Source organism: Rousettus aegyptiacus, unplaced genomic scaffold, assembly GCF_014176215.1.
Source record: "Rousettus aegyptiacus isolate mRouAeg1 unplaced genomic scaffold, mRouAeg1.p scaffold_m13_p_13, whole genome shotgun sequence".
Taxonomy (NCBI): domain Eukaryota; kingdom Metazoa; phylum Chordata; class Mammalia; order Chiroptera; family Pteropodidae; genus Rousettus; species Rousettus aegyptiacus.
Genome location: NW_023416288.1, coordinates 41807978 through 42096335, shown reverse-complemented (window position 1 = coordinate 42096335; position 288358 = coordinate 41807978). Strand labels below are relative to the sequence as shown.

At 38.7% G+C, this 288358-nt stretch overlaps 1 long non-coding RNA gene and 1 pseudogene across 3 annotated transcripts; one reads left to right on the top strand and one right to left on the bottom strand.

Moving 5' to 3' along the window:
* Positions 1 to 45970: 45970 nt before the first annotated feature.
* On the bottom strand, positions 45971 to 264152 carry LOC107498368. 3 transcript variants are annotated; one of them, XR_001594048.2, is made up of 4 exons: positions 264098 to 264152; positions 257444 to 257537; positions 140767 to 140900; positions 45971 to 48594 (listed from the first exon to the last, which is right to left on the bottom strand). It is a non-coding gene; the product is annotated as an uncharacterized LOC107498368 (long non-coding RNA). The 3 variants fall into 3 exon arrangements; XR_001594047.2 differs by lacking the exon at positions 264098 to 264152 and adding an exon at positions 260089 to 260187; XR_001594049.2 differs by lacking the exon at positions 264098 to 264152 and adding an exon at positions 259615 to 259698.
* Positions 264153 to 273448: 9296 nt separating this feature from the next.
* Positions 273449 to 273567, top strand: LOC118610960 (annotated as a pseudogene).
* Positions 273568 to 288358: the final 14791 nt, after the last annotated feature.

Genomic DNA, 288358 nt, shown 5'->3' with positions numbered 1-288358 from the left:
ACCAAAAAAAAAAAAAAAAAAATCTTCATTACCTGAAGTCTGGCAAAAACTAAATAGTTGCAAAGTATAATTATATAAATGTACTGTAGAACATGTTTCTAAATTCTAACTAGAGTAAAATAAAATCTCCTAGACACATTTGCTATTGTATTTCATAGACTTTTTAATATGCTCCTCAATTTTCTATTTGAAAGATGTTTGTTAGTTTGAATTGAATCCATGTAAATAAACTTAATTTCCAATGTCATTAAATTATGTATCAATATGTATTAATACTAAAAGAATTCAAAAACTTGGTATGAGAAATAAGTAAATGCAACGTGACTGTGTATCTACAAACAGCTACCTTCTTCCTAAAGAAATTACAAATAAAAATATTAGTTTGTGCTAAGATTATTTACTATTACAAGTAAAAATAGTTTGTGCTAAGATTCTTATCTAAATGACTCTCTGAAAATCTCAGACGACATCAGTATGGATTATGCCTCCAATAAATGAGAGCTTGCTTCTAAATTGTTGGTTTCGTTGCATGAACCGTACTCATAAACCATTACCTAGCAAAGCAAGGTAGAGGCCTTCCTAGCTTTAAACGGTGTAGATGGTCAGCTTTCTCATGCCAGGCCCCAGAGCAACTTGGGGAAAATTTTCCCTTTTCTGTAAAATTCCATACAATTTTTTTTTTTTTCCTGTGAATACCGGCCGGGTCTACACATGCAATTTGAAAACCAGTTTTAGCACCAATTCCAGTTTTCTCAAGCAAGGAGAGATGGGTTAGTTACAGTCTCAACTTTCTAATAAATTCATGTGAAACAAATATTAAAAAAGAAATCCAGAATGAAAGCACGGACATTGTCTTGACTACTGGAGGAATTTGCACTAATATCTATGGGTCTGCATGGAGAGCATAATCTTCAAAATACAACCATAATGTTTTTCTTGATGTATCCAGTTTCCTGAAAACAAAAACAAAAACAAAAGGAAACAAAAAAATGGTTCTTTGGGAAAAAACATCTAAGTGGACATTCTGATCTTCCTCCTTTGTCTTTCTTTCTGCTCTGACTCACAGAACAAAAATATCTAACAACAAACCAAACAGAGAAACTCTTGCTATAACTTCTGCAGCTGACTTCTGAGGCGGCTGGAGCGCACGCCCAGAACTTCGGTTTTTATCATCCGAAGTATCAACCGTATGAAATCGCCGATTTGTAAATGCTTTTCCCCAATAATGACAAATTAATTTACTTTAATCTATGTCCATTTGGAGCCAGCAACTACCAACAGTGGAGGAAGAACACGTGCTCCTGACGATTCTCCCTGAGCGAGGCCATGTGCTTGAGTTTTACTGAGAGTAGGGTTGCCCTACCCAGAAACTTTATTAAATTCATGAGGTAGGAAATAGAAAAGTATAAATATAATTACGCAAAAGTCCGTTTAATTTTTTCACAAAAAATGAGAGAATTTTCTTATAAACTATGTAGCTAACTAATCAATAAAAAAAGGGATAAGACAAAAATATTCATGGGTGATGTAATTTTTAAAACGTGGTGAATTGAATAAATTATGACCTCGCTTTGGAGACCTCTCTGCAGTAAAACTGAGAAATCTATAAATAAAAAAAGATTTCCAAGAAAGGTGTATACTGTTTATTGAAATCTACTCCATTAGAGATAGAAAGTTTAAATAGATCAGTTTATACTGAATAGAAACGTTATTAAAGAACTACCTACAAAAAGGCATCAGGGCCTTTTTATTTCTGAAGGAAATTATCACTCTACCAAAACCAGATATTGCTATGCTACATAAACTGTTCCAGAGAACAAAAAAATAAAAGGGATCTTAGAAACGTCTTTATAGCATCAAAACAATTAATAGGCAAGTATCACTCATTGATATCGATTTTAAAATTATATACACTATCACAGCAAGAGAGCAATGCACTACAACAATGTAAAATTTATTTCAGGAATTTAAAGTTTGTTCTTGACAGAACATCCATTAATATAATACGCCAGAAATCAAAGGCTTCCTTATATACAAACAAAAATATACATATAATTTTTAAAAGTACTATTTATAATATCGCCAAAAAAAAGATAAAATATTTAGAAACAAATTGAATAGGAAATGTTCAAAACCTATGTAAGGAAAACTTTAAAGCATCCATGGAAGGTATAAAAATTGATTTGACAAATGGGAAAACATCCCTTTTCTTAAATAAGATGACTCTGGATCATAAAGAGGTCAGTTACCTCCTAGCTATTTTATACTTTTTACCCAGTCTCAATAGAAATAGCAATTTTTTTGAGAAAGCAGACAAACTGATGCTGAAGTTCATACAGATAGCAAAACACACAAGAATGTCTAGAAAAACAATTAAAATAAAAGCTAAGGGGAGCTGTAGCCCTGCTAAATATTAAGCTTTAATAAAAATACAGTCTGGTACTGATACATGGCTAGACAGGCAGACCAGTGAAATAGAATAGGGAGTCCATGTTGTGACTTGTATATGCCAACTTAGTGAATGATAGAGAAGCCAGCTCAGACCACTAGGGAAAAGGTGGGCGCTCTGCAAAGTGGGACTGAAGCAACTGAATATCCACTAGGAAAGAGAGCCAATTAAATCCCAAATATGTCAGAGATCTCGATGTCACAACCGAAACCACGCAGTTCCTAGAATAAAACATGTGAATTCCTCTATAATCTGGTACTCAGAAAGGCTTTCAACTATGACTCAAAGTCCAGATGGACTAACAAAAAAAAAAAATTGACTAAATTAAAAAAATATCTTTGCATTAGAAAGAAAAATAAACACAGGCCAAAATAACCCTGCAAAAAATATTTATAACACAAACCACAGAAAATCATGATATATGATTTTTTTTTAATCCTATAGAAGGAATTCTAGCACGTGAAATCAACACATAATTTTTAAGGTAGTGATATTACCATTAGGTGTAAACATATGAAAGTATAGTCACCCTCGCTCGTAGTAAGAGAAATGCAAATTAAAATCACACTGAGCTTTCGGTGTCTTCCCAGCAAAACTGACATAAAATAAAAACAGTATCAAAAAAAACAAAAAACAAAAAAAAAAACCTTGAAAATTTCTTCCTCTGGTGAGACTGTGAGGAGAAAAGACCTCTCAGAAATTGTTGGTGAGAATAAAACATGGTACGGCCTTTATGGAGGGGAATTTGAAAAGATCTTTTGATCCAGCAATTTCTTTTCCAAGGATTTTCTCTAAAGAGTCACGTGATAGTAAGAAAGTAACAATTCTGAACATGTCCCATCTTGTCTGCTCTTGAAAGCTAAGCAGGGTCAGGTCTGGTTAGTACTTGGGATGGGAGGCCATCTAGGAAAACCAGGTGCTGTAGGCATTTGTTTTTTTTAAAATAACAATTAACGCATCATTTGCATTTGCAAAATATTGGAAATGACCTAAAAGCCCATACTTGAAAGGTTGCTTGAATGACCCAAGGCACAATGGGGTAGTTACTTAAAAGAATGAGGAAGATCTCTATGAGCTGACGCAGAGAGTTTCCAGATTAACCTTCAGCGGGAAAAAAGTTCATTCGGCAGTATGGTACACATCACGCTGACTTTTGTGTAAAAAATAAAAAATAAAAAGAGGAATTAATAAAAAAATCCACGTATCTGCTGCAAAAAGAAACACAGGCATGAAGCAGGGCCAGCGGGGCTGGGGAAGGGCAGAGGCGGGGAGAAGGCGGAGCACAGCGTTTCCTGGCGACCTGGCACCTTTCGCACAGGTTTGATGTTGGGACCACAGTCCATACTGCGTCCTCGAAAAGGTGGAAAAGCAACAAAATAAGGGACTAAATAACAACAACAAAATCCGAAATGCAATGCCAAGAGAAACATATGAACCTAAAGAAATTCTAAGTCTATAATGTAACCTTAGTGAAGAGAGGAAAAAAAAGAAAACTAGCCCAAGTAACTTCTAAATTCACTATTTTGAGTCTATATACTCAATCTTAAAATGGAGAAGCATGTAAACATATACTGAACTCAAGTTAGATAATTTTTCTCCTCGATGGTATGGGTTAGCAATTCTGAAAACACACTGGTGTATTGTTGGTAAAAGAAATCACTAAATACATTGAGGATAACCTGAGCTAGGAGAAAAGAGTCACTAGTAGAGACAGAGGACTCTCCCGAGTGAACTTTAGGGCATTAAATGGAAATTAGAGAGATCGGTAGGAGCGCGTGGTTTAAACTTTATGGTTTTGCGATGACAGACAGATAAGATACACTAATAGATGTATGTGTGTCATTGCTCTAGCTCATGAGTCGCCACAGAAACAAAGCACCGTGGTAGCAATGAGCACACGAGCTCTCAGATGCATTTCTAAATGGAACCAGGGCCCTTTGAAAAGACTGGTCCTTCCTAAAGGGGACATGAAAGGAGTGACTTAGGGGTAAGCTGGAAGGACAGTGGTCGCTTAAGCACGCCAGGAATTGCCAGGTAATGAATAAAAAAATAAATAAATAAAGCAGTCATTATAGGAGAATCTTTGAATTAGTGATTTAGGAAAGTATATATCACGTATCCTAGAATGTGATTTTATTTTTTAAAAAATGAAAAAAAAAGGGCAAGAAATCCTTTCTCCTTAACAACAGATACTAAGAGATATCATGACAACATCTACATACCCCAGGAATTACGGTGAATAAAACGCCTGGCCAATATTCACAAAAACAGACAAATAAACCAAACCTATGGAATTTTACATAAAAGGGAAAACTACCCCTAAGTAGTTCTGAGGTAGTCATTTGTAGACTTCCAGTCATGTTGCATTTACTTGTTTCTTACACCAAGTTTCTGAATTCTCTTAATATTAATACATATTGACATGCAACGGAATGACACTGGAAATTAAGTTGGATTACGTGCATGAGCCTCGGATCCAGCTATTTGTGTGATCTCATCCTTAGCCACTAGGTCTGGGGTCCTTCGATTTCCGTCAGTCTCCATACGCTGACGCTGTTATTAATGATGACAATATATTGCATGGATCGTCAAAAAGAAAAAAAAAAGATGAGATAAAAGCTGAACAAAGGTGACAGTTTTAACAGCCTGCAACTCTCTGACCAGTGAACAAAGTCTATATCAACTCAAATTGCACAGAGGAAAGTTAATCACCAGAAAATGGAAGTCCAGCCTGCTCATCTGCTGTTTTTGCCGCGGCTGCACTACTCACGGGGGCACGCAACGATCAATACGCAAAGTAAACAGGTAAGCCTGAATGGATTCAGGACAAATCTCAAATACCTCTCCTGTCAGGTTAGCAATGGGTCAGTGAGACAAGTGAAGTGTGTGTGTGTGTGTGTGTGTGTGCGTGTGTGTGTGTGTGTTCATGCACGTGTGTATGCCACTTAACAAGTTGCCATTAAGGGGCAAGGTATTGCTAATTATTGAGACTTATTTTTAAAAGATGGATAGGCCCTATTAGATACAGGACATTTTTTTTTTCACTCAATCCTCCATTCCGTCATCCTTTATAAAGATTTACCAAAAACCTACTATGTGCTATTTCTGAAAGTAAAAAAAATAACAGTATGAATTCAACAGACATGAATGAAGCCAATCTGATGCCCAGGCAAAGTTCCTGCCCCTCTGGGTGGTACCAGGTACTCAGTGCCTCGAAGAGACATAATCGGGGTGTCCTGGGGACACGGGAGAGGACCTGAGCTCCTGCAGGGCCACGCCCTCACATCTACACGCCCTGCGGTATTACCGTTATGTAACGCGAGCGCACTTTCTCAAGATGGATTAACACGATCAGGGCTTCTTTTGCAAAAACATCAACAGAAGCATGTGCGGTGTTTCTCATAAAGCAGGCAGAAAGCCTGGTGTAATTCTCATTAGTAAAATCTAAACAAAATAGTAAAATAAAACACTATTTTCATTAGATAGACATCTCCGAGTAAATGCGAGTGTGTTCAGTCTTCCACGTGCGTGTGCACGGCGCATGTTTGTGTGAAAAGGCAAGAAGAGAACAGAACCAACACACACTGGGCGAGGCACCTGTCCCCAGCACAACAGATGTGCTCAGAACAATTCCGACATTAGACGCGTTACCTGCATTTTACAGATGAAGAAACGCTTAGAGAGGTGCTGAAGATACTGGTAGTTTTCCATTTCTAAAATTTTCTGCTTGAAAATGACTTTGAAAATATGCTTGTCGGCTTATACAATCTGTTAATTGTAATACTGAAGTCATAGAGTCGCCTGGATTGGAAAGAAAAGAACACATTTCTGCCATGCTCCCCTGAGCGCTCTATTTCTTAAAACTTTCACAAGTGAAAGAGGCCTGACTAGCCACACTGACTGAGTGATGGGAGCAATCACTGTCAGAAGAATTGGTAAAAACAGTGTTCTCACTTTCGAAAAGCATCTACATTCTAGCAAAACAGGAAGTCATGTCCATAGTGATCTGATGGTGCTTTCAAAGATTGCCTGACTGAAACCATAAGTCCCAGTGTTTTCCAGCGCCCCAATCAGATCACTCAGAAAGTTCTGAAAGCACCTGCTTGTAGCTGACGTTACGTATCTGGTTGTCTAAGCGAGGTAAACGTCAGGCTAAGATGTCAGGTGGGCACCCTTGTCCATGTCTGCCCAGCAGAAAGGGTGGGCGCTGGGAACCGAGTCTCTGGCTTTGGCAGGGATGGAGACTCAAACGTGTTGTCTCGTGAATCGCTGCGTGGGCATCAGCCCAGAATAATGTCAACTAGCCAGCAGCAGGAAGTGTAGAACACGAAGGATAAAGAGATGGAGAGAGCAAGGACGGGTTAAAAGAGGCCAAAGGGTCCTCTCTAGGAGAGCTCTGGGAGGGGGGAAGGCTAGGAAAGGCATTGGGAGGCTAACTGAGAAATAAAAAATTTAAGTGGAGGATGAATACGGTAAATAAATAAATAGATAGATAGATAAATAAACAAATGAAAAAACCTTTACAAAGCATCTTTGAAGAAAAGCCACTTGGATTTTTAAAAATAGCTGAATGTTAGGATATTTGCATTTATTGTAAATGAAGTATCTGAAATCAGGTAAACCAAACATTTGGAAAAACGTCCTGGAGAAATTTTTAAAATGCAGATCTAGGAATGATTTCTCATTAACATGATTACTTTTGCAAAAAAGTGGATGATTGCAGATTATTTGCTAGTGATTGAAAAGTTCTATCTGTGAAGTATTTTAAGAAAGCCTCCTAGTAACCTTTGTTTGCCATTAATTTTCTTACTGAATCTTTCTCTATAGATACTCTAAGGGAAATGCCATATAACCTCTTTCAAAATTATAAAAAAATATATAAACCATTGACATCCAAATTAATGAGCTTCCGCTATACTACATTTGTGACTCAGAATAAAAAGCTACTTAGCCGCTGGAAAGAACAGAGAACTGAATAAGCATAGCCAGGCTCTGGGTACTCTGCTGTGTGAGACGTGATAAAGCAGCATTTCCATCTTTGCTCTCTGGGCCACTCCTGCACTGGCATTCGCCAGTGAACTCTAGCGGCTGGATTAGTGAATTGAGATCTCCAAGACCTCTGAGTTTTCAGCAAGGCACACGATTTTTAAATCCTTTCATCTGTGCGTGGTGGGTTTCTGAGCTCTGTGGGTTTATTAGACATTTTTCTGTGAGGATTTTACATTTTCTCAGAAAAAGCTACTGCACAGTTTAGTGGGATCATTACTTATGTGATAAACCCATTACCAATTTTCTTTTTCTCTAAAACTTCGTGGAGGAGTAAAGAAGTACAGCTGCCAGCTGCACCCCTAAGCGACAGTCGCCCAAGCGAAGCGAAGCTCTTAACAGGGTCTGCTTTGGTGACGGTCGCGTGTTGGCCCCTCTTCATCTGACTTCTCTCCGAACTTTATTGGTGAATGTGTACAGAGGCGCAGCTTCATCAGCGGGACATCGGTGGGACTTTAGGTGACAAATGTGTTGTGTTCTGATGCCATTTTCGAAATTTAAATAAAGGCACAGGGGAGAAGCCTGGACGTCCCTGGAGAGAGAAGCGTCGCTGAACTGCAGTTCTATTTCGCACGTGAGAGGGAAAAATATTAATTACTGTTATGGTAGCGATTTTCCAGATTATAAACTCTACTCTGCTTTCATTAGAGGTTTATTTACTGTGAAGCTAATAAAGCTGAAGCTTCCAAACTCCTCTTCTAAGGCTCGCTACCTAAATTTGCTTTTTGTAATTTTGATGGGTTTTTTTTTTTTTTTTAAGAAAACACCCACAATTATCTAAGCGTCAGGCCCCACGAACCCTCGAGCTGCCCTAAACAAAATCGATGGTGCTCTTCCTGGAAAAGATTTCGGAAGCTGCTTTGCTGAAAATAACGATGATAATTGTTTTTGATAGTAACGTTACCATTATTGCCCATCGTCTGCTTCCGGGGGCCTTTGTTTCTGATAATTGCTGCGTAGATAGTTTGCAAACATCATGCCTGGTCCTCAGCATAATCGTGCAGTGTGGAGAAGCAAGGGGCATGCACAGGGGAACTCAGTCCGAGGAGCTGCTCTGCCCTCCTCCAAACTACGCCTAAGTTTATCCGCACAACTGTCAGTCCTCGGTGCGGTAAAAGTGGCCACTTAAAAAATAAAACACACAAACAAAAAAACCCTTTTACGCATCACTAGGCACTAACTAAAAATCAATAGAATAGCAAAGTGAGTGGCCTTAAGGCTTTTAAATTGTTTATTTGGTTATAGGTCATGTTATATCAAATCGCATCAAATAATCCATTTAGAAATAGGGTAATAGTCTGTCAAGTCTGAATGCTGGAAACATTAGTAGAAGATGAATTAACCAATCAACAAGGCAGTTAAATGCTAGTAGCTATAAGATCTGGAAGGGTGAGTGTTAATTCAAATAATGTTAAATGGTATTCACGGGATAAATGAACTATGCCGAACATTTTAAATAACTCAGGTATGGAATGATTCAACGTGCCTCCTTGAGGATATTTATGGAGATACTACAGTTTTATTTCTCAGTTGCGGTGGTTTTCTATTTAAGACATTACACTTTCTGTGAATCTGGCCAACAGAAAGGATTTTTCCATAAATTTGCGAGTGAAGACGAACCCTGAGCATACACCAACCTCAGCCTTGCAGGCTCAGAGAGCCCGGCAGGCTGTTTGCCTCCTCAGAGTGGACTCGTACACCTGGATTACACTCATATTTTCTAAGCTGAGGATACTGATGTAGGAAGTGAAAAACGCGACTTAATTACTTGGCGATGGAAGTCCAAATGCCAAAATGGTTCCTGCAAACCCGTGGCCTTCGGCAAGTCCACTTTTCCCCTGTAGGAAAGCTACATAAAATCCAAATTATGAATTAAGGAAAGAGTGAGTAAGCGTGGTATCAGAAAACAGGTAGCAGAAGGCTAATTCTAAAATTTAGCCTTAACTTCCTGCACATGGTGCTCAAAAATCTTCTTTATTGAATGAATAAAAGAATGAGGACATTGTTAAAAAAACAAAATTCCACTGAGTAAATGTGAAGATCTAATTGGCTCTATCAAGCAGTTTGTGAACGTGGGGGCCTCCCCCAGCAAGCAGAAAGACCTTCGGTGGTGCGGCACAAGATGGAAGGTTTCCATGGAGACGACGGTGGGCAAGAGAGCTACTAAGCAAAGAAAAGAAAGGACTATTTCTAGGGGAAAGGCAACGGCAAGGGCTTTTACGGTACAGGTGGCCACTTCTTCCTGTGGACGATGAAGAGGGCCCACGTGACAGGGGCCTCTGCTTTTCTCCGTAACAGGGCTCAGACACTGTTTTCTGTTGTTTGTTTTTGATTGCTTGGCTTCGCCACGTGGATTCCACTACCATTTAGGTTCCTGGTCAGTGATGGCAAAGCCATTACCCATCCATGACGCTCTGATTCTCTTCTTCTTACACTTGCAGGATTTACTGGCTCCCACTTGACTGCTGCACTCTTTCTTCGTATACGTTTCTCCCAAGTCGGCCCTTCCTCCAGCCCATCACCAGTCCTGCCGCACATTCTGCTTCTCCGTGAGCGACAGCTGTATTCGTTTGCAATTGCAAACCTTCAACTGAGAGTCATCTCTGTTCTTTCTCTCTCATCTCCTCCATTTAATTTACACTAAAGTTTTCATAAATACTTGAAATATATGTTCACTCCTCTTCATCTCTACTGCCATCTGACTGGGGACAAGAATTCTATGGTATAATAGAGCCCACTGAGTGCGATCATGGTACAACCCCATGAGGAAGTGGTACTCAGATTCCATATCTTAAGTATCTTGCCAGGTATATTAGGGAATGAAAGCATCTCTAACCTTCAGTGGCATCTCCTCCCCTTGGAATCAGAACATGGTTTGTGAATATAGGTTCTAGCATTTAACATCTGATATACTTCTCACTGATGGCATAAGTAAAATAGGTCATCTTCTGGTTCAAAAAAGTACTACATTTATCAACACATCTGTTATCAACATGTTCTTGTTATATAAATACCTTGCATCTATTAGAAATTTGAACTGAGAATAAAAGCTTAGGTGACAAGAGACAATCAAATAATTTGAACATAATCATTCACCCAACAAATCAAAGCCTGATTTAATGTATGGAAGACTAATTTTTCTGACTCCTTTCCAAATATTATACCAAGCATAGCAGACTGTATGTTTAATTTTTCAAAAGGTCTATTGCTTTCCTGGTCATTTTTGGAGTGAACTGATTTCAACAGAAAGTACAGCATAAAATACAATGAAGACTGATCACCGAGAATGTTGGGTTTCTGCTGTGATTTTTCTATTAATTACCCAGAGAAGACTTTTCTATAGAGAACTGTTAAGTAAAAATAGAAAATCCAGGTCAGCTTAATACCTACAACTATTAAATATGATTAGGTAATACTTAGGATAAGTATTCTCGACATTTCCTGGATTATTCAAAGAGGAAAAAGGATAGTGTGGACCACTATACGAACTGGTGCCATTATGTGTTTCCATGATACAGCCAAAAACAGAGCAGACGAATCATCCCTCTGCCTTGTGAAAATCAAATGCAAATGGAGACAAAACTTGAAAATCCCCTGAGCAGATAAAACCAGTTCAGTCATACAAACAAAGCTCCATTTAGCTTACTTTGCAAGAAGCGAGGCTAACTTGACCCCAGTAACTTTGCCTCTGAAAATCACGAGTGAAGCTCGCCTCCGCACCGTGTGAGCTGCGCTACGACAGCATGCCCCTCAGCCTCGTTCCGTCTTCCAGTGTGGATGCTGCCTGTTTGCAAACTGTCTTTTTGATGTGTGTGTAATAAACTCTGACTAATTACTACTTCAGTGATTCATTGATCTTCTGTCTTTTTCTGATCTTTTGGCAGACTTTGATTTTAGACAGCCTATCCAAACACCATGAAAACAGAACAAAAACACATTTGCTTCTCACGGAGTTCAAGGATTGACTAGGATTGATTGTACGTTTCACTTCATGTTAAGTTTTTTCCTAAAAAGAAGATATGGATTCAACTCAAGGCTATGCGTGATGAAGAACTTGCAAGGAAGTATAGTGAGGTCAGCAGCTTACCTTGAATGAATCGAAAAAGTGAGCTATGTTAAAAGATGAATAGAGAGATGACGAGATGGTTAGTAATGTCATAGAGCAACCACAATGAAAAGTTAATAGTAGGATCTAGGTGATAGTTATGGAAGTGTCCACAGCAAACTTTTTCAAACTTGCTATATGTTTGAAAATTTTCATGATAAAATGTTGAAAAGATGAAAACTGGCATTAGAGTTACTCTTAGAAAGATGGGGCATAGGGAGTTCAGGGGATGCTGGGAGCATCCTGTTTCTCGATCTGGGAGCTGGGTAATGGAAGTGTTTCCTTCGTGAGAACCTAACAAACTGAATGTTTATGTTTGTTTCTGCATGTATGCTCTACTTCAATTAAAAGTTCAAAAATAAAACCAAAACAATAATTCATAAAGATCTATGCATCCCCATGTTCGTAGCAGCACAAATTATAATAGCCAAGATATGGAAGCGACCTAAATGCCCATCAACAGATGACCGGATAAAGAAGTTATGGTTCATGTATACAATGGAATATTACTCAGCTATAAAAAAAAAATAAAAGAAAATCCTACCATTCGCAGCAACATGGATGGAACTAAAGGTTACTTTGACGAGTGAAATAAGTCAGACAGAGAAAGATAAATACCATACAATTTCACTTATATGTGGAATGTAAGGAACAGAAAAACAAACTAATCAAACGGACTCATATAGAGGACAATCTGGTGACGGCAAGAGGAGAAGGGGTGTTGAGGAGAGAGGGGTGAAGGGTTAAAGAAGTACAAGTTAGTAGCTGATAGATGGTCACAGGGATGGGGAACACGGCAGAGGGAATGCAGTCAGCACTAACATAATGGCTGGGTGGAGAGAAAGAGAAACCGGGGGGATCGTTTTATAAACTATATAGATGTCTAACTGATGTACTGTATGCTTGAAACTTAGTAATACATTTCTTTTAGAAGTTCAGAAATAAAACAAAAAATTGTTACCAGTATTGTTTTGAACCCTTTGATAATGAGTGACAGACTCCTAATCCCATGTAGGATCCTTCCTGTAGGTGGGAAGTTCAGCATCGTGGGAGAAGATTTTTGGCAAAAAAAAAAAAAAAAAAAAAAAAAAAACCATTTATGTGCTTTATATGAGCTATTCACAGAACATTGTTTGCCAACAGATAATCTGGGGTGGGGAAGGTGGGATCTCAAGTGCTTATCACTGGAGCACTGGTTAAACAAATTCTCTCCAACAATCACAAATTGAGAGCTATAAAAACAGTAGTATATGCACTATTTGTTATCTTATTTATGTAAAAGGAAACATATGTATGTTTGTGCAAACAGTAAAACCCAAAGCCCTCGGTTCTTTAATTCGAACATGACTGGAAAAACAAAGGCAAACACAGGGCCTCGGGTCTCAGTTAGCAGTCTAATGGAGAATACTGAGCAAACACGAAACTGTCAATGTCAGTGCTGGAGGATGTTAAGCATTCATCCGCCTCTTACAGGTCTCTTACTGAATATGGGAACAAAAGCAGCAACTAATGCATCACACTGTACACATGGCTAAATGGCTAAGTATATGTTAAAGCGCCGATAACATTACCTTAATATATGTAGACAAGAAAAGGTTTAATGAATATTTATAAAAGACACTGTCCACATTAGGTTGAATCTATACAGATTTTGTACGAAAGTAGATTTCTATCAATGTCTGAATACTAAGAAGGACTGAGATCTTTCTAATGTACTTAAAAGTTTGTTTTCATTCTTCTAACTATTCCTGACTTTTAACTGTGAGATTGTCAGCCTTTAAAAGTTTATTGTTATTTCCTGTGGAATACGACTATTAATAAAGGAGGTTGTTATACATGCTTCATTTTTAGGGAAAACTTTTATCTGCTTATAAATGTTTATAATAGGAAACAATGTTTGTTTAAAATGTTTTGTAAAGCTGATCCCTTTAAGTCACAAATTATGTGGTTATAGAAAGCTGATACTTACCGATAAATCCTGTGATAATTAACTATTATTTCATTGTCTTTAAACCAGAAGGCCAGCATCATGTTAGTAACGTAATGTGCCTGAGCGTCAGCATGGCACAGCCAAATACTGCTAGGTGACTATAATTGTGCTTTCAAATATATCCCAGCCCCATTTGCAGTAAGGCGCAGTGCTGTAGCCAGTTCTGACCAACGTGCTATAAAGGGAAGTGAAGTGTGTCACTTCCAGATTGAAGCTTTAAAAAGAGGCTGCATGTTCCAGATGGTACGACACGAAATTCGAGACTTTGTCAACTGGGGTCCTTGAGAAACTTTATGGGGTAGAGTCTCCACTGACTTGAATTATGCATGTAGCCCAAGTGGGAAATAAACCTCGGTAGTCACGTTTGTCACAAACCCAGTGATTTGATTTAATCATTTCTAAGAGGAAATGCAGATGTAAATTTCCCATGTTATGATGTATGTGTCATATGCATAAAACACACATGTACACACCCTCATAGACATACAGGAAAATTTTAACAATGCGGTTAGTCTTGGGGAGGATGCCAGGGTAGGATAAGTACAGGGGATGTTCTAAGGGCGTTTTCCTTTTATAAATACATCTATCCTTTCTATATAATTTTTGTTTTAAAATCCAGGATCATGTATGCTTTTATAAGAAAATATATAAAGAAATAAATAATATTCCTTAGAATTCCTATATCCTCAGCTCAAATTGTCTTTTTTGCTTTAAAAAAATTTGCTTTATTCTTTGCACCTGCCCAGGAGAAGATCTCTCTCTTTTTAAACCAAAATTAAAACACAGCACTCCTTCACCCAATCTCCTTTTCAACTCTCTCTTCTCTCACGTGCAAACTCTGTATCATACTCTATCGTTCTTACTCTGTTTCTCAATCTAACAAATATTTCCCGTTTCTCCTTTAACACTGAAATCTATCTTACTGTTTTGCAACTCTTACCTGCCATTGATTTAAAAAAAAAAATTGTCGTGAGTATGCTCATCTCCAATTCTCGTTAAACTTTCACTGCTTAACCTCCAAAAGAGAATACAGGTTTGCTTGTGCCGCTAGGCAATCCATGAATTCAGCTTCAAGAACTTTATCTTCATCGATGGCCTCAATTTTATTCCTCTGTCCAAATTCACTGTCACTTCTTAGTGAGTAATTCTACTTGCTGGGCTTTAACTTAAATTACTCTTGCTTTAAATAAAATCCCCCCCGTTTCCCACACATGCACTTTTCCTTTGATGTTTTTGTTCAAGTTTGCACTGATCTGTCTTTCCAGTTTGAACGCTCAGGGTTAACCTCACGTTCTCCTTCTTTCGTCCCACAGCGCTTCGGAAGGACCCACAAAACGTGGCCCTGTGTGTCCCTCTCGTTGCTCGCTGACCGTGTTCCAAGCACGCTGGCCTCCTTGCCGTTCCCTGAGCCTGCCAGGCATGCTTTTCAACCAGGGCCTTCTCTACTTTTCCATTGCCTGCAAGTCTTCGCCTCAGGTTTCCAAGTCTGTGTTCTCACCTACTCTTTCGGAGAGGCATTGAGTTTCCTATCTTATAGTAAAGTTCCTTACTGGCATTCATATCAAGAGTGGAATCCGGGAATTTCAAAGACGATCCCCAGCTAACGCACCGTCTCTTAATAGGACCAATAGATACTAACACAGCATACCATCTTGCCTCCTTTGCATCTCTTTAAGTCTAAATTCGACCCTATTATCACTCACCTAAACTGAAGCAATACTCTAACCATCTCTCGTTGGTATTATCCTATCCTAACTTATCCTCTGATTAATCTTCCTTAAACTCTGGATAAATTATATCTAATACCAAGACAACCTGTCAATAGAATGGGATGAGTAGGGGAAGATTAGAGTAGCTTTTGATTACTAAACACATGTAAAAATACTTAATTATTTCCATGTCTTGGCCAATGTGAATAACGTTGCATTGAAAGGCCCTTCGATAGATGACTGGATAAAGAAGATGTGGTACATGTATACAATGGAATATTACTCAGCCATAAGACAAGATGAAATCCCGCCTTTTGCAACAACATGGATGGACCTTAAGAGCATCATGCTAAGCGAAGTAAGTCAGATGGAAAAAGTTGAGAACCATATGATTTTACTCATATGTGGAATATAAAACTAAAAGCAACAAACAAATAAGACAAACAAAAGCTCATGGACACAGACAATAGTATGGAGGCTGCCAGGGGGGAAGAGGAGGGGAAAAATGGGTAATGGGGTCAAACACACGGTCATGGAAGGACATTTAACTTCCGGTGACGAGCACACCATGCGATATACAGATGATGTGTTACAGAACTGCACACCTGAAGCCTATAGAATTTAATTAACCAACACCACCCCAATAAACTCAATAAAAAATAAAAATACTTATTTCATTTGTTTACATTTCTACTGGCTTTATCTGAGTAAGGTAAACACAACTAAAAAGCTTTCAAATAAATATCAGAATTTTTTTTTTTTTGGTTAGAAAAACAGAATAAGAGAAACCTCCTTAGTACCTCCTTAGCACCCATTTCTAGATATATACCTAAAATTTTATTGCTTATTCCCCCAATGTCCTAATGCTCAGCATCTCAGAATGTGGATGTAGTTAGTTAAAATGAGATCATGTTGGAGTAGGGTGTCCTTATAAGAAGATGGCCACGTAGAGACAGACACACAGAGAGTATGACATGTGATGACCAAGGCAGACATTGGAGTTAAGTGGTAGTGAGCTGAGGAACACCACAGGTGACTTGGAAAACACCAGATTTCGGAGAAAGGGCAGCCCTGAAGATACCTCGATTTTGGACTTTAAGCCTCTAGAACCAGGAGAGTAGAAGCTGCTGCTGTTTGCAGCTGCCGAGTTTGTGGAACTTTATTATGGCAGCCCCAGGACACTAAGACACTGTCTGTGTGGGTGGAAAGGGTTTCTTGGTAGGATGTTTCCAAACGACTTGAGTGAAAAAAGACGACCACTGCATTTGTAGTGCAGTCACACATGGTAAAATACAGTAAACAGGAGCATAATATTTAAACTTTTTTTTCTGGAAATTGCCTCTATTGTTGGATGTAATTTTGACATTGACTCTCATAAACAAATCCCACAGAGCGATTCTATACTGGCATGTGGTAGCATACATTACTGATGCGTTTGCCATTTATTTTCCTGTGTTTACAGGAACAAATTCTAAAGCGATTTATGTCTATGACATTTGTTCACATAAATCAGCATTATGAGTAGATTAAATTTTTTTGGACCGGTGAGCAGAAATTACTAAATTCTAGCCTTCCTATTTCTAGATGAACATTGTTCTTCCATCAGAAAAAAAAATTACGACACCGAGGTGTGAAGAAAACTGATTTCACAGCTGTGTGTGCGGACTGTGCTGCAGTCGACCCTGACAGGTAAATATTTAACACAGTGTCATAGTCCGCACTAATGACAAATTCCTCACCTTGCACGATAAGCCTATTCCTTATTCTGTCCTTAATGGTGGAGAGTATTCAATCATCCCAGATCAGGCTTTGCACATAGGAGTCAAACAGTAAATATTTAGTAAACTGAAAATGGTGTGTCTTGTATTTGAGGATCACATATACCTACTTCAACGTGTTGATGCAGTTACAAATATTATACCTTTTAATATAAAACAAAGCATAACAGAATTAGATAGTGAGATAGAGAAATGCACAGCTCTATCAGTGATTCGTATTTTCTCTCTCTCATTTTTACAGGTAAAATGCTTCCTCCTCCGCTGGTTGTGACCTATCTGGCACCAGATCATCTGCTTTCTGCCTGGCTCTGCCCTGCTCTGGGCCTTCGGTGGCTGACCCCTGCGGACTGCATCGCCTGAGTCCCCTACTGAGACTTGTTTACAGAGTGACTGGGCCAATAGGAAGCAGTACAGGACAACAGACGGCAAGGGAAAAGGGAAATTATGAGTGTTCCTACTCTATTTCCCCCTTGCTTTGGCGCCTTCCTTTGGTAGCTGCTGAATTTGTAACTGACTACCAATCTCACAGGGACACTCCTCCTCCATGGCAAGCGGGTCTTCACAGTAACGATGTTTGATGGCTACTCCCGACTGACGGTGTTAGGGACTGCCCAGTTCAGACGGTCATGCACTCACTAGTTCCTGCCAGGCTTGTCTCATGCTGGCATATTATGAATCTGGTCCTTGTTCACATTTACGTATGCAACCCCTGATTTAGAGGATGCAAGCTCTCTAATTCCAGCTCATATAAATTAATTTTGTCAATCCATCTGACAGAAGAGTTCCATAATAAAAACCCCCTTCTTTTTCTGTTTATTTGTTTAGGCTGTGGAGGCCATCAGAAGGGTTCATACCAATGAATATTTAGGCAACAAATATTTTTGATGACCAGGTGAATTCTATGACTTGGGGCCTGCAGGACTTTCTAAATTGAATAAGACACTATTTGTGGTTCTGGAGTTCAGAGTCTCTGTAGGGGAGATACTTTACATTCCTATATATTCAGCATTCAGTTCAAACAAACCTCTTGTTCCTCCCAGTATGTACCTTTGTCTTCTGTGGCAAGGAGCGTCTCTGGAGCTGGAGGGCTTCTGGGATGAAGGTCCTTAGTTAATTGTATAAGCTCATTACTATTCATGTCACTTTTGCAAAAACAGATCTCGTTTTGATTTTAATCGGCAGGTATTTTTAATGGAATCAAATTGAAAATGACGTGTTCCTTTCCTCTTCTAATCCAACACTGAATCTTTTGTTCTATCTCAAATAATTCTGCCTTTTAATTTAGAGGGTCTTCATTGGGATAACATCTCGTAAAAAATGTATTTACCCTAGTTTTTGTTCTACTATGAGACATTTTTTAAAAAGGTATCTCTTAGTTAATCCACGAGCCTATCGATCAGGATAGTGGTAGCCACCAGGATGGGTCAGACAGATTGGCCGGAAAGGGTGTGACGGAACTTTCTGGAATAGTTTAGAGAGCCAAGAATGCTGGTCATCCAGGAATATGCATTTGTCTGGACTCAACAATTTACATTTGGGATTTGTATACTTTGCTATAACTATTTTTACTACAATAAAATAACAAAAAAATATTTCTTATACTCTACACAGTATAGATAAATACCATGTTTTTAAAGTGAGTGCATGGAAATAATTGTATCGTCAATGCCAATATGTGGGTCTTGCATGAGTACTTTCATATAGAATCTCTAACAATTTTTCATTATTATAGGTTTATCTACTTACTTATTTTCTTAATGAAAATCTAAGTTAAAAAACAAAACACTAATATTGAAATACATAAAGTCAAGTCAGGCCTAAGGTGAAACATGTGTCTTTAACCAACCACAATTAAGAAGTGGCTCCCACTCACCTATTTAAGAAATCAGTATAAACGGCTCCACAATCTATCAAACTTTTCAGATGGATTTTCATAACCAGCCTGAGTAAGAAAAGCTAGGACCTTTATAGATGAAAACTTTTACTCTACTTTGACAGAATCCCTTTTATGAGTAACAGGCTAGTCAGATGAGCCACAGGCAGTTTTTCTAGGAATGCAAAATGTTCGAAATTTACTGATTAGTTTGCTGTGGTTGTTGTTAACGGAGTTTTATATTGTCCTCGTTTAAGGACTTTAGATCTAAAATATTCTCTTTAAGACTGATGACATTTGATTGGCATACTCTACTGGCCCATCAAATTCAAACATTTTATTCCCTGACTGCTGTAGATAAAGACTTTTGCTGCACGTACAGATTTCTGCTCACACTAAAATGATGATGGACACGTCTTCCTCTGGCGGAGAGTAATTTTCTCTCTGACATCTCTATCAGGCCTTGGAGGCGGCAGTAAGCCTCCGAGTTGTGGTAGATTTCACTCCCGACGTGTCGGCGCTCCAGACAGTGCCCACTAGCTGCTGCCTGCCTCGCCCACGCCACGAGGTACAAACACATCGCCCCTCCCCAGCGCTGTTGGGAGGAAGAACTCAGGAGAAGGTTCGTTCCTTCCTTTCCCTCTCTCCCGCTTCACATCTCCAGTCTTCCCAGAGGCTGTTGGCACCGTTTCATATCCCTAAGGCCACTCTCACAGCAAATGGTCATGAAATCTTTCTGTTTCTGATTCACCGTTGCATTAAAATTGTATACTCAGGTCTCAGCACAGTATTTTTTTTTTTTTTACATATTCTTCTATTACATGCATAAATGTTAGACAAAGGAAATAATGAAGAAGCAATATACGGAGTTCTGCATCATGTCCATTTTAGTCTATCGATAATCAGGAAGTTAAAAAAATTTTCAAGTAACCAAAGAGACCATGCCACTTTATTATCAGAGGGGTCGATGTAATGCTTATGAAAAGGTGCTTTGTTTAATGACTCTCAACATTTCATAAACATAAAAGAAATATAGCAAAGCAATATAAATGGCATTAAATACATTATTTCTAGGTTTTTATTTTTTAAGGCACACAAATAGCTTAAAATGCATCCAGTTCAGAAAGCTACTTTGGATAATTAGATATAATTATTTTTAATGTAAGTTCTTTGTATGCAGTTGTTATTTCTTATTTATCTTTATTTATTACCTCTACATAATACAGTGTCTTGTAGAAAGTATGCAATTATCAGTTGAATGAAATAAAATTAAACATAATTAGTAGATTTGGTACTCTTATTATAAACAATGCCTCACAGTTATGGACAATTATCATTCTCAAAGCACTTTTACATTTAGCATCTCGTATGACGCATCTATTAATCGATTTGTTCAAAAAAATAATTATGGAATCGCAATTACACACAGTTACATGAAGCATATAGAACAAAGAAGAAAATGGACACACAGATGACTATTTTGCCGCACGCTGTAGGGCATACGGCAGAGAGAGAAAATCAAGCCTCGAGGGTAAGAGAAATTCTCGTGACTGAAGAAACAACTAAGGGATAAGCAGAGTTAGCTTGAGAAAGAGGACGAGGATAGTGGAGGTTCCAGGAAGGAGAAGTAGCACGTGCGAGATATGCAAAGTAAGACAATAACTCCAAGAAGCGGGGTTACAGGGCAAGGGGGCCGGGGGGATGGGCTCGGAAGGACAATTCTGCTGGCCGGTTTGCTCAATTTAAAGACTGAGTGGCACATGTAATTATATTATTGCTAGCTAGACTTCTCAAACTATAAAAGTAGCATTAAATTTGCACTTAAGCATTATATTTAATAACTTGGAGAAGAGTCTGATAACCAAAGAGCTCCAGTGAGTTGTATTACGATGTGGCATTTGCCAAGACTTAGCCCGAAAGGGAGCCTGACAGTGACGTAGATGAAAACCTACACTGAAAAGTCTCCTAAAATCTTTATTAAATATTACATATTCCGAAATTTCTCTTCAAAAAACACTAATGAATATCAAACAATAATCAAAAAAATAAACGAAGCTGGGTTTTCAATGGTTAATCACCTCAGGAAACACTGAGTTAAACGGAATTAAGCTTCGGGCTTGCTCGGACTCTTCGGCAGTTGAAAATAATGTGCGAATTACCGAGAAAGGAGTGTAACGCGACGGCATGCAATATTTCTCAAACTTATTTCCCCTCGTAATATTTTTCCCGGCGGAACAGCATAGAGGACCAGGTCTCTGAGGGCTGAATTGTGAAAAATGCTGCCAGTGCACTCATTTTTTCCTTTCTTGATAAAAAAAGCCTTTGCTGTGCTTCCTGTTTCAATAAGAACAAATGAGATGTAACAGAAACATGAGACTATGCTTGCCTTTAGAGAAAACATAATCATCAGTTCTGGTGAGTGTGCACAGAGCTAGCAGTAGCAGAAATTCAGGTCCCAGGGGACCCTTCCCAGGGTCGCAGGCAAACCTGCTCCCCCCGTCACCAGTCTGAGCAGTCCCTGCCTGCCGTTCCAGCATTTCCACGTCTCTTAGAGTTCTTCGGACGTCGCCGAAAAATCTCCCCTCTTTCCTACTACAGTTCCAGCTCCCACGACTCCTCCTGTGCCCTTGACATTCTAAAAGCATCAGTGGTCACAGTGATAGAGGCAGCGGTAGTCATTAACGATCCTTATTAACAATTTCACACATATTGGCACAATTAATCCTCTCAAAAAGCCTCAGAGGTCGGTACTGTTATTATTTTCTTGTTTTCAGATAAGAGAATTGGAGCAGCTAGAGTCTCAGTGACTCAAGGACCTTCACTCTTAACCATCATTCTATGAGACTCCGCCCCTAAGGTCAGGGCAGGCTTCACAAAGGGGCATCTGACAGTCCTGAAGGCGGGGAATCAGAAGGTAGTCACGAAAACAGAAGCGGCTCCCATAAACAAGCAGAAGCGAGAGCCTGGGTGGATGCAGACGACAAGTGTGGTCAGTGTGACAGCCTAGAAGGCTGTGGGCTTTCAGAGACTCACGGGGGGCCACTGACGAGGCGCAAGGCTGGAGAAGTATGAGAGATGAGTGAGGAAGAGCCCTCCACGTCAGCGTAAGGACCTGAAATTTATTCCGTGGCCTGCTGCATCTTTCTTTCTTTACCACTGAAGTAAACAGAATGGCATAATTGGCCATTTATTAGACTCTGTTAATATTTTAAGCTCGATGTTTCTCTTTTTCTCTAGAAGATGTGTATTATTTTACTGAAGCCTAGATCTCACGAAATGAGATCTAAAATTCTAGTCTAAATATTCTTAAAGAAGCACAGTGACATTTTCTCATTTCATCTCAAAGAATTTATTATTCTGGAATTATTTGTCTCTTGTGTTTAGTAAGCTACTTTAGTCATCTTGCTATTATTATTATTCATATTACATAAAAATAGACAGGCTCTAGCTGAAATATTGTCTCTCTCTAGCATTTTGGCTTGTTTACTGCAAAACATGCTCCATATATTATAAATGAGGGGAACGTCAAATGCTTCTAATTGAAAACAACTTATACACTTCCATTTAGGTTATTGATTTGTAATTTCATTTCTCACTGGAGAATATCCTAGATTGTAATCTCATATACCCATATCCGATGTCAGGATAAAGTGGTTCATGAATCCATTTGCTTTGTGTGTGATATCCTTCAGGTCAAGAAAGTGTTTGTTTAAAGTATCAAACTACACGTGTTCTTGAGCATGTTCACAATATTCAGAAAATTGATTTAGATTCAGTTGAACTTGGCTTTTGTTGTTGTTTTGTTTTGTTTTGACAATGTAATTTTACTATATATATTTTCTAAATCCATTTTTTTCATTCTATATTAGGATTTGGAGATAATCATATTTGAGTCATATATAGCTAATATTTAAAGTTCTTAAACAGTTCGTTCAAGTTCGCGCCCACTCTACTCCACCCCGATCTAGACTCTGCAAGCCTGCCTTTCCTGAAAGACACCAACAGGACCCGCAGCTGCCTGGCTTCCTACTGCATTCAGCGGAGACAGGAGGTTCTTTCTATGACTCTGACAGGGTGACGTGGCCCCCCACTGGGACTAGGCTCCTGGCAGGGCAACTGTCCCCAAACAGACACGCTGTCCAGATCTGGGCACCTCCCTTCCACAAGCCCATTCAAGCTTGGGGAGTGAATGACAAGCTTCCCACTTTTGTTGGTCCTGGGATACTTCATCATCCTTTGGAGTTTTCCTAAACCCTGCTCATATGCTTATAAAACTTTACCAAACTCTGTCCAAATGACTCAATTTGAGCACATGTTCTGTTTTCTGCTGCTAGCTTAATACACTGGAAAAGGAAGAATAAAATGTTTTGGTTTAGTTTGGTTTGATTTTCTATCATCTGGGTAAATATTAGGGCTATTTCCTAACATACAGAAGATAGATTGGAAGAGAAATAGTGGGAGGATGTGGGTAGGAAAACAAAATCAAGGCTTCCGCTGGGGAATACCCATATTTGAGAAGTCCGTGATATATCAGAACGGAGATGTCAACAGGCTCTTATGGTGGGAATCTGGAGCTCAGAGAACAGGCTCGATGCATAAATTAGGGAGTTATCAGGGTAAAGGTGACAATTCAGTGATGAGAATAGGTAAGGTCGCCAGGAAGGTCATGTAGAAAAAAAGACCCGAGGATCAAGACTGAAATTTTATGGTCAACAGTAAAAGTATGGAAAGATTATAAAAAAAAAAAAAGCAAGTGTCATAGTAATATCATAAAATATAATGAATGATAAAATCTATAACTCTTAAATTTTTTAAATGTAAGCCTTGGTTCAAAGCATAGAAATGTTAATAGACATTATATTATATTAGGAGAATTTAGCTTATGATTTTTATTCTTTGACATTAGGTAGGCATAAAAAGGAATCTATGTTTACCGTAAAATGAGATTATAATTTTTTCTGAATCTTATGTAATATTTAAAATGTATAATATAGAAATATATAGGACATATTTGAGGACTGAGACAAACTAGAAATCAATATAAAAAAATGTTTAAATTTGATTCCGAAACTTAAATACTCTCAAAGGTTTTCTTTGGGTGGTGGAGTAAGGACAATTTTTAAAACTTTATCTGCAATTTACAAACTTTCTAGCTTTTCTACAATGAACATGGATTACTTCTGTAATTTAAATATAACCAGACATTTTTTTTTTAAGAAAACGTCAAAAACGTTGTTGCCATCAGCACCACCTTTCATGACATTTTTGTGTGATGGGCCACACCATCGCCCTCCACTCGGGGCTTTTCATTCTGTCTCCCTCCCGCTGTTCCTTCCACGTGCGTCCCTGGCGACTCATGTTCCCATGGGAGCTGCGACTCTCGCCCGGCACGGCATCGCCAAGAGTCTCCTCCTTCTCCCACCTTTGCTGACATTTTTTAATTTGTCTGCAGCAGGGGTTTGAGATCTCTGTCTGCACGGAAATGATTTCAGGGTGAAGGACAGAAGAGTGAAGAACAGGATGCTCTATTCTACCCACTACACACTGATAAAGTCGGAGAATACGCTATTGCTGGTCTCTGGATTTCTGAACCAAGATTCCAATGATAATGGCACAGGTAGGGGCTTGTGACATAGTATCCTTCTTCTCTTCCCGTCTTTGTCTAGGCATCTCTATTCCATAAAGTGAAGTCAGGTATGCCTGTGACAGGAGTCCATCACATACCTTCCCCAGTGACTCCCCTAAACCATATTTTTCATTTGTCTTATAATCAGAGGAAGTTCTGCGTGTTTTCTAGAACTTGGGTTTTACTTTGCCTGTCTTCATTCGTGAGCTTTAAAAATCTTGTTCTGTATATTTATCTTATGTTATTGAGGACCTGGGACGGGCTCCCTGAGTGACGCCATTTTGATCTTTCTTGAGTTGTAAAAAAATGTAGGATGTACAGTGAAGGGCATTCTAAGAGAGGTACGAGTAAAAAGGTTTTGTAGCAGCAGAGACCGTGAAATGTCCAGATAACTCTGAGAAACAGGATTTGGCTTAGTGCGTCATGTAGAGGTTGATCAAGGGGGGGGAGACGTGCCTGCAGACAGGCAGTCCACCTGCTGGTTCTCTGTAAACTTGCGACAGCATATTATTCTCTGCTTTCAGGTGGAATCCGGCTAGTTAGCAGGGCTGCGCTCGCACTGCTGCATAACCATCCTGGGTATCACGTAATTTCAGCCACAACCGCACTCAGGCCGATCTACCTAAGTCAAGCCCAGATCGTACGTTCCGATGTGGGCAGACTAGCACCAGGACTGTTCTGCCTGAACGATTTCTGAGGATGACGGATCCTCCTCGATTCTACTGATATGAAGTGACTTGTGAATGGCTCCGAATAAGCCAAGCTGCTGAGAAGGCAGTCAAATACCATACTGTGCTCCAAAGTTTGCTTGAAAAGAGCCTGAAGCTGGACTTTGGAGCCCTGTGCGAAACAGGCATCATGACGGCCTCCCAAGCACCGAGCTGTCTGACCTCGGAACACACCAGACGGAGTGCAAAGGCTACAATGGAACCCACACACTGCCGCCTGCTTTAGTTTAAAGTGGGAGGGCATGACAGGAATTGATTTCTCAAATTCTGCACTGGACCCCTCTCTGACCAAGTTCCATGCCTGTGACTTTACTTCCCCCAACTCACTCCTTAAGGAAATCCAGAAGCATCAAAGTACATTTTATACTACACATACATTTCTTTTCTTTTCTTTTCTTTTTTTTTACTTCAATTTCCCATTAGGAATTGTAGCTGTTTCCTCTTATGGCTTGGTGCCAAAAGTGATTTTATTAGTCAAATGAAGTTAACACATTTTCATTTTTAACTAAGGGCAATTTACTTCCTGCTGGTCATTTACAGTTTCCTCTCTTAATGGCTGACTTAGTAAAAGTGAAAAATCGCCTGAGGCTGCTGCTCAGCAGGCCATTAACAAGTCGTAAATGAGAAGCACATTCAGACCATCACTTTTATCATCTGTGTGTATGCTAAAAACAAAAATCCAAAAAAAAAAAAAAATTAAATTGCATTGGATCATGAGAATGCTCACCTGAATACCCGGTCCACCCACTGCCATACACTGCAGAAGAGTATTTTGGTAAGAAGTAGGCTTCAGAGTGTCTAGTTTTGTTCTGTTTTGTTTTCTTGGATGCTTTCTCACGGAATGAATTCCACGTACTGGCTACCCCTCATCTAGGAAAATAACAGCAAACGCCACCCCTGAAGGCTCGGCCCTCCTGTCGCACTATGGAAACCGCTGAAGCCCCTCCCACGATCCGCGACCCGGCCTGACTTCTGCGGAACTGCTGGCTGGCGGGTCTTCAGAAGGTCGGCTGCCGCTCCAGATCCAGGCAGCAACTACGCGTGTGTCCAAACGCCATAATAAGTCTCGTCGCATTTCAATTTTCGGTCTGGCTTCTTTTGAGCAACACTGGTTTTATGAGATTTAACTGCATCGCTGCACGTGGCAGTGCTTGTTTATTCATTTTTATTGCCAAATAGTTTTCCATTTTACTAAAAAATAATGTTTACCCCTTGTAATATTGATGGGCAATTCAATTTAGGTCGAAAATACACATTGCTGCCATTGGATAATTTTTTACACATCTCTTGGGGCCTCTGTGCGTGAATTACTGTTGGCTGTGTATCTAGGTGTATGGTTTTGGGTCTTAGATGAGCAGCTTCAGCTGTAGTAAGGAAAGCTAAACTTTCCTCCCATATCAGTAGCTTACGTGAGCTCCCGATGCTACACGTCCTCATTAACCTTTGGCATTCATCAGACTTTTACATTTTATCCAGGCTGGCCAGTGTTTTACAGGTATCTCATTATAGTTTTAGCTGTCATTTCACTACTTAATGAAGTTGAGCATATTTTCATATGCTCAGTGACCATTTGGCTACCCTCTTTTGTAAAGTAACCATTATGTCTCCAAACCATTTTTCTATTTTTTTTAATGGAAATGTATAGTAGTAATTTGTATATCATGAAAACATACATGACGAAAATATTTTCCTGTTTCTTGGCTCAGCTTTCCATTCCTTTAGTAGAGTCCTTTAAAGTAAATAAATTCTTAATTTCCGTATAGTCCAACTTATTTACCTTTACATTTCTCTTCAGAGTTTGCTGGATCTTACTTAAGAAGTCCTTTCATATGCAGAGGTCTTGAAAATAATCCCCAATGTTATTTTATAGAATCTTTTGCATTTGGTTAAACTTGCCCGTCCTCCAATCTGACATGATTTTGTATTTGGTATCTACTATCGTCTTTTTTTTTTCCCCCATTGATATCTCATGGTCTGGCACTATATACTGACAATAGTGTTCTCGCCCTGTTGTCTGCAGTAATCCTTGGTCATAAATCAAGTGCCCATATGCATGCAGAACTATTTCATAGCTCTCTCTTCTGCTAAACTAATCTTTAAAACTTCTACTACTACCCTTTTTTCTTCTTCGAGCGTGTCCTTGGTACACTTGACCCTTTGAGTTTCTATGCATATTTTAGAATTAGCTTCTCAAGTTATACACGTACCTTCACATAAATCCTACAGAGATTTTTATTGGGATTTTATCATTGAATCCATCAATAGATTTACAGAGACCAACGTCTTTTTGATATCATCTTCTAGTCCATGCACGAGGAATCTCCTTTCATTTAGTCTTTTCACTTTCTTTTAGTGATATTTCATAGTCTGCTGGAAGATGTCTCAAGTATTATTCGTTCGATCTGTTCATAGATATTTGATTTTGGTGAAATCATTTTAGATGGCACATGTGTTTATTGCATGTTTGTTGATTGTGTACGGAAATGTAAGTGAATTTTATAAATTAATCTGATATCTAGAAACTTTCTTTTAGCCATTTTAATCTTTTTCATCAACTTTGATTTTCTTTTTAAAAAATTATAAATATAATCATATCCTCTGAAAATAATGACTTTTTGTTTCTTGCATGAAAATCTTTATACGATTTATTTCTCTACTTTGCATGCCTCAGAGGCAGAAAGTAACATGTTATAAAGAATTAGTAATTGCAGGCATATTTCATTTTATTTTTATTCCAGAATGGATAACAAAATTCATATACGGATATGATTATTCATCTATTGATATGATTCAATTATTTTCCTTATTTTGCTAAAATGTGAATTACTTTGGCTTTTACAAAATAAGGCAATCTTGTATTCCTAGAATCAATCTAAATTTTTCATAATATTTTATCCTAATTATATACCAACAGATACGGTTTCCTAATTATTTTCTTTAGGTTTTTGTATTTAGTTATTCAATGAGTTTGGCTTGCAATTTTACTTTCTTGTTTAATCTTTCTAATTTTTCAGCATATAGGTAATGCTGAGATAAAAAAATAGTTGGAGATAAATTGTGGTTCATGTATAAATAGATATCTTTATAGCAGTTTTAAAGGAATAAACGAAGAGGTAGACAAGTCTCTAAAATATAAAGAGTAAAATGAAAAAGCTAAGCTGTAAAAGGGTCAACATAATATGATACAATTTCACAGTGTTTAAAAATATAACTATCCAACTATGGAAAACTTATTACACATAAATATATGATATGTAAATATGTGATTTTTATTACATAAAAATATATGTAAATATATACCTACATGGAATTGGTCAACACCGATGGGGATGCTTACCTCTGGGTAGAGATAAACAGGAGTGAGATGAAAGAGCCATTAATTTTAATTGTGATGTTTTTGTTTGTGTTTAAAATACATCTGAAGCAACTATGGCATAAACCTAAATTATGGCCACAGGATTTTCAGTACAGTTTTACATCTTTTTTTTTATAACTACATTTGAAATATTTTAAAGTAAAAAAAAATGAGAAACATTAAAAAAAATAAAGAACTTCATTGTATACAAGAAATTAAGTTAAATGACATATAAAAGGCACTGCCTTCAGAGACCATTGTATGTTACCCACATGATGGTACCCAATTAAAATATTATTATTCTCATATGAATCATATGATAATGAGGACCAGTAAATTCATACAAAAATCTTTTCACATTTCCTCCTAAACTCCTTATATAACTAACTTTCTATGAATGATTTGTGTAGAAGGCTTGAATACTTTGCTTCTAAACTGATGAGCCCTTATTTAATCTAGGATTAATGAGAGCCTCATGGAGCCTCAAGGCGTTTCCAGAATTCCTCGGAACATGCTTGCTGTCTTCGTTCCAACTGCTGTAACAAGGTACTGTAAACTGGATAGCTTATAAGCGATGGGAACTTATTTGTCACAGTCTGGACCCCGGAATTCTGAGTCCAGGGTGCCAGCGTGCTCGAATTCTTTTCCACGCTGCAGACTGCTGACTCCTCCCTGTACCTTCATGTGGCAGACAGCGGAGAGGGGCTGCAACCTCTCTCCTGGCTCCTGTAAGGGCACTAACCCCACTCATAAGAGCTCCACCCTCGTGACTTCATCTAACCCTAATCACCTCCCTAGAGCCCTACCTCCTAATAAAACCTGATGGATTCCCCTTGAAATATAATAGTTTGTAAATTTACTGATATGGTTTCTTAGGTAATCAGAATTTAAACATGTTAAATATTATTTTAAAATACTCAATAATTCTATAATTTCTTCATTTAATCATTAATCTAATGGTTAGTAACACAGACTTTTAAGGTCTATACACTGATAGGAATCGTCTCTTTGGAAACTGCATATTTGCTTTCTATTACCTATTTGCGTATTTTCTTAAGTTGTGTCAAAATATTGAAAAATGTATAACAGATGCATCATTGAAACTTCTTTAAATAAAAAACAAACAAATGCATTTAAATCACATCTAACTTTTTTATGATGCAATTGTGAATTAGGTCCTTCTTTTATTGGTAATTAGAATGTGGAACAGATGGTGTAGACTTTGGCAAAAAGTGATAATCTCTCCAAACTAACACATTGTCAACTTATTATTCACAAAATAAGAATCTATTCCCTTGATCAAGAGTTTGTTTTAAAGGTTAGGAAATAAGAAATGTACTTCAAGTGCAAAGAGATGACATTTCACAAGCAGAGAACAGCTTCCTGATGCCATGAGTCTGGCACTTTCTGTTAGTCACCATTAATCTGAGAACAGGTACGTCAAGTCCTTGACATGATCACCTGAAGGAACGCCTCCACTAGCATCAACAGCCCTCACAGCCACCCACACACTCACTCTAATCAATTATCAGTGAGCATGGAAGAAACGTCCCCGTCCTCACCATGCATTTCCCCAACAGTGCTCTTTCTTCTAAGTCCTCCAGAGGGGTCTATGTAGGAACCTGAGGAATTCTGGGGGCCCCAAAGAGCTTTTCAGGAGCCGGAGCACCTTGCCTTGACTGCGACTTGACTCTGTTCCAGATACAAAGCTAGGAGATGATCCAGGCAATCAGGGGGCCCCAGTCCAGCCCCCAACACAGGGACCCAGACTAGAGACGCTCCAGGTGATGCCCAGAACCCATCTCCTCATAGGCTGGAAAAATGAATAACCAGGTAAAAGAATAAAGGGAACAAACTGCCTTGGTTACTGAGTCTGCTGATTCTCATGACTGACCCCATCGATCTAATACTCTAGGACTTCCCGTGGCCTGAGCCCCACTTCACCACTCCCATGGCCATGTCATATTGTCACCCGTGGCCTACATGCTCCTGGTTATTAGAAGACCAAGCCACTGTAACCGCAATGATATCCTGGTCTCTCTGACTCGCTCAGACTTCTCCACTGTAAAGAAAGACAGAGCAAGGGTGTTGAGGCATGTATGTAATAGTGCTTGGAAAGTATAGGCTGATGAGCAAATGCACAAGTATCAGATGGAGGGCCGGAATGTGTTAGTCATCACATTTAGGATTGAACACTGCTTTGCAAAAAAAAAAAAAAAAAGCAATAAGAATCATCTTTATATTTCAAGCAACTAATATCTCCGTATCTAGAGAACTGCTGGAGAAAATGGAAAGTTCTAACCTTTAAGAGATACACAAATTAAGTGAAGAAGATCAAAGGTACATTGAAGAAAATAAATCCCTTTTCTTAAATAGCCATGGCTGTACTGTTATAATTTATCTACCATCTGACAAAATGCTTATAAATCTTTTGTGCATACAGATCGCGCTGTACATCTCAATGTGTCAGAACCACGTGTTCCTATTTGAAAAGCCTCTTCCAATTTCAGAGGAAAGGTGCTAGCTGGGTGGTGTGGTCCAGCGTACCATTCTCCAGCTTCTCATGAAACTATCACCAAACCTCGAAACACACACACACACACACACACACACACACACACACACACACGAAAACACGTAAAACTGTGTGAGAGAAACTAAAATATTAATCAATAAACTGCTAGATATTAGGAGGAAATCTCACTAATAAAAGAGCAAATTAAATTCTATAGCAGAATGCCAAGGCCAGTTGGAGAACTGAAGACATTTTCGCTCATACTCACTGAGCCCGCCTACTTCAGAGACCTAGGAAGATGGGGAAGCCATTCCTGTGGCACACAAAAAGGCCTTCCACAGGTGATCAGGACAATCCCTCCCCATCGCAATCCTGCTGTGAAAATCTGTCCTCTACTGTTATTTATGACATTATGATTCTCAATAATATAATAGGACTTTGGTTCGAACTGAACGGTTATTGCCATATTGAATCACTGAAAATGAAATAGCTGTAAAAATGGAGGAAAAGCCTTGGAAGCAGGGAATTTTAGCGTTCTATACTTATTTGATCTTTCTGCCATAATAAAATCTATAGGCTTTAAAGTGCTTATATTTATAAACTTGTTAAGTTCCTAAATATTTTTATAAATATCCTTGTTGATAAAGTTCCAATGCGTTTTTAAGGACATTTATTAAAACTCTAGAACACAGTAATTGCTAATGCCATTTGTTGATGATGGAAAGAACTTCTGTTCTTGCCCTTTTACAACATTTATGAGTATTTGGAGGTTGATGGAAAAAAAGATCTTCAGGTTAATCTGTAATAAATTATTCCATAATTAATCAGAATATCAGGCAGAGAAAATAGTCAATGTAAGGGGAAAACTGTAATTACTTTAGGCAGTGAATATTGACTCAACTTATGATAATGTTGTGCACCTTAAACTTACATATGTCAGTTATAGCTCAATAAATCTGGGAAAGAAGACACAGGAGATAGATGACTGCTTGACACTGCAGTTTTTGTTTGAAGAGTTTTTTATGTCACTAAACACTGAGAACTGAGTCTGAGAGGAGCATATGAATAGCAATTTGATCACGAGTAAGAGAGAACAAGGGAAAAAGGTTATCTTGACTGTATAGACCGCTGCTCACTTAATGAGGAGTTCAGAAACGATACTTACATGTGTCCACTAATTATATGAAAACACAATAGACTACAAGAGTCCTTTTGAGATGCACAGGCAAGAGATATTTTTGATAAAGGTTTACTACTGGAAAGAGAATTAAATTTTAAAAATAAATCTACTCCATGTTCCTATTAAAGAAAAAAATGAATGACAAAACGGAAGTGTGAAAAGTGATGAGATTAAAGTAAGAAAGATCTCAAGTAACATAATTTTTAACAGTTGATTATATAAGGATAGACTCATAAAATCATAAAGAAAATATTCAGATGTCATAAGTTTTACAAATGTAAAGGAATATATCATAAGCTTATTCTTTCTGAAGACACAACTAAGAAAAACTATAGTTGATAAAGTCATAAACCAAATTGATTAACCTCATAAATGTAATTTTTGAGAATAAAAAAGAGAGATTTAATGTCCACGACCCATTAAAAAATATTCCTAAGTTATTTTTTATAAGTATTAAAAATATACAAGTAGAAATAATTTCTAAAATCAAAATACATAACATTTATGATGAGATGCTAACGTAGGTCTAAATAGGTATAAAATAAAAAACTTTTTTATTCCTAGATAATTATATAATCTATTTTGAATTTAAAGGTAATTACTGGTAAAATTAAACAAACATTTATGCCTTTAAAATTTCTCAAAAAAGGCCTATAAAATATATTTCATATCAATGAAAGGAGTAACAATAGAAAACGTAAAGTAGGCGATGGATAACCAAAACAAGTTACAACAACCATTATAAATTGATGAAATATCCCTACTAAAAATCATCAGACTGTCTGATTGAATTAAGAATACAATCCACCTTTATGGCTTTTTAAATAGAAGTTGTAAACCTAAATCTGTGTGAACAGAATGTATTTAAAACATATATACGAAATGCCAGTCACATGTGTTTATTGAATGTGTATTTAATTTTATATTGAATGTATATTTAATTTTATATCCTACAAACCCCACAACTTTTCAAGTTACTATTATATTTTTTAAAAATCACATCATCTTCCTTGGTATTATTATTAATAATTTCCCTAGTGCAGAAACCATTACTTCTATGTACTCCAACAACAAAAGAATAAAAGTAGACAATGTCCATAAATAGTTATCAATAAAAGAACATGGTTTACATGTAAACACTGATGCCATATATTTATCTCCTTTCCCTTATAAATATTCACTAAAATACAGTTATAAGAAAAAAAATGATTTGTATAAAAAGATAAGTGGCCAGGAAAAAAAAATCATAATCGATTTCCACCAAATTTTTAAATGCTAAAATCGCCATAATAATCAAAGAAGAAAAATCTGAATGCAAGGCCACCAAGATAGGCGCGGACAAAGCGAGGCAGAAGACTTCAGACAGATGGTTCACCGAAAGTCTCTTTTCTGCACGAAGGACTTTCAGCGACCTCCTCTGTTCCCTTCCAGAGTGGCACCAGCCAGACCCCACATAACTAACTGCTCTGACACTCGTCCCATGTCCTGGACACCATCCCTTCCCCAGGCCGGGTGGCCCTGTATGCTTCCAAATCCACGCACACGAAGATCCCTTCAAACTGACTGATCCGAAGCACCCACTACCCGCATAAGCGGAAGATTCAATCGAATGTTCAAAGCTTTACTCATAATTTTGAAAAGCTATTAAAGGTAAGCAGACATAAAATAAAAAACAGGAGACAAACTGAAATAAAATCAGAACTCAGGAAGAAACAAAAAACAGAGATGGTAGAGAGCGCCAAAGGCAGATTCGATAACGGGTAATTTATACTGTAGAAAGTCACGAAAATAAATTATACACTCATAATTGAAATGAAAATCTAATAAAGAGGAAAAGTTAGAAAATAAGAAAATTTATAAAAATTAAAAACTGAGAACTCTCATAGAAAGTAGAAAATAATGGAAGAAAATAGATAAAAATATGTAGAGATAATGAATCCACGATGTGCTCTACCCAGGTAACTGAAATTTTAAAAAAGTGAAGAGAAAATGATAAAAAGAAAAATTACTATAAAAATTTAAGAAATCGACCCACAGAGGTAAGGGCTAACGATTCTGAAAGCACTGTATTTGACTACTGTGACTTGAACAATGAAGTAAGGGAGTGGTGGGCGGCAAGGGCCAGGCTCCTGACTGTTGGAGTGGCTGCAGATAAACAAGGCGAGGAGGTTAGATAGGTCTGGACATGGATTAGCGACAGAACCATGAGGAGAAACTTCTATCTAACATAATACAGATACAGATGGTGGCATGTAGAGATATTCACATACATTTATATTAGTACACGCACGTCTTCCCTTCGTCTGCCATCCGAAAGGGCCTAGAAACAAGGACACACCAGCAGCAAGGAAAACACCTAGGGTTCAGATCTCGGCTCCTCATTCCACTCAGCAAAAGGAACCAGAGCTCGTTGAAGAAGTAGCTGATTCTGGGACAGGGACAGAAAGTATCTGAGATGTGCCTGAAGCACCTTATGGTGGCGGAAAGTGAAGACGAATTAAAAAAAAAACAAAAAACTTTACAATGATGGCGAGTTGTCCAAGGGACATAGGACCCCAAATAAAAAAGCCCCCTATTGCCAAAGTGGTCAAATTTGAACAACATATTAAATAAAGCATCATTAGATTAAAATCTCAAGTATAAAATAAGTAGCCATGAGTCCATACTGATACAAAAAAATTTTTTAAAATGAATAAATAAACAGGCAGAATAAGCAAATGGCTCATGAAGAAGAATTTCAAATAATTCATACAGGTCCTCTCCTCTCACAGAGGTGGGGTGTCGCTCCCCACTCTTTAAGTGTGTTCTACCTGTATTGATGATCTTTCAAAGAGTATGACATTTCACTTCACAGTGACAACCATTACCTCAGTCTGATGATCAAGATTAACATCCACAGTACTGTCATGTTGATATGATGTGATGAAAATGATCAAAATTCACCTCTATGTTCTTCATCCAAGAAAATCACAATAACCCCAGGATATTCATATGAAAAACATCAGGACAATCCAACCGAGGGGCATTCTTGTAAGTACCTGACCAGTACTGCTGGTCAAGATCATCTAAAACAAGGAAAGTTAGAGAAACGTTTATAGCCAAGAGGAACCTAAAGAGACATGATAGCTAAACTTTATGTTGTATCTTGTATGGACTCTTGGAACAGAAAAGGGGCATTGGGTAAAATGAGGGAAATCTGAATACAGAATATCCTTCCACTAATAATAATTTATTAATATTGGTTCAATGACAGCAACGAGATCAGACAGAATCAACTTCTTGACAGTAATATTGGACTATGGAAGACTATGGAGAAATGTCTTTAAAATTTGAAAGGAAATTATTTTCAACCTAGTATTCTATACCATCTTTATTATCAATTATGTCAGAACTTAGAACATCAAAATAAATAAAGGATTAGACAGACAGGCAGACAGAACCCAAATAATCTACCTAACACATATAACTTATTGGTTAGCTACTGGATGACCTGTTGTAACAAGGTAGTAAATCCAATAAGAACATAAAATCTGACGAGGGCTCTGATGTGACCAGAACAGCAATCCATTTTACTGCATTTTTGAAACTATTTTAAGAGAATATACTGACAATTTTTACCAGCATCCTGAATCTAAGTAGAAAACAAAACTTAATCATTTCTTTTTCTTGGTGCTCTTATAAGCTTTAAGTAATTTTTTTTTAAAGAAAATGTTGATTGTGTGGTGTTTACTATAGGCAGTGTTGGTGTTTTCAAATAATAAGGATAAATAGATTCATTAAATCCAGATGAATCAGTATTAGAAGGGAATATAATTTATTAGATTTACATAAGTATTTTTCTATTAGAGTTAGGATCATTACTATTGTAAAAAGGATGCCAAAAATTAATACAATATCATATATAAATTCATATTGATTAAAACATCTTACTGGTATTTTAATACAATTTAGAAAGATAATTTGAGCCATTTTTAAAACTCGCTTCTGAGTAAAGAACTGAAAGTTTCTCAGTAAGCCCCTCTTGACCTGAGGCTGCCTGTCCATTTATATTTGAAGCAATATCTTCAATAACAGGGGAACACCCTTCTTCCTCCCTACCAAAGATTTATGTAATAACTTTTTTTTTCATTTTCTTCTCTGCCAAAACTGTGCCTTCTCCTCCAAATACCCGACAGTACATTGTATTACTTTTGAAGACCAATTAAACGCAAGCTGGAAGTTCTGCTTTGTCTCAAACTTTATACAGGAAAACTAAAATTGTTTCAGAATAAATATTTTATGTTCTCATCCTAAGGAAAAATGGTGGGAGCTGAGGCAATGGAACTAAAATAAACAGAGAGCACTAAGAAAGGGGGCCTCTGAGGCTGTTACCCTTTGTGCCAGAGTTGAGGAGGGAAAAAGTAAACAGGCAGAGGGAAATTTGGTCCAAGTTCTTAAAAGAGGTTTAAAGGAAGAACAGAGATGATGATAATAGGGAGCATTATTTGCAAGTCCCAAAACAGTCAGCTGTAGAGGATTTTCAAAGTGACCGCATATTAATTTGATAATGTTTTCAGAATATTTAAATTGCATGCAAATATGATAAAGGAAACATTTTGCTTTCTTTATAAAAATACCTTTATCACCTTCAAATTACTTCCATCATTTCATTAAAAAATACTTTTAAAAGTTCTCCCACACTCCCGCACACAGTGAATTCTAGGATATTCATTCTACTAATCATTGCTTGAGATATGACTAGGACAATATGTTTATTACTTCTCATTCATTATCTTAATTATTTTTTTGAAATTATTAATTTTATATCTCTAGCTCTAGTTTAAAATTATCTTTTTTTTTTCCTGAGAGAAAATTTTACCTGGGATGGCACGAAAAGGAACACATTTTATTATTATTATTATCACAACACTTTTCTTCTACACTCATTAAATGACAATAGAGCAATTATGTCTCCATTATTTTGTTGAAATTAGATGGTAGAAGAGGATGTGTTGCTATATAAAAACACTTGTAATGTACACCATAAATTATCTTTTATTAAGGCCCAGGTATAAAATAATATTTTCCGATTACAATACAGATTTAGAAATGATTCAAAATTTAATTAGTAGAAAGGATAAGATGATGTAGTAGTAAATTTGTACAATTAGTGTATAGACCATTGTTCACTCTAGATAAACATAGTTCGCTAATAATATTTTTGTATACAGTCACTAACACATCATTTGTTCATTAAATTTACACACCAATTTGTGAAAGGTTCTGCTACGGGACTTCTGTCTAAGTTAGTTAATGGCAGCCACTGCACATGAGTTAAGATCTAACATACTATTGTCCATGACATCTTGAAAATAGTTAGCGGTCTAATTAACTCATATATTGGTCTGTTCCAGAAAAATATGTAGAGTGAAAATGAGATGAACAGGAATAAATATTCACACATATAAAAAGAAAATTTCTTGGCAAAGACCGTTGGACAGATTATATAAAGGGAACAAATAAAACTCAGATTTTTTGAATAGGATTAACCCTTTTCTCATTAGAATTTAGAAAGCATTGTAAGCTAATGTTTTGTTTCATTATCATTTTATTACCTCTCTTTTCTGTGCTTTATTCCCTCAGTAAAGTTTTTAAAAATTTTTTGGATAATCTCTCCCTATTTTCTCTAAGTTAAGGCGCTGGGGTGGGGAAGGAAAGGAGACATTTTTATTCATGCCCAAGCCTGTGAAGTAAAGGGACAAATTAGCTCTACATATCAGAGGTCTGAGTTATGAGGGTCCCAGTATTTAGAGAATCTTAAGAGGATGGTAGAACCACAAGGACCTGGTGACGGGGACCACTGTGTCTCCGGAAGCTCTTTTGCCAGTCCACTGAGGGCATCTGAGGTATGTGAGTGGGAAAACCTGGGATTTCCTTCCTTTCTCAGGAGTTAGTGAGTGGTCTGGACTGTGGTCCTGGTCATCAAATGTACTACATCCAGGCAAAATCTTAAATTTTATACATTCAAAATTTCATTCTTACCTCACAAGTACTTGAATTATAGTATGGGCATTATCCTCATTTTACATCTTAAAAATCCCAGCTTAGATGCATAAGTAAATTTGTTCAAAATAATCAAGCATGCCAAGGCAATATGTAGGTCTATTTCCAGTTATTACATCAATTGAAAAATGTCTCACGGTTCATATTTCTTTAATTCCAACTGCTGTTTTAATCAAGTACTTTATGTAAGTATATGTTTACTATCTCCAAAATGCCCGAAAAAGCAACATTTAATATACGTTATTCAGAGTAACTCTGTATGTGGGCTTAAAATTAACTGTAAAGTAATTTTAGTTTAAGGATTATTTTAAATAAATGTCAAAATAACTCACCTATTAAAGTATGTGTCAAAACTTCCAGAGTATTGGTTTCCAACAGAATTTAGTGTTGTAAATTAACTCAAAAAGAGATTTGCATCCTCAAAATTCTTCTCAACAGATCAATGAGATCATTTTGTGGATAAAAAGTAAGTATTCCTATTATTTATTCCAAATAAATGTTGCTTTTGGTGATTTGGTCAATGATTTAAGAAAAATGTAAAGATTACATTTCTAAAAGTAGATTAAGTTTCTGCACTAGTTTATAAAACACTCTGAAGAGTTTGGCATTGCCAATTTTTCCATTTATATATAACTAGAAATGTGTTTATTTATTTATTTGTTTTATAAACTAGTTGCCATTGAAAACAAAGCGAAATTGAGAGTTTGGAAGACTAACATGGAGTATTTTAACACTCGACTCTTCCTAGAGCATATAAAAAGGCCACGCTCCTTTATTGAGTTTTTCTTTACAAATCTCAGCCAACTAACATTTTTTCAACTCTTCAGTAAGGTTTTGGTTCTCCTCACTTCAACCAAATGTCATTTTAAAAGATGAGACTCTCTTGTCAGGATTAACTCAAATGCCTTATCCTTAGATATTAATGGAATTAAAATTTAAATGATTGATTTTCTCTTATTTCTTTTGCTGTTTCAAAAACTCTCAACCCCAACCTGATAATCTGCAAACTCCCTGCTCTATCCAAGCTCTTTAGGCTTTAAAACAGAGCAAGTTACCTCAATGAAAGCATTGATAGTTAAGTAATACATCTTACTTCTCCATCAATAACAAAGTAAAGTATTCTGACAAAACATGCTTTCTAGGAGAAGTCATCTCTCACAGCTATCATTCTTTCTGAATTTTGTTTTGGTTTATTGCTAATGACCTTTCTTCATCACCTGACGTGTATGAAGAACACAAGCGAGAACATTCCAATAGCTTATTTTGTCTAGATAAAAATTGTGTAGCCAACATGTTGAGAAAGAACATCCTGTAGATATAAAGAAAAGGTGATTTTATTTTAAACTTTATTCAGTAAGGAAGCTTGTTCTCCTCCCATTGGATAAAAGGTGTCTAGCTCTATGACATTCCTGTTGAATATTGCATGATAGATGGTTCTAGATTTATCTCAAGTTAGAAAACATGGTCTCAGTTTAGAGGTTAGAAGTGTTCAGTGTAAGATATAAATTAATATTTCAACATTCATTCAAAGCATAAGTTTTTTTTAACACACGCACATACACATATACACACAATAACACATAGAAAAAGCAACTCTCACAAATTTTTCTGCCTCTCCAAATCTGATATGATTTTTATGCTCTTGCCTGAGGAGTTTCTGAGAATCTTGGGTCCAAATCTTTTTTCATTCCCTTTGAAATACTGACCTGGTTCTTCCTGTGGCAATTATTACTTCTTGGTGCCTAAGTTGACACCCTCTTACACTGACATTTTTAAAGGCTCAGAAAAATTCCATTAGCTGGTGAGTGTGCAATTTCAAATCTCAAACATCAAGAGAAACTTTCTATAATACATAAAGATATAAATCATGTAAACTTAGCAGATAAGGTAAGTGGCTTATATAAGAAAATCTAAATACTAATTCAGATATGACAAATCTTTCACAGATTGTTCAGAGTTAGCCTCACATTCAAAGATTAAAGCTACATATTTGACATGAGAACAGGATGTCCCCTATTCAAATGTTGGGACAAATAAATCCAGGTATGTGGTTTCTGATGTCTCAAATACTAAATGAAAACTGCTTAGGAAAATTAATAGGGAGCACGAGTGTATAAATTGGGCAAAACATACTCAAAACAATCACAAATTCTAGGTGGACTGCACTGATTATTATAATGGTACAAAAATAAACCAGCCTTCTGAACCTGAAATTCAGAGATAAGACAAATAATGCACCCCCAAAGTCAAAATAAAAATTAAAGTTGATCAGTTGAAGATTCAAAAAGGCTTGCCTTATAACAAAGATTTAACAATGGAAAAATTCAGAAGTTTAGTAACGAAAGACTTCTTATCTAAAACTACCTAGATCGCTCCAATCGAACCCCAATACCTATTTGGAGACATAAAATGAAGAGAGTAACTATTTGTTACTGAAGCTTTGTAATGTTAGACAATTGAGCATTTGATTTGTTAAAGAACCAATACAAGACTGAAAGATTTCTTTCATGAATAAGTTTGTTTTAGCAAGGTCCTTTTGGGGTTGAAGAACAAAGAAATCGCATTCAAAAAGGGGCAGGATGGTGTGTTTTCTTGAAGATGAAGAGAATCTCATTGAACCCAAGGGGAGAACAATACATGATCAGGCTCGGCAAGTTTCACACCAAAGAACTGCACGCTCGCTCCCGTGTTCACTTGTCCCTTGTGGTGTGTACCGTTCTCCTTGCTCATCTGATTGACGGCCCTCTTCTCCTCTGCGCATGGACCACTATAACTACCGGAGCTGACATGTAACAGTCGTGCCTCTGCTGAGCGCTGATTAGCGGGTCATTCATCCCTCTCGTAAACCACCTGCTAGGTTCAGTCCAGTCCCTCTGACAAGGAGACCGAGAGTTTTGTTATACTTATAGTTTCCCTTCTAGGAATTCATCTATTATGGGTTTGGTTTTGAGCCAAGGAATATAGTAGTGTTCTACAAAGGGGGAAAAAAAAACCCTTGAAATGTATCTCCCCTAGACCTGCCTGGTACTGCAACAGTCCAAGGGGACCAGTTTCACTAATGCACTTTAAGGCGTAGAATCCAAAAGACTAAGAAGCCACATGTTTTACCAATATGCCTCTCTGTTCTCTTCTGGGACAGCTGTGGTTTTAAACAGTGCATCGTCCCTGGCTCAGCTAGAGTTGTGCTGGCTGGACAACAGGAGACTTCCCCTCATTCCGGAAATGTCGTGCATGTGAAAATGTTTATCCAGAACCAATTCAAGGCATGAAAGAATAGTTCCAATAAGGAGTTACTTCTTTGCCCAACTCTAATATCTAAAATTCTCCTCTCAGAGTTAAACTGATATGGAACTGAGAAAATGAATGAGAGCCTTTACCACAATACAGGTGTTCGGAAGATATAACTTAAATTAATAATAAACCTCCATGGCTTTAGACATTCCTCACCATCTCAACGAACCTCAGTTTCTTAAGTTATTTCTCCACATTCCCAAACCTAGCATGTCCTTTCTTTTTTTGCTATCAATATCTGCTTTTCCCTACAGGGTGTGTTGAAATTTGCATACACAATTCAATTTAGCTTCAAACAATCTCCTTCTCTGGCATGCATTAGAAAAAGCTCGGCTATTGGGAGAATGAACAGGGAGCCTGCGAGGGCTGAGTCGTGGACCAGACCCCTCCCTTCCCCCCTTGTGTCTACTTTCCCCGTGCCAGGAGGCTTCGCACGGCGAGAGCCATCTGTTTTCTAGGTTCATGGTTTTATCCTCTGGCTCTCCTCTTCACTCGGTTATTAATCATTCATTCCTCAAGTTTTGCAACTCCCCCATAATATCCCAATCATAAATTTGTGGCACTCGTAAAATTCATATTTAAAGGAATTTGATCCACTTAAGTTTCGTTAGATTTATTTGTGTCGTATGCAGGCTGTGAGTGCTAACTGCTTACCCCCTCTCAAAGCAATCGTGTATTGTTGTAAACAAAACACATCGGGCTGTTAGGACTTCCGGACTGATGGATCAGTATTAATTTACACCACTGCCCTATTTTTTTGGAGGGGGAGATAAATTTTCCATTATCCAGAAAGTCTCCAAGAAAACATATTTATCCACCTCTGCACTGATTCTGCCTAAAACAAAACAAAAACAAACAAAAACTATACAATTAGTTCATTAATTCAATAAACATTTGAATTAATGAAAAACTAAAGAAAGGGATAAGTATGAATTAGATACTATCTCTGCATTCAAAGAGTGCAGAAGACATGTAAACAAATAATAACGAAACAAAATGCGCTAGAAGGGAGTTTGCACTTGACAGTAATCGGAGGTGTCATGGACAGAGAAGGGTTCTATCCAAAAGCTTCTGATGTGAATGTGTAACAAGCAATTAGATCCTTTAGAGTAGTGTGAGCGAAGTCCTCTTTGAACTTGTTTGAAATCCTTGAGTAATAGTCTATCATCAATTAAGTATTTATTTTCTCCAACGTGCCTAGCATGGTTTTAGAAGCTAGAGAAGACACAAAATAGTAATAAAGCATGATCGCTGTTAAAAAAAAAAAAAAGAGTTGATATAGTCCAGCTCATTTAGTAAATTATAGTTATCTCACTGAGAACAGGTGTTTCTAAATTAGGCCTAGTTATAAATACTTGTTCTCAGTAATATAACTACAGAGCAGTTTATTAAGTGAGCTGGGCTCTATAGATTTCTTTGCTTAGGAAATGAGTACAATAGGGCCATAGTTTGATGACTGTGATTTAAATATACTAGTAAGATGAAGATCATTGCCAGATATCTTGGCCACGTCCCAGCTGTGAAATTGCCCTTTTAACCTCACGAACGCTTTTAAGCCAAACAAACACTAAAAGAGGGACAATGATTCGACTAACCATCCTCTGGGGACCCAGCACAACCAGTTGCTTTGTCTGGAAAGGACTCAAAGGGTCTTGATTTGCTCAGCTCAGCAACATTTACAGACATTCTAGGGAAAAAAGCTTTGAATTTAAACTTGAGATGAGATACTGTATATCTTAGTAATTTATACTAAAATGTTTCTTAGTTAATACTAACACATATTATTAATGCCGATGTGCCTAAGTGCTGATAATGAGCAAACACTGTTATAAGCATTTTACATGCGTTCATTTAATCCTCATACCTATACTATAAGTTCAGTACGATCTATATTATTATCCCCAATGCAGAGATGGGATTTCTTAGTCATAGGAAAGTTAAGTAACTTACCAGATACCGCACTACAGTAGGTGTTGGAGCTGAAGGTTATAACTCAGGGCTGACTGGAAGCTTGCAACCCCACATTACCCTGCAGACCTAGCCGGATTCAGATACATAGTTCTGGACCCAGCCTCTGGGGATTTCTAAGTCAATAGGTCTGAGTGTGGGGTCCAGAAATCTCTTTCTGTAAAAATCAACAGGGGTGATTCTCAGGTAGTTGGGTTTAGGGATGCTTTGTGGACCTAGTAAATTGCCATTACAAAATTCACCTCTGACACAGTTGGTAGAGAAATGAGCCGTCGCCACACCCACTTTACCTGCAGAAGAGTGAGGAAAGGACACGTCGCTGCACATACTGAGCACTAATCACGTGAAGGCCGAGTACTGAATGGTTTAGCAACGATAAATCCCGAGGCTCTTACGCAACGTGTAATATGAGCCTTGATATAGGACTACAACATCCAGCACCAGCCAGTAACGAAAGAAGAACAGAAGAACACAGGAAAATATCAGCAGAACTTAGAGAAAGGTAAATGAGAATTGCAGAACAAGTCAGAAGAAACACATTTCTACATTTTACCTAGGCAAGGCGTTTCCACTAATCCTAGGGTACGGAGATTGGAAATTTATACTAGAGATACACGGCATTTTATCTATAGTAATAATAGCAGTCATAGCAATGTGAGCTGCCAACTTTCAAGTGCTTACTATGCTCCTAACTCTGGGGACTAGGAGGTAGCTAAAACAATTCAGAACTGTGCTTTTTGAAAGTCCTAGATTACGGAAAGACCAAAGTGGGGCATGGAAAACATAAAGGAGTTTTCATCATTAGGAGCAGCATGCACGTGGCGTGGGGTAGGAAATGCCCGTGAGGTAGGTAGCCAGGTGCAGTAGCTCATTTCACAGTTGACAGCCTGAAGCTCGGATGAAGTTCAATGAGTTACCAAGTGATTAGTCTGTGACCAACCCTGCAATATATGTGATTTCAAAGCCTACACGGTCAACCATAAACCAGACTATAATTGAGTGGTTGTATTTATGATGGTTAACTTACACAGCATAACATACATACAGTTCTTATGCTATAGTTGGCAGTCAGTTACACTTAATTTCTTTTCATCACAAAGTCTTGAATAAAAAATCCTGAGAAGTTCTGCCTATTTCAATTACAGTGCTAGTGCCAAGAAAGATATAACTACCATTTACTTTAAAAGTATTTATTGCATTTCTGTGTGCTGCACTATATATATTAGGCAGAAAATACAACCAAGTCTGCTTAGATTAAAAAGAAAGAAAAGACTCTTTTGGAGCTCATCACATAACTGGAAGATGTAGGTAACTCTTACAAAGTAATAGTGAACAGACTATAAAAATTGGCCAAGACGTCCTATTGTTCCCTACAGCTTGACCAAACTTTAGCTCAGTTTCTTCCTGACTGTAACTTGCTGATCTCTCTTTTCTTAGAGCACTTACTTATAAAACTCGCCACTGCAAATTCTTTCTCTGCCCCTTTGAAATACACGCCAATCTTCTCCCAGTCTTTTGTGAGTTTTACAACCCAGAAAATACCTTTTTCGGAAACCTGGGGACCAACTCTTTGAGATCCAAACACTGAAGGAGAGAGCGCCCTACCTCCTTCTCCCTGCAGAAGGGCAGGAGCCTAACTTCAGGGGGTACAGGTTAGGTAACGGATGGCCCATCACAAGGAAAACATTTGCAAATTCAGGAGCCCTAATGAAGAAGAGAGAGTTACTGCAGTCCTGGAACCCCAGGTGAGACTTAGCTACGCAAACGAAAATGGCAAGCAACTTCTGAAATGAACGAAAAAGATCTAAGTGAGGGTGAACACGAGCCAGCCAAGCCACGGAACGACGGCGCTCTGTCCCGGGAACGAACCGTCCTGCGCCTCGCAGGATGTTCGGCGGCGCGCAGTTTACCGGGTGGGTGCATGCAGACTCCTTCAGCTACAGAAACCAGAACTGTGTGCAGACACTGCCCAGCGCCCCGGGAGGGGAATCGCCCTGTTTGAGAACGACCACACAGCCATCGTGCTCCCTGGGATGGCTCTGATTTCCATACTGAACTGTCCGCACCCCACAGAGCCTAACAGTCCTTCAAACGATCTGTTTTTGTAAGGAACGCACGGACCCGTGGCGCACGCACATGTGAAGTGAAACCACCACTGCACTGAGGCTTGTTAAGCAGCCAGCACAGCTCAGAGAGACGCCCGGCGTGGGCGCCGGCGCCAGGCGGGCGGACGGCACGCAGCAGCGCCCGCGAGCTGCCCACGGCGCGGGGCCCACGCGCGTGTCTCCACGCCGCGAACCTGTGAGATCGTCCATACGCGCTTTTAGAAGTGAGTTTATAGCCGTCGAAGCTCTTAAAAACATTTTTTTTTTCATGGATATTTGCAATTACTTTTTCTGAGTCACGAAGTTTTACTTTTAAGATATTCAGGCTCAACCCCTTTATGGTGTAGACTTACCTTTTTTCCCAAGGATGAGTTTTTTGTTGTTGTTGTTGATGTTGTTCTTTCAAATTAGAAAGTCAGTCCAGCACAAACCGTTTCTTAACAGAGCTTTAACTTTGCCTACCATCTTTATTTACCAGGATGCCTTAGAAAAATCTCAATGCGAAAAATGTTTTCTCTGTTAATACTTAATATTCCTGTCCCGAGATGCTGGTTTAAAATTCAGTTACTTGTTACTAGATGAGCAAAACTTTATATATCGATAAAATTGTTCAGTATCACTTTTAACGAACTCATATAAACTTCTGAATGATGACAACATTTCAGTCAAATCAAGATAATAACACCTCAAATATCTGTTATTAAAATTTTGCTACAATGACTTTTAAAATACCCCTTTTGCTAAGTGTAGTTTACAGTAATATTTCACTGTCTAAACAGCAGCCTGACCTTCACCTGAAATTACTGTCAATGTCAATACATTGGCTGTGAAACAGAATTGCTATTACAAAAAAGGGGAATGCAAAAGCAAATGATATAAAAATGCTTGATTTTTAGCTAGCAGAACTAAAAATAATCCAACAACAAATACTCTCAGGTCAGCAGCTCTTGGGGTGGAGGCTTCTGACTTCCACCGCAAATGTATTTGCAAGTTTTTCATATGTAGTTTATGGGAGGATAGAGTTGCGGGACCAGTAGGTCCTTTACACTTAGGGGAGTTATAAGCTCTTTACTTTTGTATTTTTCCATTGTTTTGAAATAAAAATTGCATTTCCTGCTGGTTCTTTAAAAGTGGTTTGCTATACTTTATTTTTTGAAACAGAACAGTTCAGCTATACATGAGAAGCATTTGGCAAGAAAGAGTAGTGTGAGAACCGTACATTATTTTTCTGGACAAATAAAATCTCACATCTGCTACACTAGCTCTTTAAATCTCCATGTACCCAAGGAAGAACTATTAGTCCTCTCCTGCGTGATGGAAAATGAAGTCTCTTTACAACAAAATCAGATAGAGAGAGCAGGTTCCCTGTGCATGTTTTGACATGACTAACCTTGACTCCTTTTCGTGAAGATGACCGTAAAGATGTGGTGCACATTTTTGATTATTGGGGATATGATAGAAAATGGATCAGAGAGCACATATAATTATCACAATTATGTTTCCCAACAATTCATGAAAGAAAACATTTCATATGGCCAAAAAAAGGAAAAACCATTTCATTTCTAAGTAAGGGCAGATTAGAATTCCTCACCTGTCACCGTGGAAAACATTTTTGAAATCATACTAAATGATATGGAGGATGTGGGTAGATGGGCATTTTGTTCTCCATCACTCCAATAATCTATACAAACTCACTAACCCAGAGACACTATTTCAAACACACTTCTAGGAACTACCAGAGATTTAGGCAACAATTTTGATAAAAGTCGATCAGCATCGCATTATTAGTCATAGAATACTGAAATGCATTTTGGTTTATTTTTTGAAAGCACATTATTGTTATTATTTGAATACATTCATGCATTCAAAGTATATTAACACATGAAAATGTTAATGATTTAAATTTAAGTGAAAAAGTTGAGTAAAGGCCTATGATTCCAAATTTGTAAAGGAAATTCCCCAATATTTTATAAACAATAACATAAGGAATACAAAGAAATGCTTTTGAATGCCAGCAATGTTTATACGTAGTAAATGAAAAGTGGTGTTTAGATTCCTGTACATTTTTAAAATTTCCTAAAATGTAGAAAATGGCAAGAAAATAAACTGGACCTTTAAGTGAAAGTGTATTTCGTACCAAGGAAAGTTATATAGTTTCCAGGAGGGGTTTAAACCTGGGCCTGGAAAAACTGATTTCGAAGTCTTTTAAAAACTGAAGGCTGGACTCCAACAGGAGTAAATCAAATCCTTTCCAAAGATAACCAAACAAAAACAGTAACTGCCAGCTTGAATATGAACCAATTTTTGTTTGTTTGTTTGTTTGTTTGTACCTTCAACATGTACCTGAGGAGGAGTTATGGGGTCTCATCGCCTGTGGCATTTTCACATCTAAAGTTAATATAATGCTTTTATTTCCGCATATATAAATGCCACAGGACACAGCTCATGCAAATAAGCAGTGGAAAATGGAAGTGACCTCACAGTACTGTCACTCACTTTTGTGAACAACTTCTGAGATGCACGCCCAAATTCAAAAGTTCCTTTTAATGATCAATCAGCTGATAATGTGATTAGCTCTTTTCTCAATGGTGTTAAACAAACAATTGGCAACCAACTAAGAATTTGATTGTAAAATCAGACTTACCTGAATCACAGGTCGTAGCTGTATCGAGCTTACCTGAATAACAGGTTGTAGCCGTATGGAGCTTACCTGAATCAGAGGTCTTGCCCAGCACGGAGTTTTCTAATCATTTCAAGAACAGTTCTCATGCACAAAGCACGGGTGCGTCCTGAAGCCCTGGGGCCTCTCCTCGGACTCCTGTATCTGACATTGTCTGAAACAGATGAAAGCATGAGGTTCATAAGAGAGAATTATGATCACTTGGCTTCCATAGAAATAACCATTTAGCTCAAGCAACATCTCCATTTTATATTCGTAGAGTATAAACAATTAATGCGACATTGCTTTCAGAGAGCCTTGCCCCAGACGTCCATGGAGGGCTGGTTTGTTCGTCGTAGGCAATAAATTCTATGTAACCAGAAATATTCTGGTCAAAGCATTACACGGTCAAGAGTTCTGCTAATGACATCTGTTTAATTTGTATGTCACACGATCTGTTGTTAGTATGTTCACAAAGAAATGAGATCAGTTTCCTGTTTTTTGCATTAACAAGGCGCATACAGCCCAGTCCTATGAAAGAAGTGACCAGACTGCATATTTTGCCGCAAAAGTGAAAAAAAAAAAAAATATCTGGCATGTCACATAATGGGAAAGGCTAGTTCTTAAAAGAATCAAATTATACTTCCTCTCAGAAAAAGAAATTTTATTTCTAACCTCAGATAGAGCAAACATGCTAATAGCATTTACTTTGTCACCGCCTCATTTTTAAATGCATGTTGTAAAGATGAGAGTTTAAAGTCTTACATTTAATCATATTTACCGTGTCGGGGCAATGTCCAAAACTCATGTTAATTGGGACTCAAACCTTTTTTCTGCAACAGTTTACAAAGTATAACTTTTGATGTCATGGTAGCATTCACATGTTTAGAGATAAAATATCCAAAATTTTAAAAATTTTCTCATGCATCATTTCCCTAGGTCTTTGAAAGCAAATAATGATTACATTTGTTGTTCTCTTTGCTGGAATAGTGTATGAAAATGACTGACTGACTGTGATAGAAAATACCCATGAAATAATCAAACTAAGAGATCTATATTTGATGTACCTCCAAATTCGCCACCATCTGCGATTCAACTTCTAAATTTTTATGCACTACATGAACAGCAGTGCCCCTAGGGGATACGCAATACGATGAGGAAAGACATAAAACTCTAACCTGGCTCAGCTGACATACACATTTGGAGTTATCTTTCTGTTGTATACTACAGAACGTTATACAGCCCTGGGAAATGCATCACAGTAATTTTAAAGACAGAATAGAGTGTGACTTTTCTGAGGGCTAAAATGGGAGAAAGGGGATTATAAAAAGGAAGACAGACGGGCAAATCCTCTCCATCACAGCCCTCTTCAGGCAAAGGAGTTTTAGAAAAGGAGATGTCCGGAAGCTGATTTACAAACCTATCCTCAAACTCATGCTCTGAGGAATGACTTGCTACAACTCCAATGATGCTATTTAAAGACCGCTGTGTTAAAGCATTAGCGAACCTAATGAAATACGTTAAGATGAACAGATAATGCATGACTATTCGCATCGAAACGAATATCACTCTATTATTATTCCTCCAGCAGAGGACAGAGCTCTGAGGAGGTTCTGATCTGATTCTGACCACAGTGCAGGAGAAGGACTAATGATGAGGAAAAGCGCCTGAAATGAAGGTGTGTGGCTTACGTGACGAATTCCATTCTTTTTCGTAGGACCTTAAAGCTAGTTGAGACTCCAATTTTTTTTTACTAAAAAGCTAAGTCTTGGAGCTCTTTCTATCAGTGTCCAATATTACACAACATGAAAACGCCAGTGTTAAAACTTTTGATGACTGTCTAGAGTTTAATTAAACAATACTCAATAGAAATGTACAGAAACTCTTTTATGTATTCTATACACCATTTCTAGATATCATGGTATCTTTTCTTTATGAATATGACTATTTGGTAATTACTCTCAGTTATGATTTTTGGCCAGTTCCCTCATTTTCCTTAAAAAAAGAGCTTTTATTGTTGGATGCATAAAAATAATTAACAGGCATCATTTTCAAGATCAAAATATATGCCTAGGTATCTCTAATTTGGGAAGCAATTAAATATTAAATTAAGTGATCTAGATTGTTGTCCACTTTAAACAATTTATATTTATCCTGTTACAAAGAATTAATAACAAATTGTCGAAAAATGGCAAATTCTCATTTTTTCATGTTCCCATTCATTATTTTATTTCAGATAAAATGAAAGAAAATATTTGCTTTCCACAATTTCAAAGAATTCCTCTGTTTTCTCTACACATAAAAAGGATGTGTGTGTTTAGATTCATTTCTTGAAAGGCACTGGCTTCTCTTCTCTTTGGATTGATCTCACAATAGTTATTTCCTTGAGCAGCCATCAAACACATAATATTAGCATAAAGTCATAACTTTGCTTTCCACGTCTGCCAATATCAAGATTATGCTGACATTTGACTGGCAGGCAAGTTTATCGGCATCTATCTTCTTAAATAGATTTTAGACTCTAAAAAAATTACTCATCAGCTCTCTATTAACTCTTATGTCATGTATATTCAGACACATAGACATGTGGTCAAAACAGTTACTGCTCTATCTTACAGGAACATGGGAGATCGAAATAGAATTTGTGTAAGATTTACAACAGTTTAGAAATTGGCTATAGGAGCAAACACAATCTTGGAAAGAAAAGAAAAATATGGTTGGGGATAAAGATTTAAACATTTGTGCCTTTTGGGATTAAAAGCTGATACGTGATTGAATTTGAGGGTAAACTAATTTATGATAAGAATGGATGCATACATATATATATATGTACATATATATAATCATAAAATGCACAAAAAGAGCTTGAAATTCATTTAGCAAAGCTCTTCTAAAATCTGAGCATATCTTAAACCTTTCCTAAAGCTATGAGGTTTTTTTTTTTTTCCTTTCACACTTATTTAAATAATGATAAAAGTATAGCGGTAATTTTCAATTTTGAATAACAGCATTATTATTGTTAAATGTATTAGTTATGATGAGAATTTTTGTAAGCAGGTTCTAACTTTTAAAATAGTAATATTTTAAGTGCGTTAGAAGATACATCACATAGCCAGGAGAGTTACCTGATTTAAACTGTGCCTACTTTTTTTCCTCGTCTGAGAAGGCAAATGATAACAGATGCAGGAATTACGCCACTGGTTAATTTAATAACGTGTTTGTGGTGTCCGCCAGGCAGCCTTCGGGACCCTGGAGACACACTCGAGTAAGAAACAGATCACGCCCCTTGGTACTTATATTCCACTGGCCGAGAGGGAAAATACACGTGTAAGTAAATAAACAGACAATTAAATTTCAAGCAAGGATAAGTGCGATAAAGAAAATAAAGCAAAGGAAACGAGAATAAAAAGTGCAATTTCAATAAGGGGCCCCCGGAGGCCTCTCCGAGCGTGTGAGCAGAGATCTAAAAGGTGTGCCCTGGGAAGTCACGCTGCTATCTGGAAAGACTTCCAGAGAAGACAACGGCAGATGCTTTGTCTTTTGCTTTCTTTTCCCCGCCGTGAGGAGAAGCGTGCCCGAGGAGCAGCAAGGAGGCCAGTGTAACTGAGGCACTCAGGACGAGAAACAGGAAGGTGACCGGAGAGGAGCACGGCTTACGGTGAGGACTGGGGGAGCATCATAAGCCACAGCCCAGGCCTTGCGCTTGCAGAGCGCTCGGGATGAGCGTACGATGCAAAGGTCTAAGGTCATCCCCGAATTAAGAACTCACAAAATAAAGTAGAATGTCTGCTTTAAAATAATTTTCACTTAATCGCCTACTCATTCACATGATGTTGACTGGATTCTGATTTTAGGACCAGAGCCGTAACTCTTTAATACGTGGAGATAGCGGATGAACAGAGAAGAGGGCCACCAGAGTCGTTAAACGAAACAGGAGTTAAAGAAAGGTCAGATCAAAATTAACTTGTCAAAAGCTGACAGGATTTTATGAAGATTCATCAGTTGTTTTAAACTGACTCAGTTAAGGGGAGAGCTAAACGCCGTTGAAAGATAAAGGCAGATAATAAGTTTCAGGAGGAGAAGAAGCTATTCTAAAAGACCTGCCCAACGTTCTAAAAATCACTGAGACGTTTAGAGAGAGAATCAAGTGGAATTAGGTAGATGCAAATGCAACTCACCATCAGTAAAGAAAGGCACCATACTGTTCTGAATAAATCGTCATTTTAAAAAGTGCCAAAAATTCTTAATAAATATTCAAAAATAAATGTGTTTTGGAAACAATTAAAATGTAAATTTGACATAAAATTTATGGTGTTAGACGCTGTTAAGTGCAATACCAGAAAGCTAGTGACAAATAGCAAATCTCCTGCCCCCGAAGCTAGCATCTCTGAAATGACTCCACTCCATAAAAATGTGAAAGAAAAACTGACATCAATATTGTATTTTGTTTCTAGAATACAAAATGTAATGCTATTTGTATGGCAAGTCCAACTATAACATATATAAATTGTTTAGAAAAAAATGTTTCATTTTACACCTTGAAAAATTGAAATGAAAACACATTGATGACCCAATTCATAGTGCAGATACGGAATCCAAAATGTCATGTTTACGACACGTGTGGAGGAGTCATGAACTTGACTGCTGTCTGTAGTATCTCTTACTGTTATGATTATATCTCAGCAATTAGCCCAGATTACATGACATTACTATCCTAACATGATGTTAGAAAATACTTTGTGTAAATGCTCTTCTAGACTACGATTTCTACCTTCAATTTATTCCCAACATTGCTTTAGTAACCAAGAAACTTAAAGTCAAATCAATTGCCTGATTATCGTAATGAAATTTAATGAAAGTTACTTATTTTTTATTTTTACACCAGCTTGTTTCTTTTGTGCATTTGGTTCAGACCAGCGAACACCCAAATCTATTAGAAGACAACTGTAAAGAACAGGTCATCCTAACCCACATTTACTAAGAAGCCAGACGTGCGCCAGTGAACTGTCCACACACCGCCAGGATCCTTATTACACCTCACGACTACGATGCGAGCGGGCATATTATCATCGTCTCAACACAACGCAGGATAAAACTGAAACTGAGGAGGAAAAGCAGCTTGCCGATGGCCAGAGCAACCGGTGAGCGCAGACACCAGAACCCCAACACGGGTATCCTGGACGGCAGAGCCAAAGCTTCCAACTGCCACGCTAAGCTGCCTGTCCAGGAAACAGGACAGAGAGACCGCGTGGCAAGGCTGGTGGGCGTCGGGGCCGCCATGACCCAGTGCGGAGGTCACTCCCAGAGGGGCACATACAGTTTGTCTGAGCAATGAACTAAGTGCTTCGATGATGAACTAGCTGAGTCCTAAGCTCGTTACCACATAATCATATTAAATTAAAATAAAAATGAGTGTAGTTGTAGCAAACTGCCTATATTTTATTTGGTCAAAAATATCAGGGATCTTATTTTCATACATGAAGATTAATAAATGAACATTAAATGATTATGAGAATAACTGAGATTAATACATAAAGATTAGATGCATTTTTCACTGCTTAAGTAGTTTGTTACCTGAGTAACAAATATTGGGACCCCAAGCTATTAGAGACAATGGTTTCTCAGTGATGACCAGGGTTCTTTTTACTAATCCATCCACGATTAGAGGTTAAAACATCTCTTGGTTTAAAAAAAAAAAAAAAAAATCTTTCTTGAAAGTATTCTATAGAAAATATGAAAGAACATCTTCAAAAGATTAATATCATTGAGAAATCCAAAAGAGGCAATCACATGTTTAATGCTTAACTCACGTTCAGTGGAAGTACTTCTCACCCCACCACCGGATGCTATCAAGAAGAGCTCTCATTTCTGAATACAGTGGTAAAGAACACCAGTCGTACAATGCTTCGAAGAATGAGGAATTTTTAAAAAATTAAAGCATGCTGATTTTAACATCATCAAATGCAAGAATGTTTTAGGTTTTATGCAAAAAAAAAAAAAAAAAAAAACCTACTCCAATGTTTAGACAACTTAACGTGCCAATACGACCAACTGCTGCATCGATATGCTATAAATGAATAGGTAAAACGTGGCCAGATCATAAAGCATCTGAGCGAGATTCAAATACATATCAAGTATTTGGCACACAGTAGGAACACAGTAAATATTTGCTAAATGAATAAAGATATAAACGCGGAAGGTGAAAACAGATCTAATTATTTTTCTCCGAGTCACTGGACAATATCGAGGTGTCACTCCAGGGAGTGGGGACTAGGTTGACTCTTAAGAAGTGTCACAGGGGCCTTTTCTTTCCTTATCTAATTTTTTTGTGATAGAGGACCTAACGTCAACTTTGAAGAGTCTATAATAAAAATATTTCAAGACACTAAGTCCACCAACCTCTCAGAGACCAATTCTCATTAACCAAGACGACGGGATTTCTTTGCAAGAAACGGAAAGCTGTAAGAAACGAGGTATTTCGCCCCATAATCTTTGCCTTCTCTCCCTAGAGTTAGATCTAAACAGAAAGCCAAGTTACAAACTGAAGGTTGATTGATGGTTCTTGGGTATTACTACTAGATTTTGCTACGACAGAGGGTTTTTGTTTTTTTTTTTAAGATTCAAATTACCACTCCCTTTCTGATCAAGGCATCTTTCATTAAATGTCTATTGAATAAGATTAAGCATGTTTGTCTGATTACCCAACAAGAGATTTGTTCTGATCTATTATCTCTTGCACCTACAACTTGAATTTAAAGTATTTTCATTGACTTTAAAATATAGTTATCAGTTCTTAATGCCACTGTGTTGGAGTCACTGACACAGTCCTATCGGTGATTATGGCTCATTAACACAGTGATTCCTGAGTGGGTAATGGGTAGGTTAAACACACACCAAGAAAAGTGAGAAATGCATCAGATTCTCAGAGCAGGAAGAGGAAGCACATATAGTCTTGAACAGCCCCTAATTGAAGAAGACCGGAACAGATTTCCTTCCAACTTTTCTCAAATGCTGGAACTCTCTTAAGTCACAGATTTCATGAGGTCTTCTATATTTGAGAGCTAAAGAATAATTTATACAAGTGGAGAATAAGAATTGGAAATAACTGTGTGGTAGGCTTTGGTCTCTCCATTTTCCCCATATATTATAGTGTTGCTAAAGATTGCTGAATACAATTACTTGAATACAGAAATGATTGCTTGATATGGGATTATCACTTCTTGCTTTCTTTGGATTTCAATAGCACAAATAGCTAAAAAGTTTATAGCCAAAATACTCTCAATTCCCAAGGATTTGAATTTATTGAGATGTTTATATTCTACCTACTTTTAAAACCGTTTGAGGTGGATCACAAAAAAGGGACATATACGATACATTTTCAAAAAAATAATAAATTAGATACAGGATGGAAAAATCCGATTAGCATCAACAGAGTAATTATTGCACGCATCTCTCTCTTGAACTACGCCATGAACATCAGAGGTCAAAGCCTCTGTCTTGTTCAATTTTTATTTCTAGGAGCCCAACACATAGTAGATGGCCCATTACTGAGTCACATACACAAGTGCATACAATAATTACAAGGTAGAATATCGGCACATGCATTAAGTTTAACTACACAAGAAACAATTTTAGAATCTCACTGGCTTAAGATACGAGAAACCGCTCCTTGCACTTAGCTTCAGCTGGTCCAGCCTCAGGCTGCGGCATCAGAGCGCCTGAGCCTTTCTCCCAACCATCGTTGAAATGCAATTCATTCTGCGTCTCCCATCATCTGTTTCCTAGTGGCTACCTGGGGCATACCTGGGGCATGTTCTTTTCACGAAGAATGATAGTAGGGCAATAGAACAAGCCAAATTACGCACGCACATTTAAAACCTTTGTTTACTTCAAATTTGCTCATATCCCATTGTCCAGAGCAAGTCATGTGGCCGAGCTCATGCGGTGCTGGGCTGCATACAAGCCCCAAGAAAGAGAGATGAGTAAATTACCTGTCAGACAGTAACTCAATTTATCACATCACTACAGAGAAATGAAACTCCTGCCAGTCTAAGGTTGGACTTTATTGGACAGTCAAATGAGAAACTCTTAAAGGTACCTGCCTTTCTTTCTCCCAAACCACTGCTCTTACCTTGGTTTCTGCTTTAAATGACAAGAAGTCACAGTAATCAGACAGGGTCCATTCTAGAGCACTGATGCGGCTCCATTCATCGGCGTGTATTTGGGCAGATGTTTGATGTGGCGCCTTGCCCAGCCCAGCCCAGCCCAGCCATCAGGTTGCCTCTGATGCTCTTCTACTTTCTGTTCTGTGGTAAGCTGACCCGGCAGAGCTGGCCAATAGCAGAATAGGTCACTGTATTCATCCCCTACCTTATCATTCGCTGATATGCCCATGGTTGGTTCTCAACAAATGGCTGATGTCAAGATTATAGAATCTGATCTTAGAAGAGCTTTCTTTCCTCCATAGGCATAAGCCTATGAAAGTGTGAAATTGCACCAAAGGTAAAGAGGTAGGGGAGATTTTATTAAAGATTATTGCAATAGGGAAGAGAAAATGACCTTAACTCCACTTAAAAAGGGGGTTCTGGGATTTTTAAGACCCAGGGTCTTAGGCAATCTCTGTTTGCTAATCGGGTTTGTACAAAGGAAAAGCAAAATTTATCTTTCACGACTAGAGGCCATTTTACAACTTGGAGCAAGGGCCCACTAACTTAAGCTCCTGCCCTCCCACAGAGACTGTGGGACACGTTCTCTCTGCTCTGATGATTACATTTCAATGGGATGGCTCCCAGGTCCTTGAAAAAGTCATTCACTGGAATTCCCTGTTTTAAAACTGGATGAAGACTTTTAAAGAGATTATATACATTTCAAAGGAGTGGAGAAAAAATTTGCAATTACAAGCTTTCTAAAGTAAATGCTCTAAGAAAAGGGAGGTTATTATAAAGGAAGAAACCTGTTTAAAGGTTAGTCAAACTGAGGGGAACAGAGATATCTTGGTCAAGCCACAAGCTCAAATCTAGAGTTTCGGGAAGAAGTCCAAGCCACAAAGCAATGCCTTTTTGTCATTGGCTGATTTTCCTCTTGCTTGCATCTCCTTCAAGGAGCTAAAAAGGAAGAAGGTGACTGTTAAGAAATGTGATTTAGTTATTTCTAGGTGTGGCAGCTCCGTAATCATCTTAATACAAAAACAAAACTCAACCTTGCCTTGAATATTTTTAAGTACATGGGAAACGTGAGCTGATTTTTATTTTACATTTTCTACAGAAACAATCATGGGACAGTGTGGAGAATGGAGGCCCTGGACACAGGGTCACTGGGGGGAAAGACAACTTTCACTGAAACAGGAAGGGTGATAGACGGAAATGAAAGGGCACATTTTAAAAAGTGTGAGACTGATACTGTTTAGAAAAAGGCTCGATTAACACATTACTAGGGCTTCCAAGTTTTTAACGTAGGTTGCTAGGTGAACGGCTGTTAACGCCTTTATATTTTGTAGCAATAAAATATTTTGTGAAGATTCATTAATATTTGCTACCGAAAATGATAACATCTTAAGGATGAGAGAGACCATAGAAATCACCAACCGAATATGTCACCAAGGCAAAAATTCCTCCTGTGGCATCACAAAGATGGTCACCCTTTCTCTGAGAATTCCTTTTTTTCCAGTGATGAAAGATTATTTCCTCTTATACTATTGCTTTCTATTAAGAGGTGGTTGTAATTATTAGAAAGTGAAATGTGGTATTATAAAATGTTCTGCTCTTCATGTGATATAATTTCTAGACCCCCTACCACCAGCCTAGCCATTCTCATGCATATATTACAGTTGTTTTGTTTTTAAAGGGGTTCTGAAACCAAATTGCTGAAACATAATACATTACTTTACCAGCTGAGGGTACCTTCCGCCCCAAATTAAACTGCTGACCTTTGCTTTAAGTTAACTATAAATGTTATACAAAACTTCACATAAAATAGTTGTCTTTTCTCTAAAAACCTATAACAGAATTTATTTTATTAGAGTCAGTGAACATTCCTTCTTCTCTGGGTTTGAAATGAGTTAGCTGTTGCTTCGGAAGATCCAGTTTTATGTTCTAGATATGGAAGTTCAGATTTGTTTTTAATTTAAGTGTTTGGTTTGTCTGCTCATCTCCCTTTGGGGTATCTTGTTAATGTAACTGGCATCTTTGATTGCCTAAAGTCTGCTCAAAATATCTTTATTCCAGATTGTGTTGTTTTGTCCATCTTATTTACTACATTTTCATCCTCTCCAGTAAGCCAAATGTAAAATGCCATCTCTCGAATTCCTACACTTTTTTCTTAAGATAATTGATGGCTGTATTTATGACACTTGTGCTTATTTACTAAACACCACAGATCCCACAGGCTGTTCACGGAGTAGATATTTCCTGAGATTTTAGACGCACTTATTTTTACCTCTTCCCTCTCTAAATCACTACAGAACTTTTAATTATTTGGAAGGTTCTGAGAAAGCTGGCTTTCATTAATTTACTCATCTTTTCATTTGTATATTGCATATTTTGTCCTAAACACAAAATCGTAGACATTGGCGCAAAAAGAGTGAGAAACAGACTTTGCACCACGGGGGTGCATGACTCAGCAGGACACAGGGACTTAAACTCAGGACAGTACGGCAGGGCGGTCAGCGTCAGGACAGAGATACACCCGGGAGTCAAACGAACGGAGGGGGCCTGTGTCTGTGAACAACGGGGAGTTTGTCACGCAGTAGAAGAAAGAGCTTTTCAGGCGAGCTAACCTGCATTTGCTAAGTGTTAGCCTTTCTCACGCAGCATATTGCAAAGTTTTAAAGTCATATCCTAAATGTCTTGGTTTCCGGTTTCCTGTTTTCTCAGAACGGCTCTGGCCCACTTCCCCGGTTCCGCCTCTTCTTATATGGTTAAATAAATGGTAAGGAGTTTATGTTTTGTTGAATTCGTTCACTTTATTTCATATCACCTATCTCAGAATAAAAAAATGCCTGTTGTACCAAAGAGACTCAGTAAAGATGTTCTATTTGTTTTAATAAAAAAAGGAATCAACTTTAGTTTGCCCGTGGGAATCTAGACTTTGACCACAACCCGCAGCCGAGCGCGCCATTCCGGGCGCTGGGGAGCTGCACAGAGGCCACAGCACACTGTTGGGGCAAAAATCTGAGACTAGCTGCGACCAGCTATGCCTGAAAGAGAGTAGGAACGGCCCCCCTTTCCCATCCCCACCCCTCCTCCTGGGTGGCTCAGCTCTGCGGGAAGGGAGACGCCCTCAACCCCAGATTTCTCCCTGGGGGCCAGTCGGGGCCTGGTGAGCGGCCAGACGCCCCCGCTATATGGGACGCTGCCCAAGAGGCCCACTCCCTTCTGCCTGACCCGAGCGCTGAGGAGGTTGGCCTGGCTGGGGAGTTGGGGAGAAGCTAGGGCACAGGGTGGGGGCTCACGGCACATGGCTCCCCAACCCCACAAAAAGCTTTGGCTCCTACTAGGAGCCTGGCGGACTCCACCAAGAGGCCTTCCCGTGAGCCTAGGAGGACACGTGACTTGCAGGCCCCCAACCCCAAGCCCCCAGGTCTCCGGCACTCCGCGAGCCCCTCCCCGCCGCGGTCGGTACCCCAGCAGATGGCACGTGCAAACCTCACAGGCAGATGGCAGCTCAGCTCTGCTGGATTCAGGAGCAAAACCTCAAACGCATCACGGCGGTGGCTGAGGCCAAGTCCATGGGAGACGCTCAGCGCCCAGACTGGCTTTGAGGGGTGGAGAGAAGGCACGTGATCCTACAGCCCCCACATCTGGGTGTCCGTCCGAAGGAAATGAAACCAGCACCTCAAAACCTATCTGCTGCCCCAGGTTCACTGTAGCCTCATTCGCAAAAGCCAAGACATAAAAACGACCCAGGCATCCCTTACGGATGAACAGATAAAGGAAATGTGATATAGATATAAATACAGATAATGAAATAGTAACCTTCACAAAGAAGAACATTCTGCCATATTCAACCACATCGATGAACTTGGAGGATATTACACTAGATGAAATTAGTCGCGAAAGTCGCAAGCACTGCTTGAGCTCGGTCTTAGGTGTGGTCTAAAGATGCCGCCGTCGCAGAAGCAGAAGCAGATCTGGTCGCTTCTGGGAGCTGCGGGCCGTGGGGCATGGGGAGGTGCGGATGACATGGGAAGGCCCGGGGAGACGTCAGGCACGGGGCTTCGGTTACGAAGGACGGATTGCTCCTGGGGACCCACTGTAAGGCCTCGCAACTCCAGTTAAAACACTGCACCATACACTTAGAATTTGCTGAGAGTCGATCTTAAGATCTCTTAACCACACACACAATGATAACTATGTGAGGTGATTAATATGCTAATTTGCATGACGGTTGTAATCATTTTACAATGCATATGTATGTCGAAACATCGCATTGTACATCGTACATATGTACACTTTTAATTTGTCAATTACACCTCAATTAAGCTGGGGGTGGGGAAGCTAAGGTAAGAGAAAAAGACATTACAAAAGTTTATTAACTATTTTTTAAATAAATATTTCCAAAGAACCTGATTGTCCTCTTGCAAGTCTATATGAGGTACACATTTGCCTTTAATATAGTTGTTTCTTTGTGGACTTATTATGTCTATGAAGCTGAGTTGACTTCTCTTACTTATTCACAAACCATAATGAAAGAGAGGGAAGCCAGTCTGCTAGAACTAAAAAGCCTTCCTCTGAATGTTCATGACGAAACAAAAGCCACAGGAAAGCAATATCAGCAGAACATACAAAAATAGCAAAAAAGAATTGCCAATCATTCCATAACCTTAAGAAAATTTACTCATTGAAAACAAAATGAAAATTTATGCTTTGTGCTTGCAGAAAGGAACAGTGCTCAAATTGGCTCCCCCATTGGAGTGAAAGCTTTCTCTACAAGGTAACAAATGAAAATTGAATCAGGGACACATTTTCAATGAAAAAGACACACTGCCAGATGGCTTTTTGGCAGAGGAAAGGGAAGAGTTGATTAAACTGTCATGTGATAACTTCAAATTCAGCAAAGTACGGCTTAGCAACTTCCGCCGAGAAGGATAAGGGACATTCAGGTACCAGGCATGGTTTGACATTATTAAGGTTTAAGATTACTTTGCAGTTTCATTGGTTTTCTGCCAATGCTTTCAATAAAGGAAGAGACAAGATTAATCTCAACCAAGAACAAAATTTTCTGCTGAATGGAACTTGAGTTTTTCCGGAACTAATTCTTTGAACTCTTGAGTGCCAAACGCACTCTTCATAAAGCACATCTCTCTTTTCTTCATTTACAGACACTGCTATTTTAGGTCACATTAGGATTTTTTAACCTTTATCATATCAGATAAGAAAAAGGGGTACTATAAAACTTGTACCAAAATGCAAACCTGTCCCCTAAGAATCCATTATCATTGTTTGTGTAGGAGAGAAAAAGTAATCGCCCTCTACCCTCCTAGGTTCTTGGCTGAGGTACATCCTGTACCAAAAGATAAATTAACGAGAGAATAACAGAGTAGTTGAATGACACATACACCTGCTTTACACCTGGGAGATACCCAGCAAAACCACTGAACTCGTGGAAGTGGCCCCGGCTCTGAGCGCGGTGCTGGCCGTGTGCGCAGGTAGCGCCGCCAGGTGCGCGGCAATGCTGGGGGGCGGGGGGCGCTGCGCACGCGACGGGAACGGACGCGACAGCCGCCGAGGCCGCCGTCCTGCCGCCGCGGTCCCACGGGCGCCGTCAGGGCACCGGTGGAGGAGCCCCAGAGCGAGACGGCGCCCAGGTGTCCGCCGGCTGCTCGCGGGCCGCGTGCACACGCACGGGCAGCCGAGAGGCCGGCCGCAGGGCCACGGCCCGGAGCGGGGGAGCCGCCAGCCTCTCGCGCCCCCGAAACACAGACCTCTCCGCGGGCCGCGCGGATCTCACGGGGCGCGGGGTTCCAGCACAGTCGCCATCTAGTCACTGGCCGATGGCTGAGGTAGGTATGTGAACACAGGAGCAAGCCCAGGGAACCAGGCCAAGAAGCCAGAACTAAGAAATGAAACAAAACTGAGCGGCGACATCCGCTACTGTATAATGCAGAGGAGGTACAATACATTATCTAAGAAGTTCAATTTTCAACAAAAGCTATGGGACGTACAAAGAAATAAAACAAAGCAGTCAGTGGAAGCGGTTCCTGAGTGGGTGTAGATGTGAACATAATAAATATTTTAAGGAGAAATTATAAATCTGTTCGGAAATTAAAAGAAGCCATGTTTAAAGATTAGACATATATGTTCAATGAACTGGCTTGTAAGGACTCTCAATAAGGAAATAGAAACTCTTTAAAAGGAACCAAATGGACATTCCAAACTTTAAAGTATTATAACCGAAATGAAAACAGACTGGCCCAACAGCATATTTTTATAGCAGAAGAAAAAATGATCAAAGTGAAAGATGGATCAATTTAATTTATAGAATCTGAAGACAGAAAGAAAACAATATTTTTAAGAGGATTAAAGCCTCAAACACCTAGGGAGTAACATGAAACCTATCAATATACATGTAATAGGATTCCCAGAAGGAAAGAAGAAAAACTATTCTAACGATGACCAAAAGTTTCCTAAATTTGATGATAAACATTAATTTACAGAGTCAAGAAGCTCAAAAAACTTCATGCGGGACAGAGAGATCTGTATCTGGAGACAACATAGTCAAAATGCTTAAAAAGAAAAAGATTTAAAAAAATGAAAGCAGCAAGAGAAAAATGACTACACGCGTACAAAGAAACAACAGTAAGATTAATGACTAACTTCTCATCAGAAACAATAAAATCCAGAAGGCTGTGAGATGCCTTTTTCAAAGTGCTGAAAGAATAAATTAAAACCTGTCAACCCAGAATGTATATCTGATAAAGTTACCATCACAAGTGAAGGAAAATAAACACATCCACAAAAACACAAAGACTAAGTGAATTTATTGCTGGCAGATATGCCTTAAAATATACTAAAGGAAATCTTTCAGTCTTAAAGTACATGGCTTCAGATGGTGACTCAAAACGACAGGAAAAACAAAGAATGCTGTAAATAAAGAGCATTGCAAAAATGTAGATAATTATAAATGACTACAGACATATTTTTATTTCTCTTCTTAAAGAAAATATTACCACAAAAGTCAATAATCACACAAAATTATTTGATTACATATATAAATATACATATAAATAAAAGTACAAAGAAATAAAAATGTAACCATACTGGAAAAAAGTTGCTATATCCAGAATTAACTAAGTATTAACCTGAAACTGATTAGGGTAGGTTAAAATTTATATTGTAATCTCTAATAACAACAACTAAGAATAAAACTGAAAAAAAATGCTAAAAAAAGAGGAATCAAAATGTCGCAATACCATTTTAAAAATTTTAATCACAAAACAAGATAGTAAAGAAATAAAAAAGAAAAAAGAATATGAAAAGTGACATACAGAAAACAATGGCAAAAATGCAGAGGTTAATCCAATCAATAATAACATTAGGTGTGGCTAGATTAGACAGAGGTTGTTAGACTCCACTAAAGAACAATATCCAGCGATAATCTGTCTACAAATGTACACTGTAGATTTGTAAACACAGATTGAAAGTAGGATCAAAAAGGTGCATCATACAAATAGTAATCATAAAAGAGCTGGATTGGCTATATTAACATCAGACAGTAAAACAAAAGCTATTACTAGAGACAAAGAGATATTTCATGATGGCAAAAGGATCACTATAGCAGGAAAATGTGCCACTAGTATCTATGAACCTAACGAGTGAGCCGCAAAGGACATGGAGAAAAATCTAAGAGAACTGAAAGTGTAAATATGCAAATTAAAAATTATAGGTAGCATTGCCAGCACCATTCTTTAAAAAACTCCTGAATATTTCCACTCAAAGCTCAGGCCTCTGAATAACATGTGCATCAAAGAATAACTAACGAAAAAACAAAATATTTTAACAGAATAAAAATAAACTATGACATATGTATTGAAAACACAATGTATGTATGAACATTTGTGTGTGTAGATAAATCAACTCCTAGAGGAAAATGTATAGTTCTGAATGCCTATGTTGAGAAAGAAAAAAAGGTCTCTAACAAACATTCTAATGTCCACCTTAAAAAACCAGAAAAAAATTAAGCCAAAACTATGCAGAAGAATGGAGATAATAAAAAATGGACAGAAATCAATTAAATGGAAACAGGAAAACAATAGAGAAAAATCAATAAAATCAGAAACATGATTTTTTGATATGATCAACGAAATTAGCAAAACTGGCTATTGCGACCCCATCTATCTGCCTGACTCTGTCCTTGACCAAACCTCAGTCAAGCTCTTCTAAGCCAGGCTCCAAACGGCAGCCAATCTGTCACAGCCACTTCAGGTGCCACTGGATCTGCTGGGTCGCACGGCCCGAGAGGCAGACAGCTGGCACGGCGGTCTGCTTAGGTCGCCCTGTTCAGGGCCCCACACAAAACTGGCAGCTTTCTGGGTGATTCAGCAAATGAACCCAAGGAGTAGCACAGCCAAGTGAGGGATATGCTGCTCCCAAATCTGGAGGACACCGGGCACTGTGTCACCTTTGGGCTGTAGCAGGGGCCAGATGTAACGACTCACCCTTCTAGACAGACATGTCCACATGGCCCATGCACTCAGGCATTTACTGAGTAAGAAATCATCACAGCAGGCTAATTCAGGTACATTTCTAACATAAGACAAGAGAGAGCTCTTAAATTTAATGAGCAGTGGTGACTTAAGTTCATATCCTGAAGAAGTATAGTTCAGGTCAGCAAGATGGTGGGAAGAGAGAACCTCCCCCCCCCCCGGCCCCGCCCCCCCCAAAAAGCGGGACAAAATGCAAAACTTTAAATACCTGGTATTCGTCTTGTTGTTACATATTGGAATTTTTACATTTTTCTTTTAGGTGCAAATGACAAACGTTAATAAAACTAGAGCTTTAAAAAAGCCTTCCTGTTTTTGTTGATAATGTCAAACACGTTTATTAAATTTAAAGTAAAAGAAAGACATACATTAATTAGAAACTATTACAAATGGTAAATTAGCATAGTTTTCACCTTCCTAGAGCAATGGCATTTTTAGAAACGATTACTGGTTTTTGAAGACTCTTTTCTCTCCTTGGCATTATAAGTGCTTTGTTCGAACCCATGTTACGAGACCGGCTTAACCACACTCCTGTTGTAATTTCTTATTTTCTCATTTTTTTTTCCCCCTTTTGACTAGGGAATTAATCTGATCTGCATTCCTGCTTCCTGCCAGCCCGTGAGTTCCATGATGGCAGAAAGTATAATTACTCATTTCTTATACTTGAGAACCTATCGTACAGCCTGGAATAAAGCAGGTGCTCAATCAATATTTTTCAATAAAGTTGAAACCCACAGAGGACATTTTTCCTTTCCTCATAAAAATAAAGCTGGTAATTTTGCAGACATATTTTCAAAATGTCTTATTTTTCAGGAGTGTGACAGTTGCTGCATATGTCCTACAATTTTTTTTTTTTTCTCCACAGAGGAGGAAATAGCTAACAGTTCTTATTATACACAGTAAAAGACTTTGCCATAAAACTTGAAAATAGACTGATTTTATTCCATTCTTGGGGCTTGCTCCAGGCATAAGAGCACGTATTTTAAAATAAAAAAAACACAATTAGTGATTTTCATAAAGGAAGAAGCCATTGACTTCGTTTTACTCTGCCGTGTGACCTGATGCTGGGTGACAGTTCCTACCCTCTGTGGACATGTCTGACAATTCTACAGGCAACGCTATATTGGAACAGGGCAGGGATATAATTGAGCTCTTGTTAAAACACGCTGTAATGTCAGGCACACTGAATTTTAATTCCCATGGTGGGTCCAGATAATCAGGAAATTCTCCAGCTGCAGGAAGACTTTAAAATAGCATGTGACATTTTTACAGCTGGCCATAATTTCATTCCTTGCCACCTCTGATCAAAGTGTCACCTCAAATGAAGGCGAAAAGACAGAAAAATGCTACCGTGAAATCTACAAGGTAACAGAGTCACCTGAAACGAAACGTAAAACCTTCACACGGACAGTGCTCCCCCAAAAACTCACATACTGAGAGAACCTGATTCGGTTAGAAAATTTCTACCGCTAACAATACATTTTAAATGATCTCTAATATTATTTTATAATTGGAACTTATCACGAGCAACTTCAAAGCATGCCAAATGCAGAGGAAGCATCAAATTAACAGGCAGATAGGAGTTATTTATACACTGGCTGGCTCACATGACCCATAAGGAAACACAGCTTCTGTAATAAATAACATACAGGTATTCTCCACATCATGGCTGTGACCTGCCCATCCAACACCTGAGACTCAAGCAATACATACAGACTCCTTCCTGCACAAAAGTAGTTCTCACGGGGAGAGTATCCAGAGTTAGTTTAGGAGGATGAAATGTTGAGGGAAATCCGGCCCGTGCCTCCCAGGGCTGGGAACCGGGAGCCCGCGATCGGGAGCCGGCATGGGCGGCCGAACGTGCTCCGCCAGGCCGCGGCTTCTCGCTGCATCCTCGCGTGGCGGAAGGAAGCTTTCTGGGGTCTTTTATTAAGATCGCACTCCCATTTTTCAGGGCTTCACCCTTATGACCTGTGCATGTCCCAAAGGCCCACCTCCTGACACCATCACACCGGACACCAGAACCGCCCCATAGGAATTTCAGGGGACACAGATGTTCAGACCACAGCAGGACCTGATGGCTGTACTGCGAATTTTAAAATTTCTTTTCCTGCTGCCTCCACGGCCCCCCCAAACGGGCTGTGAACACCCCTCCCGGGTGCTCGGGTGCACCAGTGTGACGAGGCTGGTCCCGGCCACAAGTTTCCCATTTCGCATTCCCCTGACTGTGACTCAGTGACATCTGAACACACCAGTGGAACCCCCCCAGGCCTTGCTCTCGGGTCCCCGCCTGCTCGGGTGAACACGCCCCACGCCCCACCCCGTGGGGGGACTTTGCGACTCCCTCTCTCGGAACTGTGACTACAATGAACTTTGTCTCCGTGTGCCGCTCCTGTGTCCCCTCTGGGGCGGCACCTGACGGACCATCTCATGAAAAAACGCAGAACAATGACCCGGCAGGAACTTAGAGATTCCTCAGACAGAGCTGGAGGCGACCTGTGAAGAGGCGCCCTGGCGGGATAATTTTACAGAAGAAGAATCTGAAATCCGGAAAGAGGGGGACTTGATCATAGTCACCGAGGTGTGGCAGAGTAAATCTCTTGTCTCAGATTTTTCGCTAGAGAACCTCGTTTTTCCTATAAACACATATGTTGCCTCCCTACATATCTGATTTTCCTGTGTCCTCTCATGATTTTTATAAAAACGGTAAAGAGCAATAATGATTGCTAAGATTATCCACACATACTAAAAGTCTCTGGGCCAGTTAATCTTCTCAAACAATAGGATTACTCTTTTAACAGTTAATACATGCAAAACCAATGACCACCTGTGTATGTAATTGCAACCGGCAAGAAATTATTTTCCTTTACCTCTCTATATTTTTTGTTATCTATTGTAGTAGAACCAGCTACCCTATTGCTTAGTGTTCCAAAACAGAAATCATGACGTGTTCACGACTCTGTGGGTCAGGAACTGGAGCAGGACTCAGCCGGGTGACTCTTCTGCTCTACGTGGCATTTACTGAGGCCATTCTACGGTATTCAGCTGGTGGATTTAGGTAAATCTAGAGGGTCCAAGTTACCTTCACCCAGATTCCTGTTTCTTTGGCATGGATGGCTGAAAGGCTGGGTCAACTGGGTCACTTTCTTTCTTCATGTAGCCTCAGAGCCTCTCCGTGTGGGCCACTGGGCTTCTTCCACGCACCCTAAGGCTCCGAGAGACCAAGGAGGAAGCTGCATGTCCCGCTAAAGGCGAAGCCCAGCCGGCGTGATGTCCCTACTTGCCGTGCTCTATTTGTTAGGGTGCTAGAGAAAGAACCCCTTGTCTTTGACGGGCCGAGTTGATACTTAATCTTCCACAATACATCAACAAAAAGGTTAGATTCAAAGAGCTTTAATAATTGCTTCCTTTCCCTTATCCTTCTGATTTAGAATTTCTTTTTCTTAATCAGTGTTTAGGAACTTTTATTCATCTTAGGACATTTAAGCTTAGCCATACTGAAATATTACTAAAGTGCTCCTTTTCATTTTATGTTTGTAAACTATCTGACACTAATTTTATTTAAACTTCCTGCTGAATGAGATTCACATTTTTTGGTTTTTCTGTCTATTGTTACTCTGTAGAGCTTTGAAAAGTCTTTTTTCCACTGCTTGGGATTACCGCATAGTTTTTAAGTGACTGTGTGAGTGAACTATAGGCGGTATAACTGCCTCTTAGCAGAGTGAAATCGAGAGAAAAGGGAAATGAAAGCATTACTCGTAAGCGACCATCCAATGCTGAGTATATATATATCGATAGACCTTTGGTAACCACATCTTATTTACTGTTGCAACAGTAACAATTAGTATTAAGTATAACTAGTTCCATTTTTACAGATTAAAAAAAAAAAAATCCACAACTAATTCATCCCTATGTTCACTGCAGCATTATCTACAATACCCAAGATGTAGAAGCAACCTACGTGGCCATCACCAGGTGACTGGGTAAAGAAGCGGTGGTGCACGTATATACAGGGAAGTATTACTTGGCCATAAAAAAAAAAATGAATGAAATTTTACCATTTGCAACAACATGGGTAGACCCAGAGGGTATTCTGCTAAGTGAAATAGGTCAGACAAAGACAAATACCACGTGATCTCACTCACATGTGCACGCTAAAGAACAATATGAATGAGCAAACGAAACACAAACAGACTCACGGATACAGAGAACGCGCTGGTGACTGCCACACAGGAGAGGGGCCAGGAGGCCAGGTGACAAAGGGCAGTTAAGAAGAACAGTCAGCAGCGACTAAATAGCCATGGGAATATGGAGCGCGGCAGAGGAAATGTAGTCAATAACAGGTGACAGCTACGTGTGGTGCCCGGTGGGTACTAGACTTATTGGGGGGATGACTAGGTGAATCATATACGTGTCTCACCACTATGCTGTATACGCGAAACAGATATAAAATAATGTCAACTGTAATGGAAATGAATAAAAATAAAATTAAAAAAAGAAAGAAAGAAAGAAATGTAGCCTAGGTTGGGAAAATGAGCGCCAAACCCAGGGAGGTATGCCTCCAAACCCATGTTTTTTACTCTTTTATGGCACTGAGGAATCATCGGAGACGCGAATGCATGCTTCAGTCCCCGATTCGCTTTAAACAGTATTAAATGCATATGAGCACTTGAAAAGTTCACATGACTCATTACGTCTATCTAAAACTGGGGTCAAAACTGTAATAAATGTATGTTTATTTCGTGGAGTGATTTAGATGGTGAATGTAACAATATAGATCAGATATTGCAAACGATTAAGTTTCTATGTGGATTCACTTTTCAAATGGATAGAAATTTTTTTAACTTAATAGCTATGTAGCAAAACATCTATCTAGATATTTTATTACTAAAACTCAAATTCAGAAGTAAAAGAAATTATGCTGTGATATTCCTTTGACAGAAGAGAACCCTGGAAGCAGCTGTAGACGAAATCTTATTTTCTCACTTGGAAGGATGTAAAACCACCAGAGATACTAATAAGAAAGGCTAATCAGGATTTCTAAGGAGGGAGATAAATTTGAGACTGTAATAGGATTACATTCTCTGCCACTCAAGCCCTTGAAATTTGCATATTAAACTGGAAGGGTCTGGAAATTGGAATGGCTCCACCAAATCCAGATTTGTGCCACTAACAGCTAACTAGAAGCTAGAACTTTTCTTGACTTTTCTTTCTGCAAAGGAAAAAGAAAAATAGGAGGAAAAAAATAAGCCTTCTCCTAAGTGGCTGCTTTGAAAGCTCATAATTAGATGGGACTTCGCCTTGATATCAAATGAGAGAGAGAGAGAGAGAGAGCGAGAGAGAGAAAAAATCACTTCAAGTGCTGATTACAGGAAATTCAAAAATCAGGATGCATAGCGGATTATTTGCATGAACTTTGCTTTTTCAAAAAGTCCAGCATCAACAAAAGTCCAAAGAAGCAGAATTTTGGTAAAAGAAAATGTTATTTTTCTCCTGAAAGACAGAAAAGAAGACTGTTTTAAGACAGTACATAAAAATACATACTATTGAACAAAGAATGTGGATCTTGTGAAAAATATATCAACACTTAATAGTGACAAAATAAAACGACATGACACTCAACATTATGGAGTCATTTCCTCATAAATGTCAGTAGAACAGAATCATTGACCATCATTTTACAATTTAAAAAATATATAATTCAAAAACAATTTATTATGCATTTCCCATAAATCGTCCCACTAAGGAAATGAGAGAAACAGCAATAAATGTTAACAGATTAGACTCAGACAGTACTTCACAATTTATAAAGCTGTTTCATACACATGTAAGTCTTAGAAGGACCTTGGCAGGACAGCTAGGCAGAATACGCCGTTCTCTTTGGAAAGTACATCCAGTTAACAAATGGTGGAGCCATGATTAGCACACAGGTGTTCTGAATGCGACAGGTCCCCGAAGAACGCGCCCAAAGAACAAATTTTCTAGACGGAGAAAGGAAGTCCTGAGGAAGCGCTATGACGAGTCTTCCCTATTCTACTATTTCAGCCCTTGTCTTCAGCATCGCCCTCCCTTCTCCGATTAAAATCCTTTTTAAACATTTCTACACAAGGATAAGCTTGCAATTAGGATCCAAAGCATTTGTGTGAAGAATCATAACCCGTTTATCTGAAAGATGTATTTTTACATATAAAATAATGTTTAGATGCTGCGGAATTATTTTTACGTGAAGTAAAATCAATGTTCCTTATTTTATCCATTGGCATCTAACGGTAGCCCCTTTTGAAGAGATGGAACACAGATCGATTTCTGTGCGTTAAGCTGGAGATATCCTCAGACATCAAGTGTTTGAGCAAAGCACAACATCTCTTCCAAATAATAGAAACAAGAAAGGACATGCTAAGCACTATGGAAGCCAGAAAGGCAAAGGCACGTGAGGAAGTGGGTGTTTTCATTTTTCCCAGGTGAGGAAAATGCGTCCAGGAGAAGTGAATAAAGTGGTATAAGTGCAGGAGGCACTGTTTTAATGAGTCCCCCGAGGGATGTATACGTAACGCAGAGGGAATAAACTAACATTTAAAAACAGCAATGAGTGAACAGGAACAGAGGCATATGTATAACCTCTCGATTCGAACGTCACGAAACTTCCACTGCGCGTCATGCTAAGCTGTACAGGGTCAGCTGATGGCTACTTTCAGTATTTACGGAGGACGCCGCCCAGGACCTGCTCAGCACTTCGGCTGGAGCAGGCCGCGGAGCCGCCCTGCATTCCAGGCCGGTTCGGCCTCTGCCAGTTCATCAGCTCGGGTTCCCACTGGCTTTTAGTCTCCACAGTAACTGTGCGAATTAGGGAGCTCACACGCTTATAAATAACATAAGCCAGATGCTCTCTTACCCATCGGATTTTTTGAAAAACTTCCAATGGGAAATATGGGCTGGAATCCAGGGCCAAAATCTCCAAGTCTGTATTGACAGAAATAGCAGAAAATAAGAGAGCAGGGAGGGAAAGTAAAAGAGGGCATTTCATTAAGAACTCTCAGTGATTATTAAATCTAACATCTGTGATTTTTTTTTTCAGGTAATTGGCACCATTCAACACTCATTATAAGGGTTTTGGTATCAACTTTTGTTTGGGTTATTTTGTTTATATATCTGTTTTCACAGATGGAAATAACTCATATAGAACATTTTAAAAGAAATACATCTGTTGGAGCTGAACATATAATGCCTCTTGAAAAATAAAGAGAGAGAAAGGGTGACCTCATGAATAAAAAAGAAAGTAATTTGCCAAAAGGAACGTTTCATTAAGCTCCAAAGAGTGGGAGAAGAATTGAGATTTTCATATGTTTATAGAAAAACTAATGTGGGCTCTTTAACTGTAAGAAGAACACATTTGGAGAGATGGTTCAGCTCCAGTTCCCAGGAGCCCAATGTCATGTCCCTGGAGACATATGACAACTCGCGACAGATTTCTGAGCTCAGGTGGGAGCTCCGCAGGTGCCAAGAGACCAGGGGACAGGCCTAGAAGCTGTCCTATTGATTTTACGAAAAATGATTGACAGATGTCATTTAAAATGCAAGAGTTAAAGGTAAATTTTAATTTCTTATTTCTATAAGCATGAAAGAGAAGTTGTAATTTAAAAAAGTTATACTGATATTATGCTAAAAGTTTGGTGTCTGCAGTATTATCAGTTAATACTGTGCATGCGGCAGGATATTTGATATTATTAAACCTATGGCAAAGTGTATGTTATCAGCATCTTCGGTTTTAACAGTCAGAGGCGAAACACTTCACAGCATAAACATTCAATGCAATTCTACAATAACTTATTAGAGCTTATTGTGACCGAGGGTCCATTCTCCCTATTTCATCTTTTATTGAGTCCTGGCTGTAGTTTGTCATCATATGATGGAATTTGTCCCCAGGTTAAATATTCCAGGAAGATTCTGTGGCTAGATAGGCTTTTGTGGACTTTGGTTGCAAAATTAAGAATCCTCCGGCTGGTGAGGTCCTTGGCCTCGGAGGACACTGGAGACACAGGGATCTACCCTCTGCCTTCTGCTTTCTACTCCCTGAGACTGACTTGTTGGTCAAGTCTCTGGCAGGAAGCGAGCCTCGCTTTCTCCTCCAAGTCATTCCTACTCTTACTCATCCTCAAGGACAAGAGAAGAATGCCCATCTTACCTGTTGAAAACAGGGTAGAAGGAAAACAGTGTCAATCTAGGTAACAGGTATTTGTGTCATTGTGAGATGTGAATGTGTTTACACATCTGGCAATTGCAAGTCATCATGTGACAAAGCAGTGAAGTGTGAATTGCTCTGTTTCGTAATGTGCTGCTAATTCTACCGCAGATATGAATTCACTGTCTCTGATTTGATGCTTTAATTATGGAGCAAGCTGTATACATATGCATTAAATAACAATCCAATGCATAATATTTATATGTACCATGGATTGGAATTGACAGTTATTAATACAATCTATTATGCTATTCTGATTACTTTGATTCCCCTTAGCATGATTATCAATATGTAAAAATATTTTTTAAAGTTATGTTTATTATTTGATTATTTCCTCTACCCTTTATTGTTCCATGATGATGGCGGCTTTTGTTTGTCTTATTCACTTGCCTGGTAATAATATGTCCTCAAGAAATGCTTATTGAATGAATACATCACAAGGAAATACGAGAGTGTTATAGAATGGGAGAAGAGGATATTGTCATAAAGGCAACATGAGAAAAAAGGAGAGAATGAAATTTATTCTAGCAGGAGGGATGCTTGAAGAGCAAAGGGTTGCTCATGGTGTGTTCAGACAACCGTGATGAGATCAATCTGACTTGAGCAGAGGTTTTCAGGAGAGACCATAGAGAGAGAGAGAGCTAAAGAATTAATATGAAGCCAGATCACCAAGGGCTTTGAAAGTCAATTTAAATAACTCTAATGGAATCCTATAGGATTAAGAATAGAAGTAACATGGGGCTAGCAGAAATATATCTCCCAGTTTTGGTAAAATGATTACTAAATACATGTAAAATAAAATGTCTAAGTGATACTGAGTATTGTGTCATAGTTTAATTCCTTTCCTTCCCCCTGTAAATGAAATAATCATTTATTTTTAAATCAATTGCACCCTGGATTTGATGAAATATCGTATGTTTTGGTAACTGTGGTAAGAGACTATAGGTAATACTTTATATCACCACGGCCCATACCATACTTCAGATGCTCAGTCCATTTTCTTTACCCTACATACAGTAAATAAAGAGTAATTTCATTAGAATCCACCACTGTCTAATTCTAAGGCTGGCTCTGAATTATGGTGGCCTTGGATCTCAAATTTCAGTGTGTATACTCATCACCCAGTGAGTCTGGTAAATATTTAGATTTCTGAACTAATTCCCAAGATACTCTGCTTTAAGAAATATAGTATAGAGTCTGGAAAATACATTAATAAATATCAATAATAAACATACCTCACTAATGCTCTTCTTTATTGGCTGATGGTAAAACATAAATAAGAAACATAGCCTATTTGGGGCACACAATTAATAGTAGACAGAAGGTAAATCGGAATCTAGTTCTCCAAGTTCTCTTGGTGATTATACGAGCAAGGCCCCAGAGTCTGGGCAGAAATAGTAAAGGAACAAGTGAAAACTGAATGGCACAGCCCCAGAGGTCAGAAAAATTCAAGGGCAGATCACCCCGTACGTAGCTGTTCCAGCAGATGTAGGAAGAAAGTATCAGTTAATCAGTCCCTGTGCATCTGAATTGCAAAGATAGCAAGAGCAGTAAATCTTAGAATGTTCAGAAATTTTAGAAAGAACACCAATTTGTTTCGTTTATATTTACTTTAGTGTATATAAATAATGCTATATGACTATACATGTGTATATACGTGCATGTTTTAAAAGGGTCTTTCGACAAGTATGAAATGATTGAGGTGGTAGAGATGGAACTGAACAAATCTAATTTCCTTCAAAAAGCAACATCCTTGTCACTTCGATATGTTAAATCTCCAGGTTAAACCAAAACAATGCTTCCAAAAAATACTGAATACTTTCAGGTGAGCTATAACACCTAAGTGCATTTAGCTAATTTCACTGTCTCTACTTCTAAAAAAAAAATAATAATAATAATTAAAATTAGATTTTAATAAATTCCTAAGAATATCAGAGTATTATCCATGCAACAGGAATTTTGATTAACTTCTCCCAGAATTAGTGCAGACATAACCAGCAGGGGGACGGAGACGCTGCTTGCTCCTGATTACGCACGGGCACATGCCGCATGAAAGTCGGCGGTAGGAAATCTGAAAGAGCTTTCCTAAGAAACCCATGAGTTAATGAAAGCGGGAATCACGACAAGTTACGGGTCACATGCGACATGAAAATCTCCCTCCATCAGCTTGGAGAAGCACAAAAGTGGTCACACTCAGTTTGGATCTGTGCTCACGCTTGGCGTGAATGGGAACACCAATTCCTTGCTACCACATGAAACATGAAATACAAAATTAATCGACACAGGAGCCAAGCTAACATTGGCCTCTACTCTCTATAAGCTTTTGTAGGTCTAAATTAGCAATGTATAGTTATGCCCAAGCTAAACATTTCTATGTTGCTTTGTTAGGACTGAATTATTTGAACATATTGAAACAAGAATACAAGCAATTGAACAGAAATTATTTTACTGAAAAAGAAAACTCTTTTTTAAAAAAATAATTATAAAAGCCTCACTAAACATAAGAAAACACACTCCAATTAAATAGAAATGTACCTTTTCATAAACTTTCTGAAGTTATCTTCTTATGAAATTGAATGAAAAGGACAAAAATAATTTGAGAATATTTGTAATTCTATTCTCATTGACATTCAAGAAGAAACTTCATCTATGCAAGCAGATAAAGAAGTACTGCTTAGGAGCCATTTAAAAAAGGAAAAACAGTGAATTTTAAAGAGAAGTTAAAACCAAAATGGAGAATTTTAAAGAGATGTTTAAACCAAATTAGAGAAAATAGATTTGAAATTACAAACAAACAAAAAATCTGTAAATAGCAGTCAAACTTGAATTTTCCATAATTAAAAGGGAAAACATGCAAAACAAGAGACTGGATTTAAGAAGCATTTTTTTCCCCATTAATATAACATGAATATTGGTGTAGGAGTAAGAAAAGATCTTCAAAACACTGAAAAAATGACAAGCTAGTTAGAGTTTATTTGACCAAAAATCTTGTGAAGACTGGAGCTCAGACAGATAAGGAGAAAAATGAAGCCAATTTTTCCCTGATGGTATTTGCCAAACCTGGTGAACTGGATCACATAATTTCTTATCTTTATGGAGTAAGAGGTTTAAAAATAAACAAAGGTAGAGCCCAAAGGCATAGACTCCAATAGTGGAAGCATCCATCCACTCATAAATTCAGAAGCCCAAAGATCTATATCCTTAGTATAAGAGTACGGTTTGTTAAGAAACAAAATTCAATTGAATACATTTTAAAGATCTCATTGGCTTCGCTCAATGATTCACAAACAGGCAGCATCCCACAAATGTAGCAGACAGGAAGGAGCTCCATGGAACTGTACACAATGGAAGACTTTACAGGCGGAAGTGAGCCGGAACCGGAAGTTACGCGAGGTAAAATCAGGTGGGTTGGTTATTACAAGATCATTCTCCCTTAAGGGATTGTCAGGGCCCATCAGGTAGACCCCGAGCTAGTGTGGATCAGACAACTCCCAGTTGAATAAAGTTCCATTTCCTGGAGAGCTAAAACTGTAACTAAGTTAAGCTTTGCTTTGGTGACATAAGTGACTCCATTTTGGGTCTGCTGTCTTGTTTTTAACAGATTCTGGAAGAAGAAAAGTCATTCCATTTACCCTTGGGCGAAATACATGGTGACTAAAGGAAGTTTTACTTTGCGTGGTGATTGTACAATGCGATGCGCATATGTTGCATTTTGAACTATACATTTGAAACCTATATGATGTTTTTAACCAAGGTCACCCCAAGAAATTTAATCAAAAAAAGAGTCATTTCAGATGTAAGGGTAAAGATACAGGAAGGACTGGGAAATCAGTGCTTTCTATTCCAGGAATGGGGAAATGTGTCATGCCCAGTAACCTGCTGGGACAACTAGAAAAACAGGACGAAACATTTAAACACCATCTCACTGAAGCCATCTAAGAGTTACTTAAGCAATAGGAATTTTTGAGGCAACATTTAGGAGTAATTGGAAGTCGAAAGATGTAAAAATGACATTGGTGTCATAAAAAGCTGTGACTGAGAGGTTGACCACTTGAGCAGAACTTTCTGGGGTCTCGTGGGGCTCAGGGAGTGGGGAACAGAAATCAGGACCTGCCAATGAGGAAGAGTTCCTGTAAATAACTGAGGTTTGGGAACCTAAAGGGCTACAAAAATAATTAAAGTGGAACTGAAAATAAACCCAAGAGTAAAGACCAGCTGTGATCATTTCAAGTGGTGGCTATTAATTAGATTTGTCATCTGCCTGCCACAGAGCAAAAGTAAAACCTCTCTGGAGGAAGATCACATTATCCAGAAACTCAAATGATCTCTAAAGCATGCCATATGCATTGTTAACTTACGAACAAAAATCACTAGGTATATAACAAGATAAAATGTAAATAAAAACAATAGAAACAACAACGAACAGAAAATAAAAGAAGAACCACGGGAGAAGCATTAAATAGATTATCTTATAAAACATAAAACTATGATTGGTATAGTCAGGATATAAAAAGAGAAGATAAAGAATTTTGGTACAGAAATGGAAAATATACATAGAAATGATATAAATGTATTATAACTGCATGAAATAATACCACTGAAGAGGTGGACGGAGAGGTACTGACATAAGTTACTTTGGAAATGAGTGGAGTCTGAGACTAAAGGCAGCAACACTTTGCATAGAACTGTGCTCTACTTGACAAACTGTTCAGTATGAGGCACAGGTTAATAAATCTAAATAACACTATTTCTACTGAAATTGGACAATTAAGTAAATGCATGGTGGATAGTGAAAGCCAGGCTTATCAAGGTTGAAGTGACCAGTTACAGATGAGCAAAGGAATGTTTGTATGTGAGTGGCTAAGAGCTGAAGACATCAGTATAAACTCAGGATTAAGCTTATTACCGACACAGACGGTTACATGTAGAAATATTTATACGCCACGTGTGTATACACTGGTTAGTGGCCACGCATGTACTTCCTTGTCCTGTCAGCAGGGAGCACATCTACTGGCCAGATGTTGGTTTCTAATGACATTCTCCAAAAAAAAAAAGGAATCAGGACTTCCTGAAAAATGGCTGATTCTTAAACTGGGGCAGAAAATGTATAAGATGAACCTGAAGTATCTTATAGAGCCAGAAAGTATGGATAGGCTTCTTTCCCCTTCAAAATAACACACTTTGTTGTACGATCTCGTTGCTGGGTATATGGCAAAGGGACACAGGAACCAGCTGAAAGATTTACCAACAGCCAAAGCTGGAATAATTTGAATAAAAAATAAAATAAATAAAGCAGGGTTGAATTACATACCAGAGTATGAAATAGAAGACTGATAAAAATAAATAGTTGAATTAAACAAATAAGTGAGGGGGAACAGACACATTTCCCAAGTAGAAGTCTAAATAATTTTTATTACTGTTCTGTTCTCAAGGGGGCGGAATGTCACTTCCTGCTCATACTCGTTACCTGCGGGCCGTACCTAGTGACCTTCCAAAGAGAACAACAGGAAAAGCGGGGAAAGCAAGTTTACCACAGAAACACAGGACAGACATTGCTTCGGCCTCACGGTCACCATCACAGGCAACCATCTGAGTTGATAGTACGAATCCGCGATAGGATGTGACGAGACGGCACCTTTCCCTTCTGGTCTCCTTCTCCACACACACACGGCACAGCCTAATCCTGTAAAAAGCACCTGACAAATCCCACCGGAGAGCTCCTCTACAACATGAGCGACTCTCGCATGAGCTTATCTTAGAGAAGGCATTTCCGCAACGCAACTCTGCTGCCCCAGACGAGAAGGGTACATTGTGCATTCCTGGTTCCTGTCATAATTGAACGCGATCGTATGTCTTCTTTTTCATGTATAAGTTTGAACAAAGTCCAAACTCGTGTGGTTTCAGAATCAACTGTACATCTTCACTTTACACAAAGCTTCTAGGAAAACTATAATGCCTTGTTCTACATCATTTTGTATAAGGGACCTGAGCATCTTCGGATTTGGGAATCCTCGGGGTGGAGGTGGGGTTCCTGGAACCAGTGCCGAGGGGCCACTGGGAACTCAAAGGTTACGTGTGGGTTTTACGCTGAGCAGGTGTTGGCTCCCCCGAGTCCTCACTGTTTAAGGGTCAAGCACTAAACTGGAGAACTGCATTCTTAACAGCATTTTGTTTAAAAGGAGGCCATCGATCTCTAGCACTAGCGGAATTTCAGGAGGGCTGCGAAGCTACTTGAAGCATGCGAGATGCGCCACACTGGCCGATGCGCCCCGCCATCTCTCGGTGAAGAAGCTACCTTGGCATTCTCATAACAGGCAACCAGGGAAGAACCCCGCACAGTGCCGACGACACATTCTTAATGGAGAATCTGGGATGGCAAAGAATTAATGAACGGAGAAGCAGAGCAGATAAGTAGCAAAAACAAAAACAAAAACAAAAAACAACGCTTATATTCTGACGATACTAGAGAGGGACTTTTAAAGTCCGAGGCTGGTCGGAGCAGCTACGTGTATTTGTTGGCAGGGCCGGCGAGTCCTTACGTGAAAACTCAGGCTTGAACACGTCGCTCAGATGCAAGGCACGGGCGCGTGAAGTCCACGCACACCATCGCTGCCATCGCCCTGTGCTAAGGCCGCGTGTGTGTGTCAGCACTGGCAGGAGAGGCGTCTGCTCCCCGTTCGCCTCTTCAAAAAGTCCCAGGCTGTTGCTGCACATTTTCCCTTCCAGATACTTTTTAAGATGGTTTGACAAGTTTCATAAAAGTCCTGTAGAGATTTATAGAGTAATTGAAGGCAAAACGGCATTTTTACACTGGCGAGTTCTCCCTGACAGGAACGCGTTCCCTCTCAGGTCGCTGGGGTCCACTTTTATGACTTTCAGAAAAGTGTGTGAGTTTTTTTCTTTTCTTTTTTGGCTTGAGGTAACTGAATTTTAAATAAATGAGTGGATCATATTTAGACATTGTAAGACACCGACTCATACCCAGATTTCTGAAATGACACAGCCACTGGAAAGGAAGAAAAGAGGAGACTTTCTCCCCGCCTCACTTCTACCGCGCCGAAGGCCAACGCCTGTGCCACCAGCGCTCCCGGGTCGCCCTCCTCCTGCGGGAGGCTCCGTGTGTGGCTACGGAACCGCTTCCCACCCCTCGGTCTCAGGACTCACATTATTAGATCAGACAAACCTCTGTACGGCGACACGGTCTGAGACAGAAGGGGATCTGTGACGGTGCATTGTATTCTGAGCTAAGCCAAATCAGGTAAAAACAAGGTAAGCACAGAGAGCTGCACACTCCAGGGAGGACCGTGTTTGCAGGAGAGAGACGACATACAAATCGCTTTCCATTATGACAGGAACCGGGAGTGCGAAATGTGCCCGTCTCGTCTGAGGCAGCAGAGTTGCGTTGCGGCGATGCCTACTACAAGATACGCTCATGCGAGAGTCGGCTCAGCAGTTTCCTCAAAACTTTAGAAATAAAGATCTGTGGAAATACAGCACGCAGCCACACTCCCGGTCGGCAGCCTCCTGGTCTGAACAGGTGTCTACTGCTTCGAGACTGTAGCACGGGTGGGGTGGAGGAGTAAGGAAATGGAAAGAATTAATACAGAAGCCTAGAAAATATTTCATAATATGAAAATACAGAATCATTTTTTTAAATAAGCAGAAAAGAAGTAAACCTATAAAATGAATTTACTACAGGAAGCAATAGGACATGTAAAACTATATTCATTTTGAGTTTTCAGAAATACTTAAACAGTCTATGTGAAAGTATTAAAAATTAGATGAAAAAAGAACTGTGATATATAAGTAACAAATGCTAAGAAATTAAAGATGAAAGCAGAAAACACATTTGCATGAGTTATGAAAAAACAGAATCAACCACATACGAAGTCATATCTGCAATTTGGGAACCAGACTGCAAATATCCTTAAAATCTGATAGCTGTGAAAGACACGATGAAAATCGAACGCAGAGGATATGTAGAAAAGATACAGAGAGAACAGTTTAAGTCATGGATGAGCTGCATTTATAAGATAAATAAATAAAGTAGAATGAAAACAACAGAAAATAAAGAAAAAACTAAAAATAGCATCTGAAAATATTCCCAGTGTGTATGGGTTATTTTTTAACTAACCTATTGACTGTGAGAATTCATTATATTCCAGGTTCAAATAATGCAAAAAGAACCACAGTTTGAGATATTCTGAGAAGTTTTAAGATTTGATGATAAATAAAATCACAAACACTCATGCATAAAAAATTAAGTAACCATTATTTTTAGGGAAAGTATCGTAGTTTTGGTTTATTATTACACTTGTGTTAGCTGTCAAGGAGGTGTAAAGACAGTCTAAAGGGATTTTCAGATCTGCAAAATCAGAACACAAAATAAAAAGATGTTGTTACCTGTCCCAGAAATATACCAATTGAAAAAATGAATTCTAAAAGAGAGAAGGGTAGATTTAAAGGATGGCATAGCCTGATTCCATCACGTATCATCTCCGTGAAAGCCATTATATACATTTATAATTAAGTTTCGATTACTCGCTAACTCAACATATATTTTTGAGCACCAATATGCCAAGGACTATGCCAGGGGCCAGAATGACCAAAAAAAAAAAAAAAAAAAAAATGGTGAACAATATGACAACCAAACTGCACCAAGAAAAGGCAGTACATACACATCCTTAAAGAAGGATGACATACAAAATAATAATAACCACACGAGGGTAAAATGCAGATCTTACTGCATTGAGAGAAAGTGGGGAGCAAGAGAGTATTATGCGGAATTCTTTATTGTACATTACCAGAGTGTCTTAAGTAGTAAACACAGTTTTGAAGACGGAAATTTTAAGTGTTTTCGCATGTGATGTGTACGAGAATGGGTATAGGTAAGTAATATACCCAAATATCTATACCTGTTGGTATTATAGGTGATTTTTCAATTTGGAATTTCTAAATTTCCATTTTTTTTTCTTAAAAGCTATGTACTTTAAGATTAGAAAGAAGTAAAAATTTTTATGAAAGTCAAACAAATATTTCTGGCAGAATATCTCTTATCTTCCTTGCCTAAATTACTAGTCAGGTCAGTACTTCGTTATTTTAGTAAAGATGAATAAAGCTGGGAATTAATGGCTATGAACAGGGAAGATTCTTCGACATCATGACCTTGATTTCAGTGTGTCTCCATAAATGTGGGATATTAAATGAGCTGGAAATTGTTTATCTCTCACCACTTGAAGGAATATTTATTTTTACCTGACACACTTGCCCCCAAAGCTCCTGAGATTTATTGTTGTACTTTCCTATCAATTGACAGCTTTGAAGTGTTTATTGCATCTGTTAAGTGGTGCGTACATTGCCAGAGTTTAAATACAACAGAGAAAAAGCATCTTGATTCCAGCTTGAGATACAAGTGTGGGACTTCGATGAGGCGGCCTGAGCCAGCCATCGTCGCCCTCACCCTTTGCTTCCGGTGCCCAGACAGCAGTGTTCCCCACTCCCGCAGAGGGCTGTCTTGTCCCAAAGCATTTCTGATCATTCGAGACTCACATACCCAGAGCCGATTTCTTAAACACCCCTCAAACATCTCGCTTTCGCTAAGTCTCGCCTTAAGCTTACCATCGCTAGAGATTCCTTCTTGCTTTTCTGTCCCTCTCCTCTTCGTCTTTATGGACCCCTCCCTTTAGTTTATTCCTGAGATCCTCTAATTCTTCTTCTTTTTAATGCTGAAAGATTAAACTGTGCTCTGGTCTTTCTCCACAGACATGCATATCCCAACTCACGCCAAAGCTCAGACGAGCGAAGAGGCTTGTAGGGAACTCTCCTGAACCTGAAGGCCTTTCAATGAGCATTTATTCCGGGGTCCCGGTCCTTTCCCCAAACACGAGTATTTCTTCCTGATATGTAACATCCTCTCCAAAGGGATTTCAGTGAATGAGGATTTCTCTGTCCTTTTCCACTAGAATATAGTCCAGTGGTACTAAGGCTGTGGCTCCTGGACCAGTATCAGCATCACTGAGGCTATGACCATGTTAAGAATGCAGATTCCTGGGCCTTAATCCATCGCTACTGAATCAGAAATTCTAGGAGTTTCTCTGGCGAGTCTGATGCATGCAAAAGTTACTAATCAATGCCTATAATCTGCAGCAACATAGGGAAAAATACTATGTATGCTCTCAAAATGCATTTCTACGTGATTGGGTCATATTAAGAATGGTAGAATAGGGATGAAAACGGGAGGCGGCGGTGTGAAGAGATAGCAGCACACGCAGACAGAGTCCTGCCTGTGCCACGCTGACCTGGCCCCAGCTGCGACAGTCGGCAGCTCTCTTGAGGCAGTTTATTCTGCCCCCGCCTTCCTCCTCCGTTACATGGATCACTTGGCCTCATCGCTGGATGCCCACATCCGCGGCCTGGATTCAAATCCACCTCATCCGTTATCTCCCACCCCGAGCTGTCCACAGGCGGGACTCGCCCCCTTCCCACGTGAGACCTGCCGACCGCTCAACGTTTCCTTACAGTGTTTACCTCATTTGCTGCTTTTACAGCACAGAGTGCTGATGTGCTAAAGAGTAAACGCGCCTAGTCTCACAGGAGGAAGCCTAATCATGGAGGTGAATGGCTTGGACGAAATCACACAGTTAACGAGTGGCAGACATCAATCCTGAGTGTTCGGACTCTAGACATTTGCACATTTGCCTCCTTGCCCCGCCTTCCAATTGAGAATCCACGCACACACATTACCCATCTTTGTCAGTCTAACTCTCTTAAATACTCGGGTCTGCTTGTCTATGAAATGTATTTTTCCTAAGGATTGCTAGTCTCCAGTATCCCTCCCCAAAACAAAGAAAGGAACAAAACAACAACAAAAAAGATCCACTACAGTCTCAGAAACCAAATAAATTACTTTTGAATATAGTCAGTAAAAACAGATTCCAAATAAAGGCAACATTAGGACTTACTGTTAGCTCTGTTTTTTTAAGAAGTCTTTTCAGATCTAGGCTTATTCTATGCTTAGAGTTTGTTGGTAAAAGTATATACCTTTTCTATCTTGCAAAATATATTTTTACAGTTTGCTATATCTCTAGTTAGTCTGACTTCTAAATTATTCAAGTAAAACTAAATATTTTATTGAAATATCTAAAATCTCTAGCATTTAATGCCAGTTACTTTTTTAAATATTAGGGAGAGTTTTATACGTCTATTTAAATTGAATAAAGTTTGAATTTATATAATTTCCAATTCTGAAGTGAAAATATCTCTGAAAGAAACTGATAACTCTGATACTTTAAAACTTGTGATTCAGACGTTACAAGGATGATAGAATAATTTTCTTTATATATAAACCTGCCACCCCTGAATTGCCTGAAGTTTCAGTCCCAAATCTAGACCAAACTATTGTCCCTCAGGCTAATCTAATTCCAAGGCTTCTCTACATTAATTGCCCACCCCCCATGCCAGCCTCCAACTGCTTGTAAAAATCTCTAACCATTTCCTTTGTGTGTAGGATAAAATATAATAGGAAATGATCTCCAGAGAAGATCGTTAAGTCATTGTGTGTCTTCCTACAAAAGGTAGTAACTTCCTTCCTGTTTGTTTTGCCAATGCAATTAGCGTTGATGTTGGTGATATTTGCAATCATCTCCTTAACTTGTTTTCATGTACTTAGAATGCTTACGAATGAAAGTCTTTTTAAATACAACTTAGTAAAAAAAATAAATAATTCGAAAAATCTCTATTTTACATTTTTATCCTTAACATAATAATTGAAAATATTTATTTAAAACGGGCTTATTCCACTTGATGTCTACTTGAACATTCACCATGGTGCATGCAATGCTTTTTTCTGTTTTTTTTCCCCACTTCCCCAAAGAAATGGAAATCATTTTATTCAGCTTCAGTCAGCACAGAAGAATGCTCACCAAAGCCCTGTGAATTTATGCACACTTACAATCTTCTGAGGATGATCTATAACACCTGTTTTCAATTAAAGTGCAGGAAATGCCCTGTATAATGCATGTTCCGTCAGAAAAGCAATATGGGAAATGAACATAACGCTTCATGCGGCCGCTACATCACTTCATAGTGAAAAGGCAAGTCAATCCATCAATCTTTGAAAAAAAATTACTGGGACTCATTTTGTGTGAAATACTGCACCGCGTATTCAAAGGGAAATACAATGGGGAAACCTACTTCCTCAAGTTTTTGCATTGTAAGTGGTGACATCCTAGTATAATACGAGCCAAAAGGAAGGGAGAAAATGCTTCTCTGGGATCCTCGAGTGGGAAGAAATGGTACTGACGGAAAATGAAACAAATGACACGAAGTATAAGACAGAACGCCTAAAACGGAAGAGAGGGTTGCCTTCCTTATGATGCGTTAGGATGTAAGTAGAGGGGGGATGTTTTACAGAGTGAAAAATGGCATCCATCTATTAAGTAACGAGAGAGGAGAAACCACCTTAAAATAAGTTCTGTAAAATAAGGAAATCTTCACACTCCTCCAGCCTTGAACATGTAACTTCAGGACAGAATATCACAGACCCGAGAGGATGCGTGTTAGCCCTGAAGGCTCGGGGACTTACCACGAGAGGCTTCTGTGAACATCAATCCACTTCCCCATGAGTAGTCTTGACAAACTGAAGAATAAAAATCAAGGACTGGTCAATTGTCATTCTCGCCCTTTCTTGGCAATTCGTCTGGCTTTGTGCAGAACTATACATAGAGCATACACAGCATAGAAAGGAAGAAAGACACTGTGAAGAGCACTTGAAATTGAAATGTTTGAACTTTCAAAGGACTTAAATGAAGTTGGCTTAGCCTGGCCTCATTTTCCTGGTCAGTAAAAGCTTTTCAGAGAGTGAATGCCTGCATTTGAGCAGTGTATTCTATATAAATAAAAGAATCTTCACATAAGACATCTGTTTTAATTAAAACTGGAAAATGAAATGCTTCGTTTAAAAAAAACAAAGCTATCTCTTTTCTCAGCTTTCTAGTCTGTAGGTACTTTCCTGAATTTAAAATCAGAAATGCCTGAGTGGTAAGAGCAATGCCTGGGCAGGCTTCCCCAGCCTTCTAAAATATCGAGAGTCATTTACATCTGAGTATATTCACATGGTGTGTTCAATCCACCTTCTAAGAAGCTAGAGCATCTTTCTATGAATTCTTCCAGAAATCAAAAACTCCATCGTCTATTAGTCATACTATGTTTTTAGAGAGCTATCAACTGAAACTCTGTCGTCACCGAGTGATCTGGAGCAGACCCTGCCAGGAGGCCAATAACAGATCAAGAGAATGAGTTAGAGCTATGTGTCTCCTTGCAGAATGGGAGGAGGGAGGGAAAGAAGGATGGTGCTGAGTCAGCATCCTTGGAGCATCCTAGTACCAAGCCTGGAAAACAACACCGATGTACAAATCCAAAGGCTGAGAGAGAGCGAGAAAAATACAGATACAGCCTGGGCCGGGAGCCCTGAAGTAGGAGAGGAGTGTGAAGCAAGGCTGACCTCTGACAGCCACGCGAGCACAGCTGGAGTGTCCCGGCTCGGTGTTCTCTGCCGCCGAGACATGCGGGTTTCAAAGGGGCAGCTGAGACCCAAGGCGTGAAGTAAGGACCAAAGGTGTAAATACAGCTAATAGGCAAGACTGAAATCTAATAAAATCAGATAAGGCAATGAGAGTTTCAACTATGGCACATTATGTATCCTAGTGAGAAAATTCAGAATTACTATAGTGCTTGGTATAGAAAGAGATTTCGGAGCATTTGTCATTGCGAAAATTCTTGCTAGTCGAACTCTGATCATTATATATATCAACCTCTTTTTGTTAGTTGAGCTACATTTTTAGTTTAAAAATAAACAGTATTCTTGAACACACCCTACGCTAATGCTAGTTTCCATGACTTTCCACAATATCCATTGCCAACCAGTGGCTATCTGCTGTAGCAGGACGGACTGGTCACCTGGATGTGGTGCTCACACTGCCATCTACCGGAGACTACTTCACATGACAGGCAGACGCGCAAGGTGAGAGAGGATGCTGCTAGAAAAGTTCAATTCTGCATAAGTAACATCATGGTACAATTTCTGGTGGACGAAAGAAGTAAAAATAAGCACTGTGGGATACCTCCGCTTTCGTTTCTAGGTGAGTACAAACAGACTGTGAATTTCTTCATTCAACGTGTGTCTCGTGATTCTGCTGGCGAGATGAACGCCTCAGCGCCCGATGGCTCTAAATGTTCCATTTTTGACACACAGAAATGTTTCACGAGTTTGGAACATTATTAATAAAAAACGAGTTTGAATTTATTCAATGTAGGATGGCAATTATCAGTACTTCTTAAATTCACACTTCATTCGAAATACTGATATTCTGATGTTGCAATTTCTCATTGTTTTCATGTTTATTTACTGGAAGGAAATGCCATGTGTCATGAAAAGTGTGATTTAAGGCAAATAGCACAGATATTTGAAAACTATGGGAAATGTAATATAATGCATCACAATGCAGACCTCAGAGTTCATTTCACTGTAGTGCTAACGAATTGGGTCCAGAAAGTTGTGGTGACGAAGCAACAGCTACGTGGAGGTAACGGGATAAAAACACCAGCCTAGGAGAGGGTATGACCTAATTCGGTCTTCACCACATGAAGCATCTTTAGAAGGTCGAGTTTTCATTAACATTTTTAAAAACAGACCTTGAGGATCTGGATGCCATTTAAACAAACTGCCACGTTCGGGGAGGACACTGACAACCTGTGCTGCACGGACATGTGGTGATGTCGACCTTCATCCACAGAAGTGGTGAGATTCCTCGCTATGAAGGCGTGTGCTGATTCCAAATGAAATGTATCGAAATTACGTTATTATTATATCTGACTCGTTGCATAATAAAATGAAACCATCGGAAAGGTTCATATATTGGGGATTTTATATTCTTATTGATCATAGCTGACAAATGTTAAGAAAACAAAAAGCTCACTATCTACCATCTATCCACATTTGTAAATATTGCAGATGTGATTTGTATTCACAAAGCTACATATGCTTTTGCCTTCTGATCTTTGAATTATGCTTAAAATATACTGTGCCAATCTTGAAGAATTATGTGATGATAAAGGTTCTTGAAAGTGTTGGCTTCAGCTAGAAATACTTACAAGCTAAGCTAGACAGGGGAGTCTTATTATTCAATAACTACATGCAACTTGAGTCTACAAATTCTCTTCTGAATAAGTCTATTTTTGAATTCAATGACCTTTGCTATCAAAACAGTCCTCATATGTGACTGGATTTATGCTGCTGTAGGTTAAATTTATACCCTTGATGAAAATGAAGAACAATATGACATTGTACCTTTAGGATTTTATCACCGACTTGCATGGAATGAAAACTAATCAGAAGAACCCTCACAAAAATTCTCTTTCGTGTCAAAATTAATGTTCAAGTATTAGGTTTACATTAAATGCTAGTCTCAGCTTTCTCTTTAAGGAATAAATGTGGTCACTTACCCAGAGAGACCCCGTCCTCCATTACAGGATTACTGTCTTTAAGCTTAAGCGGGGAGTTCTGGTATCCTCTTGTAGATTTGACATTCCAAAGAACAAATTATGACTTCTTTACCTGGATTTCAGTGTATTGATTTTTTTGTTTTTTTTTTTTTGTTTTTTGTTGTTGTTGTTGTTGTTGTTTTTTACTACTTTGGATTCTATTCTTTCCGTACCAAGAAAACAACAGACTCACTGCCCCAGAAGATTTACCCTGGGCCACACACTGGTTTGCACAACAGAGAAACACTATTGAGTAACATCTAGCCCAAAAATTTAACTTAGAAAGAAAAAGGCTGCAATGCCTTTCCAAAGTCTCTAGTCACCTTCCCCAAAGTCGTGAAGCAAGGAAGTGACTACGTCTCTTAAACACGCACCGCCCTGCCCCCCACCCCCGTCACAGAGTGCGGCTCCCGCACAGGGGTCTGGGTTTAAAATTGCGATGACTATGTTCTAGGAGGGAGAACCGAGCGTAATGACATAGTTCGATTGAACTGAATCATCATCAGGGTTTGTGACAATATCTTCTAGGCACAGCCAATCGAATCTATCACTGGTACTTGTGTTCGCACCATCTTCTGGATTCTTTTTTTCTGATTTAATGATTGCGGTCTAAGAAAAACAATTTACCTTCGCTAACCAAATCAAGACTTTGAGCTGGCCTGGCAGATAAAAAACTCATTCTAAATGGTGATCTCGTTCAAGAGACCAATAATGTTACACGGTTTGCAACAGGTTCTTTTTGGTTTGATTCTCTCCTCTTCTGTTACCTTTGGTTCAACCACATCTACTCTGAGATGCAAAAGTGCTTTAAAAGAATAAATTTAGATTACATGGCAGATCATCCAATTAAAATAATAAAAAAACCTCAATAAAACATCCAACCAATGGATTCATTCTATCAGCAAGCCTTTCGACAGCATGTTACTCAGAGTGCACTTTGCTAGATGTTACTCATTTACAAGCAAATGTGTCCTGTTAAGAGAGCTACACATTTGGGGAAATGGTTTCACCATAAACGGGTGGAGTCTGAAGGGCGCAGATGTTACATGTCATTCGGCATTTGCCGTTGACTCAGCAGTGCTCCTGAACATTTTTCTGCTATCTGGATTCACTCATTTCATTGCCTTACAGATACTGAGAAAGGAAGCAAGCATGGGCCAAGGCTCGTTCTGCCTTGCCCTGAAGAAATAATGTGATGGATTTATGTCTTTTAGAATTTGGGTGGGAATAAACAGAAAATACCACAAGAACGTAAGCACATGAGTGTGTACACACACACACACACACACACACACACACACTCTCACACATACACATATACATATACACATAAAACTAACTTTTTTTGAAAGTCGGTATGCCTTTTTTGTTCCTGACTTTCCAAAGAATGTATTATTACAATGTACTTATTCTTTTTCTGTGTATTTCATTACCCTATGTACATCTGCATAATGCTTAAATAATATTTGTTCAGAACAACTAATACATACATTTAGAAAGGCAATTTGAGAAATTTTACATGTAAATTTATATGTAACAGTTCTCTAAGACCTGTGAGTCCACATTTTTCTTCACATTGCCTCGCTAAAGCAGTGTTTAAAAATATACATGATTTGGAACACACAACTCCTAATTTTCCTGAAAATTCGAACCTCGCACGACGGTGAAAAAGCTTTCCACTTTATCAATGCAATCATTTAACTTCTACTCTTGAGAAACCCACTGTGTAATTTTATGTAGTATAAAGTTGACTTTTATATAAGATACAGTGAAGCTACATTGAAGGGAAGTTGGCCTGCTGAATCGGATCCGCCTCATTTCCATCACTGCATGAATGACGGCCTTCTTTCTCCCTACAAAACGCATGCGACATTTTCATCGACCATAAAAATACATTAAAAACTCATAATGACGGCAGTTACGATGCCTTTTAAACAGTGCTAAAAAGTTTAAAAGTGTAAAACCCCTCAAAAGACTAATACACCCGTATGCAAAATAAATCATTATGCCACTTCATTTAGTGAATATTAAGTAAGCTTCTTTAGCTACTTACATCAGTTTATTTCACTCAGCTGAATCGTCGTCTAATAATATTTTCATTAAATATTTATCTGAACAATCACACACTGCAGATGAAGAGCACGTCCCCTGACATTCAGGATGGCTCCCCGGCTGACGGCGGCAGCTCGTGACGTGGGTCCGGCTCATTTGCTCTGGCTAACAATGGTGTTTTCCATTAGCTTGGCGTGCCTTCTGCCTGACCTCAGAATGAAGGCCATCCGTCATGTCTTCTAATTTCTAAACTCTATTTCTTCATTGAGAAAGTACTGACGATAGAAAATTGAGTGCATTTAAAAGTTGGGGCCATGTTATACTAATTCGGCCAAGGAAACTGATTAACACAGCTCATTTTTTAAAGCAATAGAAAATATACTCTTTGGCCTTCTATGTTTAATGTCGTCTTGTTCATGTGGCTTGACTTATATTTCCATTAAGTAAAGGTGAGTCAAGTATTTTGCTTCAGCTTTATATGTGATCTTTTTGATTTATCAGTGCATGACAGCACGGTGTCTGTAATTTAATGGTAATATTTGCTTTGAAATTCCACAAATGTAGTCACATGCTAAGCCTGTGTATTTCTCACCCTGAAATGTGTCTCACTATCATGGCTCCTGGTTTGGATCACTGAAAGTTCACGTTAAAATGGTCCTGAATATGGTTCAGATTCTAAATCTGGAAATTAGACTCATATCACAAGTTTCAAATAAACATACAATTTCTTGGGTGGCCATTTTGAGTACTTAAGGTAATAAATAATTAGTATCTTTATAATTCTATAAAACACGGTGTTATAAATTTACAGCCATAAACTTAGATGTACACACACACAAAATGTTGCTTTCTTTTACTTAAACCAAATCAAATGTGATTTACATTTCTCCCTTGGGGTTGCTGAAAAATGGAATCTTGATCATCGTTAGGGCTGATCTATACTCAGCTCGGGGCCCTGGGAAAGTCTCAGGTGTCCATCACAACTTCAGTTTTAGTATTTTCTGCCAATCTGAAATATTGTCCAAAGCTGAGTCGCCCTGTAGTCTGAGTGTCCACAATTTCTATGGTATGTTCGGGCAAAGGGAAGTCCGATGAGGCCAGGATCCCTAACGTCTCGCATCAAGCCTTACAGTCACAGGAAACAGGCAACAGCGTTTGAGCTCTGCAGGGTACTACAACCAAACTCATCATCCCCACTCGTCCTGAAAACCACAGACTCTGACCAGGCCCACCTGCTGCGAAACCTCTTCCCTCTCATACTGCTTCTAATGTCCCACCTGAGTCACCACATAGTTCGCCACATTCCACACAGTTCTTGAAAACGTAACACGATGCCCTCAATAAGTTGCACCTTTTTTTTTTTTTTATATAATAGCTTGAGTAACCACGTAATTTGTCACTCACAGGCACAATGGGGAGAAGGTATAATGACAAGGAAACAGAGACGGCTGGCCATCTTGGATCAGGCTCCCTCAGAAGCAGACTCTGACTTGCACTGATTTCTCAGGATGAATTTCCAGGCCCCATCTGGGGAAGTCCCATGGAGGTGCAGTTAACGGACGAAGAACAAGATACCGGTGTAACTGAATCTTATGTTAAACAATAATTAATTTTTTATTTAATATAAGTAAGTTTAAAATATTACATGGGATATGCTTATACTAAAAAAATAATAATGCCTTCCTGGATGTCCTGTATTTTTATGTGCTAGATCTGGAACCCTGCTCAAGAGGTCTCTGGAGAGAGAAAGTAGGTCACAGCTAAGAGGGCCAGGGGACAGGGAGCTAGAGTTTTTAAATCTCTGCCCTCGCCAGTCATTGGTTAAGGGCGGCTCTGGGTCGGCACGTGCCCCCCAGGCCCTTCTGCTCTCTGTGTGCTTGGAACGGCGGCTCGGAGGGGCCCGAGGGGAGCCCGCTCACAGAGGGACACAAGTGCCAGCTGTTATGGGGGAGCCACGCTGGAACTTCCACGCACAAAGACGACGAAGGTCTGAGAGGCGGCTAGAAGGGCAACAACGGTGTCTGCCGCCCGCCCACAACCCCAGGAAGACTGAAAAGCACCGTCCCCATCACGGCCTGGCCGTCCACACTTACGGCTGGACAGGGTGCCTGGGACAGAGAAAGACGTTTTGTGGAGTTACTTCTGTGGAATTAAAGGGTAATGAGGTCATTCCAGAACATGAGAAAAAACAGCATGCCCTCCCACACACTCACAATTTTACATCCCGATAAATTACCTTGCCACGAAAATTAACTAAGACATATACGCTCCATTTTCCAGATATGGAAATGAATTTATTCCCTGAAGACTGCCTTAACTTGACAGAAATTAAAAGGTCATGAAATGAAGTTTCTAGCTTTATTTCCAGACAAATGCAGCCGTTTATGATATATTATCATCCCATAAGTAGAACTAGCACGCACATTACTTACACACTACCTGAATATTAATCAAACTGTCACGTAATACAGAAGGCAACAGCGCCCCCAATTAAGAATGGGGAAAAACACTCAGTGTGAAACAAAACTTGAAATAAGGTTCCACTTAGTTCTGGGTTTTTCTGGTAATTCCGTATCCTTAACATAACGTATGGGCATCCTAGATAATCAGGATGCTAATTACTACTGGAGTTGTCCTCTAACCCCATGGACTTGTGCGGGTAAATTACTCTAAAAGTTAACTACAGCCTCCTGGCTTCTTGGGGTGAGTCGGGAAGAAGCATAATGGAAACGGGCCTCAAGTTCGAAGGCGGCCTTGTCCTGTCCCCGGCAACGTCCAGTCATTCGCGATAAAAACACCGCTTTTGCACAGCCCATTTACGGTTTCTGTCCCAGCACGGAGCGTGGCCGGAGGGCGCAGCCTGCGGACACGCGTGTGCAGCGCGCCGCCCACGGCAGGCTGCCCCGGAGACGCCGCCCGACAGCGCTGCGCGCCTCGTCACGATGTACCCGACGCTCAGTAACTATGAAAACTAACTGCGCGGCCACGGCCCCAAGGCGACGTGCCCGTCCCCGTGAGGCCGACCCCCCTCTCCCCGTAGCCACGGCCCCGAAGCCTGTCTGTCGCTGTCCAGTGTCAAGTGCTCCCTACGGAGAACACGCGGACCGAGGTCCACCTTGAACAGAAGGAAACCTTGGCGCTTCCCGGCCTGTTCCGTCACATCCACAAGCCTTCGCTCCGCGTGCAAGGGCCACCCCGACGGGCCCCTGCCTCCCTCCCTCCGAACCTCACCTCCTCGGCACCCCCTTTTCAGACACGGCCATTACACCGCGCCCCACGTTAACGCTGCGCCTTCCCTTTGCCAAAGCTGCCCCCGCACCGGAACGTGGCCACTGCGTCCTCCCCTCCCTGGCCCACGGCTGCTCACTCTCCAACGCTCGATCCCGGGATTGCGCCCCAGGAAGCCTCCCCTGCTCCCTCCCGGCCTCGGCGAGGCACCGGCTGGCCTCCCATAAAGGGCAGTGCGTGCGGCACCTTCACAACGCGAGGCATCGCTGTACTTCGCCTACTCCTGTGTTTCATTCCCTGGGGAGGAAATGTTTTTGAGAAGATGAGACTCAACTTTCTATGCATTCTCTAAATTTAGCAGAATATATGGGACTCATAGGAGGGTTTCAATGACTGTTGGAAGAATGAATAGCAAAGACTCTTGCCGACAACTAAAGTGAGAAGAACCACAAACTGAGAAGAAATGTCAAGCCTGCAGTTTAAATATAAGTGTATTTTTGTTCCTAGGCCGATTCTTAAATAAAGCTGTAATACAGGTAATCATGAGCCGGTATATTCAGGATATAATGTGTTAATACCATAGTTAAATAAAACATAAAGTTCATTGTAGAGATTTTTATAGGTCTACCTTTGACCAAAAAAAAAAAAGTTATAATACGCACAACTTTTTACATCCTATTTTAAATCATTTCTCATATTTGCATATGCACTCATATAAGCAGATAAATGATTATAGTAATTTTTCTACGAGGACAAAATAGTAATTATTCACTTATATATGTGAACACCAGCTTATGCCTTAGCATTAAAGAAGGATTAACAACTTCTTTAATAATAAGTTAAAGAATACAATTAATTATCTCTATCAAAATCAATTAACAATGATATTTAGAATGCCAGACCAAATCCAAACACTCTGATTTTATTGTTTTAATTCCCATGAAAAGAAAATTTCATTTGGTCTGATCAGAAAAAAAATTGAGTTGCATAAGGTCAACGAACTAGAACTGGATTCTAGTAATTAAGGACTGTGCCTGCCCTCGAAGCCTTAGACCCTAATTCTCTCTTATTATTTAATTAGACTCTGGTTATTGTTGTTTTGTACATAAATTAAATTCCACAGGGTATGTTAGATGATACTTTAACATTTAAATAATTTTTTTAAATACAATTTATGAATATGAATTAAGCAATCTTCCAAAGTGGCTATGTGAAAATTTTCTTTCTCTTGAAAGCGATTATGCCAAAAATGTCTACTTAATGGCACAGTACTTAATTTTGCAAACCTTACACTTTACGACTAAGCTAATCCATCACTTTCTTCCCAATTAACCTTCACTCTGATCCTGAACAATATGATGTAAGCATTAGATGCTTACGCAGTGATTTTATCAGGGACTTGGACCAGTTGACAGTTCTAACCTCCATATTATAATTCCCCAAAGAAAGGAATGTAGATGTCCCTTTGTGCTGTTGGTATAACCTTAGACTAAGCTGTAGGTGACCAGCTCTTGGTTCAGTCAACTGGTCACAGACCAACCAAATGCTGGCAATCTTTATAGAAAGACTTCCTTAGCAGAGGCCAGACTAACCATCATATCATTAGTAAGTGTCCAAAGAGGGCAATAAGTAGTAGGTATCTGAGACTTATCAAGAGGAAGGCAATGAACTATCAGTAATGATGAAGCTTCAGGATTTTTCCTGTATGAAAATAATCCTTTATGGAGCACTATCTACGTGTAATCACATTACATACATGAATATTTTATTTAACCAGTATAATGACACAGGAAGGCAGATATCACTAACCTCACGTTACAGACAAGGCCTAGAAATGTACAGAGTTTGATTGAGTTTAACCAACTAGTAAGTATTAGAATTAGATTATCAACTGAGGGTTGGCTGATACTAGAGTTCTCTTTTCAATGACACTACAATATCTTTCACAGTACGTATCATAAAGTCAATTGACGGTTATAGGTTAAATTTCATGCAGATTAGTCATATGCACACATACCAATCTCTCCTTCCTGCTAACTTGGAGTACATTAAAACAGAATACATTTCTCTCCTATTATTTGGGAGATAGAGGAACGAAAATGTTCCATGTTCTTGGATATGGAAGAAATAATGATTTTTCCTTGGCTCAGAACAAACGGGAGGGAAAATTCAGGTATGCTCGGTAAAACCACGATCATTAGGAAGAGAATTAAGAATACCTTATCCGCTGTCCCCCATCTCCTAATCTGGGGCTTCCTGAATGGCCACATGCGGCCCCGTCGCCTGCTGGCCGTTCTGCTGGGTGGTCACTGTTCTTTTATAAGACAATCCTGTGATTTATAAACATGAAGACTTTTAAACCAACCCCCCTATCCCCAAAAGATGCCTTGTTTGGTACATGTATTATCTAATAGGTCAAATCATGGCTAAGTCAAGTACACTGGCACGCTGCAGATAGCATTTTGTTCTCTGTGGAACAAATTCTGATTCATAAACATGTCTTAGAAAACCGTATAAAGCACCCACAGATTGACTCCAAGAAGAATGTAAACCTTGGATCATAGGTCAGAATATGTTGAATACTAAAATAAGCTCCTCACTAGAATTCGGCACAATAGTAGCAAAATAATAATTTTAAAAACCTGATTGACATTGTTTATTGAGAAAAATCCATGAATTTTCCACATTGCAATCAGATTTTTATGCTATGGAAACCAATGGAGATGACTAGAAAAAAAAAAAAAAGAACTACTAAATTATAACAAAGCAAATTTTATTCCTGAAGCATATCATGTTCTTTTAGTGAAACAAATTTTGAAAAGTGTCTTTGAACCTATAAATTTAGCTATGTAGTTTAAAAAAAAAAAGCCACAAAAATATAAGACAATCCTGTGATTTATAAACATGAAGACTTTTAAACCAACCCCCCTATCCCCAAAAGATGCCATGTTTGGTACATGTATTATCTAAAAAGGAAGAAGCACTTTTAAAAGTGTTATCTCTCACTTCTATTTTTTAAAATATATATATTTTAAAAACCTTTTCTGAAGGCTGAGAAAACATCCATCAAATTCAAAAGACTGCAGGAAGCCTTGCTTTTACATAAGCCCAGAGGCTGCAGCAAATCTAGTTCTTTTTTAAAAACCTTGCCTTCCTGGTCTATGGAATTCTATTTAAAATGTGTTTTGCCTTATGAGTAATGTTGTTTTACCTACTACTTACATCTATATAAGGCACTTTACTTCTACAATACTACAAAGCAGTATTAGTCACTCTAGACTTTCAAGCTATCACCTCTTTGTAGGATTCCTCTGGCTTATAACAATTTATATATTCCATTCCCTGAACCTCCTTTCCTTCTTTCTTCCCCCAGAAAATAGTTTCTAAAACCATAAAATGGTAAAAAAAAATAATGTATTCATCTTCAAGAAGGAAGTTAAATGCAATATGGTCTCTTTTGCACAAGATAAGGGGTCGAATAAGATACTCTTGCAACGTCTCAACTAGGGGCGGGTCTCGAGGGTCCAGTCAACCGGCTCGGCGATGCTACTGACAAGAAGGCGGACGTGGACGCCCCCGCCTCCACGCCACGCAGGGACAGGGGCACGGGTCCAGCCGCAGGCCTGGCCCACGTGGCGGCAGAACCGCACGTCCGCTTCAGATCTAGATGCCATCAGGATTCTGTCCTCTCTCTCCTGGGAACTTTGGGCCACGCTTTTAATCTTCCGACTTCCCTTTCATTCTCCTCTCTCTTTCAATCCAGACAGGGCAGAAATTTTAACCTCAGGGGTAGAAAAACTTACATTGACTTCGCAAGAAAATCAAATCCTTCCACCATGTGGAAGAGCTGGAAGTATCAAGAAAAGAAGCTTCCATCTGTTTACATCTCAAAATATTGTCCTCACATACTTATTCAAATTGATGTCTTTTCAGCAGACATCTTTGCCTGCTGAAGACAACACTGTCACGGAAACTGGGAACACTTGACATGTCCTTGTACTGTAGATGCTTTTTAAAATCATGGCTCAAATCTCTTAAAGCACTATCTAAAATACAGAGTACAGTTCTTGACACGCAGTAAACATTCCATTAATAATACTTATTTCTTATATTATTATAAGGCTATACAACTATTTTGAGTAGGATCTGCCACCCAGGGGAACGTGAGCCAACTTAGGATGACCCACACCCCAAGGCACGCTGCCCCCAAAAGTAGGTTCTCATTGTTTCCAACCTCTGAAACAGAACTTACGTTTTTCTCACTCATTTATTAATGCAGTTACTCATTCGACAAATATTCAGTGAGGTGGCAAGCACTGTACTAAATATAGAGAATAAAATATTATTGTACTACGAATAATTAACATAACTTGCCCTCACTGAACTAGTCTAGTGACAGAGATAGGTATTAACCGAGTAATCACCCAAATGTGAAATTGCTACTTTAGGTAGTTAGGAAGGGAAATTACAAGGGAAGCTATTTGTCAGGGAGGTCAGGGGAGGCTGTGCTGTTGGATCTGAGATCTGGAAAACGTCCACATCCTTATTCAGGTATCGTCCAGATGAGCAGGGAGGAACTATGGCCCGGGCAGTAAGAACGGCACACGCAAGGCCCGGGTGGAGGCGAGCGAGACGGGGTTGTGAATCCTAGCACGGCTGGAGAGCGCGCACAGGAGCGGAGCGCCGCGCTCCGGGGGCGGGGGAGGCGCACGTGGGAGGCGCACGTGGGAGGCGCACGGCCGAAGTCACGTGGACTCGGGAGTGACCGCGGGCCGAGCCTGAGCCCCGGGCACGACGAGGGATGAAAGCATGGGGGTGACGTGGGCGCGACGGAAAATAAACTGGGACGGGATCGAGCGGGAGTGCGTGGACCTGCGAAGTGGCACTTTTTACTTTTGAATGAGTGAGAAAAATGCAAGTTCTGTGTAGGAGCTTGGAGACGATGAGAAACAACGAAGGGACACAGAGAGCGGGCGGCCGTCCGGGAAGCGAAGCTCGCGTCACTGCCAGGGACTGAACTCGGGCGAGGGCGGGGCGGGCGTCGGGGGCCACGAAGGAGCTCGGGCCTTGGTCTAAATCGCGCGCAACAGGCTGGGAAGCGTGTTTTTAAACAAGATAATGACGGAGTCGGTGCCTTTCCATCCAGGGCCTGTTTTACCCATGTGTGTAAACTCTGATGGCGCCCATGATTCTCTAAATATTTATAACTACTTCGCTACTCGAAAAACAAAGCTTAGTGTGACAGTTCCTATTCCCCAGCCCATATGATTCTTTTATTATAGTGGGGAAATCCAATCCATTTAACAGAATCATATAATGTTTACAACTTAAAGGATCTTAAGAGACTTCTCAATACATTTTGAAAGAGAAAAAAATTAAAATAATTCTACAAATATTAGTAAATCCTTAATATATAACTGATATTGTCTCTTGGACTAACACACACACACGCACGCACACACACACGTGGTCTGTCAGTGTGTTGGAAGATAGGAACATACTGGAATGTGTGCCGGGAGTACAAATTCGTCCTTTATTCCTGAAAACCAACTGCTTGAAAATCAACAAGCACGTGATCATCCCCAAGCCTCTTACGGCATTTTTATGGACTGGATTTCTATTAGCATTTTACTCTGATGCGATCCCACACGCTGTAAAGGAGCACAGCTCATTTTAAGTCAGTTGCTTACATTCGATATCGTGGCACACCCTGCAGAATGCTTGATTGTGGCCCCACATCCAATACCATAATCTCATAAAACATATGTAGTTTATTTAAAAGAAATACAGAAATAAAGATTTTTTTTTTACTAAGGTGCACATAAGTCATTTCTTCCGAAATATTTTAATAATTAAATAATGTCTTCACGATCGAAAAACACACATTCCATATATATTTGTAACTTTGCAAATGTAGCAAGTTAAGCCCAATTCTGTTTCCCCGACCACACGTTCTTGCTTTATGAGCATATATAGGACACTTACGTTCTGTGTTGATCATTTTCACTGTGAATATTCAATGTTAACACATTGTGGTAAAAACAAATTGGGTAATTTTGCTGCCTTAAAAAAGACAAAGTCATTATAAAAACCGATGCTCTCTGCTTTCTAAGGAGACTAGTTTCTGTTTCCGCAGGTGTGGAGTTTTTACACCATTTCACTTATGTGTGAAAACAAAGGGAATTGCAGACATTGACTGCTTTGTGAACCACATTTTTGTAAGTAGGGTGCATTAGTTCTTGACCAATGGCATTTGAGAGACAAGTCATTCAGTGGCATAAATGAAATGAAAATAACAAACAGTTCTTTTTCTGGCAAGATCTGTGTTGTTATTCCTGGGCTGTTCAACTAAAGCAGACTTATTGTATATCATGTTAGAGGTGTTCTCCGAACGTGCAAATTTAACCACGGCTGTCACTCAAACAGGGTTCTTCTCACCTTTTTAAGGCGTTACAATAGAGTTGTATGTGAACGTGATTGCCATTGGAGAGCTCTAGATTTGCTCTTTAAATGACAGGCCAAAAAGGACAGCTTGACTTTCAGGTCTCCACTTTCTCTTTAGAAAAAGGAGGTGTAAATTAGATCCCACAGAACCTTCTAGTAACCACATTTGAGCTAACGCACAGCACAAAGCTGCCTAGAGAGAGATTCAGGCTCTGAATTGCAAGACAGAGATCATTGTAGAGAAAGTGCTTCTGTGCATTCCAATTAAAAAAAAAACAAGTTTACAAGGGAGAGAAGAGTTCTCAGTTATAAATGAGATGTTTGGAATTTCAATTTTTTAAATATCTATATATTGGAGAAGTCCTTAACAATACCCTCTCTTTAATAGATCACTAGCACAATATATTTCAACAGTATTAATCAAATTTTATCCCATCATGACCTAAAGATGATTAATTGAGGAAACAAAAACCAAATGGTAATTAGTCAGATGACATGGTTTGTGACTCAGGGCAAGAAAATCTGAAAAAGCATCGACACACTGAAGGCAGCAGGGGTCCCTATGAACGGTGTCCCCAAGACCCCGCATTGCCATTGTTCCTCTTACTCCACTCAAGGGCACATTCCACCAGAAGTGTGCTTTATGCTGCTTTTGCTAGTACCTGAGACCCTTATGTCTTATTAATCGCTCTCCTTCATGTACTCAAGAAACACATTAATTCTTCTTATATATGCCTGAAAAAAAATACCATTTGACACCTACAAGAAGGAGGCTTAATTTTAGTTTTCACTGTTATTTTTCCATGATATAGCCTGCTACATACTGTATAGAGTCCCTTTGCATTGCACAAAATCAAATAAAGATGTCTACTTCTCATGTTTAGTATAAAAACGAAAGGTACCGTGGGCTATACTGTGGAGTGTCCACAATAATATAAATCTGAAAAACAAAAAAAGTGGGGCTTCTCCTATCCATAGCAAAACTTTAAAATATAAAAACTCTCAAGTAATCTTTTTGGTTTAAAACCAATACAGACTGCTTAGAAATCAATAATAATAAAATATTACATTTAATAGTCTATATGATATGCTTAAAGCTGTTTTAAGAGAAATATTTAATAGCATAGCAATTCACATTAATAAACAGAAAAAAAATAATGAATATTCAACCTAAAAAGTTAAAGAATAAGGCAAGAAAGATAAATATACTGAAAAAATAGAAAATATTAAAATAATGAATAGAATTTAAATTTCTTACAAATGAGTCTATAGGAAAATAAGAATAAAACAGATAAATCATTATCTAACTTAAAAAGAGGGAAAAGACAAATATAATACACCAAAAAAATAAATAAAAGATGCAAATTTTCATAGAAAATGACATTAAGGAATAAATTACTCATTTCTGTGAAAATTACTCTGAAAATGTAGATAAAATAATCGAAGGCAACTCATTCAAGATAGTAAAAAAAGTGGAAAGCTACAATTACCAAAGAAGAAACAGAGAGACTTCTCCCAGAATGACCCCTGACCTCCCACCTCCAGACATACACATACCAGACAAGGCACTAAATGCAAAGTAATGGAAATTCATGGAATTCAACCAATTATTTCAGTAACATAAAACTATGCTATTTAAATTGGTCAAGAACATCTTTAACAAATTTAAACATTAGTAAAAGACAAGCAAAGAAAAGTCATAAAGCAATTTCACTTACTGAACATAAACTCTAAATTAAATATTAGCAAATAAAATACAGAAGCATAATAAAATAATTCTATATTAATTAGAGTTCTACTGGATTCAGGTATGATTCAATATTGAAGAAATCTACTCTTATCATTTCAATAATAACAGATTCAAATATAAAATGTGTATCATCACTTAAATGTTAAAAAGATATTTTATTAAAATGTCACATCCGTGTTTGGTTATTTTAAATAGTACACGATAAGTTTAAAGTCACAGATATTTCTTTGACATTAGAAAATGGATATAAATTTGAACATATATTTAAACATCGATCTAGAACTCACAGTATTACAGTATTAACAAGAACACTGCTTTGCATAAATGAGCGGCTCCTGTTAAATTTAGAAATGGTGCAAAGATGGTCACTATTACAACTCTCGTTTGCCATCATTTTGGACAGAGCAGCTCATGTGATCAGACAAGAAAGAGAAATTAGGTAAGAAACAGGCAAAACTATTATTATTTACCAAAAACAATATCATCCCTGGAACACTAAAGTAAATCAATTGAGAAACTATTTTGAAAAATAAAGGCTATCTCTTGAAAGTGGAAATTTAAACTACCTTCCTCTATCAGAAACAAAACCACCTTGACAAGACTCCATATATAAAAGCAACAAGAAAGGATTAAGCATGAAGTAATGTATTTCGAAAGTAATGTTTTTTAAAAAGTAAATTTAAATAAAATTTAAAACTCTCTGGTGGGACTTAAATATAAAATTTGAATCAATTAGAAGGCAATATGCTGTTCCTGGCTAGAAAGGCTCAACGAGATAAAATGTCAAATTTTCTAAATTAATATTTAAAACTTAATCTGCTACCATAAAAATGGCAATGTAATTTTTTTAAAACAAGTAAATTTTAAAGTTCCTACACAGAGACATTAAAAGTAAGAAAAAAATAGAAGAAGAAAAAGACCACTAAACTTCCAGAAATCCTACTAGTCTGCTACTGATACCAGATTAGAGAAATCACAAGGGAGGAGACAAAGTCTCAGATTACACTCTCCTACACATAGGCCTTTAGCATAAAACATCAGTGACCTTTTTATTATTAGTGGAAATGATGTATTGGTCAATGAATGGTGCTGGGAAAATTCATACATCTTGAGAATATATAAAGTTACAACCTTAGAGTTTACACTGGAATTATTCCTGATGGGTTCAACATTGAAAAATTAAAAATAAGCTGCAACAATCTAAGAATTTCGGAGTGAAGAAGGCCTTATTAAGTTTCATACTCAACATGTGAACCCATCAAAAAGAGGTAAATTAGGAATAAAGTAGTCTTTTTGGTAGTATATACCATATAAAGAGTCAAAATCAAATGTCGATGAGAAAGAAAAAGAAAAAAAAAAAAAAACAAGAAGACACCATCACCAAACAACATCTGGTAACAAGAGGATCTTTTCTTCGGAGTTCCTTCAAGTCCACACGAAAATACCAGCACTTAACTGATAATTGCTAAAAGGCAATATACTAACAGTTCACAGGAGGAGGAAAAATATATGAATAATAAGAATTAAGTTAATCTTATCTTTTCTTCCAACACAATAGTAGTCTACTGTCATCTGAAAACTCATGGATGCTAAATAAATTAAAATAATTATATTTTAAAATACATTTCTAAGTTTGTAATAAATTAGGGAAAATCCCAAAGAACCAATTACATGAATAGATATTAACTTGAAGAAATAAGCAAGGGACAAATGTCCAAATCAGGAAACCAGAGCATCGACAATGAGGATGTTTAACTCCCAAAGCTCTAGTTAAAGGACCACGTGGGGAAAAGGACACTAATCGTGGACAGTGGGAGGTGGAGAACGTTGGGGCCCCCAGCAGTGCCGTTCCCCAGGGCTCCTGGAGAAGACCCACAGCTGTGCTGTCCCATCCAACAGCCACCAGCCGCATGCAGCGATCGAGCACTTGAAATCTGCCTATGTAACTGAGGACTTAACTTGAAGGACTTTAATGAAGTTATACCAGGCTAGCGCCAAAGACAGAGTAACAAACACATTTAGTAACATCATCATCCATGGAACACATGGGAGGACGGAAGATGAGAACTCAAAGGTTTGGCTAGAACTTGGGCTTTTACAGCATTTTGGCAAAGGAACAAAATATTTTTAGAGATGTAACCAGACAAAGAAAAAGGACCTTGAGCCTCTAGGACTAGCAAACTGTGAGAAGGCACATACATGATTAACTAAAGGCAGATAAAATCTACTTATTATAGTTCCCGATGTAAATCCGTCTGGTGTCTCTAAGCTGATTAAGGCCGAAAGATGTCTCCGGGGATTAGCCTGCCATTCCTGGTAGAGAGGGGAAGAAGACACCTTTGTAAGTCTGGGTCCCGCTTTTAAACAAATAGCTCTTCTTGCATCTGCTTCTTCTCGACTGCCATCAACTCAAAATAATCCTTCTGCCAAAAGAGCACATTTGAGGTGGCATATTTTGCCACCCTACACAATACAAAAATATTCAGCACCCAACAAGGAGGGAGCTTGCCAACAATAGAGGGAAGTCCAGTCTCGAGATTTCTGCTTAAGCTGCTGTTTCCAAGTTATGGACTGAACCACGTCCCTCAAAAAAGATGATGTACTGAAATCCAAACTCCTAAACCTATTCATTCATCTGTTGTTGGACACTTAGGGGATTTCCATGTCTCGGTTATTGTAAATGATGCTGCAGTGAACATGGTGGTGTATCTTCTTTTCGAGGTAGAGTTTTCATTTTCTTGAGATAAATACTCAAAAGTGGAATTGCTGGATCATACGCAGTTCTATTTTCAAATACGTGAGAAGCCTCCACACCTCCGTACTCTGTTCGGTGCAGCTGCGCCAGTTTACGCTCCCAAGCGCTGCTTCACGTTTCATCCACAAGCCAACGTGTGTTTACGGCATGTTATGGTTCATTAATACGTCTACGGACATACTTTTAAAATTCTTTACAAAAACATGCATTTTTAATTATATTAATGTCCTCCTCTGAGATTAAAAAGGCAGAGGGGAGGAGAGGGGGAGAGAGAGGTTAAACTCTGAGAGTTATTTGCTATTCTCACAATGCCAGAATGCGTCAAAATTCAAATTCAAATTTATGTTTACTGCTCCAATTTCCATGGTGTTTCAATATAATATACATCACCTTTTGCAAAACTTACTTATGATTTTCACTTACTAAACTATGGTTAAAATGGCTAGTCAATGATTTTAAACCCTAAAATTTGCTTGCAAGATTAAAAGAAAAAAATTTTTTTTTTACTTGAAATTAGGCAATTACTAATCTCAAAATAACGGTATTAGGGAAAGTAAGTGGTAGCGCTAATCCAAAGAATGCCCCACACAGACAATTTAAATTTGCGTTCAATGAAAAAGAATAAAAACTTGAATTTCAAGGATCCACTAATCCCGAAGTTATGACTGTGATATGTCTATGTTTGTATACATTTCGACAGGCATCTCACTGATGATGAGAATATACATCAGTTGTACAATTTTACATGAAAGAGTAAATAGCAGAAGGAAATGTCTGTGTTGGAAACGCAGAAGTAAATGCAAATCTTTTCTAATCTTTCATTAATTTCTTATTAAAATTCTAGCTTACACGCCTGAATGTCTGATTTCACAGACAGTACAATTATTTTGAATTATAAAGTCTACAGCGTCTTGATTAAATCAAGATGTTTCCTCACGTAGGACAGTGTGTCTCTGATTTCTGACCTTCTAATGTTCTGAACTGTCAGAAATTTTACAAATGACCTTTTATGCTGTATTTCATTTGCCATTTTGTGGCAATTTTATATTTTCTTAGCTCATGAGGGTCATAACCCAAATGTAAATTTCTATGAGGACAGTCATTTTTTAAAAATCTCATCATTTTTCAGGCTGAATGAAGGAAAATGTTTACATTGAACTATATACCAAAAGGTTATATGAACCTTGTCAGCACTGTTTTTTTTTTTTTTAAAAAAGAGTTATTTGAAATATATGGACATTTAAAAAATATTTAATAATAAAGAGAAGCATTTCAAATCTTCCACATTCACTGTAAAAATGAACATATGGTGGTTACTACATTACTTTTTCACAAGCAAAACGATACTTTTATTATTTTAGATAATACTACTACACAAATTTATCAGAGAAAAACCAAATGAAGTAGTAAAAGTGAGGCTGCATTCTGGGTATGTTGATTTTTCAGTGGTAAACAAAGTCGATTTGGGGAGACACCATATATGTTAACCACCTTCATGGTCCATAAACAACTCAAAGAACAGAACACACGCCTTAAAAATGCAGGGAGGCATTTCATTTATGTGGCAACAAATCTAACAGAAAGGCACTAGTCATTACTTTCCTTTTATAAAATAATGTAGGAAATAATCATCGGTATTTGCCTAAGAAATTCAGCATTACCTTAGCAACATAATCAAGGGGGCGAAGTGGCCTTCTGGGCAATTGAGATGTGAAGTCTTGATTTAGTCTTCCATAAATAAGAAAACATAAGCTTTGTAAAACTACGCCCTTAAAATCACCTGAAAGATGAGCCTGTTTAGAAAGTAATAAAATCGAGAAAGTGAGAAACCAGGCATGCAAGCTATGAAGTCCTCTGGGTTTGTTTGTTTGTTTTCCACACTGAGGTTGTATTCAAAATTTTGAAGCGAAAGTGAAAACATTACAGACTAAAACATGTGGCCTAATGCTAGATATCATTTCTTCCATCTCTGTCCATCTTTCTTTCTATGTTACCTGTGTTCGAAATCTGACAGATAAACTAGGCAAAAAAATATTAAGAAGGAAGGAAGGAAGGAAGGAAGGAAGGAAGGAAGGAAGGAAGGAAGGAGGGAGGGAGGGAGGGAGGGAGGGAGGGAGGGAGGGAGGGAGGGAGGGAAGGAGGGAAGAGGGGTTAAGGGAGGGGGAAAAGGGGGGGAAAGGCAGGAAGGGAGAGAAGAAAAAGGCGGGGGGGGAGGTCCCAAATGCCAAGGCCAAATGCAAATGTCCATGGCATCTTCTGGGACATTTTGCATACACGTAGCTAGCTTAGAAGAGGGACTTTATAATCAAATTTAATAGATTTTCATTTTATGTAACTCTAACTATTCTTAGTATTCTAGCTGTTTCTCAACCAGAAGAATACTAAAATGGCTTCCCTCTGCTCATCTGTTCTCTCCTCTTTAGTGGTTTTTGAAAATTATGATACTTGGGTCACCTACGGAGAGTCTGGGGCCCAGGTCTGCTGATGGGCCTGTACCTACCTGCAAATGGGAAAGAAACCCGAGATTTCAGAAAGTTGCTCTAGCACAGGCACCGACAGCTGCCACCCAATGAAGTGCTGCCTTGACCCACCCTGACTCAGCCCCTTAACACCCCGCCTGCCCGCATTCGTTGGCTTTGAATAGAGAGAGAGTTCCGCAGCACTTCGGGGCCTCTACCGTTTCCTCCATTGGAACTCAGCGTCTTTCGTTGCTATACGGTAATGTGTCACTTCTAAAAACATTTTTTTTTTTAAAAAAAAAAAAAAAAGGCTTCTGTGTCTTGACCCGTCTTCGCTCTCTGTCTCATGTGCGCTCTGGGTGCACTGCTCTTTTCAGGCCCAGTGCCGTCCAGCTTGGTGAAGCCCTCCGAGCACAGAACCCTCACAAATTCGCGGCCCGAGTCCACGCAGCGGGAATGGGGTGGGCGACGCCAAAATGTGCGTGTGCTGGGTGGTCACTTCTTCCTACTGATTTTCTCCCCGCCGTGGTCTTCATTTGCTACCTGGCTTCGGAGGGAGATTTTTTCCTAGACATTTCCTTTATCCTTCTTTATGAAAGTTTGTTCTCAGTTGGCTATTTGTCATTTTAGAAGGTAACTGACAAATAACTTAATCCTCAAAAGTCTGACTTTGCTTAATTAAAAGACTCCCTACCACGACCAACAATGCAATGACTAGCTGCATTACAGGAGTCGCTAGTCCTGTTACGTAAAGATTTAATTCTTTAGTGGTTATAACTCAGCCGTCAACTCCGGATAGTGACTATGCAGAAGACCAGACCACCACACGCGTCATGGAAGCACTTGATCTACTATCCTGGTGGCAGGACTTTCTATTCTTGCTTTTAACAGACTTTCACCAACTTTCCAGACTTTTACCACACAGAGGTGTGGACCAGCCACACTTACATACGTATTGGGCACTGGCTGGAAGTCAGAGTTATGCTTAGATGCAAATTCCTAAATTTCGGTCTTAGTTTGCATCTCTTAAAATCAGGGGAAGATGATAACATTTTCTTCTTCAGCCTTGAATTCCACATTCCTTTGAAAGAGAAAATGCTCAGTATCATTGACAGTGATGGAAGAAATCCTGATTAAGTCTGTAAACTCCCTTAGGTTCAAAGCCCCACCAACATAGTTGGGTGCTGCAGACCCAAACATGGCTGGGTGATGCACATGAGGAAGATGGTTTGCGTGTACTTGCTGAGTTCATTGTCAAGTTTAACACCAAATAATGACGGCATGGCTGAAAATACATTATTCACTTAGAATAAATAGGCCTAAAAAAGGACTCCAGAATGTACAGTATACTTCCTAAGAAGAATCACAGACTGGGGATCGACAAAAACTCACCTCAGTAACTAGTAATTAAACAGCTAGTTAGACAGGTTAGAGAGTACGGTACTATCACGAGGTCAGACAAATTCAACAATGGAACTGAACAGAGGTTTCATCCACGATCCACATGTTTAGAAACTGGACGTATGTACAGGTGGCATTATGTAACAATGGGGAAGCCTGGCCTCTGGAAATAACAGAGCAGCCTATTGGTCTTCCTAGTTCTGTCTTTGCCACCATAATCTACACTCAGAACAGTGCCAGAGTAACCCTTAAAATAGAATTGCTATTCTCTCATTCAAAACAAACCCGGGGCCTTTACAGTGGTCTGCGAGGCCTTACACATAGTGTGCTCCCCCAAAGCCCCTCTTCTTTTCCCTTTAAATTCTCTTCAAGCCACAACAGCACCTACCGCTCTTGAAACACGCCGGGAGACCTTCGGTGCAGTATCTGCACTCACTCCCACGTCAGCAAAATTAAATTTAACCTATTCCACAAACAGAAGCAAAACTTAGGTTATTTCTTATACACGCCTCCGCTATTCATAAAAGAATCTTAAATCATCTCCCGAAAAACGTGTAAGATAACCACTTTGACCACTCCTCTGCCATCTAGAAGCCCCACTGTAATAACCAAGCACTGAAAAGGTTAGCCTCCCCATCCTCACTTTGTAAGCCGTCCTGCGACATCACGCTCCGAAGCTTCGCATCAGTCTCAAACCTGAAAGTTCTCGGTTCACAAACTATTCTGGTAGGCACAAACTCTTACGAAATACTATTTACCGATTTGGTGGTTTTAATTTTGCTATTGCTGGGTTTTGGACCCTTCCTACTGTCCTGAACTCCACAATTACGTTCTTAGCAGGACTTGACTGGGCACCTGTCTAAGACTGCACCGTGCACAACCCCACCCGACCTCCGGTTCTTACTCTCACCTGCACTGTATTCTTCTCCCTGCCACGTTTCGATACCTTTCTAACTACACATTTTTTTAACCTATCCCTTTTCATGACTTACACCCACACCAGAATGCAAGCTCCATGAGGGCAGGGGTTTTCTTTTGTTTTATATATTGTATCACCTGTATTGTCTAGGAACATAACCAACACAGATTAAAAGCTCGATCAATCAATAAATGTCTGTTTTACTATTACTGACCTCTAACATAAATGTTTTGATGGCAAAGAGTATTCTGTATGATATTCTGTGAAATGACAGAATAAATATATGTTGGTCTCTGCCCTGATTCCTGGCATGGAGTTCTTAAAATCCTTGGATTGCCTAGGTGATAAGAGCACTAAGGGCATCTTTTATTCTAATGTTTGTTCTCTGACCCCAGCACCTGATTCAGAGCTCCTAAATCCCATGGGATTTCCTGGGTGATAGGAGCACCTTTTGTTCTAATGAGACAATGTGTGGTGGGCTCCTGGGTGGGAGCTGCTCACTGGAAAGACCAAGTTGGGACTAAAAGCTTGAGACTTGCAGGCCCATCCTTTATCTTCCAGGAAGGGCAGAGGTGCTGGAAACTGAGTTAATTATGGATCGTGCCTACGTGATGAAGCCTCCATAAAAATCCCAAAGTTACCGAGTTTGGGGAGCTTCTGAGTTGGTGAACCCATGAGGGAGCTAAAAGAGGGGTGCACTTGGAGACAGAATGGAAGTTTCAGGCCCCTTCCTACAGACTTTGCCAGGTGTAACACTTTTATTTTCTGCTCCTGCGTCATAGTCTTTTCTAATAAACCAGTAATATGGTAAGTAAACTGTTTTTCTGAGTTATGTCAGCCACCTCAGCAAATTAAACAAATCTGATGAGGGAGTTGCAGCAGCCTTCGATTTATATCCAGTGGGTCAGATGACCAGGTAATGGGTACTTGCAACTGGCATCTGAAGGTAGCGGGGGGCAGTCTTGTGGGACTGAACCCTTAACCTGTGGAATCTGATACTAGCTCCAGGTTGATAGTGTTAGAATTAAGTTAAATTGTAGGAAACTTAACTGGTATTGCAGAGAATTACTTGGTGTAGGGAAAAATCCACACATGTTTGGTGATCAGAAATGTCACAAGTGAAGTATTTGTGTTAAGTAGTAAAGAAGAAACACATAAGGGCACAGTTTATCCTTGGAATTTGTTTAAGCTCTTTATGATCTATTATATAAATAATTGGATAAACCACATATGCATTCAATGTTATAAATTTTTCCGCAAGTACTGCTTTTGCTGCATTCCATAAATTTTAAAAATTTGAAACTGATGGTAATTTGATAATTTGGTAATTTTTAAATTTCATTTTTTCACTTTCATTTAGTTCGAAAGATTTCTTAAATTTTATTAATATTTCTTTATTACATATGTTATTTAGAAATGTGTTGACAACCTAGAAGAATGAGAAATTCCTAGAAGCACAAAACCTACCAAGACTGAATCATGATGAAATAGAAAATAGAAACCTATTACTAGTAAGGAAATTGAATCAATAAGCAAAAACTTTCTAATAAATAAAAGTCCAAGACCAGATGGCTTCACTGGTGAATTTTATAAAACATTCAAATAAGAATGAATACAAGTCCTTCTCAAACTTTTTCAAAAAAATAGGATAAGAGGAACTCTTCCAAACCCGTTTCATGAGGCCAGCATTTCCCTGATTCTAAAACCAGATAAGGATAACACACAAAAAAGAAAACTACAAGCCAAAATCCCTGATGAGCTTAACAGCAAAAATCCTCAATAAAATATTAGTAAATGGAATTCAACAATATATTAAAGGACCACACACCATGATCAAGTAGGATTTATTCTAGGAATGCAAGAATGGTTCAACATCTTCAAATCATCCAAGAGATGCAGAAAAGAGCATTTGACAAACTTCGACATTAGTTTATGACAGAAACTCTCAACAGGGTGAGCATAGAAGGAAAGTACTACAACATGACATAGGTCATATATAACAAGCCACAGGTAATACCATACTCAATGGTAAAAAGCTGAAATCCTTTCCTCAAAGATCAGGACCAAGACAAGAGTGCCAACTCCCAACTCCTGTCATTTTCATTCACCATAGTATCTGAAGCCCAAGGCAAAGCGATTAGGCTAGCAAAAATAATAAACGGCATCTAAATTGTGTAGGAAGAAGTAAAACTGTCACTATTCACAGGTAACAGGATATTATAGAAAACTCTAAATACTCCATCAAAAATCTGTTACAACTAATAAATAAATTCAGTAAAGTTGCAGGATACGAAATCAACATAAAAGATCTGTTGTTTCTATACACTAATAAAAAAACCATCAGAAAGATTTTTTTAAAAAAATCCATCTATTGTTGCATCAAAAAGAATAAAAGAGTTAGGAATAAATTTAACCAAGAAGGTGAAAGACCTGTATGCTGAAAACTATAAGACATTATGAAAGAAATTAAAGATGATACAAATAAACAGAAGATATTTTATGCTCATGAATCAGAAGAACTGATATTGTGAAAAAGTTCATACTACTCAAAGAAATCTACAGATTTGATGCAATCCCTATATAAATTTCAAAGGCATTTTTCAAAGAAATAGAATAATCCAAATAATCCATAATATTCTCTCTCTCTCTCTTTCTCTCTCTCTCTCTCTCTCTCTCTCACACACACACACACACACACACACACACACACACACAGATAAATAATCAAAGTAATCTAGAGAAAGAACAACAAAGCTGTAGGCATTAATGCTCCCTGATTTCAAACTACATTACAAAGCCATAGCAATTGAAACGGTATGGATTGGCATATAAACAAACAGATATGTAGATCAGAGAAACAGAAGAGAGATCCCAGAAATAAACCCACACATATATGGTATATTAATTCATAACAAAGCAGCCAAAATCTACAATAGGGAAAAAGACGACGTCTTTAATAAATCTTTTCGGGAAAACTGACAGCCACAGCAAAAGAATGAAACTTGACCCCTATCTTACACCATACAGAAAAGTGAACTCAAAATGGATTAAACACTTGAACATAAGACCTGAAACCATGAAAATTCTCAAAGAAAACATAAGCCGTAAACTCCATGACATAGGTTTTGTCTTGGCAATAATTTTTTTGCATCTGACACAAAAAGCAGAAGCAACAAAAGCAAAATTAAATAACTGAGACTATAGCATATTTAAAAGCTTCTGCACAGCAAAAAAAAAAAAAAAAAAAAAAACCACTGACAAAATGAAAAGGCAACCTAACGAATGGAGGGAAAATCTGCAAACCATGTATCTGATAAAGGGCTAATATCCCAACTAAATAGAGATTGTACTACTCAACAGTAAAAACAATCAATCTAATTAAAGAATGAGTAGAGGATCTGAACAGACATTTTTCCGAAAAAAACATACAGATGGCCAACAGGTACATGAAAAGATGCTCAGCATTATTAACCATCAGAGAAATGCAAACCAAAACCACAATGAGGTATCACCTCACACCTCACACCTGCTGAAATTGCTATTACGATTTACTCTCATAATACTGTTTAATCCCGGAGGTGGCATGGGTAGTTAGACCTTGGACAGGCTCGGCTTTTAGGTTAACTTATTCTTCACTGCTTCCTGCTCACGTTCCAGCTTAGAGCTTTGCCATTCGCTTGTTTGGGCCCTTGAGCTTTCCCTGCATTTCTTGAAAATCAACGATGTGTTTTAATGCATGATCTCGTTGCTTTTAGGAGGAAGGCTCTGGTGAGTCTGACACCACTCTGCTGGCAGCAGACACACTTCGAAAAAAAATTTTTTTTAATTCTATGAAATTTCAAATGTTAATCTGTTCAGCCAAAAAGACGGCATGCATCTCACTCAAAAATTCTTTAGACTTGGTGAGAATACACTACTGTCAGCATTTTCAATTCGCAACTTCAAAATTAGGTTAAATCCTCATGACTGAGAATGTATTATTTAAAACGTGTCATACTGGTGACTTAAGTCACTCCTTAATGACAAAAATGGGATTAAAAAAGAGCAAGATAAGTATAAACTGCTTAATAATGGCTTTAAACATATAGCCAGCCAGTCTAGAATTAAAAAAAAATAATAATTGCAATCAGATATCTATGCTTTTCCAATTGGACAGCATCCCCTGACTATCTGCATTTCCTATGTCAGGTGTTTGGCACCATAAATATGTAACCAATGTTGCTACAACAATAGTATCTCCTTCGAAAAATAAGACTTCTTATGAACGCGCATGGTCTAATATTTGCTTAGCCATTTCTCGTCCATTCTGCCGCCCTCCTCCTGCGTATTAACAGAATTTGCAAACATCGGAGTCTGAGCATCACTATCAGTCTGCATTAGCATAAAACTCTTCTTCATACGGCCTGCAATTATTTCATGCCTCATAAATCCAGCTTGGCCCCTATTTATTAATTTACCCATAATTCTTTCTACTCTTGTCACCAAAATCTTGGCATATATCTTTAGAGAACATTTAAATGAGCCTATAATTTTTTTCAGACGGTTCTCCCTCCCTTTACTAAATTGCTAATAGGTACTTTGCTCGCGGCTGGGGAAAACTCACCTTGTCCTGTTTGTCCCACAAAAAAACTCATCACACAGGTGGTCAATTTCATCCTGAAATTATAAAATGACTCACTGGATAACTGCATTCTCCTAGTCTTTGCCCTTAGCAAGCTTTCACATGTCATTTGGAGAGAATCTGTCTCCAAAGGGCGTTCTAATCAGTGACATTGGGGATATATTTTCAAGCATTTCTTAGCTTTTAAAGTTAGCAGGAAATAAATCCACTGGAGTTATGATACCATTTTTCCCCCTTCTATAAGACTAATGCAAATGAGAAAATATCCTCTGCCATCACGGCATGGTGAGCCGGCCTTCCCTGCGGCAAGACGTACCGGGACACAGGACAGACACCAGTGTGAAACACGACGTCTGCGTGCGGAGGAAATTGTTCCTTGGAGGCCTGAAAAGTTACTGTGTCTCGTTAAATTACAACCATAGAGCAGTACCTGATCGCAGAGAAAGGCAGAACTAGAAGACGCCGGAGAAAATATCTAACACTACAAAATCACTGTAGAGTTAAGAAACTGAGAAACTATGTGATTTGGTGAAAGTTACACAACTAATTAATCAGAAACTCCAAGATGAGAGCTCAGGTGCCTAGTTCTTTGATAGAGATATTATTCTACATAACATCGAGTGGGAATTAATCCTATTTTTACTTTGATTAAGAGTGATCATCTATCTTTTAATTAATAATTAACATAACTAACATCTTTTGGACATATTTTAGACATGGGACACTTTTCTAGGATTTGGCGCTCCGAAGACATTTTATACACCCCATCACCGAGGGACTCACAGTCTGAAGGAAAAAACATGTAGGTGTGAATATCTGCAGCCTGCTATGTAGCAGGGTAATGAGAATGGATGAGCAGGAGCCAAATCGGGAGGGTTTTTTATTCTATGTTAAGTAATTCTGACTTTATCTTAGAGGACAAGAAAAGACACTAAAGAATTCCAAGCAGAAAAAGACTTACAAATTCGTTTCGGAAAGCTCAAGCTATGCCAACATTTTAGACAGCAGTCAGAGTAGAAAACAAGAGACTTGTCAACGGTCTACTGTATCATTAACATATAGATAAAAAGAATAGGTAAGCCCAAGTCATTATAGTGGGTATAAAGAGAATACTTGGAGTTTTTTTTTTTTTTTTTTTAAGTAGACAAAGTTAATATAATATTTAGAGATTCAGGCTACTAAATAACTAGTACCATATGCAACCGTAACGGACACCTCAGGAGGAATACAATTGAGTTTGTAGAGTTAATTTGGTCTTTATTACGTTTGTTGAACTTGAAGTATCTGCTGTATATTCATATGAATGTTTGTTGTATATGTGTTAAAACATAACCTAAAAAAATTTAGTCTAGTCATAGAGATTTATGAACATAAGAATAAGTGGAAATTGAACTTCTGGATATGGATAAAATTGAGACAGCATTAGTAGAAAAAGGGTTGAACATGGATATGTGGAATAGCAATATTAAAAAAGAAGGTAGAGAAAGAAAAAATTCAGAGGGTAGAGATGTAAAAAGTAAAAAAAAAAAATCACTAAGACCATTATGATTAAGAGAACTTCAAAACAGAGAAAGTACCCCAAAAGATCATGTCCCGCCAAGAGCTCATGTGAGTTAAGAAATCATACACTTACCTCCTGAGTTAGTATCAAAAAGGTCTTTGGTGACTTAAAAAAAATAACAACAACTTCGGTTAAATGGTAAGAAAAGAATCATATTATAGCTGAGTGTTAGTGGATGAGAGTTTTTGATGTGGAAAAATACATGAAATTTATCCTTTCAGAAGCTTCTCTATGAAAACAAAGAAAAATTAGAAAACTAGAGACAAAAAACATTCAGAGACAAAATAATAAAAGTGAGAAGCTGAGAAATTCTCTTACAATATTAAAGTGATTCACCAGATGTTTGAGTCCGGAGTTGCTACAGAGGCTCATTGCAACCTCTTTACACACAAAATTAAGGTCCAACGGGGCAAAGTTATTTAGATAAGAAACCACTGTCAATCTGTGACTAATCCAGGACTGTAACTGAGGTCTCCACAAAAACACACAGTACTGCTGTGCGTTAAACAGCTTGTAGAGTTTTTTTTTTTTTTTAAGAAAATTCTATTACTGAGGTAAGAGCAATATTTCTTATCAAATACACAAGGAGGGTTTGAATAGATAATGTTTGTTGCCATTGGTAAATGCAGATTTGGAGAATGATTGTTCCCCGTCATTTAAGAGTAGAAAGCAGGAGCTGTGAGGAATATTATATGAAGAGATTCTGGGGAGGAAAAGGAGCGGTATTCCAAAAACCTTTTCCAAACGATTTTTCGGAACTCTAACTGTAATGATGTTATTGTTTTGGTTTTCTAGTTTCTGTCTCTCATGTTCCCATCACTGTCCAGTTATATTTTTTCTTTAATTTCTTATGATAAACATTTTCTCTTTTGAGGATATTCTCACAGATTCAGATCTCTATCTATTCCTTCTTTCTTTAAAGAGGTAGCTATACTTTATTAGTTCTCTGAAGATAAGCTCCAAAAAGAACTAGTTGAAAAGCAACAGACATTTTCGAAGCATAGATTTTTCTTTTAAATTTTGGTCTGTTTAAAATCGGTTTTTACTACACATTTTCTATCCAAATAGGACAACTTAGTTATGGATTTACATGTGCTACCTCCTAAAACACTGGCCATGTCATGAAGCGTTAATATCCTTATTAAAAGGAAAAGCTTAAGATGTCTATGAAGTAGACATGGGATCTGCTTTCTTCAGTGCTGGACCCCAAAACGGAGCTCCCATCTCAGAACTCAATAAATGTAACCGAATGAAAGGATAATAAAGTGTTCCCAATAAGTGAAAATATATGCATCAGAATGTAGGACATTTTAGCTAGTGCATTTTGCAATAAATTTACAGGATCTGTGTGTGCTTGCAGTGAATTATTTATCACTGGTATAAATATGTCTCAGTTTGCCCAGGAAAGCTCCCATTTTTTATACCAAGTTGTCCTTCTGTCTGGCCTGGTTAGCACCTCTTTCAGTTTAAAAAATATCTGTGTTTTGACAGTAATTTATATAGTCATCATATTCATTAGCTGTGTTTTCCATCTTACTCATTAACTAAATTGTTTCTTCCAATACTTATATCTCAGATAATGTTATGAAAATTAAAAATAGCTAGCATGAAGTAGGATTGGACGAATTTGGTCTAAAAGGTATATGACAAGGCTAGGTATATACAAAATATACAAATTGGAATAATTATTTAAATTAGTCTGAATATATGTACTTTTGCTTTATCTGAATAGCTCAGGAAAATGTCTTGATTGAGGTTAAGTGTTGTGGAAATGAATTTTTATTTTGCTATCTTCTTTAAATCATTTCGAGTCTTAAGGAAAAAACACAAACCAAAAAACACAGACAAGATTAAGTATGGAGAACATGAAATTTGAAATTTCCTTCTAGCACTAAGGGCATTTAAACTTTTGAATCTGATCTTAGGAATGCAGAAGAGATATGAGTTTCACACTCCAAATAAGATAAAGTTTCCAGAAATGTAAATGGCAGTTACTGTAGTTGAGAAGTTTTACATGGCCTATTCTAACAATCAATCTTCTCCTGGATGACAATATAATCAAGGGGGATTATATGGCAACTATTCGAGATTTAAATTACAAATAAATAGAATTCTCTGGCTATACATTTTTAAGATAATAAATGAATTATAAAACATTTGAATCTCATTCAAAAATTAACCAAGGCCCAAGAGAGGTGGTATTAGCTATCAAAACCTAGATGCATTCTTTCTAAGAGCGATTGCCAGAAATCCATGTTTGAATGACGATGAAAGATGCCGGCTACTCTCCCAAAGTCAGACACCATTAGGGCTTTTAAAAAGATGACAACAGTAGTCCTAAGGAAGCGAAGGAGTAAACAAGAATTATTCTCATTCTCGATCACATAAAATCTTTTCCCATTTGGTCTCATTTTTAAAGATGAGTGTCAATGATTGTAATCAATATCTTACTGTGTTCTAGGTCCTGATTAAATATCGCATTCCAGATGACACCAGGAGTTAAATAAATCACAGTTCTCCAGATGAGGAAACTAAAGGAATGTTAAGGTAACCAGAATCGGACATGTTTTATGCGGCACTAAATTCGGTGACTTCGGTTTTCCCTGTTACAAGTAACACTCTGATAAATACTTCGTGTACACACTGCCTCTACAAAGTCTACAAAAATTTCTCTGGAATAAATACTTAGCAAAATTTCTGAGTGATTCTTACTTTCAGTTTTACTGGACACTAAAAGATATATCTAAAAGGTTTTGTCATTTTGAAAAGTTGCCCTGTCATATAAGAATAAATCTTCCTCTAGTACTTTTTCCTCCCCATTTGCAGGAACCTCTTATTATCTGATTACTCCAGCAAGGAAAAAAAAAAAATCACTGCTTGTTGTATTTTCTAATACTCAGATTAGAAGTGTAGCTGGGCATAGTTTTATTTGTTTACTGGCCATGCCGATTCTCATTTTTGTAAATTTTCTCTTGACATCACTGACAGTTTTAACTGATGGGATTTTTGGTTGCTTGTGCTTATCGATCTATAGCCATTTGCATTTTCTGAATGCTATTACATTATACACTTGGCAAACATCTTGCTTTTACTTGCATGTTAATAATGTAATGTCAGAGTTAGGTTGTTTGTTTTGTTTTGTTTGTTTACTTGTTTAGAATTTTGGGGTTCCCCCCACCCCCAGTTATAACTTCCACACTGTGAAATTCACACTTTATAGTGTGGTCACTCCCACAGTCAAGGTAGAGAGTGTTTGAAAAAAAATTTCCCTTCTCAGTCAACCCCCTCCACCAGCCCTTGCCTCTGACAACCACTGACTAATCTGCTGTCACTTAGTTTTGCCATTTCTAGTATATCAATGACACTACTAGAATGTCATATTAATAGATCAATATAAATGAAATCATATTATATATAGCTTTTAGGATTTAGCATCTGTCACTTAGAATAATTCATCAGATTCATTCATGATAAGGGCATCAGTAGTTCCTTTTTAATTGTTGTCAAGTATTTCATTGTATGGATGCACTCAAATTTATTTATTCTCCAGCTAAAGGACATTTGGGTTACATTAAACTCAAATGTAAGTGGAGCACTCCCTGAATTTGCCAGCTGTATAAATTACAAGATGCCCTTTGGTCCACCTATCTACCATCAACAGTAGAATATGGGGTTTATAAACTTTCTGCATAATTTGGGCAGATACAGAAACTACATGTGTGCCATCTTATCCATCTATCTATCTATCTATTTTTTTTTTCTTTATGTTCTAACAGGACCTGGAATTGGACATATTTTAGGCCCTAAGGGAATAATTCTAAGCATAACGGGATTTCATATAAATAAATTACTTTTTCTTAAATGCATGGCTTCGGTTAAGAAAAAAACACTGATCTTAACTAAAATCTCAGGGTACTGCTTATAAAAGGGTTAAAAATATCACAATACTCAGCAGAGGCTGGGGTTATTCTGAGAGGAAATGATACATATTTGTGGAGGGAAAGGCTAACTGTTTTCCTGTAAACATATTTCTATAATGACTATGTTAAGTCAATAAGCTAAGGCAACTTATTTTATAAACCATTTATTTATTACTTTATAATCATATATCTCTTTGAGTAAGAGTAAAGTTGTTTTTAAAAATAACCCACATTGTTAATCTACAACTGACTTAACTTTTAGTTCTGTAGTAATAGGAAACTTTAATAACAATCCATTTACAGTCCTTTCAGGATCCTTACAGCCTGTTCATTTACTCCACTTCTCTGTCTACCTGTCTATGTACCTACCTGTCTCTCTATACCTATATAGATAGGTAGATAAATATATCCCTAGATATTGAATTATTATAAGTTTTACTCTCTTCTTGTAGAAATTATAAGTTCCATATAATAGAAACCACAATGTTATCATGTAAAAAGTGAGTAATCTTTCTTTTCTTCAATCTCTTTTCTCCAGCCCCAAGACGTATGAATAAAGAATTTATCCCTGTCTCCGCACATTCTCTCTCCAATTTAAAATTTAAAAACTATATAAAAATAAATGCTACAATCATATTATCATTGTTAATGATATATAGCAAACTCTGTATTAAATTATACCCAGAAAGAATCTTTTAAAGAGTTCATTCCATCATATGCTGCTCACTAAAAAGAGCCAAATGCATCCAAGTGTGACTTTTGGCTAAGTCGTTAACAAAGAGGCCATTTAGTCTAAGTTAATTATAGTTATGATGACTTTATAAATAATAATGATAACTTTGGAGCTCCATCGTCATTAAAATGTAAATGGTTCTTGTAGATTGGCTTGAATTATAATTATATCAAGTCAATGGATTCAGTGATGAGCTGATCACAAATTCTTCCAGGAGGTTAAGAAAATAGAGGATCTTTCTGCCTTCCTGCCAGCTCTGTGCCTGCTACTTGCACATTTGGGAGAGCATCTGGGTGTGGTCGCAGGGACCCATCATCCCACCCTCCATTTCCACAGACAGGAAAGAAAAGTGACTGAAGTGCCCACATTATTTACCCTATGAACTAACATAAGGTGCAAAGGAAGAGGAATTTCTTAGCTTTTGTAGCTGCTGACTAAGCTCACCAGATAGACGGACCCCACATGGGCCGCAAGAGGAGTCTACTGAAGCAATTCACTAGGTAGGGTCTATTTGTCTCACATCTTAAATGTTTATGCATCTAGTAACAAACAATAAATGCTTACTGAAAAGATACATTATTTAAACAATATAAAGTTGATAATAAGATGTAAGAAACATACTCTACATTAGCCTAATCTTCTAGATTCAAAATAGGAATGTGAAGAGAGGTTGCCTCAAAGAATCAAATCCAATATTCATGATATTGAACTGAGTTAATAAAATGTCTTAAGAATGCTAGATTTCATTTTACAGGTCTTTCACAGAAATGTATTTTTCACCTATCAAAAGCATCCTCTCCACCAGTCTGTCAAATCTTTGCCTACTATGACCCTGTTTCTTCTTGACTGTCATTCATGTTTGCCCTATAGATGCCAAATATTCATAACCAAGGGAAATTTTGATGGCTATTTCTTAAAATTCAGGTGGTAACACATGATAAAAGCTGTGATTTTTATATTTCCTTTCAGGCCTGACCTAATAAGACGCAGTGTTGTACAGACTTAGATGAAGGTATACATCCTTTATTGTGGAAAATTAAAGATTTTAGATAAGAGGAGAGCATTTCTGACCTGAATAGCACAGTGAAAATATACACCGAAATCGTGAGCAGCTGTTTCTAGGCACCAGGAGATTTATAAACTTGATATCTGTCTCACAAGACGTGGAGAACTCTGCCGAATGGGCTTAGTCCCGTGTCGTATTTGTCTGCTTGGATCTTGCTCAAAATCTACCTGACATCAGACACATTTATAATAAGCAGAAGTTTGTAAGCATAGTACCTATTGGTAAAGAGGAGTTGGACCTGGAAAACATAGAGATTATAAATTAGGAAAGCAGATAAGAAATGTGGGTACAAATGCATTGCTACCTTTGAATGGCAAAATCTTCAGGACACACGTCCTTATACTCAAGAAAAATCAAGAAGAAGGAACAGTTCCCGCAATAAACAAGATCGCAGATTAAAGCAGCACTGCACGGCGCTGACTAACCGGCGTCCCCCACGCGCTCCGCCACAGGTCTTTGCAGCGCTGAACACACATCCCCGCTGCTTCGCACGGCATCACTGATGACGTCGCGACAGCAGCAACCTTCTTTAATGAGAAAAACCTGTTAACCTGGTACGCGAGAAAACCAGAATTACTGCGTCTACTTTTATCTTTAAAGATGCAAACTTCTACCTGTTTTACCTTTTTGCAAGCATTTCCCTCCTCCCTTCCTCCCTTGCTCTCTCTCAGTCTTTATATTAACACCATCAAACACCTTCTAAATGCTGTATATTGCGCTACACACTAAACAATTAAACATGCCCTTGTCTGCACAGAACTTAATTCTAGTGAAGGCAGATTGATAATGAACAAATGAACATATTTTCTTTTAGATGATGAAAAGGAATTCAATAAAACAATACAATAAAAAAAAATAAGACAATAAGACAAGAAAAAGAAATTAAAGGTGTACCAAATGGAAAATAAGAAATAAATTGTCTCTATTTATAGACAATACGATTGTCTATATAGAAACTCCCACAGAATTGAATCCCCCCAAAAAATCCTCCCAAAACTGAAAGAGCATGTATATCAAAGCTACAGTTTACAAGATAATAGACAAAAAGTCAGTTGCTTTTCTAGATAGCAGCAATGAACTGAAATTTGAAATTAAAAAAATACCATTTCCAAAGCAACTCAAAAATTAAAATACTTAGGTATACTTCTAACAAAAATACATGTTGAATCTACATGCAGTAAACTTCAAAACACTGAAAAAAAAACAAAGAATAAACGAAGAAATATTCTGTGGTCATGGATTGAAGATTCAACATCTTTAACACATCAATACTACTCAAATTGATATATACCTTTAACACAATCCCAATTCAAATCTAAGGAAGCTATTTTATAGATATTAACAAGTGAATTCTAAAGCTTATATGGAAAGACAAAGTATCTACATAGCATCACAGAAAGTGTATGAAGCTGGAGGACTCATAATGCTCAATTTTAAGAGTTACTACAAGATCAATCAAGATAGCATGGTATTGGCAAAAGAAGAAACATGCAGATTAATGGATTTGTAGGGCTGTTAATAAAAGATGTATGGTTTAAGCCTGTTGAATTTCAGGAGGCTAGATCACAGTAATGAAATGGCTGTACTTCCTTTGTAAATTGACCAAAATCAATTTCTGAAGTAGAAATAAGTGAATAACAAATAATAAATAATGAATGAATGGAAAGAAGAGCAGTAGTAATTGACCGACACTCTGCTTCTGTTAGCACCTGCCAAAATACAGATCTTTCTATAACTTTGCCAATGCTTCCTTACGGCGCTGAGGAAGGTCTATCTCTTCAGGACTGAGACTTGCACCTGAGCTGGCCACCTGACTGACACCCGACTGCTCTGCAGCTGCCACTCAGGTCTGCCTCTCTTCTCTCCCCTCACCAGCCCACCATGGGCGCATGCAGGTGCGTGGGGGTTGGATTACCATGCAATGCCCTTGGCATCAAAGGGAAGTGGGCTTAAACCCCTGTTTTGCCTCCAGCTAGATATCAAATATCAGGCAGGTGTTTAACCTATGTGGAGCAATCAGTAATATTTCTCTTCTTCCCGTTAGCCTAAAAACACATTCACGTGCATCCTAATCTCGCCCTCCTTGTCTGTTTGCCCTTCCTGAGGCTACGACCGCGAACGTTTTACAGAGATGGCCCCTGCATGTTTTCTCTCTACTTCTCCATCCCCGAGTCCCTGTGGACAGTGTTCACTCCTGCTGGTCTCACGCATTACTACCAAAAAAAAAGAAAATCTATTTTCAAATACAAAGGACATTTTTTCTGTTTCGGTTGTATTTATTCTGAGGCATTTTTGCTATTTTTGTTTTAATGAACAAACAACTTTATTCCCTAAACCCCTGAGTGAAAGATGCCATCAGTCCTTGTTGAATAAAACATACACTAAAATTGATTCAATCAATCCTTATGACTCAAGTTGATTACTCAATGGAATGCAGAATCACCTTGACGTGAAGTACGATTCCTTTGGAAAAATATAAAAGTCTTGACTTTAAAAAAGGTCTTAGTTTATATACAATTAGTTATTCTAGTAAAACATTGATTTGATGAAAGTAAATTCTTCAGTTTGGTAAAAAGACTTTCAAAGACTGAAGATTCCTTCTCTTCTTTGGATTGAAATCAAGAGAAATAAATAAATATTATTCTAAACTTTAGAAATGTAACTATTGATGACTTCATGGTACATCATCTCACTTGGCCACAATGAACCTAACTATTTCACACAAAAAAATTCCTTTTCTGCTCACTGACTCAGCAGGTGGCTGTTTTATTTTCAGATATAAACATGTTAATGCAAAGTACACTGGGACTGCTCTCGTTGAGGAACAGGTTGACGTGAAAATTACCTGACCGCTTCCTTTGATCACTAATATTTTGAAATAATCTGAATGATAATTTCACACTTATGAGGATTACTTTTTAAAATTAACTACAAAAAGAGGCAAAGGCAAGTGAAAGTCAATAGGGATCGAGGTAATGTTTAATTTTAGAAGGTGAGAATATTAAATTGCATCCAAAGTGAGAGTTTAGCATTGATCGTGTCCAAACGTTTTTGTCAAGGCAAATAATTGTGGTGATGTAACGCCTCCTTAAAACATCCAGCCTCACATAAGGTAAGCAATTTACCAATGATCATGTTAAAATCAATTTTCTCCACATTTTTTCAGTATTTGAATATTAAACCTTTTAAAGTTATTTACACCATGAGCATTATGAAATTCGAGGTCAAATGTAAAACTGACCAATGTCTTTGGACAAATTATAAACTTGCCTTATGTACCCAGTTATGTGTGTTGAAATTAATCATCATCATCGTTACTGTGTATAACTGTTCTCGCTCACAGAGCCCCATTCCAAGGGCACTAGCTCCTGCTGCAAGCTCACCACGTGCCGTTCATTCACGGCAGACCCCGTTCCGGTAGTACCCGTGTAATCTTTCAACATTCCTAAGTGGTAGCTATGAATACCTTCAAGAAGAGAAAACCGTCTGACTCGCCCAAAGTCAAATATCCAGTATTAACAGCTTTGAATTCAGATGAGGCTGGTACAACCTAGAGTCACTAGGTATACAGTATACTTATTTACTGAAGAAGCGAGAAATCTGGGAGTTAGCTTGTGTGACAAGAAAATAAAGAATTCACACATCGTCTCTCTTCTAAGGAGAATTCTGACTCCCTGCTCAATTTCTGTCTCTTCATTGTTTAGAATCTGGGTGATAACTGGGAAAAGAGACAGGCACAAAATCAAAATATTTCGTTTTGGTTTTTTTTTGAAAGTACATAAAGCCACTGGTGGAACTGATGCCCCAATGCGGACTGGGAGAAGGAGATGAGATTAACTCAGGCTCAGCAGGTGAAGAGTGTTCTGGGACTTTCGCAAGAGGAAAGAGAAGGTTCAGAGAAGTTTCTGTTAGATCCAAGAGGAAGGCTTGGGGAAATAGAATTTTTAATCTGCATTAGAAAAATAATGCCTTTTGTTGTTTTCTTAAGGGATTGCATTTGAGATCTAAACTTTTTTTATGATTACTTCCAGTACAAGCCCAAAATCTCTCAGAATACCACACTGGGTGAAGAATAGGTCGTGTGGAGACTTCTTTATTTTGATTACAGCAGACACCTAACTTACACTGAGAAGAAACACTCCTGGCATGAGTTTAGGGCCCTGAGCCTAAAACGACCTTCTCTCCAACGGCTGCCTCCCCTGGGCTTTCTGCTGAGAGCCAGACGACCACTTTTTTTCCTTTGGGAAAGAGAGTTTCTAGTCATTGACTTGTCTCCCAAGCCTTGGAAACCTTACGTAAGAGGACAGATGTCTGCAATGGATGACAGTCGTCGAGGGGAAAACATGCACGCTTCCCAGCGGCCGAGCGGGAGACAGAGGAGCGGCCCTTTTTAGAGGACTTTTACGGATTCACTTCTTATGTCTCGGGCAAAAAAAAAAAAAAAAAAAAAGCAGCAAGGTATCAAAACCTAAGCAAGTCTGAAGTGAATGGGGCTCGGCCCCCAGAATTATTTTTCGTGGGGAGGTCCGCGGCGATGCAGTCTAGTCTCAAACACATGGAAACAAGCGCTGACGAGGCCTGGGCTGCGGATGCGGGCGGTTTATCCGCGCGGCCGCGGTCCGTCACCACCTGCATCTGCTAACGGAACCCGCTCAAAGCGACACACGGACGCTCAAGAGCTGCACGTGTGATCCATGTATGTGTGGCCCATGAGTACGTGTGACCCATGAGTACGAGACCTATGAGCACACGTGAGCCATGAGTATGCGTGACCTATGAGGACAGGTGACCCATGAGCACAGGCTCCACCTGCAGCAAACGGCCCGCGGGGCTCACGGCCCTTACTCTGAGCATCGCCCGCCCTCCTGCCAGGCTCCGCTGTGGCGCGCTCACCCAGGGCCACTTTGCACCCTGCACAGAAGCAGGTCCGCGCGGTGACCCGCAGGCAAAGGCAGACGTCCTCCGGAGAGCGCCGCTCTTCCTCTTCCTCCCCGGTGCAGGTCTCCTTTCCGTCCGAGCCGCTGCCACCTGAGTGTCCACAAACGCTGCGTCTCCGTGGAGCGCACACAGACATCCCAAAGGAATGTCCTGTCCCCACGGAAACCTGTCCCCGCCCCGCGAGGGACGGCGGGGCCTGGACGAGGGCAGGTGTCAAGGTGGGCCGCCGCCCCTGGGAACAGAGAGAGGCCTGTGAAGAGCATCCTGGACCGACGTCCTTCGGCACAGAGCGTCACGCAACTGCCCCGTCCTGGGTACTGGCTCTCCCGGGCATTATCCACTCAGTCCCTCGAGGGCACCCGGACTTTGCTCAGTCCTCCGCTCTGCCGGGCGCTGAATCCGGCTTCTCTCCAGGAAGCCGCCTCCCTTCGCTTCCTCGACTGGCGTGGCCCCGGCCCGAAGCCCCTTCTGCGGCGCGCCGCCTCCGGGGCCCGGGCGCCACGGCTCCAGGCAGGGACCAAGCACATGCCGCCTCTCCCCACGAGCGCTTCCCAGACTGCAGCCACCGTGGCGTAACCTTTCTAATAAAGGGCTCAGGTAAAATCCAAGAAATAATGGAGGTTCGAGCGAAAATATGAGGCAGGGTAGAAGTGGGCAAAGATGTTAAAGCCCCAAAAGGCTTGTCACACACCAGGGTGGAAAGGAAGCACTTGTGCAGCCAGCGGGGACCTGGCTCTTGTAGAACTTCCAACCTACGAGAACACAACGTGCAAAGCCACGAGCCAGACTGCACAGAGATGGAGGAGGAATCGGAGGACAACTGTCCCTTGAGGAAGTGGCCTGTCCAAAGGAGCCGAGGCACAGCGAAGGGCCGCCCTGAGGGCGGCGGCTCGGGTGGCCGGCGCTAATTCGCCACGCGGCATGCTCCCCGGGACGGGAAGGGGCCGCGGCTCCTCGGAGGACACGCGCGTTTATCAAAACGTCCGAACGGGCCAAGCGCCTTCCGCCCCCGCTCCTCGTCAGTCACCCTCGCCTTCCCGTCACCGTGTGGCCAACGGGCACCGATCCCACATCACACACGTTCATGAGAGCGGCACACTGTGCCTCCTCGGATGATGAAGATGCCATCACGTTTATAAGATAAATATTCCTTCAGGAGACACAAGAAAACTGACTAACTCCTTTGGTAACTGTTACCTGATCATTTAGGTTCTGTTTCTTAACATTGAAAAAGCTCTAACTTCTATTACTCAATGTTCTATTTCTCTATAGTAATACCCGGTCCACGGAAATAAGATTCTGTATGAGGGAAGAGTAATGTTTTTGCCTGATGGGTAAAGTGCACGGGGCACTTTTGTATTAATTCAGTTTTTATTCTATTATTTCTATACTCTATAATTGGACAACTGTCAACATTGTTTCAGATTATTCGAGTCTCAAGGGCAAGGAGACTGCCGGTATCACTATGTTTGGAATAAATTGTGAAGGGCCCAGAACCAACAGCCGATTTATGGAACTAGATCCCGAAATGGATTCTTGAAGCCAGACAGACAAACCGAATCATGCCGTTCGACAGGCTCGTCGCTCTCTCTGGCCCTCCGCACCGCGAGTCACCTCCCTGCCATGTGCTTTGGTTTCTTATGCTTGGACTGTGACAAAAGCTGATTAAACATCATCACAAACTCACCTGTCTCCTGCTCGGGACTTCGGTTTAGCTATATGGTCATCCTATATTCGGACTTTTTTTGAGCTTGAAGTCCAGCTCTTCACAGAATTAAAGGTTAGAAAATTGAGAACAAAATACGAGTTTTACTCTTCTAGGTCGTGTGTGTGTGTGTGTAGGCGGGTGCTCAGGTAGGGTAGGAAAAGAAACTTAAAAGTTGAGGCTATTTTATATTGGAATTTTGGAAATTGATTACTGACTATGAGAGAGTTTTTCAGACTACTCCAACAGCCCAAACCACTAGAACGGGGCTGCGCCTCACAGTGCGGACCAAAGGGAAGTCCGTGGCTTGCTGCTTGCATCATCTAATCTAGAGAACTCACTAATCCGAGGATTTTTTAAATGCTATCTCATAATATATGTCGGCCCCAAATACATATTTCTAACCTGTAACTATGCAATGCTTTGATGTGTGAGAATGTAACCATTTCTAGAGCACAAGCATTCCATGATTTAGAAACCAAAGCTAAATGTCATAATCTCATCACCACATCCCTTTAGATGATCTATATGTCAATGTGAGTCAAAATGACTGAAACATAATTCTTCTGTCGACCTACTGTGTGGTAAAAAAATTAATTAACACACATGCTTATTTGTGAAAAATGTCTGAAGTGACTGGAGAAAAAGTGTTATTTGGCTCATTTACTTGCTTTTTTCCCCCACTATTGCAAATGAACATGAACTGTGACCTAGTAGTTACTCATAAGGGCAAGTGTGCCCCCAAACTATTAAGTCAACTGTATGTAGTGTCTTCCCAAACTTGGAACCAACAGCACTTCGTTCAGATAGCTGGGTTTGAAACAGGCTAAACCTTACTGAAATGTTTTAGCAGTATGTTATCCTCTCTAGAAACTGGCTTTAAAATTATTGTTAGTTTTTTCATATAATTGCAACTGCCATTCTTAAATGACTCATTGTAGCTGCTGTCTTGAATGGATTCATGATAATGGCTGGTTGCCTGGGCATTGGCCATTGTTTCAGGTAACTCTGCATGTAAATAAAAGTCCCACCTGTGGGGACACCTTAGGAGGCAAAGCCTCTTCCCACAGAGAAGTCAAATATTCCAGACCCTCATGTGCCTCCCTGGCTGGAAGCCTGGTTTCAGGTACCCGCTGGAGAGCGTTAACCGGAAGCCAGTGACATGCGGTGCCAGCCACACAGCATTCGCTCTGGGAGAGACAGCGACAGCGGCAGGTGCGTCCACCCTGCTTCCTGTAAGGGCAGAGCAGTTCTAGACACAGCGTCCCACATCCAGAGGCAAACGGCACTGCTGGCATCGTAGGCATTGTTGCCACGGGCTTCGGGGTCTGAATCCAGCTATAAGATCAGCCCGAGGACATCATCAGATTGGAAATCATTTCTTGCTAAATGGCTTTCAATCCAGGTCACCTGATCCCCAGGGGATCACTATGACTGTCCACAGAATTTTTTTGTAACTTCTTTTTACTCAGCTTTTCTGCCCATATTAACCACAGCTAATTTCTGTTCTTAAAATTAAAAGCCCTGCCCAGTATATGTGTGACTGAATGTGTGTGGGGGGGGGGGGGGCGGGGGGGGGGAGAGGGGTAGTGGAGGGAGAGAGACTATGAGGGAATGCGAACAAAGGCGCATTATTACACGTAGGACTAAACTGCCACCTGCATGTTTGTTTTTTTCTGGGGGGGCAGGGGAGGGATCCCACAAAATGTTAAAATTTATATTGCAAACTGGGACTTTGAGCAAGGCTGGTCACAGGTGGCGGTGATGTCCCCGGGGCATCCACTCACCTAGCAGCAGGGTTAAGGGGAAAAACAATTTGGTGCCTCTGAAACCTGCAACGGAAAACATCATTGCGATGCTGTCCTCTGTTCTTGCTCTTATTTTTGCTTGTTGAGTAATGAAGAATAAACTCGACAAAACATAGGCACTTATACCACATTTAAACAGGCTTTACTTTGAAAGCATTGGAAAGAAAACTAGAAAGAGCAGCTGGTTTCGAAGGCGACACACACACACACACACACACACACTCACTCGCACGCACACGCACACGCTCGAACTCCAGGGAGGCCATTCTATTGACATTTATGTGACTACAGAGATTAGCACTAAGCATCCCCTGTGACCCCTAAGTACTTCAGGCTACTTCCATCAGAATCCCCATCGAAAATGCACAATGTGAAGAATTCAAGGGACTCCGGATCCAGTTAAAATAATATGAACTAGTATAGTTCCAACAAGGGATTTTTAAAAATCTATGAAATCTGGGAAATGTTCCAGAGTCCAGACTAGTAAGTCTGGGTTTGGAACATTTATTGAAAGTCTCACATTCTCAGCTAGCACGCAAATGTGACCTGCAACAGATTAGCTGAAATGTTTTGGTCTGCGTGTTCTCAGAATACAGTCCCTGAAAATCTTTGTTTGCGGGTCTTCTTTGTCGTAAGTAAAAGACATTCTAGGGGATGACAACAACACAAAAATGCCTACGTGAGTCAGAAAGGGCACTAATTGGCAGGAATTAGTATACGTACCGTGAATGTTTAAACCAAAGAATGTCTCAGCAAGTGGGCCGGAAACTTACTTTGTTTCTTCACTTACAGCGCGCTTACCTATGTCAGTTATCTATTGGGGAGTAACAAATTACCCCAAAACTGAATGGCTTCAGACAGCATTGACCTCACAGCCTCTGTGGCTAAGCAATCTGGGTGTGGCTTAGCTGGATCCTCTGTCCTCTGGCTCGCAGCCTGCCTCTCGCCCCTCCTCTCCCCTCCTCCCCTATTCTTTCCTCTCCCATCCCCCCCCTCCCCTTCTCTACTTCCCTCTTCCTTCCTCTCCCTTCCCTTCCCTTCCCCTCCCCTCCACTTCTCTCCCCACATCCCCTCTCAGCTGCTTTCATGAGGTTGGCTAAAGTTACAGTCACCTCAAGGGTTACCTGCAGAAGGATCGATCTGCTTCTGAGGCCACTCACTCATGGGACTGTTGATAGAACTCAAGAACTCAGCATCTCAGGGATTCACAGACTGAGAGCCTCGGTGCCTCTCTGCTGGAAGGCCAGAGGCTGCCCTCGCTTTCCGGCCGCATAACTAGGTCTGTGCTCAGAGCAGCTCACACCACAGCAGCTGGCTTCTGCCGAACCAGTGAGTGGAAGAGAACGAGAAAGAGGCCACAGTCTTAGGTACCTGAACCTTAGAACAATGTCCCACCATTTTTGCTGTATTCTATCTGCTATGATTGAGTCACTCGGTCCAGCCTGCTCTCAAGGGTCAAGGATTTCACGAGAGAGAATGAGGGGGTGGAGATGACCGGGGGATGTCTTAGAGACCTTCTGCCATACTACTGCTTGCAGCACTCATTGGAAATTCACTGAGTAAACATATGTAAAGTGTTTATAACAGTACATGGGTATAGTGGCTCTATGTATTAGATTTTAGTATTATCTGTGATTAAAGTTAACTCTTAGGCAATAGGGAAAGATAGATCTTGTTGAATCTAGAGAATGCATGTATCGCTTAAAATATTTAAGTCCATATATTACTTACAAACACTCTTTGCAGTGAAATATATATATGAAAGAGACAGTCTAAAACAGTCTTCAGGTTATTAATATTTACATGATCTTAACACCTTCAATTTTCTTAAGGAACCCCTTCAAAATTAATGTTCTGAAGAGAACAATAAAACCAGATGTATCCTTCAGTAAAATATATCAGGGCCAAATGGGAAGAATGCAAAATGACTCTTGATCATGCAACTCAACAGCAAAACTTTTTTTAAACATCTGATTAAAAAGGGCCAAAGCATTTGAATTGACATTTTTCCAGAGAAGACCTACAGGTAGCCAACAGAAATATGAAAAGGTGTTCAACATCACCAATCATCAGGAAAACACAAATCCAAACCGCAGTGAAATACCACCTCACACCTGTTAAGAGTGGCTGTTACCAAAATGACAAGAAACAGCACGTGCCGGCAGGTCAGCGAGATCTTTGTGCACTGCTACTGGGAATGTAAATACGTATAGCGACTACGGAAAATGATGTGGAGCTTCCTCAAAAAATTAACACTAGAAGTACCATATGATCCGGTATTTCCACTTCTGCATATTTAACCAAAACAAAAAAAACAACTAACTCAAAAATACACATCCTCGTGTTCATTGAAGCATTATTTATAATAGTCAAGACACGAAAACAGCCTCGGTGTCCATCAAAAGATGAAATATATACATATGTATATATTTCAGACATAAAAGAATTAGGGAATCCTGCCATTTGTGACATGGATGGAACTTGAGAGCATCATGCTAAGTGACATAAGTCAGAGAAAGACAGACATCGTATGATCTCCCTTTTCTGTGGAACATAAAACAAATGATCTCACAGATGCAGAGTACAGATTGATGGCTGCCAGAGGCAGGGAGTGGGAGGCGGGCGAAATGGATGAAAGTGGTCAAAAGGCACAAACTCCCAGTTATAAAATAATTAAGGTCCTGGGTACGTGATATGCAAGCATGTTGACTCTAGTTAATAGTTCTGTGTTGCACATTTGAAAGTTGCTAAGAGAATAAATCTGAACAGTTCTCATCACAAGAAAAAAACCTGTAGCTATGTCTGGTGATGAACGTTAACTAAACTTATTGTGGTGACCATTTCAGAATGTATAAGTAAATCGAATCATTGTGTTGTACACCTGAAACTAATATAATGCCATAGGTCAGTTATATCTCAGTTAAGAAATGACCTGCCTATTTATAATGAAGCAAATGTTTACTAAGCCTTTATTTTATGCCAGTCACTGAACTAAGCCCTATTTTATACCATTTATTTTATTTGATCCCAATACAGTCCAATAAGTCCATTATTGTTATATTCTCCATTTTATAAGTGGGAAAATGAGGCCTAAGAAAATTAACTCCTATCCTCAGTTACCCAACAGGAAGGGGTAGAGAAAGCAAGGCAGTTTGAGTCCAAATACTGAGCATATAAGCATTAGATAACACTGCCTCGCTTGTTTGAATTAAATATAGCCATATTCTTTTATAGCCCAATACTTATCTGTTCTGTCTCATTCATATTCTTCAATCTCTATTTAACTCTGGGAATATGAGCTACTCCACAAGACAAGTTATGAGAGTAAAAAACATTTCTCATCATCTATATTTTTTCCAGAGAATAAGCAGTCACAATATTATAAGTATCCTCATATTATATTAAACATAGAGAAATATTTCAAGAATACTAATAGCAAACAGGAATAGTAAATTTAACCTTGAACTGCCATTTGTCAATAGTTAGCCATTTCCTTCAATGAATATTTCTAACAGAAGTAATTGTATTTTATAAGTAAAGTGTTTTAAATTCATTTGGTAAACGTAACAATCAAAAGTCATGGTTTTAGTTTGCTTACCACATTTTTCTACAATGCAATTTACTTCCTTTTAAATCCTTCCCGATTTCTAATTCCCCACGTGATTTTGGAAAGTGAGATTATGTCATGTTGTTTGGGTTTCAGAATTTAGAATGTAGCAAAAATACGGCTGAAGTTGCTAAGGAGTGAATTAAAGAACTCTTTAGGAGGAGACTATAAGAAACTTAAAAGATCAGTTATGTCTGCAGGGGGTAAATTGTCCTTGAAAGAAATAAAGGAAGCATAAAGAGGAATTTATAATATACCTCTTGGGTTCAACAATATTAATTTGTCTTAACCATCTTTTAAGTCCTGGCCATAGTGACACTTTCATAGGTGCATTTTAATTAGTGTGATACTGTCTCAACGAGCTATCCAGAATTCATCGGAGAACAAACTATTATCTCAAAAGCATTTGTCATGGAATACATTAAAATCCGAAATTAATAAATTAATGCCCACCTGAGAACAAGAAGTCTATTATTTGAAAAAAAGTTCGAAAATTATTTCAATGTGGTTCATAATGCCGTCGATGACTTTTAATATATACCATATTTGGGAGAAAAAGGAGCATTTTGTGAAAAGAGGTAGAGGAAATATTTTCCCATTAGTGTCTCCACTGTTGAGATTTTATTTCAATAAAAGGTTTCCAACAAGCTGGGTGCTGTAAGTGTCTTTGGCCTCCCAAAGTCCCATCTTTTTCATCATTTTCAGTATTGAATAATCCTTGCTTGTGAATAAGCCATCTGCTAGAAGCAATAATTTTAGGAACAATGTCCCCAAACAGCTCCACACAGCTAGCTGCTGGCAGCTCTGGCATTTGGGAGCATAATCCTTTTAAATTGAAATCTGCCCTCACAGGTACAGGTCTCCAGATCCTTGGAGCGTCATGAGTTCCATATATTTATGATGAAGGTCAAATTAGAGAAAAAGGCATTTAAACTAAAATTCGGCTGATTTTCATTCTCGATTGTGTCATTAGATTTCAAAGTCCAAATAATCAAGAAAATGCTGTGATTCTTAATGAAAACTTAACATTAATCTTTCAGAAACTATTAACATCCATGATGTCATGAGATACTGAATGAGCACATACTCCCTAAATCAGGGGCTCCCAACCCCCGGGCCCCGGACTGGTGCGGGTCTGCGACCTGTCAGGAACCCGGCTGCACAGCAGGAGACGGGCGGAGGGCGAGGTAGCCAAGCTGCGTCTGCACCTGCAGCCGCTCCCCAGCTCCAGCATCTCCGCCTCGGCTCCGCCTCAGATCCTGAGGGGTTAAGAGTCTCACAGGAGCACCGGTCCCTGGTGCCGGAAAGGTTGGGACCAGGCCCTGAAGCACAGAGGAGTGTTCTGTCTTCCCTATGCTGCCATTTCACCTTTGACCCTGACCTTCACATCGCCACACTGTGCATGTGTGGTCAGCCTTCCCTGTTTCCTTTAGATAATCTATACCCAGGGCACAGACCTCTGTCATGCTCTGCTCCTCCATTTGATGAGCTTACTGTGAGAGGCCCTTCATCCGTCAGGTGAAAGACACGTACGCGTGGGTGGGTAATTTCAATTGACACATGAAGAGTAAAAAGAAACTGTGGTCTAATAAAGCAGATATGTTGTTTTCCATTTACATTATATCAGCACCTAATTTCTTAGTTCATTTGGAACTCAGAAAAGAAAGGCTTACAAATCACCAACTTTCATTAAAAAAAAAAAAAAAAAAAAAAAAAAAAAACTGTAAACTTTCTAAGAAGCTATGAATAAGACTGACCTTGATACTATTAAGACCAGAATTACCTTTTTGGAAGAAAGTATAATTGGCTAAATTTAGGCACAATTAATCAGTTACCTCAAAAAAGGTCTATTCCCTTTGAAAATAATCATTACGCCATTACCATCATTTAGCTCACATTTCTTTGAGAATTTAAAGATGCCCTCCACATGCCTGCTAATTAAGTTATTAATCTTTACAACATAGTTACAAGGTAATAGTGAATGTTGGAGAAAAATAGGAAAAGAATTTAAAACATTTAGAAAACAGAAGAAAAGATCATTTTCTTAAGCTAAAAATTATTGTCTCTTACTCTATCCTAACCATGCTATATATATGTTTTCATATAGTATGTGATTTCATTTTCATATTTTCTGTTTAACAAGACAAAACTATAAGTATTATCTGGGAGAATTTTAAGAATACTGATAATATTGTTTTAAGGAGGTTCTGAAACCAATAATAGCACATAATTTTTAAAGCTACAGTTGAAAATAAAAAGGCAAAGTTAAAATAAATTTCCAATAACAATATTCACATGAAAATTATTATAAAATTTGTTATTTCTGGAAAACTTAACACCACTCAATGGAATTAATCAAAATGTGAACATCTATATTTTAGATCACTTAATAAAGCACGTGTGTGATAAATAACATTAAGATACTAAATAATTTTCATGTGGTAGTTAGTCTTCTAACACTGTCCTCCCATTGACCATACCTCCTAGTGGTCATGTCTGCATGTAGTATTCTTTACTATAATCAGGGCTGGCCCCGTGTTCGCATTTGACTAATAGATGACAATAAAGCTAGGGCCTAAGAAAACTGTCAGTCTCTAAGTGGGTCTCTCAGAACACTTGCTGTTGTGATGCAGCCTCTCAGACCCCAGTCACAATTCTGTGCAAAGCCCAGGACACACAGAGAAGTCACACAGTCTATAGTCCATGTGGAGTCATGACAGCTTACAGCACAGGCTGAGCCAACAATATTTGTTGCCAGGAATGTGAGTGATACACCTTGAACATGCTGCTTAATTAAGACGTTACTGTCCCCAGCTGTCATCTGATAGCAACTGCATAAAAGAACCCAACCACTCCATTGAACCTCGTTAAGCCACACAATCACGACTGCTAATTTTTTTTTCTTAATTTTGTTTCCAGCTACTAGGGTTGCAGAATAGGGTGATACAACTGAAGAAAATGTAAACTATATGACATAAGCTTTAGGATACGGTGGCTACTGAAGGATGAAAAGCACTGAGATTGCTAATGGAAGCTACAAGGCCAGGAAGGACATCTTTCATGGGTGCTGGAGGAAAGATGACCTGTATTTTATAATCGTGGAAAGTTTAGTAAAACTGCTACCTGGGATAACATGGAAAATAAAAAACATACTAAATAAACCGGTACATTTGGCCAAGATTTCCATTCTTCCAAGTGCCAACTGGTGTTCTATAGCTGTATGTAATACAGAGCCAATAATCAGAAAATTAAGGTATAAAAATTGTTCCATATTCAAGAGAAACTTAGAGGAAATAAAAAGAAGTCAGGAAGGTCTCTTAAGTTTAGGGGGGAAAAAAGGCATCATATTCTCGGCCCCTCTAGATGGAAAAAGAGTCACAGAGACGGAAATGTCCATGTGATAAAGACCGTCTCAACAGTGTGGCTGTAGAAATCCTTGTTAAAACTTCAGAAAAGTTTAAGGACCACCTCATGGACTCTCTCAAGTAGTCAGAAACTACTTCTAAGAATTTTAAAAGCATTGCTCCAACACATTCTTTCAATGAAACACCCTGTCTTAAAGAGATTTGTAGCCATGGCTTTGGTCGAAAGAGTGAATTCTCTGATATTCATAGGGAAACCACAAGGGTTTTTAAGAATACAGTATTTGAGGAAAAACTGTTAGCTTGCGCCAAAATAGATGGACGGCTCAAAATGAAACAAATCCTCTGGGCCCTGACCCATTTATAAGTAGGAATCAGACTGAGGAAGCCACAAAGCCTCAAATTTCTTGTAAAAATGGAAGGTGGATTCGGAAAGCAGAATCAGGAGGGCGGATGGTGGAATTAAGAGCCTAGACAGTGATAACAACCAGCTGAGGCCCACGGAGAAGGTCTTCCGGGCAACGGCACTGAGACCGAATCAAGGAAACGGCGACAAGCGTCCAGCTGGGTCTGCCACGTGCATGCTGCTGCTGTGGGCTCACTCCTGCCACTCCCGGATGTGACGACTGCGACTATGGGTTTCATCCTGTTCCTGTATACCACTGCCTACTGTGGCCTGAATTCAGACTGAGACAAACAACACACCAGAAAACACTTGCGTAAGGCTGAATAATGTCCCTCTCACAGAGCGATACCCTAATTCTCAGAACCTGTGAATACGTTACTTCACATAGCAAAAGAGACATTACAGATGAGCACCGGGATCTTGACACCGGGGAATTCTCCTGGATTGCCAGGGTGGTCCGAGGTAATCACAGAGGTTCTTACAGGAAGGAGGCTGGAAGTCAGAGGGAGAAAACATGATGTTGCTAGCTTTGAGGATGGAGTCAGGAACCCCAGCCAAGGGATGTGGGTGGTCTCCGGAAGCTAGAAAAGGCAAGGGGACACATTCTCCCCTGAAGCCTCAAGAAGGCATTCAGCCCTTCCAACACCTCGATTATAGATTCCTGACCATGATACCATAGGAAAATAAATCTGTATTGTTTTAAACCACGCAATGTGTAGTAGGTTGGTACCGCAGCGACAGGCAGCCCTGTGCTCCTCCCCTGCCCCACCCCGCCGACTGCCACCTGCTCCAGCAATGGGGAGGCCCCTGCCCCGCCCCTGCGTCCCCCACTCAGCGGGTAGCTTCGTCTGCCAGGGCTCCAGCCTGCTCTTCCATGGCCAAAATACTGACCAATGAGCTCTGGTCACTGCGGGGCTCACTAACCTAAGCCCCGCATCCATGGGCTCTCTGTGCTCAAAACCTGAAAAGTTGGGCCTCATATGTATTATCCAGTTTTATGACTTTGTACATTGAAATGGCTAGTTTGGTACCAGTTACCATTAGTCTAGTAATTACTCTGCCATTACTAGAAACAAAGGCATTTATACTTCTAAATGAACACTAAATCCATTGTTTTAAACTTAAATTTCACTTAAGTACTGTGCCTCAATATAGGAGATAATTAAGAGCTATCACATAATAAATCTTCCTATCCAGGAGAACACCATGTTTTAACACATACGTTAATAACAACTGGAGTTACCATTTAATGTACTTTATATATATATCAGGCGGCATGCTAACAGCAATATACGCAATCGGTGTAACAGTGCAATAATTATTCCCATTTTACAGATGAGAAACCTGAAGATATTAGACATCCAAGATTTCTAAAAGCATGGGCTTTGCCACCATGTTTTTTTTTCCTTTGCATCTAACCTTCATAAGTTATTAGCTAGCCGTGATCTTAGTATATTATTTTTTAGTATTTCTGTACTTCAGTTTCCTCATTTGTAAATTGAGCGTTATGTTACCCAACTCGCAGCTGTTGAGAAGATTAAGTAATTTACATGATAAGTGCTTATAGTAGCATCTGCCTCAAGAAAGTATAAGTAAATGTTAGCCGGGAGTGGCACATTTGAGATTGATCCATATCTGCACTATGTCAAATTCTTGTATTTAACCATTTGACATTACATTTTGTCGTCTATATGCTTTTGTTCCTTGACAGTTTCAATTCTTGCTGCCACTGTGAAAAGTATCTGACTTCTTAAAATTCTATTTCTGAACTGCTTATTTCTGATACATAGAAAATGTATTTATGTTACAATTAGCAAACCTTTCTGAGCTCTATTATTTCTAATAGTTTTCTTGTTGAATTCCTTAAGTTTCCTGAGAAGCAGTAACATATATATAAGAAATAATAACCTCTTTTTTACAATTCTTATTTCTTTCTCCTAGATAGTAAAATAATTAAAACTTTAGAACGTTAATACATGTGATAATTAAGAGTATATTTGCTTTGCTCCTGATTTTAATTAAGATGACTCTAATTTTTCACTGTTAGGTTTGATGCTCATTCTTATTCTGAAACAGATATTTTAATCCCAATCTTTTGCCTTGATTTTAAAGAGTGTTTAACATTTTCTTTTGCGCACATCAAATGGGATGTTGAAATCTGCCTTATTCCTTACATATTTTGAGCATTAAGGTAATTCATGGGTCTGACCTGTAGAAAGTGAATAGTTTTTCAGTTTTATCTTACTGATCGTCCTTACGCTCCATATATACTGACATCACCGGCAAGCAAACATACTGAACATACGTTAATGACGACAATAATCGCTCGTAACCATTCAACCCTTTAGCTGAGTAAACCGAAGCTCAAGTGGCTAAGAATCCCACCCGGCTTCACGCACGTGACAAACAGCATGATGAAATATGAGCTAATCACATGATTTTAGAACCCGAGTCCTTTAAAACTTTCTACTTAATTTTTATTGCCCAAGTTGCAGTAAGCTAAGCCAGCACTCGTTCTAGCTATTTTTGCAAAATGCTTCCCAGTTATATCTGCATCTTCAAGAAGGCACTTCACATGTACTCTCCAATGACGCTGGCATGGTCAGTTACTGTGAAATGTCTGCTCTACTCTTGTTTTTCCCTGCCTCATTTCTGCCTCTTGTTAACAAAGCTATTAGAAAACAAAACAAAACAAAACAGATTTTGGTTAAACCCAGCAGATTGAACATATGTGTATACCTGTATCCTCTCTGCATGGGAGATGTCAACATATTCGGGAAGCCAAAATGAAAAAGTGGTAATTGATTAAGCAAACCAGAAAAAAATAGAAATCTATGTCACTTGCAGGTGGCAGTTTGTGTGTGTGTGTGTGTGCGCGCGCGCGCACGCATGCACGTGCGTGCACGGGAACACACAGAAAAGGAAGTAGAACAAGCCAAAAGCCAAAGCTGATGCAATAAACTCCAGAAAGGCTTAAAAGCTCAAGGACTGTAAAGCTTTCTTGGATTTAGGACCCTAGAAGAATCTCAGTAAACCAAACACTGAAGTAATGGTTTTTGCTTCGGACTTTCTTCTCTTGAGCTTGCAAACGGAAAACATTTTTTTGCCTCTCAAGCCATTTTTCCTGTACTTACTTCTTCTTGTTGCCTGATGCGCAATCCCTGCGTTGGCCTTTTCTCCGTGTCGTGACGGTTAACATAAACCGAGGTGCAGTGTCTTAGTGGCTGCATGGCTTGTTGTGTCGCAACAGCATTGTCTTGCTCATTGCCTAGGCAAAACAATACAAAACAATAATACCAATAAGAACGTTTCGTATGCATGCCTTCATTAACCGATGATATTCATGGGAAAATCCCATCACAAAAATCTCACAGATTATTCCTTTGATCGTTTTGCCTTCCCGGCAGGCGATGCCCTCTGAAAGTCTTGAAAAGTGACAGTAAGAAGGCCAAAGACTAGATTCAAAAATTCAAATTCTGTCATCTGCTTTCCCTTATTCTATCCTCAGAAACACAGACTTGTACAAAGCATAGGTATGATTTTCTCCATTTTTTCCCCGAATCTGTGGTTATGCCACTTTTCTCATATAACTAATTTTATGTTCGGTTGTTTATCTTTTGGCTCTATTGGATTAGCTAGAAGTTTCTATTTTTATTCTCTTGTGTTTGAAGAACAGCAGATGGCATTTTTAATCATTTCTATTCAACTACTTGCCTGTTTCATAATACATTACTTAGTGCCTTAATTTTTATTAATGAATTAATTTGTCTCATTATTCCCTAATGTTTAAAGTTACATGATTAGTCCATTTAATTGCCTGCTGCCTTTTTTAGTAATGAACATATTTGGTGCTAAGATTTAGCTCTGATTGTTCTTACTCTGTGATCACTGCTAAACGTGTCCTTATATTAAAGTCAAGGAAAACATGTTTCACCATCAATTTCTTTTCAATCATTTCAGAAATGTAGTCCCAATATCTATCTTATTAGTAACAGTTGGAAAATTACCTTATTCAACGTGACTAGATATTTGAGACAACATGGTAATCAGTCCATTCTATCTTTTAGCATATCAATCCACATACAATTGATAGTCATAAATAAACGGTCCTATAGGTTCTAAACATTTCTAAAAATGTCATTTATACTAGGACATTGCTTTGGTACTTTACTATCTAAGGCTTGGCTCAATGTAACCAATTTTCAGAGGTACATATAATACACTACATTAAAAAAAAGGCATAAAACAAATATAAATTTTAATTCAATATGTACTATTTGAAAACAAAATCTCTAATCAGAGTAATAAAAAAAGAACAGGGTAATAAATCAATAAAATATATTTGGAGTCAGAATGACCTCAGTATATTTCAGAGCCTTTCTTACCTCGACCTAACTCAACACCGTCACAGCGAACCTTAGTTCTTTACCTAGATGAGGCATTCCCTTCCTGCGTGATGGACAGGATTCTCAACTCTGCTTGTACCTGTGGATCTTTTCGATGGTTTTAACAGGAAATGTTTAATGACACAAGTCCTAGGCCTAACTTGGGCCAATCAAATGACAATTAATATTTGATTTCCGAGAAGATTCTAACATAGAGCCAGGGCTAAGTATCACTGTTACTACACCTTCAAGGTTGCAGGCTTCAAACTGGGAACTGTAGTCTCTCGTACAAAATAACTAACCGGCATTCAAACTGACAACGTTCACGTACAGAAGCGCATATCCATGTCCGGTATGTCCGTGTGCATGATGTGATTTTATAAGGAAACAGAAGTTGGAAAGAGCAGTCTGGGTTCATTATGACCTAAACGGTGAAGAAGTGAAAGGAGGCGACCTTCATGAGGTGAAGAGTCCCTGTGAAGGACACAATATTTCAGGAAAACCAGAGTATTTCAATTGGAAAGTAGCTACAAGGAACGTATAACTTAGACTGAGTTACCATCATGTGGGGAAAATCGTTACAAAATTAAATTCTGACTGAATGGTACCAAGCAAGGCTGAAAAATAATTCCGGAGTTAGCTCGGGACCCTGCCAAGGGGCCTGTGGAAGAAGAGGCGGCATTGCTGGGCCCGGAGGGCCACTCGGGCTGAAGCAGACGCAGGGAAGCGAGCGCTGCGAGCGAGCAGGCGGCGGGAGCCGCGTGCGACCCTGCGACCGAACACGCCGCTGCTCGAGGGCGTGCGGGAAGGACCGGGAGTCACGGCGGGTCTCGGAGACAAGGGGAAACTAGAACTCGAATCACGTCTGGTGTTTATCATGCGTTTTTTTTTTTTTTTTTTTTTACTAGTTTATTCAATCGTTCTGAGTCCTGAGTCGGTCTAAGGATTTTATACAAGGGCAAAAACACCTATTGTATGGGACAGTAATTCACCTAACATACATGAAAAGTGAAGTTACAGTTAATAATAATTATTAATAATGCATTTAACACTTTTATAGATACTATTCCAGTTATATATAATTACACGACACTTACTATATCACTAAAATGCAGAAATTATAAATAACGACAATGACAGAAATTACACTGTAGTCAGACTGCCTTCCTTTCCACAACGAAAACATTTCTTGCCTCCGAAGGTAATTGATTGATATATTTTGCTGTTCCTCCCCCCAGCCTTACTACTCTTTTCCGCGTTATTGTCATGGATAACTCCCTTTTACGCTATCTCAGCGACCTCCATGGCAGCTCTGGCGCGCGGGGTGCCCGCGGGGCGCTCCCCCAGGGCCGTGGCTGCGTCACCGTGGTCGGCATGGGGGCCGCGTGTCCCTGCCCACGCCCGTGGTTGCCCAGGCTCAGGACGAGAGTGTAAATACCAGGAATGCGGGGACCAGGCAGGCCTGGCACACCCATGAGCTCAGAGCCCAGCACAGTCATCGGCTCAGAGAGATGCCAATAAAAAGTAGGCAAGTGGAGGAATAAAATCTGTAATCACTTATCTATCTTGACTTGCAGAATGTGCTTAAACCATATTGTTTTAGGCCTCCCTTCGATTCCCCTGAATTAATGATTTAAGAACGTGTATTGGGGATGACCTAAGTAAATTACCTATACTCCACACTACTCTGTGACAGTAAAGGGACATGTTACCTTCCAATTTAAAGTTGAACATGATTGAGTTAAAACAGAATTTAATTGAAACATCAGTTACGATGACTACTTTAACTATGCGCGCCTCTTATTTCAACAGAGACGGCCCGTTTGAGACTTGAGGGGGACGGTGGAGGCAAAGGGCCTTGCGACACACAAATGCCGAGATCGGGAATATAGATTTTTACCGGGATCTCGTGCTACACAACAATGCTACCGTTTTATTGTTTTACATTTTACTTTAAATGATCCTTGAAGTCCGTAAGTGCCACACTAAGAACTTTCTGCCTTGAAAGGCTGTTACGGAAGGAGAAATAAATTTCTTAAGAAATTCCGGAACTCCCTCCAGCTTTTACACTAATCTTGTTATTAATATGGTAAGAATAATTTTACTACTCACTTGGGACTATACGGAAATTGGAAATAATATGCGTGCCTTATGTGCTGAGTGAACCGCAATAAACCATACGAATCCTGACCACCCTAGTAAATCAGATGTTAATGGGTTTTCACATGTATTAACACTGTAAAATGGCCTTAGGCAGGCCTCTCAATTTGGGGAATTAAAAATGACTTTTGTTCCCTTTTTCCATCATAGAAAAATGTAATCGAAAAAATATATTTTTCAAATATAAAAATTTAACATTTCCAGGACAAATAAATGCGCTTTTAAAAAACCATATTGTCTCTATTTTTTTTTATCAGATGTAACAAATTATTTTGAAATGATACGTATGTACACCTCAGAGCTGGTTGGTAGGGATGTATTAAATACCTAGTCACATGGATACTGAAACGCGAGACATTTGTTGATTTTGTCCTTTTTTGTGCTACTTGTTGTCATTTTTCCTGATGGCCTACTTAGGCTCACACAGAGAAAAGCCAGGATCAGTAGCACTGATTTTAAACATCGCTCTAGACAGTTATCAGATAGAATAACTTTGTTAATTACAAGGGGATATACTAAGTAGAGATTTTTTTCAAAGAATCAGTTATGAAAAAAAATATTTCAAAATTAAAGTTCCTATATCTACTGGCCCGCAACTACATAGAGAGAGCTCGAAATAAAATTTTAAAATAACTTCCGAGATTTAAAAATCTAAACTAAGTTGTGGCATGTCTCAGGGCGTATATGCACAAGTATGTTTTCATCAAATTGAGAAGTTGTTTTTTTTTTTTTAATATAGCTATTTTCTACTCCTAAGGAGATGATGTTTTAATAAAATTAAAAGTCATTGTCAACATTGGTGGGAAATTCTACACAGACATTTTTGTAAGTTTTAGACATTTATTTTCACATCTTTTCTCCTTTGTACAAACACTGTTAACAATTTACAAAAATCTAAAATTCTCACATCCCGCAAACTGACTACAACTCTCCGTTGTCCCCATTCTCTACTTCTTTTCCTCTGCTCAGACTGTCACGTGACCTCTTCGACTCTTCCCACGCGTCAGGCTCTGACGCTTCCCTCCCGACGGCCCCGGCGCCAGCACAGCTCTGTCCCCACCCCCACACGTCGCTGCGCCTGTCTCTCTGAGGGTTCCTGCTGCTCTTCCTTTCCTTGCTGCTCCGGACACGGCCATGACCGTCTGTCTGCCCTCTTGGTGACGGAGCCGTGCTGGAGAAAAGAACGTGGCCCGCAGCATTAGTGACATAAAGACCCACAGTCTCCAGGATCAGGCAGACGCTCGACATTTCATCCAAAGGTGTGTTCATTCATTCATTCACTCATCATTCATTCATGGTTCAGTCTTTTGGCCAATCATGGAGCTGGACACTGGTCATATTATGGTGAACATATTTACGTCCCTGCTCCTAGGTAGGTAGTAGGTAGGTAAGCAGATAGAGAGATATCAGACAAATATACAATAATTTCAGGAACTGGCAAATTGCCAGAAGAAAAGTTAAGTGGGACCAAGAGACAGAGCGATCGAGCTGAATGTCAGGGCGAGGATCTCTGAGGAGGTCACATTGTGCAGAGATCTTAAGAAGTCTGAGAGAGACGTGTACACATATTGCGGAGGGGGTTCCCAGAGAAGGGGCCGTCAGGCCCTCCACTGCACATGTGTGACTGCTTTCCACCCCCATGAGCACAGTCATTAAGAGCAGAGGCTCCCAAGTCTGAATCCACCTGCACCACTCACAGACTGACTGTGCACCCTTGAACAAGCTAATTAATTTCTACCTTTATCTGTAAAGTTTGAGTAGTAGTCATCCTCATCTCTGCGGAAGGATAGTAACCGTGAAGATGAAACTAGTTAAAACATGTAAAGTGCTTAGGTAGGTCCCTGAAACACAGCAGGCATTCAACGTACTCTAGTTTTTAACCCTACTGCAGATCATCCGTCCGTATCGAATTTAGCTTTTCTGCAGGATTTATCTCCTTTGTTCACTTCTATAATAACACTGTTTATTGGCTTTCTTCTTGTTGTGTTTTATATTACTACAAAGATTTTTTTACATTCAATTGTCAACAACTTATCCCCCAATCCAACACTGTTTCAGAGGCAACTACTTTAGTTTTCATATCTGTCCGAGAAGCATCCATGTCCTCGGGACCCTTCTCCACCGGCCCTCTCGGGACAGGTCATTTTTGACAGTCTCAAACCCATAGTCACGTGCATACGTTTCATATGCTAATGACCCTCAAATCCGTACCTGTAGTTCAGACTATTCACCAGAGCCACAGACTCCTGAATCCAACTTGACAACACCATTTGGCCTTACGTCTAAGAGACACTACAGCACGATGTGGCTAAAACTATTAGGGACCCCCCATTCCTTCCTTAAATCTGTCCCAGACTTAAAGCCTTCCTTCTATACAAGATAACACCACCATGCTTAGGACAAAATTCTCGGAATCAACTTGAGTGTTCTCTTTCCTCAGACCTCACATCCAAAACATCCGCGGAGCTCCTTAGCTTCCCCTCCAAAAATAGGCAAAATTTAATTCCAATGCCTGTTGCTGGGATCGTAGACCTGGACTATTGCAAGGGCCTCTTAGTGGCTCCTTTGCGTCCAGTGCCAGTCCCCCCCTCCCCCAACGGAACATAACACGACAAACACAGCTTCTTGATGCAGCAGGAAAAATAATTTCTCCAAGTCAGAAAGGGTACCATTATGCCTGTCTGCTTAAAACAGCCTTCAAATGGCTCTTCAAGGACACTGAAATAAAATCCAAACCCCTTACCGTGGCCTGCGACGGCCACTACGCCGCCCTCACTCAGATTTCTAATCTGACAGCCTCCCATCCGCTGCATCCAGACACGCCGATGATTTTATTTTGTCTCCTGAACACATCGAGCTTCTTTTGATCCCAAGGTCTTTGTACTCATTGTTTTGTCTACTTGGAACGTTCTTTCTCTGGACACTTCTCATTGTATAAGTATCAAATCAAATGAAGATGCATCATCTTATGCCAAGTACACACTTCACAGAATGTTATATAGAAAAGTATTTATTAAGGGCCCGGGCTCTGACAATACATCCTGGACTCATGTCTTAATTATTTACTTATGTAAAGACACACAAAAATTAAAAATAAGAGGTTTACTTCCTCCTGTTGAATATAAGGGAAGTCACTTCTCCCTTTTCTTGGAGCACTTACTTTAGAAAATGTGTAATTGTGACTTTTTTTCTGTCTCTTTAAAATACATGTAAATTATCCTAAAAGCTAAAGAAGGCTTTTGCTAGCTTTGCAACCCAGGTACTCTTTCCCTAGGACCTGGGAACCACCTCTTTGATATGTAATAATCGAGGATGATAGTATCCCTATCTTTGGAAGGTTAGAACCCTAACTTTGGCAGGCGCCACACCCCACATTACAAAACTACTTCTCATCACAAAGATATGGGAAGTTTATTTTCCCTTTGAAAAAGGCCCATCAGCTAACACAGATAGTCACCCCAATTACCAGATGAATCTAGGGGGAAGTATGTGTGACAAATGGTGCTGTCAAGTCTTCTCACTCAAGCACTAGTCACCGTTCATCTTAAAAACACGAAGGTAACAGGCTGTATCTGCTCGTCTCCGTGTCTGGTGAGACTGCGTTCTGTCTTCGTGGCCTCTCGACAGCTTGCCTGCGGTGCACGACACACTCTGCCTCACCGCTTATGCAACCATAAACCCGTTTTCTCTCTCTTCTGCTTCTGCGGAGAGTTCTTCTGCATGAACGGGAGGATTTGTTTTTAATATTTTCTCCACACTCACTAGCTGTGAACTAGCAGGTTACCCACTGAATGTGTCTGCCTCATTTTCTTCATATGAACAACCAGGTATAATAAGACCTCATAAGTTCCTTTCGGAAGACAAAAGAATTAAACTCCGTAAAGAAGAGGCTCTTTACAAGGGAAGTGTCTGATAATTAGTGAGTGTTTTTATTGCTCTAACAGCATAATGCGATCTCTAGGAAGACCACGACTCATCTTTATTCACTTCGATGTTCACCCATTTATCAGACGTCGCCTTCCCCAAAGCTGCGCCTATTGTTCCTTCTCTGTATTGCAACCGCCTGCTTAACAACATCAATAAATATTCATCTACTGACTGACTACTCTGAAGGAACAAACCAGAATACAAATGCTATTAAAAGAGAGTCACTTTGTCTACTTTTTTTCACAGCTATTAGTAAGAGTACATGAAAATGTCTTCAATATTTTATAAGTATTTATAACATTATTTTATATATTTTATAAATTTATATATAAATATCTATTAAAAATATATACGTAAATATATATATGAAACTCCCAAAGCATGACTTGGTAGCCACTGAATTTTAGGGGAAAAAAAAAGTTTTAATACCTTACAAAAATTATGCCTTTGGATCACCGATAATAGAATAATGCAATCAGTATACTTGGTTTAAAAAAAAGAAACACTGTAATACACTCCAAACATAACTTTTTAAAAGTTTCAGTGCACAAGGAAATGTTTCATCTATTTGGAAGAGTTGCTTACATGGGAAATTATTTTATTTCAAATAAAAACAAATACACTGGGTATTAGATATTCTATTTGGGTGCTCTTTCTCCTTAATTAAGACATTATACATATATGTGATATTAAATATGAATGTATGCACATATGTATAGATGTCCATTAGTAAATACTTTGAATTTTTAAACACAAAAAATTTGGGATTGCATGTACAAAGCAGAATTGAGTTAAAATTTTACTCACATTGCAGGGATATAGTCTTCACAGTTTAATGAAAATGCAAATGAGCTAACAGCTTACATGAATAATGCATATTTTTATACATTGTATGTACTAAAAAAAAATCCCTCAGATAAATGAGTTATAAATTTCAGCTCAATTTCAGCATTTGGTAGTACAGTACACCCTTTATGGGACATAAAAATTGGTTATTGTTTCATACCAGTTAAAAGGTCCCATTTATAAACAAAATATTAACATAAAATAATTATTGTTCGCGGTTGTTTCAGAATCCCTACACGACCACTGTCATTGTTCACATCGGAGAACTTGGCACCGTCATCACTACTAGCATATGAACAAGTACACCTCCTATTCCTCCTCAAATCTGTCTTTTCTCCTCTGTCAAACTCAGGTCATTTTCAATTTTTGAACTTGGACTCTTACTATGGAGAGAAAAAAGAAGAAAAGGAGGTAGTCAATGAGTAGATAAATGGTTTTGAAAAACATTCTTTGAAAATTTCTTGACTTAAATATTATAAGTCTTTGCTTTCACAATAAGCCTTTGAGATTTTACGCTATGACGACTGGCAGAGAGATGTAGGAATTTTTAATTTACTGCCATTTCCTTTACATTAGCAGCTATAATTAAGGAAAGTCAATGTCCAAGTTCTTTTGGATTGAAGACATATTAAGTCTCCTCAAACGTCCCTTGCTTGGCATCACGTATCAACTTCCTATGAGATGACCTCCCCAGACAGCAGGGCGCACGGGGGCCGGGCAGGCGCGCCTGTGGCCAACCACAGCTGTCCTTGCTGTCCGTAATCCTGTGGCCCGACCGCTGTGTGCTAGACAGGGTTCACGGTACCCACATCGCCACACTTGCTTCAAGGAGGAAAACGAAACCCATGTACCTTGCGGAAAGGCGTAACCTTGATGGTCATTATGTTTTATCGCATAGACCTACCTGCTGGCCCTAATACCGCTAAGTGAGCCAAGGTTTGGTCCCTTCCAAAAAGCTTTGCTTAAAAAAATGAACTAGAGTTATAAGATGTTCTCTCATTCATCTGAACTAGGAGAAAAGATATAGCTCATTAGCAATGGCTATCAGAGATGAAAGAGTGACTTGAAAGCACACTAAATAAAGGTCTTGGTAAGCCAGAGTCATGTGTACGCTGAAGGCGTGAGAGAACAGAAACTATCGGCAAGCAGAGGAAGAAAATAAATCTCCTGGTACGTGAGCCACGTCCCGGGTCGGGACTATGGCAGGGTACCCAAGTGGAGACTGCTATGGCTGCGTCCTCGGCATAGCCCAGGATCCGGAATTAATATCTAGGCTATACTTCATGATAAGTGGCTTCAATAGTCTCTTCTTTGTGGATTTCTATTATATTTCTATCTGTCCTCACAATAAATAGCACCTGAATAAACTGAGTTTCATTCGTCTTTTCTTCCCTGGGACAAAAAAATTATCTAGGCAATACACACGGTTAATGTGACATTTCATTTCAAAATATAATGTATCTTTACGAGCAAATGTAGAACTTTCAAAAGTCTTCATCTAAAACTTACCATTACCCATGTTTTGTAACCCCGGGTGATGTTTCATTATGTCTTTGAATACAGAATTTGAGGTCTAAAGGTAGCACTCGATATCACCTATTTTTATGTTATCATTTTAAATGAAAGAAATTTAGAATCCCAAGTACATTTTGTGAATTGCCCAAGGTTATACTGCTCTAAATCAATTGAGCAGAGACTAGAATTGAAGTATTCTACTTCTCGAATAGAGAAGTAGGAGGTGAGCTGAGAAAGAGAAAGGAAATACAGGAACACAAAGGGAGACGGGAGGCTAGAGAGAGATCATAAACGTATGATGTTAAAAAAAAAAACATGTGCATAATTTATCTTAGCGTCTGCCCAGAAGTTAATTTTGGTAGTTCTTTGTTACCATAGGTACCTATTTAGAGAATACCATTCTGATATATTCTATTCTGATACATGAAACAACCAGGACTTAGACACAGGTTCTCAATACCATCATGATAGAAGTGGTAGTCTTGTCAGAAGAAAAAATAAAATAAAATGAAAAGAATATTGTATTTGATACCTACGGTGGAAAGCAAGTCTTGAAAACTAGACATTAGGAAGATTGTAAGAATCTTTGTGGACCTTATAAGAAACACAAGAATAAATCAAGTATTTTTATACTGAATTATTTATATTATCGTGCATATATAATTAAAGTAGATGCTTTTGAAGATTAAAACAATTTAAAGCACTTAGCGTTGTCCCTACTTTAGAGTAAGAGCTCCATACACGGGAAGCTATTTTTTAAAGAATATATGTGTAGGGAGAGAGACAATGTATGTATATGTATACAATATACATTACATACACACATGAAGAGGGAATGTTATGTGTAATTTTACTTTTTATTGCAGTACAATGTTACAACGGTTCTCCTTTCTCTAACTGTCCATTAATCTTTCACCAGAGGACAGGATCCCGTGGTCAGCTTCCCAGTGTGGTAAAGCAGAGTTTAAAAAATAATGAAAACAGAAGCAGGAGAAAATTCTTTAACAATGTATGAGTGAAGTGACTGGGCAGAGGAAATGCCTTATTTTAGATAAGTGAAAGTATTAAACCAGCCTTCTCAGAAATCTTTTCCTGTCATATAGAAATTTGCCACTACCTATTTCCCCTTACTATACGATATGATTTTAGAGGCACAGGCTAGAGAAGCCAGCAACCATGCTTTGAAAAGATAAAAATTCAACAATTTTTTTCATTCACAGTCTATATTCACATGAAAATCATCTATTTATATACTATTAATACTAGATTTATCCAGCATAGCTAGAGTGAAGTAATTTGTAATTAAAGTTGAAATTTTGATTAAACAGGCATCCTTTGCATGAATGGTCCTATATCAAAACATATATTGTTAATATCAGTAAAAGAAAATGAAATATTTGAGTTCCAAAGAACAACCGCTGATGACTTTTTATATACTAAGTAAACGAGAAATATATGTCTCTCTGTCATCCCACCATTTATTCATTTGATCTTAATAGATTACTTAGTTCAATATTTTGAAAGAACTTTTGCACCCATGGATAAAAATAAAAAAAGAAAATCCTCAGATTAATCACTAAGAAAATATCTAAAACATAATACAGCAAAGGAAATAAAAAGGAATCAAAAAATATTTTCAATGAGAAAAGTATACAAAATAAGTCAATTAAATAAAAATAAGATAGTAATGGAGGACCAAAAAGATAAAATATATTTAAAGAACAAATACAAAAATGGCAGGAGCTAGTCCTCCCTTATTAGAAATAATTTTAAATGTAAATGGATTAAACTCTCCACTTTAAAGGCAGAGATTGGCAGAAAGGATGAAAGTATCATGATCCTAGTACATGCTATTTAGAGGAAACTCGCTTTACATCCAAAGACACAAATAGTTTGAGAATTAAAAAATGGAAAATAGATACTTCTTGCAAAAGATAAGCAAAAGAGAGCTGCAGGACTATAATATACTAATGAAGGTTAGCTATGCTAATATCAGAAAAAGAGACTTCAAGCAAAATGTTGTTCTAAGATTCAAAGAAATTCATATATTGATAAAAAGGTCAATTTATCAAGAAAATGTAACAATTATACACACACATACACACACAGCCCCCCCCCAACAACAGAGTTTCGAAATATAGAACAAAGAATTGACAGAAATTAATGGAGAAATGTATGTTTCTACAATAACAGTTAGAGACTGCAACACCCAACTTTCAACAATGGAGTTAACAACTAGACACAGGATCAATAGAAAATAGAGGACTTACACCCCAAAAAAGTAAAACACATTTTTCTCAAGTGCACATGGAACATTCTCCAGGACAGACCATGTGTTAAGATCATAAAACAAGTCTAATAAATAAATTTTAAAAGAATGGCATCACCCAGGATATCTTCTCTAACTACAAATGGACTAAAACTAGAAATTAAATACAAAAGGAAAACTGGAAAATCACAAATATGTAAAAATTGGGCAACACGTTCATAAACAACCAAGGGGTCAAAGAAATCAAAGTAAAATTGGTAAATACTTTGATATGAAATAAACAGCAACAACATATACACACATACCAAAATTTCTAAAATGAGGTCAAATGACTTCATAGAAAAAAATTTAGAGCTGCAAATGCTTACATTAAAAAAGACAGATTTCAAATCATTAACCTAACTTACAACTTAGGAACTGGAAAAAGAACAAACTAAATTCGAAGCTGGCAAAAGGATGGAAATAATCAAGATTAGAGTAAATATAAACATAACAAAAACAGAAAAACCATAGAAAAAAATGAGTAGAACCCAAAGTAATGCAGAGAGAGCTACACGAGAACACGATATTCTATAATGACACCGGGAGTGAGTGGCACACCCCACTAGACATGATGCTTTGGGAAGCAGATATTCTTAAATTGAATCCAAATTCTAGAATGATTTCACATAAGGAAGATAGCTATGATTTACACTACACGATTCGAGAAAAGTAAAGGGAATTCAGAGCAGTAACACCATGAGGAAACGTAAGAAGTCGGCTGGCGGTGTTCACAGGAGGGAGGAGGAGAGCGGTGTGGCAAAAGGAAGTTCACACTAAGAAGGGGCAGAATTAAAAAAACCCTTGAATTGAGTCAGGTAGGTATCCTAGTCACGGAATTAAGTATTCTGTGACTGATATTCTCTAGGTACGAAAAATTACTGGCCACCAGAAGAGTCAAACAGACATACAAACACTTCAAATGTGAACATACTGAAAATTTTTAATTTAAAAATTAGTCTTAACATTATACACCTACTAAGTATAATTTTCTGCTGGCCATGCCAAATTCAGAAATGTGCTGTTAATTCCTGTCATGAGAGTATGTGTGATACCAAATACACAGTGTTTGGTTCTGTTTTGTTTTGTTTTCCCCCATTTGTGCTAAGGAGGGTTTTCCTAAAGGGTCTTCTGGGGAAGGGGGGGTAGGTGGGGGGGAAGGGTGCACACCAGAAAAGATTTTTAGCAGAAGTTGTTTAATAAACGGTGGCTTTTTTATTTATTACGTTATTGTCAGAGGAGGATTTATACTTCAGGGGAAAGCCAAGGTACTTTAACACAGAATGTTAGGGGAAAATAGCAATGGATTCAAAGGCTCAAACGGAGGGTAGCATTCATAAATAAGGGGTTGGGCCCAGGAAAGTTTAGGTGATCTGGCATGTAAATCTCGTCGTGAAGTCAATTTATCTAGCTTCTCAGTCCATTCCCATTTGTTATTTATGCTTTTAATTTTGGCTTAGACAGCAGCCATAAGTTTACCAAAAGAAATAAATATAAGATCCTCTCTGGGTTTACCTTAGGGAATAAAACTAATTTCATACATCTTTTCCTTGAACTGGATTAGACATTTTGAAGATATAACTGAAATGGAAAAGAGATTGTTGAAGACCTAATGTGATTAGTCTTATCTTCAAAACAGTTCTCTTTCCTTCTGGGGTAAAAATAATTTATATTTGAAATTTAGTGAGAAAAAAACATTTTTTGATAAGTGCTACTAAAAGCTATGATGTAACATTTTTTAAGGATTATGTGAAAATTCTGGAGAGCAAGAATCAGGAGAGGATAAGTAGAACACTAGCTACTATGATTTCGGCTTAAAAATTAAACTGTAGAGTTATTTTCTCAATTCATGAAGTCATACACATGTCCTAAGACCACACTGTCAAAGACGTTTACAATGGCTGACCAATGGGCTACAAAAACAGGTCTTACTATTTTAAGGCTCCAACTAGATTTCATGGAAATAATGTAAATATGTTTTTAACCAAAGAAATAAGGTTGTAAAACTATTTTCAAAAGCTATATTTGATAAGTTTCTAACTTAGAATTTATTTTGTAAATTGCTTTCTGGATGCTAGATATTTTTATATTGTATTGGAAAACCATCCTCAAAAACTAGAAAACTGATAGAAGCTATTAAGTATGTGAGTCATAAAAATAAAAATGTGGACTACAGCACACTATTAAAACTATTAATATGAAATGAAGTGTATTTGGTACAAAGTGTACAAACTTCCAGTTATAGAGTCAATAACTTCTGAGGATGTGATGTGCTGAATGGTGACTCTAATTAATACTGTATTGTTATCTGAAAGTTGCTAAGAGAGTAGATCTTTAAAAAAATAAGTATATTTGATATTTCAATGGAATTTTTTAAATTCGTTGTTTAATTTTAAGTCACGTGACTAGGTCAGTTCTTGGTAACATCCATTGGTCCAACTCTGATGAACAGAATTACAGAGACTCTCAAAATAGCTTTAAAATTCCTTTGGCCATCTTCACTTTTTTATTAGATTATTTTATTTGTGAGTGAAAGGAAGTGCCATGCTTTATTTGTGGAATTTTATACATAATTTTGCCTATTTTTACTTTAACGCTTTTGGGTAACTATATAATCCTTTCTTCGTATGTTAGAAACAGAAACATAGAACTAAATCACCGTATCAGGACAAAATTGGATAATATCACAATTCAGATGATACTCACCAAAAGTCCATAACCTTGACATTAGAGGGCTTTCTGAATAGTCTTCCCTCCTGGTTTTAGAAGAAAATTGGGACTTTCAGTGATTGGGTGTAAAATGACATGGCTTTCAAAATATTTTCCAAAATAAGAGAACTAATCTGTGTGTGTGTGTGTGTGTGTGTGTGTGTGTGTGTGTGTGTGTGTGTGTGTGTGAGAGAGTGTGTGTTCTCCTAAGAAAGATGACAGTTTCTATTTATTGAGCTGTGGCTGGAAAAAAGAAGACCCGGTGCAGGAAACGGCCTCAGACGTTTCTGTGACGTAGTCCCCAACCTCATTCTCGTCGTACTGCTAGAGTTTTCAAATAGAAGCCTAACCAAGAACAAAAGCACAGCCTAGCTTTCTTAAAAAAAATCATGTTGCTTAATTTTCATTCTCTCTCATATTTATATATTTCCATCTACATACTTACATATATAATATATTCCTAAAATATATGCATATATACTTATATACACACATATACATGGATACATGCACATAACCCTAAGCATACACGCGCGCACACACACACACACATATATATACAGCCCCTCAAATGATATTTCTCCACATCTCTAAATTCTTTCATTATGCTTAGAAAAGGAAGAATAATGTTTCTACCAGAGTATGCTTAGTTAATCTCATAAAGTTTAACCATTTGCATGAGAGGATTTCTAATATTAGTATAAGTAAATATAATTTATATATTAATAATTAAATTTGATTCTACTAAAATCCTGTCTCAGAAAATAGTCCCATAAGTCTTTACAAAGAAATGACACAATAAAACTAAAAAGGAAGAGGAAAGCTAAAGACAAGGCCCTGGACATAGTGGGCAACCTCAGAGAAATTTCCAGAAAGTTATCTCTAGACAGAATAGTATTAGTTACTTTTTACTTACAAATAAGAACCTCTGTTTAGCTAGAGTAATACAACAGACAAAAACAAACCACACTTCTAAGAAAAGTTGTGACAAGTTAATTAGAGAATATGTGTTCTTTTACCTGGAATCAAATCCCAACATCAAAAATAAAAAAATAATTATTAGAGTCACAGATAGCTTCAGCAATTTCTACTGTAGATATTTGTAATTAAAAGTGTCAAGTCAGCTATAACACAGTGATAACATGACGAAGATTGTTAATTCCTTCTGCTCTGAGTCACTAGCCAGGTATAATTTCCAATTAATAACTGTGATAGTAATGGCAAAAACAAATCATAGAACTTTAGAATGCACAATGTAATAGACAAAAGAAGTAGAAAAATATATACAAATATGTATATGTGCTGTTTAGGGCGGTGATGAATGCTATGAAGAAAAATAAAGCAAAAAAGTGAGATAGCCTATGTCAACAAGTGTGTGTTTGGAGTGTTTGCTATTACAGGTGGGATAATCAAAACAATTCATTCTGGTGATGTAACGTTTTAGCAAAAAGCTGAAGAAACTGAGGAAGAGAGCCATGTGGATATCTGAGAAATGCATTTTAGGCAGAGCCAGGTAGAAGAATAAACCTGAAGGCCCAGACGTGGGAGGACTCTCGTGTTTCAGAAACGTCGGGAAGGGTGGTGTGGGCGACCCTAGGTGAGCAAGGGGAAGAGGCAGAACAGGATGCCGGGGACGCTGTGGCCAACCGGCCATGCAGTGCTGGTCAGCCGGGGTAAGGGCAGGGCTTCTACGGACTGAGCAGGAATGCCGTGGGACACGTTTAAGCAGGCAGATGACATGGGATGACTTAAACTTAAAAACTAAAAAGATAAAAAATGAAAACATTGGTCCAGCCTCTCACCAAGAATGACTGTGTAGGATGCAGGGGACCATAGTGGAAGCAGGGAGCATAATTAGAAGCTGTTCTGAACATTGCTGGATCGGACCAGAGTGTTACAAATCGAGACGTTTAAATTGGGAGGATTCTGACTATATTCAGTGGCACTGATGGCAGGTTTTAGGAACGGTTTATGAAAGAAAGCAGGAGTTAAAAGTGACTTCGGTTTTGGCCTCGATACCTGGAAGAATGCAGCTGCCAATTACTGGGCGAGGAAAACACGGACGCGCATTCGGGAGTGAGTCAGTCAAGAATGAGAAATTCCGATTTGCAGTCCCTAAGTTAGGTGCCTCCGAGATGTCCAGGTAGAGAAATCGTGTGGGGACCTGGATCTCGAATCTGGACTTTGGGAGGGAGATGCAACCTGAAGGCACGCATCGGGGCCATCACCATGTAGAGGAAGTCCCCGGAGAAGAAAAGACAAAAGGGCGCGAAATCGGTGAGCGAGTCCTGAGGCTGTCCAGTGTCCAGAGGCTGAAAATTTGAGAGGAAACGAGCAAAGGAGCAGCCAGCGAGGGCGACTCAAGAGTGACGTGAAACACGCAGGTGAAGGGAGCGTCTCACGGCCGTGGCCACCCTGGCGGATGCAGAACCAGAAGGATTATCTCCAGGAACAAAGTTAGCCTTACTGCTCCACGCTGAGACCGTGGATGCGAAGAGGACTTCAAAGACCGTACGTCCACCTCTTAAATACTCTGACTCAACTGCCCAGTGACGGAACGTGTACTCAAGCAAGGGTCGTCAACCCTGGATACACATTACGAAGCCTGGGACCTTAAAAACGAGGACGACGACGACTAAAACGAAACAAACAAAAAACACCAGCTCTCAACCACAGAGATTCTAATTTAGTTTTCCCAGATGGGATTAAGCTTTGGTATTCTTTTCAACCTTTCATATTAACCTAATGTGCAGCCCAGAGAAAAACCACTGATTTTGATCAACTCGATAATGAGAATTCATTAACTCTTGAGATCGTTTATTATATTCTCAGACTTCTATGATATGCTGCAATGAATCTTTCCAAAAGCTTCTCTCCTTTGTATTAATATCCCAAATTCTATGAGACATCGATGACTTGACATGGAGCAGACGGTCCTTTTACTCCTGATTGCTCTTTTCTGAAACCACCTCAGATTATCAACGTCTGTCACAGAGTAAAATCCACCAGGAAGCTCTCGTAACAAAGGCAGAACAGAGCAGCGTCCAGAGCCGGCCCCCGGCCCCTGGCATGGCCGGAACGAGGCTTCCGCCATGAACACGGAGGTCTCTGGAGACGACCTGTCTGTGGTTCGCTTGCTTGCGTTTGTGTTTAATTTTGGAGACAACACCACGCTGGCCATATTTTTAAACTACCCAACCATAATCCCGAGAGATGTGTCACACCTAATGAAGCCCTGTCCCCTCTGCAGCTGTGGCTTGTTGCTGTATGTCTCACTTAGAGGCTTACAAGGGCCAGATGGGTGGCACCACTGACTTAAGGACAAAACAACCATCATGAAAGCATGCTGCCTCGTGAATATTTAATATTTGTTCATTCCCTCCCTTCCTAACGCACAGCCTGCTTACTTCATCTACGTCTAACATGTTTCAGAACTTCTCATTTACCATCTATACATCATTTTATTACCCTCCATTGTTCATTTCTCTTCTCTGCACTACAATGGACTATTCTTCAATAAAATAACAAACACACAGTAAAGTCACCTGCTCTGGGGACAATAAAATTAAGCTAAAGCTCTGCAATAAAAATTAACTAAAATGACAAAAATTGCAACCATTTTAACAAATTAAAAATATTTAAACCTGAGTTTTAAATGATAAAAACAAATACCCATAAAAAACCTCCCGTCACCTTTGGAGGAAGTGAGTGAACTAACGCAGTATTTAAAAACTGGTAAATAAAACTATGAAGTCTAGGATTTATTCTGTCATTCACATAGAAACAGTTCCTCATAACTTAATTACTGATGAGGAAAGTATTTTTGTAGAAGCGTTGCTTCTAATGAGGCTTATGAAATTAGACTGCCTACTTTTCATAACCTCTAATGGAGTGAAAGACATTGCCAATGGTCATCAAATGGCTACTAACATCAGAGACAGAGAGAGAGGGAGAGAGAGAAGGATTGAGATTATAAATTTCTAGATATGAATATGAAACACTATCTATGAAGTAGTTTCATCAAAACCTTGGACCTGATTTTGATCAAACTTCTAAGTCTACCTCTCAATTTACAGGAAAAAAAAGGAGACAACAGAGAGAAACATGTAAATGACACATGGGAAAATAACAAGCAAAATCTATTTTGAAAATTTCGAAGGACATGGCACCTGATTTTTTAAAAAAAAAAAAAAACGCAAAAGAAAATAGGTAAAAAGGAAGAACATCTTTTAAGACTTAAGAAACATTCTCGATTTATAAATGAAATTAGGTAATTTCCAAAACATGCTTCAAAGTAATTTTGGGGAAGTAGAGGGTGAGAGTAACAATAAAATAAGGCTGGCTATGACTGGATAAGTTTTGAAGCTGAAGACACAGGGATAGCATATATTATATTATATTATATTATATTATATTATATTATATTATAATGTTATGTTACATTCTATATTTATTGTATTATTCTTCTCTACTTTTACATATCATTAACCTTTCCTAAATAAAAAATAAAAGAATAAAACCATATTGGATTTTTTTTCTACATATTAAGCAAATGTTAATTATGTGAGAAATAAGAATAGACAATTTTAACTGCTTAGAAAATAATGACAAAATAATCGTGGGACAAATGCATAAATTTAAGTCAGAGTGAAGTCATATATTAATACTTTAAATTTTTATATAACAGAAAGAAAACACATGAGCTACTTATTTTCAGAATATAAAAAAGAAAAAATGGTAAAAAGGCAGAAAAAAATGATATAACAAAAGGTCAAAGCAGAAACATTTGAGTTAGATTACAGAAAGCTAATGTGATCAAGAAAAGAAATAATTAGATAAACTTCGGGGAAGTCTACTAAAAACTAAAAAAAAATAGGAATAATGATAATTAGAATGAGAAATGACATAGAATGACAAGAAACACAGGGATTAAAAAGTTATAAGAAAAACATTTTAACTACTTATTAAAACTTTTATTAAAATATTAACAAGAGAATATATTTAGCGCTTCTAAAACAAATAATCTGTAATCTCATCTTCTAACTTATGCCAGGGATGAAATTCCAGATCAACTTTAAGAAGTTTATTGATATTTTACGTTTGCATACCAATAACAGCCATAAAGGAATATGAGGTTTCTTAGAAGATCTTCTATAAAGTAGGAAGAGAGGGCTGTACTCCCCGGATACGTTCTGACTTCGTATCCCAGATCGACAGCTAGAGTCTGCCTCCTTTACAGATGCTGGTTTTCCAGCTCACTCTCACTCCCCAGTGCCATAGTAACACTTGCATTTATTTCTTCTCTGAAAAAATTACTTTAATAATTACTTCTTTCCAGCTTCATTCTCTCTATATTTATTATTGACTTTATACAACAAAGAAAATATATTAAAGTTGCTTTCAATTTCCTTTAGAATAAAGTTCATATTCCTTCGAATGACTGATTCATTAATTTTTAATTTATTCATGAAACATTTGAGTATCTGTTATCTCGCTGGTTCCATTTCTCGATTCTTGTTTATAATAGAATAGAAAGGAAAAAGGAAACACAGAAAAATAACTTTCTCAATGCCACCAGCAGGTGCATTGTGTACTCTACCCTTCCAGCCTGTATGTCATTGTGTTCTTTATACCCTGAAAATAACCCTTTATACCCTTATAATAATGATGCCTCTTACATCATTCTTATTTCATTGGCACCTTTACTTATAGAAAGTAAGCCCTGTCAGGATAGGGCATTTGCAGCATTTACTGCTGAATTCCTGGAGCCCAGAAAAATGCAGGTCACATATATGTGCTCAGTTAATTAGTTGAAGATTTCAATCAATAAGTTATAAGTAAACCATGATATATCCAAAATCAATACAATATTACCATGCTAATAAAAATAGTGGTTGCATTTATGTCAAGATGTAGTTTTAATTTAATATTTTCTTAGAAAATTCACGTGAAGTGTTTAAGTGTTTATATTACTACATAAAAATTTTTCAATGACAACAGAGAATAATGCAAACATAAAACATCCTTATATCAGTGTGAACAGCATCTTTATCTCGGTGATGAAATAATGAGTGATGTTCCCTCTGCTTTCCCTATTTTTTAAATTTCCTTTGAGATTTATAAACTGTTCATAATATGAAAAAATCATGACATATTATACATTTTAAATCATCATAATGTAACTTTTTTCCAATTAATTTCATTTTCTTCCAGTCAAACTCTTTCTAGTTCTTTGCCATTACATAAGGTCTATAGATAATGCAGGTTTTACAGAACATGCGCACAATAAAAGAAATCAAAGAACATAAACATGGTAAATATTTACCATGAAGCCCAAACAACTTGGTGTCTCGAGTAAATAAACATTAACTAATGCCCAAAAACCTGGGAAGTGTTCTATTCCTTTGTATAACATGATGTCTGCTCTATTAAAAATCATGAAGAGAACATTCACTTAAACCATAAGTTATATGATTCTCTTTTAGTAAAAATAACTCTCTAAAGATAACAATGCTTTAAAACTATCAAGTCATAGTGATGGCATACCTATGTAAATCTCTTATGTTGATTTTTGTATCAATCTAAAATTAGCCTTGTTCGAAGTCTGAATTACCTAAAAATTATCCATATTTGGTCTATTTGAACATAGATTTTTAGGGGCAGCATTGTTGCAAATCCTAACCATTCTGAATGTAACTCTCTAAGGGAAAATAAGAATCTACAATTGTGACAAAAATATATGTAACCATATATATTCTACTCACTATAGGTAATCTGACCCTTTTTATCTTTACTTAAATACACTTTTATTGGCAGGCACATATGAAACCAGTGACCTTTTGAGTTATTCATTCCTTTCTCAAGATTTTCTGAACACTGTCCCTCTGCCTGGCACGTGGGTATTTTAGGACGAAGGGACTGAATAGGGCCCTTCGAGGGGGTTGTATCTGAGGAGAGACCTGAAAGCAGCCCTATATCATGCAGTTATTTTAAACGAATTATTCAATTTGCTTTGAATTCACAATAATGATAAATTTGTAGAACTGATTGATCATAAATATCATCGAGTGCTATTCCTTCACCTAATACACTGAAATTAAACCCAAGACGCTATACAAATAAACAAGACAGCTGAAAGATAATCAAAAAAGCTGGCAATTAAAAAAAAAGCCAATAATGAAAAAATTTCAATAATTAAATTCTCAACTATACTAAATGTCCTTGAAAGAACACTGCAATTTTCATACTGTTTCACATCTTACACACAGCACAGCATGGGGTCATATAGTGCTGTAATTAAAGTCATACATTTTAAAGTAAAGAAAACTTGGGTTTAAATCCAACTTTTGCCCCTTTCTAGACAAAGGTTATTTCACTAAGTCTAATTCTCAGTTTCTTCATCTGAAAGTTAGGGATTAAAACTCCTAGTAGTCTGTTGTGTGGTTTAATTTTGATAATGTTTTCAAAAGTAAGTACTATTGTTTAATAGATAAAATCTATTAATAATTTGGCAAACATGCAATATAAGCTTAATAAGACATCACAAATACTACATTGACATTATGTTTTATGTAAATTATTTTAAAATAATATATAAACCTTAGTCATATTTATAAATATTTATAATCTTATTTATGATTACAAAACTTATTTCCAATATAATACTAGGTTTTGCATTATGATAATAGCATTAACATTTATTAAATGTTAATAGAATTAATATTTGTCAAAAAATAAGATCAGGATATAAATATATGGTATATAGAAGACTCTGTAAGTGGATTTCAACATGAAATACAATACCTACAAATGCATGGGTTAAAAGAAAGAAAAAGGCAATTTTTGATGTGATAGATGGATGATGAGGGACATAAAATAAGATACAAATCTTAAATGTGATTTTCCTACAAAATAGCCTGGTGTCCTTCTCAATACAACCGTTATCTGTGCTGCTGCTTCCACTGGCATCTGAAAATCCCTCCACAATGAAACTCAAAGATGCGCCTCACCAGCAGGGATCCCAAATAGCGAGAGCTATTTATTCTGAGCAGCAGCTCAGAACTGTTATAACAAATCATATTTCTATCACATTGTACTTGAGGTCTACGTCTCTCTTCAATAAAAGGAAAAATCTTAAATATTTCTTTGCTGAACAGTAAACGCAACAGATATATGACTTAAAATTGAGAAACAATATCTATCTTAATGTTTTTCTCTACCAGGAAATTACAACAGGTCAGGAGTATCTGTACGTTCTGTAAATGAATAAGGCACTGGAATTCAAAGATGGAGCAACGGCAGCCGTTTCTCGGGGCAGAGACCGGTGCCGTTCTCGCAGTGCGAGGCCACTTTGGCTTTCCGGTCCCTTCTCACATCCCTGTTCCAGGATATGTTCATTCTTATTGTCTCTGCCATTCACCTGTTCTCAGAAGTTCAAAGAGCAGTGATAAGAATATAACTGATCCTTTCCCAGATTTATCTGGAAACCAAGAAGTTATATAAAGAATCATCATCTATATATGCATATATCACTACATTCTTCATTACCATTCCTAATTAAGAGAACTCCTCCAGGGTTATTCAAGATAAATCATTTTCTCTCTCTTACTCATCTAAAATTTAGATTCTGGTTTCCAAAAATAACTTCCGTCTTCAGGAAAATCATGCCTTCCCATGGGGCGAGGCCACAGGATCCTCGGCATAGAAACCTAGACACTTTCGTAAGTGCTAAAACACATAGTAGGGATGACAAAGGGATGGATGATTTCCTAATCATCCTCCTTTGCTGCACTTGGGGAATGAACGTACTTATGGTCCTTTTTGTAAGGGATGCATATGTGGCAGATGCTGAGAGAACCAATTCTGAAGCTGACGGTTACTCAAGTGCCCTTCCCTGTGCAGCTTCCTTGTGTCATATGACGCCTGCCACTCTGCAGTCAAGGAAACCTGGAGAATAACATACCCCAGAGGCTGCTTGGCTCTGTGTTCACTTATTTGCCCAGTGGTTCTCAGCTCTGGCTTCACATTAGAATCATCTTGGAGAACTTTTAAATTACTGAAGACACTTGGGTCCTAGACTGAGAGATTCAGCTCAGTTTTTCTGGGATGAGACCCAAACTCCAGTGTTTTGAAAAGCTTCTTAACTTAGTTAAAAAAAAAAAAAAAATCAACTGAGTAAATGTGAAGATCTAACTGGCTTTATTCGATGATTCACGAATCAGGCAGCATCCCATCCAGCTAGTAGTCAGGAGCTTAGAGGAGCCTCACAGAATGGAAGGATTTCACAGACAGAAGCGGCCAGAAAAAAGGAAGTTCCTAGCAATAAAGTACATTTTCAAATTCAACAAGATAGAACATTTGTTTTCTAGTTCTATCTAGTTCTCTCTGTATCTTATGCTTTACCAACATGTCTTAATATTCGAGACATTTCTTGATATTACTGATATTACTGATTGCGTTTTTAGAAGATTAAAGTGAGCGTCAGGAGGTTAAATCGCCGTCCTGCAGTACTTCCTGTGATCCTGAAGGCGGAGCCTGTCCCGTGTGCTCTGGCCTCGTCTCTCCCTCCCTGCCCCGCGAGTCCCCCACCTCCTAATAACTTCTTCCCTAAAGCAGTTCCGCATTTTCTCCCCCCTCCCCTCTTCGGTGCGCTCCTAAATCATGCGTGCAAGCTCTAATTTTCCAGCTCTGAAGAAGCCTTTTGAGGAAGTTATTTCTTGACAGGGTTTATTCTTGTATTATGTTCCCCAATTTTATCTAAACCTAGAGTACCCATTTAGCTTATTTAGCTTGATATCTGTGAGATTGCTAAGTATAATTCAATGTTTTTCAAAATACTTAAATTTGTCTCAGTTAACTTACAGTCTGTTATTTGCAAAAGTAGGCCTATGTCTGTCTATGTGTGTGTATATTTTCTATTTTTTGTCATATTGGTCTTAGCTTCATGTATACCTTTAAAAAATCATTTCTCATGATTACCAGTGCTACGAAGATGATAAGCTTACGAAATATGATTTAATTAGCTACTAAGATCAGTGAAGTGATAAATTAGTCAGCCATAGTTGACATATTTGACACCAATCCTCGAAAGAAGAAAAGTTATTTTCTATAAGGCATGTCAGCTTTAACACTGTCACGGTCTCATGACAGAATTCTCAAGCGCAGAAGTACCTCAGAGATGGTGGGCCTGAGGCCTGTCATTCACGGGCTGCAAATCACTCTCCGGGCTTAAGAACGTCGAGTACCACTCGGTGCTGCTTTGACGTGTGGAAAATGTGCACAAAGTCTAAACCGCGACTTTTCAGGTTCTCAGACAAAGCACAGTGTGTCTCAACAATCACTGTGGAACACGCAGCGGTTCATTAAATACTAAGCAATGAAATAAACTTAGCACGTTTTTATAGTTTTACAAGCAGAGATGTCGTTATTTGCCTGAGACAATCTTCAAATGGACCGAGGAAAGAGGAGGACGGCCCCAGGCATGTTCTCCCAAGGCCTGGGGAAATCTTACTTCTCTTTCGCTCATTCTCTCTCTCCTCTCTTTCTCCCCTGCCTCTGCCCCCTGGTCCTTTGTGTGTGTTATCTCTGTCTCCCCTCTTTCCGTCTTCCGTCTGTCTGTCTCTGTCGCTGTCTCTCTCTCCCCTCATTGCAAACAACCAACACATTCTGTTAAAATTAAGTCAGTATTTCACTGAAGTTATACCACTCAGAGTTTATTTTTTACAAACTCTCGACTCAAATGTCATTCATTATTTTAATTAAATCAGCATGTATTGAAATCTTTCCAATTTCTGCAAGCACGCGAGGTACTGGAAGATCGCATAGAAACAATAAGATGAAACTCAACTCTAAATGAGGGAGAGAAGATAATGTATATTTATCATTGTAATATATCAAAATACAACAACTGATTTAAAAGTGATTCAAAGTACTATGAAAACAAGTTGGGAAATTATCGGCATTGAGTTTTCAATTTATTTTTCAGATATTTTAATTTTTGTGTACTTTTCTTACTATATGCTTATAATTCAGGCAAAGATGAGTCTCTATGTTTTATTTATACCTTGTTCTTTTTATGCCATTTATAAACGGACTTATTAAAAATATTCAAAACACGCAGTGGTCAAATTATATAATATGCCCCAACCAGAAGAAAAAGAAGGCACTGTCGCCAACCGATGACATATTTCGAGTCACAGAAATTAAGAAAACAAAACAGAAAACAAGAAATGATGTCTGAGGCCCCGAGCAGCAGGCACGAGCTTCTCCCCTGCCATTCCGGGAGAGCGGCGTGGCTGCACACACCAAACGAAGAGCCCGGCGCGTCTTACCTTTGCCGTGCTAGGTTCGTGGGGCACCTGCCCCGCCGCTTACCTTCCAACTCACCTGCTGGGCTCAAACAGTCCTTTGGCCTAATTTATTAGCACTCTTCTACCATCCCAGAAGTGGGCTGTCTTATTTGCGCAGAACTGAACTCCAAGTAAATAATCCAAATGTTTCATCTAGTCCAGTTCGGGTGAGATAGCATAAAAATAACCCCCAAAATTAAAGTACTGCAGAAAAGTATCTGCAGAAAATAGACTTATTTTAAGCTAATTATAAGCTAATTTTAAGAGGGAAAGTATACGTATAAATCCATTTTCTTGTATTCACTTCAAAGGACATTGAGTTGGCTGGGATTTTAAAATACGATTATGCAAAGTAAATAGTCTAAGATCTTTCCTAAGCAAATTTGCTTTTGCTAAATTTGAAAATATTTTAAATGTTGCCTGTTTTGTTCCTGTTGATTAAAAACTAAAGATTAATATTGAATCCTAATATCTCAATGTTGAATTCCATTATTAACTTGATTTCCACATAAAAACTAATTTAAATAAAAGAAATTGATACCTGACATTTATATTTACTTTTTGATACTAAAAATCTTCTTAAATTTATCTTATAATGGGTGTTATAAGCTAAATATGGAAATAAAAAGCTTTAGATGAAAGTGAAGTGCTAAATTAAAAACCTCTATTATTTCCTTTTAAAGTTTTGGGGGTTCTAAGAGACTTCAGGCTTTCTTATAGCATTTTCTTTACAAGTAGAATTATTATTTTTACTCACACAAGGTGAAGTTATGTTACTCTAGTCTTTTTTATTAATTTTATTAATTCAAATGTAATTGCTGTACATAGAAGACAGAAAACTGGTATATAATAATAAAGGCAAAGCATACCTATTTTTTATAAAATCTAAAAAAACTGAAATAATAAAACAAAATTATTGCAGTACCATATTTAAAGCTAAATTCTAAGAAAAATGTATATTACAATCAGCATGAGAGATACATGCATTGGGTTTCAATGTACATCAAAAGTAAAATATATCCAAACTTGTAGCAATATATTTCTTAAATATAGACAATCCTTGTTCTGGTGATTATTGTAAAACAAAAGAGAAGGAGGAGAAGAATGAGAATGGTAGAATCAGAAATGTTCTTAAATTCTCTACTTGGATTACATCTGGAGTTGCCTGATGTTCTTAAATATGTATACTTAACATTCCTATGCGGTGCTTTGTGAAATGCAATGAACAATTTATTTCTCGCTGTGAGGAATATTTAACTAAACATAATAACGATTATATACTGAAATTTAAATTATTTGTTGTATTACAAAAAAATATGGTTCAGTATTAAGGCAATCCTCTTGATTCGTAATTAAAGCCCTTGCTTCAACATTTGATTAAAATTAATTCTGAGTCCAGTAACACTATAATAACATTTAGTGTCGATCATTTAAAAATTGTTCTGTGTCACGAGGGAGAAAAGCTATTATCAGGCCTAAAAATTAGGAAAAGTGTCAGGCAAGTAAATAACCTGTCATGCGGCTGTTAATACTGATTAATTAATTTCTGAAGCGCCATCCCGTATCCGAGTGAAGGAATGAGAGGCCACCGAGGCCGTCCCCGAATTTCACTGATCTCGCTCTATGAACAAGTTTGAAATATTACTTCTAAAAATGTTTATTATCTATTATTTTACAATAAGTGGGCCATCTATTCATTGCAGAACAGTTACAAAGGGGTAGATTATTGAAGAAAGAAGGAAGGAAGGAAGGTAAGGAGGGAGGAAGGAAGAAACAAGGGGAAAAAAAGAAAGAACTTTCCTGCTAGTAGAGGTATTGGTTTTTATTTAAAACAGAGAAAGATTAAATAGAAGAGAGAGAAAGGAAGGAAGGAAGGAAGGAAGGAAGGAAGGAAGGAAGGAAGGAAGGAAGGAAGGAAGGAAGGAAGGAAGGAAGGAAGGAAATTTTAAAGAAAATAATCTATTTTTCACTTGCCAATTTTACATGATTATCTTTTCCTGTTGATAAAGTTTAATCTGTAAAATCATATTTAGTCTGTGAATGGTGTTCCATCGTACAGATACACCTGAATTCTTCAACTATTAAAGTGTATACTTAAGTTTACGGAGAATGAAAAAATTCCCCCCTTCCCCTCTTGGTTCTTAGGGATGGATGGTCGAATAGATAAGATGACATAAGACAGATTAACAGAAGGAAATCAAGTTTTAATAAGTCAGCGTAGCAATTCAAATAAGCACAAATATTCTAAAGACAGGCAGAACGAGGCGTCTGTCAATGTGGACTAAGGAGAAGGAGGTGGGGTCTGGGCCCTAGAAAGGGGCAAGGCAATCCCCAGGAAATGGAAAGAACTTCTGCTTAGTAAACATATCTTTGCTGGGCCATCTAGAGAAAAAGGGACCAGGAGGACTTTGAGCAGAGGGCCCGGCTAGGCCCCTCCCTGTCTGCCACACCTAAGCACAGGTTATACTGTGGTTACTCATGGTGAGAGTGGTTCTGGGAACTGGACTTCCACCTTCAGTTCTTTTAGGCAATCTGAGGAAAGGCCACAGGTTCTTCCTGAGCTGTCTGGGCCTTAAAAATAACGAGTTCAAAATAATCAATACCTTAAAGAGATAATTTTGGGGTGGCAAACTCTGCTCCGCTTCAAGTTCAAGGCAGTGTTGGGGAAGCCCAAATGTCATGGTTAGAGCAACTTTTTCAAAGTGGCCTTTGATTCCAAAGTTTGATCGCAAACCCCTGGCATGTTAATTATAACTAACAAAAATAAAACCATATCTAAATCCTTGTGTTGTAAGCCTTCTTGGTAAATATAAAATGCACAAAAACATAAGCAAATAGGGGAGAGAGCTGCCATTTGTTTCCCATACTCATATGGTGACCACTTCGGACTTCCAGTGATTGCTGTTTATGCTTTGAAACCTCAACTCTGTGATTGTAATTACAAAAATAATACCCTCCTATCAAAAATACGTCAACATAAGAATGTCCAAACCTGTAGAGAATTTTTATAAAAGTATCTTTGATCCCCAAAGGGGATACACCTGGAAGCAGGATCTCAACAGACCGAGATGAGGCTTGGGGGGTTACGGTTCGTAGTTTCCTGACTGCGTCTGAAGTTACGGAGGGCAAGTAAGGGAAATGATGGGCAGATGAGAGAAGGCAAGGAAGGGGTCAGATCACAGGGCACTTAGGAATGTTACGTGCTGTCTTTGGGGCCATTAAGGTCTATTTCAAAGGCCTGTCGACCTATATGCACAGGAACACGGGACAGGGCTGGGTTAAGGCCGAGAGGAACCCTTCACTAAGGAAGTTTCCCGCCTGGGCTGACTACCCGCCATGACCTGCCCAGGTGGGGACTTGTGGACAGCGCCCTGAGGGTACTTTCCACAGAACCCCTGTTCTTGTCCACAAATATCACAAACCATTCACTCAGAAATGATGTTGTGACATTTTGGCAATACTCTTGTTAAGTATGAATTACATCATTTTGGTTTTAAGAGAGAATTTTAGAGATAGATTGAAAATAAACTACAAACAGAAAAAATACACCACCTAACATATCAATGGTTTTACTTAACCTCATGCTATTATAAACACCAAGGACGGGACAGTGGAGACGTGAGGAAGGGGGAGGGGGGGACTGGTTTTCAGGGGTTCTGTTCTAAGAGGAAAATTATTCGTATGTTTTATAACAGCAAAATGTCAGGCTGATTTTTAGCCAGTCCTGTAGACCAGTGTTTCATAAGCCTCCTCCCGAAGGGGTCCCTTAGAGTACCCCTTCCCCCCGGGATGCGTGGGAGCAAGAGGGACTCAGAGCCAGCTCTGACCAGGGCAGCGGACTCTGCCCGGCTGGGCGTGCTCGCCTGCTCAATGCGCTCTTGCTGGGGCAAAGATTTCCCAGGCGTAAAGGCATTTAAAACCGTCATTTTTCGACAGGCACATTAGAATTTTACTCCATGGTGATGGTTTGGAGAAAATTTAGGAGGCCGTTCCAACTAGCTGCAAGCCATGCCGATGTCACCGGGCACGGACCCACCCACGTCGTTCTTCATCCGCAGGTAGGGCAGGAATCTCACGTCAAGGGAAGAGGATGCGCGTACTCTGCACGTGGGGAGCACACGACTTACCGGAAGCGCCCATTAGGATCATGTGGACACGTGCTGTTTAAGAGTTTTAAAGGGATCATCTACTGACTTCCTATCCATTTCGATCTAATATTCTCAAGTCACAATGTCTGTTTCTCACCAGAGAATTCCCAGACGTAGACTTTGTGCTTCGAGAACTGCATCCCGCAGAAACCGCTCAGTACTGGAAACGCAGCTCCTAAATGCCCTTCCCAAACGGCTCCCCCACCTTGAAACCATGAACCAAGTCTTCCCGCCTGCAACCCTGACGGATGAGTACCTCCTATTTCTCAGTTCCGATTCTCTGACAGTCTGAATGAAGGTGAGGGGAAGCAGAGTTTGCCATGCCGAAAATATGCCTACTGGAATATTATTTTAAGCTGACTGTTTTCAAGAAACAGAAGACTCAGAAACAACCTGTGACTCTCCCACTTACCTGCCTAAAGGAATTCAGGTAGGAAAACCTTCTTAAAGGAAGGAGCTGTCACTTTAACATAATATAAATGAAGTGCTGCAGACAGGGAAGAACCTGGCCATGTCTGTTAGATGCAGCCGAGTCCTGTTGTTTCCCGGTGACCGGCGTTTACCAAGGATTTGCTCATTCTCAGTTACCTATGAACCGATGTCTCTTTGAATTCCCAGATTCAGGCATCCCTCAAACAGCACATAAGCCTTAACTGCCTAATTTGTCCTGGGTCTCGTAGGTACATAAGTAATAAATTTGGTTATTTTCTCCTTTTAATCTATCTCATGTCAATTTGATTATTAGACCAGTCAGAAGAACTCAGAAGGGTAGAAAATTATTTTTTACACTCTCACAAGTGCATTAGAGAAGCCAATTTTTTCAAAAGCATAGATGAAAGAAAAATCATATTAGTATAATGTTGCCTCTCTGAGAATTTAATTAAAAGTATCACAATTACTTTACTATATGATGTTAATAAAAAATTTGCTAGAGGATTTACAGCAAACTTAAGCTTTAAGTAAATAATGACTTGAATCAACATTTTTATTAAATTAAGTCATTTATAATTATAAATTTGACTTCTCAGCAATTCCTCATTAGAACATTAACATACTCATAAATTTCGTAAGAATAAAAAGCCCGTTAGCAAGTCTGTTATCTATGGAACTCTTCGATTCATAGCTCTAATGTAGTTATAATTTTTAACACAAAGTTCCTTTTCAAGAGTCAAAAGCAATCATAGAGAAAAATAACAATAATGTTTCCAGGCTCCTTAGTCACTTGAAGGACTAATATTAGAGTCAAACTTATAAACACTTATAAGCCATTGGGTACTATATACAGTGTGATGTTTGAAACAAACAAATAAACCAAACGGAGCACCACTCCGGGCCTGGAGCCGCGACCGCACGAGTCTGCTCACGCGCCGCCCGGTCACTGCCCCCCCCCCCCAGCTCCCTGGCTCATTCTGGCAACTGCGGTCCCAAGTTCTTGGACGACTACATGCTCTCCTTTCTAGACTATACATATCTGAACACATTCCACATAGGTCAAAGGATAAACGATAAATTAAAATGATTTAGATAGCAAGCGAATAATGAATATTGACATAGATTAAAAAAAATGCATACTGTCAAATTATCTCTATACAACCATTGTTTTGAATACTGGGTATGTAAACAGGAGGAAGAAAGAAAGAAAGAAAAAGAGGGAAGAAAAAATTAAGGAACACAGGAAAAAAATCATATTTATTTCAATTATATATACATAAGAGACCATCAGCATCTACAGAGGAAAGATTATAGAGATACATGCCTGCGAGTAGGGAATCAAATATCCATGAGGTTGGCAGAACAGATGGCGGGAATTAAATCAACAAATCATAAGATAATTTAAATGTACAAATACTTGCCTTATGCAGCTGTTACTAGGAAATAATCTATGTGTCAAAAAAAATAGCTATTTGCTCTACTTTCCCCTCATACTTTATGGGGGAGCAGGGTGGGGAGGGAGAGGGAGAGCAGGAGAGACAGAGGGGGGTGCTGGAGAGAGAGACGGAAGGAGTGGGGGAGAGACAGCAGTGGAGGTGAGGGGTGATGGAAGGGAGGAGACGGAGGGGCAAGGAAACGGTGCCCAGAAGTGGTAGATGCTAAACAAACCTGAAAACAAAAGAATGCAATGAGCCAAAGGAAACAGTGCTGCCATCACAGAAACACAGACCGCCTAACGCCAGTGATCATAACTATGCCACACATCCTTTTTTTCCCCAAAGTCATACCCGGGCTTAGGCAAGTCCTTCCTCAGGCTCCTCTAACTCCTTCCCTCTCCTTGTGCCCAAAAGCTTTCCATTATCGCAGGTCACAGATTCAACTTTGCAAAGTGCACCTCATTCCAAAATTTCCATTCCTTGCAAATTTCCTTTAAACAAAATAAAAAGTAAAAAGAAGAAACAAACAAAACACTTCCATTCACTGAAGCCAGATTCCATAAGGTGCAAATCGACTTTCAGAATCCCCAGGGGAACTGGTTACCCCTGAAGACCGCGCCGTGTCTGATGTCTAGTGAGCCTTTCCTTTTCCACTCAAAGTTGGACATTTCAGCAGAAAACCTCACCTACCACAGACAAATTTCCTCACTTAGAAAATCTGGAAATAAAACAGCTAACCTACAAATTACCTTCCATGGTGTTAGGACTATTGAAGAATTTGCGTTTAACTGCATGCACAGATAGTTGTCTCTTAAGAAATGACACTGACTTACAATGACAGTATGGAAGATACTACCTGGAGACTCGTTAAAGTGTTCTTGGGATGCTAGTGGCTGACTCAGAAGCGTGCAGAAATTATAGATCAGATCTACAGTCAACAAAGAAAACAGAAAATGAGTGGTGAGAAAACCAGAGGAATTACCTAATTTGATGGACTATTACTTACAAAGACAGTTAAAAAGTAATTCCTTTCTCCTATTAGGGGTTAATTTATCAGATGCTATACTAAACATACTCAGATTTTACCACCTTCACTTTCAACTTAAAAATCAGGATTATCCCAAAACATGAAGATGAACACGTAAGTCCATATATATCCACTGATGGTAGAATTTCACATTTCCCAACCCATTCATCTATCTTATCTATAGAGTTATCTTCTTTCTTTTTGTCTGTCGGTCCATCTACCTACCTACTTTCCGATCACCTATATTTATCTATCCATCTAGTCTCACCACGCTTGGCCTGGTCATGACTTCATTCGGATCCCTCGCTGGAAGTTACTGTAGAGTGATCGCTGCAGTGGAAGACCATGCCGATGTCCCAAGATGACCTGACAGCCAATTCAGGGCTTCTCTGAAGCCCACCAACGGGCTGCTCAATGTGCAATGAAAGGCTGGTACCCAGAAGTCTTTGATAAATGGACATTGATGCCAGGGCCAAACGACCCCTTCTCTGACAGCTCTGGGTCCAAACACATGGAAAAGCCTAGAAATAAGACTGGTCTGCATATATGTGTGAAAGCCCCCGAAACAAAACACCCCTATGCTTTGATAATTCCTTAAAAGTAACCATCCCGGATGGGCTGACTGATTTTTACTCAAAACAGAACATGCAGCTTAGACACACGGCACCTGAGAACAGTATGCCCACTGAGCTTCCCATCAGCCTCGCGCCTGTGCACAGGGAGAGAGTGGGCCAGCCTCAAAGTTTTTTTCATTTCTTTTAATATGGAGAAAAAGTGTTTTTAAGAGTGTGTGCATGTGACTTTGAAAGACATCATTTAAAAAAAAAATCCCCTTCCTCTTTGGAAACTAGTCTTTATTTTGAAGAAAATTATAAGTTGATTTCCCAATAACTTGATTATTATGCCAATGTGTCACATGTGAGATGAATAAAACCACAATTTCTTCAAAATAAAATATATATCAATGAATGTATAAAATTATTTCATATTTTATTAGTAACCATTAGATTTTTCAAAGCAGCAGGCGCACGCGTGGCCCGGACTGTCCCCATCCGAGGCGCCCTGTCTCCGCCCTCACTGTCCGAATCTCCTTCCCCGCCCTGGACCTCCATCCTTCCCGCAGCGTGGATGTGCCCACGCTGACTCTCAGGTGGGAAACGCCAGTCATCACAACTGAAATCGGCGTCCTGCTTACACAAATCCTGATGATCTAACGCACCAAGAAACAATTTTGAGTTTTGGCACTCCTTAATTCAAATGTTTTTTTTAGAAGGATGTACACAAAGAGTGAGTGACTGCACAGTTAATGGTAAGATGCATGTTTCGATGTCCTATTCTCACAAGTTTTTGTTTTCATGATTAACGGTGATTTTTACAATCAGACTTTCACAGTAAACATGGACTTCAGCAGTTGGATACCTTACGCCTTTAAAAACTAGACTGCTTTGAAAATAACACAGTGTACATTACACATTTAATAATGAATAAAACCACCAAAAAACTATCCCTTAAGTAGATTTTCTCTATTTTCAGTATGTTCGGCTTTGTGTCAACCTGTCCTCAAAAATTAATCTAAAGAAATATGAATATCGGCACTTCTGGACATGGGAGGAACGTAGATGTCACCGTGTCCTTCCAATTTAGGCCTATGTGTGACTTATGCAAAAATTCTGCATGTATATGAGGAGAAGAAACATGTTGTCTTTGAGATCTGCTTGGTTCACCTAAAGCTTCGCTGTGCTCTCCCCCCACTGTGCAGCTACATGGGGAGAGACGTGTTCATTCCATAAAAAAGGACATGCGGGAAACTTTATTTTTTAAAATATTATCTTTCCACTTAGTAATTTAGTGTGTTTTCCTAGTCGAATAAACTAAGTTCCAAAAGCTAGTAAAAAATTTTGAGTACCAACACTTAACCTGGAAATGGTTTTCTAACTGTGTTGCCTCTACACACTAGAGGGAACAAATGATTCTCAGTAATCCATTGTGAGCTCTTCAAAGGAAAATGATCACTGTGTGTGGCCTAGGCCCAGATTTATGCTCTCCTAATTCGATACATGTTTCAACAAAACATCATAACAAGTTTTATTTCTAATCGATTCTCACTTAATTAAGCTTTGACTCCTTTACAGCTCGGAATGATCACCAGCTCACTGGCCAGCTGCCACTTCCACGGTATGCCTCTTTTCCAAATATTTTCTTTGTATCCTTGAATTTATCTATATCCAATATAATTCAAAAATCAGGCAAAGGATCTCATGCATCTATATGACATCTTATTGATGGCCCCCTGACTTTTCTCCTCAGATGAACTAGATCGAAGAGTTTGTAAATGTTGCCTGATAAGAATCCATAATTCCTGCCACTCCCAGGCCTGACAGATTAGACTTCCCAACAGTGAACACAGACTCAGCAGCTATGAATGTAGGTCCAAACTGATGCAGCCGTTAATCCTCTGAAAATATTGAGGAAATTATATCTCAATAATGAAAAAAAAATACTCAGAATAAAAGACAAACGATGTATATACATAACATTAAAAGTAGGGATTCTTATTTGTTTAAGAGTCTTCTTAGGATAGACATGATTTGCTTACTAGAAACCAGGTTTTAGAGAATGAAATCTACCTTTCTAAGTTTTCTCACATTGATATATTTTTTCCACTAGATCACTCCTTAATTATGATTCTTTAGTGATTCTTTAAGGCCCCAAAGAAGACTTCATTTGTCAAAACAACAAAATCATGAATTAACCCAATGCGCGACAGTTGAAAAGACACGCAAATTTTTAAAGAAATCCCATGTCTCGGAGAGTGTGACTAATAACTAACGTGAGGCCTCCATTCCTCCAGGAATGACGCCATCTACAGCTAGCAGTTACCAGAACGCAGCGTGTACACACACTGGCACACAGCAGCTGCGGGGCTGGTCAGCCGAGGGCCCCTCGCTCGGCTGTCCCCCGGTTCCCTGCTCTCGTGATACTGCCCCCTGCCAGCAGAGCATCCCTGCGCCAGGCCAGGCAGCTTCCGTGGCCCACTGACACCTGCTCTCCACGTGCACCATCGGGACAGACGCACGAGAGAACAAACGCCACCCAGAAACACAGCTCGGCGGCTACGTCGCATGAGCTGCTGTGCTGTCTCGAGGTTGCCTCTCGGGTCCTCCAGTGATGTCACGCTCGGTCCGCTCACGGAGGGAACTCGCATGGTAACGAATCTCTTTACGGGTCTCCTTTACTTCGCTGTCACACTGCCTTACTTCTCTACTGACGTTTCCAGGGATTATCTTTCCATTACATTTCTTGGACTCAAATAATTTTCTCTGGATCTATGCCTACGGAAATGCAAACTAAGACACCGACTTCTCCCACATTTTAACATCTTTGATACTGAGATGTAACATTATATTTGGCTCCGATACCTGAGTTTCTATGAGGCTGACAATAACTCCCTCAATGGCCTTATCTGTGCTAGTATGATTCTTCTCTCCCCACCATAAACCTCCCTTCCAGAACTTTCCTGTTGCCCAAAGTACCTCTCTTATCTCTCTCCTCACCACAAAAGAAAAAAAAAAATTAAGGTTCAAAAGCCACAAAATTGGCACAAAATTCCTGATCCATTTATGTCCCTCCTACGGCCAAGAGGTTTGCTAACACTTTTAATGTGTTTGTTTGTTTGTTTGTTATTCTCTTAATTAAGACACAGTTTTAGTAGCAACCAACCACTTTGAGTCCTTACTGGACATAGGATACACATTTTTGATAATTACAATCATCAAAGAGTGAAAACAAGGTTTGAAATCTGTCAAACTCGATTTAATTATCAGCTAGGGAACAGAAGATTGATTTAAAAGGTTTTTACTGAGTCCCCATCTGATGACGGCCACTGAGCTGAGTAAATGTGACAGAGAAGAATGGCTTGCTTCATTCTACTCTTGTTCTGCAAAATGATGTTTTTGGTTTCTGAACATATACTTACAATGTTCGAGCTAAATCTTCTCCTTTAAAGTTAACGGGCAGACTAAACTCTAATGTTTTCGCTCCAATTCTAAGTCTTAGGAGAAGCGCTCATGCAGACCCAGCTTGGTCTAAGTGTTTACCCCTCAAGCACCCAAATGAGGCTAGGGCAGAAGAATAATGTCTTACGAGACGAGGAGAAAGCAGGAAGTTCCCAGGACATGCAACTGGGAAGAACGTCCAGTGTCTATCTGGTTTAGGGAGGCTGTTCATCTAGTTTAGTTTTCATGGTTTATGTCTGGGTTTCAGGTATAATTATTAATACCGCCTCTTTTTTTGCTCTCAAAAGAGTTCTCCCTTGGATGATATCTGTCACCCTAATTATAGTGATCGCTGAGGTCAACTCTATCCTTTCACTTGAGAGGGCACTTGAGGCCTAGAAAGGTGAAAGGACTATTTCAAGGTCGTCCTAGTAGCAGTGGCCCTAACAGTCACTTAAAGTGTGCAGCACGCCACTTTACTTTATACAGTCGAATCTGCTCTCGTTCAGCAGTCCGTCTGGTGATTGACAACAGCACAGCATTACGATATAGCCAAGTTTGGATGCAAGAAGCAGAGCAACCCTGACTCCACACGGTGACTTCATGATCAGAATTAGTATCATCCCACGCAAGGAGCCAGAGAAAGGGAAGAGAATATTCTTCTGCAGAACTTTCCCTAGAACACAAAATGCTATCATAAAAAGTGTGTAATTCGGGGTCGTCGTTTTTTGTTTGTTTCAGGAACACTGGCTGAATGGGACCCAGCCTCAACTCCATCATTGAGGGTCTGTGTGCTCTTCCTAAGAAAACATCTGCCCAAAAAGTTCAGAAGCTAAGGATGCATCCCTTCCCACTGGCTGATTAAATCAGAGAATAGCATCTTAAAACAAACCCTGTCTCAAAACAGACATCTGTATAGGGAGCATACCCCACTTCTGGAGAACAGTTGTCTTCTGAGGTCAGTGTAAAGAACTTGGTGAAGTAGGCACGTTTAATAGCACTTTAATATTCTAACACCATGCCTCCTCTATATCACTAGCAAACTGCAATACTGTCTAGGGTAGATGGGACTGAGAACTCCTCAGAGCATGCCAAGTGTGTGCCCCCAGTCCTCCCACTTCATCTAGAAGGCTGGCCCTGGCTTCCTGTGTATGTCCTATGTGCATTAAGCAAAGCTGAATGAAGACCACTTTCAAAATATTTCAAATTGGAAAACTAAGTTCACAGATTCCCAGTTGCAAAAGCACCCTAAAATATAGCAGAATGATCAATAGTTACTACATATTTCAATGCCAAGGACTGAGGAGAAAATCACAAGCAAGAAATAGAATTCAGATGAGTTCCCCAAGGGGAAGCTTTAGACTTTTGCATCTTGATGGGTGATTTTCAGAGGAAGCTAAATCACAACTTTTCTCAATCAACTCACACTTACACACACGAGCACCACCACACTCTGAACAAGCTCAGTGAAATATGTGCCTGCTGAAATTGCAAAATGGGTGAGCTGATGAGCAGGGACTTCCTGACATTAAAAATAAGAAAAGTGAAAGAAACATTAAGACCCTCATCTCATTTATTTATCATTAATTACTATCACGGAAACTCAAACACGTTTTGGTTTCTGACAGTTAATCATTGTTGTTTGTTTTGCTGCACTTTGAATAGCAGAATGCTCTAAAGAATTAATGAAATGCTTACCTGTCCAATTTCAGGGCTGACTTTTTAACTCGTCGGTCTTCATTTTTCATTTACTGTGTCTAATTATAACCAGAACCTACTTATTTCATGGGAAGACTATAAGAAATAATTTGATGTTAGCGATATACCCATTAGGAATTTTAATAGAAGCATAAGATGGAAAGGTATATTTATTATAGAGTCTGATATGTGGAAACTGCTCAAAAGCAGTAGCTTCAGGGGTAACTAAATTAAGCACCCATGAATCAGTCTGGAATTTTCAGCAGTATAAATCAGAAGAAAGATTACCAGTGACTAAAAAAAGGATATCCATGAAAGTTACTTTGGGACACCTAGCTGAGTTTACTCTTCTATCACCAATATATTTGCACATTTCTAATTAATTTGTACAATTACAATTCAAAATATTAACAATTTGCTGCTTTAATTTTCAAAATAAAGAAGGGGTGGGCTACATATGGATGATTTCCCTTCATTCCTCTCTTCTTGTGTCTTGTTTGAAGAATAATAGATAAGGGCACTCTATCACTAATAGAAATTATAAAACTTGATTCAGTTTTCAAATTAAATATTTTTTTTCTAGCTGTCTGAGCCCCTGAACTGGAGAGCTGTTCACTCTCTCTCTGAAAATTGGGTTATATTCCTTTTAAGTCTACCTTAAGAACTACATCCTTGAAGAAATATGTTTTAACTAAGGAGCTTAGGAAAATATTCTCCAGATTTTTAAATGGTTCCAAGTAATTTATTTATTTAGGTCTAGTAATTCAGAGGGGAAGAGGCTAATTCCACCCCATTCAACTGGTTTTAGAATGGGCAGCGCACTCCCGTGAGGTGGTGAATGGCAGAGAAAAGCATCCTTTATAGGGAACCCAGACACTTTGCTTCCCATCTAAATTCTGACATTGTGTGGCCGAGAACAAGTTATTTCCCCCACTAAATGGGCTTCGATTTCATCAGTAGTTAAGAGAAATCAGAACTTAGGAGTATTTCTATAGTCCCTTCTATATATATATTCTATATATATATATGTATATATATGTGTGTGTATATATATACACATATATATATAAATCTACTTCGTTACGCATAGAGCAGCGAGAACACCTGGCTGACTCTCGAGGGAGGTTCTGCAGCGGAGCGCCATCCCGTCGGTAAGTACCAGCACGTGCATCTACCTGATCCATTAGCATTTGTTGTGTAAGCTTCGTTTCTTTTATTTTAGTACACATTTATTTCATTTGGTTACATATAGAGCATCCTTATTGATATTATCTCTTAGCAGTTTGCATCTTCTCTTAGAAAGTGCACTGCTGAAGGCACAACTTGAATCTCTGAGGACTGTTCAAAATCCAGCATTCTTAATCCTCAAACGATTGAAGTACCTTATTGTTTTAACTATTTTCTCCACTTTCCATTACTGTATTTCAATTTAAACTCAGTAACTTAACTTTGTTTCTTCTTTGCCTTTTTTTTTTTATTTCACATTCATATGCCTTTTCTCCTTTATTCAAAGCATCAAGAACTTGGGAACTATTGGAGGAAAAGAAGGATGTACTGCCCATTGTGGAGGAAAAATTCCATACCTCTGTTTCTCTGTTTTTTTAAACATGTCAGAAAAAAATATGTATCAGATAAATAATGTATTAATCAAAATTTACAAACCTTTGTCTACCAATTCAATTCTCCAGTGTACTTTTCTAAATGACAAAGTTTTGTTCATATTTATTTCAAAAACTATAATACTCTTTGATTGCAATAGCCATTTTTTTTTTTATTTCTTTACTATTTCTCCTATCAAATAACGTGCTTCCTTTTGATCTGGTTTTGTTTCCTATGTATTAATGCGTATGTACAGAAAGATGTATTTTTGAAGAAAATTATGTTGATAAACAGCCTAGAATTTGCTTAGTTTTTTAATATAAAACTAAGCCCTTGAGAGCAGAAATTATCAAATAAATAATTCACTATATCATTTATTAAACCTGAAATATTTATTGAATATTTGCTATTTCTGGGAATTGTGTTAAATGTTTGTTTAGAAAAAGTTCAAAAAGAGTTACCATATATACTTATAAAAAATTACATCATTAGCATCTCTAAACACAGCGTCTGATGGACATTTGGCAATTAATAAGATTTCTTAAGTGGATCAACTAAATACACATCATTCAGCTATATGCCCTTGTACTAAAATATTGAATCAAAACAAACAAAAAAAAGAACTATCATAAGTACAACAAACAACTCTATACTCATGAATTTGATAATGTAGATGAAGTTAAACAATTTCTTAAGAGATACAAATTTTAAAAACTCACACAAGGTAAACTGTACAATCTGAATAGACTTATACCTATTAAAAATATAATTAATAATTAACATCTTTGCCAAAAAAAAAAAATCACTAAAAGAAAAAAAGAAAACAGAAAAGAAGAAAAAAGAAATCTTTAAAAAGTCACTGGATTTACATGGTTTCACAAATGAATTCTACCAAACAAATATATGGAAAAAAGGATATAATTCATCAAAATCTCTTCCAGAAAACAGAAGCAATGGAAACACTTCCTCTAACAGCAAAATCAGAAAGAAAAAAAAAATACAAGAAAGGGAAACTACAGATCAATAGACACATGAACTGCAAAAGTCCTCAATAAATTACTATCAAGTCAACTCCAACAGTATATGAAAAGAATTATATGCAATGACCAAGTAGGATTCATTTCAAGTATACAAAGCTGGTTTAACATTCAAAAATCAATCAATATAAGACATCACATCATCAAATTAAAGAAGGAAAACCATATGATTCTATCAATTGTCGCAGAAAAGCATTTGACAAAATGATATGTCCATGCATAATAATAAAAAAAAAACTTTCTGCAACTAAGAATAAAGATGAACTTCCTTAATTTGATTAAGAACATCTATAAACAATGCACTCCTAATACTCTACGTGATGTCAAAAACTGGACACTTCCCACCTATGACTGGGAACAAGGTCCCCTCTCTCCACTTCCTGATTCAATATCATATAGGAAGTCCTGGCTAGTAGAGTAAGGCAAGAAAAAGAAAGAAAAGTTACACAAATTAGAAACAAAGAAATAAAACCATCTCTACTCAGAGATGGCATGGTCTGTGTAGAAAATCCCAAAGAACTGTAACAAAAAAAAAGTCCTAAAACTAATGAACAACTGAAATGTAAATTTTCAAAAACAAAATAATGTTTAAAATAGCACTCGAAAAGTGAAATATGCATAAATCTAAAAATACATGTAGAGGGTCCCATAAGCACAAATAGAAAACACCTGTGGAAAGCATCAAAGAAGCTCTCAATAAACAGGGAGACATTCTGTGCTCATGGCCGAAGGCTCAAGATTGCTGAGATGTCAATTCTTCCCACTTGATCCACTGAGGCAGTGTAATCTCAAATCAAAATCCCAGAAAGCCAGTTTGTACATATTGATTCCAAATTTTATATGGAAAGGAAAAAGTCCTAGAAGAGCCAACAAAATACTTAGGAAAAATAAAGATGGAAGACTCAACTGACCTGATTTTAAGTTTTATTATAAGGCTCTAGTAATTGAGTGTGGTATTGACGAAGGAACAGTCACATTCACCAGTGAAACAGAATAAAAAATCCAAATACAGACTGACAGAAATATAATGAGCTTACTTTTCATATAAGAGCCAAGGAAATCTAATTCATGTTTTTCCAGCAGATCGTGCTGGAACAATTGGATGTTCACATGCGAGAAAATAAAAGAAGATGAACCCTGACAGACATTACATTACACCTTACATAAAAAATTAACTCAAAATGGATCTTACACCTAAAATACAAAACACAAAACTTCTTGAGGAAGACACGTTAGAAAATTTACATGACCTTGGGTTTGGTAATGACTTTCATAAAACACCAATAGCCCGATTCATAAAAAAAAGGTAAGCTGGACTTCATTAAGATAAAAAGTTCTTCTCTGTCAAAGTCACTGTTAAAAGTATAGAAAAACAAGCCACAGACTTAAAAAATAAAAAGCTTGCTTGTGAAGATGATTTATATCCAAAATACACTAAGAATTCTTAAAACTCAACTAAAAGAAAACAAAACACATTTTGAAAATGGGCAAAAGATGTGAACAGACACTTTTCCAAAGAAATATACAGATGGCAGATAAAAATATGAAAGTATGCTCAAAAGTATTTGTCATTAGTGAATTGCAAATTAAAACAATAATGAAATGGTACTTGACACCTATGAAAACAGCTAAAATGCAAAAATAATGGCAATATCAATTTCTGGTGAGTATGTGGAGAAACAGCATATCTCAGTCATTGCTGGTAGAATTGCAAAATAAAATAGCCACTAAACTAAGAGAGATTGTCATAACTTAAACATAAGCTTAAAATACAATATAGCAATCGTGTTCCTAGGTATTTATTCAATTTAAAAAATAACGTCCACATAAAACTTACATTTTTAAGGAGCTTCTAGTTTTTAGTGATTATGCTAAAGCTGTTATAAACATTCAAATATAGCCTGCAGTGGCTAAAAAAAGGCAAGGGAATGGATTCTCGTGTAAAACATCCATAAAAGATGCAAAAACGCAGCAGCCTTGCGGACACCTTGATTTTAGTTAAGACTGTATCATACTGACCTGCAAAACTGTTAGATAATAAATTAGTGCTGCTTAAGTCATATGGATGTTTGTGGTAATCTGTCACAGCAGCAATAGGAAACCAATACAGCAGTGGCTGGATGGATCTGATTTTTACTATTAGAGTGGAAAGTCACAAACAAATAGGAGAGAAAACTAAAATGATCCGCGTGATAATAGGTTAGAGTTTGAGCCATCATTGTGAATGCATGTTCAGCTTAACATACAGATGGCTACTTGAAGAAATACTTATAGATATGCGAACATACACATATTCATATAGGCACACATTTCTTCGGCACCGCTAGCTTGAGAGGCCCCAGAAACAATGACACGCCAGCAGCAGCGGGCGCATCAAGCGCAAGGTCCTGGCTTCTGCTATCATTCTGCAGGGACAGGAAATGAGGAGGACGCGTCTGGAGTACTTAGGAGCCAACCAAAAAAAACTCCCAATGGCCAAATCCAAAAAAAATTGAGCAAAAAGAGCAAAAGAAAATAGTGTTGGATGTATAACCCACAGTATAAAATAAATAGTCCACATGGAGATAAATCAATGGTTGAATAAATAAGGGGTGGAGAACAGACAAATTTTTCATGCATAAGAATTCCAAATAATTAATGTAGATGCTTTGACCGTAAGGAGATAAAGCATAACCCCCTACTCCGTAAGTGTGGGCTGCACACGATGGCTTTTTTCCTAAAAGAGCAGTGTAGAAAGGGGGGGGGACTTAAAATGGGGAAATCTGACGAAAACAACCTAAATCAGGTTAATATCAACAGAGGCGAGTCATTTTGTCTGCCCTCCAAATCCCATGTTCTTAATCACGAGTCCATTAAGCCAGAAACCGAGACAAGTCATTTTGAAAGTGTGTACCCTTGACAAAATGTGATGACAAGGGCACCCTACCACTGTGGCCCCTCCTAATAACTCATCATCCTGGCATAATCATGAGAAAAACAGCAGGAAAATCTCAACTGGGGTGCATTCCACAAATTACCTGACTAATAATCCTCAATAGTTTCAAAGTCCTCAAAGACAAAAAAGTCTGAAATTTTTCATTTTCTATTTGTAAAGCACATCATGAAACAAAAATGACATCAAATGTCAGGACACATTTTACAATACAATAAGGATAAATACCGCAGTCTGATGCTTCTAACAAATCCACTATACAAATGGAAGAAGTGTTATTCCTATTTTAGTGCTAAGAAAAGTACAGTTCACAAACATCTAAGAATCCATGGGGCTGCCTTGCTTCAGGATGAAAAGGCTTTTCTGAATAGCTCAAATTCCCTCTGGTTTACGGATAGGTTTTCCACTTAGCATTTAGTAAGGGTATTCTCATGACTCAAAAAAAAAAAATAGTTTCTCTACAGCATAAGACCTATGAGAACCAAAATTACTGAAAAATATTGACAGAGGCAGGGAGACATACGATACTGTTGGCAAAGTCAAAATGAAATAACAAATTTATAAATCAAGTTCGCCCCCAGTCCAAAGAATAAGAAAGTTTAAGGGTGAGTGCCAGGCAATTTAGCTCAACCCTAAAAAGTAGAGCAAAACACAGGATGGTTCCTCTGGGAAATATTTGGAATGAAATTATTTGGCGATATGTCAATAGCTTACATTAAATTCAGGCTTTAAGTATGCTCAAAAAATATGATGTAACCCACCTGGCTTGCTTAGTCTGAAGTGAACCTGTAAATCTTTTGGACCAAGACCATTAAAATGAGAACTAATGATGTATAAACTATCACGATTATTGTTCAGGACCTAAGTGTTGAACCTCCCTTGCCAGTACCTGTGATGTGCAGCTCTCTTTGAAGTCTCTTGAGTAAGCTGGAGATTTTATTGGACCCAAGAGCTTAGTCTCTGTAAGAGTTAACAGACTGTCTATAGGACTTGGCTCAACAAGGCGTTCCATTCACCTCTTCAGATCACCGAAGGAAAAATGTTTTAACTTTCAAAGAATCCTTACTATAAAAACAAAGTGATGAACACGAAAACAGTATTTTTGTTCCTGTCTTTTAAACAATCAACTGTTCACTTAGATAATTCTACAGGAATGCTATATTTAAATACTCAAATAAATACCATATATCCTCTTAATTTAATATCCCTAGCAAGAGATAAATCTCTACATGTACAGGTGGGTATGTGTGTGTTTAAGCCATACAACCACTGCTGAAGTGTTAAAGAAATCCAATTCTTCCTTTAAAATACAGCTGCTATATTTGATAATTTGTATACACATTTCACAGCTGTGCCAGAAGATCCAAAATAAAAATGTTTCTTAGACATTTCATATATATATTTCAAATCGCACACATACACATAGACACACACCAAAACACATAGATGTTTTGTTGAATGATATCATTAGTCAACAAGTCACTTGGCTTCCTTACTGATTATGTAATTTCTAATTAGATTCCCTTGGCCAACTCTCAATTTATAATACTTTATATTTATTTTGGACATATTTATGAAAGCTGCTTTAAAATCTTTGCTTTCTGATCCCACCATCTTTCATTTTTGAAACTGTTTCCATTGACTAATTTTTCTTCTGATGATGAGTGACATTTTCCCATTTATTTGTCTGTCTAGTAATTTTTTTATTCATTTCAAGACATTAGTAAATGCTATGACTTTGAGTGTCTCTTGTGAAAAGAGTAGCAAGCTCTGACCTAGGAGACAATTCATTTATCAGTGAGTCCCACAACTATCACGACACTGAAACTGGATTAGCTCATTGCAATGATTTAAAGATTTCTAAAGGTGACATTGCTTCTCTGAGGCGTGTGCTCTTGGACTCGTTAGGACAGGCACGTGGCCCTGCAGGCACTTAAACCTGGGGTTCTCTGCCTGCACAACGCCTCCGAAGCTTGTCTAGCAGATTTCCATCTCGCCCACCTCCCATTCACCGCTCCCTGCAGTTCCCACTCTGACTGTAGCTACAGGAGTTGGGTCTAAGGCATTCTACATTTCTGTCCGCTCAAAAACATATAAATGTTATTTCTGACAGGTCTGGAGCTTATTATTTGTAATCCAGAGGGGATAGAACAAGAATAACTAAATAAATTTCAAAGAAAAAAACACCATGGTATATGTAAATTAAAGGAATGTAGTTTTTCACATGGGAATGGAGATGATTCACTTTCAGTAGACTAAAACAGAGAGGCAAATTTCTTTCCTCTTTTTTTAATAACATTGTTCTGTCAGTATTTCCCAAAATAAAGTATAGATAATCTTGCACTCTATTTTGGTTACCAACAAGCAGTTTACCACTGCTGAAAACTGTGCTTTCAAAGACCTTTCAGATACTTGTTACACTTAACTAGAAAACAATATTTCACCTATCATTTGACATTTAAAATAACTGAGTGTCAACTCACCGCTTTAATTAGAACCGTCACATGAATACGCGCTATCGTGAACTCAGGCTATTAGCAGTAATTTATTTGTGTAGCTAAACAAGAAATTGAAAAGAAAATTGAAAAGTATTTCAAAAAGTAGATGTTGGTTGGTCATTTCATTTATAGTGTAATTATTGAGATTACATATACTGAGAGTTGTCAAAGGCTGATAATGGACACATAAATATTAATGAAGAGGATAAAATACTACTGCTCATACAATTGCCATAAATAATACAAGACTTTAAGGAAAAAAAGACATTGGGCTCTTTTACAAGATTTTGTAAAGATTGAAATTCACAATGATACTTGAGAAAATGACCTAAGAAGAAATTCTAAAATAGGATAATTTTGCATCCATGTATTATTACTTTAATAATGAATGACCTAATTTACTCACAAAAAGCATTTCAGAATTACTACTTATGTTTTTTCTAATACATGAAATAACTGTAAAGTTTTACATAAAGGTAGCATTGTCAAATTAATATTCGGTAAAATTAAGAATTGGAACTTCCTCCCAAATATAACCTTTTATATTACCTCAGATTTCAGTAACAAAGACTATGGTATGATAATTCTACTGTACACAAGATTAAGCATCATCTCTAAAACTCCTCTAGATTTTATTCTTAATATTCAGATCTGAAATGATTTATATGTGCCCGTGCAGCAAGCAGTAGCATCGCATAGTAACTTGTTAGAAACTCAAACCCCCGGGCCCCGCCCCTGACCTGTTTTAACGATGTGATTCTGATGCCTGGCAATGGTCAGAGACCACTGGAGGCCGTGAACTTTAAAACTTCAGGGGGGTTAACGTGAAGGCAGAGGAGCTGTGACCTGGAAGCGGCAGTGATACGAAGGGAGGCCGGGCGCTAAGCCCTCGACAGGCCCTAGGATGCTGCGAGAGGAGCAGCTCCGAGGAGCAAGCCAGGAAACGGCCAGACGTAAGCCTTCCCGGAAGAGTGGGCAATGGTTTCGGGAGACAGGGATATGGAGAAATGGTTCTGGGGAAGGAAAAAGAAGACGCAAGGCCACTGGGAGAGGCACGGAGAAACCGCACAGGAGCCGCCGGGCCCGCCGCCTGCAGGAAGCGCCCGCGCCGCAGTGGTGCTGCCGCAGGCCGGTTTCGGGAATAAACACCCTGGACTGAGCTCTCGGTTCCACCATGCACCAGCTTCCTGACTTTTGATTAGCGTTGTCTTTGGTTTTTCTGGGATTTTTAAATTTTTCAAAGTGGGAAAAACAGTCGTTATCCCAGAACTGTTGTGGGTATTGTAACATAACGGTAATGTGTTAAGAGATGACTCCTGCGCATCATGACAGGTGAGGGCGGAGGAGAGAATTCTTCACTTCCTATAACTGTGCTCAGGTTCTTCTGAAGTCGCCATTTCCATGTATGGTGGAAGGGACTGCGAATGGAGAAAATTCAACTAGCTGAGTAAAATTACTCCAGTTTCTTTTGGATGAACTGGCATCCTTTTGGTAAATGCTCAGTCTTTCCGAGTTATCATTTCTCCCCAGAGGGCACAGGTTTGTTTCCATGGAGATGGTTAAAGGAGCAGTTGATAGGGATGTAGGTCTCTGTACTGTTTCCAGAACCCATGGTTTTCTCTTCAGTGATCCTTGGTCTCTGGACACTCCAGTGGCAAACGTCCATGATGGCTGGAGTCAACAATAATGTTCGAATTCCAGCCGGTTCTCAAAGGACAGCTCCACACTACTGACTACTAGGTGGCTCCCAGCTCTCGTGAGCTCTGCAGTTACTGTGTGTTTGTCAGAGCTTTCATCACGACTAAAGATCTGACAAGCAACTTCATGGTCTCTACGGGGGAGGACCGCCACCCCCAAGCCTTTTACCCTGATGGCTCCAAAACAGCTCCCCCAACTCTGAACTCCAAGTTCTAGAATATCCTAGAACTTCTGGGTTTTCAAAGCCTAAGAGGCAATGGAGACTCAGGGACTCTCTGTACGACCCCCTAAGCACACTATGCTCTCAATAAGTAAGAGATGTTTTTACTAACATTACTAGCCTTGATTGGCACTATGATCACTAAAAGTCAAGTATGCTGTTTCAAAATAATAATTTAGTATTTTGTTTACAGAAGAGTCTTTTATGAAGTTGATTAGTTTGAATACATCAGAGAGACTGATCATTTCTTGGAGCACAAAAACACAGAGGAGAATATGCAAAAATAATGACTTGTAGCTCCATCTTTTAATATATGAAATAACAATTATAACCTACCAACTCTACCAGTGGTGACTACAAAATAAGCTCCTACATCCATTAAATACCAAATTGTAACGGACTTCAGCTATCTCTGCCCAAACTGGAACTTGATCAACTCTCTTTAGATGTTCAGGGAGGGACCTGAAAGGTTCAGAACACGTGATGGAGCTACAGATAGGAGGGGTGGACACAGATGACTCTGCGGTGACAATTCTAAACTATGTAAGATTGTTAGAAGGGGATATTCTTGCTGCGCTATTCCCTCAAAAAAGAAAGTGGCAAAAGGGGACCTTTCAGTCCTTCATTCTAGCTCTCTGTATGACATCTGGAAAGAAACTACAAGTCTTTGTTTAAGGATAAACTGCTTTGAAAGAATAAGTGGGTTGGTATGTGATGTTATTCAAGAGTAATTGTACATATAAAAAGTATCAATTCTCCCCCATATTATGTGCCATAGATTCAATGCAATTTAAATGAACATCTTGAAAAAAGCTGATTCGAAAATAAAATCGATAGGTGACTCTATTAAAGATAATTCAGAAAGAAAAACTAATGTGAAGAATCTAGTTATACAAAACATCTCGGTGCATTATAACAAACATAATATCTAAAATAGGGTAGTACTCTTCCCAGATAAGCAACAGTAAGAATAATTGTAAAGGACTGCCCAGAAAGAGATTCAATTGTATGTATAAGAAATGATTATACAATAATATAGACACCACAAATCAAATGAGGACTAGTTGGAACAACAAGCTTGAAATTTTATGAAAATCAATTGGTATTTTATTTTATACATCAAATTCAATTTTAGATGAATTACTCATTGGATATTTGAAAGATTGTTCTGTTACAATTATGGAGAACAGACTGAGTAAAGCTAAAGAAAACCACCATTTGGGAGACTAATAAACAGACTGAATGAGAAATGACAAATGAGAAATAAGGGGTAAAAAAGATAAGATGGAGTCCAGAAAAAAAAAAAAAAAACAACTTGATGGTAAAAGATCAATCTGGAATATGCATTTTTCAGACTTTAGAATGCAGGTGGCTGGTGGCCTTTTTCATGGAAATAGGTCAGGCTTTGTGCTCATGGAGCGGGGCCTTTGAGTCTGGTGTGCTGTGTACCAGGACCGGACTGGCACTAGGAACAGCCAAGAATCCACACGGCATGCCTGGCACTGAGCAGGATTCTGCTCCTGCTGAGTATCTGAAGTCGCAGGAACAGATGAAATGACTCGGGGAGAGATTGTAAGTGATGAGAAAGCCAAGCACAGAATCTCACAGTGGCGACAAGGTGACAAGCCACGTTCTGTGTCCCAGAAAGCCCAGCAGAATGGAAACAGGGAGCATGATACCGAACACAGGAAATGCAGCTGAGAAGTCTTAGGAGACGCCAAGCGCACTGAACTCCTCGAACTGGGCAAATGAAGAGACTGCTGGAGCTCCTAGCAAAGAGGGTTTTAAAAGAGAAAAGAGAAAGAGGCCGTGTTGTAGGTAGTTTGGGTGTGAATGATGAAGAAAAAGAAATCGGAGGGAATGTGTAATGGAGGAAAAGTTATGTAAATGATATTCTTTGAAGGGATATGAAAAAAATAAATAAATAAACAAAAAACAGACTCTGAAACCTATATTTCTATCACTGGCCATTGATTAGTACATGAAAACAGAAAGTATTTTATAAATATGTTTTCACAAAAATAGTAATTTTATTTTGACAATTATCACTTTGCAACATACTTAGAATACATAAGCTAAATATTAACTGCAGCTCACATTCAATCTTGAAATGAAAGAACACAATATGAAGATGTTCCTCTCCTGATATTGTGAGCTTTTAGTTATCATAGGTCACTGTATATTTAAACAATCAAAATTTTACTTCATAATTCAAGGGTCCTTAACTTTTTATTTTTTCTCAGAAAATATCAGTCTGCTTCTATGTTTGCTTGGTAGCGGAAAGTAAGAGTTGCTATAACTATATATGGATTCTGATGACATCGGGGCATTTCATTGTTTCATACTTCGCTGACTTTGCTCTCGGAAAAAAATTATGAGACACCTTAAAATATCTTCTTTTGTCCCTTAAGGAAAAAATAAACTATCTTTGAAGTGTCTCTCTATTCAAATGTGCTAAGTATATATACACCACACATGAGTGATACAAGTACAAAACGGTCCAGGAAAACTAGTGAACCTGTTCTTTCCTTAGGAGAATGTTGGTGAGCCAAAGACCCTCACAGTCTGGACTTCTTGTTGTTAGGAAACGGAATCCCTATTAATGGAGAGGGGCAACATGACGGTCATGAAATGTCACCTGATGAGATGTCACTCAAAAATATCCCACTGAGATGTAAAGAAGTGCGACGCTATGAAATTCTTTGCCTTAATAGAGAGGAACCTCTACTAAAGTTCAAAGCAAGTTGAGATCATTCTGGTTTGGAAAAAGATTTAGTGAAGAAGCAAGATTTTGGAATTCTATGTACTTATTACAGATCGTAACTGTTTTTAGAAATTCACAAATATAATTTAAAATAATTTGCTGCCCTTCAATGATTTCCCCATAAATATTGCCTATGCTAAATAAAAAGGGGCCAATGGAAATAATGCAATAACAATGGTCTCATTTCTCTAGCAGGAAAAGGCATCATTTATTTCAGTAAACAAGAAGGATACCAGCTTCTTGAGCTAGGATCAACAGATTCTATAGTTAATGGCTTTCTCAAAAATCAAGTGACTGGGATTCAGAGAGACATATGAAGAAAGTCTCAGAGGTAATCATGTATGTTATACCTAAGAGGGACTCAATTATACAATAGAGAATTCATGAGAGTTAAGGAGTTGATAGATGATCAATATATATCACACACATACACACACAAACAATATAATTCACAAAATACTAATTTCTTGTTTCCCAGGAGAACCTAACCCATATTTTACTTAGTCTCATCTAAGGCTGAATTCTTTACATTATATATGTATGTTCAGCTCTGTGTCCAAATTGATAAAAAATAGTTAATATTTACTTACCTGGGAGAATAAGTAATTCACCAGGACAGTAATATATCAAGAGATTTACTGAAAATTTGTCCTACTTCATCCAAGTCTTGAAAGAGTTGCTTAAGGATAAACAGATCCTTTATGGACTCACTTCGGTCCAGTAAGTACATGACTTCCCTTAAGTACATGTTCCCTTAATCAAAATAAATAAATAAATAAATAAATAAATAAATAAATAAATAAATAAATAAATAAAACTGACTCTATATTCCAGTTAAGAAGGGACATCAAGGTTCTAAAAAATTCCACCTCTTCAAAACAACAGGTCATTCTAGGGTGTGATCTATTGGCTTAGGGTATTACTCAAGGGACGATTACAAATTATTCAAAAATCTTCCAAGATAATTAAGGAAATGTCTTATATTAAATAGGTACTATCAATACCAAGTTCTCAGATTTTCTGAAATATGAATGCTCTTTTATAATGTGACTAAGTCAAACATCTTAGAACAGCTCCCATGAGTCACGGAAACTGAAAAAGTCTTAAATAAGCTCAAAATGACCACCACCAATCATTGTTAACCTTTCTTTTTGTATGTGTACAGTTAGGCCATGTTCGATGGCATTAACTCAACAACACGGCACACATCAAAGGCCATGGCTTATGGCCTAAGTAGGCTACCACAAAGGCTTGTCACAAAGGTTTCCTTGAACCCAGGGGATTCTCTGGGTGTCTCCAACGCTTCCATGCCAAGTGACAATGATGCACGGACAATTAAGGCAAACACGGCTTAAATAAGAGCTCAGATACCTTAGAGGAAAAAAGTCTGGGTGACGCCATCGGGGAAATAACTCCGACCACACAAACCTTGGTGAGGGAAACCTACGGTGAGTGATTAAGAAGAGCAATTACAAACATCAATTACAGTTTCCTATTACAGCACAACGAACGACTTCCGAAGCTTTGTGACTTAAAAATATCAGTGTTAGACAACAGTACGCAGGAGGAGGGGCGGGTGGAGGTTGGAGAGAGAAAGGGGGGTTCAGGATGTGGTCACAGAGGAGACTACACTGTGGGGGATGCGCGCACGACGCGACATACAGATGATGTATTCCAACCCCGCACTTCGCAGGCACGTGTCCGGCTTCCCTCCACGGGGGCCTCTCCGCGAAACGTCTTGGGCTTCCTTAGCACACGTGGCTCTGTTTTCAGAACAAGTATCCTGAGAGAGATAAAAGCTGCAAGTCTTTTTCTGACCTAGATTCAAAAGTCTCAGGAAGTCAATTCTGTTGCATTATATTAGTCAAGAAAATCATTAAGACCAGATTCAACGCGAGGGCAACTGGACTCAACCTCTCAGTGATTTAGGAGCAAAGAATCCATGACTCTACTCTCAGATGCAAAAGTCGGTTATAACAACTGAAATAACAGGTTGGTTTGCTAATTCTGTCTTTTTCTTCCGGAGCTGATTTATACTTCGTCCCTGACGTTCTAGTCCCACCTGTCCTGCTGGGCCCTGCCCAGTTCTTGTTCCCTGGCCTGAGCGGCCACTATGAAAAATCAGGCCGTTGCTTAGGTGAAAGCCCTGGCCGCTGCAACAGTCACGTTCGCTTCATCTTCTCGCACTTCCGCTTGTCTCTGTTGTCCCCAAAGGTGGGAACTGGGTTTGGACATAACCCAGGCTGCCACCTTTCACTGCAGAATCCATGCAAACTCCTAATTCCAAACTGACAGGACCCAAAAAGGCATCCCATGGACTGAATTTTTTAAAATAACTTTACTGAGATACGATTCGCATGCTGTAAAATTCACCTGTTTAATGTGTACAGCTCAGTGCTTTCTATTACATTCGCAGAGTTGCACAACCGTCACCAGTATCTGATTTCAGAAGCTTCTCATCACCCACTGTTTGAATTGTGATCAATGAGAGGGAGGATGAGCAGCAGCCGGGAGACACACTGCTGACCTTCGACCCTGTGCCAGCCTGTTGTGAGACGCACTAGTTCCATCTGACCTCTTTAGAGATGTCCTGCTTGGCCAGGGAACCAGCCGCGATCTCTTGTAAAATAGGGGACAACTCAGTAACTGAGCAGCTTATATTTGATTCCCACCCGTCTGCTTCACTTGTCCCTTCCCACGCTCTTAATCTCGTGGGACCAAAATATGCAGTACAGCGTCGGCGTGAAGCTCACGCCGGGCCGGGTTTTCTACAGCACGAGTAAAAACACAAGGCGTTCAAGAATCTCCACATTCTGATTCCCACTGCGTCTCCCTCCGAGCATGCAGCCGTGGCATGCTAGCTGTTACACCGCGGTGCCTCCAGACCCCTCCCCACAAGTCTACTCCTGTTCCAATGCCATTCCTTCGGTCAACAATATACAACAGACTTTACTAATTATCCACCCACTAAAACCTTATTTTCCCTTTGTGGCCCTGAGAACAACACCTGTTGGATGTTGTTAATCATGCTTTCCCACTGGCTCGCAGTGTCTTCTGCTTATACTCATGGTGAAGCATTTATCACATCCTGCTTTGGATCAAAGTCCAATTTCATCCTTTGCTCCCGTCGCCTGCCAAATGTTAAGATCGCTCCGGAAGCAGGTTCCTTTGATTCCGTATCCACCAAGTTCCTTGGTACAATGTCTTGCACATAGTAGGGGATCAAATGTTGAATTGAATATTAAGTTCCATGAGAGAGAAATAGTATTTCTGATTGATCCATTAGTACTAATTTCAAATGAGGTTAGTATAGTTATTAATCATCTTACTTGCCCTAAAGGTTTTCATGCTGCAAAGCCTTTTAAATCGTCAAAGTGCATTTTGCAGATCTGAATTACTTTATTGTATGTCTCCCAGTATGAAGAAAAGCCACATGAAAACTGCAAAACAAAGAGGCATCTCTACATTCAGTACTATCCTAGGTAGATCTGCTTAAAAATTGTTTTTCAGAAAATGGTTTTGAAAGGATCTCCAAGAAAAGTAAAGAACATGGTAATTTAAGAAAATATACAGAAATGCATGTTGCCTGAAAAATATCAGTTTACAAAGAATCTTCTACTTTTCTCAGAAAATTCAGATTCCTTTCCCTTAAGAAGAGATTTTTATACAGCATTACCTAACATTGAATTCTAATCAACCCCTAATGCAAAATTTCGAAGTGTTTTTTGCTTTGGATGTTTCCTGCTTTCTAACATTACTGACTTTAGAAGGGTTAGTCCTGCAGCAAATCCGAGCTTTGCCATAAACAGTAGTAGGCATTATTAAATAGTGTTGTGCTAATTGCGTTTCATCTAGGAAAGGAACATAATAGTTAGTGGAATTTACTAATGTACGTGTAAACAAAATGTGCTTCATTTTAATTTCTAGAACACCAAAACAAGCTCAAGTTATCGCATCATACTAATAATTAAACGGTGGCTCATTCAAATGATCACAAACAACGGATGATGACACCGTGTCATCGGTCTCTGCCTCGTTCACACCACAAAGTCCTAATAGCTTGCTAATAAAGTTCACACTGATGTTAGTAAATGCATTTTGCTCTCGGCAATAAGAATCGAGCCGTCCAAGCAGCTGATGCTGGAGATGAACTGACGAACAGACTGGAGAACCAGAGCTCAACCTCTTCATTCAGACAGAAGACCGTGGTCAGGAGTCTGCCTCAAAATGTTTTACTTCTCTCTCCTAATTTAAAACCACTAGAAGACAGGCATGAAGGGACCAAAAATGTTTCAGTATAGGGCAAATCGGAATATCAGAAAAATTGAGGACTGCCAGGGAGACGTTAATTGATCTCAGGAGAGGCGGGAATGGATTTTAAAGCATGTGCACGTCTGCCAGTGCGGTAAATGGCCAGGCCCCCTTCGGGGGACCCCAGCAAATGAGTCCTCTGAATCCGGACCGTGTTCTCAGGACTCAGCTTGCGGCATCTTAGACTGGATTCAACTTTCACAAATGTCATTTGTGAGAAAATATGTGTGACGATGCAAAGACCAGGGTCCTCAGTGATAAAAATCGCTAATCACGTAATATTTATGTTCATTATCCATTCTTAGCACACTTCTTTTCCTTTGTGAATCCAATACACCTTTCTGTCTTCATTCTGCTCTGATGCCCAGGCCACCACTACTCATGGAAATGTTATTCTGAGGATAATATTAACGTGACTTTAATAAGAGCAGGGATCTTTGTCTATTTTATTCAAAAATAAATACTAAGCACATAATACAGTTTACGAAGCATAACTGGTGTTCAATAATTATTTGTTGAAGGAAGGCTGGGAGAATAGAGGATGAAAGAAAGAAATGCATAATGGAAAAACAAACAGAAGTTTTATCAACCCATTAATTTTCTTTACCTATAATGTCTCTTTAACAGCAATATATTAGAAAGAGAAATTAACATTGTTATTTTACATTTAGATGTTATAATTTTTACAACATGATGGCCAAAGAGAGTTTGGGGCATGTTTAATGTTTCTTAGGGTTATTTTAGCATCTTTCTATTTGTATGTAAAGATTTACATAGACGTCAATATTATGTCCGACCAATATCAGTAAGAATATGAAGACATTCTCGTTTGGGTCGTCCTTTTAGAAAAGTACATGGAGTCAGGTTGGTATCCAGGTTCAATAAAGAAACTGTAAAAGATCAGGCTTTGACCATATACCATCACGTGGTGAAGAATGCCGAGGCAGACTCAGTAGGTATGAGGGTTTTATTGCATCTGGTGCATTAATCCAGCAGGTGACTCTGAAATATCACTTTAAGATAAAAGACACATAACCAGACTTCAGCTCTATGCCGAGTCCCTTCTCTTCGTCTCTGTTGAGCAGAACATTTTTCAGAATGATGCCGCACCTGCTGTGTGAACATGTTATTCCCTTTGGTACACAAAATTAATTTCTTATTAACATCATGTTCACAAGAATTTCAAGACCTATCTCTGGCGGGAAAAGGAAAAGAATGTTTAGGTGGGCCCAGTCAAAGGAGCAAAAAGCAAAGAAATGGTGAGTTTTAAATAAGTTTTAAAATAAGATTGACGAGAAATTCATTTATATTTGCCATAATAAAATAGGAAAATAATTTTATCAAAAATCTACAGATAACAGATATTGAAATAGATGGCTTTAAACTACTGGTTTCAAGTTTGCTCTTTTCCTAGGTGAGCAACTCACAGGTCAAGGGTCAAGGCAGCCCACGGTACAAAAGCAGTGTAAGGTCAGTGTGCACATTCTACAGTGCATACACAGCCATGTCGCCCCCGTCCAGACAGCCTGCCCTAGAACGAACTCCCCCATTTCTGGGTGCTGCGACCTTGAGCAACCTTTCTATCTCAATTTCTACATGCTGCACTGCTGAGAGAGGAATATATTTATTTCTTAGATTTGTGACAAGTAAAGACATGTAAAGCCTTAAACAGTGCCAGGCGCACAGACGTTCACAACCACCAGCGCATGGCCCGAGACTGGAGGGAAGTCAAACTGGAAGTAACGAGACCACGCGGAGGTCCACTGCATGAACTTGGCAATGACCTGCAACGGTGGCGGTGTGAACAGGGAAGAGTGGGCTGGCTCAAGAGCTGCGGAGGAGTCTGCTCTGCCGGCCTTCACGACTGTGGGAAATGAGAGGACAGATCAGTGGCAAAGGATGACTATGCGATCTCCGACTCGGACAACGGGGCTGATGGTTGGAACTAGCGGCATGCAGGAAGGACTAGTCCGAGGAAAAGATGTGGAGTAAATTTTTAGATCTGTTGAGTCTGGAATGTACAGAAGGCTTTCAAGTAATGACATCTAGGACCTTTGTTTTATCCACACAGAACTGAAAAGGTAGTTCTGGGTCAGAAATGCAAATTTGGAAACATAAACATGTAAATAATAGTTAACCCCATGGATGTCTGTGAGATTACGGAGACTAAAAAGAACAGGGAATGAAAGATACGTTGGGTTATGGTGGGGGTTCAGACAGGAATTAAACTGGTAAGTTATTCTGTCTGAGGATCTGATGGGCAACATCAAAGGTATCAGGACGGTCAAGTGAAAGAAACACCTGCAGTCCATCTTCGCCCTCTTCCTGGGCATAACTCCCCTTTCCAACACCAAGGAATGCCCTCCTACGGAGACGGCCCACCTGAGCCACGGGCCGGCGGCCCCGCAGGTGAGCGCCCGGGGCGCGGTCTCCAGCCCTGCTGGAGCCCTGGGCACACTGCCTTGATGCCGTTTCATTTCTGTTGTCCCGACTAGAATATAAACCTCCAAGGGCAGCAGCTTTTCTCTTCTCACTTTTTTTTCATTTCATCATTTCTTTTTTACCTTTATACACCGAACTTAACACAGTGACGACACACAGCAAACACACGATCCACAAGGTAGCGCGAAGGAGTCTTGATCTGAACTTCCCAACCGGTCCCCCATATCCATCGGTAACTCTGGCACCACCTCACCTTCGGGGTTATTTTCACTTCTTTATTCATTCGTTATTTCTAATTTTCCAAAGCCTCACTGGCTTTACCTGCACAGTGCCCTTCACACCACCTCTTCATTAGCAATTGCACTATCATCATTTTATTGGAAGCCACCAGTACCTTGAGCTTCCTTGAATTTCTTTTTCCCCTTTTCTGCCTACGCTCATATTGCTGCCGTTAGTGATCTAGCACAGAGTTTTGAGCATGTCATTCCCTACTTTCCAACTTACATAGTACATTTTTAAAAAAAACTTCTAAAGTACTTAAAAAGAAATGTAAAGCCGAACCCCATTATGCCGATCTACCTTTTAAGGCCCCTCCACGGATCCCCACAACCCTGTAGGCTTTCTTCATACTCACCCAAACATGCCTTTGCAATTTCCAGTCCTTCCACCTTTGTTCATAAAATTTTCATGACCTAAAACATTTTACTTTTTCCTTAGGACTTCGACCAATTAAAATCCATACGCCCGATGTTCAAGAGCCATTTAAAATTTCACCTCCCTTTTGACACATCTTTGGATCGCTCCACCAAACTTTAAAATAGTCTCTCTCTTACGCTGTATTCTTCTCCACGTTCCTGCCTTCTGAATCTCTTTTTAACGAGACGGCTTCCTGGCACCTCACACACCATTTTCAATACCTAAATCTTTATTTTATCTTCCCTGTCATCCTCCATCTCCTTTTCTATTCTTTTTCTTCATTATCAGCAAGCCAGGAATCTAGATTTCTCCCTTGCTCTCAGCATCCAAATTGCTCTAAAGCCCTGTGTATTATACCCTCTAAATTAGTGGCTCCGACCTCCTTGGCACCAGAGGCCCGTGCTCCTGTGAGAACCTAACGCCCGACGATCTGAGGCGGGGCTGAGGCGGTGGTGCCGGCGCTGGGGGGCAGCTGCAGACACAGGTGAAGCTTCGCTCGCTCACCCACCGCTCGCCTCCTGCCGTGTGGCCCCCACTCCTGACAGGCCGTGGACAGCCTGGGGCTTGGGGTTGCCTGCTCTAAAGAACTCAAATCCAAGCCCCCCGAGCTATCTCCTCACCACTTCTTTAGTGCGGGTCTCAGTGGCAGCTAATGTGGATGATCTAATTCAACTTTTCCAGTGATTTCCGCTGATAACGGAATGAAATCCACACGTCTTCAGAACAGGACGTCTGCACCACCTGTCACCGGCCCATCTTTTCGTCTCACCTCCAAATGCTCTCCTCATCTTCACAGCTTATATTCGGAGACGCTAGACTACATTCCATTCACCGAACACGCCAAGCTTCACAGGCCTCAGAGTTATTTCCTACGTGACGAATATTCTTCCTTCTATATCCCCTTGCTTTATCCCTACTTGAACTCCTCACCACCCAGCTTGAATGTCATCTAACGCTCAGAAAAGACTTTCTCCTTCCTGGGCAGAAACATTTTACTTTTGTATCTACCACAGCCTTTTCACTCATAGCCTTAACACGTTTCTTGCTATTTTATTTCTGTGCGTATCAATTTTCTACCCTAAGATGAGGACTCCGAGGGCCGATGCCCTCCAATCAACGTCACCGGCACCTCCCCACTATTACTACATACAGTAAGCGCTCAATAAGCATTTGTTGATTCACAAGTTTGAAATAACCTTGACTTAATCTTGTAGCTTTCTGGACCACCCTCCCAAAAATTATCAGTTCAGTCATTAAAACCTGCAGATAATTATCAAGCCTATCATATTTTTCTTTAAATAAAGATTTTTATGAAACTAACTCTGATAACCCTATCCTTCAAAAAACTTTTCTTTAATCTTTATCCTCCCTATAGACCGAAACACCTGTTGCTCTCCGGTCCCCACACTTGTTTTCCATCCTACGGGGTGCTGCTGCTTTCCCCTACACTCCTTCAGCTTACGGCCATTCCTGGAGCCAGTAAACACACACTAGTAACTGCTATGTTTGCTGTGTACCAATTTTTACTTAGACTTAATGAACACCAGGTAAAATTTACATAACACATAGAAAATAAAAAATAACGTGGGCTAATTTTTTATTATAGCCTTTAAAAGAATAACTTATGGTTCATTATCATTAATTCCTTGCTAATTGACATACTAGTAATTTCTTAAAGAATTAACTCTCCTATTTACTAGGAGGCCTATTGCTGTGATATAAGCATCAGATAAAATAATCACTTTCCTGTTAACCATTTTAGGACCAAGACTATATACAGCTAAATTGTGTAAATACTATGAAGTTTTAAAATAATTTTTTGAAGAACAATTAATTAGTGTGCTTAAATTTCCCTAGTACCAAAATATGTATTTTTATAATCAGCATTTTTATATTTCAATTAATTGTTTTATTACACCGAACAATAACATTACATCGAAATTCCAAGAATTGCCAATATCCCATGCCTAATTGACTCTGAGACAGAAAGTTAATCATTTTGTGCACTTCATTCATTTTATTTTAGATTATTTTCCTATTGAGTTTATTTATATCTGTTTTGGAAAGACACTTAATCCATTGACAAAATTAAGTTGACAAGATTATTTTTCTGTAATGCGTAAAATCAAAAATTATATTTACTTTGGGCTGAGAAAAGAACATAATAAATTGTTCTGCCTGACTGAGAGTCTAATCTATACTATAAGCCATTTCAGTGCTTTTTTGAAAGCAAACAGCATCTTCATCAACATATCAAACAACATATAGTACAAGAAAAGAAATTAAAAATTTAAAGCTTTAAAACTGTATTATTGTGTTGATTTCATGAAAACTAAGTTCTGTTTGCTATGGGGGTAGTTTTTACCCTGTAAGACAGAAGTCTAAATTTCATTCCATTTTAACCTCTAGAAACGACTTATATTGATGTTGTTTAAATATCATATCTACAACCAATTCAATTACATTTTGTCCTCTGGAGTAACTGGATAATTCTAAAACTGAATCTGGTTTATTTAGGCCTATAGCTATCAATTGCTTATATCACTTATATTTTAAAATGTGTCAAGCATATCATAGCAATTTGTAAAAGATAAAAATTTTGACAAGAATTTAAAAAAATAGAATTGCAATACAGTGTTTCTATGACAGGGTTTTGTTTCATCAATCAAATCGTAAACTCATAAATTCCACTTCTAAAATTTAAAACCAAAGAGAATGTGCATTGTCTATTATGATAGAATTTTAATAGTTCAAAATAAATTCCGCAAATAATTTTTAAATTCTCTAATGTTGGAATCTGAATCAAATCTCATAATTACATATTCCTTAAATTTAGTAGGCAAATTAAAAGTTATCTCAAAATTAAGGCAGAATAGAAACAAAAGTCACACGTAACCAATGACCACTTGTGAAGGTTGACTTGCTTAGATTCCTTTGGGAAATATGGCATGTCCTGGGCTACTGCCAGAACTCGATTTGCATCTGTGCCTTTGAGTTCTCTGTAAGAAGATGTGAGGAGGAACTTGGGGTGGTTACTTAGCCCTAGAAAACGCTGAAGGATGTTTCCAAAAGGAAGGATACACTTAGTGTGAAGGACAGGGGTACAAAGAATGAGGAGAGAAGAAACATGCCTTGGCGTGAGGGTTGGGGAGAGGGGAGACTGGAACAGAACAGTGACCATGAGCTAACAGAGACAGACTGGTGATGTGTTAGAAACAGCGCCACGTTAAACTGGGGTCAGTGAACACGCCAGAGGGCTGCGCCACGTCTCACAGGGCTCTGAGTACGAGTTTCCCAAGAGCTGTCACTGACGGCGCCTTGCAGCTCTAGACTGCGCATGCGTCCTCACTGGTCTCAGACCACTGCTGTTCATACCCTTTTCCCAGCATAACTAATGGCAGCACCCCACTCCCTCTCAAATATGTTTCTTGGATCGGATGACTAAGTTATATGATGAGTTTGGGGTGAAAAGTGACCGTGAGAGAATACCTTGTATGCGGTGATTTATTAAGGAAAACCTCCCAGAAAAATCTGGTGAGGGAATGGGGAAGGCAAAGAAGCCAAGGAGGGGATGAGTCTATGCAAAGCCCTGAAGGCAATGGCAGCTGGATCCCTCCAGGGGTACGTGGAGTGTAAGTCGCACCTCAGAGCTTATCTCTACCTGGGACAGGGGGCTGAGTTTTCATCATTCTGTACCCTTGTCATTGGCCAAGGATGCTCCCAGGTCCTCCAACTCTGTGCGAGTGGGTCGGATGGGTCAGGTGGCTCCCGTGGCTGATGGTCTTCCAAGGAAAAGCAAGCGAGAGCGGCAGTCGTGGACAGGAAAAGGCAAGAAGCAATAAACCAGAAACGGGATCTGGACAAAGCACCAACAGTGGTCACGACAGTCACTGCATGTGCCAGCCCCAACGGCTCACAAGGGACACCCTCTGACCCATCCTGTAGGAGACTGCTCATCAAGCTGGATTCTGTTGACGAGGCAGTGCGTCTATCATGCCTCCGGAAAGAGTAGGACTGAGTTCTGACACCTGCATCTGTGTGCATGTTCCTACAGAGAGAAGGTGGCTTTCTTCAGACTGTCAAAAAGTCCACGATCCAAGTGAGATTCCGTAGACATTTCAGGAGATGCTGTAAGAAAGCCCGCATTGTGTGTAATCCAATGTGTGTGTGCAACTCAGGGTGAAGGGAGAGAGAACTGGTCCGCTTCCCTCGCGACCTCATGTGGGAAGAACAGGTTTTGAATTTTTCTCTGTATGCTCTTCAGAGGTGAGAGAACATCGACCAAGGAATGCGGTGGTGCCGGAAACTCAGAATCACGAGCCAGCCTTAAGTCAGCTACAGTGATGCTGAATTTTAATCTGACCCGCATATGTCTAGTGAAGGATTTATCTGAGCAAATGAGCATTACAAAGAAACTGTTCTTTTCCCTTGTCAGACTGTTGGTAGATTCCAGATTCAATCAATAATTGAGTCAATCAATAATTCAATCAATAAATTCAATCAATAGAATTGTCAGGAGAACTTCTGTGAGGTTGTAGGAAATATGGAGTAAGCAAGCTACTTTCAGGGGCTAACAAACTTTTACCTTTTTATCACCAAAGCACATCTACACTTTGTAAAGCTCCCTTGAACACAGCAGTGTGACGCAATTCCTAACTAGGCCAATAATGAATAATTTATGCCTCTTCTCCTCACATACTGATCACCACTTTCAGCGTGACTACCGCTGATACCTCCTAAATCATATTTGCCCCACCACACCTTAGAGGTGTGACAATAGTGTTTGTTCATTTATTTCTGAGACATTTAGCAGCTTCTTAGTATAAGAGATCCGAAAATGCAGTTGCTCTTTTAAACTGGGATCTTTAATTTTCCTCTGATATGGTTTTGTTTCCACTCTGAACTGTGAAATACATTATTCTTAATTAAAAATTCTCAATGTCTAATTTTAAAGGTAATTTCTATCTAGTCATTCTTATCTGAGTTTTCATTAAATTACTATTTTTCCTCATCACTTACATCTTATCTATAACATTTGCCTTTTTCTCCACATTATGTTTATAATATTTCATTACATTGAGACTTCTCATGATTCTCACTACCTTTCATAACTTGTACTATATGTCTACTATAATTTTCTAACATCCCCCATCTGTAGAAGCTTCCTATATAAATTGAGTTCATTAATATCCTACATCTCATTATCTTTCATATTGCCTCTTTGTCTTAGACCCTGATTCTTTTATTCTATCTTTTCTCTTTGGAGAAATTTCTAGGAAACGTGACTTATGCTTCAAAGGTCCTGGTCTAAAAGTCAGCCATAATCATAATATCTAAGTAATTAGATCAGTCAAATCCAGGTCATCTTCAGCTCTCAAAACTAAATTAATATATAGCCAAGGTTAACAGTTTTAAAAACTTAATTTTCTTTTTACTTTGACAATGTAAGGGTTTTGTCCCTTTTTAAATATTTTTATCACCAGATTATTTGCCCATTTTCTATCTATGTAGAGGCGGGCTTATTTTTCCACTTGGCCACGTCTGCTTCAGGATCTCTTTCATATACATGTCACAAAATCCTTACTGTCTAGTGGACAAAGAAGATACCATGAGCAGAATGTCAGCACCAAATTGCAGCATCTCAGACTATGGACATCTTCAATTAAAGAAAGTGATGGATCATGAAATGCTAGTCCATTCAAAAATATCATTCTAGTACCTAGAAACACTCTTTTGCAATCATCTACGATTATGTTATTTAAACACGCTACAAATGAAAATAAGAAAGTGGATTTTCTGACTTTTTTTAGCTTTTTCAAAAACTAAGAACCTATCTGACAATATCAAATGCTGCCAAGGATGTGGAGCAACAGGAACTCTCACTCATCATTGGTGGGATGCAAAATGGTGCAGTGTGCAAAATGGTACTTTGGAAGACACTGTGGCCGTTTCTTATAAAATTAAACACACTCTTACTATACAATCCAGCAATTGCACTCCTTGGCATTTACTTCAAGGAGCTGAAAACTTACATCCACACAAAAACTTGCACGTGGATATTTATAGGAGCTTTATTCAGAAATTCCAAAACTTGGCAGTAACCAAGTTGCCCTTCAGCAGGAGAATGGATAAACAAACAGTGGCATATATAAACAATGGAATAGTCCGAGCTTAAAAGAAATGAGCTACCAAGACATAAAATGACACAGAAGAACCTTAAATGCATATTACTAAGTGAAAGAAGCCAATTAGAAAAAGCTACGCACTGTAGGATCCCACTATACAACATCGTAGAAAGGGAGAAACTTTGGAGACAGCAAAAAGACCAGTGGTTGCCAGAGACAAAGGGGGAGGTAGAGGGACAAATCAGCAGAGCACAGGTGATTTTTAGGACAATGAAACTACTCTGGTTGATAACATAATAATGGATACATAATGATAGACATATTGGTCAAAACACATAAAATGAAAACAGCAACAGTGACTCCTAGGCAAACTATGGACTTAGGGTGATGACTTAGTGTAGATGTGGGTTCCTGAACTGTAACAAATGTACCCTCTGATGAGGGATGCTGATGGGAGAGGAGGCTGTGCATGGGTCAGGGCAGAGGATGGCGGGAACCTCTGTACTTTCTGCTCCATTTTTGCTGTGACTCAAAACCACTCTAAAAAATAAATTCTATTTTTAAAAAGACATTTATACACCTTTAAAAAGTGTTTGTTGAATTAAGGACAACTTTAATAAGTTTTAAACTGATATACCCAGTGGGTAGCATGGAAATATAAAAGTGGAGAAAGAAAAAATGTGCTATTCAAGATGAAAAGTGAATTAAAAACCTTTTTTTCCTTCAAATAAGTTTGGGAAACAATGATTTCTTTATAGGAAATACTTATCATTGGTTTTATCATGTTAATGCATCTTACGACTGCCAACTGAGGTTTATATGATGCAATATTTCACAAACGTGTTTGATAATAAACACATTTTTTGTAAGCATTTCTTGAAGCCAGGAACTGGCTGAATGTACTTTTGAAAATGCTCTCATTGACCGTGCTATTTCCATTTGGTTGTGGGAACTGCCATATTTAACACATAAAATTCATTCTGCCAATAATCTTGACCGTACAAAAATAAATGAGGCAGAACTACTACCTCTAAGAACCTCATCCCCTGTCTGTGGCTGGGAGAGGCGGCAAGCATTTCCCACACCACTTAGCAAAAGATATGATAAAAATGTACACAGAGCACAGATTTATGAAACACACATGACATTATCACTGTTCCAAACCTGGGGTCATCTAACTACAGACTGTGGGCCAAATCCATCTTGCATTGCCCGTTTAAGTAAATAAAATCATGCTGGAAAACAGCCATGCACATCCATTTATGTATAGTCTAGAGCTCCTTTTGCAGAGCTCGGTAGCGTGACAGGCTGTCTTGCCCAAAATGTCTAAAATATTTATTATTCAGCTATTTACAGAAAAAGCTTGCCAACTAGGGAGATGTCAAAATAATTCACTCTTAGCCACAGGTGCTCTAACTGAAAGAAGTAAATGGAACCTTATAAGACGTTTGCTAATTAATACATGTTATTGTTTCATCAGGTATTTTGTGAGTTGGCTAAAGTTTCTATGCATGTATTACATAGCTGCTTGAACACTGATTTTTCATTTTATTAAGGTCAAATTATTAACAGTTGTACCTTGCATAGAGTAGAATTTTTTAAAAAGAGAGAATGCTAGACTAGAATCAAGAAAAATATTGAGACTCTGCCAATTTTTTTTCACTTTAAACTGATTTTTAAAAAGTATTCTTAGGCCAAAGGCCAAAAAGACTTTTTAAGAATCTTTTGTGTGAGAAACTAGAAGAATATTTAACCATTTTGCAAAAAGTAAGTCTATTATGTATATACATTTTTTTCAAATAGCAATGAGGAATTTTTTCCGCTACCTGAAACGACCAGATTCATGATTTTTAATCATCAAAAACAACAGTGGAGTGAAAGGACTGATTTATTTACTGAGTTTACTGGCATTTCACTTCACTGTCCATTTGTTTAAATATTTTGTCATGGTAACACAAGATCTGTGTTGTTTTTTTTTTTTTCTTTTTCTCCCTTGGTTGTTATGCTGATGCTTCTCATTTATTTCCTCTAGATTTAAAGGATTATTGTAAACGCATGAATAATGTAACTATGACTATGAAGGCACTCAGTTTCTTTAATTAAATTTATTTGCCTGGAGCACAGGATATGTTTTAAAATATCAGAAACATTCCACTTTAGGATAGCTGGTGTTTTAATTTTTCTTCTTTCATTAAACACCTCATGAAGAAGCCAAAAATGTCTTCATATAATAAGCTCAAACTAATTTTAAGATGCTGTTTATATAAAGAATTTTTAAACCCGCCTATCATGTCTTCCTAAATGATTTATCTCAACAAGCACTTTGCTGTCAAACTTGAAACTTCAAGTTTAAAAACAGCCAAAAAAAAAAAAAAATAGCATGCAATTCCTATTTTCATCTTGATTTCAATTATTATAAAATCATAGTCTGTCTATTCTAATTATAGCAAAATATTCATACAGACTGGTGATGTGATTCTTATTTCAGTCTAAAGTGTCTTCTTTATGAAATCACACTCAAGGCCTGAACTGTGCTCTTTTAAAAACAGCAGTAAGAGTGGTATAGCTAAAAGCTCCAGGAATGGAAATCCAACCTTTCTTTGGCCTGTGCTTTCCTATCTGGCCTTGGAAGGTCACATGGTCTCTCTGACTCATTTATGTCATCTGTTGATTAAATAAATTTGATAATATCATATATTGAAAAATCTGTAAGCCTCTCAGTTTTGAGGAACTTTTTCACAGTTTATTACTTAAGGTTCTATATTGACTTGATTTTCATGATTATGAATGCAAAATTTTATAATTACATGTCTTTGATATCCACTTTCCTATCAATGTATTTTGAATTATTAAAGGTTTTAGTTAATATTTTATAGAAATAGTAGGGCCTTGCAGGTCATTCTGAAATTTTACTCTACGTGAAAGGTGGAGGCAGCGGAGGCGGCGTTTAAGTGAAGTGACATATATGACCTACGTTTAGCAGAAACATTTGTGCTGGGAATAAGAGGGAGAAGCGCTTTTGGGAGTCCAGGTTAGAGTAGGTATCAGACCAGAGCGAAGGGCGGCGAGTCAACCAGAGGAATCACTGAGGAATCTCCAAAAACTCCGCAAGAGGAAATGGATATCTGATAAGCCTAGGCAACGCGACAGTCCCATCACACCAGACGGCATCCTTCTCCCCTATCCTGACCCTGGAGGCCGCAGAAACAGCAACTAGCAAGTGGGGAGGAGAGGACTGTGGTTTACAAAAGAAAGCAGATTGCCCTATATCCAGCCCCAACTTCGGAGTTCTCAACTGAAACAGGCCTTATCCAGGGAGAAAAGACGAAGAGTAAGGTAGGAATCATGCTGTTACGTTAAAATGGACTTTGTAATAATGGATAGGAGGCAGACAGCATAACTCACAGGGCCTGGTGAGAACTTTGAGACCCACCCACAACGGATATGAAGGGACAATGAAGGAAGCCTTACAGGTATAAATGCCAATTGCTTTAAACAAACTGTACCACGTAGGCCAAGTATTCAGTTATTATAAAGAGACTATTGGAGGGAAAATGCTAAAACTCCCTACCCTCGAGATTCCCTTCCCCTGGGCATTCAGTCGAACACCAGTCTAGGTGATGCTATGAAAGAATTTTGCAGATGGAACTCAAGTCCCAAGTCAGTCGACTTCCACATACGGAGGCTGATACACTAAACTTCATTAGTGTATCACTGACATTCATAACCAGTTTAATTGGGATTTTAAATACACCAAGGATTCCAATAAGAACACATCTTTTTTGAAGATAATGCTGGTCATTAGCTTCTTTACAGCTAAAATCTCATCAGGAATTCTGCTTTTGAATATTTTTTACTGTTTTTTCACTTACAAATTTGCATGACCAAATGAATAAAACTTTCAGTCATGATATGCCTTTATTTCCTTATAGACTAAATCATATTTATGGTAGGGGCATACTAGTCAAAATTTCTGTGATGAGACATTCTCAGAGATTCAATAAATTGATCATATTTCTCGATGGCTTATTTAATAAATGTAAAAATTATACTATTCGCTTTTTGCTTCCTCCTCATGACTCCTTACCACATCGCTCCACACAATTCACTCAACGTGCTCACATGATTTGGGGACAGAAGAGGGAATCGCTGTCCAGGACCAACCTTACCATAGGGTATGTGAAAGTGAGAATCAGAATGCAGTTCTATATTTAGCCCAGTAATGCAATCCATCGGCCGTGGAACAGGAATATTTTCTGACCCACGGCAAGACGGGTCAGCGTTTTAAGCTGTGATTTCGAGTCTTAGGTAGCTTGAATGTAATTTTGCAGTCGAAGTTATTGGCATGGTAGCGTCTCAGACCAGATCAATAGAGCCAGGAAGATACACAAATCACAAGGAAAAGCACCATTTTCTTAACAAGTTCCCAGTATGGATCTGCCCGTCCAGACAGTCAGGTAGAGGACAGCTGCCGGACCGCTGCTGCGGCCTGCGCCACCACGTTCTCGCGCCCCTCCCCTTCCCTCCCTTCTCCTCCTTCCGGTTCATTTTCAGCCTGTGTAGAGGGAAGAGGCTTGCCAAGCCTACCTGGGACTCCGGGCCGCCTGCGTCTGTCACCTACGACAATCTGAAGACATGACTTGAAATCCTTTAATAGCTTCACCCACGTTTAGCTTCTTGACTAAACAGCAAGCGGCAAGGCCTCCTGGAAACACACCTCGGCACACAACTCTGCTGCCCCCACCCCGGCTCCGAGTTTCAGGGAGGGGGAGGCCCGTCATCCCCATATGACTCAAGCCATTTTCTAGGGTTTTCTAGAGTGCACTCAGGACTGTGCTCAGGTATTGTGGGATCACCTCTTCCTGATGTGAGCCACGGCTCGCTGTTCCAGAAGAACCCATTCTTGCCCTAATTAAGTAAGTGCTGCTTAAAGAGCAGTCTCCACTCTCCAACTGAAGGCATTTTTTTTTCCTTTAGTGCGTTAAGAACTGTGAAGAACCGATATTTTATCAAGCTAAGTTAGCCTTCTGTAGCACCAACCGTGAATCTGCTGAATCAAAGACAAAGGACAGTTTACTACTCACAGCCATAGCAGTGTCCAGACTACACGCATTTCTGAGTTCCTGAGCCCCAATTCCCACAATGCAATGCAAGGGGGGCATTTCCATCACAGAAGAGGAACTCTGAGCTTAAGGATCCTGAGTCTTTTTTCATGGACAAAGTAAATCCATTTACACTCTAATCTGGAGAAAAATACTACCTCTGTCTTACAAGGCTGTTCACTCTACAAATGTCCTTGAAAACACAGTTCAGAAAAATCGCAATCGGTGTCTCTACTTAAAAGATATGCAGAATCATGAGAGACCTATTACAATTCGAAGTGTGTTGAGGTCAAAGCCAGGGAAGTAAATAAAAGCCCACTGTTTTACACATCAAATAATACCTGATTTGGGGGGGGAAGGGGGAATTATTACACATGCATTCAATTTTTTCATCAGTCTAATCAAATTTCATATTCTTTTTGAACTACATCTTAAGCTATTACAACTTAGCAAGGTTTTAGAGAAATTTTCTAATTATTGATTTCTGGATATCTCAGGTGTTTGGCTTTTATAATATAGTCTATTAAGATTCTGGGATAATAAAAAAATATCCACTTTACTTACTTAATTCTTCATTATTTATTTGGCATTATGCTGAGTTCGTTTTGACCCATAAAATCGATAACAAGAAAGCGATCCATCTTACATATACTGTAATCAGAGTCTGTTAGAAAAGAACCGTGTCTAAAAAGATGATTTACAATGCCCTCGTATGGTAGTCACCATGGTGTAAAATCATCAAGAAAAAGATAGGTCAGAGAATGTATTTTTGAGGATATGATGCCAGCTCTACATCTAAGAAATGAATGAATATTAACCAGGTAAATTAAGAGTGATTCTTTTATCAGTCATATAGGTCTATTGATAAACCATCAAACAATTCTTAATTTTTGTTACAATTGTCTTTTTAATTATTATTTCTAGCATTTCCTTTGGTTCTTCCTTAGACTGCATGTGCTCTGCCCAAATTACCCATCTGATCTTAATGTTTCCACTGTTTCCATTACAGCTCTACACAGACTAAAATAACAATGTTAATCTACTAAAGTAATTATTTTAAATCCCGTCTTATAATTCTAACATCCTTGTCATATCTGAGTTTCATTCTGATGACTGTTTTGCCTTTTCGGAATGAGGATTTATTTATTTTTTTTGCCTTTGTTATGCCTTGTGATACTTAATGGCTAATAGCAACTGAGGCTGACGGACTTCAGTGTGCGGTTTCACGTGGCTCTGCCTGAGACGTGGGCTGTGTTTGGCGCTGGCTGTAGCGACAGGGGCCAGAGCTGTCACATTTCTCCACTGTCCTTGTTGTCCTCTCCTCGGCCGTCTTGCGTTTCCCAAAGAACTTCTGATGTGGAGACTGGGCCTTATGCCGCATTGAAATGGAATCCATTTTTTATGCAATAGACTTGTTGATGTGGTAAGAAGTGGACATGGGAGGAGGCTACAGTCTTCTGATTACATCTCAGTATTTAGCAGGCCTGGGTACTGGAGTCGTGATCTTCGGAAATGTTTCTTCAGTGATACAGCCTTTTCTCCTTGGCTCCCTATTCCCTTCCCTGGCTTCAGAGGTCCAAATCTATGTCCTCGAATTCCTGACCTAGGCTGACCACTGTCCTTCCCTCCAGTTAGATGGGAAAGCTGGGGGACATGGAGAGGGAGGATCTTTCCCTGGGACAAGGCTCTGGCAAAGTCCTCTTCCCCGGGGTGGACCTCTGCGAAGGAGAAGGTTCTACATGCCTCCCTCAGTGATTATTCCTTCACTCTCCTTGCTGGAGCCATAAAGAACTCTTTTCGGATCTTCATTGTGAGAATCTAGCAGGGCTTCTGGAGGTAATGTCCACAAAACTGTACCCCCCATTCCAAGACTGCAAACCCTAAGACATTGGCACTCTCGTGCTGATCCACAGTCGACTGCCAGAAGTTTGTCAAAATTACCAGTTTCTGGCCCCAGTGGCTTCAGGTCCCAGTAACCAAATCTCATCTGTAGCACTCTGGATCTCACCTGCCCAGATCTGGGTGGCTATGTGCTGTGAGAGCTTAGTTCTCTGATGGCTGCACCTACGCCATTGGTTTTTCAGTTTTTACAGCGATTTCTTATTATAAGAGTAGAAGCGAAAGCTTCTAAGTTCTTTACCCATCAGAGCTGAAACTACACATCCACTCTCTCCATTTTTGAAATATTACAGTATTTGACTTTTTGCTATAAAAAATCCAAACATGCAGGAAAGTCAACGAGATAGTATAGTATAACATAATTGCATGTCTAGAGACAGCACTTCCATTAAACAAACGTTTACACACTACCGTATCTGCTTCAATTATTTACTGGCAGAATTTTTTAAAGTAAATTACAAACTATTATGACATTTCACCCCTAAAGAAGTATATTTTCTTATATACCAGCAACTACTTGACAAAACTGACAATAATCCCAAAATAACATCTAATGTCCAGCTGATATGCAAATATTATCAGGAGCCCAAAGCACTATAGCATACTAGTTTAAACCAGTAACCGATCGTGAGCTATGACTTGCGTTCGGTTACTGTGTTTTTTAAATGCATTTGAACCTAGAACAAGCCGTTTTTCATGGCGCCCACTGTTGAAGATAAAAGGTTAGCTGTCCTGCAGAGCACCTCATCTCTTGGGTTTGCCCGTTTGTGTCCCTGGGACGCTGTTTAACTTCTCCTTCCGCTGTCTCTCTTCTCTGTAAACTGGAAGTTAGATCTAAAATGAGTCTTTACTAGAACCACTCGGTGAGAATGCTTTCAGATGACTGTGTGCTCCATATGCATCGTGTCGGAAAACATCGAAAGCAAGCGGCTCCACTCTTGATGACGCTATGGCCGGGCAACGTATTACGAGGGACACGGTCAGCACTCTCTGTTGAAATATTCTGCATTTGCTCTGACAACCAACGTGGCAATCTCTTCGCTTGCTGTCCTTCACCAGGGGGCCAGGCCCTGCGCGTGAGGACTGCCAAGTTCCCGCTTTCCCCAGATCACCCCAAGTACAGTTGTTAAGGTCGTAGTCTACTAACTGAAATTCTATTTTACTTGAAGGAGTCTTTATCTAATTCACATAAAGTTACCTTACAGGGCAGTGGTAACCCTGATGATTACATATTCTGATCTCCATTTGGAAAGATCACCCATTTACAATGGAGAAAAATGGATTCGTGTGGGATTAGGTAGAAAGTATAGATTGAAGTAAAATATATTTAGCCCACATGAAAGATGATGCAGTCCTCAAGTACATAAGTCATTGTAGAATTTGAACAGAAGACAGGATTTAAGAAATAAATAGATGGTAAATGGATAGAAATCAGATTTCTGCAAGCAAAAGTCTTCATATATGAAGTTAACTTCATACATCGCCCTCCCCTCCTAATGAAACAAAAACAATCAAAATACTTCATGAGATAAATAAAAAGCTGAATTTCTGAGCAGATAATTGATATGGTATTTGTGACACTAAATGATTTCGGGTTTGTTTAAAACTTTACCATTCAAATGAAAAGTAAGAGAGCAGCCAATTCAAGTGCAGAATCAGGCACAGTCACATAGCTTGTCTCATGCCCGAAGTACCCCCAAATACAGGGCCAGACAAACTAAGAAAGAAATCGTATCGGACACTTATCTTAAAAAAATGACAAAGAGGACTTAATCAGGACTACTGCAACAGGAGAGAGAGACTGAACACGACTCCCCTGAAACAGAAGGCAGAGGACTGTTACGGGCTGAAATGAGCCAATGGAAAAGTCCTGGAGGACTCTGGGAAGAGGGAGGGGGATTTGCTCAGTGCAATTAGGACAGCCGTGCTTGCTACCTGTTACTCAGGAAGTTAGGCTCCTACCCGCCCAGAGGCCTCAGGTTTTTTGATGATTACAGAGCAAAAGCCTGGCTCCCGGGTCCTTGAGAGACACATTGCTGGGTTACAGAAGATTTACACCTCAAAAGCTCAGAGAAAGAATTTACAAGCACAAGTCTTCTAAAGAAAAGGCTCTAAGGAAAGGGAGGTCAAGGCCTTAGAGTCGGGAAGAAAGCTGTCTAAAGTTTAGCCTAGCCGAGGAGAACAGCAAGGTCATCTCAGTCAAAATGTGCTCAAGAAATGGAGGCCGAAAGCAAAGTAAGGTGCCCGGAAGGAGACCTTCTGCATGTAAATACGGCAACTGCCAGTTTTGTGCTTAGCTGCATTAGTAAAACAGCATAAAGTAATTAAAACATACTCTCCTTTACACAGTGAGAAAGAATAATGACAACAGGAGGGAAAAATAACGTCCTGATTTTCTGTTGATGAATTGTGCAGCTACTAGTTCGCCTTGAAAGACTTCGAACTTAAGCCAGCTTCAGAAATATGCAAAGCCGGGAACCGTTCAAACAGGGAGACGGTTTCTCCCTGTGTCCATGAGGCAGAAACGGTAATCTGGCATAATCTCAATTGTTGGAGTAGATTCTCAGTCTAATCCTATGCGTTGTCTGTGCTCTGAATGAGGGAGATTGTGACAAACCAACCAACCAACCAACTAGCAGAAGGGAGTCAGCTTTGAGGCACAGATCCCCCTCCCTCAGCCATCAAAATTAGTGTGAGTGCTGCTTCAAGTTAAGAGCTAACTGCAGAATTTTTCTACTTTAAAGAGCAGACAACATTCATTGTTTCATGTTTTGTTTTATTTTCTAAGACAGTTGTTCTGGGTGGAACTTTGTTCCCTCAAAAAGAAGGTAAGGCGCAGCCCTAACCCCGGTACCTCAGGGGGGCAGGCCATTTCATGAAGTGGACATGAGCTCCTTAGGGTGCGCCCTGTTCCAACATGGCTGTGTCCTCACACAAGGCAGAAATCTGGCCTCAGAGGCAGCCGGGCACAGAGGGGAGACGATCTCTGAAGAGGCACAGGGAGAAGTCGACCTTCTACAAGGTGAGGAGAGGGGCCTGGCACCCTCCCTCACGGCCCCCACGAGACCAGCCCGCTGGCACCTCAATCCAGACTCCAACCTCCCGGGTTTAGGCCGCCTCATGTGTGCGACCTTTTTAAGTGGCGGCCCTAGCAAACTGATCTAAGAGTGTTAAGACTAAAAAAAAAAAAAAAAATCCTAAGATATTTTGAAGTATTCTAGGGTTGCTAACTTCTCACAAAACTATAGTTTAGAAAGAATGTTACTCTTCTCACTTCTGCTGACCTTTGCACCATTCTTTATGATATGGAAATTTATTGAGAAAATACAGGATTACCTTTAAAAGAGCTGTCAAACCAACTGCCACATTTTTCACAATGTAATCCAATTTTTATTCCATATTCTCAATTTGAAAGGTTTACAAATTATTCCAGCATGTTACCATAAGAGGGGAGAAAAATTCCATCCGCTAACACTGGATTATGATATTAATCAGATACTAAAACGAGAGTCTAGAGGAATGTATTTTTAATGAAGAAAATGCTAGGTACATAAAGTGTTTAATATTCAAGGTCTCAATATTATATTTCTTTTAGAAATGCCACTGCCTTCAGGTTTATCTTTCTAATGTTCTTGATGGATGCTAAGGATACTGCAGAAACCTAAATTTTGAAATCTTTAAATAGATGAAAGCCCATCATAAATAATGTACTTTCGCATTTAGATAAGATAGTCTGCTTGGCTATTTTAAAAGTAAAAAAAAAAAAAAAAAAAAAAAAACCAGAGCTATTCTGCTTAGGCATTTCTGCAACAAATCAAACAGCAATCATCATTTTGCTTGTATTTTGCTATTTGTCGTCAGGACTGCCCTACCATAAAGCGATATATAATAATTTCTCTCAGTGACAGATTAATTGGTTTTCTCTGTGCCTAATTTTAGAATATTTAAAGTGCCAGACCAGGCTAGATATCCTACTATTCGTTCTCAGTGCGTCCAATGCGTATTTTGAAGAATTCTGAGGGGTGGAGGCAGCTTCTGTATGTATGTGCGAGCCTCTCTCCTTCACTAAATAGCCAGGCCAGGAATGATGTCACCACCTGCGTCTCCAGGTGAGAGCAGAGGCTGGACCTCCTTGACCTTGGTGTGGGGGAACAGAGTGAGCCTTGCGTTGGAGCCTTAGTGCTCGCTCCCCACCCCCTACTCCCTCTTCCCAAGGAAAATCCCTTGGCTGGGTCGCTCACCTCCTTCAAGTCTTTTCTCAACGTTCTCCTCCTAAAGAAGAGCACTCACTGTCTAACTCAACGCGGCGCACCGTCCCTCTCCCCCTGGCATCTGAGGTCTCCCTTATGTTCGCTAGTTTTTCTTCTTCTAACAACATTTAACACTTTATAGTATGTTATATAGCTTTATAATTTATTATATTTGTTTTAATCACCCTTAAACCCTGGTTAAAATCATCTCCATGAATATAGAGATCTTGTTCTGTTTCTTAACAGATCCTGTGTGTTAAGAATGCTATCTGACACATGACAGACACTAAACATCTGTGATGATAGGTATGTGATCAGCTACAGGGAAGAGCGCCTGCTACCCCTTGCTCCCTGCATAAACCAACCAACCAACCAACCAAGTAACCAACCAACGAGCACACGAACCTGCCACCCCCAACCCGGATCCGAGACACCGAGGAGTCTCTATCTGCCTTGCCTGCTTATGGGTTTGGACAGATACTGCTCTGGTGACCCAAAGCTCTCAGAAGCAGTGGAGCAGACTGCATCTCGCTCCTCAAGGAGACCAGAGAGGGATCGTAATTCCTGCTCCATGGCTGTCGTCCCCAAACTGCGACAGCTACTCTACTTCCCGCTCTGTGCTACGTGCAGCTACAGGGGACAGGCTAATGACTCAATCTTTGCGAGTTCTAAAGAATCACAAAAGGACGAGCCAACAAATCAAAAACGCAACCCATTAAAAGGCTCGCAGTTACCTAAGGCAGGAAGACCGATCTGAGTATCTAGCACAGGGTGACTCGCCATATGGAAGAAAAGGAGAAACTGCTAGAAAGGTTACAAAGCAAAACAGAATAGAGAGTAATCAAACTCTTCCGGAAAATAACAAAGGAGAGATTTTCTTCTCATTTTTGAACCCAGAACTACCTTTAGAGCAAAGCCGGCAAAAGACAATACATAAATTAAAACAACAACAAAACTACATATATTCCTCATGAAAATAGACATAAAATTTCATAACCAAATGTTACCAAACCAAATTTAAGAATATATGAAAAATATTATGAATCACAACCAAGTCAGATTTATCTCAGAAACCCAGGTTAATTTAACGTTCGAAGAACAGTGAACGTAATTCACTATATATTCAGACTGGGAGAAAAAAAAAAAACACACAGAAGTATCTCAGTGATTATAGAAAAAGCATTGACCAAAACCCAACATCTATTCCTGATTTTCAAAATCTCCCACCAATATAGTAACAGAGGAGAGCTTTCTCGAACCCAGTAAAGAACATTTACGAAAAACCAATATTAACGCAATATTTACCGTTGAAACATTGGATGCTTTCCTACAACTTCCGGAACAAGGCAAGGATATCCGCGGTCACTACTTGTATTTATGTTAATAACAGAGGTTCGAGCTACTGCAATAAGAGGAAAAATGGAGAAAGAAGAAAAATCAGAAACATTGGAAAGAAGAAAATAAAACTATCTTCATTCACAAATAAAATGATCATATGCAATGCAAATTATAAGGCACAATCCTCCAAAAAGCTACTAGAAGTAATAAATGAGTATAGAGAAGTCAATATTCAAGGTCAATATGCAAAAATTAATCATTCCTACATACTAACAGTAAAACTGGTCACTTAAAATAAAAAAAAAAAACCATTTGCTAATAACATCAAAAAATATATATTACTCAGAGACAATCTTAACAAAATATGTGAAAAGACTGTACACTGAAAACTATAAAATACTGCTGAGAAAAATTCAAGAAGACCAAAATAGAGAGAGACAATATATCACTTGATTGGAAGGAAAAATTAAAATGCTAATTCTCCCCAAATTGATATACAGATTTATTGCAATCTCATCAAAATCACAGCAGGCCATTTTTCGTAGAAAATAGCAAGCAGATTCTAAAACGTATATGGAAAGATGAATAACCCATAATAGCCAAAATCATTTTGAAACAAAACTGTAGAACTTATACTTCCCAATCTCAAAATTAGTATAAAGCTATTATAATCAAGAAGCGTAGTTCAAGCAAAAAAGAAACACATAAATCAATGGAACGGAAAAGAGAATCCAAAAATAAATGCTTACATTCATTGTCAATAGATTTTTAACAAAGGTGCCAAGGAAATTCAATGGACAAAAGATAGTCTTTCAACAAATGGAGCTGAGACAACTGTGTAACTATAGACAAAAAGATAAATTTAGCCCCTTAACTCACAACGTATGCAAGACTAAGTCAAATGGATTACGGACTTAAATGTAAGAGCTAAAACTATTTTTAAAACTAGGCAAAATATGTGAATAGGCAATTCATCAAAGAAAAAATATATGCTTAATATCTATAAGTGGAAAATACGCGCACGAAAATATGCTCCACATCGTCATTAGAGAAATGAAAATTAACATCTCAGTGAGATGCCAGTGCAAACCATTCAGAATGGTTAAAGTTAAAAAGGATGAAAATGCGGAGTTGGGGCGAGAACGTGCAGCAGGCGGAACTCCCGTCACTGTGGGCCGGAACGCACACTGGGAAAGCCGTGCTGGAAACCATCCTGGCGGTTTCTCGTAAAGCGAAACACGCGCTCAGGATGCATACGACCCCGCGAGCTTACCTGCAGGAGAAATGAAAACATCTGCCCACACAAAAAGTTACACTCGAATGGTCATGGCAGCTTTATTCGTCATAGACTGAAACTGAAAAAAGTCCCAAAGCCTATGAACCGGTGAGTGGGTTCACAGTGGGAGATGTATCCAGACAGCAGAATCAATCACGAAGGAATCAAAGCAATCAAAATAACAACCTACTGATACACACACAATACATGCTTATTTACACACACAAATCCTAAAGCACTAAGCTAAGTGAAAAAAAAGCCAGACTCACTGAAAAGTATGTACTGCGTGATTCAATGTATACGAAATTCCAGACAAGGCAAAACTGTAATGACAGGAAGCGGATCGGTGACGTACTACTGGTTCTGTGGGCTGGGTACGGGTCGACTGTAAATGGGTACACACAACTTTAGGAGGTGCCACAAATATCCTTAAGTTTTCAGAATTTTTTAAGTCATATTGTGTCCAAAATATAGCCATGAAAAATTTTTGAAAAATCTGAAAAATAAAACACAATGATTCTTCCCGATCCAAACTCATGATACACAGACTCTCATTATCTGAACTTGGGACCCGCATTCCAGGCCTCTGAGAGTCCCCCAGGGCAGGAGCCCTGGCAGCACCCTGGAAGGACCTTTCAGCATGGCCCTCTGCCCGGAACGCCCCAAAATAATCGCTAGATGTCTCACTGCGGCTCATAAGGCACTTATTCTAATACGTATACTGCTGTCCTCAAGCATCTCCCAGCTGTTTAACACTTTGTAGACACACTTTCGTTTAGCTTTCCTTTAAAACGGAAAGAGTGACAGTTAGTAGAAAAAATACACTTCTTAGTTTAAAACCATTTTGTTTTAGATCATTCTCAGTGAAAGGAAAAGTGCTGTTCAAGCGCACATGCCAAGTTCTCAACTGATGACATCTGAGCTTCTTCAAGTTAGTAATTGGTCACTTCAGCTGTCAGAAAACTCAGTGAGTCATTTGCAATCTTTCGTTTATAATTATGACCCAATGAATATGTTGGATCTTGCAGATCGGAAACTCAAAAGTCCAAACTTGACATGTTTCCTTTCATTCTATCTTTTGTGGTACCATTTTGTGTAGACTGTTCAGTTTCTTTCAAGAATAAACAATGCACTTGATCCTTATCTACGAAAACAGCAAATAATTATCAAAATATAAAACTGAGTTAAATTCTTTCTCTATTTTAAAACACTAGTCCAGAATTTTATGGAAAATCATAAACAATAAGCACTGCAGCAAAACACCCAGTAAGCCACTGAGAAACGTTGGGTCACCTCACAGAAATCGCTGCAGGACAGGGGTGCCTGACCCGCTCCATGTCACGGAGAAATACGTGTACAGAAGGGATGTGGACTTTGTTGTTGTTGTTGTTGTTGTTGTTGTTGTTGTTGTTGTTGTTTTGGGGGGGCGGAGTGTTTTGCTTTGTTTTGTTTTCTGTTTGATTTTTAATAAAAAAAACATTCCCAGAAAGAAAACAAAAACCAGAACGAACAGAAATCGCACACTCAAAAGCATTTCCATTAAATAATTTGCTGTTATGATTAGTACCTTCAGCCTATGTAATTAATAATGTTCAAATAGTGTTAAATAGTCTGTAAGCAAAGAGCTAATCTTTAACCTGCCTACTAATACTCACTCTGAAACTGGCCCTTCAGGATTTTTCCTGCTCTCCAGGGAAACTCGGTTCCTATTATCTGCGTTCACTAGTGCCAAACAATTAACGCACACCCAGCAGCTTCACTTCTGTTTGACGGCGATGATTTTAAAGTGTCAGGGACGGGAACTGCACTCTTAGAAGACAGGCCGGGACGCGATGAAACAGCCTTTCTACAGCCTTTCTACAGCCGAGAGCAAAGTCACAGCTGACCCGGTGTAAACCAAGAGGCAGCTCGCTCTGTACACATCTTTAGCCTCGTGAACGCCTCCCAGGAATGCAGTTATCTGCTCTGTACACTGTTACGCTGACCTGGAGATTTGGCAGAGCATGTAGGAAAGAGGCTTCAAAAGTGGACAGAAGAAAGTGGAAGAAAACTTTAGCCTTAAGAATTAGAGGGTATTAGGATAAAGGTAATGCAGTTCAAATACCTCTTACAGATAAACAGAATTCTAATTTAGTTATGTTTCATCATCTGCCTGTCTATCTACCTAGCTTATCTATCAAGTTATCTATTGCTATGTAAAAAAACTATTTCAAGTTTTTGTACTTTAACAGCCATTTCGTGTCACACTGTTCTGCAGGGTAGGAAGTCATGCCAGCCTTGGGTGTGCATTTCTTCTCTGTGCAAGGCACTAACCGGATCACTCAGTGGGATCAACCTGGCGGCTGCTCTCATCTGACAAGTCTCAGAGGGCTATGTGCATGTGCCTTGGGTACTTGCAGGAAGGTGGGAAGGCAGGGGACAGCTGTACCTTTCTTCCTGTGTAAACTCGGGCGCTCTTTTGGGGTCCTGTCCCACAGGGTGGCCAGACCTTACGTGGGGGCTCAGGACTCCCAGAGATCAAAACAGGAGCTTCCAGTTCTTTTAAAGTGTGACTACCTCTAGAATTGAAATAATATGCTTTATTCCACTGGAGTAATGTGCTTTATTATACTGGACATACAACTAAAAAAAAAATACTGAAACGGTTCCATACAACATTAATTCCTTCCAAATAGGATTTATCCACGTCTCTTCTAGGTAAGCGTAGTGGATATCATGTCATTTAATGTCCTTAATGATAGCATGTGGTAGGTAATGTGACTCCTCTCATTTTATAGATAAAACCACTGAGGTTTTGATTACTGCTCCTGCTTATAGAGATATTCTCCCTGGGTAAGTTTAGTTCCATCTACGCAAGTGACGACCCATGCACGTTCCTCTCGCCCCTACCATGTGTAGGGGGACTTATAAGGTCACAGAAATGCTCAACAGCAGGTTGCCCATGAGCTGTGACAGGAACATTCATGCTGTGGTCAGTTCAGCCTCTGAGTCCCTTTCAACTTTCCAACTTGATCCCCTGCAATTAAACAACACTACTAGTAGTAATTAATAACAATTCTCTTTTTTCCCCTCTAAACTATATTCCCTCTCCGATTTTTTCTTTCTGTTCAGCGTTCTCCCCCCTTACCGCAGGCCGCTCCTGCGTCAGTGAGAGTGTGTCTACGGAAGTCACGTCTCACCCTCGGCAATTCCCTTTCATCTGCGCTTCGGTTCAGTGTGGGTTGCGGTGAGTAGAAAGGAAGAAGGAAAATGACGCAAGGAAGAAAAGGTGGAGAGAAATGTTCAGATGAATCTGTCAGACCACCTGGCCGCAAGAAGTCACGCGACTTGCCCAGAACAGGATCACGCAGAAGAAGGTGAAGCGTCCCCATCCAGGAGGACCCTTCCCTAAGCTTGGGCCGCCTGCCTGGGAAGGCTCTCCCTGACCACCAGGAGTTCCCGCTCAGGACGATTAGCAGGCCTTCCTCTGCGCTGTGAGACTCTCTGTGGCCACACCCACTGAGCGTCTGCCACACTGTGCTCACCCCGTCTAAATGTTTCTGCCCCCCTCGTGCCCTGTACGTCACTAGCAGCCAGCAGGCACCACATACATATCTGTTCTCTGCCATGCGCCATTCTTCCCTTCACAAGCAAATGCAGTTAAAGAGAAGCTGACGCTCGCTCTATACCTTCTCATGGCCCAGTCACTCCTTAGCCCCATGCAACCTACCTATGCACCCAAGGTCCTTTTATTAACAGTACTATTACCCTATGTTGTGTCAAAAATACCCCTTGCGGCCCGGTTGCACAGGCAAACCCCAGGCTATCTTGTTTAAGATTTCTGAAACAATAACTGCTCATCGCTCTCTCATGAATGTCTTTCCTTCTTCTCCTGTTCCCATGACATTTTTCTCTCTTGATTAACCTCCTATGCCTCTGGCCATTCCTTTTCGATTACTTCCCTGTGCTGTGATTTCTCTATCGTGCCCTGGTGTCTGTATCCATTCACCTGGCCCTTCTAGTCTCCATGCTCCACCTAAGACAGCATCCATGGCGGCTCTTGCCCCGAAGAGAATTACCAGCCTACCACATGGACAGTTGGTCCACGACTCCACTGATGGGATCTCCCTTTATCTCTTTTCTATACAACGGGTGCGCCTATTTCTCTTTCTCAGGGATTTTACATAATATAGATCTGTATACATATGGATATATATATCTGATGAGGAAAACTGGCAGAGCGCTAGCAGGAAACCCAGTTACCTGGGAATTAAAACAATTCCCTCTGCACGGTCAAGGCGTGTGCCACACACACAGGGAGACAGCCGAGGAATCTTTGCCTGTGGGTAACACAATCCCACAGAAGACTATCTCCTTTTGCCCTTTTATTATCACCTATGCCTAGACTGTACAGGATGAAACCAGTCCCATGATTGAAACGAGTCCCATCTAAATCCTACCACAGACAAACACAGAGAAGCCGTTCCTGCACGTCGGCTGACACCAATCACAGCATCTGGCAGAATTCCGAACTGGCTGGAGATGTGCTTTTGCTTGCAGGTAACCCCTTACGCCACTCTGAATGTATGGAGCATCGCATTTCCAAAACCTGAAACTCCTCGAGGCAGTGGAAAAAATAATTACACTCTTTTCCCAGACAGGAACACCAAGGAGCACTTAGAGTGGCGCACGTGAAGAGCGCCCACAGGCGCATCGGAATGCAGCTCCCATTCCCCATCGGGGCGCCGTTTGGCAGACTGCCTTAAACCTGGGAGCCATCTTTCGCATCGCATTTTACGTGCCTAAAATTTTTACCTCTTAATAAATATTCTTGGAAAGCTGAAAAAGATTTTAATGTCATAACCACTCAATCCATATACATCTGCTTCTTCTAAAATAATAAAAAGATTCCATTCTCTGTGAATATTCTGACTCATTTAGGATGTCGGTTTGTGGATTATTTTCCCCGGGTTTTAAAATATAAAAGTATTTTAAGAGCACAGAACAGAGGCTTTCTGTGTTTAACGTGAAATCTTCACAACAATGGAAACGAGAAGCGTGGCCCCTCAGGAAGGTGTCAGAGGCGAAGAGGAAGAAGCCTCTTCAGTTGCGTCATGAGTATGAATAGTCAGGATCTGAAGGAGGTGGCCAGGACCAGACACAGGCAACTGTGAGGGGGAGTGAGTCAGGATTAATCTTCCCTGATCAGTTCTCACTGAGAACATGTCCCTTCACAGTCTGCACAGCCAGGCTGACCAAAAAGACAGGTCACAACTTTCTACAAGCAGTCCTTACCCTCCGCAAAGGTTACACTTTGGGGACCAGACTGTGAGTTGAAATAAAATCAGCTGATTTGATTTTCCCTTAAGGAGACAATGGGGAAAAATTACACTTACAGATCGAAAGCCCAGAGCCCAGCTTTTCTAGAAATGATCATATTTTATGAACTCGAAATTCTGAACCTCTAGAAAATAAATCCATTAATTGCAAGTAAATTAACACCAACCAGGTGGCTTTAAAACAACAGAAATGAATTTTCTCAGTTCCAGAGGCTGAAATCCTGAAATCAAGGTGTCAGGAGAGCCGCGCTCCCTCTGCAGGCTGGAGGGGAGAATCTTGCCTTGCCTCTGCCTAGCTTCTGGTGGCCGGTGAGCTCCTTGGTGGTCCTGGGCTTGTCCCTGCATTGTTCCACTCTGCCTCCATCGTCACAGGGCCTTCTTCCCTGGGTTTCTCTGTGTCTTGCCCTTGTCACATAAGGACACTAGTCACTGGGGTTAGGGTCCATCCTAATCCTGTATGACCTCATCTCAAGTAATCACATCTGCAGAGAGCCTGTTTCCCAATAAAGCCACATTCTGAGATTCCAGGTAGTCATGAATTTGGGAGGAGACGGGAATGGAATTTATGCCTGTACAAGTAAGTTTTTCTTTTTAGGAGAAATCATATTTGGCTAGATTTGTGGGGTTTTTTTTCTGTATTTCCAGTCATGAGGAGCAGATGGTCATATTGCAATGTTAGCTGCAAGAGACACCAGGCTTCAATACAACCATTTCTGACAGTAACATACTTCTTAATTGTCTTCTCATCTAGTCTCGGTCATATATCACATCCCTATTGTGAATCATTTCATTGAAAGAGATTGTTTTATTGGCATTTACTATGCCTATCAGTTCATGCTGTGGGATGGATTACTGTGAATATGAACTTCTATATTATACTTGCCACGGATTTTCCAAACCGCAGCCATGCTCACAGGCCGTCATCTGTGCTGAGAGCATGACAACCAACCTGACATCTCCTTTCCACGGTCATCCTACAGGTTCTTTTTCTACTGTTGGACCTCAAGTGTCCTACCCTCATCTTAGCTTTTTATTCATCTTTTTTGGTTAACTTGCCCATTTTTATGCTTTCCAGTACCTTCCAGAGAAAGTGGAATGGGAAGTTAAAATTATCTTCTGTTGTGTGGCTAAAATAAAACCGGATAGCTAGGCCAGGTATAGAACTGTCAGTTGGAAATCATCTTTCTTTGGAGATCTGAAAGCATTATACGTTGTTTCTTGTTTCCACTGTTGCTGTTGAAAAACCTCAGGCCTTTGTTGGTTCTCTAAATTTGCTATACTTTCTCTTATATTTTGTTGTTTGGTTTTTGGCTTTTTGTTTTTTGACCTCTTTGTTTTAATCTCTGGGAGGCTTCCTCAATATCATATTCTAACACTTTCATAAGTATTCTTTTGATGATCATTTTTCTAATTTTTATGATAACAACTGAAAGTTCTTCTTCGTATTATCTTGTTTTTGTTTTATGAACAACCTATATGATCACTGCGAGGATATTGTTATTTTTCCTTCCTGCATAATATTTGTTCTCTCCAAGTTGCTTTTTTCACCCTATTTGTTTATTGTTATTTTTGTTTCTATCTTCCTTGTTAAAGTCTGCCCCCAAATATCTAGTAATTGACCTGCCTGCCTGTGATTAAGAATGACAGGAAGGAGGAGCTCAAAAGCAGACTGAACACTTCAAGCATCTTAGTGGGGACTGGCAAACTTGAGCTTTACTGGAGGGAGATCTAGACGGTTATTAGGAAAACCTGGATGTCAGTATCTTTGCTTTCATCGTTTTTGAGAAGGCACATTTCCCAGAGACGGATCTTCCGCCTGCCTGTCAGGCTGCCTGAGTCCTGGGAGCCAATTTAAGAAGGGACAGAAACGCCGGCATTCATCGGTTCCTGGTCTCCTCACTTCTTTGTGACGTCACACACTTACTCCCGACAGTCCTGTCCAGGGCCCGCCGCACCTTCGCTAGTACACCGATCTCCAGCGCACTACGAGGAAGGGAGGGGTGGTCGAATGAAATGGGAGAGGTTATCTAGGAATTGTTTTTTTTATTTCATCGTATATTCTTTCAAGCAAACTGCTTCACTGTTAATTCCAAAGCTACTGCCAGTTCCTAAAGTTTTTGAAAATTCTACAGTTTAATTTTGGTTCTTTCTCAGTTTTTTCTATTTCCAGGTTAGCATTTGCTAAGTGGGTAGTCCTTGCCCATCTGCTCTCTCTGACTTCCAACATGCTGGTGCAATAGTTTTCTGTCCAGTCTTTGTGAGTCTATGTCTTCAAAAAATAATCCCTTTATTATATAGTTTAAGTGAAGTTGAAAGGATAGATATTAGATACATGTACTTAATCTTTCCACTTAAATTACAAATCTTCAGGGATAAATTTTATTTTATAAAAGAAAGCAATTTTCAACACAAAAAGGTATGCTTTCAATTATTTTTATTCAAATAACACAAAATGTAGACTAAGGTCTACAACAATGGTAGTTTGCTGGCTGATTATTGTTTTCCCAGAAGAAATACAGGGCTCTCGAGTAGTGGAGGCTAAGATAAAATTCTAACGATAATCAGCACCACTTGGCAAATAAATTACTATGATCATTCTGGTAAGAATGACATGGAGACAAAAAAGAAATTATGAAAGAGATGGAGTAATCAAAATACGCCATTTTATTAAAATGAGGCAATGATTATCAGTGTCAACTTAACATCATAGAAAAAGACCACTGGATTTTACGTACCTCATGATGTGAGTGCACAATGAAACCGTAATGTTGGCAAACTGCCGAACATAAATCCACCAGGATTGGAGATATAATTATCAATTTACAGGAAATACAAGGGTCAGAATATCTAAAATGATATATAGGGATGTCATCAGAAAAAAGCACCTTACTGTGGGAAAGCATACAGAACATTCCAATAGAACCTTCAGCAACATTGGAAGTGTTCTGCATCCACATTCTTCAGTACAATGGCCCTGTGGGACTACTGAGCACTTGAAATGTGTTTAGTGTGATACTCGTAATTTTATTTAATTGTATGTAAATTTGTATTGAATTTTAATTAATTCAAATTTAAATACCATATTGCTTCATATTGCTCTTTAGGACATTTCAACAAGAAAGATTAAGGGCCTTATAAGAGAAAAGGGCCTCAAAAATGTACCTTCCAATTACAATATATAAATTGTTATTTGGGTACTAATTAAAATGAACTGTACAAAATCATATAACAACACATCTGGAGAAAGGGGAGCACTTCTATATGATGATATTGAGGAATGAGGGTTTAGTGTATAGTAAGGATGTCATAGTTATATCTAAAAACAGTTTCCATCCGAAATGTTCATGCAAAACATTCACGGATGAAGTTATCTGATGACTCAGATTTGGGTTCAGCAGAATCCAAGGTTGGGTTGAGGTACAGATAAAATGAGAAACATGAAATACGGTTGGTCGTAAAATCATTGTTGAAGCTACTGATGGCCAGGTGTTCGCACATCATGCTATTCTCTTTACTCTTAAATATGCTAGAAAATTTCATACATTTTCTTCTTTTAACACACACATTCCACCTCCAGACATCCTGATTCTAATGTACAACTAGGGCTGAGATCCCTGGGAAAATGTAAGGAATACAAAGTCAACTTTCTATGAAGAGTTCTAAATGAGAATATAAATATTCAAGAGGCACCGTATAAAATGGAAGATGTCTCTCCCTCACCTTCAGGAAATTCTACTACACCATTACTGCAATTTGAGGTTTTATTATAAGTGTAACTTTGAAAAATCAATTTTTCAACTTCAGAATTTTGGTACATGCTCAAGATCAGAAGATAAAGGCTGGAAAAGCAATTGATATAAATAGACTTTTCAAGGCATTCTTATGCTTCATGTGAGGCTAATAAGGACCTAAATCAGAAGAGATGAAAACCTCTGCGTGTGTCCCTATAACTGCCTTAGAAATGAAGCCTCGAATGTGAAGGAAGAGGATAAATACAAACATTTATCCATCATTAAGGTCATCTTAGGAACCCACAGGCTTGTCAATATGTTTTATAACTAGAATCAGATATGGCAGACAGAACTAATAAAGTTGCAGAAAACTAAAAGACTACTACAAGTACAGCCTTTTTCTTACCATCAATTCTTTCTTTTCCCCTGACTATGGAACATATTTTTGTATATATAAGTGTAGTAAGTAGCTATTCAGAAATGAATTCCCTGGGGCCATAAAGACACGCATCTATAGAATAACAGGCTTTACAATGACTGCAAAAGGTCCAGCTTTCTGATCAGACCCTTCTAAATTTTCACATGAAATAAAACCACACCACATTTTCAAACTTTGCAATCATTAAATTCATGGTTACACATGCTTATTCATATGTCCCTACTGGGGTAAAGACAAGGGAAAAATTAGCATGCACTGTGCCTGTCAATTCATATATAAGGTATTTACTACTTTATTCTCTTGTCAATTTTATTATCTCCACCTTGAAGAAAGTAGATTCAGAGAGGCTAGGTCAATGTCACGCAGTTAGTGGAGTAGACTTAAATCTAGTTTGACTGAAAACCCTTCTGAAAAGGCTTTCATTACGCCATTCTGTCTTCTACTCTGCTTGTGTCTAGCTTTTACATGTCCATAACAAAAAGCTGAAAGAGAGACATTCCAGACACATTCTGTCAGGGAAGATGGTTTATTACCTAAAATAGAATATTTTAAACTATACCAGCAAATCTTAGAAAATGTGAATGTATTTGTTTCCTGGGCTGCCATACATTACTACAAAGTTGGTAGCTTAAAACAACAGAAGTTTGTTCTCACGGGGGCTCTGACAGTATCGGGGTCCCCATCACACTCAGCAGGCATCTCTTTGGCCCCGGCCCCTGCACTTGCAGTTCTGCCCAAGAAGTCCTTCTCCCTTTTCCGTGAAGGGCAGCGTCTGTTTGCGGCCGATGGTCTCTCTCAGCCCACATCCTGCTGTAGATCTCAGAAGCCCGATCACCATCCCTCATTTCACCCCATGTCTGTCCTCTTCTGTCCAAGCTCACACTGTTTCTGCTGCTACAGCAGTCTCAAAAATCGGGTCTGTCTCCCACGTACGTAACAGGAATCCACACATCGAGTAAGAGGACTCTCCAGAGACCCTTCCTGGATAACCCCATGTCGATTCCTGGCTTCTACGAAGAGCTGTTGTGATCCCTGCGCTCACACCCAGCTGATGAGCACAAGCTGTCCGGCCACACCGTAAGCCTCTCTCCAGTGCACACATTCCCAGTAGCAAAGGGTCCCATCTTCGCAATCTTTGATCTCTTTCCTCTCACATTTTGCTCTACACACAAAGGAAAAGCCAGACTACGCTTTGAACGCTTTGCCTGTAAGTCTCTTCGGCTACATATGCAAGTTCACTGCGTACGAGCTCTGCTTTTCACCCAGCCACGGAAAGCAATCGGTCGGGGGTTGTGCGCTTTCCAACACGGAACACTTTTCCATAGTTTCCAATAGCATGTTCCTGATTTCTTCGTGAGAACACACCAGAAGCATCTTGACGTCCATATTTCTACCCACAGCCTTGAACAGTTCGAATGCTGACTTACTCTAACCTTCGCAAAGACTCCGAAGGGGGGTTGCGGAATGCGCAGTGTGAGACATGGAGCGGACTATTAAAATTCAACGGTACAGAATTGTTAGAACTAATAGAAGAATTTTTTTTGGATATGTTGTTTTTGATAAAAGTGAGAGTGAAAAAATTTGCTAACAATTTACTCGACTTCCCTGAGGTGTTTTCTCAGGCTTTCTAGCAGGTGCTCCAAACACGTGGAATTGGGGCTACCTCCAAAAGTGCCTTTGTCATGCAAGCATCTCAGATAGAAGGGTTCGCAGGTATGGACAATCCGTACTATGAAACGATGTTTTTGAGCAAGGCAAAGGTCTCCCAAATGGCATGTCCTAATAACTTAAATCACATTACATGTTTGTTCCAAGTCAAATTATTTATTTCAACTTCTCATAAATGTTCATAGCATTGGGGAAAATTTTTAAATTCAACTTTCATAATTCCTTATTACACTCAGGTTACCTGCCAAATTCCCAAAGTACCGATAAATAAAGCTATTTCTAGTCTTGAAATCAAATACAATTCTCTGAAGTATTAGCTGGCTAAGGAAGGATTTTACCATAGGTGTCCCCATAGAAGAATTCATTAGTTGGTAACACTGTTAAGGCTGCACAGATCTGGAAGCAAGTATTAGATGAACTGCGATCACCTCTGATTAGATTTAGACCTAAGGGAAAAATTCCGTACATCAAGGTAGCAGAAGGAGCTAGCTCACCTGTAGTGCTTTGTCCCTGATAAATTTCACTCTCTGTCAGACATGAATAGCTAACTTTTAAGGAGGATTCAAGAAGAACATGCATACCACATCCAGAGGTGAAACTCTTTAATCTCATACTTTCCTATAAAACGCACTTCAGGTCTAATCACTAGAAAATAGCTATTGTTGTAAAAGTAAATCAGTAATTTACATGACAATTTTAAATCTCTTAGCTTGCACTTCTAAAGTGAAATTTAAAAATTAGCAACAGGTGATGATATATTTCAGGGAAAAAATTAAAGAACGTAACTCTAACTTACATGTGGAATATTTATGACTCTGGGAACTTTTCTCATGTATCATTTTTTCCTTCTTCAGATTTCCAGTGCAACTTATCAGCCCCTTTGCTCTTTTTCTACGCTCAGAAATTTCCAAGGAAATGTAAATATGGGCTAGGAATCTATCTATTATTTTAGTAGGAACAGCAAAAAATAAGTTCAGGGAAGAATATCCAGAAAAAAATAAATATGTTTTACGTTATGCATTCTGTTAAATAATTGATTCAGCCTATCTCATCACACATTTACAACAGCTTCTCAAGGTAGATGTAGCAGGATTGCAAAACGGAACTCCTCTTATCTCGAATTTGACTGAGGCTTTGATGGCAAAAGAGCAAAGCAATCGGTTTGAAGCAAATTGTTGTGCACACCTACAAAGGACCAGCAAAGCAGGTATCTGGAACTCCGTTTTGCAAATTTTACTTCAACATCTAAGTTGGAAAGATTTAAGTGGTTAAAGGGAGAGACAGAGAGAGAGAGAGAGAGAGAGAGAGAGAGAGAGAGACAGAGACAGAGAGAGAGAGAGAAGAGTTTCGGAGAGAATTTCTTTGGAGAGAAGTGGTAAAAAGCCTTGGCATTCATATGAGACGAGAGAAAATATGCCTCATGTTAAGCCAGGGAGACAGAACTTTAAGACTCAGAGAACTTGACTTTGTCCTTTATGAGGTGTATAGAGAATGGTGCCAGACTGATATCTCAGCACATCCTAATGTATGAGTTTGTAGTTACCCCCCTGCCCTGAGCGTACAGAGAGCTGAGCTGGGAAGGAGCTCTTGCATTTTCACTTGCCAGACAGTGCTGCAGAACTGATTGTGTGGATTTTGACAGGAGCCAGCAAGGGCTTGTTTTGGACCACACCAAATAGGGCTGAGGAGATGATGGGCCCTAACACAGCAGATTCTCCTCCAGATGCTCATTCCTTCACTCATTCCTTCAACAACACTTACTGAACATCTACTACATGCTAGGCATCATTCTAGGCACAGGGAGATACAATCATGAATAAAATAGGTAATGTATGTCTACTAAGACTTTATATTCTATTGCGGGAAGATGCATAATGAATAAATATGCCAACTTTTAAAAAGTGCTTTAGAGAAAGATGAAACCGTGAGAGAAGAAAGGTCGAGTAGAAGAGGTCAGCCGGGGGAGGGCCCTGTAGTGAGCAGCCAGGGAAGATGCGTCGGCTGCGTCACAGGAAGGACAGGTAGAGGTCCACGGGAAGGGAGCCTCTGCGAAGCCAAAACTGCCCAAGGCAAGAGTCAACTTGCAACATTTACCGAGCCTGGAAAACACGAATGCCATTTCATAGGCTGCTGTTTCCCCCCTCTCTCCCCTGACTCACCCCAAAACTCGAGAAGCCAGAGCAAACTAATGGGTGAGGCGGTGGAATGCTAGGGACAGGAAGAGGAGGCGCAGCAGCAGGAGTGACCCGGAAGCGGACCAAACCCGCCTTCCCTGTCACTGGTTTCCGCTCCACAGAATATTCCAGGTGTGGGAGGGGAGACATTTTAACTTCCAATAAAGGCTGGAATTTCTGATTGTTCAACTGCACTAACAACGAAATAGCTAAGTATTCTTTTCATGAGACCTATCACAGACTTCATGCCAGGAGACACCAACAACTAATTCACCAAGGTCATGTGAATTGAAGTGAGAGAAAAATAAAATTGCTTAATGAGTGTGCCCTACTGAGTTCTGCTCTTTCAACGTAACGGGAGGACTTAGCATTAGTGCCCACAGAAGAGAAACTGAAGCCAGGAGAGTGAATTAACCTGCTCACGTTCACACAGAACCACGAAGCAGCAGGCCCAAAACGTCAGTGTAAGAGAATCAAAGCCGTAAGCGACTCATCTGGAAGAAGCACTCCTTGATCCCAATGCCTTGAAGAGAAAGACCGTTCAACAATGAGTATTTCTTTGTGAAAGAGTTTTTCTCCTTCAGGTCCTTTAAGGGCCAAACAACTTGAGGTTCAACCAAGCCCTGTACTGAGAAGAACATTCCTTCACTGTTTATGGTCCTGAAAGCGGGAGCGTCGCTCTCCCATCTCACAGACACGGTCGGCCCATCTTACCTTTTGCCCACTTGATATTCTAATGCCCAACCTGATATTCACTCATTAGGGTTGTAGGGAGTGGTTCTAAACCAATATTAATACTGGCACAGTCCTTAGATTTACAATGTACTTTGATGCAAATGATTATTTGATGTCACAATAACCAAAAGAGGGACAACTAAAATTCTGATTACTTTATCGTAATAGAAAATAAAACTGAAGGTAAAAGAGTTTGAATTGCTCAGAGTTATAACATTGCCAAGTGTTAGCGACAAATGCTGAACACAACCCTTCCAACTTAAAAGTTTAATGTGCTTAAGAAGATAAAAGAAAGCACTTTTACTGAAATTGATAAAAGGAGTTTAGGCAATCATTTGTGTGGGAAACACATATGTCAAGCAATTTGCAATTTTCACCACTTCTAAAGATAATATTTGCTATAATTCTGTGTCTTTTTTGTTAGCTATACAAATGCCTTCTGGGACTTCCTACTGAGAATAGTTATTTGTTTGAAGGTCTTGGTTAAATTGTCTTAAGGCTCTCCTAAATTCTATGAAGAAACTAAACATTTCCCTAGTTAACTTTTACAACATATTCTCAATGTTTCATATACGGTAGGAAGATATGATTGCTTACTTTTTTCTGGAAGAGAAATAACTAAGGCTTTCTCTACAAAATTCTAACAATCAGTAAATATTGAAAACAACTCAGTCACTGGATTTCAAACAACTAGGTTGACATTTTTCTGTTTTTGTGAAATTAACATCACACATTTTATATGTGCTAACAGACATACCAAAAATTGTTCAAATCTTCACCAAATGAACTTCAAGATGGAAATGCTGAACTACTATAAGAATCTGTATCTATAAATAGGCAATCATTTAATCATTTGGATAACTCTTTTTCATTCAACATATACTTAATGTCTCTAAGTACTGACCCATAATTGCTGTTAGTTTTGCTGCTATATTAAAAAAATAAAAATTAAGATGCATCTTTACAAAACTGAACACAGAAAAAGATGGGCAACACCATAATGATGAGTTTATACGTATGTGTATATACTTCCCTCCACATCAAAAATATTTTAGAGCATATGTCCTTCAAAGGCAAATAAATCCCATCAAGTGACTGAAATTTAGAGTGTGCCATGATAACGGTGCTTTTTGTCTGACAAAAATTAGTCAGATGTTACTAAAGTTCAGATTAATATTTCATAAAGTACGATACAATGTTTTCATTATATATTATCAAGAAGTTATAAATTTCAAAGAACTCTCACAAGTGAAATACTCAGATGAAATGAGAAAGAACGTGTTTTTCCTTTATTACTTTTCTTATCTTCACATTCTATTTGTGGTTATACAGGCAGAATTCCTAGAAATTAGAAATATATAGTCAAAGGGATTTTCTTCCTAATAAAATAGCATTTTATTTTTAACCTCCTGTACCACAGACATTTTCAAATATATAAAAGTGAGAGAATAGGGTGATAGACTTTCAAGTATCCATCAGACAGCTTCAATAATGACCGATGGATGGCCAATCTTGCTATATCTATTCCTCTCCCTTTGTAATTATCTTGAAACAATCCTCAATATCTTAGAATTTCTTCTATAAATACTTTACTTTCTATTTTTACTGCTTTTTCAAAAACATAACCATAGTATCATTATAATCCTAAATAATTAATAATACTTTCTACATACCATCAAATATTTAGTCAATAGTCAGGTTTCTAGAGTTTGATTGCATTTTTTGTTTCCTTAATATGTCTGCAACGTTTAATTTATAGGTTCCTTCTCTTTTTATTGTTCGATTTATTATTGAAGACCTTGAATTATTTTTCTTAGAACATTTCCTACAGATTTTGCTGATCTGATCCCTGTGTTCATCTCCTCTACTTCCTATAAACTGAAAGTTTTTTTTATTTTTTACCAAAAATACATAAAGGTGATTTTTAGTATGTATTTCTGCACCTCATCTGAAGCCACCTAATATCTAGTTGTCTTTTTTTATGACTCATCTACACCCTCAGGTGTTGCCACTTTGACCCGTTTGTTACAAAGTTTCCACGTGCTTTCCACGCACTGGTGTCAGCAGCCACTGACGTTCCTTATGCGGGTCCCTTAGAGATTGCAAAATGGTAATCTCATCTTCCAATCGTTCCTTGTACGTTAGCTGGATTTTTTATAGAGGAAAACACTCATGCATTTACTATTCGGATATCTTGAGGTACAGATTTTATAAGGAAGGAAGGATACGTGATTGCTTTTTATGTAGTAAGAATCTAGGAATCTCTTCCAGTAGCAGACTAACTCCTTGTATCCTCACATGGGAGAAAAGGCAAGTAAGTTCTCCAGGGCTTCTTTCTCTGTTCAAAGGACACTAATCCCATCCATGAGGGCTCTGCCCTCCTGGCCTCCTCACCTCCCGAAGGCCCCACCTCCTAATACCAAGACATCGGGCATGAACTTCCGCCTATGAAGTCTGACAGTACACATTTAGGTCACAGCCCTTCCACTTAGAGTTTCTTTTATTTTATTCCATAGTTACTTATGATTTGTCCCTAGAACCTACAACCTTTACTTTTCTTCTTCACAGCCTGTAAATTTATATCTAAATATAGCTTTCATCATGTTGTATAGGTATCACTGAATTTTCTTTACTTTCTATGTGGTTTTTAATTTTCCTTCCATTTATGCTTTGTCGTTAATAATTATTTCAAAAAGCTAAGATTTTGTCAGCATTTTATTATTTATTTACAATTCTGCAGAAAATTTAATATTAAAGCTCTGCTCTTTACATGTTTTCCTTAATGGCCAAGTGCGTGACCGAATTTTTAAAATCTTCGGAAAATGTTCAAAACATATTCTTTATTTGATGAATATAAAGTGCTCCGTCTCTCTAAAAGCCTTGTAACGATGACAGACACCACTGGTCACCTTTAATATGTGCGCATGTGCTATTCTATTCATGCAGATCTTTTTTCCTATTAGAATAGTCGAGTTCTAACAGTAACATGGGATTTATTTGTAACCACTTTCTCTTTGCTCACCAGAGATTTCCTGCATGTGTTTAGTTGCTATTTTTTATTCTTTTACTTATTTTTTTGGTGCACATTACTCTGTTACATCTTTATTATAAGTTATCTTTTTCATTATGTGATGCCCTTCTTCACTGTGTTTATTGCTTTTAATTTCTCTTAGATATAACATACCTACATGTATTTTCCTATTGTTTGTATTTCTCTAGTATTTCTCTGCCCGTGCATTATTTTCAACCTTTATTCATTTTTATTAATCATGTGTTTCTTGCAGAAATATAACTTGCTTTAAAAAAATTAGATCTAATCTTAGTTCATTTGCATGTAACATAATGACTAAAATATCTGACTTCTTTATGCCTGTCTCATTTATGCTTATTAGACATTTTATATTACTTTCATTTTCATTTTCTAAAATATTGTTGATTTTTCAGAGTTATTACTATTTATTAATTTAGAAGTTCTGCTCTGCTTTTCGACGCCAAGAATGATTACCTCTCCTTTGACTGCTGCCATAGCTGAGCACATATTTCCTTGTAAGTACCTAAAAATGATATACCAAATACTCCACCACCAAGATTCACTGTTCTGGGTATCAAGAACTCGTGCTCCTTATCTGAAACTGTTTAGCTTCAGTAATTCGGGACCTTTAAAACACTTTTGCTTTTTCCCCAATTCCTCTTACATATTCTCTATTTCTTTCATTAGTGAGACCCTCTGAGATTCACCCTCATCTTCCTCACTCACTTGTAATGATGAGCAGAAACCCGTGGGAGGTGTGTGGACATGCGCGTGTGCGTGTTGGAGAGGGGAAGGAGGGAGTTATCCACTATGGCTTGTTACTTGCCATATTTCCTGGGTGTTTTCCTTGGAGGAGAACATGTTAAATATTCAGTTCTTACATCTCTTCCTATTTCATTCACCATGACGGTTGAATGATATCTGGGTTGAGCATGAGCATTCTGGGTTACATTTCTTTCTTCTCACTTGTCTGTAGATGATTTTCCATTGTCTTGTGGTTTCAAACCTTAGGTGAGAAGTCCAATATCACCGTGACCTTTTTCTGAGCCATTTGTAGCTAATTCATTGTTTCTCCTTGGAAGTTTATGAAATTAGTAGATTTTCTCTGTTTCAGGAATTTAACCAGAATCTTTCTAGATCCCCCCTTTTTTTACTTATCATGCCATACTAGAATTCAGTGTAAGCAATTAATCTGTAAACTTGACCTCATCTTTAAAAAATGTTATTGTTTGTCGTACCTCTCTGCCACTTTTATTTTAAAGGCCTTTTGTATAATACCCCAGAGTTACATTTCAAGATTCTTATCTTTTCCATTATAATTTCTGTTGTCTTTCTACTTTGTGGTTTGATATGTATTATATTTGACCTCCTAGTGAAAACAGTGGAGTCTCAACAATCCCTCTTTAATCTATATTTAAAAAAAAAACTTTCATTGAGATATCTTGAGAATTTGTTTTGTTTTCTGTAAATTTAGTTGCTATCTTCGTCTGGTTCCAGCATCTCTCTTTCGGCAGCTCTGTATCTCTGGGTAGGAATTCTGCTTGTGCCAGAGAGGTTGGTTGATGGCTTCCAGCTAGTTGGGTCACGCTCTTTCCTGAATGCTCGGAAGTTCTGGCCCTACTGATGGAGTATGTATATTCGGAGTGACAGGCCCAAACCAGTAGAATCCCACGTGGTTTCTTCCTTCAATGACTGTGGTAAAAGTAGACTCCCAAATCCCTACAGAACCATCTAAAAGGAGCTTCCTTACTTTCTGCTCTCTCTGATCTCACCTGGCCTTAGGAACCAGGAAGATGCAGGTCACGTGCAAATCTCTCCCGTGGCTTCTGAGAAATCGGCGCCAGGCACAACCATGTCACATTAGTACCAGCCATCCCTCATGATCGTTGAGGACACGCGCTTCCTGATTGATCACTGCTTTCTGGCCCTCACCTCAGATGCCCACGAGATGCTCACTTAGCCCTGTTCGCTCCACTAGAACCCAGCAGAATCCAAGATTGCCCTTGTGCTCCTCCGAGTCAGAAGATGCTCAGAACCTTTTCTCAATAAACTTCTGTGAAATAAAATCAACTCTTTACTTTTCTCTATCCTAGCTTCCACACATGTTGAATGACAATATTCTAGATTTAAACAGGACTTTGAAATTACTTTATTTCATACATGAAGAAACACGGAAGCCGAAAATATAAAGTGATTGTGAAGATGATCAGCTGCCGAAGCGGACCTTTAGGCAATTATGTCGCATGTCTCTTCGACATTATGAGATGCCAGTTAATGTGGCACTGCTCCGTGCTGGTTGTCACAGAGCAGCAGGCACAAACCAGCAGACCCCAGAGTGGAAGACTGGCGTCCTTGCGGAGAGCAGGCTTAAACACTGCAAACATTTTTTTTTTTTTTGGAGTGAAGTCAGGTACATGAAAATTCTCTAATTTCTAACTATGATAATTATTAAATTTGTTCATTCAATTAGGATGAATTTTTACAGGTGTGGGTTGGTTTAGGTATAGAAAAAATTATATAGTTTTCTCCAAGCAAAATGCTCAGATTAACATTGTAAAACTAAACAAACCAGTAGACTCAAGGATTTGATGCTCATGGATAAACCTAAAATATTACCCGTAGGAAGCTATTATTTTGCAACCCTCTTTGAGCTAATGTGTGTATCTGTGTATGTGTATATGTGTGTGTGACTTAGACTTCCCTGTCAGCCATGTAATTGGCTAGTGGTGGGATTTACTGTCAAGTAAGCAAACTGTTGTCTTTAAAAAAAAAAGAAAAAAAACTTGGAAAATTTGGAAACACTTTTTCGTAAAGATATATGTACCTCCATTAATTGTAACATTATTCACAACAACCTAAGTGTCCTTCAGACAATAACTGGATAAAGAAGATGTAGCACATATACATAAGGGAAAAAATGATAAAATATTGACATTTACGACAACATGGCAAATGAGAGGATCACGCTAAGTGAAATAAGTCAGTTGGAAAAAGGCAAGAACCATATGATTTCACTCATACGTGGGCTATAAAACCAAAGGCAACAAATAAAAAACAACCACAATAAAAACCCGCAGACACAGACAACAGTAGTGGTTACCAGAGGCAGACAGACAGATGACGTCTTACATTCCGCTGCGTCATCACCACCCGAAGCCTAGTCTCCTCCCGGGCTCCTCGTCATCCTCCCCCATCCCCACCCCACCCCACCCCCGGTAACCACTGTGCTCGTCTCCGATCCGCTCCATCAGCGAAGGTAGGACCCCCCACGCTGAGCAGACTGTGACACACACGATACCCGACACTGGCCGGACGGGCCCGACGGCAGAGAATGAGTCACATGTACTGACGATCTAGGGGAGAAGGACACACACCATGCAAGGTGGCGTGGGGTCTGCACTTGGGAATAGGGCGAACAGGGATGTGGGAGCGGACCCTGTAGTGACAAGACAATGAGGTGTGCCCTGGTTATTGCGGGAGGACGTGATTGATTTGTCTGAAGAATTACGCGGGCTGGAGGAGTAAAGCTGAGGGCCAGGCGGGGTGCAGCTGATCTGGCTGACAGAGGGCCCACCCAGTGGAGGGCCTTTCCTGCCGGGGTCGGGAAGAGGGAGGGGGAAAACATTTGGGAAGATCGGGGAGCTCATGGTTAGGCTTCTGGGGCCCTATCAGGCTCGAAAGTAGGAAAGCAGCATTTTAGACTTTAAAATGTAGTGTGTTTAATATCAGTTTAGAGGTGTTGGTTTTTCAATGCTGGATCACTAAAATCAGATGTTAAAAAGATAAAAAACCTTTTAATGGAAATCATATTTTTATTGACTCCAATGATTCTTAATAAAACATTCTTAAGCTTGATACCTTAGTGAGTTCTAAAACGTAAGTCAAGGGTTCGCTTCTTTGGCATCAAACATCAAATACAGATTTACACCTGAATTTAAAAACTTGAACGCTAATGTGTAGTTTCATTTGCTGATATGTTACAGCAAACCGTGTAACATTATATATCATTTTCTTCGATTTTGTGTATTTTAATAAACTGCCTTTCTACCTGCATACCTCCAAGCATCGTGCCAGGAAACAAGATGGTATCAAAAAACGTTGGCAATATTTGTAATAATGCTGTTATTTAGCTCTGTTAATTGTAATCACACAAGGAAAACAAAACTATTTGGAAAAAAATTGTAGAAATTATATATAAGAGCAACTTAAATTAGAATTATACAAATTCTCAGTATCCAAAGAGAATGGTTTTTGTGCATTTAAGTGGGGTATTAAAGTTTTTCCAGTTATTTGCTTTTATAAAATACAGAAACTTTAATGTCCTTGTTGATATATCACACACAAGTCAAACATACATATTAATATTTTAAGTAAATGTGTGTTTCTTATGTGTAGACACAAACGAAGTGAGATTACACCTAAATGTAATAATAATAACAACATACTCTAACTCACCTAACATGGCTCACATAAAAGTAGGCAGGCTAAACTCAGTGATAGAATTATTTCACTAACTTCTGCTTTATTTTTCATTGAGATGATCTCTTAGAAAGACGTATAAAGTCTTGCTAAAATTTGGACCGGGAGCAACGTGAAAGAGAGAAACTTGAGTGAAACACTGACATGGTGAAATTTGATTTCTAGAACTGACACCTGCCATCCAAGTAGAAAATGTTAAGTTCTCTATGTTGGAAAATGGAGAGTATTTTATGCCCAATTCCCTGCATGCATTAAGTTTTCATTTTTATTACTCCTTTGATTAACATTCGAATTTGAGTTGCTCCAAGCCTGCTTTGATATACTCAAAACGTTGTCTAAATAAATAAATGTGTCACATGTGGTGATATATTGTCACTAATATATTATATATGTATTATATTTGTTTTCTAATCATCGTTCACAAGCTTTAAATTTTATCATATTCTCCATGTAGCAATAAACCCATTTCCATTGCAAACTTGTAACCATAATGGATAGCGACCTTCAGGGGATACGTTTCTGAGAAATTTATTTCCCCTCATGTTGCTCAGCCACCCAAGGAATGAATGTGTTTCCATGACAGATAAGGACCACACTGATCGTTTTTAAAATGGTCTTGGGGCACCACAAATCAATAACAGAGAAAGAAAATGCGAGATAATAATATTTCTTTTCATTAGGTTGATGGATGGTAGTCCAGATTTATGCATTGAAATTGTCTCTTTAACAGATATTAAAGAACCTTAAGCATACATCTTGGCTGTGTGGGGCCTGTTTTCTATTGAATAATCAAAACAACAGTGAACTCTATTTAATTAGAACGTGGTTACTTCACGGAAATACAATAAGCAAAAAGTATATAAAATTAAAAGACCAAATATATTTACCACAAAGCATACTATTCTATCCTGAAATCTAAAACAGCCATATGCTATAACTTTAAATTAATTTTTAGTATAAGATAGTTCTGCCATAATAAAACCTTCCAAAGGAACATTTTTTTAACAAAAACAACTGCTCACTTGAGCAACATGTACTATTAATGGTGTCCTACAAAACTGTCCTGGGAGAAGACACACATTTCATGGGGTATTTTAAGTGCAGCGATGTTGAAATTTTTTTGGTGCAAAAGTATGCCTTTAAAAGAAATTTGAGACAAACTGAAATTATAGCATTTGGAAGGGATTTTTTTTCTCATTGCTCTCATTTTTCTCTGAGAGTGTTATATATGCTTGAATTACATATAATATATGGAAAACTGCTTCTTTTAGAGAAATTTCCAAGATGTGCCTTTAGAAATATGATTTTGATGTTTTCCTTATGTGAGAACTATTTATATAAATTCTTTCTTATCACTCAAATATCAAACTGAAATATCTTCTAAAGTGTTGCTCTGGTAAAATTACCAATAACTTTGTCAAAAGTGAAAAATTTAAGCAATTCAGTGAAGGAAAACAAACACTATTTGATATAAAATTCTACTTCATTGCCTGAATTTTTCTCCATCATTTTTGCTAGATGCATGCAAATATATGTCCACTCTTTTTAGTTTGACATAGTACCCATGAAATGCATCAAATCAACATCATTTGTAGAATTTGATAATAAAAGATGATTTTAGATATAAAATAAATGTATTTCCCATTTCACTTCTCTAAATAGACATGCAGACATCAGTTAAGATGACAGGTCCCTAATGCTGTTTGATAGACTTCTCCCATGATCCAACATACAAGTCATCCATATGCCAAAGTACTGAAAAATGTCCATTAATTTGAGTCCTAATGGTAATTTCTATTTTTATGCACTAGAAATTAACGATACAAGAGGAAATTTAAAAAAAAAAAACCTGCGACACTATGAAAAAGAATAAAATACTTAGAAATAAATTTAATAAAGGGAGTCAAGACTTGCACACTGAAAACTACAAAATGCTGCTGATAGAAATCGAAGAAAACCTGAATAAATGGAACGACAATCTGTGTCAATGAACTGGAAGACTTGCTCTTGTTAAGATGGAAGCAATACCCGAAGTGCTCGAGAAATTCGGCGCATTCCCTATGTAAATCCAACCACCATTTTGTGGAAATGCAAAAGCTAATCCTCAGATTCATATGGAATCTCACAAGACCCTGAATCCTCAAAACAATCCAGAAAAAGGAGGGAAAAAACTGAAGGATCCTACTTCTTGATTTCAAAACTTACTGTACAGCTATTGCAATCAAAACAGCAGCATCCCGGCACAAGGACAGACGTACAGATCAACAGAATAAAGCGGAGAATCCAAAAATAAACCCATAATCTGTTGTCAGCTGACTCTGGACCAGGCACGAAGACCATTTAATGCAGGAAAAACTAGCTTCTTTAACAAGCGCTGAGAATACTAGATATCCACATGCAAAATTATGAATTTTGACATTTAACCCATGTCATACATAAAGTTAACACAAAATGGATAAAATATCCAAACGTAAAAGTTAAAATTTTACAAATCTTAAAAAGAAAATATAGGGATAAATCTTCATTACCTTAAATTTGACTATGGATACTTAGATATGACACCAAAAACACAAGCCAAAAAAGAAAGAAATTGCACTTCATCAAATCGAAATTAAATGTTCTTGTGCCTCAAAGAATGCTGTGAACTAGGTGAAAGGAAAAGCCACAAAATGGGAGAAAATCTTTGCAAATCTTACATGTGATAAAGGTCCAGTATCTAGAATATATAAAGAACTACAAGTTCAAGAACTAAAAGACAAACAATCCAAATGCGCAAAGGATTTAGATAGACATTTCTTCAAAGAAGACAGAGAAATGAACGTGAGCAAAGAGATGCTCAATGCCATTAGCCACTAGGAAAACACAAATCAAAACCCATGAGACACCACTTCACACTCACTAGAATGGCTATGTTTTTGTTTGTTTGCTTCGGTTTTGTTTTTCAAGGAAAACTGTGGCTGATGAGGTTATGGAGAAACTGGAATCCTCATACATTGCTGATGGAAATGTAAAATGGAACAGCTGCTTTGAAAAACAGTCGCATTTCTTCAAAAAGTTACCATATCATCCAGCAATTTCACTCTTAAGTACTTAGCCAAAGTAATTAAAAAAAAAAAAAGTGTTCAGACAAAAAGTTAAACACAAATATTCACACCAGCATTATTCATAACAGCCAAAAAGTGTTAATGTTTCAAGGTCTTCAACTGATTAATGAATATACCAAATATGATATATCTATACAAGGGAACATTATTCAATCATAAAAAGAAATGGATTATTGATATAGCTACAACTTGGATGAATTTAGAAAACCTTACGCTAGAGAAAGAAGCCAAACACAAAAATGTCACATATTGTGTGATATTTTTTTATAGGAAATGACCAAAAAAAAAAAAAAAAAAAAAAACAACCCACTGAATTGCACATTTCTAAATGGTTAAAATAGTGAAATATGTTATGTAAATTTTACCTCAATTTCAAGAAATGGACTAAAGTAGTGACCATACAACAGCATGGATGACCTTAAAACACATGTATAAAGTAAGCCAGACACATAAGAGTACATATATTGTAAAATCCCATTTACATGGAGTTCTAGAATAAGCAAAACGAACATATCATAGAAACCAGAGCAATGGTTGGTTGGGAGAAATGGCTGGTAGGAAACACGAAGTGAACATTCTGAGGTGATGAAAGTGTTCCGTATCTTGAGAAACGTATGGATTCACAGCTTTATGCATTTGTCAAAGCTGAACAAACAGTGCGATTAAGAATTGTGCATTTCGATGTATAGTCAGATCCGCTATAATACTTGTTTTGATAGCATGAACTTGTTCCAACATATCTGATATATTAGGGAATAATAGGAATGAAATTGTGTTTTCTCATGCAAGATCCAATCCATGAAACAAACTAGCTGAATGCCAAAAATAGCACCCCAATTAACTGCACCAAATGATGCACAAAATGCACACCTCCAACCTCGACCAACTGTCTTAGAGTTTACCACGTGTCAGAAGCCACGCCCACTCATGTCCAGTGTTACAACTTTCTAATTTCATATGACCTATTGTACTGGGTTGAACAGTGTCCAGTCCACTGGATCCTGTAAATATGGCCTCATTTGGAAAGAGGGTCTTTGCCCATGCAATCAAGTGGAGGCAAGGTGAGATTAGATTAGGGTGAGCCCCAACTCCAGTAGGACTGATGTCCTTCTTAGAAAGGGGTCTGGGCACAGAGAAGCAGATACACAGGAGAGAGGGCACATCAACACAGTGGCAGAGACAAGAACGATGGATCTATAAACCAGGGAATACCGAGAACAGCCAGCAGCCACCAGAAGCTAGAAAGATCCCTCCCTGGAACCATCGCCAGGGGGAGTGTGGGCCTGCAACACCTCGATTTCAGACTTCCGGCCTCCAGGACTAGGGGAGCATGCAGGTCTGCCGTTGAAGCCACCGAGTTTGTGGCGATTTTTTACAGCAGCTCAAAGAGACTAACACACTCGCCCTCTGCTGCTTCCCAGTAACTCGCAAGGGGAAACCCTTCCACAGTCCATCTCCGTAGGCCAACAGGTCTGTATCCAGTTAAAGTGTGGTATTTACTGTATTAATTTTTCACAGCCACTTAACATGTAGAAAACTGCGCTACCATTTTTACTAGATTCCTATTGTTCTTCATGTCACTGATATACGACAATATGTACTGTGCCTCTAGATCCATTTTTTCTCATAAGCACTGCATTTCTTTGAGCAGTTTTCCATAGCATGGTGCTTTTTAAGAGCACAAATGTCACATTATAGCAAAGCCGACTGTACATAAATTTTACTTTAATAAAACAAGAAGGATGCAATGCTTTGGGTATCACGTAAAGCTGTAAATTCATATAATAAGAAATAAAAAGGATTAAAATCAATAATATAAATATGTTTCCAAAGTAAGAGGAAGGTTATTTATAAGTTTTATTATGACTTATAACTTCTATAGCATAAATTTCGCCCATTGTAACTGTTCGATTCAATGAATTTTATTAAATTTATAGTCTTGCAACTATCATCACAGTGCAGTTTTAAAACATCATTATCACCCTAGAGTCTCCTCATGTGTATTTGCAGCCACTCCTCTTCTTTACCAGGAGTCCTAGGTAATATAATATATATATATATATATAAAACACATATAATTTTATTCTATGTATGTTATATTGTAATTTTTCTTATTTTATGTTTAAACTATTACTTATGTTTTATGTTAATTATATATTACACATAATTATATAAATTATATATAAATGTGTTATAATTATACATTATACAACAGATGAACATATATATATCTCGTTTTTGAAAACAAGATAGAAGTTTGATGGCTTTTTTAAACATTATAACCACGTAGCAGCTTTCTATTAGCACATATCTTAGATTATATTATTAAATAAGGCTGGGCAGATCACAGTATCTTGGTAGCATCCCAGTTATGAAGAAATGCAGTAGTTACTTTGATTAATGGTGTATATTTCCTAAGTTTTCATCCATACAAACCATTACACAGGCTGGGTTCCTCTACGAATAGTTAATTTAATATTTTGATTTTACTGTTAGAAATTAACACTATTACCAAATTCTAAAAGCATCTTCCTAGTTTAAAATTCTCTCTACCTATTCCTCATCCCTGCCTGTCCTTTTGCAGTCAATCATTAAGATCTAGGTCCCTTAGTCCCCTCACTTCTCATACAGCAATCCAGGTTCCATCTCTTCTACTCGACTGAGGCAAACTCAGCAAGACTGACGAACGGCTCCCATTTTCCAAATTTAGTGAACAAGTCTTCACCCCGCTGGACGGCATGGAAGCTTTTCACGACTGCTCAGTACTCGGAAAGCCAGCACCGTGACCCACCCCCTCATAGTCTTCCTCCTCACTCTTGAGTTGCTCTTCGCCGCTATTGCTTGTGGCACACTTTTCTTTGCTTATCATTTAAATGAGGATGTTCTTCAAGCTACTGATTTTTAATGCAAATCAGTGACATCCTAGCTAACAAGATAAACAGAGGAGCTAACTCGGGCAGAGTTCTGAGACAGGCTTTTACTGCGGTTCAAGAGCGTGATGTGAAGATCATTTGTTTAAGAAGATATTCACTACACTGACTCCAATTTATTCAGCGACATTGAACTTGCTACTTAATCTTTTTCCAGTTATGGTTTTTCTATCTTCCACATTACTTCCATAATCTATCTTCCACATCATTTCCATTTTCTATCTTCCATATTTGCTGTTTACCTTACCAAAATGCTAGCATGTTTCCAAGCTGTTTGCAAATTGTTTTTTAAAGCCTCTGCGGATATGTTCTGTAAGCGCCAATAAATGAAAACGTTATGTAGCCATAGCTTGCAAATATTTTTTTAATCTCTAATGTTGGTAGATGACATTATAATTTGACAGTGCTCGCAGCTGTAAAGTGAACTTGCAGTTGCAAATTTAGAGGCATTTACTCTAAAGTATTTCTTTCATTTTATAGTTGTTTGAATTCTCATTAGACATACAAATACTCTTTCAGCAAAGGTTCTCCTGGCCTGCGATAATGAATCTTCTTTGCTTTGGGTTATTAAAAACAAACACATCCTAACTAAAGTAATTCACTAAAATAAGGTGCAATGTCATCTCTTTTCTACTATTCAAACCCTAATCGTTAGCTAGACATGTTTCGAGGTCTGCACACATCAAGACGTATTCCCAAGGACATACGCTTTTGCTGTTGAGAGATATCTCTTTGCTGCGTTCTTGAAGGAAAAGGTTTGTATTATAGTTTTATAATCTCAGAGGGAGAAAGAGCCTAGGAATTCATGTGCAGTGGCAGAACAGCATCACTATCAAAAGTATGGCTCTGCGACCACATGGCCTGAATCCGAACTTGGTCTCTACTACTTAGTACTTCTGTGAATAGCAGCTGTTGTCACTACACTCAGGATTAGCATGTTGTGGTTCCATACCTGTTTCAGTGCCATCTGTTATGTTAGACCAGGTACCTGAAGCAGAGAATGAATATAGGTAGAGGGAAGAGAGCTCAGAGGAAGAAAACATTAATAACCTTCCATATTCCTCCAGGAAATGTATTATAGCAGACAAAAAAGCAAAAAAGGAAGACTGTATTGGCTGACTTCAGAAAAATTTTGGTTTTTCCTGGAATTTGTATTTTCTTTGTTGAAATAATAGGGACAGTAAGTATATATTAAATGATAAACATGTTTATTCTAAAATAGGTTTCTTTTTTCTTCACGATTTATATTCCACTTAGCAATTATTAAATATTCATTCAGTAGGAACCATATTCGAATTAAATGTTCAACACAACACATTGTTTTTTATGAAAGGTTAAATTATTGCATGCCATAATTTAATTTAAAAGTCACGTTCTTTCTCGAAAAAAAAATAAGGATAAAATACACTAAGTTTTATAACTATTGAAATATGAATCCAAGTAAACGAAAAAACATATATTTCCTATTCTTTAAGTTAGACAATGTCTCTAAACCTATTTATTTCCTTTAATAAGAATACTTTTTGCTCTTAAAACAGGAGTTGTATGTCACTTTGGTTTGGACAAAATAAAAAAAATGTAATATAAAAATAACAATAAACTATCTGGATTATACCCAGCTGCTCTACGGGCTTGACATTCTCCTGCAGTAATGTATGCTTTGATAAAGCCGTGAATCACAATAAGTTGTTTTTTTATTAACCAGTATAGTGTTCCCAGTTGGTTCACACATAGTAAAACCAACAAACAGTTACTTTTGACTTAGAATAAAGGAAATTTGTAGTATGTTTTCTGAAATAGCAATTAATACTTCTATTTGCAGAATAGTAATTTAACATTATATTTCCTTTCATCATAATATAATTATTTTATTTAAATTACACCAATATATAGTTTGTACAGCTTTTTCTTTTTTTATAGACTAAAGTACTTGATTATATGTTTCTTTCAAATAAAAATAAAACAAAAATAAAATCTATGAAAGGCCTATCAAATTCATTCAGATATGGAAAAGGCTAACCTACTCATCACCCAATTCCATATCATAAACTACAAGAAGCCACCCTGAAAATTGATGCAATTTATTCCAGACTAAGAGTGAAACTAAACATACTCATTGGAGTACAATTTGAAATATGTACTATTTCTCTATTTTGCATCTATGCTTGAATAATTCTGCCACAAACTAAAACTTTGTTTCTCTTTAATAGCATAACTACATAGACCACGCCTTTTAAAGAAGTTAAAATCCAAATGATGAACAACAGATGGAAAACAAAGATAAATGATTACTCTCAGTACCCATAAATTTTGGCAAAGAAACGCAATACTCAACATTTCTTAGCATTCCTTTGTGGGAGGACCCGTTGATGTTATATGCACTTTGTCACTAATTAAGGAAAGAGGGTTAATCAGACGTTCCTGTCATTCTCTGCCTACAAGTCCAGTATAGGCTCCTTGCATTTTTGCATTCTAAAGAGCTCCCCAAACACCCCTGGGACTCAGGGCTGTCTCCAGGAGTCCCCATACTGCTTTCCCGAAGACTTAGGCTGCTGCAGAGGCCGACAGTTTTATTAATTCCAATGGCTCGTTGGTCACGAGTGTCTTTGTCGTGCACCCTTCCCTGGGAACACAACATGGATTCTTCAGAATCCAGTTAAAATGCTACAATTTCTAGGACAGTCTTCCCACCTCTCTTATAAATCACCACCAGGCCTCTGTGAATTTCTCTGAACCCTTCTAGCCATACTTTGCATTAAACAATTTACAAAGTCTTATGTAGCATTATCTTTTATAATTTTTAAGTATATATGCGGTCTTCCCAAGGCCATATATCCTACAGGGTATATAGTATATTTGCCCATAACAGATGCTTAAAATACTGTTTGATGCACTTATTGAATCCTTGCTTTTGACTGGTGTTTACGTCTTTCACTGTTGAATTTATTATTCCTCCAAGCCATGCCTTATAAAACATACGATACCTTGCTCAAAATATGGCAGGATGATCAAATATCATACGATGAAACTCAAAGGAATTCCATTTAAACCAATCACCCCAAAACATCATCATCTTTGATTATCCTTCAGAAAAAGGAATCTAGTGCTTCATCATGTGTGAAGCGGAACACCAAAAAATAGGCTTCTTGAAAAAGCCACATGTTTTATCACATGGGAGAATGAGACTATGAAACGAAGACAGGAATGCTGGAGAGTGCAGCAATATTTGTCAACAAACAACTTCTCAGTAGCTAAAAGCATGTAATGGAGAGGATGCAGCAAAATCCAATACGGTCGCCTCTGCGCACCCATGGATCAAGATCATGCAACGCTATATTCTCACACATTTTCCCCTGTGTCTGCCTTACCCTCCTAACCAAGCTGCTTTTTTCTAGTGGAGGGAATCTTCTGTGATGTGTAAGAAATCCTGTGATTACGGAATTTACTTTAACATCTTAATACAGCATCTCTCAGAAAATTACATGCATTTCGAAGGGAAGAATTTAGTCCAAGCAATAACTGACAAATGACAGCTTTTCTTTTATCAGACGCAACCTACAAGAAAAAGAGGAAATACTCACTGAAGCCAAATCCCATGGGTCACCAACTGCCTGATCTGCCTGCAGAAGGTGGAGACCCACCTGGATTAGTTTCACCTCCCCTCACGCTAACTTCTATCATCCTGCCCTCGAATCAGTCGTTCATGAACAACGTATTTCCCTGCTTCTATTCTTGCCCTTCTCCAGTCCACCTTCGAAGAATAAATATTCAGAATATGTCACAACCTTGATTTAGCTAAGCACCGCCTCTAAAACAGCAATGAATGACAGCTTCTCACTGCACATATAATGAAATTCAAACTCCTCATGGCCTCTGAGTAATTCCAGGATCTGGCCCCTGCCTATCTTTCTGGAGTCATTTCAGTCTTATCAGTCTCTTTGTTCAATTCCATTGACCTTCATTCTGTCCTTGTTCATCACCCAGCTTATTCTACCTTTGGGCCTTCTTCGCTTGCCCTGTGGGGTGCCTGAAAGGCTTGGCTCACAGTTCAACTCTCTCCCAGGCCAGTGGCTCTTTGACATGACTCTACGATACTGTCTCCACAGCAGAGAGAGATCTGAAATCCACTTAGCGTTTTTTTCTGGGCTTCTTCCCTTTAGTAGAGTCTCCTTGATCTAGTCTCTCCCTAGAACCCAGAACACCTCCTGGAACAGAGCAGGTGCTCAGTGTGTATCAGCTAAATGGAGAGTGATGAGGGCCAGGAGGGACCCAGGTTCTCAGTTTCCAACTCACCTAAGTCCTGAAGCGAAGGACAAGGGGCTGAATTTAAAACAAGGACAAGGAGAGAAAAGCTCAGTCCCCTCGGGGAGCTAAAAGGGCTGCTGGCTCTTCTATGACTCAGAAACTACGGTTACTTGTCCGCTGTACATAGAAAATGTCAGTGAAAAATCCAAGAGCGCGGAATAATTATATAAGGAAAATAAAGCACGACGAATGTATAAACTCTAAGATAGTTTCAGTTGTTACTCTTTGATATAAAAGGAAAAACTCCTAGAAATAATGGGTGATTCCTTTTACTTATACATTTAAAAAATGTGACATGTGCCTGTTATTTAAATTAACCACAAACTTACAATATGCATTAATATACCATAAAATTTAACCTCCAACTAAGAATAACCCTCCAAATATGCACTCTTGATAAAGGCTTAATACATGCATTGGTAACTTTCAGTATTAAACTGTCACTTTGCCTGTATTTTCCTGCCTTTAATAAATTCAAAGTTTCTTTTTTTATTTTTCAATTAGCTGACATTCAATGTTATATTAGTTTTAGGTGTACAGCATAGTGGTCAGGCACTCATATAAGTTACCACGTCAACACCCCAATAAGTCTAGTACCCCCTTGACACCACACCTGCCTTCAATGGCTTGCTTTCTCTTGTTCCTGGCACGGTGACTGAGGCTCGAGCTATGCCTCTCCTCTCTGTCAGACAAGCCCCTATTATGATGCCCTCACAGCCGGGCCACCCCCGGCCACGCGCCTGCGACTGAACCCAGGTCGCCTCGCTGACCTCCTGAAACCCTCTCATCTGATCCGGTGGTTGAGGTTCTTCTCTTCCTCTAAAGGAATCCTCAGTGTAACCTGCCGGTGAGCTGACCCATCGGCGGTCCACGTGCAGCCTATTTCCTTTCCACCACCTCCCCCTCTGCGTGAGGACTTCGCAGCCTCCGCGTTCAAGCTGCTGAGGAAAGTGCATTTGTGTGGTGTCGCATTTTCACCTTGCACTTAATTTAGAAACAATTTCACTCCTGCAAACCAAGCTTGTGTATCTGTGAACATGAGCGAGTTAAATGGTCATCTTTTGTCGCTCTATAATTCCGTAACAGAGTCAATATGTATTTTCAAGAAAACAGAAATCATCCATAGATCATATTTACACAACTCTAAACATCCTGAAAAATGTGTAATGTGAGTGGAGCTATTTCTGTTGCACATTTTATCCATCCTGTGAAAGGCGTCTATGTGTCTAGCAGTGAGGATCCTGAATCTAATTAATGCAAAAGCAAATCACTCGAGTTTGCCATAAAAATGGTAACTCTGGTGACCTTCCCACATTCTGTCACAGTGACTGTGACGGCTTGACAAGTGGTCCTGCTCTGAATACTGCAGAAAAACAATGCCATGTCCTCCGTGTGTATTTATAACACAGAGAACTGAGTTAAGAAAACTTCAAACGACCCTTGAAAGCAAAAGTTCTGGACATTTTTGAAAATTTGAAACTATTTTTTAAAAGGGAAAGACTGAGTCGTTGGCATGATTCTAACACAGTGATATTCTAAAATCGATTCGTAGGAATTATATTCTCAGTACAAAACAAAATGTGGTCAGTCACATCACTGTTCCAAAGACGCTTCACCCCAATGCTCATCAAAACGCTAGAAACAATTACCGTATTTCACAGAGCATTCCCTCAAAGGGACACTTTAGAAAGGAATGGACTATAATACTCACATCATCCCTTCAAGAAGGTAAATAATGCCAACAGTTGTTATTATTGTTGTTATTGGTGAGAATAATTGCTATCATTATTATTTGTAACAAGCATAATAATGGTCGTTTCTTTTTGCCCTTCCAGAAAACACAAAAGAATGAAGTTTACATCAAAATCTTTAACCGGTCCTCATTAGGATGCCACTGTGGGAGTGGATGAGAGGTTGGGAAAGAAAGAGGCAAAGACAGAGACGTGTGAGAAGAGACAAAAATGTTAAAAATTATGAAAATTTTGGATACGAGAAAGAAACAAATGACGTATGTGTCAAGAAAAAGGAGAGAGAACATTTCAGTTTATGGATAGAAAGCACAAGAAAGATATAATCCTTGTCATTTCTCCTTCTACAACCATTGTCCCTGTTGAGACCAAGCCCAGAAGCCTGGAGACTGCTCTGACCAGCACCAAGTAGCCCCGCCAGCCCACAGAAGCATCCGCCGCTATGATTTCATGAGCCTTTTTTAGGTCCTAGAAATGCTACCAACAATAGGCTCCAATACACGTCGATTCTTAGCCTAATCAGGCACCACTCCTTCCATGGGTCAGGCCTGAAACCCTTTCTTTTACTGTTAATGAAGCAACCTTGATGAAAAGAGCACGAGGTGTCAAACAAGAGAGGACGCGACTGTGCGTAAGGCAGGGGGGTGAGGACGGGGAGGGAGGCACCAGGGTCGGGGCGGGGGCGAGCGGGGCCCAGGAGGCCGGCCGCATCGTGGCGTGATGAAAGCGCACTCTGGAGAGCCGGAAGCCACCTGAGGGTGAGCACTTGCTGAGAGAGAGAACGGTGCCTCTAGGGAGGGGACCGCAGTCTAGTTCTATCCATTCCGTGTTTTTAGCAACAGAGAAGTCCTGCAGAAGGCGGCGGCACACGGGAGAAGCGGATGCAGTTCACAAAGTAATGCTCCTACTTCCCGTCACCTGCACATACGAGCCTCTCCCGCCAGCGGTTTCTTCTCCTGTCCCGCTCTCTTGAACTCGCAAATGATAACGATGTAAGATGCCAAAACGCTGCTCTTTACATATAGTAATTTATTCAACGAATAGTCATTAAACCCCTGAGCGTCTACACTCTGACACTGGAGGTAGAGAGATGGCTACAGGCGGCCTCCGTCCTCAACAGAAATCCAGAGCTAGTCAGGAGACTGAGGAGCAAGGCCGCCGAGACAACACACCGCGTTGCACATGGGCAGTGGGTGTGGGGTGCTCCGGGGGCACGGAAGGGAGTCATCGGCTCACACTAGGGACCCCGCAGAGACGCCCTGGAGGCGACGTGCCTGAGCTGACTGTCCAGGCACCAGCAGCAGCTGTGCTGGCCGAGCAAGAGGCTCGAGGGTTCCAGGAGGCGGAAGCGCGACGCACTGGGAAAGGGTGAGACCCTGTGGCTTTCGTGGAGGAGTGCCAGCAGCTGGGACAAGAGCAATCAGCCGCGGGGCTAAGTAAGAAAGAATTTCCAGGCTACCCAGCAAACCTGGCCTTTGTCCGAAAGATACTAAAAACCACTGTAGGGGTTTTTTTTGTTTTTTTTTTTTTTAAATCGATTTTGAGGTTTAATTTATGTACAGTAGAGGGCGCTCATTTGAAAAATACAACCCCATGGGTTTTGACAAACTGACGACACTATCTAAACACCACGATGGTGAGGGTCAGGACGTTTCTCCCAGCCCCCTTTTTAACGTCAACTTAGACCCGGTGTCTAATAATCCTCGGAAGGTCCGGTATTCCTCTTCCCCCTGCGACGGACCATTAACCGGAGTGGTCAGCGGCCCTTTCGGAATGCACTGGCGGGAGGCATCGTCACCATGCTATTTGCCATGGTTCCAAAGGGTCCTTCCGCCTCAGGACGCTGCCAACGCATTAGCAGATGACTTCTGGGTCTGAAAACTGTGTCTGAAAATGTTTCCACAAGTCTCTGAAACTCTGTTTTTTAATATATTATCTTTTGATTGCCCGCCCCCCAAATCCTGTCATGTTTATTGTGCTACTCACCCCAAGCAATAACTTTCTTTTCAGATATTTTATTTTCAGGCCTAGAATTCCCTTTTGCTTTTTTAAATATTTTCTATTCATCATCTGATATCATCTACTTTTCACTACTTAGTTGAACATACCTAAAATAGCTACTTTAAAGTTCTTGTCTGAAAAATCAAAAATATGGATCAAAATCAAAAATATGGTTTGCCCCTGGATTTTTCCCCCTGGAAATGGTCACATTTGCTTGGTTCTTCATATTTCAAGTAAAAATGGATTTTATACAGAGTTTACACATTACTATTGGTACCTATATTTTTTGACAAAGAAATGCAATGACCAGTGTTTCTCTCTGGTCTTATCCTGACATTCTCCACCTTGCAGCAGCCTGTTGATGTGATATGCACTTACTTTGTCATTTATTAAGGAAGAGAGAGTTGAGCAGATACTTCTGTCATTGTCTGTCCCCAAGTCAGGCATAGACTTCATATATATTTTAGTTCTAAAGAGCTTCCCAACATACCTGGGACTCAAACTTTGCCTCCAGGAAAATCTACAGGTGGTCCCCATACAGCTTTCCCTAAAATTTAAGCTGTAGGGCTCATGGTTTCCTCAATTCTGATGAGTCATGGGTCATTCAACTTTGTCACTGTCTGTCATCCCGGAAGAACAACATGGGTCCTTTGGAACCCAGCTAAAGAGCTCCAGGATCCAGGAAAGTCTGTCTGATTCTCTTGTAACCACCCCCAGATTCCCTTTCTAGCAAGGTCAACCAATTTATAAAATCATGTGTACCATTATCTTTTATAATTCTGTAAGTATGAGTTACACACACATCTGGGCCCTCCACCTTCTGGCTCTCTCCTTTCCTTCAGTTGTGGCTGCCACAGGCTCTGTCCTTTGATTCCTCTGGTCAGAAAACCAGGTTTTCTATGGAAGTTTCAGCTGCCCTACACCAAGACAGAACTTCATCCCCAAAACCACAAAAACAGGGAACTTACCATTTGTCATTCCCTTTTTCCAAGTTTTACTCCCCCCCAAAAATCTATAGGCTGATCTTAAAGTATCTGTGCAATATACAGTTGGAGATGTCAAGTATGAAGAGGGACAGGCCAAAACTGGATCGGGCACCCCGAACCGTGGATGAGCTACTCATAACCACATTCTGTCATGCCTTGCTCCGTCACAGAAAAGCAAAACTTATGAATCACTTCCTCAAAGTAATGGACAGCCAATGACACTTCATCAGAGATATACCTGAGTACGCGCCTGGTGGGATTTCTAGTGACTATCCTGCTTCCTAATAAAATAGACTAGTTGTTTATTATTTTATCCACGTTCCCTTTCTGGATCGCGGATGTGAGGCCAGGAGATACGGCAGCCATTGCATGAGTAGGAGGCAACGAGCATTTTGACAAGAGCAGCATGCTAACAGTGCTGAAGCATAAAGGCGGATGGACCTTGGATCATTAATAACCAGCAGGTCTTTTGCAAAAGCCAAGGATGGACTACCTCTGGCTATTATGAACTATGCGAGAAAAAAAGGATATCCAATTATTTTCATATGTTTGGCAGATTCTGTTAGTTACAACACTTCCCTAATTGATTCAGTGCACAGAAAACAACTGAAGAAAGAAGTCTAGGCAGGAGACAGGTCAACAGGACAGACACAGCGGTTGAAGCCAGGAGTCTGAATAAGATCCCCGAGTGAGCGTGTTATAGAGCAAAAGCATAACAGGGCTGAGAATCAAGTGCTGGAGAACATGGCACTTAAGAGGAACTGGTAGAGGAAAGGTGTGGCTGGAAAAAGACATACAACTATAAAGACAAAGAATGAAAAAAAGGAAGTGTCGATCTAGAAACCAAAGGAAAAAGTAGGCACCAGTGTTCGAAGGCTGCACGGTGGAGCTAACCAAGCCCAGGGAAGCGTCCATTAGGTTTGGCTTTATCGAGGTCAGGGATTTTAGTGGAACAAGAAGCGGGCTCTGATAAACCTGGCTTTCAGATCACCTGTTTCCCAGCCCCAGACTGGACTGAACCCATCGCCCAAGCAAGTGTACCTTTCGCAGCAGCCCGCTGGTCCCAGAGAGGATTCCGGAGGAGGCTGTGGATGGATCCTTGCTCCAACTGGAAACACGGTTCAAAGTGCAGGCTCTATTGATAGAAGGATGATAGGGTCTTTCTTAATACGAGAGGCAGCATATTTCATAGCTCTTAAAAATGACAGCTTAAGTTTAGAAATAACCTACCAAGTGGGCAACAGGGTGAATTTTCCTGACCCTCTCACTTTTAAAAGAACAGCAAGATTCTAAGGGTCGTCAGCCTCATTCCCCGCAGCTGTGGCACGGGTCTCAAGCATGCTTTGAAAATGGCAAGCTCATGAGTCAGTGACACAGGTGCGGGAAGGGAGAGGAAAAGCGGATAAAATGGAATAAACGAAATACAGGGAAGAAAGGAACTTATTAGTGTTCCTTTCTTCTTCCTGTCCATAATCAATAACATGAAAACATTAGCACTGGGTAGATTTAAAGACATAAATTCTATAAGAAAAGTTATAAAAAGGAACCACGGATGTAAAGAGTGATTAAAAGGGAAGCAGACTAACGTTCACGGTCTAACTCAGCACTAAGGGGTCTTCACGGCTGCAGAATATGTCCCTTTCTTCTTTTTATTGCTATGGGATTGGTAGGAATGACTTGAAAAGGCATGTGAGAATTTAAAAGTACTTCTTCCTTTCTTTTAGAGAATTCTTTCAACTTAAAGGAGATATGTGGAAAACCCACGAAGCAATTAGTAAAAATGAAAAGATGGTTATGAACAATTAAAATCCCGTTTGCTTCATTAGCTTTTTGCTGTTAAATGCTGTCACTGATTAATGCCAGGCTGAGACATTAAATGTCTCTCAGATAGCACTTGTATCAAGAAATGAATCAAAGAAAAAAGCAGCACAAGAGAACTCACAGAATAAGCTTGTTAACAACATGACGTGGGTAAAAGGCTCAAATTGAAAGTGTATCTCTCTATTTTGAGCATGCCACTGGGCACTTTGTGCTCACAGAACTATGTATGTGGGGTTACATGCATTCTTTATATTTTCCAAAACCATTCCTCATCGATGTAAATATAATACAGATGAAAAGGGCTGGCTACCTAGTTTTCAGAGCCCAGTGCGAAACGAAAATGTGTAGCCCGTTGTGTAAAAAAAACAGGAAAAAAGTGTTTTAGAACTTTTTAAATTAACTTTATCAGGGTAACACTGGCTAATAAATTATGTTTCAAGTGTACAATAATATGTCTTTGTATATTGCATTTTCTGTTCACCACCCAAAGTTAAATTTCCTTTTGTCACCATATATTTGACCCTTTTCCCCTTATTTACCTCCCCTCCCCTGCCCCTTCTTCCTGGTAATGACTAAACTGTGGTCCATGTCCTTGAGTCTATGTGTCTTATTCTTGTGTTGCTTTTAGTTTTATACCCCACATATGAGTAAATCATACAGTTCTCAACGTTTTTGTCTGACTGACTTTGCTTAGCATGATCATCTCAAGATTCTGTTGTTGCAAATGGCAGCATTGCACGTCTTCTTACAGCTGAGTTACACTCCATTGTGTGAAAACATCCTTATCCAATCACCTACTAAAAGGCACTTGAGTGCTTTTACAAGTACTGAATGTTTTTCTGTTGTTCTTTTGTTTTTTGGCTGTAGCCTTTCTCTAGACTTGTCATGGTGTTATTTACTATTTAACATAATTCTATTTTTAATTAAAACTTTAAATTGAATGGATTTTTCCACCCACCTTATATGATGCAATGTCATTTTAAATGAAAATGCAAGGGATTTAACTTAAATGCAGCATCACAAAGCTAAGCAAATCCTACGCCTTAGCTTGTATACATACACGTAGTTCACCCTCACCAACATGGCAGAACCATTCCATGAAACTCAACTTTTACTTCTTTAAAATAATTTTCAATGTTTTCCATTATGCTAAAATAAGGATTACACAACATTTACCATCCTAACGCTTTTTAAGCGCATAGTTCGCTCAGCGGCGTTCGGTTCATCCCTAGCGTGGTCCAACCACCACCGTCATCTTTACTCCACCTCTCTACGCGCCCAAATCCCACCAACGCTCTGCTCTGGGCTGACTGGGGTGTAAGGAAGAACGAAAAGGAAATGGAAGCCCCATTTCTCCGTTTCATTTCATTATTTTCAGTGCAAGTGGTCACCTGATGCGAGGACGCAACAGGAGTAAGGAAGGGCACGGTAAGAGGTCCTCGGCTGTTTGCAGGCCACCATCACCGCCTTCCTTCTGGGAGAGGAGGAAGTGTGGGTTCAGCCATTAGTGGGTCACACTCTTAACACCCTACCTCCTTAGAAGCTTTGAGTCCCACTTAACTCCCACGTTCTATGGAATTCTACTTTATAAACAAACGAGGCACCAAGGAGCTGCGGACGTGCACACCATGCATAGCCTCCACACCTGCTGTGCTCCATTTTCCCAGCGGCCTTCTCTTACAAAACACGAACTGAAAGACAACACTGTCAGGAGTTTCAAGATGGCCGCGGCAGGGCATTCGACCGAGCGGCAGGCGTGCTGCGAGCGAGAGCCAGGAGGCCGCGCTGCGGCCCAGGGAGACGGGGCAGGCCACACAGTCCTGGCGCTGATAGACAACGTCGCGGTTTACAAAGCGCATTCTCACCCGTTACGTCCCCTGACGACCGGGACAGGTGTGCCCGCAGGTGCTGCCCGCCATTAAGTTACTTAGGCGAGGACGCCGTCGCAAGGCTGAGGCTCCGACACCAGGCCCGCGAGCCAGCCAGCGAATGCCCGGCCCGTCGATGCGCATGCGTCGCGCTTACGACCCCAGCGCTCGCAAACAGCCAATCACAAGCGGCGACGCAGGCCTTACGCCCGCGACGCCTTGCGTTGCCGCCTCGTGTTCTCCGTGCGTTGCGTTGCCGCCTCGTGTTCTCCGTGCGCCATTGGCGCAGCCCTGTCCTTGGAGTGCCCTTGACCACTTCCTGTTTGGCGCTGCCCCATTCCAACCTAGTTTTGCTCGAATAAAGGCTTAATAGCTTAATATGTTTGTTTTATTGTTTAACGCCCTTTCTGGACTGGAGGGATGCCTGACCAGCCCATCTTCCGTGGCTGGCGAAGGGGCCTGATGAGGACGCGCAGCCAGACCCCTGGGCCCTGGTTGGGTTCTGATGTCACTGCTACTGTCCACTGAGAAGAGCCGTCAGGCAGCAAAGGGAGAGAGCACGTGTGTGTGCTTTCTGTGTAATCCCAGAGACGGAAGACAGACGGTAAATTATAGCACATGGACTATGTTGGTGGCAGAAGGGATCAAGGACAAGGTGACCAGAGTCAGGAGGAGCGACTGCCACAGGCTCACCGCAGGACAGAGGCTTGGAGGAGGGATTCTAGTGAATATCGAGAAAAGGCAAACCCTCTGTGAAGAAGAAATCTCCTGCCCAAGAAACGCAAGTGAGAAGCAGCAGGGCAGTCTGGGAAGGTCACGATTTGCCTACCTGCGTGGAGAGAGTCAGCTGAAGATATCGTGTTGAGCATAAATTTCTTTAATCTTAAAACCAACCTGCTTTAAGCTATTTTCACCTGCATCTTTTAGCTAGTTAAATCCGTGGTGTTTTCCTGTATTCGCTTGTTCTAATAGCCAAACATCACACAGAAGCGATGAATACAGGCAAATATATATATATATATATATATATATATATATATATATATATATATATATATATATGCGACATGTTTCTAAACACGGTTCTGTTTTGTTGGCTGTTAATAAAACAATTTAATAAAACAAAATCACGGAAAATACAAAAGTAGATGGTCTATAAATTAGAAAAAGATTTAAATACTCTGAGGATACGTATCTAATTTTTTCACTACCCCCACCTGTTAAAGTCATTTATAATTACTACTGGGGCTAACTATTCTATCCTGCCACCCAGCTAGAGTAGAATATCCCTTTTTAACTCATCACATATGTTCTTGATTGTTCAATGTTTCTTCAACTTGGCTTTTCGACAGACGGGACCAAGTTTGCATCTAAAACCAGTTCGGGGGCTTTTATTTGGGGGCATTCAATCAGGGAAGATTGCCCATTAACTAATAAAAGAAACCCTCTAATTCAATATTCTCAGAATGTCTTATCATCTGCACTTAACTGGCCGCATCTCACAACCTTGAGAGAAATCACAGAACATTAACGCAAGCAGCACGAAACCCCTGCATGAAATGAAACCCCCCTACGTGAAATGAAGTTTGTAGCTACTTCATTACCTACTGTTTCTCCATTTTCCCCTTCTGATATTTTTCTTAAAAACAAAAAACAAAACAAACAAAAAACTGATTTTATCCGCTACCGCTATTCACTGATATTAGAAACACAATGTTTTATTCCCCTCCAAAATAAGAAAAAAAAAAAAACATTTTTAAAACCCTAATAATACAAAGTAACCTGGTGACTGTCTCGCAGTGAAAAACTACCTGGGTGGAGATGAGATGAAGCCGTGGAGAGCCCAGGGCGGATGTGAGGGTTTTAGATATCAACTCCTCAGGGATGTCGTTTGTCCTACTTGCTTCCTTTTTCCCACAACCTAACACTGTGCCCAGCAAATAGTAGAAAGAACATGTGTTAGTTTTGCTATTTTAGTCAAAGAGCTTTATACTCTTTAGTGTTTGATGTTGAAAATAGAACGTTGAAAGTGCTTAGGTCAATTAATCCAGATTTTAAAATAAGAGTTTATTCTCTGTCCTTGCTCTTAGGGTGAACTTCAAGCACAGTGTTATTTTTAGCAGCTCTGTTTTAAAGATAGCAAATAGCCAGATTGTAGAAGAACTGAAATATGCAGATTCCTCACCTGAACCACTCAAGCAGGTAGCCAGATAAACCATTTCTCACCAGCACTTATAGGAAGATAAGTGGATTGCTAGAAGCAGATTATCTCCTTGACCCTGCTATGCCCCACTTTTTTTTGTGGGGGGGGTACGGTTGGCATGCGGGATACTTGGTGACACAGGCTATGTCTCTCGATCTGTTTCTAACCGCACAACAATAAGTAACATGTTCTCTCTTAGGCATCCTGTGAACAATAAAAGGTTTCTGAAAATAATGCTACTAAATGTCAATGAACTATATTAATACAGTATAAAAACAAAGGTGTTGCTTGGCAATTTGGTGGTATAGATTAGAGGTTCACTTAAAATTCTTAACTAGGAGAGATTTTTGTGTTACCCCTGGAAATCTCTCCTTTATCTTCCTCTGAGCATCGAGCTATAAATGAATGAAGACATTTTTATAAAAATTGTATGAAAAAGAGACATATTCTTCCATCTCCAAATGGGGAAATTAAACGAAACAAAATGTATTAATGATGATCCACTGATAATTTTGGCTAACACTGCAGTAAACTCAGCCCCGGAACAGAAATCAACCATGTCTAGAGCAATGTTTTGCAGAACACATCCACAGAACACCTGCCAAATGCAGACTTCCATGTTCCCTGCAGATCTGCGAAGTCCAAGTCTTTGGAATTGGGAGATCGGCATGTTTGACAAGGTCCCCGAGTGAGTCTTCAGTACACTGAAGTTTGAGAACCACCACTCTACAGCTCACGGGTTAGTTTCCAGATGACATTTCTGAATTGCATGGCGGAACAGTGAATTCCATGCCTACTGGAAATGCATATGTGCCAGCTCATCCAAAGAGAATCACTACGCAGGCCCTGCTCTCCATCTAGGTTCCTTTTTATTATAAAATGATATCTACTCTCCTTGCTGCTTAGTTGATTGCCAAGGCATTTGGACATATCTTTAATAAGCCACTTCAAAATTCTGTATTTTTGATTCATGCTAAAGAAATTGGATTTTCTGTGATACTATTCATATAAAAAGTTCAATTATAGAATTTTTGTGGCATATTAACTAAAGAATGTTCAGTTTATCTCTCACCACTGATATTTCGAAATTATCCTTGAGTCAAAGCAGATTACTAGGCAGCAGCCATACTTGTCTTTGATAAGACAATTGATCTACTTTTCCAAAACTATACTGTGATTGCCGTATAGTGTGTCATCGGCAAGCTCTCTCTGACATGTGTATTGGAAAGAAATGGCTGAGGACTTTGTTCACTGCATCACAGTATATATCCATCATGAAGACTCGTGGATCACTTAACTAGGAAAACAATAGCTCTTCCTTCACCATAAATGATCTTATAATCTCTCTTTGCTTCAGCTGCTTGGAATAGTTAAGTACGAAATATCTAATATCACCCATTTCATAATACCTTTAATTCTAGCTGAAATTATTTCCCTTTCTTAATTTTTTCTGGGACCTGTTTTCTTCGCCTACTTCAATTTTCATCTTGCTTGTCACATTTACTGTCTGAGGCTTTTTGAATCATTTTTGAAACAGTGAGAAACATAAATAAACCTTTATTATACTAATGGCCCAGAATTGCATAGTCACAACTATTCAAAATCTCTGTGGATATAATTCCTATTGTACAAATTTTATCTTTCAACTTTTTCTGTAAACTTTCCACTATACAAATTCAACACTTATAATAAAGAAAAAAATTCTAATCTTTAATACTTGGCCGAGAATAGCATAGGCAGTAATGAAATATAGCGAGTTTTCCATTAGGGGAGTAATCAAGCAAAAATTAAGTGACTACTTACCAAAAATATTGTAGAAGTGTTTTGATGTCAGATAACACATCAGATGACAGATATTTTGAATCTCTTCCAACTGTGAAATCCTTAAACCTATTAAAAACAATGTAGTTATTATTATCAGAAAAAAATATAAAATCAGCAAAAAAAAAATAAAAGAAACATGTATTTCTCATTAAGTAGTATTTATAATACATAACCAGAAAAAAATACATTTCTATGAATAGACTAAATAAAACTTGCTTTATTGTATCTTTTTTGGTCAATATTAATAGGCATACACTACTTCCTGGGTCCCCAGTTTCTATCTCAAATTGCGTGAATGAACAAGCTACAGTGAAGACTGAGCGATCTAGGAACTTGACTTCCTAAAGCTTCCTTACCAGCTTTTGCTTCATATTTCTTCAGATAAAACTCTTTTTGAAAAGTATAATCTGTAGTGCCAGGAAATCAATTAACTTTAAAAACTGCGACTCTGCCAATAACCAGTTATATGAATGTACCCTTTTGCATTGAGGGCGTGAAGAAATTAAATGACCAAACACCTTCTGCTAAATCCAGCCCTGAGAGAATGTTGCTTCTCTGCAGTGAGGCTCTTTGAAATGAGAAATGGAAACAGCAATAAAAGAAAATGCCCCTGAGCAATCATTCGAATTCTTCCAAGTGGCACTCAGCCCAGAAGACACTTTCATTCTGTCTGAGGCGTAAAAATCCCTGGAGGCCCACCTAACCCCAGCATTTCATAGCACAGTGGGGTTCCCTCCACAAATAGCCCTTCTTCTGATAAGCCAAGGCTTGTGCAAATTGGTAATAACCATTAGAAATAAAAATGGTGATCCAAATGCGAATATTGTAATTGAATTCTAGGACAAGTATAAGCTTGCAGTAGAAGACTTGAACATACAGATGTTGCAAACAGCAGAGAACTCTGCCATTTCCATACTAAGGCTAGAGTAGGACCAGACGGGATGGGGCACAGAAAAAGGTAACTACATTGTTTAGATTTTTTTTTTTTTGAGTCTCTCTTGTGATCTAGAGTCGTGGTTGGCAAACCGCACCTGTGAGACATCACTGGTCTGCCACCTGAACCCCGTTCCTGATGTCTCGTCCATGGCTGTAGCAGAAGCATTAAGTAGTTCCCACAGAGAGGACATAGCTTGCAAAGCCCGAAATGTTTTCTATCTGGCTCTTCACTGAAAAGGTTTGATGACACCTGATCTAAAGCATGGTTACATTTTTACAAATGTCCATGTGTGCTTCCTTTTGAACTACATTTTTAATAATTATTTTCAAAAGTATTTGCAGGAAGAAAGACTGCTCACTTTTCTATCCCTGACAATGCTTTCATTAAGCTCTCTCTCTTGAATGATAATTTTTAGAGGTAAAATTATTCAGCATTTATAATAACGTTTTTTTGTCTTCTTGTATTTAGCACTGCTGATGAGAAGTCTACTGTGATTGTAGTTGGTATGTAAATAGCTTGTCTTTCCTTCCTACTTGCACTTAAAATTTCATTTTTATCCTTGATATTTTCTAGTTTGGGGATAATATTTTGACATGGTTTTATTATTGTTTACTCTGATGCACATGAGTGTGCATTTTCAACATTTAAATTACAGGTCTTTGTTCTGAAAAATTTGCAGCCATTATTTTTTGGAATATTCATTTTTTATTTTCTTCTTTTCCTTAATCTAATATGCGTCTTTTGCAGTCTATTACTATTATTACATCTTCCCCATTCCATAACTTCTCCTTGACATTTTTTTATCTCAATATCTCTCTATATTAAGTTCAAGGTACCTCACAGTCTTTTTTCCTGTGTCTGTGATTCTTGGAATTCTCTCTTCTCTCTTTATTTGTGTAAAATTAAAGTCTATATTTTTCAATTCCAGTATTTTGAATTAGTTAATTGTCAAATATATCTTTTCTTGTTTGTTTGGTTTTTTTTTTTTTTGCTTTCAGTTGTTCCTCTTTAAAAATATTATTTCTTCTATTATACATCTGAATTTATTCACCGAATATTTCAAAGCCACGTTTTGATAGTTCTTTTACTTTTCATTTTATGTGCATAAGTTCTTTTCCCATTAGTTCATTCGGGAGCAGTCTTCCTTGACTGATGTATTTTGGAGCGATGGTTTGTAGGCTCATCTCGAGAAGGGACTGTGTAATCATTGTTGCTGCTGTTGTAGTTCGTATTCCCTCTCCGCACACCCATTCTTATCTAGGAGTTTTGGGGTTTCCTTTACCCAGCAGCCATGCCCCACTCTTCCTGGTAGAAGGGGGTCCAATATCCACATGTGGGCAACTTGGACTCTGGAACCACAGAGAGCTCAAGGATAGTCCCTGCCACAGACAGGAGAATAGCTGACCACAAGCTTTATCATCTTTCTCCTATTCACACAGGCATTCAGCCTCATATAAGCCACAACCTAGGCAGTTATCAATGACAACTTGCTTTCAGACTTGTTTGAGAACCTGGTTTTATGCTATGCACTGGCTCCCATCCTTTACCTGGCTGGAGATATACTCATACACTGTCCTCTCATGGGAGGCGAACTCTTCCCAGCTCCAGACCCAGAGTCTCATCTTACTTGATTCTTGTTTGTTTGTTTGTTTTCCCTTCTATTTGTAATTTATGGACATATCTATCTTATTTTTGAGCACAAATTTATATTTTTATTTTAAATTTTCATTGTTTAATCTATTACTGCTGTGCTTAGTTGAAAAAAATAAAGGAGAGATAGATTCTAGCTATAAACTTTACTATGCCATTTAGAAAAGATATGAGTAAACATGGAAACCAGAGAGACAATCAGACTAATAAAAGCAGAGCATCTAGAGTTATGATCCAGAAATTCCAATCTTAGATATATGCCTATCAGAAATGCCTACATATACTTACCAGAAGACATGTACTAAAATATTAATAGACATACTATTCAGAATAGCTCCAAACTGGAAGCTATCTAAATGCCCATCTACAGTGGAATAGATAAATAAATCATGACACACAGGCACACAGTGAAGCATTACATAGTAATGAGAATGGACAACCTGCAACTAGTCATGGTAACGTGAGTAAACTTCACAGGTAGAATGGTGAGAAAGAAGACAGACCCAAAAAAGTTCTCACTATAGAATTCTGCACCAGGGTAAGTGGATGTGGTTAGAAGTCAGGGTGGCAGCTCCTCTCCTTACGGGGTTAATCCATGTAGGGATGCAAAGGATGCCTTTCAAAAGGCCAGCAGTGTTTCTTACTTCAGGCACGTATTACATGGATGTGTTTCCTTTGAGAAAAATCATCAAGTTGTATGCTTCTGTGATACGTTATAAAACATGTCGTAGTACAATGGAATCATTTTTTAAAGATATGATAGAACTTCACCAGTTCAGTGGTTTTCAAACTCCACTCCTAAAACCCTAAAAATTCCTGGACCTCAGGGCTGCTTCTGGCTTTCACTAAATTGTAGGCTTGTTCAGTTTGGTTTTATTCTCTCAAGAGAACACTGTTCTCCATACTCCCAGCTATTGAGTAAGAATTTTATCTCTGGGAGAGCAATCAATTACATAACTGTAAAATTATTTTTAATTTCCTTAATTGAGTAGACTTTCAAAGAGATTATAAAAATTACATTTACATTCATAGAGAACTTTAAAAATTGAAGAGAACTTAAAATTCCTGACAGATTCTTATCTTTATATCCTTTTATCCTCTGATTCTGAGCCTCATTATAACTTCCTTCCATAGGTTGTACCCAGTCTTATAACTGGGCCCGGGCAGAAAGTAGAAGGTATCTCATGATGTTGCCTATCAGTCCAATGACTCCAATCCATTCATTAGAGTACACTGATAGTTGGGTCCTTACCTCATTCACAATTACCCTGCTTGCTTTCCTAGCCTTTCATTTTAAAAACTTGCCATTCTTCCAAGCAGGTGAATACTGCATGCTAGAATTTTTGTCAATTACCTGCTCTAGCAGACAGCTACAATCTTGGATTCTAACTGAAATTGCTAAGAAGCATTGCATCAATTATTTCTTCCCATTGATTTTGCAAATTTTATAAATTTCTTCCCATTGGTTTTATAAATCCATAATACTCCCAAAGTCATAAGTTTGTACTAAATCATTAAATTGGTCTACAAACTCTCAAAATGCATCTAATTTTGTCCAGTATTCTGAAGCATGCTATTGTTGTACCTATTTTTTTCCAAAAGCCTATCTTTTAAAGCAAAGAAACCATCAAAAAATTATCTTCCTAAAAACAGCTAGCCAATTCTCTTGAGGCTGGGATGTACTATGTTATCAGAACCCAACAAGCACACTCAATGATTTAACCCTAAGCCTATGAAATTCTTATAGATTATATTCCAAAGTTCAAGAAAAAGAGGTAAAAACACTCCATAAACCAGGAACCCTCTTCCCCCGCCCCCCCAAAAAAATCCACTTATACACAGCCAATCTCAGCATTTCTCAGCCAGTGAGAATCTGTTATTGACTGAATCTTTCTCCTTACATTTTTTTACTCCAAGCCAAGAATTATCTAACTTAGTGTGACTTCTGATTCTTCTTCCAGTCTGAATTTAGACTGACTTTTCTATCTTGGCTCTAATTAGTCCCTAGAATATACAGACGCTGGCCAACTATTCGTCATCATACCCAATATCTGCATGACATCAGTTGTCTGACAAATTTTCAGTCCTAGTCTGATTTGAGCCCTGGTTTATGTAAGAGCCATCTATTTTGAAAGGTCTTGTTCAAGGTAAGAAGTCATGATCACTGCAGACATTCTCATGATCACTGCAAATGTAAGTAATTGATTATGACACTCTCACAGGGTTTGACAATATATCCCCATAGAGCAATTCAAGTTGTCACTACTAAATGATTGGAGTTTTCATAAGAGATGAAATGAGTTGAAACTCAAACTTAAACATTACACAAGTTTCTATTTAATTAACCATAGCCTACTCTATGCCAAAAGAACATAAGGAAAAGTTTGGATTATACAGAAATCAATAAATCAATAAGAGAGATAGATGAGTGATAGATGATAGATAGATAGATAGATAGATAGATAGATAGATAGATAGATTAAACAGATAGATAGACAATAGATGATGATGATAGAGACAGAGAGACAGACAGATAGATGATGATGATAATGAAGATAGATAGAAATAGATAGATAGATGACAGATAGGTAGGTAGGTAGGTAGGTAGATAGATAGATAGATAGATAGATAGATGATAGATAGATAGATAGATAGATAGATAGATAGATAGACAGACCAATGGATAGATAGATGATAGACATGTTTCTTTTTTTTCTCTCTGACTTTCTGCATTTCTAATTCCTTATGTGGCCCTAGTTCTTATCACATATACATCCTTGAAGATCTGTTTTGCTAATTTATTAAACTTCTCTTTTAGTTTATGATGTGATTTCTTGACTCGGGCATCTGGTCACATTTGGTGGGGCCATGCAGTATATTTGTATTCTAGAAGGCAGGAGACCAAGTCTGCCTAATCAGTTATCTGGTGAAGACTTTGGGCTATACCAGCATCTGGCAATTTAACATCAGCAATGCATTATGCCTGGTACTTGCTTTTGTCATTATACTTCTTAAATTTTTCTATAAGATTCCGTCTCACTTCTATTTACTCTATCTATCCACTGATTCCTATTTGTACTGTATTTAAAAATATAAAACAACCACACTTTTCAGAAAGAAATAAACTTAGTAGAAGAAACAGAAAATCCACAGCAATTTACACCTCTCCACTAATTTTTCAAATTAACAAACAATTAACACATGTCCTTTTGTCTTTACTCTTCTTTCACAAGACCACTAAATGGAACGTATTGTAATATTTTTCATTTTCTTATTCTATACACTTAATTGATACTTTTAATACAAATAAATATTTTATTTGCACTAATTTGTTCTCAACAAATTTATTTTGCCAGCACTGGTTTAGGTGTGTAGCAAATAGTTCCTGAACTAAGTAACTGCTTAAGGATAATGCCAAATCTCATCCTAGAAAAAAAAATAATAACTTTTTGATTAAAAAAAAAACAACTTGTGATGAATGTTAGAGAGAGCTTCTCTATTAAAAACTGAAATATAAAACACAGGAGAACACAAGCAGGAAACTCATTCTTCAGATCTGTTAGTCTCTGTGTTGCAAAAAAACAAACACTTCCTTTGGAATTTTACTCTCCCCTCTAGAACCCAGTACAGGAGACAATGAGGGAGCAGTACATCATAAAGTAAGAAGCATTTCTTTCGTTTTCCTCACATTTCCTAAGAGGCTGAGATGAGTCAGAGGGAGATAAAGATCCATAAAAGTTGGCAGTGAGTACCAGCACCATTCGAGCAGCTACTCTGTCTAGAAACCACCTTCCAACATGGTACACTGGACTCTGGAAGGGTCCCTGCCTACTCCTACCTACAGACTAATGCTTTGAAGTGCAAATTAGAACTGAGGACGTTAACTTCCAATGTACAGCCTTCACTCAATGACACTGCTGATAGCCTTCAGGTGGCTAAACTAATCTCATGCCAAGATAGAAGTAATTTTGAAGTAATTTGAAAAAAAATGTAAAATGTAACTTGAGGGACCCAGAATGACGTCCTTTCTTAATTTGCCATATGGACTCGGAATGTGTAGTAAATTTCTGCAACCATTCTCAACAATGATCTTTGCCTTTGCAGACCCAGAATAATTTCCAGGGCAAAGTCACTGATTTAAAGTGTGTATTGCTTATGGTTTGGGCATCATAGATAGGCTTTCCAATTATTTTTTAGTTTCCATTAGATTGGTAAATTTCTCTGTAGCTCATCTGAGTCTAATCATATAATTATGTTCCATTTAATTGAAAATGAGTAGCTGAAAATATTTGGACTGAAAAAAAAGTAAGTTTCAGAAAAAGAAAGTTTTCTCAAATACTCCAAACAAGACTTTCATTGTTGTTGTTCTCTGCATCATAGTCCTTGGACCAAAGATTTTACAAAACATTGAGGTGAAGTAAACAAGATGTTAAGAAAAATTGATTGTAACTTATTAAGTAGAGCTTAGTGGTTAAAAATCTAGAATTTAGTGCTCAATTTTCAGTCTTGATAACAAACTAAATGGCATGTCTAAGGCTCAGTGTCTGCAATCTGTAAATAATAATGGTACCTACTACCTTTGTCGGGCACTAGGTCTCCATTCCAACATCCTTGGGTGAGCCTTCCTCCTCTGGAGACACCAAAAAATGACAGCAGTACCCCCCCATACTGTATTAGAACTAGAGTTCTGAGTTCAAGGTGCGTTCCATCGAGTACATGTACTTACATTAAGTAAGTTTGAAAGTTAAGATGAGGCAAAGACCACGTTGGTATTGCCTTAGGCTCTGGGCAACGAGGGCGCAGAGACATAGATTTTGTTTTTCTCTGCAGTCACATTCCAGAATGTAGCCCCACTTATGAAGGTCAGGAGGGGTTGTGGGACAGCTGTGGCCAGGACCACATATTCTGGTGTACAATCACTAGCTCTGTGTGTCTCAATAAAGAAGTTGCTTCATCGATATGGTTTTGTGACCTGTGGGTTGCAGGTATGACCATGTCACCTCATAGTCCCTTAACTGGTAGATACCACAACAGGCTCTGATTTGGGCAGAAGTAGGAGAGCATCTTTCATGTGCTTTTGGGCCATTCATGTATCTTCTTTTGCAAATTGCCAAGTCTTTTGCCATTTTGTTTTATTGGGTTGTTTGCCATTTTTTCTTGTATATTGAAGGATGATTAGCATGTACTGTTGTTATATCTTCAGCTTAACAACTCTTGACCCATGTGTACACCTGTGTAACCACTAATCCACTTAAGATACAGAAAGAACATTTTCATCATCATGGAAAATTTTCATCTTCAATTCACTAACTCCACACTCCCTCAAAAGCTGTGTCTTTTTTTATAAGGTAGATTGTTCTATAAAATTCTTTTCTTATAATGGAATTGTTAGGTTTTGATATCATTGATGTCTTGGGTACATAAAATAATTGGAGAAGTCATCTTTCCTCCTTTATTTTCTGAAATAACTTGTGCTTCATTTCTTCATTGTTTCTTCATTAAATGTTTATTAGAATATACCAGCGAAACCGAGATTATTTGTATGAAGGTTTAAATTATAAAATTATTATAAATAATATATGCCTATTCAGGATATTTTACTTCTTGTTGACTAATTTTAGTATGTGTGATTTTCAAAGATTTATTTCACACAAGGTGTCAAATTTATAATTGATGATTCTTTTATTATCATTTTAATATCTGTGCTATCTTTAGTGACATCCTCTTTTATTTGTAATATTGGTAATTTATGTTTTTTGATTAGCCTTCTTAAAAATTAGCAATGTCATTAATCTTTTCAAAGCACCAACTTTGACTAATCTGTCCTATTGTTCATTTCCTATCAGATGGATTTTCTCTTATTAAATTTTCCTTTCTTTTTCTTATTTTGTCTGTTTTTTTAAGCTCATAAGCTTTCTTGAAATATTGATTTTAACCTTTTTCTTTTCTATTAGAAATATTTAAAGCTATAAATTTCTTCTACAGAATCCTATAGCTGTATCTCATAAATGTAGATATATTGCATTTTTGTTATCATTCAGTTTTTAATATTTTCTATTTTCTCTTTTGATATCAACATTAACTCATGGGTTGTTTAGAATCGTATCATTTTTTCCCTTTAATTTTGCCTGTTTTTGCTTTATGCATTTTGAAGCACTTTTATTAAGTACTTTGCTATTCTGCCTTGTAATAAAAGGATCTTTTTATCCTTATGAGATACTTCTTTACCATTAACAACATCCTTTGCACTGAAGACTACTTCCTGATGTCAATATGACACATCAGCTTTCTTATGCTCATTCTTGTGTGGTATACAATTTGTCATCCTATTACTTTTGACTTACCTTGTCTTTATATTTAATATATATCTACTATAGATAACAAACAGTTCGACTATACATTTATTATCCATTTTTGGTAATTGCCTTTTAATTGTAGCTTTTCTTTATTTAAATTGAAAATAGCATAGACATGACTAGACTTAAGTCTAACATTTTGCTATTTGTCTTCTATTTATGCCATGCTTTTAGCTCTTTTTTCTCACCTTTTTAAGGTTATTCAAATTATAGTCACTACTCCATTTACTTCCTTATATGACCTTTAGCTGTATAGACATTGATATGGAGTGTAATAAGAAAAACAAATATGGAATAGAAAATGTGAGGATGAACCCTAAGCTATGAAATTTGAATTAGAAGAATCAGTATGAACTAGTGATTGTTTAAAAAAAAAAAATACTTCTAATCTATGGCTATGCTACACTGAATGTGCCCGATCTTGTCTGATCTTGGAAGCTAAGCAGGGTTGGGTCTGGTTAGTACTTGGATGGGAGACCACCTAGGAAGATCAGGTGCTGTAGGTGTTAAACGAACACACAAACAAACAAAAAACATCCAAACTCTTCTATTGAAGGGCATAGAAGAAATGTCATCCAAAGCAATGAGTATGTATAATGCTCAGATATGTTGTTTTTTAAATGTCCCTTTCAACTAAAGAATATGAGGTTTGGGACTGGGAAAATAAAAGGTGAGCCTGAAACATATCATCGAATCAGAAATCAAAGATATGTTCAAATACTAAATAAAACACATTAAAAATATGTAGGAGATTACCTGAAAGGATTTCCACTGGTAAAATTTAGGACAAATTCAACACTAAAAAAATTATCATAAAGTCTTCTAACACATTGACTAAGAAAAAAAAGAAAGGAATCAATACATTCAGAGAGGTATTTTTTAACAGTGACAAGAGGCTATGAGTGAGGGAGAGATCTTCTTTATAAAATAAAATAGGGAAAATTCACCATTTTGCTACTAACGACATAATAAATAACTTTATAACAAATTTTATAAGCAAATGTTAAAATTAGAACTAAAAAAGAAAGATGTATTCATATTTGGAAATTTCAATATCCCTATTGCATTAATTAATAGAACAAGTAGAGAAAAAAAAAAACAGTACTAACATAGAAAAAACTGGAACACTATCAGTCACTTTGACTAATGGAAAATTATAGAACATAATAACAACTAAATAATACACATCTATTTCAAGTGCACAAGGAATATTCACAAAGATACCATATGCTCAGCCAGAAGGTACGTCTTCATAATTATCAAATAATGATATTAAATTATATTCATTTTCAATAAGGTATCCAAAAAGTCCTCAAATACTAGCAAATCAAACACTTCTAAATAACAAGCAGATCAAAGAAATTATAGCAGAAATTAGAAAATGTTTTTAACTCAATAATAATGAAAATAGAACATATCTAAATTTATGTAATGCAGGAAAAGTATTGATTAGAGAGAAATACATAATTTTAAATGCTTACTTTAGAAATAAAAAAGTGAAACTAGAACTAAGATTCTACTGTAAGAAGCTAGAAAAAATAATAGTGAACAAACTAAGCCCAAAGGATGTAGAAGGAAGAAATTATAAAGATAAAAAACAGAAATAAAATAGAAACAGATATGGAATATTTCTAACTGACATCCCCTTTCTGTTTGGCTAGCATTTCTATTTTCTCATTCGTTCATTTGTTCACACATCCGATATTTAATTTGGGACTACTGTGAGCTTGGCAATGAGTGAGTTGCTGTGGGAAAGCCGTGATTGAAGTCTCTTCTCTCATTACACTCAGGAAAAGAATTATAAAATAATTCGTTTTCAAAGTTTTGATCCACTCCAGATGAGAACAACAGGAAGACTGAATCATCACAGGCGGATTACGAATGCCACAGGGAAAAAAAGAGTACATACGTCACCCAAAGTGTCCAGTTGATTTCATTTAGCGCTGCTCAGAGGTTACAGAATTTTAGCTGAGATAAGGTGATCACACAGGGCAGGAGCAGATGCGATGGCCTCTCTTGAGACCGGCCGCATTTCTCGCCCCCTCCGCTGTGGTCCTTCCTGGACCTGGGTGCCAGTCACGGTTGCTGGGCACAAACTTGTGGTCCTCTTCCTTTGAGGCACATGGTAAGATTGTGATTCTGAGAAAATCGTAAGTGTGAATTCACTGCGGGCTCTTCGTTCCCCTCCCGTGGACGTGAAGATGGAACCTCTGTGAGCCCTAGCGGAGGCTGCTGCTAACTCGCAAGGGGCATGTGGCATACGCAAGAAATAAGTCTTTGTTGTTTCACGTCAATGAAATCTGGGGAATGTTTGTTACTGCAGTGTGAGCCAGCGTACCCCAACCTAGGCAGGGCAGGAAGCTGCCGGCCTCCCCGGGGTCTCTCCAGATCCAGGGCTATTAACTCTGTGCTGCGACACAGAAGTCTCAGGAAAGGGAGGTGACATCACTATTTAGACTGACATCAGCAAATCACATTATCTTGCCAGAGAAAATAGATCTTCAGCAGTAAGGTGACCCTGCACCATTTTTCTGCCTCCAATTATTTGGAATTCCTTAAAACCCATTTCTGCACAGAGGCTTACCCAGGTCTGCTCTCACCAGAGACAGTGGACAGCTCCCTAGAGAAAGTGACTACGACTCTAATGTACTAGGAAATTTACTTATTTTTATCATAAAAAAAAACAACATTCTCCTTCATATCTATGCATAATCCCCTGAATCGTATGAGTTTAATAAATGTCTGTTTGTATTTTATTAGATCATCTGTGTTTTTACTAAATTAGCTCATAGGAAATAATAACTGAGATGAAACATAAATATATGTTAGGATGTTGCGTAATAGTTTTTTTTTTTCTTTCAAAGAGCTAAAAAGAATACGTCATGGCATAGAAAATGGTGGTCATTGGCTTTGACTATTTATATATCCCTAGTGAGGTAAAACTAATGACCGAATTTCAGGATCTATTTTATCACAGTGGAGTATATAATTCTTGTTTATATGAAGCTAGTCTGGTTTCAGTGAAATAATTTAACTTTCTAATGACCTTTTCATTCAGATGTGATTAATTCCGTATCATAGCATTAGCTCATGCAGTGAGCCGAAATGCCATGGTAAATATGATAATTACCTAGCAGAATTCAGGCCTATAAGCACTCAGAATTGCAATAGAAAATGCCATCATCTAGAAGTGCTTTGGCATTGGGAGATAGATACAGGGTGAAATTATCTATCACCCATATAGCAATCTAAACCCCAGGTATCAGAGAGTATTAAAATGGGCTTATATTCTCCAATAACTTTAAATTTCCCAAGGTTATTAGTAAAAACGCTCTACTGCGAACAACTTGATCACTTTTCAAAAAAAAAATTGTTTTTCTTTCTTTTCACTTGTGCATTGGTTTGTAGCTTTTGGCTGCTTCCCAGAATCCTCTGGTCATATGTTCCCTCCAGGGACACTCCAGGTGGATGAAAACTCAGGGTTACAGAGTTGCCAAACACTTAAAGAAGCCATCAATCTATTACTGGAATAAACTCACTGTGCATAAACAAAAGGTGTCGGAGAGCTGCAAAGAAGTCCAGAGCAGGAAAATATCTAGCAACTTATAATAGAAAATATTTCCAAGAGAAAATGGCACACCATTTTTTTTGTTTTGTTTTTATATTTTATGGAAAAGTTTTTTGCCAAGGAGCCTGAGTCAGACGCAAAATAGTAAAGCCCTCGGAGCAAAATACTCTCTCAAATGTCTAACTCTTCACTAAATAATTAGGTATTACATTAACACCTTAAGTTTACAGATTATTTTCACTTCTGAGCCTCAGGAGGAGATGGCATGAATAGATCGTACTGTTCTCCTTTCGGAGGAGAATACTGAGGCCAGAGTGTAGCCCAGAGGCTTAACCGAGGTCATTAACTGGTGGCAGAGTGGTGTCAGGAAGAGAGCCCAAGCTTTGGCCCAAACATACCGCAGACCCCATTCCAATGACGTCCTGTGCCACCTGTGTGTCATTGGCACTGGTTCCAAACTCTCTGGGCTTCATTTCCCATACCTAAAAAGAGAAGATAATACTTACTTCAAGAAGTTATTATATAATTAAATAGGAGAATAAAGGAAATTTTTAGTATCTGCTAATAGTATTCCGACAAATATTAAGTAGGTTCTCTGAAAAAAACAAAAACAAAAACGTACGCATGAATATGCGTACATAAATTTATTATAAATCATATTGACATAAAGGATATTTAGCACATAACTAATAATAAGAAAATATACAATGCTTATTCTTGTAAATTCACATAGCCAATGGATGGTACCAGAATGCTTCCATTGGTACTTGCCAAACCCTTGTATTGGTGGCCAAATCATGGCTGCAGTTCAACCGGGATGTGACAAATGGACTTGGATCCCAATCTGCCATCTCTTTCCACAATAACTGTATCATCAGTGAGTCTGTATGTGGCATGAACGTTGGTTGATATTTTTGTTTACTTTAACAAGGCAGGAAGAAAGTAAAGCAGCCAAGACATGCGTCGGAAACTTGCCTGCTCATCCATGACGCGCATGGCATCTTTGCTGCATCAGATAATAGCTTTCAAATGATAGATGAATAGTTCCTCAAATTTATACTATTCATAATCTAACTGGATGATGCGCTTTCACTTTAATCTGCAGCATTCCCATTTCTTAAGATTATCCAACCAACAAAACAATAAATTAACACTCGATCTGTAGCATTTGTCAGCCGCAGCTCATTTCAGCCACCGACGTGACGGCACCGAACACAGGGCAGAAAAGAAGTGGACGGACCACACGGTTACACAGGCTTGGCACCCTACCGACACGCAGACACAAATCACCTCCTCGAGAGCATAGATACTGCAGAAAAGTACTTTGGACGCGATGAGATGTCAGTGTTGATTGTCTTTAATATTTTATGTAAATGTAGATTTATACAATTTCATTTTTAATAATAGACGTTTTTAACAACTGGCTTGACAATTCTTGAAAAAATTAACGGTGGGCTGTCGGGTGAGCCAGCGGGAGTTGGCTAGAGCATGACACTACAATCTACCGCATATTAAATGCTCGGTAAATTTTTTCTTGTTTTTCCTTTTGTCTTGTTAACCTTCTACCTATTCTCCTTATATAAATTAAGGTCTCTCTCCAGCCCAATGCAGCTCTTCTGCCCGTGGCATCTAGGAGCTGCTCTTAATTAAGTCAGCTTCAGAAACATCTCAACATGTCTAGTTCCCCTTAACACTCAATCTGCAACTAAGACACACATTTAACTGAAAATTTACTGAATCTGTTCTTATAATCTCCCTGTTTTGAGGGGAATAACAAAAAGCATAAGAAAAAAGATGACTACTTAAAAAAAAAACACTACTTTTTGTTCTTTTACAGCCCACCTATGGGAAGCAGCAACATCTATCAATATCTTTTCTCTTTCCAGGACCCTCACTCTTTGATCTAGGGGACCCCACTGTCTTAAGAATCCAGTGGTGACTAAGTCAGCAAGAATCATGGCCAGAGGCAGTCTGAGTCTTAGCAGAGGCTCGAAGCTCCCTCAGGACACTGTGTCCTGCTATGTAGTAAGATATTTTTTCTAGATAAGAGACTACCGATTAATATTTCTGGCCCTCATTTATTATTCCTCCCTTCTTCCCCAGAAGTTGCTGGACCCTCACCTAGTTCCTGCTGGCAACCGTCACAGAGGCTTACTGGGGTGCATGATGCAGAATGTGATGTTCATTTATTCTGACAATCCTGATCACCCCAAGGTTATGTGGGGATAAGCCCTGGGAAACCTAGGAGCAGTTTTACCCACTAATCATATTATAGCTCTGATGGGAGAAACTCCTAACTAGAACTACTTCACTTTTGCATTTCTCCTTTTTTTATTGTTGTTCATAAAATGTTACATAAGCATCTTCCTCTCTCATCCTATACAAAGTCTTCTTGTTTCCTTTATCTCTAAATCAATAGCATTTGCGCATTTGCTCAGAAGTTGCACGCTTTGCAATCCCACCATAAACAGAAACTTCCTGCAGACTCACTGATACGTAATGAAGTGCGCCTTCTTATTTCATCGTTTTCGACTGCTAATGATGGAGCATTTAGAATAGACTAAAAAATAATTTGATATAATCAAACTGTTAGCCCCTCAGGGGCTACCGGTTTGTAAGATTCGGTTTTGTATCATAAAATAACCTCTTTATTAGGTGCTAGTGTCAGCCCTTCTGTTTAGTAGGTTTACGACCTCAGATTTGTCACAACCCCTAGCATCTTCTGGGAAATGAAGATAAATAATACACCTTACTTAGCTAATCTGGGAATGCTCCGATCTCACTTTGATCTGGTCACTGATTTCAAGAGGCTCGTGGAAGAGAGAGGTGCACGGATAAAGGGAACAAAGCAGATGAGGCGACCATATGGGACTACAGCGCCACACCCCAAAGCAGGACTCTGGTGGGCTAGATTTCAGGAAGAAAATCCTTTTTTTTTTTGCCACGAGTAGACAATTTGCTTCTGAAATGGACTTGGTATAATTATGGGGAATTGCGCTGACCAGAGAGGTTCAGTGGACACAGTTTGCTGTGATTCGTTCTGAGCAACACAGTCCGATAGTTCTTCGAAGTCCGCAATGCAGTTACACAAATACCGTCTACCCAGGCATTCATCCAAACCATCATGCCAGAGTGTGCTGGAGACCTGAAAAACCTTGGCTTAAAAGGCAACTGAAGAAAAATTATTCTGGAATAAGACTGAGCGAGAAACGTCTTTAAATAGAAATATGCCAAAATGGGGAGAGAGGATTTGAATATTCAGATTAACACCAATATCTTAAGCCATGTGCTGCCTGTCTGTCTGTCTGAACAGGTATTCCAGTGACCTCATCTTTGAAAGTCAAAAAACCCAAAAAAGAGACACACAGATAGAAGATCTGGGTGTCTCTTATCAACACACAACTGTTAGCAAGTCATGAGGAATTAAGAAACGTTAATAATAGATGATCTTTAGCTGTAAACTTTTTGAGAGGTGTGAGTTAGAACATTTTATTCTTAAATGGGTCCCCGGGTTTAAAATGTGCCCTTTGAATTAACAATAAAACCTGGGTTATTTTTCATCCTTTGCAGTTTCAATATCAATTCAATTGTCCTCATCTGCAGTCTTATTCTTAGGTCTTTAAAGTAAGAGCACGTGGAAAGAAAGTGAACCACAGAGAAGGGCCATCTCAACATGCAATGAGCAACAAGGATAAAAAGGGGTGGGTAATCTGAAAGTAGAAAAGCATCGTTGTAAGAAACGCTCAGAGAGGATGTCTTTCACTCATAAATAGGTCATAGTGAAAGCTTTGCACCATCAAATGCACTCCAGAAAGACTGTATATAATCCCTTCGTGGAATTGACATTTAGAGTCAAGTTCTCTACTCCCAACCTGTAGGCCTACGATGAGTTTCTATGGACACCTGGAACCTCATTTGTGATCAGAGGATTTGTATATATTTGTGACTCACACAAGCAGACTAAAGTAGCTCCCTAATCTTGGTCTTTGAACCTTTGATTTAATTCAATCCAGTTAGTTATAGTAGAAATTAATTTGTAAGGCAGTACCAAAATGTTTATTCTACGTAACATTTACAATATATTACACTAGCATTATATATTTTATTTTCCTTAAAATGTACCTAAATATATGAAATTCATATTGGGCCTAGCCCTATATGCTACGTTAACAAAAAAATAATCACTAACCTTTTATAGAACATGTAGAATATCATCATCACTGCACGCAGCACTAGGGGAGTGGTCTCTTAACATCTGTGACTTTATACCCCACATTGGTAGCTTATTGGAAGCAAAGATTTTGTTTGATTTGAGTCTATAGTCTTGAGGTTTATTAGAATTTTTGGCAACTGCCAGGTGCCTAATAGATCTATGATGACTGGGTTTAAAATATATATATATATATATATATATATATATATATATATATATATATTAGAAAGATACAAAGAAAAATATGAATCTGCAAAATGAGAGGTTACCCACAGGAGGATATACTTTGTCAAAAGCAAAATTGGGTATTGGTAGTTGGTAATGGGGGAGCATGCACCAAACAGAAAAGAACACTTAATCTTAAAAGATCGTGCCATGAACTGTGAGTGAGGGCAGTGAGTAGGCATGCGCCAACATGTACAGTCTGCTTAGAACAGATAAACCCATCTCAACTCCAATAAACTCAGGGTAAATACAGAATCCAGTCATTGAGGGAAAGTGAGTTGATAAAAACCTATGACGTTCAGTAAGATTCCTTTGGTATGGAGAAGGACCTGTTTTCAAAATGTAAGAAATTAAAAAGACAAGAGAGAAAGGGTTAGTGAACCTTCTCTGTATAAAAAATAGAATGCTCTGAATACTCAATCATTTAGAAAATCTATATTAACTATATGACAGATGAAAACATATTAAATTTTCAGTGACTGGGTCTGATCTAGCAATTGTGAGAGTTATTTGTCTTTGACATTGCAAGCTTTTGGTTGTTTTTTGGGGGAAAAAAATAAAGCAAATATTAAAAAGGAAAAAAAAAGAACCTGCAGTGATCCATGTGTTAGTGCATGAGAAACAGATTTTTGAGGGATAAAAGTCTCAGTGGGGGAAACAAGCAGTTCAACCTCCCACAAAGAAAGAGGTGAGACACTCCCCTTCCCCGCTGCCTTAAATCCTACAAACGCCTATTCTCTACCCACATTAGAGCACTTATTTGTACATTTCAGCAGCCATCTCAGTACCTGGGAACAAATGGCAGAACATTATTTCACTCCTTTGAACAGAACCTAACAATTTAAACAGCAGGAGTTCGAGTGTTTTATCAACAGCAAGCTACTATCTACTCTAAAAGAGAAAGACAAAAAGAAAAGGAAAAAGTAAGCCCTCAAAAACAAAACCCCTCAAGGAATGTAGAATGAATGTTTAGTGAACTATGTGTTTGGAATTGAAAAGGTGTCACAGCATGCAATGAGATAGAAGTCATTCAGAATGGCAGTGAAATTATCTTTTTGCCTTTCTGAGCTTCCAAATAAGCCTTAATACTTTGTTCTACCTCCTGGGTCAGGTACAAGAATACACTGCTCAGAAAATAACCTCTTTACTTGGGCCTTTGAGTCTGAGCCTTGTTAATTTCACCATCGGTCATCACCCAGGAGAATCGCACTGACTCATCCCTTAATGTCACCAAACCACGAGTCCTAGCAAATGGTCACAGGTCACCCGATGGACCCTTTGCTCAGTATAAGCCTTACTGTCACTGCTGAATTCAGATATGGTTCCTGCATTCTAGGGAAAACTCAGCATTCCCTTAGCCATTCAAATTTTTACAAAGAGATAGAATGGAATAATAAGATATAGCAAATTTGAGACTTCTTTTTAAGGCTCATGTTAGTGCATAGAACATAGAATTCTTAGGTACTGTGACAATTATAAGTACCTTAGAGGTTGCAGTGAATATGATACTGTGTAAAAATCTGCTTTGGCTGCTCATTCTAAGTTAATATATTTATTTCAAGTGATTTATTATTTTATAAATGATTATAAAATAAAAATATTTATAAAATTCAAAAAATACACACTAGAATGCAAGATATTGGGGGTTCTAGACAAGACCCAGCTCCTCACTTATGGGGAGGCATAGTTTACCTGAAAGCCAAGATATTGGTACTTATTACGAAGGTACACGACATATCAAGTAAGGCAAGAATTGTCAACAGGTAGAAAAAAAAGTCAAGATCTAGATGAATGGCTCAGTAAATAAATGACCCCAGTTCATAGTTAGGAAAAAAAAAAAGTTAGGATTTGGTGGAATAAGAAACATATCTTGAAAGATAGTTAATATTTAGATAGATAGAGGTGAAAAAAAAAAGATAAATTTGAAATGCTTCGTGTGGAGACATAAAGTAGACAAAATTGATTACAACTGCTGGTATATAAAGATGTTCTTGAAATTAGGGTTGAGAAAGTAAATTGGATTTAGATTGTAAAGTGACTTGAATTTTATCTTAAGGTATAAATTTTAATATAATTAAGTGGCATCCTACCTTGGTCCGAAATGATTTGGGGTAGTTTACAAAGATGCAGCAAAACAAGAAACCTTAATTTACACTTCTGGAAAAAAAAAATGAGTCAAAATAAAAATGAAGATTTAAAATACTGAAGGATACCTAGGAAAGAAGTTAATTTTTTAAGAAGCATGCTTTAACAAGTTACACATTTGTTAAAAGTGATGAACAAGATTAAGTCTCCCCTAATTAAATGGGAAAATCGGGTAACGGACTGAATACTATAAGGCACAAACAAACCAAATGCTCAAGAGAATCACAACTGATAGGAAAACCAAAGACCTCAAAAAGAACTCTGTGAATATGATAAACAAACCACATCCTCAACAACCCAGCAAAAAAACTGATAGAACAATTTTTCAGAAAATCCCTATAAAAGATACAATTCATTCTCAAGAAAAGTATGTTTTTCCTCCATGAATTGCCTATCAAGTCTTAGAGAGAAACATGAGTTTTAAGGTAAATACAGGGTTACAGAGACCATCCATCAGAACTTAGAAAGCTTTAACCTGGAAAAATAGGCATCTGGCTTTCAAGAGCCCTATTTGCTCTGGAACTTGTGATGAATCAAGTGACATCCATGAACTATTTTTGTAACGATAGCAAGATTTATAGAAAATTGCATAACACATAATTCCATTTTGTACGTCAATGAGAAAAATGTGTATGTATATGTATATATTTATGTGCATAAAATGTCTACATATAAAAATATGAGCATGAGGGAAAAAATGAAGGATTCATTGTACGTGTTTAACATGGGTCCCTTAGATGTGAAAGGGAATCTTTGTGACTGAAAGGAAAAAAAGAAAGGAATTGTGGAATAAAGATGAAAAATGATTTTTTAATATAGACTACTTTTAAAAAGCAAGTTATATTTGATTATATTTTTGCAAGAAAAGACTATTTGGTGGAATTAGAATTTTCAAATGACTTATATTTCAAAAGTGAACTTTGAGCTGAGATTTCTTTTGACTACCAAGTGCTCGGACCCATCCATTAAGTTTACTTTAGAGTACAAATCTAAGCAATGTCTGTTTTCAAGTGTCACCTAGATCACCATGGCAGAGTACTTATTATGGGAATAAGTTAACAAAGAAAAGAGAATTTTTAATATGCTTGTTTCTTATAAATGTATTGAGTTAGAATTTTCTTATATAATTTTTTAAGCCTTCACAAAAATAGCAGAGTCGCATGCAAATGAAGAGGCATTTAAATGTATTTCAAATTGAATATATTTTCTTATATCAATTATCTTTATTTAGTACTAAAACTCTTAGTAAGTGCTTTAGGTAATAACAACCATTTAGGCCAAACAAGGTAATAGAAATGACAGCACTGTTATGTGATGACCCTGGCTAAGAAGTTGACACTGTGGAGTGAAAAATGTTTAATTACTCTAAGTCATTAGGCACAATTACTATGTTCCCTCACCCACGGTGTGATATCGCATTGCCTATAATAGGTGTAATTTCTAGAGAAAGTAGATGTCCCACTGTCAAGAAGAGGCAGAAAGATGTGAGAAAATTAAGAATCGCTGAACCCCTGCTGCATATAACCACCATGATAGATTTGCCTACTTTATCTCAGCTAATCTGCCCAAGGCATCTCTGAGGAAGAGATGCTCTCCTTCATTCGATAAAGTCCCTAGGTTCACAGAATTTAAGAAAAATATCTAAGTTGATAATGAGTGGCAGAGTTGGAATCTGAATTCAATATAATCATCATTTCTATCAGCCAGTGCTGTCTTACAATGAGAAACAAAATTGAATTTTTTAAAGAATTTCAATACATATGTCTTCAAGTGAATTCATCGTTTCCTGTTTGTTTCTTTGTTTGATCTGAGGGTACATTCTATTTTACCAGCCATATCTTAGAATATACCTCGAAAGAACTAAAAATAGAACTAGAATGAACATTATTCAAAGATGGATAAAGGGATATTTTAACTCTCTTTTAAGGAGAGGAGTAACATGTTTTGGTTATACATGAGATGTGTCAATGTAGGCTAAGCAAGACGTTGCTCTTGTTTTCATTTACGTATGGTTAGAAGAAGTAAGTATGGCTACCAAGTTCAAGTCCTGGAAATAGCACTAGGTTCATCGATCCCAAGGATGCTCTATTTCAGGGGAATATCTGTTCTTTTCTGTCCACCTTTCCTCAATAGCCTCAGGGAACACAAAAACCTCAATGTCATATTTTACTTGCACGGAACCAGTAGTTTAAGTAATGAGATCTTCCATTCCCCCCTTTCCTTTAAAAGTGAGTATTCCAATGCCAAGCCAGAATACATTTGTGGGATCTCAGATATGACAAATCTTTGCTTAGAATTTTATAATGGAGAGGAGAGAGAACAATGGTGTCTTTCACTGTTTTACGGTTGAAGTAAGTGGTACAGAAGAAGCCGGAGGAGGAATAATCAGAAACTACTGCAGGACGACCATGGGCGGTAAGCATCGGGGTGATTGCAAAGGTAGGAGATTGTTATTATAGACTCCTCAACTGAAAAAAAAAGTCCTTCCTCCTTTGCTAAATATGTATATCATCAGTCAGGGTTCAATGAGAGAATCAGAGCCACTCGCAAGGATTTAGAATAAGATTTGATCTTAGGGATGTAACCTCATGCAACTGTAGAAGCCGATCATACATTCTTGGTTTAGCTATTTCTTCTTCTGCTCCTAGTGCTGATTGTGGAGTCGCAGTGCAAGAGTTTGAGAAGGAAAGACAGACAGGTCGCTGTGAGCGAAGGAGCAACTACAACATGCAGAGAACACCTGGCACCTCTACCTACCTATCCCGTGTTTGTCTCTCATGAACACCATGAATGATACATGGGAAAAGTCGTCATTTACCACAGCCATCCTAGCACCTGGATGAGCATTTTGGAAAACTGAAGGATGGAATCACGTAAAAGCAGGAGAACCCAGGAGCCTAGCAGCTACTCATGCCGGCGAAGTGAACCTCCAGATCCTCTAAAACATGCATGAACTGCAACAAGGCTCGGCCTTCGTCAAGCTTCCGTGGACAAGCACAACTACTGTTTCTTTCTCATCTCTACCTTCCAAATATTACACGGATTTTTCCGGTGGCCAACTATTCAAAAACATGCGAGGAAGGAAAGTCTTAAATATATTGTTTAGCATCACCAAGTTGACACATTACAAAGCCATGACAGTCCACTCCATGTCTCCATGGTATCTATACACATCTTTTCAATTTCAGATAAAGAAAAGAGCAAAGTTTTGCTTCTGTCTACCATGCTACTACTAGTCCAAGTACAACCCAAAATACGCTAACCCTCTCCCTAAAAAAGGATAAAAAGTCCCTCATTCTTTGGGTGAGGTTTGTTTATTTTTTCCCTACCTGAGTTAGTCTACTTTTGAAATCATGTCAATTAAATACTGAGATAAAAAGTTAACTGCTATGAAAACATCTTATGTTAGATGGCAAGTAATGGGAGTGGCGAAAGTAAAAATTTTATTAATAGCTATACAAGTATGTTGACCTCAAATATGGAAAAAACCATAATACTCGTGATATTACAGGCCTTGTTTCTGCGATTGGTCCTGTCCTTAGAGTATTTATAATGACCTGCTTCCATGAGCCATTGCCCGTACCCTTTGCCCTCAGCAAACACCTCAGTTGGTTATGTTTCCTTGCTTCGTGGAGTGACCCAAACCTTCACTTCTGCAGGGCATATGTCATGAGTGGTCCTGCACATACCTATAAGGTTGTCGTGCATTGGTTAATGTACGTGGTAATATTGAGCTCTTGCATTTCAATTTCGGATATGTTCCTTCCTATCCTCTATATTAGTTATTTATTGCTCTTTGCTAAATAACTTCAATTTAGTAGCTTAAAATAATGAGTTTTTGTTATCTCACCCAGTTTCCAAGTATTGGGAACCTGGGAGAGGCTTAGCAGGATGATTCTCTGTCTCAGAGTCACTCACAAAATTTTATCCAGAGCTTTCACTGAATTCTATCCATTAAAAGGAAGTCACAAGATCCAGCCCTGACTCGGAGAGGAAATAACACAGAGTATGAATTCCAGGAGGCATCTCTTTGCATTGTTATACTGAATAGTATAACAACTGGCACTTTAAAATTTTTCATCTAATTAGAACCACTTTACTTATCTAACGCCAGTTCTTCTACATGATATTCCCAAATCTGTGACTTCATTTAAACACTGGGGATATTAAAACAGCAATTAATGGGAAAAAATAAACTATGTAACACTACTTCCACCTGTAATTAGACACAGAGTTATAAAATGGGGGTATTCTATATACATTTTATTTTATTTAAGAGGACAAAGTCATCTTATTACCTTCCTTTAGAAACAATGATAAATCTAGAAAGGGCGTTAGGCAATAGCCCAACCTTCTGATTTTAGAATCGAAGAGACTCGAGAGTTACTCAAACTGTCATGGCTATTTGATGACGAGTCAAGGAAGTGACCACACACAGGAACGGACTTGCTTGGGCTTGCAAGGGTTAATTGTGACCATCTCTTCCTAACTCCACTTTTAATGACATCATGTCGGTAGCTGGAAATCAGCCACAGAGGGACTATTTACACCAGAGAAATCTATAAACATTACAAACGAGTGTTTTTCGTTTCTTTTCTTTTGCGTCTTCCCAGTGAGTCGATTATTAAACATCCACCAACTCGCACTGGGCTTTCTGATCTCTTGTAGTTCTCCATCCAGAACATGGGCTGTGTGTCTTTATCACAAAGACCAAAGCTGCTGAACTAATGATCTGACATAATGTTTTATCCTCCTCAACCTTAACTGGACTTTGTACGTAATCTTTCTTCAGAAGTTATATTCAGTCAAGTGTACTTTTAATGAAATGCAGGTTTATATCCTCATAGTAATTACTGGGTCCTGGTCATCTTTGAAAAAGATGAATGCCCATTTTCTCTATTTCAAATTGTTTGTCGCAAGAAAGCAATTACCCTTATTAAATGCCCAGATACTGTAGCTATATATTTAACACTGCTACACAGTATTAGCCGTACTCATGGCTTTTCCTGTGATCTATGTAGCAATTAAATTTAAAAACCTTGTTCCTTCATGTTATGCATATTATAGCAAACTCTCTTAATTTAACAAGCTCCAGCTCTTCTGTGGTCAACAAATACAAACAATATGAAACATAAAGAAACCCAAA